The 288,358-nt window shown below is 36.7% G+C and overlaps 1 protein-coding gene, 3 long non-coding RNA genes, 1 other non-coding gene and 4 pseudogenes across 17 annotated transcripts; 4 read left to right on the forward strand and 5 right to left on the reverse strand.

The window, feature by feature from the left end:
- Positions 1 to 7,080: 7,080 nt before the first annotated feature.
- On the reverse strand, positions 7,081 to 56,458 carry LOC143673842 (uncharacterized). 2 transcript variants are annotated; one of them, XR_013170690.1, is made up of 3 exons: positions 56,245 to 56,458; positions 9,394 to 9,493; positions 7,081 to 8,932 (listed from the first exon to the last, which is right to left on the reverse strand). It is a non-coding gene; the product is annotated as an uncharacterized LOC143673842 (long non-coding RNA). The 2 variants fall into 2 exon arrangements; XR_013170689.1 differs by lacking the exon at positions 7,081 to 8,932 and having other exon boundaries at positions 9,357 to 9,493.
- On the forward strand, positions 56,412 to 198,321 carry LOC143673843 (uncharacterized). Of its 7 annotated transcripts, none has more exons than XR_013170692.1 (6): positions 56,412 to 56,480; positions 58,389 to 58,469; positions 60,566 to 60,635; positions 61,891 to 61,960; positions 72,322 to 73,142; positions 75,814 to 76,668. It is a non-coding gene; the product is annotated as an uncharacterized LOC143673843 (long non-coding RNA). The 7 variants fall into 7 exon arrangements; XR_013170694.1 differs by lacking the exon at positions 75,814 to 76,668 and adding an exon at positions 70,353 to 70,447 and having other exon boundaries at positions 72,322 to 73,956; XR_013170697.1 differs by lacking the exons at positions 72,322 to 73,142; positions 75,814 to 76,668 and adding an exon at positions 198,259 to 198,321.
- On the reverse strand, positions 73,026 to 73,128 carry LOC143675330 (U6 spliceosomal RNA). Its single transcript, XR_013171558.1, has one exon. It is a non-coding gene; the product is annotated as a U6 spliceosomal RNA (small nuclear RNA).
- Positions 115,180 to 228,699, reverse strand: LOC143673844 (uncharacterized). Its single transcript, XR_013170698.1, has 3 exons — positions 228,543 to 228,699; positions 204,428 to 204,531; positions 115,180 to 115,274 (listed from the first exon to the last, which is right to left on the reverse strand). It is a non-coding gene; the product is annotated as an uncharacterized LOC143673844 (long non-coding RNA).
- LOC143662104 (DCN1-like protein 1 pseudogene) lies at positions 127,027 to 127,982 on the forward strand (annotated as a pseudogene).
- LOC143662108 (eukaryotic translation initiation factor 3 subunit H pseudogene) lies at positions 145,896 to 147,087 on the reverse strand (annotated as a pseudogene).
- Positions 228,700 to 229,284: 585 nt separating the features above from the next.
- Positions 229,285 to 231,227, forward strand: LOC143662114 (E3 ubiquitin-protein ligase RMND5A pseudogene; annotated as a pseudogene).
- A 6,851-nt stretch (positions 231,228 to 238,078) lies between these two features.
- Positions 238,079 to 257,055, forward strand: LOC143673838 (uncharacterized). 6 transcript variants are annotated; one of them, XM_077148849.1, is made up of 8 exons: positions 238,111 to 238,225; positions 239,487 to 239,594; positions 240,109 to 240,172; positions 243,909 to 244,035; positions 247,641 to 247,736; positions 252,523 to 256,015; positions 256,284 to 256,362; positions 256,970 to 257,055. In XM_077148849.1, the coding sequence occupies exons 2-6, from the start codon at positions 239,554 to 239,556 to the stop codon at positions 255,069 to 255,071; spliced, it is 2,877 nt and encodes a 958-aa protein (XP_077004964.1). In that variant the 5' UTR covers positions 238,111 to 238,225; positions 239,487 to 239,553; the 3' UTR covers positions 255,072 to 256,015; positions 256,284 to 256,362; positions 256,970 to 257,055. The 6 variants fall into 6 exon arrangements, with proteins under 6 accessions (XP_077004968.1, XP_077004964.1, XP_077004963.1 ...); XM_077148853.1 differs by having other exon boundaries at positions 238,079 to 238,225; positions 239,487 to 239,599; positions 240,112 to 240,172; positions 252,523 to 256,362; XM_077148848.1 differs by having other exon boundaries at positions 252,523 to 256,362.
- Positions 257,056 to 266,159: 9,104 nt separating this feature from the next.
- LOC143673839 (gamma-adducin pseudogene) lies at positions 266,160 to 268,254 on the reverse strand (annotated as a pseudogene).
- Between the last annotated feature and the right edge of the window lie 20,104 nt (positions 268,255 to 288,358).

Genomic DNA, 288,358 nt, shown 5'->3' on the forward strand with positions numbered 1-288,358 from the left:
GGTTCCCTCTTTAAAAATGCCACTCAGTGGATTAAGGCTGACCTTGAGGGGGTGGAGACACAGTTCCATGGAAACCACCAAATCAAAGGTCCCACCTGCAACTAGATGGCTCACATCTCCATGGAAGCAACTTAACAAAAAAGACCCCACCAAGCAATATTGAATTGGGGTTAAAAGACATGGCTTTTCTGGGGTCCACACAGTTTCAAACCTGTTGATTAGGGACTATCCAGCCAGCCTCTCTCAATCAAACCGAAAGCCAGCATCAGACCAAAGCCAGGCAATTGAGATCTGCATAGTAATTTGAAAGTGGGCTGAGAGCTGTCATTGTGGTTGAGCAGATGTAAACTTGAAAGCTGCATGGAGAGTATATTCTACTTGACTTGCCTAATAGAGTAAGAAGCAGAAAAACTACTTTGAGAGAAAATAAAATGGGAAAGAGAGAAGTTGAAAGGACAGATAGAGATTTACCTAGATGTGTGGACCATATCATTTTTATTATCTTATTTCACATCCTGACAGCTTCATTTTTGTTCTCAAGTTCTGCAAAACATTTTCATATTTTTATATTAAATCCCTCCATTTTTATTTAGCTTTTGTTGGCTTCTATTACTTCCAAGCAAAGTAACTTTATAGTAACTGCTCTAATTATCTCTAAATATATTTGCTGGTTTTGACTTTAATTCCTCAATTTAATGTACTGAACTTTTTATGTCACTGATTCTAGTTTTTGAATATTTGATTTCAAAACTTAAACTGCTGCTTTCTAAAAATTCTATCATTGAAATTTATGTTCACTTTTGGTATGTTTGTTTTTACATTAATTATTTCTTACTGTGTTATTAAATTTTTAATAACATCTCTATTTTAATAACAACTTCTCATAAGAAGTTGTCTTTATGCTGTAATTTGTTTTAATATTCTTTTCCCATTTCTTTACTTTAATTATGAGTAAGGCCTAGAGGTCGGGGTAAAAGACAAAGCTGTACACAGCAGAGACTGAGTCCCTGCCCCACCACCTCTTCAGACTGAGGCATGGATCAATGGAAGAATTACCTGTGAGGGTTTTTAAAATGCTAGTTTCTAGGGCCACCCCACAGTACTGAATCAGGGTGTCCTGCATTGACACCCAGGAGTGTCAATTTAACAGGATCTACTGCACGATTTTTCACATGCAGTTGGGGTTCAGAATGATGCAGGAAGATGAAGAAAGTAACTACTTTATGTTGGAGCAAAAATCTCTGAAAAATGGAATGATTAATTTACTTGGACCCCATGCTTCCTGGCATTCTGCTTTGTCCAGTATTTACATGAAGAGTGGCATGTTTTAGAATTTGTAAACATCCATTAGATTTGGAAAACACATCAACAGAATGCCAAGGCCATGAGGGGATGGAACCTTCCAGCTGACAAGACTGCTCTGGTCTGGGGGCGAAGCAGGACGTGCCAAAATCCACAACATATGTTTACCTGGAAGGGAAAGGGGACAGTCTGTACCCACCCCCAGAGAGCTCCTAACGCCCTGTGAGCCAGCCACAAACCACCCCAACAACCGCTCATTCCTTACCTGCCCTTATACCTTTGCTTTTCCCGGGATGCTGAATGGAGTCACACACCAGGAGACTTTGGGAATGGATTCCTCCGCTGGGTATCATTCTTTTAAGACTTGGCCATGTTTCTGAGATGCATCCATGTTCTTATACGCATCAGTGGTTCATTCTTTTTATTAAAAAGTTGTATTCCATCATGTGGATTGCACTTCATTCTCATGTGAGTGATCCAGTTTCATCAATTATAAATAAAACCGCTATAAAAAATTCACAAATGTTTTCATGTGAATACATGCCTTAACTGTACATGGGTAAATACCCAGGAGGAAACTGTTCACATCCAATAAGAAACTGAAAAAGTGGTTTTCAAAGTACTATATACCATTTTGCTTTTCCTCCAACTTAGGAGAGTTCCAATTGTTTCAAATTATTCCAGCATGTAATGTTATCAGTTTCTTTCTTTCATTTTTTGTAAAGTCATTCTAGTGAGTCTACAGTGGTATTTCATTATGGTTTAATTTGCATTTCCCTAATGACAAATGATAATGACTAACAATACTGTGAATTATAAAGTGCAACTATTGATATCTAACCTTTCTTGCCTAAAACTGATAATTAAGTGGAAAGTATTGGATCAAAATCCAAATACATTTCATGTTAACAAGAGGGGAAAAATAAGCAAAAAACAACTATTTTGGAGCCAAAAAAACAATCAATCCACCAAACAGTCAACAGACATACAGCCAGCAATCAAAAAACACTGGGACTCAATGGGTCCAGCTGGCAATCTTTCAAAGATTATGAAAAGAAGTCCTCTGAGAAGATGTTTTGAAGAAAAATCAGAAGAAAATTGGAAAGAGTGAACTCTTAGGAAACAGGATAAATATCATAAGGAAGAAAGAACTAGATAATAAGATTAATGTAAAGGAAGATCATTAAAATAGAGAAAAAGTTTGAAAATACTGAATGTGATACAAGGGTTATAAACATTCTGGAGGCACTGTATGAAGAAAGATAAAGAGAAGAAAATATAATGAAGGAAATAACATTAAACAGAGTTCATTCAGCACAGAAGAACTGGACAAATTACTATTTTGGCAAGTTATTGAAAAGCAATAATATTTTACAGATTTATCTTCTCTTCTGAAAAAGTATCAAAAAAACAATATGAGAAAATTTAAAGGTTTGAGGGAAAATATGTAAAAATGACAAATTCTCTTGCCAAGCCATTTGTATTTCATTGTTTATTAAAGAAAATAATAAACAATGAAATAAACCGGCATTTAAATGGTTTCAGGGCATATATAACCCTTGTGTCTTTCATGATAAAAAATAATCCTACAAGGCAAGAGTTGAGTCAAAGTAAACTCAAGATCAAGGCGGTTGGAATTAATAGGAGCTCAATGCTTGCATCTTCATCAACAAAGTGCACTGAGACTAATATTAGAAGAAAAGAATAATGTGTTTTTAAAGGTACAAAGCTATAAATCCCAGCTGTACCCCACATTTACTGACTTTAATTTGACCAAATTAACCTTTGGGAATTCTAGAATTTTCATTTGTAACTAAAAATTTTAATATAATTATATAGCTATCACATTGAATTGAAATCATAAATTAAGAATGCCTATGAATTTCAGCTGCACAGTGCTTAAGATACATGAACATATTTCCCGCATAAGGAATTTTACAGCAAAAATGATTGAGCTGTTTCTGTGGCAATTGAAAGGTATGGAATTGCACTCATGGTGCTTTGACCCCTTCTATCTTCCTGAAGAAGTTATTCAATATTAGACACATGTTTTACTTGTTTTACATCCTATGCTGGTTTGAAACTTTTAGGTATCCCTGAAAAACCTGATCTTACAATCCTTACCCACATTTGTGGAGGTAGAGCTATCGTTTAGTGTGGAACCATAGATTAGATTGTCTCCTTGCAGATGTGTCATACCCAATTATGGGTGTCGCTTTTTGATTAGTTAGAGATGTGGCTATGCCCATTCAAGGTGGATCTTGATTAATTTTCTGGAATCTTTAAAGAGCTCACAGAGAGAGAAACAGTTCAGAGCTGAGAGGCACAGATGTTTGGAGATGCACAGGCAGAGGCCAGAGAGCTCCACAAGGATCTGCAATTGTTAGAAACCAGAAACCAGGAGAGGAACCCAGAAGAAGTTGCCACATGACTTCTCAGCTGACAAACAAATCCCAGACACCATTTGGCCCTTCTCTGGAGTCCAGGTATCTTTGGATGCCTTAGTTTGGACATTTTTATGCCCTTACAACTGCAAACTTGTAGCTTAATAAATCTCCTTTCTAAAAGCCATTCCATTTACAGTACCTTGCATTTCCAGCAGCTTTAGCAAATTAATACACCTCCCAAAATACTATAGTTTTTATTAAGTTACAAAACATAAGCATGCCAACTATGCAGCAGAAGGCTTAATTTAAGATTGAAGCTGTTTTCAATCTCGGGTCACACCCCACTACCCACAAATAATTCACAAATGAGCTGGTGAGTTCAGTCTCTATTGAATGCCCACAAAAGCTTTTACAGAAATCATGCTCACCTTGCTTCAAAGTCTTTGATCCTGCTGTTGTCCATTAATAAATTATGTAACCCCTTCCTTTTTTATTAGTGAAAAGGACTGTGCTAAATTAGTGGCCCCTAATTTACCATGGGCTACTCATATTTCCCCACATAATGAAACCTTTCCTAATAAAGCTAAACTGTTTCTGATTATTCTCTATCTTCCTTTTTTAATTGATTTCCTCAAGCTAAAAACATAGCTTTATTTCTTAGACAATAATATTTCTTACTGATTCTAATATATTATTTGGAAAAATACTTTTCTTTGATATTTGTGTTAAACCTCTAAAAAAACAGAAATTTCCTTGGACAAAATGGTACTGATCAAGAATTTTATAACATAAGAAAATGTTGGTAGGCAATATTAAATTTAAAATGCAAGATATAAATTTACAAACAAGTATGATCTCAAGTATGTGAAAATATAAATAATGAAAGGAGAAAAGTACTTGAAATGCTCACTTTTTCTCTCTGGTTGTGGTATTATGATGATTATTATTTGCATCTTTATTTTGCTATATTATTGAAAAATTTAATGGTAACTGAAAAACAACTTTGAAAAATGCATATTCAATGTATATTCAATGTGACTTATGTATGCATGTGTATTTATGTATGTGATATATTATACATTAAAATCGGCTATCTTCATTTGGAGAAATTGTTAGTATTTTTTAATGAATTTTTATTTCTGAATAATTTTTAATTTACAGGAAAGTTTCAAGTTTTGAACACAGAGTTGTATACCTCTCTCCTAATTTTCCAATAGTACATTGTTCAGTACTTGAAACCAATTTTACTACATTACTATTAACTAAACTAGATTTTATTTGGAGTTCAGCAGATTTTTCATTAATGACCTCTTTCAGTTCCAAGACTCAATCCGGGACCACATTGTACTTATTTATCTTGTTCCCTATTACTCATGTCTGCTCTGTGGCAGCATCCCAATTTCTCCTCTTTCTACTGACATTAATGGTTTTCAGGAATACTGGTTAGTTGTGCTGCAGAATGCCTCCTTATCTAAGTTATTGTTTTTGAGAAATAATACCACAGAAATGAATAGTCCTTCTGTCACATCAAATCCAAAAGTACAAGATGTCCCCTGGAAATCACTGATAATATAAACCATTATCACTTGATTAAGTGATGCCATGTTACTCCACTACAAAGTTACTAGATTTTCCTTTTCCAAATATAATCTTTGGAAGTGGGTCACTAAATATAGTTTACCCTCAAGTGTGATGGGAGTTAACTTCCACATTTTATAGGTGTAATAGAAAAATGATTTGTTTTTATTTAAAAAAAACAAATTTATTTATTAAAATTATTATTTAACAGATAAAATTTTCTTATTCCAGTTATTTATATTAGTATAGACTTACATATGCTTATCTTATACTTTAGGTTTTAATCCAAAATATTATTTTATACATGTTATAAGAAAACTGAAGATGGATATCTCTCATGAGCATAAGCTAAAAATTCCTTAGCAAATGGCAACAAAATGATTACAGAATTATATATAAAATATAATGCATCACAACAAAATGAAATTCATCCCAGGAAAGCAGACTGGTTTTGTATTTGGAAAAAAAAAATGCTTCTAAGTCACCACATGTATAGACTGAATAAGGAAAACCATATCATTATATCAACATGCAAAAGGTCTCATGAAAAGATTTGACTGGTTGTTAAACCAGGAAACCAGGACCAAGTAAATCCAGGTACTTGTTAGTGTAGAAAGCTCTTAGAGTCAGGGCCCTACACCTTGAAGCGGATAAATAACCCCTTCCAACAATACAAACTTGTCTTTCTTACCCAAGGGGAAGCAGGGTATGTGGTGCTACCATATACAGATCCTGACCTAAGCAATTTTGGACACCCTGAAAGATTAGTAACAGAGGGATCTCTTCCCCACCTCTGGTGGACCCTTTTTGCTGTGAAATGATAAGGCAGTCATTAGCTGAAAGCTTCTGTTTTGATGAGAACCTGTGTCCCCAAAATGCACTGTATTTGTTAATTAGATGACTCAATATTGGTAAGGTGTAAATTCTCTCCAATTTATCTATAATTCAATGCAACCACAATCACCCAAATCCCAGCAAGTTGTTTTGTTGATATTGACAAGATGATTCTAAAATCCATATGAAAAGGCAAAGGAACTAGAATAGCTAAAATGTATCTGAAAAACAAAATGAAAGTTGGAGGAATAATTAACCAATATCAAGACCTGCTATAAAGTTATAGCAATCAGAACATTGTGGCATTGGTTGAAGTGTAGTTAAATAATAGATCAATGGCATAGAAAAGAAAGTTCAGAAATAGAGTATTTGTAAAAGTGTTTTTGAAGAACTTGGGAAAAATTGTTTTGTATTAAGAGAGAAAATAATCCAATTCATAAAGTGGATGAATTTTTTAAGCAAAATGTATAGCTAGAAATAATGGGATGATGAGCCAAAAATCTGTGAGAAGGAAAACAGAAGCATAAAGACACCTTTGAAGATAATTCAAAGACTAATATAAGTCCATGAAAACACTAAATCAAAATTGGGGAAGGCACCTAAAAGGAAAAGAGCAAACTGCTGAGAAAATGTTTAATTGGATTACAGACTGTAATACCTGTCCTAGAATCCTGGGACAATTAGTTCTTCAGAGGCAAAACAAATTTAGAACCTACATTAATTTACAGTACCTTCGGTGATGACCTTGCGCTTGCTTTATACTTTTCCTATTTAAATTTTGTTTGATAAGACACCTATAGAAATAATAATGTTCAAATAATGGATATAAATGTTAATCACTGATATGTCCCTTACTTAGCACATGAAGTAGCATCCCAAAACGCTTTCATAGGGTCAATGAAAGTAATAATGAGGGCACTTGCTGTAAAGAGAAGAACAAGGTTTTATAGTGCCAAAACAACATGCATGTGGAGCCGTCTCAGAATGGAGACCTATTCAGAGAGTTGCACTTTAGAGATGGCTTATTTGACCACTCAGGGGAGAGGGAGCATGTACGGTAGGTGTGAGTCATTTGGGGAAGAATGTCTTGGGCCAATAGTTGGTTAATAAGTAAGCCTAGGGAGGCCATTTGGTGAATGTCAGCAGACATGCTGTCACCAGCTTTGACTGGTCCCTGAGAACATCTGAGTTTTCAGCCCTTCACCCACACCTGGGAAAACACTGGTAATGGCCATAAAGCCACTACTGTGGGCATCATACTCCATGGGGACAAACCACACTCCATGGGGACACAGCACACTCCATGGGGACACACACCATGGGGAAACATGGGAACTATCCAAGGGTTTCTTTTGGCTCTGGGTCACCCATCCTATCCACCTCAAGTCTCCCTTTTTCCCACCACCTGGTGTCTCAATGGCCATCTTGGGTCCATCAGCAACCTGATCCCTTGCACTGTGTGAACTAAGCCATGGACTTCTGGAAAACACAGGTCTAGGGCCCAGTAAGGGCACAGGCCCCTCTGGGTGATATTGGATAAATTCAGCTCTGACTGACATTTTTCTCTTTGTGTCCAAGGAAAGAGGGGAGATGTGATTATGGTGGACAGAGGTAGAAGGGCAAAATCTAGGAAAAATTTGTATTTGTGTGAGATGCATGGGCTGAGGGCACATATATGCAGTTCTGTGTCTGTGGGTCTCAGTACAAGAATCATGCTGCACCCATGTCTGAGACTGTGGGCTCATGTGAGCATGCATCTAACTGCTGAGAAGGCATTTAAGGCTGAGATTCCAGGGCTGATGTGGGTGACATGGTCTTAATCATCTCAGGTGCCCACTTATCCTTGCTGACACCAGAAATATTTTTGGACTCTTAGTTATTGTTCTTCCTTGCCTCTTCAATGTAATAAAATACAATATTAACTTGTGAGTGTTTCATGTTATTGTTTACTCCTTTTCTTTCTCTTAAGCTCCCCTCTAGGTATCACCCTGACTTTTCTCCTGCTTTATTTTTTTATAAAATTGGAATAGAAAATATTGATAGTAATTGTACTCACACAATGAGAACTATATATTGTTTTTTATTCATTGAATTGAAATACTCAGCCCCACCAGTTTTAAGCAGAATTGATAATCAGTAACATTATAATTTTATTATATTCCACCAGGTGTTATTATCCAATCACTTTGCATAGCTAATAAAAATACAAAGTAATTGTATAACAGCACCTAATGGAACTGAAGCCAGGGAGGGCCATGAAGTCTCTGCTTATCCAATGTTTCAATATGCAGAATACTAATTTAAATTAATTAAATAAATTTAATTATGGCAAATTCTGTTTATCTTAATAATTGTATATTTTATTATATTATTGTTATTGAATTAATTACAACAAATATCTTCCCATTGTTTTCTCTGTACTAAGCTCTGTGCTTTGAATTTAGGTTGTACAAAATGAAAAAGTGAAACCTTGTCATCAACATAAAATATATCTGTAATTCCTTATACTTCAAATGGAATTCTAGGGATTTCTCATAGCATATTATGAAAGATCATATAAGCATTTGTTTAGGATTCATGTACACAGTTTCCAGACCATTGTGTGCATTATTCACCCCTAACTGTTTTGAAATATTGAATTATATTAAAATTTACATGGAGGTGCGGATGAAAAAATATAAATGAAAAATTATACTAGTGGTTCTTTAAGTTTATGTATGAAAGTAAATTAAATTTACTTTTTTTGCTGTATGGGATAAGAGCAAATACACAATATTCTATTTAGCCTGGGAAAACTTTGCTGTGCAGAGGTCCTCCTGCTACCGGCCAATCTGCAAAAAAGAAATGGTCTAGGTTTTTCAATCTCTATACGAATCATTTCAGAACATTTTATAATGTCATATACTTTTTATTTCATGGGCACCGGGAATCAAACCCAGGTCTCTGGCATGGCAGACAAGAACTCTGCTTGATGAACTACATGGCCTGCCCTGTCATATACTTGTTAACAGAAATTTCCTATTTCATCTTCATTTGTTTGTTTCAAAATAGTAAGACCATGGGTTTAAGATGGAAGAAATATAAGGACCAAAGGCATCATAATACTAAAATTTTACCAATGATTTTTAATTCCTGCTGATTTATTATTCTTTAACATAGCCAACATTTTGAGAATTGGCTCTTTTGAAATATTTTCTCAATATTAAATTCATGAGGTATGTATTAGGGTTCTCTAGAGAAACAGAACCAACAGGGAACACTCGCAAATATAAAATTTATTAAAGTGTCTCACATGACCGTGGGAGCACAGAGTCCAAAATCTTCAGGGCAGACTGTGAAGCCTGTGATTCCGATGGAGGGTCTCAATGAACTCCACAGGAGAGGCTTGCCAGCTGAAACAGGAAGAGCCTGTCTGTTATGAATCCTCCTTAAAAGGCTTCCAGTGATCATATTAAGCACTACCCATTGCAAAAGACACTCCCCCATGGCATATTATAAATGGAATCAGCTATGGATGCACATAACATAATCATGATTTAATTCTATTAAATGTCCTCACTGCAACAGACAGGGCAGCACTTGCCCAATCAGACAAACAGGTACCACCACTTGGCCAAGTTGACACATGAACCTGACCATGATGGTCCACCCTTGTCAACTTGGCAGCTATGCATGCAACCTTAAACCATACCTAATTCTGCTTATGAATACCACCATTTAAACAAGAATTGACAACAATCTTTCTCAAACTGTTTCAAAAATTTCCAAAACTTAAAAGAAAAGAACTAACTCATTCTGTCAGGCCAGTATTGACACCTTGATACCAAAGCTTTTCCAAGACATCCCAACAGAAGAAAACTACAGACCAATATCTCATATATATAACATATTATATATATATAAATGTAAAATAAACGTAAAATCTTCAACAAAATGCTACCAAACAAATGTCATAGCATATAAAAAGATTTTACACATCATGACTATACATTATTTATCCCAGGAAAACAAAGAAGCTTCAGAGAATGAAAATAAATCAGTCTGATACACCACATTAACAGAACGAAGGAAAAAAACTCATGATCATTTCAACTGGTTTAGAAAAAGCATTTGAAATAGTAAAATACATTTTCATAATAAAATCATTCAAAAAAAGTTCTCTAAAGGAACTTCTTCAAATTAATAAAGTTGTATATGGAAAACCCACAGCTTTTCCCTTAGTTCAGAAGCAATACTAGGAACAAATCCACTTTTATTAGACATTGTACTAGAAATTCTATCCAGAGAATTTGTGCAAGGAAAAGAACTAAAAGTCAACCAAATTGAAAAAAGGGAAGTAAAATTATCTCTATTTGCAGATGACATGACCATATATACAGAAAAACTCAAGAATCCCCAACACCAACCCCCCACAAAAAATCCAAACTATCAGAGTGAATAATAAAACTGAGCAAAGTTTCAAGGTACAATAGCAAAACAAACAAAAAAAATCAGTCCTATTTATATTCACCAGCAATGAACTATCTGAAATGCAAATGAAAAAATATCCATTTATAAAAGCATTCAAAAGAGTAAAGCACTTAGGAATAAATTTAGCCATGCATGTAAAGATTTACACACTGAAGATATCAAAACTGTTGAGTGAAATTAAAGAAGACCTAACTAAATGTAAAGACATCCACCATTCATGGATTGAAAGACATAATGCTGTGAAAGGTGAATAATATTGTGAAGGTGGTATTAGTCCCCTAAGTGTAGTTTCCCCACATGGTGTAGGCTCAACTCTGCTAGAATGAGGCAAAACTTTTACTCTGTGCAGGCCCAGCATAAAGTAAAGGGGATGTAAGATAACAACTTCAACAGAATGTATTCTTGTCCTTAATGTGCTGGTTTGAAAGGAAGTACGCCCCCTAGAAAAGCCATGTTTTAATAAAAATCCCATTTCATAAAGTTAGAATAATCCTTATTCAATACTGTATGTTTGAAACTGTGATCAGATCATCTCCCTAGATGATGTGATTTAGTCAAGAGTGGTTGTTACACTGCATTAGGTGATGATGTGTCTCCACCCATTTGGGTGGGTCTTGACTGGTTTATTGGAGTCCTATAAAAGGAACCATTTTGGAGAATGGGAGATTCAGAGAGAGAGAGAGAGCCAGAGAAGAATGACATAGCCACAAGAGCCCACAAGTCAGCGACCTCTGGAGATGAAGAAAGAAAATGCCTCCAGGGAGCTTCATGAAACAGAAAGCCAGCAGAGAAAGCTAGCAGATGATGCCTTGTTTGCCACATGCCCTTCCAGCCAAGAGAGAAACCATGACTGTGTCCACAACGTGCCTTCTTTGATGCAAAACCCTGAACTTCATTGGCCTTCTTGAACCAAGGTATCTTTCCCAGGGTACATCTGATTGGACATTTCTATAGATTTGCTTTAATTGGGACATTATCATGGCCTTAGAACTGTAAACTAGCAACTTATTAAATTCTCCTTTTTAAAAGCCATTCCATTTCTGGTATATTGCATTCTGGCAGCTAGCAAACTACAACACATGGTGTAGGCTCAACTCTGATAGAATGAGGTAAAATGTTTACTCTGTGCAGGCCCAGCATAAAGTAAAGGGGATGTAAGATAACTTTAACAGAATGTATCCTTGTACTTGAATAGGTCAAATTCTAACAGAAAAATTTCTTGACATAAATCACTCTTTAAATATAACATTATTATGTGAATATATCTTTTGAAACACATACAGATACTGATCACAGTTCATATGAATGGGCAGCAGGGCAAGGGCCAGCATTTCTTCTGACAAATCTCTTATACCCCATGGTTCTTCTGCACAGTTACTAGAAACTGTCTTTGCTTTAAGCTTTCTCTTTGAATTTCTTCCATTTAAACACACTGCATTATAAATACAGATGTGTGGTTAGATACAGAAGCCCTTTACCCAGCTGCAGAAAGATGAGGCTATGCACATGGGGACCATTAAACAACCTTAGCCCAATGAATCTATCAACATTGGCTCTGAAAAAAAAAAGGAAAAGGGAAAAAAAGAAGGTTGCTTAGATGAAAACAGGTCCCAAAAAACACAAGCCTGGAAGGAAAATGCTGAATCAATGGCTGTTGAACTTGAGATTAGATCTGACATTCTTCTTTCCGTTTTAAATGGAATTGGGGGTTGTTTCAGCACAGTGGGCTACAGACTGAGAAGACTGTGAATCCCTGAAACTGAAGGAAGGGGTGTGGCCACAGACAGCTCAAGGCTTCTGTGAGAAGAGTTCAGGGCAGGAAAGAAAAAGGTTGTGTCTTGAATCAGTTGCAGAAACTCAAAGATGTAATGCCAAAGAAGTTAAAGAACAAGAGCAGGGAAGGATGGACAGATGATAAGAGGATTCTGGAGTTCAGTGAATTGATATTATGTCAAAGAAAGCAAGATATGGAAGTAAAGAAATATTACAAAAGAGGTTTGGGGTTAGCTAAGTGATTGTGAAGTATATAACCTGTAACTACAAAAAATATGAGAACATGCAAGCTCATACAAAGGAAAAGAATACATGTTAGAGGTGGGAAGAATGGGAAGATAGGCAGGTTTTAATAGTGGAAAGAAGTGAGGGCAGCACAATATTGTGAAGGTGATTTATCCCACCCAATGCTATGCCTGGGAGTGCTTGACATGGAAAGTTTTTGTGGTACATATGTTCTTAGAATAAAAAATTTTAAAAAGAGCAACCAACTGGATGATGACAATGAAGTGAAATGTGATCTTGGATGTGATCTAACAAAGGAGGAGAAAAGGCTAAAAGGGCAATTAATAGGCAATATAAAAAAGAAATATTGACCAATTTTTATTATCAATTTTAAATGTCTTGAACTTGATAACTGCACTTTAAAATGTTACATAAATGTATATTCTATTTCATAGGAAGTACATGTTTCTTCAAAAAGCATGATGTATACATCCTACACTCGATTGTTCGCAAAATAAATTGAAAAATTGATAGATATACAGAAAAATGGATAGGTAGCTTAATAGAGTGATGAATAGACAGGGAATATGGCAAAGTTGGCAAACTGTTAAATTAGTAGATCTAGAAATCTAGGGTGAAAAGGGTGTTGTTTATTATTATTCTTTTGCAGCTTCAAGCTTGAAACTATTTCAAAATAAATCTATGTGGCTTGGTTTAATTTATTCCTCAATATTTTATTCTCTTAGTTACCACTGTAAATGTACTTGTTTTCTTCATTGATGGACAATAAAAACACCCTGATTTTCCTGTGTTGAATGTTAACCCATTTATTAGTTCACATAGCTTCCTCTAGATTCTTTTGTACCTTTAAACCTAGGATCATATTGCTTGTGAATAGGAAGAGATCTATTTCTTTACAAATCTGTGCACATTTTATTTCATTTTCCTTACTAATTGTTCTTACTGGATCCCCCAGTAAAATGGTGAAAGAGAGCATCCTTTTCTTGCTTCTGATTAGGGGGAAATCTTAGCCTTGCATTACTCAGGATGCTGCCTGTAGTTTTACAATATACGCCTTTTATCATGTTGAGGATTCTAGTGTTTCTTCTATTATATTTTTGCATAAAAAGGATGTTATATTTCATCAAATGCCTTTTCTGTGACAAAGGAAATGACCATGTTTTTTATTCCCTTTATTAACTTAATATGGTTTATTGATTGTCATAATTATGTTAAACTACCATCCATTACTGCATTACTGGGATCAAGTCAACTTGGCGATAATGTATACTAATTTTGATCTGCAGTTGGAGTTTGTTTCCTAGTAGTATCTTGTTGAGGATTTTTTATTTTTAAATTCACCATATGTATTAAATTGTAATTTGTCTTTCATGAGATGTCCTCCTCTGATTTTGGCATTAGAATGATGCTGGCCACAAAGGATGAGCTAGGAAAATTTCCTATTCCTCAAATGTGGAAATCATGAGAATTACAGGTGTTGGATATTCTTAGAATACTTACAAAAATAAAGCAGTGAAACCATATGATGCGGGATTTCCATCTGGTAACATGATTTTTTCTTTATTAGAATCTTACAGGTTTTCAGAACAATCATAACTTAATTACCCATATGTTGCCCTATTATTAACACCTTGTGCTTCAGTTTATTAAGCTGCCAGCAAGAAATATACCAGAAATTCAATGGTTTATAAAAAGGGAATTTATTGGCTCCTGGGAAGATGGCATACTGGAGTGGAGTAAGTTCACTCCTGCTCTGTGAAATAAGATAAAAGGTGGGAGAAAATGTCCAGGAATGCAGATCCCAGGAAGTGAGTAGTCTAGGTGGGTCTTTAGGCTATTTCATAGGAGAGGAGGCTTCAAAATTGAAAGAGAGATTAAAATATTCAAAGATGAAGAAAGATGGAGAGACCTAGTCAACAAGAGACCAGCCCTATAAGAAATACTAAAGGGAGCCCTGTCAGCTGATAAAAAAAGGAAGGAGAGGGAGGTCTGGAGGAGGGCACAGAATTGAAGAATATAAGTAAAAGCAATTTAAAGGAAAAGAGAGAGGAGAAAAATAATATACAGATCTGACAAATAAAAACTAAAGAATAAGATGGTAGAATTAGGAACTTCTTTTACTGTAATCACTTAGCTCAGCAATTAAAAGACACAGACTGGGGCGGGCCGCGGTGGCTCAGCGGGCAAGAGTGCTTGCCTGCTATGCCGGAGGACCCTGGTTCGATTCCCGGCCCCAGCCCATGTAAAAAACAAACAAACAAACAAAATATAATAAAACAAGAAAATGTTTAAAGATGTTTCCCTTTCTTCCTCCCTTCCTTCCTTCCATCCTTCCTTCCTTCTCTGTCTTTCCTTCCTTTCCTCCCTCTCTCTAACAAAAAAAAAAATAAAAAAAAAAAAAAAAAAAAGACACAGACTGACAGTACAGATCAAAAAACATAATCCATCTATATGTTGTTTACAAGAGACACATCTTAGACTCAAGGACACTTTTAGATTGAAAGTGAAAGGGTGGGAAGAGGTGATTAAGATTTCCATGTATTAATTGTAAAAATACTTGCAGCTTCATATTCTCCTGAAATCAGGAAAATACTTAGTAACATTGGTCATTGCTATAGCAATGCAGATATTTGCAAGAGCTTTCTACTTGATATTTTGACAACATTCAATATTTTGACAGCTATCTAAGTTAGTGTTTAATACTTAATTTAAGAACTTCACTATCTGAATATGTAGATTTTTTCCTTGTTGCCATAATTTTAAATTGGTTTATGAAACTTACTGCACAAATATAGGCTTCACAATGTTTATATGGATATTTTATTTAAATATGCTTATGGTTAAGCTAAGATATTCAATATTGGTAGTTCTAAGTGTATTGTTTGTTTTTTAAACAAAAATAATAATAAAACGGGGAACTAGTTAAATTGTAAGTTTACAGTTTTAAAGCTATAGAAATAAATGTCCAAACTTAGGCATCCTGAGAAAGATACTTTTAACTCCAAAGAAAGGGCCAATGATGTGTGGGGTTTCTCTCTCAGCTGGGAAGGCACATGGTGACATCTGCTAGGTTTATCTACTGGTTTCTCCTTCAAAGGACATCCCTGGGGAATTATTCCTTCTGTACCTCTGAAGGTCTCTAGCTGTGTGGTCTCTCAAGCTTTTTCCAAATGTTTCTCTCTTAAAGGACTCCAATAAGCTTCCCCACCTGGAATCGGTGGAGACATACCTCCATGGAAACAATAAAAAAGATCCCACCCAGCAACACTGAATGTGGATTAAAGACCATGGTTTTCTGGGGTATGCAACAGTTTCAAACTGCCACATTCCACCTTTTGAACCCTCAAAAGACATGTTCTTCCAAATGCAAAATACATTCATTTAATAAAAAAGCCACAAAGCCTTAAATCATTTCAGTAAAATAAAAATACAATATAAAGTTAGAAACAGTAAAAAATCTCATCAAAGTCTGCTCAAAGCATGGTCTGTCCCAAGGCAAAATTCTCCTCTGGCTCTGGACATGTAAAACTCAGAAAAAGTTACCTGCTGCCAATATACAAATGACGGACAGTCATAGGATACATATTCTTATTTTCATAGGGAGGAATTGGAAAGAACACAGGGGTAACCAGACCCAAACAGTTCCAAAAATGTACAGTGCAAACTCCTTTAGATGTAAAAGTGTAAGAGTCATTTATCTTTGGGGCTTTAGAAAGCAGCAGTCCCATCCTGTCCAAGGGCCTACATAGCAGCCCGGCTCTCTCCAAATGGTGGAATGAGAATTACAACCTTGAAGAGCATTGGGGTGATCATCTTTGTCTTGGTACACCTCTCCAAGAACTGCGGCAGCATGTGGACTCTCTGACATCTCTAGGACACAGGGTCAACCTCCTCACAACAATCTGGTAGCAGCAAGTCTCTCTTCAACCCCACAGGAATGTGCTCTACTCCAGACCTGGATAACTGAAATTCTTGCCCTCTGCCCTCAGGGCAAGCTCACCCTCTTCAAGTGCATAGGTGGGTCTGCTCTCCTGGCACAAGGTTTCATGGCTTAAGACCTTAGCTTCTGCAGTTGTACCTTTGAAGTGATTTTTCCTTCAATCTGTCCTTTTCTATCCCTTTTAGTCCAGACTGGCAGTGGTTCTATTTATACATATCCAACAATACTCTTGTTGGTTTTCTATGTAGTATGCAGTGATCATAATGATCACACAATAGGATTTTCTGCAATTAATTCCTGGATAACTTCATCTCCAACCCTGGTTTTATCTGACTGGTTCCCTGTTTGGTTATATCCTCACATGAGGCATTATTCTCTAGGGTCTCCTTTTCTGGAAGCCCAAAATTCTCCAGATCATCAATTTCTTACTTCTTTATGCCAAAGTGTTCAGCTCCTAACTTATCTCCTTCATGTAACATTTCACTATAAGCCACAAGGAGAAACAAGCTCACTTTCCACATTTAATTTGGAAATCTCTTCTACTAAATATCCAAGTCAATGGCTTTTAAATCTGCCTTCCATTCAAAACCACTAGTATATTTTGCTAAATTTTCTGCCACTTATAAAACAAGGATAACCTTCCTTCCAGTTTACAGGAATACATGCATCATTTCTGTCTAAGGCCTTTCAGAAGTTTCATTAGAGCTCACACTGATACCAAGTCTCTTCAAAGCACTCTAACCTTCTCTTTCAAGGTCCTCATCGCTCTTCCAAAATCTTCCCCTTACCCATTTAAAAATCCATTCCACCATGTTTAATATTTGCAGACTGCAGCAGCACCCCACCTCTCTGGTACCAGTACCTGTTTTAGTTTGTTAAGCTCCCAGAATGCAATATACCAGAAATGGAATGCTTTTTAAAAGGGAATTTATTAAGCTGCAAGTTTATAGTTCTAAGGCCATAGAAATGTCCAAACTAAGGCTCTAAGAATGATACCTTAAATCCAAAGAAAGGACTAATGGCATCTGTGGCTTCTCTCTCAGCTGGGAAGATACACAGAGAAGACTGCTTGCTTTTTCTATTGGTTTCTTCTTCAAAGAACTTCACCAGGGCATTTTCCTTCTGCATCTTGAATGATCTCTGGTTGTGTAGGCTCTCAAGATTTTTCCAAAATGCCTCCCTCTTAAAGGATTCCAGTAAGGGACCTCACCTTGAATGGGGTGGAGACGCATCTCCATGGAAACTATCTAATCAAAAAGTTATCATCCACAATTTAGTCACATTACCATGGAAACAATAAAAAAGATACCACCCAGCAATACTGAATGAGGATTAAAGAACATGACTTTTCCAGGGTACATAACAGTTTGAAACCAACATACCTTGCATTGGTGTGGAACACATATTACAAATGGTAGCGTATTTTTATAACCTTACTATTACTTATAGTCCATGGTTTAACTTTTGGTTCACTGTTTGTATAGTGTAGTTCCATGGACTTGTATTAATCCCATTGCCATGTATTCAACATAAAACTTCCCCCTTTTAAAAATTACATTTATATATTTAAATATATATATGTCTATAATTTGGGGCTGTTAATTGCATTTACAGTCTGATTCTTTGGCATCATTCATTACAAAAACATTTCCATCATTACAAATAGCTTTATTAATTTTAAGCCTTAAATTCCCATTTCTTATCACTACCCCTTCCTGTGGTAACCTAAATAGTAGACTGTGACTACATGAGTTTACTTACTGTCATTCTTTCAAGTTATTGAGATACCACAATCTAGGTCATTTTCTGTCTGGATCATTTTACTCAACATATCCTCAAGGTCCATCCATGTTGTAACATGCAAGAAAATTGATATTTTAATATTTAGTCTTCTAACCCATGAACATGGATTATCCTTCTATTTCTTTTACTTTTTACTTTGTTTTTGTAATGTTTTGTAGCTTTCTTTGTACAAATCCTCTACATCTTGGACAAGATTTATTATGATACATTTAATTCTTTAATTGACATTCTGAATGGAAATTTTTTCTTCACTTCTTTGTCCAATTGTTTGTTGCTTGTATTTTGGGTATTGGTCTAGAACCCCACCACTTTGCTAAATCCATTTATTACCTTTAGAAGCTCCATTATGAGTATTTCAGGAATTTATTTATACAGAATCATATAAAATGAAAATAAGAAAACTCTTTATTCTTCCTTTCCTGTTTGGATGTCTTTTTTGCTGTGTTGTTGTCCTTCATCATGCAAAAACATTTTTTATTTTTATATTAGTCACTATCATTGTATATTCTAGGCATTCCTAAGATTAAACCATCTCAGTCTTTATCGTCTATCTTTCCTTCTAGTCACATGTGCCCCCAGCCCTCCTCCCTCTATCATTCTCACATTCAGCTTCATTCAGAGTGCTTATGCTATTGTGCTACAATCAGGTAGTATAGTCTTATCCATTTCTGAATTTTTACCATCAGTCCTGCTGCACAATCTGCATCCCTTCAGCTCCAAATACCCAATGTCTACCCTATTTCTATCTCCTGATACCCTCTGTTCTTAACTGAAATTCTCCAATTTCATTAATTATTTTTAGTTCACAACAACAAGACCATACAGCAGTTGTCTTTTTTTCTGGCTAGTCTCAGCATAATGTCCTCAAGGTCCATCCACATTGTTACATGCTTCATGACTTTATTCTGTCTTACAACTGCATAATATTCCATCATATGTATATAACACAGCTTGTTTAACCACTCATCTGTTGATGGACATTTGGGCTGTTTCCATCTCTTGGCAATTGTAAATAATGCTGCTATAAACTTTGGTGTACAAATGTCTGTTTGTGTCCTTGCCCTCATGACCTCTGAATAGATCCTAGCAACGGTACTGCTGGATCATATGGCAATTCTATACTTAGCTTCCTGAGGAACTGCCAAACTGCCTTAACATTCTCATGAACAGTGAATAAATGTGCCTCTTTCTCCACATCCTCTCTGGCACTTGTCATTTTCTGTTTTATTGATAATAGCCATTCTGGTGGGTATGAAATGATACCTCATTGTGGTTTTGATTTGCATTTCCCTAACAGCTAGGAAAGTTGAACATCTTTTCATGTGCCTTTTAACCATCTGAGAAGTGTCTGTTCATGTCTTTTGTCTATTTAGTAACTGGGTTGTTTGTCTTTTTGTTGACCAACAATCTATTGTTGAATTGAACAATCTTTTATATATTCTGGATACTAGATCTTATCTGATATATCATTTCCAAATATTGTCTTCCATTGTGTAGGCTGTCTTTTTACTTTCTTGACAAAGTTCTTTGATGCACAAAAGTGTTTAATTTTGAGGAGCTCCCATTTATCTATTCCTTTCTTCAATGCTAATGCTTTCAGTATAAGATCTAGGAAACTGTCTCCTATTACAAATTTTATAAGATATTTTCCTACATTTTATTCTAAAAGTTTTATGGTTTTAGATGCAATGTTTAGGTCTTTGATCCACTTTGAGTTCATTTTTGTATAGGGTGTGAGATATGGATCCTCTTTCATTCCTTTGCATGTGGACAACCAGTTCTCCAAGCACCATTTATTGAAGAGACTATTCTGTCCCAGGTGAGCTGGCTTGACGGCCTTGTCAGAGATCAATTGTCCATAGATGAGAGGACATGTCTATATCTGTCATGGTTAGGGACAGGTGTCAACTTGGCCAAGTTGTGGTACCTGTTCATCTGATTGGGCAAGCGCTGGCCTGTCTATTGCAATGAGGACATTTCACAGCATTAGGTCATGATCACGTCAGCTACATCCACAGCTGATTCCATTTGTAATCAGCCAAAGGGGAGTGTCTTCTGCAATTAGTGATGCTAAATCCAATCATGGGAAGCCTTTTAAGGAGGACTCAGAGGAGACAGGTTGCATTCCTGCTTTGGCTGGTGAGCCTCTCCTGTGGAGTTCGTCCAGGCCATCCATTGAAGTCATCGGCTTCGCAGCCTGCCCTGTGGGTTTTGGACTCTGCGTTCCTACGGTCCAATGAGACACTTTCATAAATTTTATATTTGCAAGTGTTCCCTGTTGGTTCTGTTTCTCTAGAGAACCCTAACTAATACAATATCTGAACACTCTATTCAATTCCATTGGTCAGTATATCTATCTTTATGCCAGTACCTTGCTGTTTTGACCAGTGTAGCTTTGTAATATACTTTAAAGGCGGGTAGTGTGAGACCTCTGACTTCATTTTTCTTTCTCAGGATATTTTTAGCTATGCAGGGCACTCTGCCCCTCCAGATAAATTTGGTTCTTCATTTTTCTACTTTTGCAAAGTAAGTTTTTGGGATCTTTATTTGTACTGCATTAAATTTATAAACCAATTTAGGTAAAATTGATATCTTAACTGTTCTAGTTTGCTAGCTGCCGGAATGCAACACACCAGAGACGGACTGGCTTTTAATAAAAGGGGATTTATTTTGTTGGTTCTTCAGAGGAAAGGCAGCTAACTTCCCACTGAGGTTCTTTCTTACGTGGAAGGCACAGAATGGTCTCTGCTGGTCTTCTCTCCAGGCCCCTGGGTTTCAACAACTTTCCCCGGAGTGACTTTATGCATCTCCAAAGGCCTGGGCTGAGCTGCAAGTGCTGAGATGAGGAATGCCGAGCTGCTTAGGCTGTGCTACATTGCATTCTCTCATTTAAGCACCAGCCAATTCAGTCAAATGTCACTCATTGCAGCAGACATGCCTCCTAGCTGACTGCAGATGTAATTAGCAACAGATGAGGTTCACATACCATTGGCTTATGTCCACAGCAACAAGACTAGGTATGCTCACCTGGCCAAGTTGACAACTGAATTTAACTAACACATTAACTATAGTCTTTCAATCATGAACACAGTATGTCCTTCCATTTATTTAGGTCTTCTGTGATTTCTTTAAGCATTTTCTTGTAGTTTTCTTTGTAGAGGTCTTTTGTATTCTTACTTAAATTTATTCTTAAATATTTTCTTTTTTGGGTTGCAACTGTAAATGGAATTTTCTCTTGATTTCCCCCTCAGATTGCTCATTACTAGTAGAATACTATAGAAATACTATAGAAACACTACAGATTTCTGAGTTTTGATTTTGCTGTACTCATTTATTAGCCTATTTGGGTGTCTTCTATTTAGTTTTCTAGCCTAATTGCTCTGGAAAGAATTTCAAGTCCAATGTTAAGTAACAGTGGTGACAATAGACATCCCTTTCTTCTTCCTGATTTTAGAAGGAAAGCTTTCTGTCATTCATTTTTAAGTAGAATGCCAGCTGTGGGCTTTTAATATATGCCCTTTATCATCTTAAACCTTTCTTTCTTAAAAGTGTTCTAAGTGTTTTTATCATGACAGCATGCTAAATTTTGTCCAATAAATTTTGTGCATCAACTGAGATTATCATATGTTTCTTCCCCACTTTATGAAGTTAATCTGGTGTCCTACATTGATTTCTTTATATTTAACTGACCTTACATACAAGGAATAAATCCCACTAGATCATTTCGTGTAATCCTTTTAATATATCATTGTATTCTATTTTCTAGTATTTTGCTTATAACTTTTGCATCTATATAACTGATATTGGTTTGTAGTTATTCTGCTTTTGGTATCTTTATCTAGCTCTTGTATAAAGATGATGGCCTTGTAGAATGAATTAATGATTTTTCCCTATTCAATATTTTTGGAAAAATATAAGGAGAACTGGAGTTGTCCTGGAAAATTTGATACAGTTCCTCTGTGAAACCATTTGGTCCTGGGCTCTTCTGTGTTGGTAGTTTACTGACTATTGACCCAACCTATTTACTACTAATTGGTTTGTTGAGATTGTTTGTCAATTCTTTGTTCAGCGTAAGTACTTATTAATATTAAATCTATTCTTTTAATCTAAGTTAACTTATTGGCATACAGTTCTTCATAGTATTTCTATTACAGTGTTGTTATTTTTTATTTCAGTTGGGTCAATAGCAAAGTCGCCCTTTTCATTTATGATATTTGCTATTTGTATTTACTCTCCTTTTTTCTTTGTCAGTCTAGCTAAATGTCCACATTATTGATCTTCAAAGAACCAACTTTGGATTTTTGATTCTCTGTATTGTTTTTGTTCCCTATTTCATTTATTAATACTATGTTCATTATTATTTCATTCATTCTGCTCCCTATTTGTTTAATATGTGCTTCTTTTTCTAGTTATTCCAGTTTTAAAGTTAGGTCTCTGACTTGAAGAGTTTCTCCATTTCACTGTAAGCACTTAGAGCTATAAAATCTGTCTTTCAGCAATGTCTTTGTTGCATACCAGAAATTTTGGTATATCTTATTCTCATTTTCATCAGCCTCAAGATATTTTCTAATTTACTGTGTAATTTCCTCTAGAATAGATTGGTTGCTAAAAGTATACTTTTTATGGCTCAGTGGCAGAATTCTCGCCTACCATGCTGGAGACTCAGAATTCCCAGTGCCTGCCCATGCAAAAAAGAAAAGTATGTTATCTTTTCAAATATTTGTGTTTTCCTTTTGTTCTTATTGATTTCTAGCCTCCTTCAGTTGTGCTCAGAGAATTTAAATTGTATGATTTCAATATTTTTTAATCCATCGAGACATGTTTTTTAATCTAACATATGATCTATCCTGGTAAATATCTATGTACACCATAGAAAAATGCACATCCTGTTACTGAGTAGAAAAATGGATATTCTGTTGTTGGGTATAGTGTTCTATACATCTCTGTTAAGTCTAGTTGATTTGGAGTACCATTCTAGACTTTTACTTATTTATCTGTATAGATGTTGTAATAATTACAGAAAGGGGTATTTTAAAGTCTCTTACCCAAATTGATCAACAAAGTCAATATAATACTAATCAAAATTCCAACAGCCTACTCTGCAGAAATAGAAAAGCTAATTATCAGATTTACTTGGAAGGGGAAAGAGTCTCAATAGCCAAAAAAAAAAATACTGACAAAGAAGTGTGAGAATTCGCACTTCCCAGTTTTAAAACATGATTTAAAGCCACAATAGTCAATAGAGCATGGCACAAGAATGAGGATAGAAATATTGGTCAGTGGAATTAAATTATGAGGTCAGAAATAGACCTTTACATCTGTGGTCAATTATTTTTTGACAAGGCTCCCAAGGCCACTCAACAAGAACAGAACTGTCTCTTCAACAAATGGTGCTGGGAGAATTGGATATCCATATCCAAAAGAATGAAAGAGGACCCTTATCTCAATCCATATACAAAAAATAATTCAAAAAGGATCAGAGACATAAAAATAAGAGCCAGTACTATAATCCTCCTAGAAGAAAATACTTGTAAACATCTCCAAGATGCAGTGATAGGAAATATTTTCTAAGACCTTATACACAAAGCACAAGTAACAAAATAAACAGATAAATATAATCTCATAACTGAATACTTCTGAATGTCAAAGGATTCTGCTGAAACAGTGAAAAGGCAGCAAACAGAATTTGAGAAAATATTTGTAAACCACAAAACAGAGAGGGGTTTGATACCAAGAAAATTAAGGAAATCCTAAAGCTCAACAATAAATAGAGAAACAACCTAATTAAAAGTGAGCAGAAGATATGAACAGATCTTTCTCTAAAGAGGAAATACAAATGTTCAAAAGACATCTTCACAAGCTATTAGGGAAATGCAAATCAAAACCACAAAGTAGTATTTTTTTTACATCCTCTAGAATGCCCACTACTAAACAGGAAAACACAAAATATTGAAGAGGATGTGAAGAAATAGGAACACATTCACTACTCATGCAAATGTAAAACAGTACAGTCTCCATGGAGGATGGTTTGGCAGTTCCCTAGAAAAGCTAAGTAAAGAGTTGCCTAACAATCCAGCAAGCCTGCATTCAGTATGTATCCAGAAGACCTGAAAGCAGGGATACAAACAAACACTTGCACATCAATCTCTATAGGGGCATTATTCACAATTGCCAAAGGAATAGAAACAAACCAAGTGTCCAAGAAGAGATGAATGGATAAATAAGTGTGGTATACACCTATTGTTCCAGTTTGAAAGCTGCCAGAATACTGTATACCAGAACTGAAATGGCTTTTAAAAAGGGAATTTATTAAGTTGCAAGTTTACAGTTCAAAAGCCATAAAAATGTCCAGATTAAGGCACCAAGAGGTTACGTTTACTCAAGAAAAACTGATGCTGTGTGGAACAGTTCTGTCATTTGAGACATCATGTGATGGACATCTGCTGAGGTCTTTGGATTCTGGACACCTCTCTCACATGGGAAAGTACATGGCAATGTCTGCTAGTTTCCTCTCCTTATTTTGTAAGTCTTCCCTGGGGGCACCTTCCTTCCACATCTCCAAAGATATCTGGCCATGTGGGCTCTTTCAGCTCTGTTGGTTCTGTTGTTTCTGGTGGCTCTCTCTAAAATGTTTTCTCTTCTAAAGGATTCTAGTAAACTAATCAAAACCTACTTGAATAGATGGGTCACATCTCCATCTAATCAAAAGTCACACCCACAATTGGGTATGTCACATCTTTATGAAGATAATTTGGTCAAAAGTTCTGCCCTGCAGTGCTGAATCATGATTAAAAGAAATGGCTGCTCCCATAAGACTGGATTAGGATTAAAGCATGGCTTTTCTGGAGTATATAATATTTTCAAACAGGCACACCTATGGTGGAATATTATTCAACCGTAAGAGAGAATGAAGTCCATACACACGCAATAACATGGATGAACCTTGAGGACATTATCCTGAATGAAATGTCAGATAAAAAGGACATGTATTACAAAATTTAATAGGAACCAAGTAAATAAGTAAACTCATACTAATAAAATCTAGACTACAGGTTACTAAAGATAGAATGAGAATTGGAATGGGGAATGGTTACTTAATAAGTACAGAATTTTTAACTAGGTTGAACTTAAGTGTTTAGAAATGGACATGTGTGACAAGAACAAAACTGTGAGTGTAATAATAGTGCTAAATTATGTGAATGTGGTTGAAAGGAGTAGTTTAGAGTGATGTATGGCACCAGAAGGAAAGCTAAATGTTAAAATATGGAATTGTATAACACAGTGAACATTGTGGTTGAAATAACTATGATTATCAGTACAAACATAAATAAGATCTTTCAAAAACCAGAATATATGACACTTGTAGACAGAGTTAATAACCAAGTGGTATATGAGTGAAAAAAAGTACCTATAGTAAACCATGGACAAAAGTTAGCAGTAATATTTTAATGTTCTTTCATCAAAAGTAACAAATTCATATTTTAATTTTTTATTTTTCTCTATGAAGTAATGAAAAGTCCTAAAATTGATTGTGGTGATGGATGCACAACTATATGATGGTACTGGGAGCCATGGATTGTATATTTTGGATGGATTATATAGTGTCTGAATTTATTTCAATAAAAACAATAAAATAATTAAAAAATAAGGGACATACTTTAAATATGAGGACAAAGCTTGAAACAAAAGGATGATACACATCATGAATATACTAACTTAAAAAGAGCTTGTACGGTTATATTAATTTTAGACAAAATAGACTTTATATGAAGAAGTATTATTACAATGATATAGTGATAAAACTGTCACTTTAATAGGAAGATACAACACTAAGTTTATATATACCTAATAACATAGGTTCAAATGTGCAGAGTAAACAGTGACACAAGTAAAAGGAGAAATAGATAAGCTGACAATTACACTAAGAAATTTTAACAAAAGTTTCTCAATATCTGATAGAATGGTAAAACAAAAAAATTCAGTGCAGATTTAGAAGATTTAAAAGCATGATTAATCAATTTGATCAAATTGAGTTATCTGGAGCTTTGTATCCAATGATAGCAGAAAACAAATTATTTAAGTGCACATCAAAAATTTACTAAAATACATCATATGCCTGCTGTGCTAGTTTGAAAGGATGTATGTCCCCTAGAAAAGCCATGTTTTTAATCTAAATCCCATTTCATAAAGGCAAAATAATCCCTATTCAATTCTGTATACTAGAAACTGTAATCAGATCATCTCCCTGGAGATGTGATTTAATCAAGAGTGGTGATTAGGCTGGACTGGGTGATGACATGTCTCCACCCATTTTGGTGGGTCTTGATAAGTTTCTGGAGTTCTATAAAACAGGAAACAGTTTGGAGAATGAGAAATTCAGAGAGAGTAGAACAGAACATCATAGTCAAAAGAAGCAGAGTCCACCAGCCAGTGACCTTTGGAGATGAAAAAGGAAAATGCTTCCCAGGGAGCTTCATGAAACAGAGAAGAAGCTAGCAGATGATGCCATGTTTACCATGTGCCCTTCCAGATGAGAGAAGAACCCTGACTGTATTCACCACATGCCTTTCCAGATGAGAGAGAAACTCTGTGTTTACCATGTGCCCTTCCACTTGAGAGAGAAACTCTGAACTTCATTGGCCTTCTTGAACCAAGGTATCTTTCCCTGGATGGATGCTTTTGATTGGACACTTCCATAGACTTGTTTTAATTGGGACATTTTCTCAGACTTCGAACTGTAAACTAGCAACTTATTAAATTCCCTCTTTTCAAAGCCATTCTGTTTTGGTATATTGCATTCCAGCACCTAGCAAACTAAAACATCTGCCTATAAAGCAAGTACCGAAAAATTTTAGATTGAAATCAGATTGAGCATGTTACCTTACCCTGTCAACTAGGAATCCAGACAGAAAGATAACCAGATTCTCAAATATCTGGCAATCAAGCAACATACTTCTACATAACCTATTGGTCAAAGATGAAATTATAACGGATATCATACTATACTGTTAAATAAATTTTGAAAATACACATCAAAACTCATGGGATGCAGCTAATGCAGGGTTCAGAGGGAAAATTATACCTCCAAATGCATATTTTAGAAAAGAAGAAATGCTGGAAAGTCAACAGTGATCTAATATTCAATTTCAAAGACATAATAAAGTGTTTTGGGGTGCACCAAAAGAGGGACCACATAATTCAAAACTGCAAGCCAATTTGGAGTCTTTATTAGCCAGTCAGTGACTGCCCCAGAAACTTCCAAGAAGGAAGATTCAGAGAGCAGCCCTTAGAGGTTTTCAAGGTGTGCTTATAAAGGCTAAAATTATGTTGTGGTTTTGCAGTTGCTAGCAAGCAAGTGTATCATAGAAGCAGAAAAATGCCGTTGGCTGTTGCCAAAACATATCCCGTTCCCTCAGTTTCCTAACATTAGTTCTTGTTTAACTCTTGGGGACATTATGCCCCAATGTTGTGGGGAATTTCCCTGCTTGGGCCTGATTAATTATGCCTAATTGATTGCTCCTGGCCCTCCACATAAAGAAAAGAGCAGAAATCAATAACTAGAAAATAAACACGCAAAATAAGAGAAAATTTAATAGCCATAAAACTGTATTTCTGAAAACATTAATACAATTATTTAACCCCTCACAAGACTGATAAAAGACAGCAAGAGAGTGAAAATGAGACTGATGGAAGGAGGGAGAGAACACAAATTAACAATATCAGGAATGAAAACAAACAGACCTGTGAATAACTTTAGGGCTAATAAATTTGACAACTTGCATGAAATGAACAACTTGCTTGAAAAATGTTACTTAGCAAAACTATCACAATCATAAAATCTGAATTACCCTACATTTATTAAAGAAATCAAGTCTATAATTAAAAACCTTTCCAAAGCACATCTCTCAGCACAGATAGCTTCACAGGTCAATTCTCCTAATCACTGAAGAGAAATAATTCCATTCTTCACAAATTATCTAAAGAAAAGAGATGACATAGTTGTCAACTTGTTTTATGAGGATACCATAAGAAATAAAAGATTCTTACAAAAATGCAAGGGAGTTTAAGATATGAGAATCAATCAATGAAATCCAGTACACAAAAAGAGTAAGAAGAAAAAACCATAGGATTATTTCAATAAAGGGAGCTAAAAGTGAAAAAATCATCTGTCTTCAAATTAGACATTAGGGAGTTTCCTTCATCTGATAAAGGGGATCTAAAAATGTCTTCAGGGTTAAATTTTGAATATATTCCTTCTGAGATCAAAGGTTATTCATTATCATATCACCTGTTCTACTCTACATTGTACTAGAGGTCCTAGAAAATAAACTAAGGCAAAAAAACACAACAACAACAGGGTATACTCTACATTGTTCTAGAGGTCCTAGAAAATAAATAAGGCAAAGCAAAAGAAAAAATAGAAGGTGTAATAGAAAGAAAGAAATTAAACTGAATTAGATTAGGTTATAGGATTCTACATGATGGAAATCCAAAAGAATCTGCAAACTATTACAATTTATTTTAAAGATGTCTATTCCTTCCAAATTAATCTATAGATTCAATGCAATCTCAATCAAAATCTCATCAAATTTTTTCATGGAAAATTTTTAGCTGATTCAAAAATGTATCTGGAAATTCAAGGATCCATAAGAGCCAAAATGATTATGAAAAAGTGGAATAAAGTAGGAGGCCTTACACTACTTGACTTCAAGGCTGTCTATCAAAAATTACAGTAATCAAGACAGTATGCCATGGTGATAAGGACAGACACTGATCTCAATAAAACAGACTAGAGTCCAGAACTTATCACACTTGTGAAGTCAGTTCATTTTTGCCCGAGGTGTACACCAAAACAATTCAATGATGAATGAAAATTCATGTTAATAAACAATGCTGTAATAACTGGCTATCTATGTAGTAAAAATAAATCATAACCCATACCTCCCAGAGTACGTAAGATGAGTTGAAGACTGACCACAAACTTAAATGTAAAAGCAAATACTATAAAGGTTCTAGCAGAAAAAAAAATAGAATATGTTTATGACCTTGAGGCAGGCAAAGGTTCTTGCAACAGGACACAGAAGTCTTAAACATAAAGGCAATGACAAATATGTTGGGCTTTTAAAAGTACGAACTATTAAGAGAGTCTTCACGGATGTGCACAAAATCATTGGTTTACACTTAAGATTTCTGTACTTTACTGTATACAAATGTGCCAATTTGAAAGTATTTCTATGTATCCAAGAAAAATCACGTTTTAATCCTAACTCAATCTTGTGGGAGCAGATTTCAAGGCTGGGATGTTTGATTAGATTATCTCATAGATGTGTGGTGTGCCCAACTGTGGGTATTAAATTCTCATGGAGATGTTACTCTGCCAATTCCAGGTGGGCCTTGATTAGTTTATTGGAATCTTTTAAAAGAAGAAACATTTTGGAGAGTCAGAAGCAACAGAAATGACAGAGCCTAGAGAAACTATAGAACCCTTCAGAGCCAAGAGAACCATCAGAGCAGAGTTGATACAGATGCCAGCACTTGGAGAATGGAGAAACAAATGTTTGGAGATTCTTGAAGCCCAGTAGACTTCACCAGGGGATGTTAAGTAAGCCAGAGCATGGGGAGAGCCAAGAGAAGCCAAGAGATGAAAGCCAACCCCAGGGAAGCAAAGTGAGGAAACTCCCAGGAACAGAGGATGAAATCAATAGAGCCTAGAAATAAGGTCCAGCAGATGCCAGCCATACGACTTCATAGTTGACAGAGGTGTTCCTGACCACCCATCTTTCTTGAGTGAAGAAAACCTTTCTTTCACTTCCTTAGAACTGTAAACTTACAACTTGCTAAATTCCCCTTTATAAAAGGCATTCCAATTCCGGTACATTGCATTTTGGCAGCTTGCAAACTAACACAACAAGTTAATCTTCAGCTTAAATAAAAATGTAACAGGTGAAGAAAATAAAGTATCCTACTATTATTGAAGAACCATTAATTTCTCCTTTCAAATATGACATTATTGTTTTCATATATTTGGGGGATATGCTGCTAGGTACATATATACTTGTAATTATTTTGCCTCCATGATGAATTGCCCCCTTTGTCAGTATGAATATCTTTGTACCTTGTAACTGTTTTTGCCTAAAAGTTTATTATATCTGTGATTAGTATAGCTACCCCAGCTCTCTTTTGGTTACCAGTTGCATGGTGTATTTTTCCATTCTCTCACTTTTAACCTACTTGAAGGTTATTCCCTTGCAGACAGCATTTAGTTTGGGCATGCTTTTTGATCTAGTCTGCTACTTTCTGCCTTCTGACTGGAGAATTTAACATATTCACATTTAAAGTCACTACTGTTAATGCAGGGCTTTCTTGTTGCATTTTGCTATTTAGCCTCTGTAAATCTTAGGATATTTTTTGGCCCTCAATGCTTCCATTAATCCCTATACTTATATTTATTTGATTTTTTTGTGTCATACCATACTGAGTGACTTCTCTTTTCTATCCAGCCTATTTTTAATACATTTTTTTGTTATGGGTATCATGAAGTTAAGATTTAACATAGTAAGTAAAAAACAAACATATGTGGTTTGATACCAACCTGACCTCAATAACATATTCACTTTTTCTTTACCTGTCCCTCTACCAATTTAGGCATTTGTACCAATTACATATATCTTCATACACTGCATGTCAATATGCAAAGATTCATCATTCCTTTTTATTCATTTGCACTTTAGCACCTGTTGGGAGTGGATTTACATACAAAACAATACACTATAGTAACATCAGCATTTACAGTTGACTGAACAGCAACCTTTACTGGAGGTCTTTCTTTATGCTATTTTGAACCACTGTCTAGTGTTCTCTCCTTTCAGTGAAACTCCTTTTAAGCACAGATTGTGGGGCAGGTCTATTGGGGATGAACTCCCTCAGCTTTAATTTATTTTGAAATGTATCAATTTCTCCCTCATTTTTGAAAGTCACCAGATATAGAATTACTGGTTGGTAGCTGCTGTCTGTCAGCACTTTAAGTATTTCAACCCACCGACTTTTTGTCTCTATAATTTGATAGCAGACGACCATTCAATCTAACTGGAACCCCATTGTACATGACATACTGCATTTCTCTTGCAGATTTCAGAATTCTCTTCCTGTAAATCAATATAAGACCAGATATATTTTTCTTTATGTTTATCATGTTTGGTGTTCCCTGGGTTTCTTGAATGTGCATTTTCATGTCTTTTGGTAGGCTTAGGAAGTTCTCTGCCATTATTTATTTGACTGTTCCTTCTGCTTCTTTTTTCCCACTGCCTTAGAAGCACCATAGTTTTCTGTGAGAAAAGAGCACTTAGTCTTATTGAGATTCTTTGCATATGGCATGTTGCCTGTCTCCTGTGGCTTTCAGAATTATTTCATTATCTACGGCATTTGCTTGTTTTATTATCATATGCCTTGCAATGGATCTGAGTTTATCCTGTCCAGGAGTTTGTGAACACAGTGGTTGTATGTGTGTGTGTATAACTTTTGTTAAACTTGGTAATACGAAACCCATTATTTATGTGAATATTCTTTCTGTTCATCTCTCCCTTTTGGGACTCCTACATTGTGAATAGTGGCATGCTTGCTGATTTGCCACAGGTCTCTCAGGCTCTCTTCCCTTTTCTTTATAACTTTTTTCTTTCTGTACCTCAGAATGTATAAATTCAATTTTCCTATCTTCATGTTCACAGATTCAATTTCCTGCCAGCTTCACTCTGCTGTTTAAGTCCTTCAGGGAATTTTATTTGTTATTGGCTTTTAAGCCTTTGTTTGGTTACTTTTCCTGATTTCTATATCTTGACATTTTCTTTATGTTCATCCATCATTTTCTTGATTTCCTTGTCAACATTTTCTTTCAGCTGTTTGGTAATATTAAAATACTTTTATTTGGTGTATAATAGGTCTGGCCCTCCTCTTGATGGTTTCCAATGCTTTATTTTTTTTTCCTTTGCTTGGAACATCACTTCCTATTTTTTTGCATATTTTGTAATCCTTCGTTACAATCTAGATAGTTTGATAGTTTAATATACTGCTCATGAAATTTAGAAAATAAGTTGTATATTCCTTAAGCCTTTATCCTGTTACTGTTATGACAGAGAAAAAGGGAAAGAAAAAGTCATCTTTTTTAAGTTTTGCAGATGAATCTTGATATGTGTCTTCCTTTAAAACTTAGCTTTTTAAAAATAATTTTACATAAAAGCCTGAAGCACAAGCATAGTGCCTTCCCAGGTCTTTTCTGCCCATGTGCCTTCTTACAAACTTATCTGCATGGTTTAGGAATTTCTGAATTTACCTTTTCCCTAGGAAACAATGATTCCTTACATAAAAAGCACTGCAATCTATCTTTGCCCCAGCTGCAATTTAACTGCTATTCCAGTTTCCTCTTAGAGACCTGTGAGATGTCATCATGTAGTACAAGTTCTGAGACTACAAACCTGTGATAAGTGTGTCTGTGTTCAGTTTTTTTCAGGTTTTCACTTGACAAACTGACACACATACATATTCTCCCTATATGCACAGTGGCTATGCTGCTCCCTCTGGAAATGGGACAAGGGGTCACTACTGAGAGCAATGGAAGACTACTTTCTAGGTCAGTGATAGGCGTGGGGAGGGGTCAGGCAAGGCACCATGAGATTCTACCATTTCGAAGTTGTCTTTTCTTGCTTGAATGCTATTTAGTTTGTAAAAGCTGCCAGAATGCAATTTATCAGAAACAGAGTGGCTTCTTAAGAAGGAAATTTATTAAGTTGCAAATTTACAGTTCTAATGCTGTGAAAAATGTCCAAATTAAGGCATGGATATAAAAATATTCAAACTAAGGCATCTTGGAAAAGAACCTTGCCTCAAGAAGGCTGATAATGTTCAGGCTTTCTCTCTCAGTTTTAAAGGCACATGGTGACATCTGCTAGCTTTCTCTCCCTGGGAGTGTTTTCTTTATGCATCTCCAAAGGTCTCTAACTGTGTGGGCTCTGTGGGTTCTGAAGTTTTTCCAAAGATGGTCCTCGTGTTCGTTTGAAATGATGTAGGTCCCCTAGAAAAGGGGTTTTAATCAAAATCCCATTTTATAAAGGCAGAATAATCCCTATTCAATACTGTATGTCTGAAACTGTAATTAGATCATCCCACTGGAGATGTGATACATTTGAGAGTGGTTATTAAATTGGATTAGGTGACAACATGTTTCCACCCTTTGGGTGGGTCTTGATTAGTTTCTGAAGTCCTATAAAACAGGAACACTTTGGAGATTGGAGATTCAGAGAGAGCAGAGCAGAATGACATAACCATGAGAAGCAGAGTTCACCAGTCAGCAACCTTTGGAGATGAAGAAGGAAAATGTCTCCTGGGGAGCTTCATGAAACAGGAAATCAGGAGAAGAAGCTAGCAGATGATGCCATCATGTGCCTTCTCACTTGAGAGAAACCATGAACTTCATTGGCCTTCCTGAACCAAGGTATCTTTCCCTGGATAGATACTTTTGATTGGATATTTCTATAGACTTGTTTTAATTGGGACATTTTCTTAGCCTTAGAACCGTAAACTAGCAACTCATTAAATTCCTTTTTTAAAAAGCTGTTCTGTTTCTGGTATATTGTATTCTGGCAACTAGCAAACTAGATTCCTTTTAAAGGGCTCCATTAAGCAACCCCACATTCAATGGATGGTGAGACATCTCCATGGAAACCATCTAATCAAAAGTTACCATCCATAGACAGAACTTCCAGGATGAGCCAGGACACAGCATAATGGGGTTGAGAAGGTCTTCCTGACAAAGAGGGGGAGGAGAAAAATGAAACAAAGTTTCAGTGGCTGAGAGATTTTAAATAAAGTTGAGAGGTTATCCTAGAGGTTATTACTGTGTATTATATAGATCTTTTTAGTTTATGGTATAATGGAGTGGCTAGAGGGAAGTATCTGAAACTGTTGAGCTGTATTCCAGTTAGCCTTGATTCTTAAAGATGACTGTGTAAAGATCTAAGTTTACAATGTGATTGTGTGATTGTGAAAACATAGTGGCTGATGCTCCTTTCACCCAGGGTAAGGACAGATGAGTAAAAAATGTGGAAATAAATAAATTAATGATAGGGGGGTAAGTGGTAAACTAAATGGGGTAGATGTAAACATTAATAGTTAATGAGAGGGAGGGGTTAGGGGTATGGGATGTATGAGCTTTTACTTTTATCTTTTTATTTCTTTTTCTGGAGTGATGCAAATGTTCTAAAAAATGATTGTGGTGATGAATACACAACTATGTGATGATACTGTGAGTCACTGATTGCACACCACATATGGACTGTATGTGCACGAAGATTTGTCAATAAAAAATATATGTATAAAAGTTACCACCCACAATTGGGTGGGTTCTATCTATATGGAAACAACAGAAAATACCCAACCCAGCAGTACTGAATGAGGATTAAAGGACATGACTTTTCTGGGGTAAATAATTGCTTCAAACTGGCAAAAATGTTTTCCCTGATACTGTAACATTTTAAATCTTATCTGGGCTTTAAGAAGGATGGTTCTGCCAGCGGATTTTGGTATAAAACTTATTTTGGGTGGAATAGCACCCTAGATAGAACAACTCACTCCACCACCTTGAAGACCCTCAGCTATGTTTTAAGCTTTTACTCAAATTTCAGGATTGCAGATACTAGAATATGTTTAAATTCTATGATGGAACATATTGATGACAGGGAGTAATTTAAGATATAGATGATAATTTCCTCATAATCATATGCAATTACTGGTGTTGTAGGAAATTACAGAATTAGACATGAATTATGGATTAAAATCATAGCTGAGATTAAAGATAATGCCTTGCCACTTTATAGGAGAGATGAGACTAACAACACATGCCAGTCTAGAAATACTTTCAATTTTAATGGTCAAAATAATCTATTTTCAAAGTTAGCTATAATACTTGTGAAACACTTTCAACAATCTACTTAATGTCAGAAGGGCAAGACTGGTGAGTCAAGGGTCATGTCAAAAGTTTAAAAATATTGGGCAAAAGATACAGAATTGACCTGCAAGACCTGCTAAGATTGCCTGAAATTTGGGGGGAAATGCCCCAAATAGCATGGTGTCATAGCCTCAGATACAGCACAATACTTATTATGTACCCTGGTAGAACTGTTTCTTAAGGGAAACCTGGTATTTTAAGCCAGTATGACCTCTCTCTTCAGGAACAATAGTTTCTATGGGACCTTAACATAGCTCTAGCTTAGAAACATTTAATATGCCATTTTTGAACTCACAATAATTAGTAGCTGGGACAAGGACATTTAACTCTGAGACATACCTGAAATAGCCAGGCTTCCAGACATAAACGGATTTTAAGGTTCATGGGGCCTTGAGGCTGGGATTGGATATAATGATCCCTGATGCCAAATGTTTTGGATATTTACAGAGCACAGAATAAATTCAATCACCACTTATAAATAATCTATGTATCCCAGAAGTTTTAGTATCCTAGCTTCTAAAGCAAATACCATACAATGGGATGAATTAAACAATATAATTGTATTGGTACATGGTTTTGAAGTTAAAAGACTCTCTTTATCCTGGGGTGCATTAAAATTCAGCTTGCAAATGCTTCCATGGCTTCTCCTCCTCTGTAAAATTTCCCTTGCTTTTAAGAACTTTAACTGTACTGGGTGTTCTAGTTTGCTAGCTGTTGGAATGCAATATACCAGAAACAGAATGGATATTAAAAAGGGGAATTTAATAAGTTGCTAGCTTACAGTTCTAAGGCTGAGAAAATGCCCCAATTAAAACAAATCTATAGAATTGTCCAATCTAAGGTATCCAGGGAGAGAGATACCTTGGTGAACACAGTCACAGTTCTCTCTCAGCTGGAAGGGCACATGGTGAACATGATCAGGGTTTCTCTCTCATCTGGAAAGGCATGTGGTGAATAGGGCCATCATCTGCTAGTTTTCTCTCCTGGTTTCCTTTCACAAAGCTCCCTGGGAGGCATTTTCCTTCTTCATCTCCAAAGGCCACTGGCTGATGGACTCTGCTTCTTGTAGCTATGTCATTTGCTCTGCTCTCTCTGAATCTCTTATTCTTCAAAATGTTCCCTCTTTTATAAGACTTTAGAAACTAATCAAGACCCACCAGAATGGGTGGAGACATGTTGTCACCTAATTCATCTTAACAACCACTCTTGATTAAATCACATCTCCAAGGAGATGATCTAATTACAGATTCAAGCATGCAGTATTGAATAGGGATTATTCTGTCTTAACAAAATGAGATTTTGATTAAAACATGGCTTTTCTAGGAGACATACATCCTTTCAAACCAGCACACTGGGCTAAGGCATACCCTCACTCAGTTCGGTCACACCTTACTAATAGATCTCAAAGTTCATATTTTCAAAAGGTTCATACCCACAGGAACAGGACTGAGGCCTGATACCTGATGATTTCGAGTTCACTGTCTGGGAGAACACTATATTATTAGTAGTAAATACTTTAATAAATACAGAGGTATTGGTGAGCTTTGATAGGTACCAACATAGACTTGAATAGTCAACGAAGGCTTCTAAATTACTGATCCCTTAGCCAGGCTGAAATAAGGCCATGCTGGATACTGCTGCAAGGCACTCCAAGAATAGGAGACTGCACGGGGAAGTCATAATGCAATATAGAGGTAGGAATCTCCCATTTACATCACACAACCTAAGGCAATGAGATTAAAAACATGTTACATATATACAGTACACTCCACATAACAGTAGCAGAATACACATTCTTTTCATGTGCACATGGAATATTCTCCTAGGGAAGCTATACGTCTGGTCATTTAACAAAACCAAAATGTTTTACAAGGTTAAAGTCAGACAAAGTATCTTCTCCAATGAGAAAATATGAACATAAAAGTCATAACTGAAGGAAAGTCGGGAAATTCACACATATGTGGAAAATAAACAATACAATTCTAAGAAACCAGTGGGTCATAAAAGTAAATCACAACAGAAATCAGCAAATATTTTGAGATGAATCAAAACCATAATAAAACATCACAAAACATGGTATGAAATGATAGGAGGGCTTGGAGAAAAATGTATAGATGGAAACACCTACTTTTATAAAGAGGAAAAAGCTTAAATCCATAACTTAAAACCTAACTCTACATATTAAGTAACTATAAAAAGAATAGCAAGCTAAACCCTAAATTATGAGAAGGAAGGAAATAATAAGGATTAAAGTGGACACACTGATGGAACAGGGAATCAGAAAGGGGGAAAACAACAGACAAAAATAACAAAGCCCAAAACTGTAAAAAGATCTAAAAAATTTCCAAACCTTTAGCTAGAGTGACAAGGAAAAAAGAAAATAAGAATAACTAAAACCAAAAATGAAACTGTGGCCATTATTACTGACTATACACATTAAAGTACCATAAGATGATACTATGTAAAACTGATCACCAACAAATTTGATAACTGAGCTGAGATGGGAACACTCCTGGTGTTGACTCAAGAAGAAACAGAGTATTTTAACAGAACTGAAAACTTCCAAACAAACAAAAGTAGAGGACAAGATGACTTCACTGTTGAAATCTATGAAATATTTAAAGATTTATCACCAATTCTTTTCAAACTCTTCTAAGTATCAAAAGATAAGGGAATACTTCCTAACTAACCCTGTGAATCCAGCATTGTGCTTTTATGAACACCATACAGAGGCATTAAAATGGTAATAATTCTTTGTGAATATAGATTTTAAAAATCCTCAACAAAATACTATTAAACCAAGTCTAGAAGAATGTTAACAGAGCCACATGTTATGACCAAGTGGGACTTAGCTTAAGAATTCAAGGGATGTGTCAATATATAAAAATCAACCAATATAATACTCCATATTAATAGACTCAAAAAATAAGATAATCTAATTTGATGCAGAAAAAAGAACATCTGATGAAACCCAACATTTTTCATGATAAAAACAAATGCAACAGAATGTGAAAGGAACTTCTTATTAAAAAGGATTCATGAAAATCCACAGCTAGTGTTATAAACAATGGGGAAAGTCTGAAAGCTTTCCTCCTATGGTCAGAAAGAGTAAAAATGCTTGCTCTCATTTTCTGCTATTAAACATTATACTCTTCTCGACAGAGAAATTTGTCTCTAAAAAGAAATAAAAGGCATGCAAATTGGGAAGGAAGAAGTAAAATCACCTCTTATGAGATGACATAATCTTATATAGAATTTTATAGACGCATGCACACATACATATTCACAGTTACACTCATGCACACACAAACACCCTAACAGAGCTAATAAATGACAGCAGTACAGTTGCAGAGTACAAGTTTAATGTGCATAAATCAGTTGTATTTCTACACACAAATTACAAGTTTAACTTGCATTAATCGTTACTTTTATGCATAATTTGTAATCCTCATAATTTCCAAAAAAGGAAATTAAGGGGAAAAATTTCACAGTGTTATCAAAAATATAAAAATTCCTAGGAACAAATTCAATTGAAGAATGCAATTATATACTGCTATCTATAATATCTGGATCAAAGAAACTAAAGAGTATCTAAATAAATGGAAATAAATTGCATTTCATGGACTGGGAGATTTAATACCATTCAAGTGGCAATACTTCTCCAAATGATTTAGAGATACACTGTAATACCTATAAAATCCCAAAGGCCATTTTAAAAAATGTAAAAGTTGACTCTTGAAATCATATAGAATTACAAGAGATGTAGAATAGTTAATATAACGTTGCAAAAGGAGAACAGAATTGGAGGATGACCAATTCCCTATTTCCAAGCATATTACAAATCTACTTTAATCAAAATATAGTCAGACTTTTCTCATTAGATTTAGTTTATATTAGTGAGATGATGCAATGTTTACCCTTTCATTTCTAGCTTATCTTGCTCATTATAATGACCTCAATGTTCATTCCCATAGTTGTATGCCTCACAACTTCATTTATTTCTGTAGCCATTCAATATTCCTTGATTGTATACATCACAATTCATACTTTCCACTCCTCAGTTGCTGTACCCTGAGGCCACCTGTATCCACTGGAAATCATAAATAATGTTGTCATAAACACCAGTGAACAACTCTCTATTCACAACCCTACTTTCAGTTCTTCAAAGTAGGTATCTAATAATGGGGTTGCAGAGTCACATGGCAACCTTATACTTAGCCTCCTGTGAACCACCAAAGCATGCCAAGCCCCAACAGTATTTTTGAAAATGCTAAAGAATACCCTGGGCTCTATATAAGACTTCATAAAAGTTTTACTTAAGTTTATTCTTTCAGAAACTTAAATGACCCCAGATTGTTCCTAGACCAGGTAAGCCATGAAACTCAGAGCTACCAGTCTTTCCAAGTACATCAACAAGGTTCATTTCTCTGCCCAATAAGGTTGACTCCCTTTTCCAGTATGAAAAACTTAAAATGGTTACTGTCCAGATATTCCTGAAGATTAAAAGAATGATCAAATAAGATGGAGGAGGCATAATTGAGAAATCAGGATTCAACAAATGATTATGACTATGTCCACATTTGTGTTAGTTTGCAAGCTGACAGAACTGAAAGTTTTTAAAAAGGGGGATTAGTAAATTACAAGTTTACAGTTAGGAGCCTATAAAAATGTCCAAACTAAGGCATCTAGGAATAGATTTCTTAATTCAAGGAAGGCCAATGTATCAAGAACATCTTCATCAGCTGGGTAGGCATGTAACTGGCATCTGCCAGTTCCCTTGCTCCAGGGCTCCATTGCACTCAGCCTCTGTTCCTGTTGGGGTTCCTCACTTTGCTTCTCCAAGGCTGGCTTTCATATCTTGGCTTCCCTTGGCTCTCACCAGGTTCTGGCTTGTTTAACATCTCATGGTGATGTCTGCTGGGCCACAAGCCCCTCCCACATCCATGTGTCTGTTCTCAAAGTGTTGGCATCTGTCAGCTCTGCTCTGAAATCTGTCAGCTCTGCCATTTCTGACTCTCTTCAAAATGTTTCCTCTTTTAAAGGATTCCAGTAAATTAATCAAATACTGGATGGGTGGGGTCACATCTCAGAGATAATTTAATCAAAAGTTTCCAACCTGCGGTATTGAATCAGGATTAAAAGAAATGGCTCCCACAGTTCTGAAAAGGACTGAAACATGGCTCTACTAGGGTACACAATAATTTCAAATTGGCACAGATTTTTCTTTTATTTTCTAATGCATTAGAATAGCCTGAAGGAAAGAACTGAAATTGTTAAACTGTAATCCAATAGCTCTGTTCCTTGATAATGATTGTATAACTATACAGCTTTTCTCACATGACCATGGGATTATAAAAGCCTTGTGATGGACACTCCCTGTACTTAATGTATGGGTAGATGAGTAATAAAATAAAGACATGCATGAAAAATAATAATAGATCAGGACCATAGGGAAAAATAGTCCTATGTAAACTATGGATAACAATTACAATACTACTTTAATACATTTTCAGCAACTGTAACAAACGCAACTACTGTCATAAAAAAGTAGAATTATAAAAAGTGCTATCAATTGTATTATGTTTTCAATTGGTAAGGGGGTGATATACATGAATTCTGTATTTTATGCATGGTTGTTCTGTCAATCCACAACTTCTTTAATAAAAATGTTTTAAATAAAAATATATATATTGTGATACTATCATAAAGGTAAACATATAGACCAAGGGAATAGAACTGATAGTCCAGAAATAAATTCATGCATCTATGGTCAATTTTAAGCATGTCACTAAGATCCTGAACTCTGTAAGGAACAGTGACTTCACTAAATAGTGATGAAACAAATGGATATTCATGTACAAAGCATAAAGTGTACTTTCTATCTTATAATACTTACATAAAATTAAGTCATTTAGAGAGTAAAATGTAATTTTGAAACTATGACACTCAAAAGAAAATATAAAGGTATATCTTCAAGACTTCGGATTTGACTACTACTGCTTAGATATGACATTAAAAGCACTAGGACTAATTAAACATACAAAAATTAAAATCTCTTTTTCATCAAAGGACAATCTCAAGAAATTGAAAAGGCAACCTACTGAATGGAAGGAATTACTTGCAAATCATACAACTGACAAAGGCCAAACATCCAAACTACATTTTAAAAAGCTCTTTAAAAAATAATATAGTGATAAATGTGCAATAGATTTGAAAAGATCACTCTTCAAGGGAACATATGCAAATGGCCACAGGCACATGAAAAGATACTTAACATCTCTAGTCATAAGAGATAAGCAAATCAAAACCACAATGTGACCCACTTCACACCCAATAGTAGAGCTATAATTTTTTGAAAATCTAAAATAACTGTTGGTGAGGTTGTGGAGAAAGTGGAACACTTTTACACTGTTGGGTGGGAATGTAAATTGGTGCCACCACTGTGGAAAATACTTCAGCTATTTCTTAATATGTTTTATACAGAATTAACAAATGATCCGGCAATTCTACTCCTTGATATATACACAAAACTGAAAGAACATATTCAATGAATTGTATGCAAATATTCACAGATGCACTATTCATGTATCCAACAGGTGAAAACAAACCAAATACCTATCCTCTAATGAATGAATTACCAAAATATATTATATGCATGTAGTGAAATACAGTTCAGACACAAAAAAGAATGAAGCAACCATATGATCTATTCGGACAAATCTCAAAAACAAAAGTGAGGGGTGCAAGGCTAGTTAAGTGGTAGAATTTTCACCTGCCATGCATGAGACCTGGGCTCAATTCCTGGCCCACGCACTTTCCAAACAAAGAAACAAACAAAAAAAATGAACAAACTATGCTGCAATAACAGGATACTCCATGGAAAAAGAATGAAATGTGACACTGCCATACACCATAAAAAAATAATAATAAGTGAAAGAAACCAGATTAAAAATGTCACATTTTATAAAGATTCCATTTACATGCAATAACCAGAATAGGTAAATCAATAGAGACAGAAAGAAGATTAATGGGTGACAGGTTGAAAGGAATGGGGATGGGCAGTGAGTTTTTATATGGGTATAAAGTTTCTTTAGGAGGGTTATGAAATTGCTCTGGAAATAAATAAAGCTGATGCAGTACACTGTGAAAGTACCAAACATGGATGAATATACCAGTTAAAATGGTCAAGTTTACGCTACATTAATTTCATCTTTAAAAAATATGCAGATAAGCCCAAACACAGTAATTGTATGAGATTTTATTCAAAGAAAACCAATTTTCTGCGGAATACAAAATACATTTATTCTGATGCTTAGATATGAATAGAAACAATAGTTCTAAATTTTAACAGGTATTTACTTCCTGTGCTGGTTTGAAAGGAAGTATGCCCCCTAGAAAAGCCATGTTTTAATCAAAATATCATTTCATAAAGGCAGAATAATGTCTATTCAATACTGTATGTTTGAAACTGCAATCAGATTATTTCCCTGGATAATGTGATTTAGCCAAGAGTGGTTGTTAAACTGGATTAAGGGACGGCATGTCTCCATCCATTTGGGTGGGTCTTGATTGGTTTATTGGAGTCTTATAAAAGAGGAAATATTTTGGAGAATGAAATTCAGAAAGAGCAGAGCAGAATGACATAGCCACAAGAAGCAGAATCCACCAGCCAGCGACCTTTGGAAATGAAGAAGGAAAATGCCTCCCAGAGAACTTCATGAAACAGGAACCCAGGAGAAGCTAGCAGATGATGCCGTGTTTGCCATATGCCTTTCCAGTTGAGAGAGGAACCCTAAGCCTGTTTGCCATGTGCTCTTCCAGCTAAGAGGAAAATGTTGAACATCGCTGGCCTTCTTGAACCAAGGTATTTTTCCCAAGATGCCTTAAATCGCACGTTTCTATAGACTTGTTTTGATTGGGACATTTTCTCAGCCTTGGAACTATAAACTAGCAACTCATTAAATTCCCCTTTTTAAAAGCCATTCCATTTCTGGTATATTGCATTCCAGCAGCTAGCAAACTAGAACACTTTCTAATGTTTGTTTCTTCATTTCAAAAATGACACAGTATTAGAGAAAAATTAAAAATGGCAAATTAAAAAAGATACACTTGAATTCCTCTCAAATACCCAATTCAATTGTGAATGAAAGGGAAACAAAATTATGTCTTTTACTGGTATGCACTGTAATTTTTATATAATTTTCTCTCATCAAAAGCAAGAATAAAATTGACATCCAATTTGGCTTCGGATGATTAATAACTTTTATAACCTGTTCTAAAGAGTTAATGACTTCTACCCTATCACTCCTATCCTCCAGTCTTCATCCAAGTAACCCCTTATTTTTTTATTTTTCTCATATCATTAGTCATATAAGAAATTCATATTTCTTCATCTTCCATGTATTTTTATTTCCAGATTTATTTCAGAGAATTCTAGCCATTTCTCCGTACAGAAAATATACTTGGTTCCCTGCTAAATCTCTAGCACCTGGAGTACTTCCCAGTACATGAAATATAGCCAGAAGGATTTATGAATAATAAAGAAATGAATGAATTTTCTAAGCTTCCCTTCACAAGGTCTTATATATCCATATGAGGGTTACAATTTTTAATTGTAATTCCAATCAAGATGAACAAGTGAGTGTCCCACAGAACGAAGCACTGACTGCATTTATTATATATATAATCAGGGTTAAATTCCAGTTTAAGGGCTGGAATACAGCCCTTAAAAGGTTTATTTACTGTTTTAAAGGAATAGAAAACCTAGGTTATATTCATCTTGAGAAGATGATGATGAACAGGGAAGAGCTTTGGGTGAGGAAGAAAGTCCTGCTTTCCATTTGAACCTTTCTCAGAACCTATATGACCTCACAGTCTTCCACTCTTTGAGTTTTGATGAGTTCTCTGAACAGTAAATATCAGCAGACCTCAATTGCTTCCACTTTTATATGTACTGAGTATACTCATACTTTTTTTTACATTAAACCGATACCTTAAATTTTATTGTGTCACCTTTTGCTTCACAAAACTCAATTACTATTTTTATTTGTGGGTCTTGTACTGGTTTGAATTTGTGGTGGACTCCAGAAAATCCAAGTCCTTTAATCCTCATTCAATATTGATGGCTGGGAGCATTTGACTGTTCCCATGGAGATGTGACTGACCCAACTATGGGTATTAAGTTTTGATTATAGGGAGATGTTACTCCACCAATTCCAGGTGGGCCCTGAGTAGCATTCTTTAAAAGAGGCAACATTTTGGGAGAGCTCTTTTTTAGAGCCACAACAGAGCCCACACAGTCAGATACCTTTGGAGATGCAGAAGGAAAATGCCCCCGAGAGAGCTTCATGAAACAGGAAGCCAGGAGAGAAAGCTAGTAGATGCCACCATGTTTACCATGTGCCTTTCCAGTTGAGAGAGAAACCCTGAATGTCATCAGCCTTCTTGAACCAAGGTATCTTTCCCTGGATGTCCTAGATTGGACATTTCTATAGACTTATTTTAATTTGGACATTTTCATGGACTTAAATCATGTAAACTTACAACTTAATAAATTCCCCCTTTTAAAAGCCATTCTGTTTCTGGTATATCACATTCTGGCACCTAGCAAATTAGAACAGCTCCTTTTCCCATTTTTCTCTTGAATCTATTTTATTGCTTTTACTCACCTCCTTGAAGATTCTAGGTATTTGCTTTTCAACATCGTAAGCATTGAATACTTGTAAGCCACATGTGGCTATTAAAGTCAAATGAATTAAATTCAATAAAAATTTAAAATTTTAGTTTTTCAATACCCCTACCTAAATTTAAACATCCACTAGCCACATGTGGCTTCTGTAATGGACTGTGAAGATACAGAACATTATCTTCATTACAAAAATTACACATTGTAATGAATTGTAATGAAATGTAATGAAGGCACATTGATGTTGACCTTTTGCATACTTCTTCTATTTATGATGATTTGTTTTTTGCTCCACACTATTCATTCTCTTCTGTCTTTTCTCAAATGACATTTTATTTCTTTTAACTTTTTAACGTAGAGGGTTAACATCATTAAGTTATTTACTTTAATAACTATAAGTATTTTTTTACAGCATAAGGCCAATAATTTTCCTGGGAATACTGGTTCAGCTTTGTCTCTTTGGAAATTTTATGCAATGTTTTCAATTATTATTTTTTTCCATATTGTGGATTTTAAAAACTTTTGCAAAGTTTATTTAGAGACATTTCACCTGTTAATTTTCAGTTCAATTTTTTTTTAACCATGGGTAGGCACCGGTAATTGAACCCAGGTCTCCAGCATGGCAGGGGAAAATTCTGACTGCTGAGCCACTGTTGCACCACCCAGTTCCTACATTTTATATATGCATATATATTTTTTTCATGGGCAGACACCAGGAATCAAACCTCAGTCTCTGGGCATGGCACATGAGAATTCTCCTACTGAGTCAGCACTGCCCTGTCTTCCTACATTATATTTTGTCTGTCACTATTTTATGGTTTTATTTTCTTTAGAATAGGAAATATTGGTTATCCCCTTAACATTTCTGAGATTTCCCTACATCTTATTTTACAAACCATTTGATTGCCAGTTTCATGATTTTTTTAAACTTAGACTTTCTGTCTGGGTTGTGATATTTTCATACAAGGGCATTTGTTGAATAATTGGAGAATTCATTCTACTTTCTTTCTTTGAGAAAGCAGAAAAGGCTTTTATTTTCAAAACAAGTAAGAGACATAAGCATAACAAATGATAAATAATTAGGCCTGAGATGAAGACCTCATGCTAAGCCCATGTCAGCAAACCAAAGTTTAACTAAATTTCAGTCTCTTAAAAATGTTCCTGCTCCCAGAAACCAAAACCTGAGAACAACTAATCTTTATTCCTTAAAGGATTATTTGCAAAAAGAAATTAAAGCTCATGGCATTTGTGGCTTCCCAGCTGACAGAGAAATCCCAGATACATTTGCCCTCTCTTTGATATCTGTATCTCTGGATGCCTTAGTTTGGATATATTTAAAGCCTCAGAGCTGTAAATTAGTAACTTAATAAATTCCCTGTATAAAAGCCATTCCATTTCTGGTATTTTACGTTCCAGTGGAATTAGCAAACTAAAACCATTTTGGTACCAGAAAAGTGGGGTACTTCATTTTGCAAATATCAAATATGGTGGAATGGCTTTTTATGTGGATAAAGGGAAGATTCTGGAATAATTGTGAGGTGGTGAAAAGGAAAGGCCTGACTTGCTTTGAAGGGACTGTTGGTAGAAATGTAGACTCAAAAGATACCTCTGATGAGGTTTTAAACTAAAGTGATGAGTGTATCATTGCAAACTGGAAAGAAGACAACCCTTGTTTTAAGTGTTCTGGTTCTGGATGGAAGGTAGAGTTTGAAAGCAATGGGCTGGGATACTTAGCTGGAGAGATTTCTAAATGAAATGTGGAAAATGCAGCCTGGCTGCTCCCTAGAGCTTATAGTAGAAATGTACAAGGAAGAAAATAAGAACTGAACTCTTGGGTAAAACAAAATCAGAAATTGATGGTGTAGAAAGTTATTGGCTTCCAGAAAGGGGTACCAGAAAGCTAGTGCCCCAAGTAAGGATTTAATCAAGCATAGAACTAGTCAGCCATATCCAGAAAAACCAGGATGGGAGATGGAGTTGTTCAGAAATGATTTGTGGAAAGTCATAACATTTCATGGCTTTGATTTCTTTGAAATCAAAGAAATGGAAATTATTTTTTTCATGAAATCTGTATAAATGGAACTACTGCTAGACTGAACTAAAAGGATCACACATTAAGGAAAAATTTCTTCAAAGGCAGAAGCATGGAAGTGAATGTCTGAAGCCAAGAAATATTTGGCCAAGAGAGTGGACCAACCCATCCACGTGAAAAGGCTGAGTATGCCCCAGAAGCAGAGGGCAGGGCATCTGCTTCATTGCTAAGGAAGAGCTTTGGTGCCCCAGGTCTTCGAGAAAGTGGAGTGCATAAACTGGGGGTTTATGGGAGCCTGGCAGCTGCCCCCTTGTTCTGGAGGCATTGAGTGTATGCCCTGTATAAGGAAGAAAGTCCAGGTGCTGCCCTGATGCTTGGAGATGGTAGAGCTGAGAGAAATGTGGTATCTCCAATTATCCTCAGTGTTGCAACTCTTACACCAGCATTGGGAAAGAACAAGACTGCTGCATAAGCCCTTAGAGAAGATGGAACTGCCACTCTCTCAAGCCCCAAGAGTAAGTGACTCCCAGACTTTGAAATCAAACGGAGTCTGATTTTGGAACTGTTTGGGACATTTGACCCATTTTCCCCCTATGGCAAAGGGAATGTATATCCTATGATTATCCTTCACTTGTATATTGGAAGCAGATAACTTGTTATGAGTTTCACAGGTGAATAGCCAGAGAATTTTCCTTAGGAAAGACCATGCTTGTAAGTGATTTTTGATGAGATTTTATACTGTTTTTCACTTGTTGTGGTATTTGCATAGTTACTGAAATGGCTTAAGTCTTTTGTGATATTGTGATGGAATGAATCTATTTTGTATATGGAAAGGATATATCTCTTGGGGACCCAGAGAGTGGAATGTGCTAGTCTGAAACGACTATATACCTGAGAAAAACCATATCGTGTAATCATGATTCAATATTGCAGGGTGGGACCTCTTGATTAGGTTGTTTCCATGGAGAATGGGACACACCCAACTGTGGGTGTGTGAGTTATCATTTAGATTACATCCAGGAGGATGCAACCCACTCAACTGTGGGAGGGACCTTTTGATTAGGAGGAAATGTGACTTTGCCCCATTCAAGGTGGGTCTTAAAAATTAAAAAAATAAAAAATAAAAAAACAAACAAGGTGAGATTGGTTTAAATGGAGTCTTTAAAAGCTCTCATGGAAAAATAAAGCACCTCAGAGCCATCACAGACACCAGAGATGCTTAGGATGCACTTAGACCAAAGCCCAGCAGACATCACCATGTGTCTTCCTATGATGTGCTAAGCAACCCAAAACTGAGAGTTTTGCCCTGGAGATCCTAACTGAGGGCACACAGATGTCTTGAGAGGAAGCCACTGGAATCAGAAGTACAAAATGATGAACCAGGATCAAGGACCTCAGACACCAGCCACGTGCCCTCCCAGCTGTCAGAGAAATCCTGGACACCATTCACCTTCTCTTCAGAATCAAAGTATCCTTATCTGGATGCCTTAATTAGGATATTTTTAAGGCCGTAGGATTGCAAACCTATAACTTAATAAATCCCCTGGGTTGGTTTGGTAGCTGCCAGAATGTGATTTATGAGAAGCAGAATGGCTTTTAAAAAGGGGAATTTAACAGTTACAAGTTTACAGTTCTAAGGAAGTGGAAGAATCCAAAATAAGGCATGAACAAGAGATTGCCTTCACTCAAGAAGGGCCAACTGGACTGGAACATCTCTGTGAGCTGGGAAATCACATGGATACCATCTGCTGGTCCCTTGCTCCTGGGATCTGTTGCTTTCAGTCTCTGTCCACGTGCAAGTTTCTCATTTTGCTTCTTTGGGGCTGGATTTCATTTCTTGGCTTCCCTTGTCTATCTCCAGGTTCTAGCTTGCTTAACATATCTCATGGTGACATGTGCTGGGCTCCAAAGCACCTCCAAACATCTATGTGTCTGTTCTCTGAAGCCACTGTTCTCCAAGCAACTACATCTGCTCTCTCTATAGGCTCCAAGGCTTCTGTAATTTCTGTCAGCTCTCTCTCCAAAATGTTTCCTCTTTCAAAGGATTCCAGTTAATTAGCCAAGACCCACCTGGAATAGGTGGAGTCGCATCTCCTTCTAATCAAGGGTCACATCCACAATTGGGCATACCACATCTCAGCAGAGATCATTTAATCAATTTACAACCCTACAGTGCTGAATTGGGATTAAAGGAAATGGCTGCTCCCACAAGCTTGGATCAAGATTAAAATATGGCTTTTCTGGGGTACATAATACTTTCAAACCAGCATATCCCTTCTATAAAAGCCATTTCATTTCTAGTATTTTGCATTTTAGCAGGATTAGCGAACTAAAATAGCATTTACATGTTTTCATGTCTAAGAACAAATCTTTTTTTAACTGAACATTATAAGCTCTCTGGTCTGTAGTTGGTCTGTTATAAGTTTTCTTACCTCTGTATGGTATTATCAAATTAACTGATAAAACCCCTTAAAAAAGCTCTATTCAAACTGACTTAAAGATAAGTAACTGTGTTAGGTTTGGATGCCAACTTGGTCAAGTGATGATACCCTGGTGTATTAGTTAGGGTTCTCTAGAGAAACAATCAACAGGGAACACTTGCAAATATAAAATTTATGAAAGTGTCTCACGTGACCTTAGGAATGCAGAGTCCAAAATCCACAGGGCGGGCTGCGAAGCCAATGACTCCAATGGATGGCCTGGATGAACTCCACAGGAGAGGCTCACCAGCCAAAGCAGGAATGAAACCTGTCTCCTCTGAGTCCTCCTTAAAAGGCTTCCCATGATTGGATTTAGCATCACTAATTGCAGAAGACACTCCCCTTTGACTGATTACAAATGGAATCAGCTGTGAATGTAGCTGACGTGATCATGACCTAATCCTATGAAATGTCCTCATTGCAACAGACAGGCCAGTGCTTGCCCAATCAGATGAACAGGTACCACAACTTGGCCAAGTTGACACCTGTCCCTAACCATGACACTTGGCATTATGTTGCTGTAGACTTAAGTCATCAGTATCTGAACTTCATCTATGGCTGATTACATTTGCAGTTGCCTAAGAGGGAAGCCTTCCACAGTGAATGAGGTTTCATTTAATTAGCCAGAGGCTTAAAAGAGAGGGATTAGAAGAGAGCTCAGCAGGTCAGCATACCTCATCTCAGCATCCCAGATATTTGGAGATGCAGTAAGGAATCACCGCAGGGAAAGACACTGGAACCCAGAAGCCAAGAGACAAGACCAGCAGACACTGCCATGTGCCTTCCCATGTAACAGAGAACCTAAGATGAAATCTAGCTACCTTTCCTCTGAAGAACTATAAATTTTTACCCAAATAAATCCCCTTATTAAAGGTCGATCCATCTCTGGTGTGTTGCATTCTGGCAGCTTTAGCAAATTAAAACAATAACACATGTAAAAATTAATCTTAATTAAGTTCCAGAAACTAAGGAAAGAAAACTTCTAATATTTCCCCCAATGAAAAAAGTATATTTATTCAACCAAATCCAAGTGTTTTGAAGAAAATTAAAAGTTTCCATATCTCAAATAAACCTTTGGCAAACAGAACTAATATTACTTAAATAAAAAGTTATGTCTTTGGAATTATGAATATAAGTAAAAAATAACCATATAAATTTATCCTACTTGGGTATGTTCTTCCAATTTTTATATAAGATTACTGATAAAATAAACTAGCACTATACCTTTAAGATGATGAACAATGTAAATTTGTATATAAAGAGTACTCATGCTTTGAAGGACATTAAGTTGAAGAGGTTCCAAGGTAGTCTGATAACTTTATGTAAGGTATGCAAGATGTGCTTTGTTAAAAGAAAGTATTTTGCCTTAAAGTTAAATAATTGGTAACCCCCCAAAAGTATGTTCTTTCTAAATGTAAAGTACATTCATTCCATAACAATATCAGAAAACCAAAAACCATTTCAGTAATAATACAAATAAAATGCAAAGTCAGAAACAGTACAAAATCTCATCAAAGTCAGCTACAGGCATGGTCTGTCTTAAGGCAAAATTATACTCTGGCCCTGGATATGTAAAACTCAGAACTTACAAAACTTATTTTCTACCAACATACAAAGGAGGGACCATCATAGGATACATATTCCCATTTCCATAGGGAGGAACTGGAGGGAACACAGGAGTCACCAGACCCAAATAGTTTTAAAAACCTATGGGACAAACTCCATTAGATTTCAAGATCTGAGACTCACTTATCTTCAGGCTTTAGAAAGCAGCAGTCTCACTCTTTCCAAGGGCCTACACAGTGGTCCACCTCTCTCCAAATGTAACGTTGGGGGACATTGGGGAAACCAACTTTTTCTTGGCTTCAACCTCTCCAAGCATTGGGCTGCAACTGTGCTCTCTGCCATCTCTGGAACACATGCTCAACCCCACCATGTCTTGGCAGCCAGGCTCTCCCCAAACCCCAAGAAATGTGCTTCACCCTCTCCAAGGCCTGAGATGGCATGACTCTTCTACTGCAATGGTAGAAGGCCAATCCTATGCCTTTGGGGCAAACTTACCCTTTCCACATGCTTGGGTGGGTCTGCTCTTCTGGCCCATGGTTTCTTGACTTCAGACCTCAGTCTCATACTGTATGAGACCAAAGGAAGAGAGCTTTATTTTATTCAAAACCCAAATTTTCTGTAGCACTCACTTTAATGCAAGAAGTCTGGATAGTTCATTTAAACATCCCCAACACATAGCACCCAAAGTGGGAATGAAGGCTCATAATTCTGTGTAACTTAATGTAATTCCTGGGTATAACCGAGAGCATATAGGGTAGATAATTAAAAAGTTCTGGCAAGGTCCCTTGAGAGACTGGAAAAAATATATGGAACTATTAATATTTCCCACCTGGGAAACCCCTGATACTCTTTCAAACATTAAAGGTTCCCATGTTAAAAGCCCAAACACTGAAACTTGAGGCTTGCTCTTATAAAACTTATTTCAGTAGCAGAGAAGCTAAGTCTACCTATAATTATGCATAAAAATTACTTCCAGAGAAACTCTTTTGTGCTCAAATGTGGCTTCTCTTTCTCTAACCCAACTCTGCAAGTAAAATCATTATTGTCTTCCCTACACGGGACATGACATCCAGTGATATGAATCTCCCTGATAATGTGGGCCATGACTCCCAGGGATGTGCCTGGCCCTGACGCCATGGGGATCAACAATGCCTTCATGACCAAAAGGGGCAAAAAAAATCTGAAAAATGTGAAAATGCCTGATCATAATTGCCAGCTCTTATTTTCTTCTATACCTTAGTCCCACTCCTGGTACCAAGCTGTATTAGAGTTCTCAAGGGAAACAGAACAAATAGGAGATTATAGGAGATATCTGTAAATATGAGATCTTATAAATGTGTGTCATACAACTGTGGGGATGCACAAGTCCAAATTCCACAGTGCAGGCTTCAAACTGACAACTCCAATGAAAATCTAGAATGAATCCCCCAGGAGACTGGTTGACAGAAAAGGAGAGAGAGAATCTCTTCTGATGTCCCTTTTAAAGCCTCCAGCTGATTAGATTATATATCTCTAATTGTGGAAGGCACTCCTCTTGGCCAACTGCAGATGTAATTAGCTATAGATACAATCAACATGCTAATGATTAATAAACCAGCCTTCTGGTCTATTAACCAGCTATGAAATGTCCTTGAAGTAATGGCTAGTCCAGTGCTTGCTTGACAAGACAAATGGGCTCCATTACCTGGCCAAGTTGACACATGAACTCAACCATAACAGTATTCCCCCCTTGTCATCTTGGCAGCTCTACATATCACATTAAACCATATTTACTCTCTAAAGAGAACAGAATAACAGATGTATGTTTCACCTAACAATACTCAACTGTCATGCATGCAAACAGAAAAACAGTAAATCTCTCTGGAATAAGGTGCAAATCCTTGGATAACATTCACTCTTACGCTTGATAGTCTATATCTTAAATACTATGACATGAACAATACAACTTATGCCATGTAACTCAAGGCTCATCCAGGGAAAAAGCTCCTGTACCAACCAATAGGATTTTGTTTAAACTTCCTTGTTCTGTCTGTATAACCCTCCCTATTGTTCCTCAGACCTCCCCTACATTTTATGGACTGGACATAAACCAAATCATGAATCACTTAATGAAGCTCCAAGATTCAAGCATTAATTTCTTCATATATATTTTTTGGTCTGTTGACACAGAGAAGAGACAAATTAATACTTGTTCTGATCATTCTGGACTTCCTGATCTCTCCATGGAAAGATCAACTCTTATGCAGACAAGATAATACCCAAAACATAAAATAGCAAGAATCTGAGACATATTTCAAGACAATGATTGAATAGGTTCACAGTGAAGAGAAATAAAAAGGCAGTCTCCCTCTTTCTTTCATGTGTAAGTTATGTATGTTTATAAGGATATGAGGCTTATTTAGAGAAAAATGCTTTCATATAGCAAAATCTTAATGTGTTCCATGGCCCAGAAAAAAAGTTTCTAGTCTTCTGGAGCTGTGCAAGGAAATAAAAATATAATGACACTAGTGTCACACAAATTTCAAGACAATAATCTAACTATGGTAACCATCTACTTTACTTCAGAGAAGTTTAATATTTTGTTTATACCAACCAGTACATTGAATTTTTTCCCTCATTAAAGTTTTCAAAAAAATTAGAGTTAAATTAATATCATTTTCAAGGGCAAGAAATGATATGCAAGACTACTGTTTACTCTGTGTGACTCATAAAACACAAGCAACCCTCCAAAAGCACCAGCCCAAGAAGTAATGCAAGAGGCACTGGATGCAGGGCACAGTGACTCATTAGGAGTAACACAAAGAGTGCAGTTGCAACACAGGTAGACAGAAATTCCTGATATTCTCTTAAGTATTAGGGACTCCCAATTTAAGCCAATCCTAGAGCTTGAGGCTTCGCCTTAGGACAATTATTTCTGTAAGGATGATGTTAAGCCTACTTATAATTATGCCTAAGAGTACCCCCAAAGAAACTCTATTGCTACTCAGATGGGTTCTCTCTCTCTAAGCCAAACTCTGTGAATAAACACACTATGCTAACCTCTATGTGGGACATGACTCCTAGGGGTACAAATCTCCCTAGCAATAGGGGAAAAAAACCTGGCCCTGGCATCCTGTGACTGACACTGCCTTCTTGGACTAAAAGGGGAAAAAGAAATGAAGTAAAGTATCAGTGGATAAGAGATTTCAAATAGAGTTGAGATGGTCATTCTGGTAGTTACTCTTATGCAACTTCTGCCAGATATTAAAATGGCCACAGTATGCCAAGCCCCAACTAACAGTACTCTGGAAAACCCTAAAGAATACCCAGGGTACTCTTTACTTATTTACTTATTAAGTATATATTTTTCAGAAATTTAAAGCCTCCAGAATGCTCCTATGCCAGATAAGATCAGAAACACAGAAGTTATCAGTCTCTCCAAGAACATCATACAGATTCAGTTCTTTACCCATAATATCAATAACCCCTGTCAGCATGAAGAAGTTGGAATGAAAACTGCCCAGATAGCCCTGAAGATTGAGAGAAGGATCAAATGAGAGGGGAGATGTATAAGTGAGAAATTAACAAATGATTATGACTTCTGAATCATTGTATGTATATATATTTTGTTCCTAGTGTATTATAACAGTCAGAAAGAAATACATGAAATTACTAAACTGTAACCCAGTACCCTTGATCTATGATAATGACTGCCTATAGTTGTTATCATGTGATTCTAAAAACCTTGTGATTGTCAACCTCTCTATTCAGTGTATGGTTAGATAAGTAATAAAATGATGCTTATAAGGCATGAAAAAAACAGAATGATATAAGGATACTATACTGAACAATGGAATAGAATTGAGAGTTCAGAAATAGACCTTCTTATCTATGGCAGTAGTAGTGTGGAGCTGTTATATAACACAGAAAATGCCATGTTCTTTTAACCCATTCCAGTGGATGCAGAGGTATTGTGGCTTGGATATTTGGTCAGATTATTTCAATTGACACATGACCCATGTCATTCAAGGTTAGTTTTAATTTCTTTCCTAGAGTCCTTTAAGGGGGGGGTACAAGACAGAAAAGGACCAGAAAGCCCAAAGAGGCTGAGAGATAATATTAAGGGAAACTCATAAAGAGAACAGCTCTGGGGAAAACAAGGGAGGACTCACAGAGTGGCCCACTGGAACCAGAAGCTAAAACAATGAAACCTGGAATTGAAGAGCTAGCAGGCACCAGTAATATATATACCTTCCAACATGACAGACGTATCCTCGATGCCAGCAACCTGTCTTCATAGTCATAGTTAATGTTTAATTACATAGTTAATGCCTTAATTACAACATTTTCAGGAATTTATAAATGAAAAGTGAGAACTATAAATCCCATTGTAAAAGCCAATCCATTTCTATTGTATTGCATTCTGGAAGCTCTAGCAGACTGAAACAATGGCCAATGGATTTTCGACTAGGCAGTGAAGTTCACTCAAGTGGGGCAGCCTCTTTAACAAATGGTGCTAGGAGAATTGGATATTCATACTCAAAAGGATGAAAGACGATCCCTATCTCATACCTTACACAAAAATTAACTCCAAATGGATCAAAGAGGTTAAATATTACAGTTCAGACCATAAAATTCTCAGAAGAAAATGTAGGGAAAAATCTTAAAGATACTGTGATAGGAGATGGTTTCTTGAACCTTACACCCAAAGCGCAAGCAATGAACAAAGTGAAAGATAAATGGGCTCTGCTCAAAATTGAATACTTCTGTGCAAAGGAGTTTGTCAAGAAAGCAAAAAAACAGTTTATTCACTGGGGGGGGGGATATTTGTAAACCACATAAAATCACATAGAACACGAGAGAGAATGTTCCTAATTTTCTTAATACACACCATTTTCCTGAACTCTTAACACACTATTATTATTAGAACAGCAGCATCTTTACAAGTTGGTTTTCACTGACTTAAAATAACAATTTATAACTTTTACGTGGCATTCACGAGGAGGTACTGCCAGCGAACTCCCGCCCCGCCCCCTCCTCCACCTTCCTCCAAGCCCCTGCGATGCCCGGGTGGCGGCTACCGTGCTCCTGGGGGCCTTTCCACCCAAAAGGCGGGCCAGCGACCAGCTCCGCTCACTGAGGGGAGGCCTCCCCGAAAGGCGGACTCACTTACCAGAGCTATGACCACCCTCCCGATCTTCAGTCCATCGCGGCTGCCTCACGAACTGCCCGACGCTCCTCTTTCTGCATTCTCGAATTATCTGGGCGTTGACTGACGCGCCTAAAACAGTGGAACTCTCGCGATATTAGGCCTTTCTTCCGGCGGCGCGAAGTCAGAAGGCGTGTACTTCCGATGTCATGGTGTCCTGCACTCGCTCACCAGGGAAGCCTGAAGAATCAGAATTAAATGTTGAGTACTGTTTTTAAAACGTGACCTGAGCTCTTAATTTTAGAAATGTTTAGAAAGTAATCATCATTTTGAAAGCTTTTATTTTTGAGAGACAGAGAGAGAGAATCTGTGACAAACATTTTGTAGCAGATGTTTTTCTTTTAATTCTCTATATAGAGACCCACTTCTGGCTACGCTAGAAATGTAGCTAGGATTGCAAGTTTTACAGAGCATCTCTCCCCGTTTCAATCTGGCCACCTCCTCTTTTGATTGGACAACCCAAGTATATTTAGTCACAGCAGTTAGCAGCATGGACTGATACCTTGTTTTCAACTGAAAAGATACATTAGCCAAGTTTTGTGATTTGGGATTAATAAATACGGTCCTTGAAATCAGTGAACTCTGTTATGAATTGGGAAATGTGGCAGTCTACCCAGTCTGTATTTTATATGCCTGCTTGGGGAAGCATTGCTGTTACGTAGGAGAAAATATGTGGCTTTTAGTAGCTGTGTACAGGGAATCTATTGGATTGAATGTGCCATGTGAATGAAGTTTACCTTAAGTTTATTTTCTAGGAAATGTTTCTTCAGTTCAACTGAACATGTGTAGTGTGTCAGATATACCACTAATGCTAGACTCTTGCCACCTAGGTTTGTCTTAAGTATGAATTAGAATGTTTATGTATATTTCATTTATTTTGGTGTATAAAAGTAAATGATGTCTAAAAGAGAGAAAGCCAAAAAGAAAAAAGTAAATGATGTCGATAGTTACAGAACATAGCATGTTGCTGCATAGTTAAGTATAAAAACACATTTGCACATATTTATAGATGCTGTTCTGAACCCTGAATTGTATCACATCTTAGTGTTGTCAGATGTTCAAAGAAACATGAAAATATGTCATTTGGGTTTAAGTATTTAAACTTTTGATTGCTTATATTTTTCACAAATTTGAAGTAGTTTTGGATCTAAATAGTTCATACACTTTGGGAAAGTTTGTAACTGCAGGGACTTAAGATTTGACAAAACAGCATTTTGTTGCCCTATTAAAATATCTTTTGTAGTTTTATTTTGAGTTAATATTTATTTGCCTAAGCTAAATCTTATGCCTAAATGATGGCTCTTTAAAACTCTGATGCTATTATAGCTCTTAGTCTTTAGGTGAACCAAAGATGTAAAATTATATATAGAAGTTTTTATATAGTGATTCTGTTTTCAACTTTTCAAAAATCACTAACTGACCAAATCTACTTTGGGTATAGTAGAGCTATATCTCAAAATCATTGAACATGGAAATTAGCACAGGGTGATACCATATGCCTAAGTTTTCCTTCTTTAAAATATACAAATTATTTTTAATTTTACTTTGAAAGAAGTGATCTATGTAATGTGGAGGGTTAAAAGTTTTCTGACATATTATGATACAGTTTTAATGTATCAAATTGCCCTTTTTATGAAGCAAGGGAAAGTTAATATTGTATAGGATCTTAAATAATTCAGTTTTATTCTTGTTTTTTCTAAATAAAAAGAACAAGAAAAAAGCAAAACATAGAAAACAAACAAACAAAAAGAAATAAGAACAAAAGAATTCAGTTTTATTAATTATTATCCATTTTTCAGAGCCATACTTTCATGGATAAGAAACTTCTAGTGAAAAGGGAAATTATCAGCCATTACTATATAAATCTCTTATGAAATCTATTCATTTGAAAATAATACCAAGTGTGTATATTTTTTACTTTTGGTTACTGCCTCTTAATTTTTTAGTACTACTCTGTATTAATGTAAGGTGCATTTTTGCATTTTCTATGGTTATAGAGATTTTTTTTCATGCTTCATTAAAGCATTTTTTTTTCTTTTTACATTACAACTTTGGAGTGGCTATAAGAAATATCAAGGTGTTTTTTTAAAAAAAATCTTCTCTTGTAGGTTATCCAGGGATGTTCTAATTTATTTGGAAAAGTCATACTCAAATATATGATATCTTGAATCCTTGGTATTGCAGATGATGTGAGTACATTTTTATTTGTTTATGTGTCAATGACTTGATAAAAATTCAAACAAATTAATAATTAACTATTTGTGTTGTTAAACTGCTACTAGTTAATCCAAATTCTAGGATGTCTGCCCACTTATTTTATTATATATTTTCTAAAAATAAAATACCTATGACTATGTGTAATTCTCTACCCTCCTAATAAATTTCCTTTACACATTTCTCTTATTTTATTGATTTTTCTATATCACAAAGATTTTAAAATTTTAAAGCAAGAAACTTCAGAAATTTAAGCACACAGTTTCAAAAAATATTTTTATAGACAAATTTTCACACACATATAATCTGTACATGGTCTACAATCAGTGGCTCCCAATACCATGACATAGTTCTGTGTTCATCGCCATGATCATTTTTTAGAACATTTGCATCACCAGAAAAAGAAATAAAAAGAAAAAAGAAAAGACTTATACATCCCATACTCCTAACTCCTCCCCGTCATTGACCACTAGTATTTCCATCTACCCAATTTAGTTTACCCCTTACACCCCCATTATTTATTTATTTTTTATCCATAATTTTTTACTCATCTGTCCATACCCTGGATGAAAGAAGCATCAGACACAAGGTTTTCAAAACCACACGACCACATTGTAAAACTTACGCCTTTACACAGTCATCTACAAGAATCAAGGCTACTGGAACATAGCTCAACAACTTCAGGTGCTACTCTGCAACCACTCCAATATACCACAAACTAAAAAGGGATATCTATATAATGCATACAAGTAACCTCCAGAATAACCTCTTGACTCTGAAATCTCTCAGCCACTGGAACTTTATTTTATTCCATCTTTCTCTTCCCCCTTTTGGTCAAGAAGGCTTTCTCAATCCCATGATGCCAGGTTCTGGTGAATCCCATGAGTTCTGTCTCACATTGCCAGGGAGAGTTGCACCCCTGGGAATCATGTCCCATGAAGGAGGGAAGGCAGTGTGTTCACCTGCTGGGTTAGCTTAGAGAGAGGCCACATCTGAGCAACAAAAGAGGTTCTGTGGGAGTGCCTCAGGCATAATGTTAAGTAGGCTTAGCCTATACCTTGCATGAATAAGTTTCATAGGGGCAACCCCTAAAATTGTGGACTTGGCCTTTTGTTTTGGTTGTCACCACTGCTTGTAAGCATATCAGAAATTCTCCAAACAAGAAATTTGAATATTTCCTCCATTCTTCCCTGTCCCTCAAGGGGACTTTGCAAATACTTCTTAATTCACTGCCCAAATTACTCTGGGATATATCAGAGCATCACACTAGCCTGGACAAACCAACAAACTCTGATGCCCTATTCAAGATTCCATGTCCTTATGTTGTCCAACTAAATTGACCATATAAGTTAAATTAGGTAATGCATTACCCAAAATAAAACTTCTGCACCAATTAAACATCTCTTCTTAGCTTCCTTCATATCTCTAGTTGAAGTCTGATCCCGTCTTCAACTTTTTAAACAATTCCTGTATGGGATACTGCTGACATTCATAGTTTCAGAGTTCTAACTCTGAGTCCCAAGTGTCACATAAATATCCACAGTTTCAGAGAACAATCAGGTTATATGCACATAACTCAGTATGTCAGAATTAAGAAAAAACAGTTACAACTCTGGACACATATAGTTCCCCCCTCCATTCCTCAGTCATTGTACCCTTAGGCCACCTCCATCCATTTTGAATTGTAAACACTGCCACCATAAACACCAGTATGAGCACACATGATAAGTCTATATGGCCATTTTCCTCTGGCTTTTTTATAATTGACATTTTTAATAGATAAAGGCATCATATTCAGAAACTTTTAAACTATAAATCATAGTATAGTCTTGCTCTCTTTTTTCTTTTTTCCAGATTATGGCCAGTTCTTTTAAAAGTTTTATTAGGTTTTGTGAACAATAGGATTTCAGTATTTTCAAATTTAATCCAAGTTGGTCTTATTCAGAGAAGACATTTTCCCCCCTTGGAAGATGGGTAGAAGAGAAAATAAAATGAGAAGAATTCTGGTTTGTAATTTTAAGATTATTCCCAGCCATAATGATTTTCCTATTTTATTTTTTGTTTTCTAAAGAACACACCCTATGTCAAGAGGCTCTTGAAGACTTAAAAGAAAAGGCAACACAACAACCAGCATGGAAAGTGTAAAATATACATTGTATCTTACTGTATTCATTTTATTGACTTCTTTCCAAAATAGATTAAGTCTGTGTTTTTGAAACAGTGTTCTGTGAAATCCTAGGATAGCCAAGGCTCCTCCTGGGACCTATCTACTCCTCTCAGGCACCACTCTCCTGATAACCTCTTTTACCCCCAGAGTAACTTCACATCAGTCTTTTACATATTGGATATTTGCATAGATTTTCTTATGAACAAGATAATTGATTTGCTTAATAAAGATTTAAAACAAGCTCCCTTGCCTTTACTCCCTCTGAAGAGGCCAAACTACCCAGACTCTTTCTCTCTTCCATGTACCCACCCTCTGCCCCTTTCCAAGCATGTGGTGCCTGCAGTTTATTAGTACATTTATTGGTCCAGGGACAGTGACCCATTCAGGAACAAACTGCCAGCTGAAAGCAAGGCAGGTGCCCACCCAGTTTCCTAGAGCAGGGCTTAGAGAAAGGCAGGAGTCTCAGAAGTCCAGCAGGGTCCTGGCTAAACTCTGAGTATGATTGTGGCTCCTCTTCTACCATCTTAGATCTTGCCTTCCAATTCACAGTCCCCACACATCCTTGCATGGTTCCAATGTTGACAGTAAAGGAACCTCAACAGACCTTTCTTCTCCTTATTTTCCATAAGTCTGACAAGTATTTATTCCTGCTTGTGGTTTAGTGGCCTTAAATATGGTGTGGTTTCTCTGGTTCATTGATTTTAGTATCTTTGATTTTGACCTTTTTGGCAGTGGATATTTATTTTTATTTAGTCAAATTTAATATGGCTTATTCATAGAAAAATAGGTGACCAGCAGATCACAGAAATCCTTGTGTTTGTCATAGAAATTTTACTGGAAGATTTTTTCCTTGAGTAATGCCCATTAATACTTATTTATTGCCCATCATGACTGAGATCAACGGAGTGAAGATGAAACTTGAGAAACAAATTTAAGAATGCTGTAAATGAGGCGCTACACCACAAGTTCAGCTCTCATTTCATGAATGGAATGAATTCTTGTGGGTTCAATCATGATAGATCACACATGTATTTTATAAGATCCTCTTATGATAGGTGAACACAGTCCCAGGGAATGAAAAATTAATGAGAATTGAAAATCATATGTTATTCTGAGACTAAATGCTCTATTTTCATAAAGTTCTGTCAGTTCAAGGAATCTGAATGTGGCAGACAAAAAGTAAATGAATTGAAGAAATAACAGAAACATTTATAGTTTTCTTTCTGCAGGTGTTTCTAACCACACATGACCCACCCAGATCTCACCCAGCTCCTTCCACTCCATGATTTAAAGTCACGAGTAAGTAAAAGGATCTGGATTACCTACATATAAATATGTGATGTGCAATCAAGTTGATTTGGAGGTTAGCATCCTTGAGTTTTAGTCCCCACCAGTTACTGGACTTCATTTGTGTCTGAAGTTGTACCTTAAACTCCCCTTGCCTCTCTCTCACCATCTGTGTACCAAGATAAGGATAGCAGACCCTGACTCAGAGGGTACATGAGGTTAGTGCTGGAGCCAAGTAAAGCACTGTACTCAGAATAGCTTTGCTCCATATTGATACTTTTATTCCATTTTTTTAAAAAAACCTAGGATTAGAGTTTTTTTTAATATTCAGGGAACTTTATTTTTAAAGGATAAATCAAATAAGATACATTTTCGTTTATCAAAAAATGTATAATCAGTCCTTAATTGGTAAAACACACTCAATTGGTAAATTACACACGAAATACAAGGAGAATGCAATTTTACATATGTAAAAGGATTGCAAGTATGCCAATTTAACAGTCAAATTAATCGATTGTACATTTTTTTTTTTTTTTTTTTTTTTTTTTTTTTTTTTTAAGGAAAGACAGAGAGAAGGAAGGAAGGATAGAAGGAAGGAAGGAAGGAAGAAAGGGAAACATTTTTAAACATTTTCTTGTTTTATTGTATTCTGTTTCTCCGTTTTTGTTACATGGGCTGGGGCCGGGAATCGAACCGAGGTCCTCCGGCATAGCAGGCAAGCACTTTGCCCGCTGAGCCACCGCGGCCCGCCCGATTGTACATTTTTAAAAACCCAACATTTTAAAGACAATTATCTCTAGTAAACTAAGGGGAGTTCTGATTACAGTATAATTTGACTCAAAGAAAAAAATTAAGCCACCTTCTATGGATTTGGAGAAATAAACTTATTTTAAAAGTTTGTAAAATAGATTTAATTAACAAAGATTAATGTTTCAAATGAGATTTTTTAGGTGAGAAAGGCAGGTAAAGTGATTAAAAACATGCTATTCCAAGCTCAGCTAATTCCTAGTCCTTGATTTTGAGTGCTCAGCTAGCCAGAGTAGTCGACATCTTTAACCACTCTCCCATTTTTCCATACTCAAGGGGTTATCAGAAGCTCTCTATGAGGTTCCTTCTGTGTATAGAGTAGGTAGCAGATTTCCTTTCTGTCCTTCTTAACTATTTAAAAGAGAAATCCTGGGACTACTAAGTGTATTGAAGCATCTTTTCCCCCAATTCATTGATATATAGACAGCTCAACCTTTTATTTCTTCACCAAATTATGGCTAAGAATATAAATAGCCAATATTTGCAGTTTTTCATCAGTACTAGAAAACCCAAAATGTAACTTGTTACCCTCACCCCTATTAGTAAAAAGGAAATTTGATCTATTAAAGCCTGCAAAATCAGAGTTTGGCATGGGTTACCATTGCACATTTTTAGGTTTTTACTTTTAGCTGCTCTAAGATACCAGATACTAAAAGAAATATCAATGTAATGATTCAGCAATCAAACTTATTTGTCAAACTCTACCTTCTCTGTATAACTCTGCCATCACCTTTCATCTTTCTCCCAGTCTTTAGGGGTATTTTGGGCTATGTCCATTCTAACTTTTTCATGTTAGATGGGGCTTTTGATAATATGGGATAGGGGCACGGGGCTCATTGATGTTCTTAATAGGTTAGCTCTCTGCATTTTGGGAGTTAACTGGCCCAGGGACACATCTGGAAGTTGTAAGTTTCTGGAATGTTACTCTAGTGCATGGAAACTTTGTAGAATCTTATATAATGCCCTGGGTGTTATTTAGGATTGGCTGCAATGGTTTTGGTTGGGGTTTTGCAAATTATGCTAGGTAACAATGTCTAACTGAAGCTTGTGTAAGACTGACCACCAGAGTAACCTCTTGACTGTATTTGAATTCTCTCAGCCACTGGTACTTTATTTGTTACACTTCTTTTTCCACATTTAGTCAGAATGACATTGTTGACCCCAAGGTGCCAGGGCCAGACCCATCCCTGGGAGTCTTTTCCCACACTGCCAGGGAGACTTTAAACCCTGGATATCATGTCCCACAGAGGGGGTGAAGGCAATAATTTGACTTGTAGAGTTGAGCTTAGAGAGAGAGAAGCCACACATCTCAGCCACAAAACAGGTCCTCCTAAAGTAATTCTTAGGCCTATATATAGTAAGACTAAGATTTTCCACTACATGCATAAGCTTCACTAGAGAAAACCTCAATATCAAGGGTTCGGCTTATTGATTTAGGTGTCTCTAATGTTTAACACAGAAGAAGAGGTTTCCCCAGTGGTGAAGTTTAATAGTTCCATACTTTCTCTCCTATCCATCAAGGGACTTGGCCAGTACTTTCTGATTATCTGCTTAATGTATTCTGGGATATATCCAGGTATTACATTAAGCTGTACAGGATTAAAAGTCCTCATTCTTATTCTGGGCTCCTTGTGGTTAGATCATTTAAATGATCTATCTAGGCAGATTGAGTTAGATTATGTGCTACAGAAAATTTAGGTTCTGGACATGATAAAACTTTCTTCCTTTGGTCTCAAAGAGTAGATGAGGTTCCAAAATATAGACAATGTCTTCCTTGCCCCTGTGTTCTAGTTTGCTAGCTGCCAGAATGCAATATACCAGAAACAGAATGGCTTTTAAAAAGGGGAATTTAAGAAGTTGCTAGTTTATAGTTCTAAGGCTTAGAAAATATCCCAATTAAAGCAAGTCTATAGAAATGTCCAATCAAAGATGTCCATCCAGGGAAAGATACCTTGGTTTAAGAAGGCTGATGAAGTTCACAGTTTCTCTCTCAAGTGGAAGACACATGGTGAACACAGTCAGAGTTTCTCTCTCACCTGGAAAGGTACTTGGCAAACACAGTGTCATCTGCTAGCTTCTTCTGGCTTCCTGTTTCATGAAACTCTCTGGGAGGCATTTTCCTTCTTCAACTCCAAAGGTCACTGGCTGGTGGACTCTGCTTCTCATGGCTGTGTTGTTCTGCTCTGCTTTCTCTGAATCTTTCAATTTGCAAAATGTTTCCTTTTTTATAGGACTTCAGAAACTAATCAAGACCCATCCAAATGAGTGGAGACACATTTCCCCCAATCCAGTTTAACAATCACTCTTGATTGGGTTACACCTCCAGGGAGATGATCTAATTACAGATTCAAACGCACAGTATTGAATAGGGATTATTCTGCCTTTACAAAATGGGATTTAGATTAAAACATGACTTTTTCTAGGGAACATACATCCTTTCAAACCAGCACACCCTGATTTCTGAATAACCTTAATCTTGAACTGATTGGCTTCATTATTATCTCTAAATACCAGGTTGTAGATATAAAATGACTTTTAAAAACCAAAAATATTAATTATCACTCTGGGCTTAATATGTCTGCTATAGAAGCTTACAATCTAGGCCCCTGTTTTTTCTTTTAAGTATTTTCTAAATAAAACCATACAATAATTGCTCTTTTGTTTCTGGCTTTTTGCCTCACTAAATGTCCCACAGGTTCATTCCAAATGTTACATGCCTCACAGCTTTGATCCCTTTTTTAGCAGCACAATATTCAATCATAAGTATACACCATCATTAGGCAATCTACTTCTCAGTCAGTGCATCCTTCAGCCACCTTCATTCATTTTTTTTTTCTAATCCATTTTTTTTATTATTAATTAAAAAAAGAAAGAAATTAACACATTTAGAAATCATTCCATTCTACATATGCACTCAGTAATTCTTAGTATCATCACATAGATGTATGATCATCATTTCTTAGTACATTTGCATCGATTTAGGAAAAGAACTAGCAAAACAGCAGAAAAAGATATAGAATGCTAATATAGAGAAGAAAATTAAAATAAAAATAATAATAAAATATATATATATATATAAAAGGAAAAAGAAAAAAAACAAAAACAAAAGATACAAACAAACAAACAAACTACAGTTCAGGTGCAGCTTCATTCAGTGTTTTAACATAGTTACATTACAGTTAGGTATTATTGTGCTGTCCATTTTTGAGTTTTTGTATCTAGTCCTGTTGCACAGTCTGTATCCCTTCAGCTCCAATTACCCATTATCTTACCCTGTTTCTAACTCCTGCTGGTCTCTGTTACCAATGATATATTCCAAGTTGATTCTCAAATGTCGGTTCACATCAGTGGGACCATACAGTATTTGTCCTATAGTTTTTGGCTAGACTCACTCAGCATAATGTTCTCTAGGTCCATCCATGTTATTACATGCTTCATAAGTTTAGTCTGTCTTAAAGCTGCATAATATTCCATCGTAGGTATACGCCACAGTTTGTTTAGCCACTCGTCTGTTGATGGACATTTTGGCTGTTTCCATCTCTTTGCAATTGTAGATAATGCTGCTATAAACACTGGTGTGCAAATGTCCGTCTGTGTCTTTGCCCTTAAGTCCTTTGAGTAGATACCTAGCAGTGGTATTGCTGGGTCGTAATCCATTCTGCCAGTCTATGTCTTTTGATTGGGAAATTCAGTCCAGTAACTTTTAGTGTTATTACTGTTTGGATAATATTTTCCTCTACCATTTTGGCTTTTGTATTATATATATCATATCTGATTTTCCTTCTTTCTACACTTTACTCCATACCTTTCTCTTCTGTCTTTTCGTATCTGACTCTAGTGCTCCCTTTAGTATTTCTTGCAGAGCTGGTCTCTTGGTCACAAAATCTCTCAGTGACTTTTTGTCTATAAATGTTTTAATTTCTCCTTCATTTTTGAAGGACAATTTTGCTGGATATAGGAGTCTTGGTTGGCAGTTTTTCTCTTTTAGTAATTTAAATATATCATCCCACTGTCTTCTAGCTTCCATGGTTTCTGCTGAGAAATCTACACATAGTCTTATTGGGTTTCCCTTGTACGTGACAGATTGTTTTTCTCTTGCTGCTTTCAAGATCCTCTCTTTCTCTTTGACCTCTGACATTCTAACTAGTAAGTGTCTTGGAGAACGCCTGTTTGGGTCTATTCTCTTTGGGGTGCGCTGCACTTCTTGGATCTGCAAATTTAGGTCTTTCATAAGAGTTGGGAAATTTTCAGTGATAATTTCTTCCATTAGTTTTTCTCCTCCTTTTCCCTTCTCTTCTCCTTCTGGGACACCCACAACAGGTATATTTGTGCGCTTCATATTGTCCTTCAGTTCCCTGATCCCCTGCTCAAGTTTTTCCATTCTTTTCCCTATAGTTTCTGTTTCTTTTTGGAATTCAGATGTTCCATCCTCCAGTTCACTAATTGTAGCTTCTGTCTCTTTAAATCTACCATTGTAGGTATCCATTGTTTTTTCCATCTTTTCTACTTTGTCCTTCACTCCCATAAGTTCTGTGATTTGTTTTTTCAGGTTTTCTATTTCTTCTTTTTGTTCAGCCCATGTCTTCTTCATGTCCTCCCTCAATTTATTGATTTGGTTTTTGAAGAGGTTTTCCATTTCTGTTCGTATATTCAGCATTAGTTGTCTCAGCTCCTGTATCTCATTTGAACTATTGGTTTGTTCCTTTGACTGGGCCATATCTTCAATTTTCCGAGCGTGATCCGTTATTTTCTGCTGGTGTCTGGGCATTTGATCAGATTTCCCTAGGTGTGGGACCCGGCTGGTTGAAAGGTTTTTCTATGAAATCTCTGGGCTCTGTTTTTCTTTCCCTGCCCAGTAGGTGGCGCTCGTGGCGCTCGTCTGTCTGCATGGCAGTTGGCCCGGGAAACCGTGCGTGGAGGTGGGGGTCGCTGGCCTCCGCGGCTTGGGAGAGTGCCAGTCCTAATTGCCCAGCTGGCCCGAAACGCCAAGCGTGATGGGAGGGCCCCGCTATCCAATGTTCCCAGTCAGACCGGGGAGCCACGTGCGTGGAGGGGACCCCAGTCGCCAGCCGCCCCGGCCGGGAAAACGCGCACCCCTCGGGTATCTCACCGCAGCAGATTCTCCCTGCCCGTTCAGCTGTTCCAAAATGGGGTACGCTGTCTTTTTGGTCTCTGTCGTGACTCCGGGAGCTGTTTCGTATTGTTTCTGTTTCTTTAGTTGCTTTTCTGGAGGAGGAACTAAGACCCGCGCATCTTACTAAGCCGCCATCTTCTCCGGAACTTCATTCATTTTTTAATGGCTTTTATATTCAGAATAAAGGAGGCATGTCCAAAACCTCTCCTTCATTCCAGCTTCCTCTGATAAACATTTAACAGTTAAAAAAAAAGAATTAAAAAACATTTTTAAAATGTAAATAATCATCCCAGCTCCCCCTTTCTACAAAGACATCATCTCAGCTCTAGATGCCCCTTAGGAGAAGTCTTAACTACTTTTTCTGCCTTTTTACTCCCAAACCTACCCCTCTGGCTCATGAATAATCAACAGAGTCTTTCTGGACAGGGCAAGCCACTTCCTCATGAATAGCTCATTGTCTCTCCTAGGCAGCCCCACAGAACTCATGAATATGCAAATCGATACTGAGCATTGAATATTACGCCCCTGGCCCCTCCTGGTCCCTCCTCTGCCCAGTGCTGTTTGGGCTTCTAGTCTGCTTGCCCTTGGTGCGGCTTCTGTCCCATGCTTCCCTCCCTTCCTAGGGGTAGTCTCATACTCCTTGGCTCAGGGATCCACTCTGACCCCTCAGGAGACAGGTTCGTGTTCATGCATTGGGAGGTCTAGGCAGGCTCTACAGGCAGGCCAGGGCATGGGGATGAGGGAAGGCTTATGGGGCCTTGCCTCCTGTGTAGCCTTAACATCCAGGGCAGCCCACTTCAGGCCTTCTTGAGGAGGCATCTCAATATAGGGTAAGAGGGTAGGAGCCTTTTCCCAAGGTCCAGGGCCAGGCTTAGAGCCTGAAGGGACATCAGGGTGAGGGTTTGCAAGGGGTCCCAGAGGGGCCTGAGGCCAGCACAGTGTGACTTGGGGGAAGGGAACAGAGCATAGATGGGTGTTGTGTCAATGCAAAAGTGGGTAGTAAAGATCCAGAGGGTGGACTTTCCAGGAGTTGTGGGCAAGTCCAACTGCCCTAGTACACCCAAGCAACATTTTGCATTATTTAAATTTTTTAGAACACCATTTTAAATTTATTTTTTATTTGTTAAAGCATGTGTAATATAAAATCTTCCATTTTAACCATCTGTAATTGATACTGTGACATTAACTACATTACAATGTTGTGTTACCACCACTATCATTCATCTCCAAAACTGCTTCATCAACCAAAACAAGTATTCTGTACCCATTAAGAGTAATTCTACATTCTCATATCTCACTATCTCATTAGAGTCCCCTGGTAACCTCTAATCTACTTTCTGTCTTTATGAATTTGCTTATTCTAAATATTTCATATAAGTAGAATCATACAATATTTATCTATTTGTATCTTTTTTATTTCATTATCATAATGTTTCCAGGTTCCTCTATGTTGTAGCATGTATCAGAACCTAATTCATTTTTTAAAACTAAATAATGTTCTATTGTGTGCACATACCATATCTTGTCATCTGTCAATGGATATTAGGGCTGTCTCTCTACCTTTTGGCTATCGTGAATGATGTGTGAACACCATTTTAATTTTGAATATCAAAAATTACTTGAATGTATCTATCAGGTACTTACTGAAGCTCCAGAGATAGTTACAGTTTTCTGCAGAGGCTTAGAGGTGGTAATCTTGTTGGAAGTGGGAGGCTATCCCTAGCCTTGTCCTAAAGCCATGCTTCATGGCAAGCCCTCCATGTTTACATGGTTTGTTATTTTGGGAGGTGCTCTGGGGTAAACAGAGTTCATGGAAATTAGTGGGGTCCAGGCCTCCAAGAAACACTTGGACATTCATTAGTCTCTAGCTTATTATTTCATCTTGCTGACCTTTCAAGATATATTTTATCTGTATTAGCACAAGCATATTAGTTGAAAATTGAAGCCAAGAGTACTTTGATTTTCACACTCAGACCTACATGCTGGCTCCATGCTCATCAGTAGGGAAAGCAATATGTGAGTTCACTTTTCTAGTATTTTCAAGAATTTTAGAAAAGTCTGTAGCAGCAGGAATCTTACATAATGGTAAAGAACAAAAGCCTTTGCTGTCCTTGGAAGAATTGGTAAGAAACTGCACAGAACATAAAAGCACAAGTTTTATGACAATTTTTACAAGCAAAAATATATCCATTAAATAAGGAATTAGAATGGGTTCTTTTGAGAAAAGCAGGAAAGAGGGACATATATAAAATAGGATAAATGACAGAGAGAGAGAGAGAACAAGAGAGGAACCTTGCAGAGACCAACGATGAGAGTGTACCATGGACTGAGGAGTGTGATGAAGTCAACTTCCTACACCAGAAGTTTAAATTCAAGAAACAGAATGTCTAGGGTAGAACTGCGAACCACTGTACAATGACTTTTTAATGTTTTTTCTTATTTATTTATTTATTATTTTGCAAGGGCAGGCATCAGGAATTGAACCCAGGTCTCTGGAATGTGGCAGGCAAGAATTCTGCCTCTGAATCACCATTACACCTCCTCCACATTAGCTTTTTGTAAGTTAGCTAACCTTTCTATCCTTCAGTTCATCATCTGTAAAATGGGGATATTGTTAGTACCTACCCCATGAGGTTCTGATGAGGGTGGAATGAATCTGAATGTGAAAAGTGCTTAGAAGAGTACCTGGCCTATAATGACATCAATTATAGGGTTGTTGTCAAAGTCAAATAAAACAGTCCATATAAAGGGCTTAACACAGCAACTATTCCATTGTTATCAATAGATCTAGTTAGAGGATTATTGCAGTCACCATCACCATCATTTCTTTGAGGGGCCAACCCATTCCCCTGGCCACCTACCAAGGGATAGCTGGAGACAGTTTTGCCCAGTAGAAAGTTGGCATTCTCTCCTATATTCAAATTCTATCTCCATCATTTCCTCTTGTGACTTTTCTGTTTTGATATATTCCAGGGACAGAAATACTTTAACATCTGCATGAACATGAATTAATGTGGAACAATAGTGTGGTAGTTGGATTCAGTTGTCAACTTGGCCAGGTGAAGGCACCTAGTTCTGTTGCTGTAGGACTTGAGCCAATGGTACATGAACCTCATCTGTTGCTAATTACATCTGCAGTTGGATAGGAGGCGTGCCTGCTGCAATGAATGAGGTTTGACTTAATTGGCTGGTGCTTAAATGAGAGAACACAATGTAGCACAGCCTAAGCAGCTCAGCATTCCTCATCTCAGCACACGCAGCTCAGCCCAGGCCTTTAGAGATGCAGAAAGAAGTCACCCTGGGGAAAGTTGTTGGAACCCAGGGGCCTGGAGAGAAGGCCAGCAGAGACCATCCTGTGCCTTCCACATAAGAAAGAACCTCAGTGGAAAGTTAGCTGCCTTTCCTCTGAAGAACTAACAAAATAAATCCCCTTTTATTAAAAGCTAATCCATCTTTGGTGTGTTGCATTCTGGCAGCTAGCAAACCAGAACAAATAGGTTTCTCTAAAGGGCCAAAATTTGTTTATTCAACAATAGAATTTGTCTCTGAATTCAGTTAACTGACACATTATAAGTAGTACTCCCCTATCACTAATCATTTTTACCATGCACAAAATCTAAAATCTTTTCGTGTCTTCTCATTTCTCTGGAAATCTTTTAAACTGCTTGTAGTTGCAACAAGGCAAAGCTTTTATCTGCTCATATTCACTCCACTGGAGGCACAAACATTCCTCAATTTTCTGTTTTAAATTGACAACATAATATACACATATAGAATTTAATGTTAGCACATACTAAAAAGGTATAATCTCTGTATGCTCTAATAGTTTGTTTTAATGTTTTTCATTAAAGTATTTCTCTTATCTTTCCAGAAAGAGTTTTTTAAAAATTCAAAAATGTGAATTATTATACATCTTGATTTACAACTAAAAATAAAATGTTAAATTCTGTGGGTTAGAATTTCTGAACACATTGCTTGGCATTTACCAGGAAGAACTAGAGCATCAAACCTTAAATATTTTCTATTTCAACCCCAATTAAGTTTGAGAAAAGCTATGAATTTGTTGACAGGCACAGTCCACTTAATAACTTGATGCCACCATAAAATGAGATTAATCTGGAGGAGATTTGCATGCTAGACATGTTGAACCCTTCCATGCAACTGAGTGAAGTAGTTATCTCTTAAATTTTTGTCCTATGATTTAAATAAAATGAAATGTACACATAGTAAAAACTGTAAGCAGTACAAAAAGCTCTCTAACAACAAGTAAATGTCTTTTTCTCCATTAACCAGCAAATTTGATGTCTTCAAATTCATTAAAATATCATATGAATAAATTGTGAGCTGAAGTCAACCTTGACTCTCTTATATGAAAACAAATCAGAGGTCTTTGGAATTGCATTGATTGTTTCATATTTTACTTCTGTTGCAGAAGAAAGCCATGCAATCTTCAATCTTTTTTTTTTAAACAGAAAAGCAGCATGGTAACAAGCACAGACTGCCCAGAGACAGCTAATTCCAGACAGCACTTAGACTCCAGATTCCATGGATCTGGTCACAGCTGCAGGAATTTTCTCTGGTATCATCCTTGAAATTGTACTATCATATTCACTAACAAGTCATTTTCACAATGTAAGAAAAATTTCCCTTAATAAAAATGAGATCATCTGGTCCTTATAATATGAAGAAGTTTAACTGTCAGAGATTCAAGTCATCTGGTCATTACTTCATAGAAAAATATTTTTATTTAGCATTACTTTTTATTTAGCATTAAAAAAAGCCTTAGCCATCATGACCATGCATGAATTTAAAAACAATTGCAACCTTTTCAAAAGAACAGAGGGAAGGCAAGACAACAAGGGACTAAGGATCAAGAAAGAAAGTTCCTTCAGAGAAATTCTAACTCCAGCAATGAGAAGCTAGGTGTTTTTCCTCCAAAAACAGAAGCAACACTTTCTCTTCAGGTCAGCAGGAAAGGCTTATAGAAGCACTGGCTGCAGGAGCTCAGCCATGTCCCACTTCATTGCCTTAGATCCTTCTGGTCAGTTGCAATTCTTTGGGAAAAGGGTGATGTGGACAGCATGTAAAGAGAGGCTCTCAAAGAGATGAGCTCAAAACATTTCTGCTGTCTCTTGTAAAAATACATAATGCTTCATGAATTTCTGCATCATCTTTGTGCAGGGGCCACTTCAATCTTCTCTGTATCTCCACTTGTGACTTTAATTTAACTTCTCTTAGCATCAGTTTCCCCAGGTAAGCCTTCCATACCTGTTCTCAGCATGAAATCTCACAGTTAGCACATCACTCCTTTGGAGGCTCTATTGTAGGAACCACATACATTCTTACTCTGTGTTAGCTATTGATATTGAATCTGAAACAAAGATAAGGACATGACTTCATGAAAGTAGTATTGGTCCTGGTGAATTTGCTAGGGATAACATGCCCTATAGCTACACAGGCTTCTCCTGTGTGGCTTGCATCTATAGCCCAAATATAGGGTCATTGGGAACTATCAGTGCCTCACAGAAGGAGAGGCCCAAACCAAGATGGGATTATCTCATCCACCCACCATTTTCTCAGTACCTATCTCTCATGTTCTGACTTTTCATTTTATGTTTTGTGTCAGAGTTACCAAGGACTTGTATTTGGCTCAAATGTTGTGCTGTCTCACATGTATTCTCTCATTTAATCCTCATAAATCTGTGAAGAAAGAACTTCTCTTTTTCCCCATTTTATTATGAGGAAAACTGAGGCACAGGGATATTGAGTAATTTACCTTAACTCATATGACTATTAAATGACTAATTCAATGGCCAAATCCAAGCAGCCTAATTGGCAGAACAACTGCTCCTATACTGTGTCTTGGAAATTCCCAGGGAGTTTGGCAGTTTGGGTAAAAATTGAAATTGAACATTTTCTTTGATCCAACAATTTTTACCTACATGAATTTATATAGTGGATCTTTATGACTTTTGTTCAAGAAATGAATACTCACTACCATGTTGCTTAAAATAGCAAAAGAAAAAATGATATGCATTCATCTATTGGAGATTGGTTAAATCATTCATGGAACATCAATGCAATGGAGTTATGCAGATTTATGAAAAAGAATAATGCAGATTTACATGCATGAATATGAAACTATCCCCAAGTTTTCCTTTTTCTCTTTCTTTATCCTTTCTTCCTTCATTCCTTCGTTCCTTCGTTCCTTCCTTCCTTCCTTTTTCTTCCTTCCTTCCTTTTCTATCTTTCTTCCCTCCCCCTCTTAATTTTTTTTCCAGAAAAACATTCCACCTCTCCATCCCTGGCAACTTCCAGTCTACTTTCTATCTCTGCAAATATATTATTCCTAATAAACTCTTATAAGTGATATATACCATATTTGTCCTTATGTGCTTTCTCATATTTCATTGAGCATAATGTTTCAAGGTTTTTCCATGTTTTGGTACATCTCATGACTTTATTCTTTCCCAGGAGCTATTCTTTTCTTTTTCCAAGATTGCTTTTAATTGTTTATTTACTGATACAACTGTACAGAATTTTTATGCATAGTCAAATGTATTGATTTTTTGTTTTATAGTTTCTAGGTCATAATTTCTTTTTAAAAACCTCAACATAAATAAAATCCCTTAATATTCTTTTATATTTTCATAATTGTGAGCTGTATCATACGTACTGAAGGATACAAAAGAATATATTTACAGTTTAGTTCATAATTGCAAAGCAAATATCCATATGACCCCCATTCCAGGTCAACAAAAGGAATAGCACCAGTCTCCCAAACGCTCTCTCTGCTGCCCTTCCCATTCATACCCCTTTCCTCCCCGCTAGAGTCACCTCTAGCCTATTTTTTCTTATGTTCATATTTTTCCACCTATATTAGCATCCATAATCAGAATAGTTGTTTTCCTGGTTTCTAAATTTATAATAAATGAAAATAGCCCATGCATTATTTTGTGACTTGCTTCTTTAAGTCAACATTATGTTTGAAGATTAATATTGTTATGAGCAGCTAGATTTCAAACATTTTCATTACATTATGATTTTTCCATTTTATTTATTTAACTTTTTTATTGTACAGTATAACATATATACAAAGCAAAGAAATAAAAAAGCAATAGTTTTCAAAGCACTCTTCAACAAGTAGTTACAGGACAGATCCCAGAGTTTGTCATGGGCTACCATATGATCTTCTCATATTTTTCCTTCTAGCTGCTCCAGAATATACGAGGTTGGAGGGCTTAAATATTTTTTTATCATCACAATTGACTTTTTTCTTTCTTTTTTGCGAAAAATAACATATATAAAAAAGAGCTATAAACTTCAAAGCACAGCAACACAATTAGTTGTAGAACATATTTCAGAGTTTGACATGGATTACAATTTCACAATTTTAGGTTTTTTCTTCTAGCTGCCCTAAAATACTGGAGACTAAAAGAGATATCAATTTAATGATTCAACATTCATATTCATTTGTTAAATCCTGTCTTCTCTGTATAACTCCACCATCACCTTTGACCTTCCCATCCCTCTCTTTAGGGTTGTTTGGGCTATGGCCATTCTAAATTTCTAATATTGGAAGGGTCTGTCACTAATATTGGATAGGGAGATGGAACTATCTGATGTTCTAGAGAGGCTGGGATAGGTTTCAGGACTTATCTGGACCAGGGACCCATCGAGAAGTTGTAGGTTTCTGGAAAGTTACTCTAGTGCCTGGAACCCTTGTGAAATCTTATATGTTGCCCTGTTGTTCTTTAGGATTGGCTGGAATGGTCCTGGTTGGGCATTGGAAGGTTATGATAGGTAGCAAGGTCTAACTGAAGCTTGCATAAGAGCAACCCACAGAGTAGTTTCTCGACTCCATTTGAATTTTCTCTGCCACTGATACTTTCTTAATTATATTTCTTTCCGCTGTTTTGGTCAGGATGGAATTGTTGATCCCATGATGCCAGGTATGGATTCATCCCTGTGAGCCATCTCCCATGTTGCCAGGGAGACAATCACCTCTGGATGTCATATCCCATGTAGGGGGGATGGCAATCACTTCACTTGCAGAGTTGGGCTTAGAGAGACTGAGGCACATCTGAGCAACAAAAGAGATTCTCCAGAATTAACTCTTAGGCATGCCTATAGGTAGTCTAAGCTTCCCAGAAGCTATTCTAAAGTGAAAGAAAAAAAAAGGAGATTGCAAAACAGTGTATATATTACCTTGCTCTTAGAAAATGTATATATATGGAATTATTAAGTATTCAAGGACATGATGTATTGTCTACACTCAAATGTTTAGAGAGAGAGACAAAGCAAGTGTGGCAAAAATATTAAAAGCTGGTCGTTTATGTTGGAACTCTGTATCTAGTTTTGTATTATTTTTGCAACTGTACTGTAAGTTTGAAATTATTTCAAAATAAAAAGTTAAATAATGTGTGTAGTTTAAAAATTGGAAAACAATGTGTACAGATAGCATGATATCATTAATATGCCTTAAAAAAGACCTCTTGCTTCATGAAGCTACCCCAGGGGCCTTCTCCTTCATCTCCTTCATCTCCAAAGGTGGCTGGCTGGTGGACTCTGCTTCTTGTGGCTGTGTCATTCTGAAGTTTCTCCAAAAGGCTTATGCTTTCAAAGGATTCCAATAAACTAATCAAGACCTACTAGAATGGGGGGAGATATGTCTCCTCTAATCAAGTTTAATACTTACAAGTGATTGAGTCAAATCTCCATGGAGATAACCTATTCAAGTTTCCAATATATAGTGCTGAGTAGGGATTGGAAGAAACCATTGCTCCTACAAGATAGATTTTGGATTAAAACATGACTTTTCTAGGGTGCATACATCTTTTCAAATCAACACACACACCATATTTTTTGGCTGTGTTTTAAACTTCATATGACTTTTAAAAATTGGAGAGCAAAAATTTTAGTTGTCACTGCACAGCAATGTAAAAAATTCATTAAACTTATCAAAACATTTATTACCAAATTATTTTCTTTGGGTTAATTTTGCCTCAATTTATTGGAATAATAGATATGTAAAATACATTATTTTATGTTAAATTATGCTCTGTAATTATTGGAATGGCTGGACAGAAATGCCTAAGATCGTTAAGCTGTGTTCCAGTGGCCTTCATTCTTTTATTTTGGGGGGGGTGCATGGTCTGGGAATCAAACCCGGGTCTGCCGCATGGAAGGTGAGCATTCTAACACTGAACCACCCATACATCTTATTCTTGAAAACAATTGTATAAAGATATAACTTATACAACGTTACAGTGTGATTGTGAAAACCTTTTATCTGATGCTCCTTTTATTGAGGGTATGGATAGATGAGCAGAGATATATAGGTAAAAACATAAATAATAGTGGGGATAAGGAATAAAATGAATTGGATAGATGGAAATACTAGTGTTCAGTGAAAAGGTGGGGTAAGGAGTATGGTATGCATGAGCTTTTTCTTTTTTGATTTTGTATCTTTTTCTGGAATGATGTAAATATTCTAAAAAATGATCATGGTGATGAATATACAACTATGTGATGATACTGAGAGCCAGTGGTTGTATATCAGCTATGGAATGTATGTGTGTAAAGATTTGTCAATAAAAATATTTACAAATATACATTTGTTTAAAATCGATCTTCATAATCTTTAAACTGTTTGATGTCTTTTTTCCTAGTTTTAATATCTTATTCTTTAACAACACTTTATAATGACACTTTTACTGTAATTTTTGGTTTTGTATAATATAGCATATATACACAGAAAAGAAAGAAAAATGCAATAGTTTTCAAAGCACTTTTCAACAAATAGTTATAGAACAGATCCCAGAGTTTGCCATTATATTCACTTTTTTTTTTTTTTACATGGGCAGGCACCGGGAATCGAACCTGGGTCCTCTGGCATCACACGCAAGCATTCCTGCCTGCTGAGCCACTGTGGCCCGCCTAACCTTCTTTCCCAGAGTTTGCCATTAGCTACCATATCATCATCTCTGGTTTTTCTTTCTAGCTGTTCCAGAATATAGGGGGATAGAGGGAATTTTTTTAATCATCAAAATCAATTTTTTTTCTTTTGGTGAAAGAATATGTACAAAAAACAATAACTTTCAAAGCACAGCACAACAATTAGTTGTAGAACAGATTTCAGAGTTTGGGTTATAATTTGACAATTTCAGTTTTTTCTTCTATCTGCTCTAAGATACTGGAGAACAAAAGAAATATCAAGTTAATGCTTCAACACTCATATTCATTTGTTAAACCCTACCTTCTCTGTATAACTCCTTTGCTCTTCCTATCCCACTCTTTAGGCATATTTGGGCTATGGCCATTCTAACATTTTCATGTTGGAAGGGGATGTCAGTAATATGGGATAGGGAGATGGAACTAGCTGATGTTCTGGAGAGTCTGGGCCCTCCAGATTTCAGGGTTTATCAGGTCCAGGAACCATCTGGGTGTTGTAGGTTTCTGGAAAGTTACTCTACTGCATGGGACTTTTGTATAATCTTATATTTTGCCCTAGTTCTTTAGGATTGGCTGGAATGGTTTTGGTTGGGGTTTAGCAAGTTATGACAGGTAGCAATGTCTAACTGAAGCTTGCAAAAGGGTGACCTACAGAGTAGCCTCTTGACTCTATTTGAACTCTCTCATCCACTGATACTTTATTTGCTAAACTTCTATTCCCCTTTTTGGTCAGGATGGAATTGTTGAATCCAGGGCCAAACTCTTCCCTGCGAGTCATCTCCCACACTGCCCTGGAGACTTTCACCCCTGGAAGTCATGTCCCACATAGGGTAGAGAACAATAAAATTTCACTGACAGAGATGGGTTTAGAGAGACTGAGACCACATCTGATCAACAAAGGTGGTCCTCCAGAAGTAACTCATGGGGAATACTGATAAGTAAGCTAAGCTTCTCTGCTACCTTCATAAGCTTCACAAGTGTACGCCTCAAGATCAAGGGCCTGTCCTAATGATTTGGGTGTTCCTAATGTTTGACACAATATCAGGGGATTCCCTGATGATAAAGTTTAATAGTTAAATTTTTTTGTCCCATACCTCATGAAACCTAGCCAATAGTTTTTTATTATTTGCTTAATATATCCTAGACATATCCAGGCATTGCATTGAGCTATACAGCATTAAAGGCCCTCATTCTTATTCTGGGCTCCCTGTGTTTCAATAGTTCAAATGAGCTGTCCAGACAGATTGAGTTAGATTATGTGCTACATAAAATTTAGGTTCCAGATGAAATAAACTTTTCTTCCTTTCTTCTCAAAGCATTTAGACATTTGTCTAAAATGTAGACAGTGTCTTCCTTACATCTGTGTTCCAAATTACTATAATCCTGACCTGATTGGACAATCTAGGCCCCTGTTTTTTTATAAGCATTTTCTAAAGGAAACCATCCAATAATTGTTCTTTCATTTCTGGCTCATTTTGCCTCACCAAATGTCCCACAGGTTCATTCACATCATTGCATGCCCCATGACTTCATTCTTTTTTGTAGCAGCACAATATTCTATCATTTGTATATACCATTGTTTGCCAATCTATTTCTCAGTCAGTGCATACTTCAGCCACCTGCATTCATTATGCATCATGTATAATACCCAAAGTCTGCATTCCATCAACACTCTCAATATTAGATAATTTCACTGATCCCAAGAGAAAGATAACCAATAAATGCATCCTCACCAAATAGGAACACTAAATCTCCCCTTAACTCTTGTCCTTCCCCCCTGTATTTGTCCCTGATGTTGCTGCGGTACTGCTGATGTTTTCTTGTTAAACATAGCCCATAGTATGCAATAGTGGTTTTCCCCCTGTACCCTGGACTTGAACACTCTTTGTACATGAATCATACCTTTAAAGTAGTTCTTGCAAGAACTTATTTATGTTTCTAGTGTTAATCAGTGGGACACATAGGTCTATACAACCCCTTTCAATCTTGTTCATCTTCAATATGATGATATTGCTTATAGACCCACTAGAGAACTGCCTTCATGTCTATCTGTTCCCTTACATTTGAGTTCAACCTCATTAACTAACTGTTCTTCCATCCCTAGCTTCTATTTATCGCTAAGTTCTCTATAATCTGTATTATAAGCCTCTAATTTGACCTTTATCATGGTCACAAAAGTGGAGTCATAGAGTTTGTATCCTTTTGTGTCAGGCTAATTTCACTCAGCCTTATGTCCTCAATGTTCATCCATCTTGTCATTTACTTCAGGAATTCATTTTGTTTTACTGCTGCATAACATTCCAATGCATGTATATACCACATTTTGTTAGTCCACTCATCTGTTGATGGGCATTTGGATTGTTTCCACCTTTTGGTGATTGTGAATAATGCTGCCATCAACATTGGTGTGCAAATGTGTGTTTATGCCACTAGTTTCAGCTCTTCTGGGTATATACCAAGTAGTGCTATTGCTGGGTCTTAGGCAACTTGATTTTTAGCTTCCTAAGGAACTGTCAAACCATCTTCCATAGCAGCTGTACCTTACATTCCCACCAGTAGTGCATAAGTGTCACAGTTTCTCCACATCCTTTCCAACATTTATAGTTTCCTGTTTGTTTAATAGCAGCCATTCTTGTATATGTGAGGTGGTATCTCCTTGTAGTCTTGCTCTGCATTTTGCTTATAGCTAATGTAAATGAGTATCTCTTCAAGTGCTTTTGGGTCATCTGTATTTGCTCTGCAGAAAAATGTCTATTCATATCTTTAACTCATTTTATAAGTGGATTGCATGTTCCTTTGTTGTTGTATTGTATGATTTCTTTATGTATATAGGATATTAAACCTTTGTCTGATGTGTGATTTCCAAATATTTTCTCTGATTGATTGGGCTGCCTATTCACCTTTTTGACAAAGTCTTTTGAGATGTAGAAGCATTTGATTTTGAGGAGTTCCCATTTATCTATTTTTTCTTTGTTGCATATGCTTTGGATGTAAAGCTTAGGAAGCTGTCTCCTATTACAAGGTCTTAAAGATGTTTCCCTACATTTTTTTCTAGAAGCTTTATGGTGCTAGTTCTTATATTTTGGTGTTTGATCCACTTTGAGTTAATTTTCATATAAGGTGTAATGTAAGTGTCCTGTTTCATTCTTTTGGCTATTCATTTCCAGTTCTCCCATGCCCATTTATTGAAAAGACTATTTTCTTCCAGTTTGGTGGATTTGAGGGCCTTGTCAAAAATCAGTTGACCATAGATTTTGTTATCTATTTCCATGCTTTCAATTTGATTTCATTGGTGAATACATCCATCTTGGTGCCAGTACCATGCTGTTTTGACCACTGTGGCTTTATAGTAAGTTTTAAAGTTAAGAAGCACTAATCCTCCCAGTTCATTATTCATTCTTAGGATGATTTTAGCTATTTGGGCTCTCTTTCCCTTCCAAATTAATTTGATACTAGTTTTGTCATGTCTTCATAGTAAGTTGTTGGAATTTACTTTGATACAGCATTGAATCTGTAGATCAATTTGGGTGCAATTGACATCTAACTATAACCTTCCTATCCATGAGCAGGGAATTTCTTTCCAGTTATTTAGATTATATTTGATTTCTTTTAGCGAAGTTATGCAGTTTTCTTTGTCCAAGTACTTTGCATCCCTAGTTAGGTTCATTCCTAAGTATTTGATTCTTCTAGTTGCTATTTTGAATGGAATTTTTTTCTCAACTGTCTCCTCAGTTAGGTCATTGCTTGTGTATAGAAATATTACTGATTTTTCCACATTAATTTTATATCCCTCCACATTGCTGAATATATTATTAGCTCAAGTAACTTTGTTGTAGATTTCTCAGTATTTTCCAAGTATAGTATCATGTCATCTGAATAATGAAAGTTTTACTTCTTCCTTTTCAATTTGGATGCCATTTATTTCTTTGTAATGCCTGATTGCTCTAGCTGGAACTTCTACACAATGTTGAATAATACTGGTGACATAGAGGATCCTTGTTTCATCCTAATCTTAGGGGGAAAGATTTCAGTCTTTCTGAATTGAGTATAATGTTGGCTATCAGTTTTACATATATGCTGTTTATAATACTTAGGAGGTTACAGTTGATTCCTGTTTTTTGGAATGTTTTTATCAGAAAAGGAGGTTGAATTTTGTCAAATGCTTTTTTCAGCATCAACCAAGATGACCATGTAATTTTTCCCTTTTGATTTTTTAAAGTGCTGTACTACATTAATTGATTTTCTTGTGTTAAACCATCCTTGCTCTCCTGGTATAAACTCCACTTGGTTGTGGTGTATAATTCTTTTAATGTGTTGTTGCATCCGATTTGCTAGCATTTTGTTGAGAAGTTTTGCATCTATGTTCATTAGGGAGATTGGCCTGTAGTTTTTCTTTCTTATAGCATCTTTACCCAGTTTTTGGTGTTAAAATGATATTAGCTTCATAAAATGAGGTAGGTAGTTTTCCTTTTCCTTCAATTTTTTGGAAAAGTTTGAACAAGAGTGTTATTATTTCTTTTTGGAATGTTTAATAAAATTCCCCTGTGAAGCCATTAGGCCCTGGGCTTTTCTTTGTAGGAAGATTTTTGATAACTGATTGAATTTTTTCACTTGTGTATGTTTTGTAGAGCTCTTCTATTTCTTCCTGAATCAGTGTAGCTTGTTTGTGTGTTTCCAGGAATTTCCAATTTCACCTAAATTGTCTAGTTTGTTGACATGTAGTTGTTCATTGTGTACTCTTATATTTTCTTTCATTTCTTCAAGGTCTGTGGTAATACACCCCTTCTCATTTTGGATTTTGTTTATTTGCATCCTCTCTCTTTTTTCTTTGTCAGTCTTGCCTTTGGTCCATCAATTTTATTGATTTTCTCAAAGCACCAGCTTTTAGTTTTATTTATTCTCTCTATTGTTCTTTTATTCTCCTATTCATTTAACTCTAATCTTTGTTACTTCTCTTTTTCTATTTGAATGCTGTTAGTTTGCTGTTCTTTCTTAAGTTCCTCCAGGTGAACAATTAAAACCTTGATTTTGGTCTTTCTTATTTTTTAATATAGGCATTTAGGGCAATAAATTTCCCTCTCAGCACAACCTTTGCCACATCCCATAAGTTCTGATATGTTATATCCTCATTTTCTTTCATCTCCATATAGTTACTGAATTCTCCAGCAATTTCTTCTTTGACCCACTGTTTGTTTAAGAATGTGTTATTTAATCTCCACATGTTTGTGGAAAGTTCTTGTTCTTTGGTGGTTATTGATATGCAACTTAATTCCATTCTGTTCAAATAAATGATTTGAATAATTTCAATGATTTTAAATTTATAAAGACCAGTTTTGTACCCCAGCATGCGATCTATCCTGGAGAATGTTACATGAGCACTAGAAGAGTGTATATTCTGGTGTTTTGTTGTATAATGACCTAATTATATCTGTTAGGTCTAATTCACTTATCAAGTTTTTACCTTCTCTATTTCCTTGTTGATATTCTATCTTGTTATTGTATCTATATAGGAGAATCATTTATTGAAGTCTCCTATTATTATTTTTGAAACATCTATTGTTCGCTTCAGTTTTGCTAATGTCTCTCTTGTACTTTAGATTTCCTTGATTGGGAGCATAAACATATATGATTGTTATTTCTTCTTGGTGGATTGTCCCTTTTATTAATATATTGTGTCTTTTTTTTCTCTTATGATGCCTTTACAGTTAAAGTCTATATAGCTACTCCTGCTTTCTTTTGGTTAAAACTTGTGTGAAGCATCTTTTCACTTTCAATCTATTTGTGTCCTTGTGTCTAAGATGAATCTCTTCTAAGCAGCATATAGCTGGATTATATTTCCTAATATGTTCTGCCCCTCTATATCTTCATTTGGTAAGTTTAGTCTCTTAACATTAAAACTGTTACTGAAAAGGCATTTCTTGAATCCACCATCTTATCTTTTGGATTTTATTTGTCCTAACTATATATTCTTTTCCCTCTTTTTATTCTTTGAATTACCCTTACTGGTACTCTTCAAGTCTGTGCCTTCCTCCAGACCTCCCTCTCCTGTCTTTCTGTTTTCAACTGGCTAAATTCCATTTAGTGTTTTGTAGAGTCAGCCTCTTTTCATAAATTCTCTTAGTATTTGTTTGTCTGTGAAAATTTTAATCTCTCCCCCAGTTTTGAAGGACAGTTTGGCTTGGTACAGAATTTTTGGCTGGAAGTCTTTCTCTTTCAAGATCTTATTATGTATATATATATATATACACCACTGCCTTCTCACCTCCATAGTGCCGGTTGAGTAGCCTGAACTCAGTCTTTTGTGGTTACCCTTGTTTGTAGTAGATTGTTTCTCTCCTACTTCTTTCAGGATTTTCTGCTTCTCTTCAACATTTGACAGACTGATTACTATGTGTGTTAAGAAAGGCCTGTTTGATTTTATTTTATTTGGAGTTCATTGAGCTTCTTTGACTTGCATAATTATGTTCTTTTTAAGGGTTAGGAAGTTTTCCCCTATTTTGTCCTCAACTAACCTTCCTAGCCCTTATTCTTCTCTTCTCCTTCTGGATCACCAATGATTCTTATATTTTTATACTTTGTTTTGTCCATCATTTCCCTGGGATCCAATTCAATTTTTTTCCATCTTTTATGCCATTTCCTGTTTTGAGTGTGTGAAATCAGTTGTCCAGTCTTCTGGTTCACTTAGTCTTTCTTCTGCCTCTTCAAATCTGCTGTTGTGTGTCTCTAGTATGTTTTTTATTTGTCCGCATCATCTTTATTCTCTGTGATAGCTATGATTTTTCTATTTATTCTTTCAAATTCCTCTTTATGCTCTACCAGTGTCTTCTTGATCTCCTTCATGTCACTAGCCATCCCATTTATTTCATTTAGTAGAGTTATGTGAACATCTTTGAATAGTTGTTCCAATGTCTGTTTCTCCTCTGGTGTATTAATTTGGTCATTGAACTGGGCTATATATCTATCTGCATCATGATATGCTTAGTGATCTGATACATGCTATCTTCATGGCATGTAAATATCTTGATTGTTTCACTTTGGAAGTTGATGTCCTTTAGTAGTATAAAGCATTGTATTTGGGGGATAGATATGGAGCAGGATGTTGGGTATAGGGCATGGCACAACAGTGTAGTGTTGTATTGCTACACATGTATGGGTACAGATTAGTGATGCTACACTGGTGCCTGTGAGTGTGGGGCACCCAGTGGAGGGGGTATGTGGCTATGAAGATGCATGTGTCTGGCAGGCAGGGCCCTGGTGTGTGCTGGTCTAGGATTCAGCCCTTTGTACACATGCACAGAGCTCAGGGGAGAGGGTCAGCATTGCACTTACATGGGCTGGAGGTGCATGTGGCCAGCCTGTGGAGGTCAGCACTTGCCCAGGGCTGAGGGCCATGACTTGGGTCTATGAGCATGTGGAGATCTTGGCAGGCCATAAACTGATGTGCAGTGTGTAAAGGAAACCGGTGGTGGGGTGAGGTTGCATGACTCTATTATATTTATATATTTTATAATTTATATATTATTTTTATATTTATTTTTATATTTATAAAAAATATAATTTTTTTAATAATTTATAAAAAAATTATAAAAACTGGGGGCAGTTGGAGCTTGGATATGGAGGTAAGTACCTGCAGCCTTTACATGCTTGTGATGATCTGCAGGGGTCAGTGACTGGGAGGTAGGGCTTGGGAAGGCATGTGAGATTGCAGTTTTGCAGGAGAGGTGGGTTGTGCTGGGTTAGACATGTGCATGCTTGGGGTGGGGTTGTGGGGTGGGTATGTGCATAAGGGTTTGGCAGGGTGGGGGCACTTGGAGTGCAGGGAGGTGGTGTGGGTGATGGGTTCAGGAACATGATGTGAAGAGTGAGTCACAGGTCATAGGCTGTGCTGGTGAGCTTAGTGCTTTCAAGAAATGTGGCTTGGCTTACTTCCTAGTCACTGTCTGTCTGTGCACTCCTGAGGGTTCTGGGCTTCTGCATTAGGCTGCTTGCACCAGCTGGATGGTCTCTGGTTCTATGCTTCTAAGTTGTTCAGTATTGCAACTAGGGCCACTCTATGTGGTGCAGAAGACTCACCCAGGTCACTTATACCCTGAAATTGCCATCTCAGTCACTCTCCTGCCCCTTCTCTAGCTGTTCCTTGGAACAGTGTTGAACTTGATCTATCCTATTCTGCCATCTTGTTGGAACTCTGGTTATTTTACTTTTAAAAAATGACAGATTAATTTTTTTCATGAAAAGAAGAAACATATTTTTTCCAGCTTGACCTTGAAATTTTTTATTCTATTCTGAAAGGAAGGAGTTTAAAAATAATTCCATTTCTGGTCCATCACAGTGACTCCAATGCAAACAGGAGGCAGGAGAGAAAGTGTAAGACAATTTCATGCAAATAGCCATCAGATAAAGATTGTATCTTCCTGATGGATTGATCTAATTCTGCGTAAGATTTATTCTTGGCATTGTTTATTGGTTCAGTGTTAACTGTGTCAGTTGGGTTTTGTTACACTAGCTTTCTTTTTTATTCATGGTTTACGTTTTTACATCTTTCTACTTTTAACATATCTGTATCCTTATATTTAAGTAGTATATAATTTATCTTGTTGATTATCCAAATTGACAATCTTTGCCATCTACTAGAAGTATTTATTTCATTTACTTTAATGAATTGCTGATATAATTGGGTCACATCTTACCATTTCTGTTCCTCTTATTATTTATTCTTCTTTTAATCCTTTGCTGCCTTTTTAAGACTAAGCATGTCTTTTTGTTTGTTTGTTTTTGTTTTTATTTACTTTTTTATTGTATAGTATAACATATATACAAAGCAAAGAAATAAAAAACAATAGTTTAAAAAGCACTCTTCAACACATAGTTACAGGACAGATCCCAGAGTTTGCCATAGGCTGTCATACAATCCTCTCACAGTTTTCCTTCTAGCTGCTCCAGAATATAGGAAGCTTGAAGGCTTAAATATTTTTTATCATCATGATTGTTTTTTCTTTCTTTTTTTGTGAAAAATAACATTTATACCAAAAAGCAAGAAATTTCAAAGCACAGTACCACAATTAGTTGTAGAACATCTTTCAGAGTTTGACATGGTTACAGTTCCACAATTTTAGATTTTCACCCCTAGTTGCTCTAAGATGCTGGAGACTAAAAAAGATACCAGTTTAATGATTCAGCATTCATATTCATTGTTAATTCTGTCTTTTCTGTATAACTCCACCATCACTTTTGATCTTTCCATCCCGCTTTTTAGGTGTGTTTGGGCTATGGCCATTCTAACTTTTTTATTTCAGTAGGTCACTAATATGGGATAAGGAGATGAAACTATTTAATGTTCTGTAGAGACTGAGTCCTCTAGGTTTTAGGACTTATCTGGTTCAAGGACCCATCTGGAGGTTGTAGATTTCTGGAAAGTTGCTCTACTTAATGGAACCCTTGTGGAGTCTTATATATTGCCCTAAATGTTCTTTAGGATTGGCTGGAATGGTCCTGGTTGGGATTTGGCAGTTTATGGTAGGTAGCAATGTCTAACTGATGCTTGCATAAGAACAACAACCTCCAGAGTAGCCTTTTGACTCTATTTGAACTCTCTCTGCCACTGATACTTTATTAGTTACACTTCTTTTCCCCCTTTTGGTCAGGATGGAATTGTTGATCCCATGGTGCTAGGGTCAAATTCATCCCTGAGAGTCATCTCCCATGTCACCCATGTCATCTCTCATGTCACCATTCATCCCTGGATGTCATGACTCATGTAGACAAGGAGGGGAATAATTTCACTTGCAGAGGTTGGCTTAGAGTGAGTGAAGCCACATCTGGGCAACAAAAGAGGACCTCCAGAAGTAACTCTTAGGTATACCTATAGGTAGTCTAAGCTTCTCTGCTACCTAAAAAAATTCCACAAGTATAAGCCTCAAGTTCAAGGGCATGCTTATTGATTTGGGTGTCCCTAAAGTTTGACACAGTATCAGGGGATTCTCTGATGATAAGGTTTAATAGTTCCATATTTTTTCTCCCATCCCACAAGTGACTTTGCCAATACTTTTTGATTTTCTGCTTACTATACTCTAGGAATTATCCAGGCATTATGTTAATATATACAGGACAAAAGGACCTCTTTCTTATTCTGGACTCCCTGTGTTTCAGTTGTTCAAATGAGCTATACAGATAGGTTGAATTAAATAATGCACTACAGAAAATTGCAGTTCCAGACAAAATAAACCTTTCTTCCTATGGTCTCAGAGTATGTTTCGCTCTAAAATATAGACACTGTCTTCCTTAATCTATTTTCTGAATTTCTTTAACCCTGACCTGATCAGCTTCATTCTTATCTCTAATTATCAATATATATATATAACAGCCTATTGAAATCCAGAAATAATAATAACCACTCCAGACTTAATGTGTCTGCTATAAAGACTTACAATCTAGGGCACTGTTTTCTTATAATCAGTTTCTAAGGGAGACCCTACCATTGTTGTTCTTTTGTTTCTGGCTTATTTTGCCTCACCAAATGTCCCACACATTCATTCACATCATTGCATGCCTTGTGACTTCATTCCTCTTTGTAGCAGCACAACCTGCATTCATAAATATGCACAATTGTTCACCAATCTACTTCTCAGTCAGAGCAACTTTCAGCCACCTGCATTCATCAGGCATCATGTATAGTGCCCTAAATCTACAGCCCATCAACATTCTCAATATTAGATAAGCATTCTCAATATTAGATAATCTCATTGTTCCCAAGAGAAAGAAAACCAATAAACACACCCTTGCCAAATAAGAAACCTAACCTCCTCTTAACTCTTGCCCTTTCCCCCATTATTTACCTCTGCTTTGGCTCTGGTAGTGCTGATGGTTTCCTTTTGAACATGGCCCATACAATGCAATAGCAGTTTTCCCCCATACCCTGGGCTTAAATACTCTTTTTACATGAATCTTATCTTTGAAGTAATTCTTGCAAGAAGTAATTTATATTTCTATTGTTAATCAGTGAGCATGTAGGTCTATACAACTCCTTTCAATCTTGTTCATCTTCAATATGGTAATATTACTTATAGACCCACTAGAAAACTACCTTCACTTGTATCTATCCCATTACATTGGAGTTCAATCTCATTAAATAGCTAGTCATCCATCTCTAGCTTCTATGTAACTCTAAGTCCCCTATATTCTGCATTAAAAGCCTCTGATTATACATTTTTGATGGTCATAAAAGTGGAATCATACAGAATCTATCCTTTTGTGTCTGGCTTATTTCATACAACATTATGTCCTCAAGGCTCATTCATCTTGTCATGTGCTTCAGGAGTCCATTTTGTCTTACTGCTGCTTAATATTCCATCATATGGTTATAATACCACAGTTTTTTGATCCACTAGTTCGTTAATGGACATTTGGTTTGTTTCCATCTTTTGGTGATTCTGAATAATGCTGCTATGAACATCAGTGTGCAAATATCTGTTTGTGTCATAGCTTTTGGCTGTTCTGGGTATATACCAAGTAGTTCTATCACTGGGTCATAGGGCAATTTGATATTCAGTTTCCCAAGGAAAAATCTTCCATAGTGACTGCACCATTATACATTTCCAATCAGTGGTGTATATGTGTCCCAGTTTCTCTACATCCTCCCCAACACTTATAGTTTCCTGTGTGTTTAATAGCACACAGGAAATTTTTATAGGTGTGAGGTGGTATCTCATTGTAGTCTTGATCTGCATTTCCCTTATAGCCAATGAAAATGAGCATCTCTTTATGTTCTTTTGAGCCATCTGCATTTGCTGTTCAGAAAAATGTCACTTACACCCTGGAATCACCATCTCAGTTACCCTCCCTTGCCTTCTCTAACTATACCTTAGAGCACTGTTGAACTCAATATATCCTATTTTGCCATCTTTCCAGAACTCTGGTTATTTTACTTTTAAAAAATCACAAATTAATTTTTAAAATGCAGAAAATGTTGTAGAAATCCACTTCATTGTGTTGGACTACAAACTGAGTTTCTTTCTCTTTAGCCCTTTCACAGCTGTGAATATGAATGTTCTCTAAAAGCTCTGTGACAGTACAAAAGACGAACAACTTCTTTTTATGTATAGCTTCTGAAACGGTCAGTAAAAGTAAAGAGAGAAACATTTTTACTTCTCAAGACATTCCATTTGCAGATTTGAAGTTCTGGATTCCAGGTTTGGGGTTTCCAGTGTTAATGGGAGCAGAACTGGCACACATAACACATAAAGGTGAATGTAATCATTACTATCCTGCTGTTCACTAATGTTGCTATTTCTTTTTTCTTTGTGTGGATTTATTTAAAAAGGAAAAAGCATTTTGCAACAACTATTTCCAATTTAAAAGTCCATAAACTGTATGTTTTTTCAAGTGAAAAAGTATACCATATATTAGTGTGTTATTAACCATGATTCTAAGACCCTTTAGTCACAGCCTGAGCTTACCTAGTTAAATAAAGCAAGTTTTCAGAATGCTGATTATTTTTTGTTTTAGAATGCTGATTCTAGAATTTCATGTACTGTGGGAAATAATTTTCTCAATGAGAAGAGGTTTATGCAAAATGTATTCTTATGAAATTATTGATCATGAGTCCCAAATCACTTATCCTCTAAAAAACTGTGCAAGTAGACATTGAAATACTGTGTGCTGATCAACCCCTTGGGTCCTCAGAGGAATGTTAGTCTCTATATGCTCTCATGGGCAGTACACGTAGCTCTGCCTCATATAAAATGTATTAAAATAGATCCCTTCACTTTCCAGGTACAGGTGACTGGAGTTGATGGCAACAAGGCAGCAGTGGGGAATGAATGTGAGCTTCTGAAGTTGCCAATGAGCACATGCAAAATAACTGTATGGGTTTTGGAAGAGACTTTAGCAACATATTTGGCTGTGAAGGCCACTGAGTATTTAGACCATGGTCTGCCAATCACTCTGCCCATTCGTTATCAGGGTTTCACATTGGTCAAGAATGACCATTTTAAAAAGTGTGAGCACACTGCCTAAGAGCACATCCACATGAAATGGCGATGACAAAAATAATTGGATTGCTGAATCAGCCACACATAAATCTTTCACAGTATCACATTTTACTACCAATTTCAAAGATAAAATCAACTGTAAGGTACAAGAAAATGGAAAAAAGCCATGACCATCATGGTAGCCCAAAGGAACTTTCTTCCCACATTTGGACAAAATGTGGCACAGATTGAACATACAATGTTTGCTGGTTTGAAGATGTTATGTGCACCATAAAAGCTGTTATGTATTCATGTTCTTTTATTCCGTTCCTGTAGGTGGAGATGTCTTGTAGGTGGGAACATTTGGTTCGGTCACTTCAGTCTGAGATATTTGATATATTATGATTTTGTGACCCAATCCATTCAAGATGGATATTAACCCTGTTACTGGAGTCCTGTGTGAGAGGATGAAGAGTCTTGTGGGTGGGAGCATTCGGTTCGGTCATTTCAGTCTGAGATATTTGATATATTATGATTTTGTGACCCAATCCATTCAAGATGGATATTAACCCTGTTACTGAGTCCTGTGTGAGAGTATGAAGAGCAGAAAAAGTCTAGAAAGCTTAGGGAGAAGAGCCCTGGAGAGTCAAGCAAAGACCCGTCAAAGCTGAAAGGGCCCTTGAAGCCATAACCTGAAAGCAGGGAAACCCAGGAGAGAAGGAAACCCAGCAGCTGCCATCCATGTGCCTTTGTGTGTGACAGAGGTGTCTGAAATGCTGGTGGCCTATCTTCACAATCCCGGTATCATCCTGCTGATGCTGAATTGGGACACTTTCATGGCCTCAGAACTGTAACTTGTGATAAACCCCTATTATAAAAGCAAACCCATTTCGTGCATATTGTATTCCAGCAACTAGCAAACCAAAACATGAAATTTGTAAGCAATTCATTAGGTCAACACTCACATCAGTTGGAATTGTTTCTAGTCACCTCTGCTGAATATCTACTTGTTAGATGTAGCAGTTTTCAGATCAGGTCCCCACAATCCAGATTCCAAGTTTGATTCCTATAAGCCATCCAACTCATTCCAAGTATATGCTAATAAATCATTTCAATAGGTAAGGGTTGTTGCAATGGTAAGTACCACTACAGTAATTTCCAGAAATTCTGACACAGCCTTCTTTTTTAAAACATTTTTATTGGCAAATCTTCACATGCATACAGTCCATGTATGGTGTACAATCAATGACTCACAATATCATCACAGTTGTGTATCCATTACCATGATCATTTTCAGAAAACTTACATCACTCCAGAAAAAGAAATATAAACAAAAAACTCATATATTCCATATTCTTTACCCCTCCCTCTCACTGACCACTAGTATTTCAAGCTACACTATTTTGCCCCTTATCCACCTGATTATTTTTGTCCTCTTTTTTATTTTTTTAATTTTTTTGCATGGACAGGCACTGGGAACCAAACCTTGGTGGTCTCAGTCTCTGGCATGGCAGGCACGAACTCTGCCTGCTGACCCACCATGGCCCTTTATCCTTATTTTTCATCAGTTCATACCCTGGGTAAAAAGAGCATCAGACACAAGGTTTTCATAATCACACAGTCACATTGTAAACATTTTATCATTATATAGTCATCTTCAAGAATCAAGACTACCTTACCACAACTCAACGGTTTCAGATACATCCCTGTAGCCACTACAGTGTAGCATAAGCTAGCAAGGGATATCATCTTAATGCACAAGATTAACCTCCAGGATAACCTCTCAACTCTAATATCACTCAGCCATTGAAATTTTATTTTGTCTCATTTCTCTCTTCCCTCTTTTGGTCAAGAAGTCTTTCTCAATTCCATGATGCTGGGTCCTGGTGTATCCCGGGAGTTCTATCTCATATTGCCAGGGAGATTTACACATTTTCATTATAATGAAAACTTGCAATAAATATGCATGTGATTTTTAAAAAAATTTCCTTAATTATCAAAGTCGGGTAAATATTTTACAAATGTGAATGATGAGTCACATACTCAGCTCTGACTTTGTAAACTGCCAAAATGTTTTCCAAACTGGCTGTCCCATTATCCATCCCCTCCAGTAAGGAATGAGGGTCCCTGTTTTTCCACATCACTGCTAGCCATTGGTATTTTCTGTTCTATGGATTTTAGTCATTCTAGTGTGTGTGTAGTGTTTCCTGTTGTTTTTAGTTGGTTTTCTATAATGATGAAACAATGTTAAGCATCTTTGAATGTGTTTATTTGCCAACTCTATACCTAATTTGCTGCAGTGTCTGTTAAATCCATTATCCATTTTTCATTTGGTTAATTTCTTTCCTTACTGTTCATCTTTGGGTCTTTTGCATATTTTGGCACAAGTCCTGTTAGTTATATGGGATTGGTAAAACTTTTCTTCCAATGCAAGGCTAGGGTCTTTAACATTCTAGTATCCACAGAGTAGAATTTTATAAATGTTAATGAAGTCCCATTACCCCTTTTTCCTTTCTTTATTTTCTTTAGGTATTGCACATAAACATGCATAAGCAAACCTAAGGCCACATAGATTTTTCCTTCTGGTGTCTTCTAAAATTTTTATAATTTTGCATCTTTCACAAAAATCTAAAAACTATTTTGCATGACTCTTTGTGTAACATGTAAAGTGTATGTCTTTTTTTTTATATATATGGTCATCCAGTACTTCCATCCTCATTTGTTGACAAGCTTATACTCACTTGACTATATTTTCATTGGTCTACCTGTAGATTAAATTATTTTCCATTTTTCTGCGACCAAGGTTGCAGTGGCACCCTTAATTTATGCAGCTTTAATTATAAAATATTTATTAAAGTATTGGAATCACAAAATTTGAGTTCATTAACATTATTCTCCTTAAGGAATTTGAACACAGAACTAGGACTAAAATCAGTTTGTTGTTATCTATGAAATATCTTTGTGGGATTTTTACTGAGATTGCATTGACTCTAGAGATCAAGTTGGGACAATTGATATCTTAAAAATATTTTTTCAGTCCATTATGTAAAAGGAATAATTCTCCATTTATTTAAATTTCATTTAATATCTTTCAAGTTCTTCATGGGTTTACAAGATTAAGGCATTTACATATTTTTTAGGCTTTATCCAGCAGAATCCATCACATTTATATACTATCCTAAATGCATTTGTTTGTTTATATTCTATTTCAATGTTCATTGCTAGGAAGAGGAAATAAATTGAATTTTGTATGTTGATTTTGTGCTTTCTCTATTATCTCTATGCAGTCTTATCAAGACACTTGAAAGTTAGCACCATTTTCTTTACCTTCCAAATTTGCTGCACTTTGTAATAAGAAAGCTTTATTTCAATGATTCAAAAAAGTGCCTTTAAGGGACAAGAATCCAGCTAAACCATGAGCACGAAGCTTCTGTGCTGTGCCTTAGGGCTAGGAGAGGTTACCTGACAGGCTTTCTTCTCTTTCTTTTGACAGAATGAGCTTCTTACTATTGGGCCCAGTGGACTGTGGTGTTTTGTCCACCCTGAAGTCAGATCATCCTCCCATGGTTCAAACCTGGAGGTGCCTTTAAATCTGGGACAACTTGGGTTGTATACACAGTGAATAAAGTCTTTCTGTTCTTGACCCTGATGCTGAGCTGGGGACTTACCCCTATTTTTTCAAGGTGATTACTCTTAAACTGGGAGTACAGTTGCCCTTTAATTTTTGCCCTGCCCCCATTTAACTTCTTTATTTTTTCATGGATTATTTTAGTAAGACATGAGCAAGTTTTAAGTCATTGAGGGCTTAGACATTTGGAAATCCTGGCATACTCCAATATGTTTTCCTAATTCAGGATTGTTTCTGGTTAGAAGCTGATAGATTCAGAGAGAGTGGGAAAATGTAAACATTTGGGATACAAATACACAAAATTTGGGACCTTCTAATTGGGTAAGTTGGGACAGGTTAGTGCCAGATGGGCCACACTGAAGCCAAAAAGAAAGGGAAAATGGGTGCCTCTGTTGACAAACTTCTATTAATTTTTTAATAAAGATATAAATTATCTTTATTGATACTTGCTTTTTAAAAACATTTTTATACTGAATAGAACATATATGTGAAGGAAACAGAAAAAGCAATAATTTTCAAAGTACACTTCAATAAGTATTTACAGAACAGATTTCAGAATTTGTTATGGGTTACTATTCCACTATATCAGATTTTTCTTTCTAGATGCTCCAAAACACTAAAGGCTAAAATAAATATCACTAGAGTAGTTTAGCAGTTATGTTCATTTGTTAAATCATACTTTCTCTGTATAACTCATCCTTCTACTTGGATCCTTCTGCCAGTCTCTAGGAGTATTTAGACAATGCCCATTCTGACTTTTTTCATTTTGAGGAAGGGTGTTGACACTAAAGGGCAGGGGGATGTAATTAGTTGATAATCTTGGAAAGGCTGATCTTTCTGGGTCTCAGGATTTATCTGACCTAAGAAACCCCTGGAAATTATGAGTTCCAGAAAAGCAAACAGTGCATGAAACATTCATAGAGTGACAGTTTGAGCCCTAGGTATTCTTAAGAGTTAACAGGAGAGATGTTGGATGGAGTTTAGCAAACCATTACAATTACCACTATCTAACTGAAGCTTGCATAAAAGTAGCCTTCAGAATAGTCTCTTGATGCTATTTGATCTCACTTGGGCACTGACGTGTTATTCTCACTTGGGCACTGATGTGTTATTTAATTACACTTCTTTTCCCCCTTTTGGTCAGGAATACATTGTGGATCCCATGGTGTCAGGGACAGTCTCATCCCTGGGTGTCACACCCCTTGTCATCAAGGAGATTTTCACCCCTGACTATCATGTTCTGCATAGAGGGGCATAAAGGGGTAGGTAAAAATTTCCCATGCAGAGTTGGGCTTAGAGAGAGAGAGAGGCCATATCTGAGCAACAAAAGCAGGTTCCTCTTAAGAGTTGTTATAGGTAATCTTAGTTTATCTACTACAGAAATAAACTTCATAAGGGCAAGCCTCAAAATCAAGAGCTTGGCCTATTTTCTTGGGAGTCCCCTATGGTTTTATATATATAAAATTTCTCAAATATATATATATTTCCTTTCAGACCATCAAGTAACTCTACCAATACTTTTAAATTACCAGCCTATCATATTGTTGAATGTATGCACGTATTATGTTAAACTGTACAGAATTACAAGGCCTTGTTCTCATTCTGGACTCAAGAAGTTTAGGTTGTTTAAATGAGCTACCTACCCAGACTTAGGTTTGATTTAGACTGTGTTTCAAAAAAGAAAACAAAATAAGAAATAGATTGTGCTACAGAAAATTTAGGTTCTAGACATCATAAAAATCTCTGCCTTTGGTCTCATACAGTAGGTAAAGGGCTAGAATATGATTGTGGTCATCTTTTACCTTGCATTCTTATTTACCTTAGCCCTGGCCATATTGGCTTCAGTTATTTATGTAGTTGAGGCTGGATCTCTATTCTCAGTTAGTTTAACTGTTATTATATATAGCTATATTGACTTCCAGGGCTGCAGCCCTCCATTTTTGAGTCTGAAGTGTCACAAAGTAACTCAGAGTTCCAGGGAAATGCCAGCTGATACACATAGAGCTCAACATCTCAGAATCTAGAACTACAATTACAATTTCAAAGTATGGCTGTTGTAAAAGTTAAAATCTAGTCTATACTGTTTTTATAAGTATTTCCTAAGAGAGACCTTAGCTTATTTGTTCTTTTGTTTCTGGCTTATTTTGCGCAATACACTGTCCCATGGTTTATTCAGTTCATTTTTGCCTCTTGACTTCCTTCCTTTATGTAGTCACACTATTCCATCACATAAATGTTTCAAAATTTGCCATTCTGCTTCTTAGTCATTTTACACTTTGGCATCCTCTGTCTATTAGGTATCATAGATAATGTACAAAATAAACCATGTCTTAGCAGTATCTTTATTTGGTTGTACAATAATTGGCAGCACTCTCAATTTTTGACATTTTTATTTTGGTCCATAGAGACAGAGAATGGACAAACAGACTCACAAATATCAAATCAAAACTACCCCTTATCACTGTCCTTCCTTGCAATTAGTTGCCTCTGGTAGTGCTGTAGAATTGTTGAGGACTTCTTATTAACTATTGGCCATACCAATAGTTTTCCCTCTTACCCTTCTGTTATTGACTCTTTGTCCATATTAAACCTTTGAAATAGTTCATGCAATAATTTATTTATAATTGTAGATTTCATCAGTGGGATACATTGCTATGAAATACATACTATTTCAGTCATATTCACCTTTAGAATGGCAATGTTACTTATAACTCCACTAATTAGTTACCATCACTTCTATCTATTACTTTACATCTAATTTCAACTCATTGGGCAGCCTTTCCCCTATCTCCAGGTTCTGTGTAACTCTAAGTCTGCTATATTCTGCAGTGTAACTTCTAAGATTAAATTTACCAGAGCCATAAAAGCAAAACCATATAGTATCTGTCTTTTTGTGTCTGACTTATTTCATTCACCATTATTTCCCCAAGGTGTAGCCACATTTTCATATGTTTCAGGATGGCATTTCTTTTTAATGCTGCATAATATTCTGTCATATTATCCAACGCATTTTGTATATCCACTGGTCTGTTGATGGGTACTTGGATTGTTTCTATCTTTTGGCAATATTCAATAGTGTGCCATGAATATCTGTTCACATAACTGCTTTTAGTCCTTCTGGGTATATTCTCGGTATTGATTTTGTCAAATTTTCTGTTGAATTACCAAACTTTTCCCCATGGCTGCACCATTATAAATTCCCACCAACAGTGAATAAGAATTCTAATTTCTCCACATTCTTTCAACATTTCTAGTATTGTTTGTTTAATAGCAGCCATTCTTATAGGTGGGAGCAGATATCTCATTGTCATTTTGATTTGCATTTCCCTTATAGCTAATAAAGTTGAGCATCTCTTCATGTGCTTTTTTGCCATTTGTATTTGCTCTTCAAAAAGTGTCTATTCATACTTGCAGACCATTTTATAATTGGGTGGTTTGCTCTTTTGTTTTCGAGCTGTATAATTTCTTCATGTATGCAGGACATCTAGCCTTCATGTGAAATGTGGTTTTCAAATATTTTCTCCCATTGAATTAGCTGTCTCCTCATCTTTCCTTGAGGCACAGAAGCTCTTGATCTTAAGGAGTTCCTATTTATCTAGTTTTTCTTTTGTAGCTTGTACTTTATTTGTAGTTTAAGAAGCTATTTCCTATTACTAGATCTTGAAGATGTTTCCCTACATTTTCTTCAAGAAGTTTTATGATATGGGCCATTTGCATTTAGGTACTTAATCCACTTTGAATTAATTTTTGTGTAAGGTGTTATAAAGGGGGTAACTTTTCATTCTTTTGGCAGTTGATATCCAGTTCTCTCATGCCCATTTATTGAAAAATTATTCAGTAGATTTGGGACCTTATCAAAGATCAATTGTCCATAAATTTGGTGGTCCATCTCCACACTCTCAATTTAATTCCATTAGTTGATACTTCTGTCTTTGTGCCACTACCATGCTATTTTGACCACTGTGGCTTTATAGTAAGCTTTAAAGTCAGGAAGTGTTAGTCCTCCTACTTTGCTCTTCTTTCTAAGGTTATCTTTAGCTATTTGAGATCTGCTCCCCTTCCAAACAAATTTGTCAGCAAGCTTTTATGTGTCTTCAAAGTAGGTTGTAGGGATTTTAATTAGTATAGCATTGAATCCATAGATCACTTTGGGTAGAACTGACATCGTGTTGTTAGTCAACCTTCCTATCCATGAACATGGAATGTTTTTCCATCTATATGGGTAATTTTTTAATTTCTTTCAGTAATGTTTTGCAGTTTTCTATGTACAAGTTTTGACATCCTTGCTTAGGCTTATTTGTAGATATCTGATGCTTTTGGTCATTATTATGAATTGGATTTTTTCTTTATCTCCTCAGTTAGGTCATTACATGTATATAGAAACATTACTAATTCTTGTACATTAATCTTGTATTTCACCACTTTGCTGAATTTGTTTATTAGTTCAAATAGCTTTGTCATTGATTTCTCAGATTTTCCAAGTATAAGACCATGTCATTTGCAAATAATGAAAGTTTTACTTCTTCCTTTTCTATTTGGATACCTTTTATTTCTTTCTCCTGTATAATCACTCCTACTAGGACTTCTACTACAATGTTGAAGCATGGTGATAACAATGGGCATCCCTGTCTTGTTTCTCATTTTATGGGGAATACTTTCAATCTGTCACCATTACATATGATGCTGGCTATGGGCTTTTCATATATGCCTTTTATGATATTGAAGAAGTTTCTTTGATTCTTACCTTTTCAAGAATTTTTTTAATCAAGAAAGTATGCTAAGATCTGTTGAATCCTTTTTAGTATCAATTGATATGATCACATGATTTTTCCTTTCAAATTGTTAATGTACTGTATTATGTTGTTTGATTTCCTTGCATTGAACTACCCTTGCATTGCTGGTATAAACTCCATTTAGTTGTGATGTACAATTCTTATAATGCATTGATATATTTGCCTTAATGAAGCATAGTATTTTGTTGAGAATTTTTTCAACTATGCTCATTAGGGAGATTGGTCTGTAGTTTTCCCTTCTCATAGAGTATTTATCCTTTTTTTTCACATGGGCAGGTGCCAGGAATCAAACCTGGGTCTCTGGCTATCCATTTTTGATACTCAAGTCATAGCTTCAGAAGGTGAGTTAAACAGTGTTACTTTTTCCTCAATTTTTTTGGAAGAGTTTTAGAAGAATTGGTGTTGTTTCTTTTTGGAGTGTTTGGTGAAATTCCCCTGTGAAGCTCTCTGGTCCTGGGCTTTTCTTTGTGGGAAGATATTTGATGTCTGATTAAATCCTTTTACTTGTAATTGGTTATTGAGATCTTCTATTTGTTCTTGAGTCAATATAGGTAGCTTGTGTGTTTCTAGGGGAATTTGTCCATTTTATCTAATTGTCTAAGTTGTGGGCATATAGTTGTTCATAGTATTCTAATTTTAAAAATTTCTTCAGGTTTCATTATCATTTCTGATTTTGTCTATTTGTGTTCATCTTTTCTTCATCATTTTAGCTAGGGGGCCCATTGATTTTATTGATTTTCTCAGAAAAACAACTTTCAGTTTTGTTGATTCTTTCAATTGTTTTTTTTCATTGTTGTTTTGTTCTCCAGCTCATTTATTTCTGCATTTATCCTCTTCTTTTATTTGCTTTGGGGCTTGTTTGCTGTTCTTTCTCAAATTTTCCAGATGAGCAGTTAAGTCCTTAATTTTTGCTTTTGTTCTTGCTTTTTAATATAGGCATTTAGGGCAATAAATTTTCCTGTCAGCATTGCATTTACCCCATCCCATAAATTGTATTCTCATTTTCATTTGTCTCCAGATAATTACTTACTTCTCTAGCAGTTTCTTCTTTTGCCCACTGATTATTTCAGAGTACGTTGTTTAATTTCCATATGTTTCTGAAAACTCTCATTCTTTGGTGATTATTAAATTCCAGCTTCATTCTGTTCTGGTTGGAGAAAGTGCTTTGGATAATTTCTATCTTACTAAATTTATAAAGACATGTTTTGTGTCCCAGCATACAATCTATCCTGGGGAATGTTCCATGTGTACCAGAGAAGAATGTATATCCTGGTGTTTTGGGATATAATGATCTATATATGTCTATTAGGTCTAACTAATATGTAACATTGTTTAGGTTCTCTAGTTCCCTGTTGATCCTCTGTTTGGTTGTTTTCTCTGCAGTGGAGTGTGGTGCATTGAAGTCTTCCACTATTATTGTTGAAGCATCTATAGTTCCCATCAGTTTTGCTGATGTTTGCAGGATGTACTTCGGAGCTCCTTGACTGGGAGCATAAATGTTTATGATTGCTACTTCCTTTTTGTGAGTTGTAACTTTTATTAATACATAGTATCCTTCTTTGTCTCTAATGACATCCTTACATTTGAAGTCTGTTTTATCTGATATTAGTGTAGTTACTCCTTCTTTCTTTTGCTTGCATAGAATATATTTTTTTCATCCTTTCGCTTTCAATCTATTTGTGTCTGGGTCTAAAATGCATCTCTTTTAATATAGATGGATTATATTTTTCAATCCATTCTACCAATCTGTATCTTTTGATTGGTTAGTTTAGTCAGTTAACATTTGAAGTTACTACTGTGAAAACAGTTCTTGAATCTATCATCTAATCATTTAGGGGTGTTTTTTTTTTGCCTTTTTAAAAAGGTAATTTATTAAGTTAGAAATTTACAGTTCTAAGGCCATGAAAACATCCAAATTAAGTCAAGACTATAAAATATCCAAATTAAGGCTCTCTAGGGAGACACCATGCCTCAGGAAGATGTTTGGAATTTCTCTCTGAGCTGGGAAGACACCTCACAGTACATGCTATCTTTGTTTCCTGACTTTTTATTTCAGGAAGCTCCCCCAGGGGTGTTTTCCTTCTTCAAGGAAAACACAAAACTGTACGCAAAAACTACTTACAGGGAAAACCCATAAGACTGAGTTTGGACTACTTAACAGGCACAATGGAGGTAAGAAGGTAGTCATGTGATACACTCAAGATCCTGAATGAGAAAATCTATTAGCCAAGAATTCTTTATTTAGTCAAGGTGTCCTTCAAAATTGAAGGAGAAATTAAAATCTTCAAAGAGAAAGACAGTAAACTAGTCAACAAGGGTCCTGACCTACAAGAAATACTAAAGGGAGATTGAGAGCACAGTAAAACGTATTACCTTTCTCAATAAATTGTAGTATATAGAAATTGAAGTTGAATTTCACCTTTTCTTCAGATTGTATGACATTCCTAAATTTAGCAATGACCTCTGTTTTTTCTTTTGCAAATTTAATAGTTGTTTCTATATATACGACATTTCATCTGTACACAAAAACAATTTCTTATTTTTCCCCACATTTTCTGCTTTTTCTTTCCACTCTTTGACTTATTACAGTACAAAGTATACACTTATGTCTACATATAATAGAAGTTATGAGAGAAGACTTTTCTTGGTCTTTATTTAGAGTTAAGCAATCTGTTTTTCAATAATTCATAAAACATAAGGTATTCTGTTGAGAATAAAAATTCTTCAAGTTCCTCTAATTTTAGTAAAGCATTCACTAGACTTTTAATATGTGAAATTAGTTAAAATTATTCATATGTCCATGCATTATCATTTAGATTTTGTCAAATCTGTATATTCTTTGCCTGGTATCTCTTTTAATCTATTAAATTGACCATTCTGGTACTCTTCATTTCTGTGACTCCCCTCCAGACCTCCCTCTCTTGTCTTGTTTTACAACTGACAGGACTCCCTTTAGTATTTCTTGTAGGTCAGGACCCTTGTTGACTAATTTACTGTCTTTCTCTTTGAAGATTTTAATTTCTCCTTCAATTTTGAAGGACACCTTGGCTAAATAAAGAATTCTTGGCTAATAGATTTTCTCATTCAGGATCTTGAGTATATCACATGACTACCTTCTTACCTCCATTGTGCCTGTTAAGTAGTCCAAACTCAGTCTTATGGGTTTTCCCTGTAAGTAGTAGATCACTTTTCTCATGCTGCTTTCAAAACTTTCTGCTTCTCCTAAACATTTGACAGTTTATTACTCTAAGACAGTATGTATCTTGGAGTAAGTCTATTTAGATTTATTCTATTTGGGATTCATTGGGCCTTATTATTTGCATATTTATGTTTTTATAAGGGTTTGGAAGTTTCCCTGACTATAATTTCAACTAAACTTTCATCCCTTCACTCTTCTCCTTCTGTGACACCAGTGATTCTTATATTTGGACCTTTTGTCCATCATTTCCCTAAGACCCAGTTTCATTTCTTCCATCTTTCTTGCGATTTGTTATTTTGTGTGATCTAGTTCAGTGTTTCTGTCTTCTAGCTCACTTATTCTTCCTTCTGCTTCTTCAAATCTGCTACCATATGTCTCCAGTATGTTTCTGATTTGATCTACTGTAACTTTCATCTCTGTGAGAGCTGCCATGTTTCTATTTATTTTTTTAAATTCTTTTTTATGCTCTTCTAGCATCTTCCTAATATCCATTATTTCTTATAAATATGCTTGAGTACTTGTTTCATACTCTGTGTCTTCTATGGTGTTCTGATTTGGTCATCTGGCCAAGATATTTCTGCCTGGATCTTCACATAGATTCTCTGTTGTGTTCAGACATTTAGTTGTTATAATGAGGCTATTTTTTGCAAGTTGGTTTCCTTCACACATCTAAAGTTTTCTATTTACTTGGTTTTGCATTGAAGGTTCCTTTTTGGGCTTTGTTTGTCAATAATTCCCTGTCAAACCAAGTAAGGGATACAATGTTACTTGAATGTCTATTATTATAGCTAAGCAAGGATGCACACGTATTTAAGTTGCTGACAGCCCACCTGCCACGTGGGAAACCTGGACTTAATTCCTGGTCCATGTGCTACCCACAAAAAAATTAAAATAAAATAGGAAATCAAGCAAGGAAACACATCGCAGGAATAGTAGGTCCCAAAGTCAGAAGGACACCCCAGGATATATTGGGAATGAATGCAGACTGGTACTCACAGAAGGGAGAGATAATAATAATTTTAAAGGATCAATAAAATACAAATATGTATAAATATAAATAAAAATATTTGTGGTGAAAAATATAGAAAAATATATTTTTAAAAACCTCTAGGATTTTCATGGTGGATGACTAGGCACATGCCACGGTCCCCATGGTTGCTGACAACTTTAGCAGTGCTTGGGGAGGTTTCCCCAGCAAGCAGCTGGGGCAGGCAGGAGTGGAGGGATGGTCAGTTTTCACAAATCTTCCCTTCCCCATGCACTGCTGCCCATGCCTGTTGGGGGTCACACCTGATCTGATGCACCCTGCTCTCGCCTTACTGATCTCCCTGCTCTTTCCTCCCTGTGAAATATTCTCCATGCTCTCTCCTTCCTGTGAATCTTTTAGCAGTAGATGATAGTGACAGAAGCACAGCATATTGAATATAATTGATATCCTAAATTGTGTGCCTCAAAATGGATAATAGGGAATTTTGAGATGTACATATATTAATGAAAGTAAAAAAATAAGACCTTGAAAAATAAGTGAGGTAAAAAAATGAAAACACAAGCAACAAAATCTTTCTTGATAACACAGTAACTTTTAAAAATATGTGTTATTGTGAAATATAGCATATGTACAAGGAAAAAAGCAACAATTTTCAAAGTATATTTCAAGAAATAGTTACAGAACAAGTTTCAGAATTTGTCATGGGTTACCATTGTATTAGTTCAGATTTTTCCTTCTAGTTAGTCTGAAACACTGGAGGCTAGAAGGAATATCACTGTGGTGATTCAGCAGACATGTGCATATTTTAAATCCTATTTTCTCTTTTATAACTCAACCTTCTCTTTTAATCATTTTCTCAATCTTTAGAGATCTTTGGGTAATGCTCATTATGACTTTTTCATGTTCAGAAGGAGTATAAATATTAAAAGATATGGGAATGTAATAAATTGATAATTTTGAAGAATCTGGTACCTCTGGGTTTCAGAAATTATCTGGCTTGGGTATCCTCTAGAAACTACAACTTCAAGAAAAGCAAATTTAGGGCAAGAAATTTTATAGAGTCTCAGTTCAAGCCTTATGTGTTCTCAAGAGGAAAGCAGAAAAATGTTGGTTGGGGTTTAGCAAACCATAGCAATTAGCACTATCTAACTGAATTTTGCATTAGAGAAGCCTCCAGAACAGCCTTTTGAATGTGTTTGCTCTCTCTTAGCCACTAATGTCTTTTTTTATTACTTTTCCCCTTTTGGATAAGAAGGTGTTGTCAATCAGTCAGTGTCAGAACAAATCTCATCCCCTGGAGTCACAATCCATGTTGTCAGGGAGATTTTACTTCTGAATGTCATGACCCATGTAGGAGGGAGGGTAATGATTTGCCTTGTAGAACTGGGCTTAGAGTGAGAGGCTGCATCTGAGCAACAAAACAGTTTTCCTGGAAGCATCTCTTAGGCCTTTTTATAGGTAGTCTTAGCTTCTTCACTGGAGAAATAAGTTTTATATGTGCAAGCCTCAAAATCAAGGACTTGGTGTGTTTTGCTGGTAGTTCCCAGTGGTTGAGAGGGTTTCACAAATGGAAAAGTTTAATAGTTCCATTTGTTATCTTTGGACTCTCAACACACTCTAAAAATACTTTTTTAATTATAAGCCCACCATGGTCTGAGATGTATCCTAGTATTACATTAAGCTATGCAGAATTACAAGGCCTCATTGACATTCCAGAATCCAGAAGTTTCGGTTTTCTTTTAAATGAGCTATCCAGATATGTTAAATTAGATTATGTGTTACAGAATATTTAGCTTCTAGATATAATAAACCTCTATGCCTTTGAATTTATATAATAGGTGAAGGTCTAGAGTACACAAAATTGTAGGAGCCAAGGGTTCAAGCAAGACCTGTGGAATTTCTTGGGAGCAGCTGGCATTAAAGTGGTGGCAAGAAATTGAAAAGACAGTTATTTGCTTAATGGAGAACAGTCTGGGAGAGAGAGAATGTTTGTTTTGCCTTAGCCCCAGGTTCTTTGTGGTCATCTTAAGTAAGCACTCTATATTCTCACCAGGTGCATGTGTACTCCTGTCACATGAACCCTGCAGTATATAAGCAGGAAACAGTTCAGAATAAAGTTGTCTGATGTCTCTGGTCTGTTATTGCTGAGCTTCAGACCCCTGAACGCATCTGTGTCTGTCTTTCATTCTGTCTTTCATTCTTTCTTTCATTCTTTCTTTCTCATCATTCCTTAATATCCTTTGAGCTCCATTTCATAGGAAGCAACACACAGTATTATCTTTTACACTGTATTCTGATTTACTTTAGTCCAAGCCAGATTGGCTTTCAAACCTGATCTCCTTCTTCAGTTTATTTAACTTTATTGCATATAGCTTCACTAACTTTCAGTGCGTGCATTCCATTTATGGGTCGTAGGTAGCACAGGTTTACTCAAGTTACCAGGAAAACACACATAGAACTCAGAAATACACTTACCAATTCAGACTAAGTGTGACTGCTATATGGGATTATTATCTAGGATCTAATTTTCTTATAAATATTTTCTGAAAGAGATCTTAGCAAATTTGTTCTTTTCTTTCTGACTTATTATGTACAATACCTTGTCTCCAAGATTCATTCATTTCTTTGCATACCTCTTGACATCCTTCTTTTTTGTAACCACACCATATTCCATCATATAAATGTATCAGAGTTCACCATTCTGCTTCTCAGTCATTGTATCCTTTGGCTCCTTTGGCTCCCTCTATTTATTGGGCATGATGGATTATGTCCAAAATAAACTATGTCTTACAGTATCCTTACTTGCTTGCACAATCAGTGGCATTCTCAACTTTAGACAATTTTCATTGGTCCATAGTGACAAAGGACTGACAAACATAGTCTCACCAAATATCAAATCAAAACTATTTCTTATCACTTGTTCCTCCCTGCAAATTTTTTGCCTCTGGCAATGTTGTGGTACTGTTGATGTCATCCTGTTAACTGTTGGTCATAGTATGCATTTACAGTTTTCCCTATACCCCTCTACTATGGAATCTTTGTCCAATATCAAAACCTTTGAAGTGGTTCATCCAAGAACTTATTTATAATTGAAGATTTAATCAGCGTGATATGTGGCATTATATATCCCCCTTTCAATTACATTCACCTTCAACATGGCAATATTTCTTAAACTCCACTAATGAGTTGCCATCACTTCTATCCATTCCTTTGCATTTAAGTAGAACCTCTATGTATAGCAGTTCACCCATCTCTAGCTTTTGTGCACCTCTATGTCTGCTATATTCTATAGTGTAACCTCTGAGATAATCTTTACTGGAGTCATAATAGCAAAATCTTACAGTATCTGTCCTTTTGTGTTGGACTTGTTTCACTCTGCATTATGTCCTCAAAGGTCATCCACATTGTCATATGCCTTGGAATCCCATTCCATCTTACTCCTGCAAAATATTCCATCATATGTATATACCATATTTTGTTTATCCCTTCCTCTGTTGATGGGCACTTGGACTGTTTCCATATTTGGCAACAGTCACTAGTGTCACTATGAACATTGGTGTGCATATGTCTATTTATGTCACTGCTTTCAGCTTTTCTGGATATATACCAAGTATTGCTATTGCTGGATCATGTAACATCTCAGTATTTGGTTTCCTGAGGAATCACTGAATTGTTTTTCACAGTGGCTACACCATTATATACTCCCACCAACAGTGAATAAGTGTTTTAATTACTCCACATTCCTTCCAACATTTGTAGTTTTCTGTTTGGTTAATAGTGGGATTCTTATGAGTGTGAGGTGATAGCTCATTGTCATTTTGATTTGCATTTCCCTTATAGCTAATGAAAAGGAACATCTCTTCGTGTGCTTTTTAGCTATTTGTGTTTGCTCTTCAGAAATGTGTCTGTTCATAAGATCTGCACATTTTATAATTGGGTTGTTTCTACTTTTGTTGTTGAACTGTATAATTCATTAATTTACAGAAGATATCAAGCCTCTGTCTGATATGTAGATTCCAAATATTTTCTCCCATTTATTTGGCTGCCTCTTCACCTTTTTGACAAAGCCCTTTGAGGCACAGAAGCTCTTAATCTTAAGGAGATACCATTGATTGATATATTTTTCTTTTACTGCTTCTGCTTTTTGTGTAAAGTTAAAGAGGTTACCTCCTATGACTAGATCTTGTAGATGTTTCCCTGCATTTTACTCTATAAGTTTTATGGTACTGACTGTTACATGTTAAGTCTTTATGTTAAATTAATTTTTATAGGGTGTAAGGTAGGGGTTCACTTTCATTCTTTTGGCTATTGATATCAAATTCTCCTATGTCCATTTATTGAAATGATTATTCTGTCCCAGTTCAGTGGATTTGGAGATCTTAATGAAGAGAAATTGTAAATATATTTTGTGGTCTATCTCCACACTCTCAGTTCTATTCCACTGGTTGGTACTTCTATCTTTGTGCCAGTAACATGCTGTTCTGATAACTGTGGGTTTATAGTAAACTTTAAAATCAGGAAGTGTTAGTTCTCCAACTTTGCTTTTATTTTTAGGATATCTTTAGTTATTTAGGATCTCTTTCACTTCCAAAAAAATTTGACAACTAGCTTTTCCAGGTCTTCAAAGTAGGCTGGTGGGATTTTGATTGGTAGTGCATAAATCTGTAGATCAATTTGGGTAGAATGGACAATCTTAATGGTATGCAACCTTCCTAACTATGAGCATGGAATGTCTTTCCATCTCTTTAGGTCATATTTGATTTCTTTTAGCAATATTTCATAGTTTTCTGTGTACAAGTTCTTGACATCCCTGATTAAGCTTATTCCTAGATACCTGATTCTTCTGGTCACTATTTTGAATAGAATGTGTTACTTAACTGTCTCCTCAGAGAGGTCATTATTTGTGTATAGAGACATTACTGATTTTTATACATTAATCTTGTATCCTGCCACTTTATTGAATTTGTTTTTTAGCCCAAGGAGGTTTGTCATAGATTTCTCAGAGTTTTCTAAGTATACAACCATGTCGTCTCCAAATATTGAATGCTTTATTTCTCCCTTTCTTATTTGGAGGCCTTTTATTTCATTCTCCTGTCTAATTGCTCCAGCTAGGGTTTCTAGTACAATGTTGAATAATAGTGGTGACAATTGTCATCCTTGTGTAGTTCCTGACATTAGGGTGAGTGCTTTCAAACTCTCATTAACTCTAATGCTGGTTAAGGATTTTATGTATATGCCCTTTAATATACCAAGGAGGTTTCCTTCAATTCTTACTCTTTTAAGAATTTTTATCAGGAAAGGATGCTGAATTTTGTTGAATGCTTTTTCAGTATCACTCAATATGATTATGTAATTTTTTATGTTGAACCACAATGCATTTCTGGTATAAACCCCACTTGGTCCTGATGTATAATTATTTTAATTTGTCATTGGATTTCATGTGCTTGTATTTTGTTGAGAAGTTTCACATCTATGTTTACTAGGGAGATTGGTCTATAGTTCCATATCTTGTAGTAATTTGATCCAGTCTTGGTATTAGTGTGATATTAGCTAAATAAAATGAGTTAGGTAGGCTTCCTTTTTCCTCATTTTTTGGAAAGATTTTTAGCAGGATTGGTGTTAGTTATTTTTGGGATGTTTGATAAAATTCCCCAGTGAAGCTGTCTGGTCCTGAGCTTTTCTTTGGGGGACAATTTTTGATGATTGAGTCCATCTCTTTCCTTGTATTTGGTTTGTTTAGATCTTGTATTTCTTCTTGAGTCAGCATCTGTAGTTCATTTATTTCTGGGAATTTGTCCATTTCTTCTAAGTTGTCTAGTTTGTTGGCATATAGTTGGCCATAATGTTCTCATGTTTTTAAAAACTTCTTCAGGATCCATTGTAATGACTCACCTCTCATTTCTGATTTTGGTTAGTTACAACCTCTCTTTTTGATTGGATTATCTTGTTGGTTGGAGTCACTCCTTAGTTGATTGTAGATGTAATCAGCCACAGATGAAATCAGCTTACTGATAAGTTAATACACCAGCCTTCCAGTTCATCAATGAGCCATGAAGTATCTTTGCAGAAATGGTCAGGCCTGTGCTTGCCTGACAAGAATACAGTGCATCACTACTTGGCCAAATGTGACACCAGGACATAAACATCACATGTACTATGGGCTATGCTTGTACACATCAAGATTGGAGCTCAGCTGAAATCTGTTACAGGTCATTACAGACACCTATATGTTCTTCCAAGATGATACAAAACAATCATGTTATTTAAGGACAGATTGTAAATAAGGCCTTTACACATTGATTAAATTGACAGAGTATTACACTCATGTCAGTGTTCTTTTACTTTTATTAAAATTACAGATGTGGCTGAAGACTTCTCCATATGCACAACATATTTAATGAGTTCTCTGATATTGTCTAATTGCAGAATAATGTCTAAATTTTTCCCACATGAATGACATCTAAAATGAGTTATTTCATCTAAAATTTCCATCTAAAATGAGTTATTTCATGCCACCTAAGTTTATGACACATAGTGAAAGGTTTTCCACATAAATGACACACATATGGTTTCTCCCCAGTGTGAGATCTCTCATGTTTCCTAAGGGCAGTACATTGACTGTATGATTTTCCACATAGATTGCAGGCATATGGTTTTTGTCCCGTGTGTGTTCTTTCATGTATCCTAAAGTTACTACATTGACTGAAAACTTTCCCATATAGATGGCAAATATAAGGTTTCTCTCCTGTGTGAGTTCTCTCATGTTTTCCGAGTTGACAATTATAAGTGAATTCTTTCCCACATACATGGGAGATGTATAATTTCATCCCAGCATGAGTTCTCTCTTGCTGTCTGAGGGGAGAACTAGCGGTTAAGTCTTTATTTCATATATGGATGCTGTCATGGTCAAGGACATGTGTCAACTTGGCCAAGTTGTTGTACCTGTTTATCTGGTTGGGCAAGTGCTGGCCTGTCTGTTACAATGAAGGCATTTCATAGAATTAGATCATGATCATGTCAGCTGCATCCACAGCTGATTTCATTTGTAATCAGCCAAAGGGGAGTGTCTTCTCCAATGAGTGATGTTTAATCTAATCACAGGAAGCCTTTTAAGGAGGATTCCGAGGAGACAGGTTCCATTCCTGCTTTGGCTGGTGAGCCTCTTCTGTGGAGTTCATTCAGACCCTCCATTGGAGTTGTCGGCTTCACAGCCTGTCCTGTGGATTTTGGACTCTGCATTCCTGCAGTCAAATGAGACACTTTTATAAATTTTATATTTGCAAGTGTTCCCTGTTGATTCTGTTTCTCTAGAGAACCCTGACTAATACAGATGCCATATGGTTTCTCTCCAGTGTGTGTTTTCTCATGTTGTTTAAGGACAGAACTAACTCTGAAGTTTATTTTCCACATAGATGACAGTCATATATTATACATCCAGTATGAATTTGCTTATGTTGACTACAGAATGACAGGACATTGAGAGCTTTTTGAAATTGTTTGTTCATGCAGGGTTTCTTTCTCTTGTCATTCAATGTGGAGTGAATAGAATCTTCTCCCAAATCACTATTTTCAGAAGGACCTGGTCCAGTGTAAGAAAAATTCTGCTACAAATGAGAAGAGAGACTGTTAAAAGTTGTGTCCACCTATATTCATTAATTCAATTCTCTGGTCAAATCATTCAGTGAGTCTCTGGTTTAAATTAATCACTTCTGTAGCATTCAGTTGGTGTACTACTTTTGTGTATGCAGAGATTTTCTCTTTTGGAGTATCTCAACTGCAGAGATATCTAATTTTGAAAACTTCATTATATTTCAAAAAATATATTTACAAAACATATTTATGCAATTGTTCTTTTATAAGACTTCAGGTCATAGTTTTCAGCTCTGGCTAATTTTTCCTTAATTGAAACTGTTCAAAACTTTTTTATGGGACAGTGTTTAAGCCCATCTTAGCTACTGTCAGATGATTGTGCTGTACTCCTAAATTATTCAATCCTAGCTCTCTATTTGGAAGACAAGTGCTTGTGCTCATGATGCTCATGTTTGACTGCATGGTAAATGTGTCCTTCTGGCAGAGATGTTGCATGGTTATCATTTCTTCTTTTTTTATGGTCATTCTCCCTTCTTGAAAAAAATTAGATTTAGATTGGCATTAGCAGAATGAAATATATATATATATATATACACAAAGCAATGCCCATGTGATTATGTTTCAGAAATTGTCCTCTAGATGGATAAAGAATGGAAAATTAAGGAAAACTAAGGTGTATTCTAGGAAATAGCAAAAATCTCCAGAAATTGACAACTTTTATATTTTCAGCATTAAAAATGTGGAATTATGGATCATAAAGAGAGGGAAAATCATCAGAGAGAAGTAGCAGAACAAGGGCCATTATGCGAAAGTTTAACTCCTATAATTACATAAATATCCCTTTCCCTAAGACAATTACAATCACAGATGGATTCTTGACTAGTGATTGATACATGTATGAAATAATTACACTATCTAGGAGTTTCCCCCAAAATCATAGCCTACATTTCAGAGAATGTCACTCAAGGAAATTGTCAGTTGATAGTTCTAAGGCCCTGCTCATTCATTGACCAGGCCAACCATCATAGTGAAACACAGGTTCTAGACTTCACCTAGTCTCTGTCCTTGGAGAAGTCCAAATCCCTCTCTCCACAGTTCCCCTCCTTGTTCTAGCCGGAAAACCACTTCTGATTTGCAGAGCTGATACACTATTTATGAATAAAAGAAGCAAAAATTTTTAGTTCTATGCTGAAACAAGTTCATGAACAGCAATTCCAGGAAAGAAAATGAGGAACAATAAAGTAAAATATGAAGAGAAGCAAAAGAAACATAATTTAAACAGTGGGAATTGATAACACTTTTCCAGCAAAGTATATCTCTTGACCTTCACTCAAAGACATTAGGGACATGTTGATGCCTGAACCTGAATACATATACTAAAGTGTCCTCAGTCTTTTCCTAAAAGGAGAAGATAAGAATCCACAATGGTTGAACAGTATTTTATTTAAAAATCCAATCAACATAAACTCCTACCAGAGCAATCTATTTTCTGTGTGGAAAAAAGTATACCTATTATTTTTCTTCTGTTTGCTGAAACTGCATCACAGTCCCTAGAGGACAATAATTATCTAGAGAACACTTATTCCCATAGTTTTATCCATAAAAATATTATTCATTGTGTTCTTAGGATTCTTCTGAATGTTGTAGATTGAGCATAAAGAAAGACCTAAAATTTTAGTCAGGAAGTTTATGTGCCCCTGGTGTGCAAATTAGATGTAAGTAAAAGGTGAAGAGACAGTCTCTTTCAAGTAATCATAGCAGTTATGAAAGGTGGCATATGGCAAAGTTGTCAAGATACTTGAATAAATTGATGATAGATTAGATAGTTGATAGATAGATGGATGAACATATAGTTAGAAGAATTTTTGAGAAACTCACCAGGATGGACTTCAGATTATTGATATTCTCCAGCATAACATTTCTGAACAGGTTTTTCTGGGTTGTATCTAACACGGCCCACTCTTCCTGGGTGATTTCTATAGCTACATCACTGAAGTCCACTGATTCCTAAAACAACATAGGTATTTGGGTTTAGACAGGGCCATCACTATTAATATCTATTGCAGATTGGTTGAAATGACAGCACAGAGGAAGGGAGGGTTTTCTGTGTATAAAATGTTTAAGCTATGAACATTTTATACACAGAAAATGTATAAATCCAGTCAAGTCATTCATTCTCACTTCTAACCTGGCACCTATATTTCAGATACACTCACAGAGACAGACTCTGAATACATAAAACCTCAGCATAGAGCAATGTGGCATAACATATGGTGAAATGTAACCTGGAAATTTTCCAAAAAATCTGATTATAACTTCCAGATGGTGATCATAAAATTTGTTCTTCAGAATTCATAACTAAATCTCTCTTCTCCATCAATTTCAAGTAAATTCACAGATTCATTACAAGGGAAGTCTTTTTCATGATCTGACACTTTTTAACATAATTATGATTCAATTATTCCCCTGTATCCTATCAAAATATTTTTGCATTCTGCCTCAATATTCACCTTCTTTTGGTCAAGCCACTTGCTTTAACACTGACTGTTGCCCTCCTAAATAGTTTTTCATTCCTGCAGCATAAACTCCTATATCTGTGGTCACCCACATGCCTCTCCCAGAAACAACGGGTGGACCCAAATATTAAGGTAACCATCCTTCAAACTGGGACACTTTTCAGTCATTTTCTTTAAACTAACCAATCCCTGAAACTCCTGTGGAAAATCTACTAACTTGACCCACATTAAAATCACAATCTTATGGGTCCCTTTTGCTCTGATTGTATGCTGCCATCATACAACCAGGACAGCTCATGCTTACCACAGGCTCCACATGGTGCCCTTCTTTTGCTAGGATCTGTGAGTAATGAACTGGTTTCTTCATGTATTATTGTCTTGTTTCCCCATTGCATGATAACTGACCTTCCTCTGGACCCAAAGTTAAAATCCAACTTAGCCAATGAGGCACCTGCAATATCAGTTTCTTCATCTAAGAAATAATCTAAAAAATTTTATAAGTTTTGAAAACTCCAATGTGGTGATGATTTTTATCTAATCAAAGCTTGTTATCTAGAACTGATAAATCTATTATTCATTAAAATGGCAGAAAAGCTTGAAGCAATGTACATCATTTTGCATAAATGTACAGACTTTATAAAGAACTTGGGTAGAGTAGGTTCTTCCTCTTTCAACTCTACAAAATGCAGGCTTTATTATGAGAAATGGGCAGTCTCTTCAAGAAAAACCAGGGCTCCCTGAGGCTCCTATAGTTAAGTACAGTCCTAGGGAGACTTCCCATGATAGGAAGCCTCCCATACTCAATATTCTCCTGGACTTCCAAACTGCAATTTTCACTGTGTCTCTTGTATATTCTTCTTGACTGTTCAAGGATAAAATAAGCTCTTTATTGGTTCTGGTCTCTTTCTTTCTTTTTCTTCAAATATATTCACAGGTCCTAAAATTTTACTCTACTTACAATAGTCCTCTTGTATGCACAGAGTAAAGTAAGGAAACCATATTCCTGTGCTTTGCTTCCACTTGCCAAATCTGTGCAAATGTTTTCCAAAATAGAGAAAATCATTAACTGGGAACAAGATGATGATGAGAATTTCAAACATCCTTAAGAAAACATGCAGATATATTCTATTAAAACTGTAGGAAGCTAACCATTGGGTAAAATAAATCCATTATTTTCCATTGCATTTTCTGTTTTCTTTCTCATGTTCTCTTGAACACCACACAGCCTTCACACTGTACTCATAACACTGGATGTATTGAACTCATCTAATGAACCATTTACCTCCCTATTGGAAAAACTTGTACAGTTACTCATCTCTTTCTTACATTCACTACATTACTACAACTAACTTAGTGAATTACTTCCCTAATGAGATCATGAGCTGCATGAAGAATGTAAATTCTCTCACATCTCTACTGTGAATACACAGCCTTAATAAAGGCTGGAATGAATTGGTGTAAATGTTGGAACAGAGATTACTTCATATTCAGTCCCTAGCCCACCACAATTGTACCAGAGACATGGGTATAACTAAATGAATCTCAAATATGAGTATCTCATGAGTACACTTAAAATAGGACAGGCCAGTGGAAAAAATCTGCATATTTCTACATATGTATTTAAATTTCAGTAGAAACAGCAATTCTGTACTCACCAGTGGTTGCACTGTCGATAGTTCCACCACCAACTGTCTTCCTCTGGGTTTTCACTCTCACACAGCCCAAGCATAAGGCAACCAATTCTGACAACTGAGAAAGAAGCCAAAAGATTCAAGACATGTTCACAATATTCAGACCCACATGTCATGTATATCCAAACATTCACCTGGAAGTAATCCTACTAGCCTAACCAACAGAAAATGTGGTGTGCTCTAAGAGAAGCAGAGAAAGATTCTCATCTCCTAAACTCAAATAGAAGGCTATGGGTATTGTTTCTAATAATAAAAATGTGACTGCAGATATTTTACAAATAAGAACATGAAAATCATGAGTGTCATGTGTTAATTACCCATGATGCTCAGAGTTTTTCGATCCTCTTCATGATTCTAAAATAGGTATGCCTAACTCATTGCCACATGTGAATTTCAGTCTTGACCTGCCATTAAATGTTGCAAATTCTAATTTAAGTATTCTTTATTTATGTTCTGGCATTGTTTCTCCAACAGTCACCCCAGATCTTCAGTCTGTCCATCCCCTTCTACTCTGCCCTCTTCCTTCCCTTCTGTATACAATTACCTTAAATAATCTTGGTCCAACTACTTGGAGTTTCTGGAAAGATTACTGCCTTAACCCATTCAAGCCTGAATTTTAGAGCTTTCTAAAGTGGATTTGGACATCAGTCATGCAACTTCAAAATTATTTTATGACTGGTTTAATCAACTCAAGGAAAAAACTTCATTTAAACCAATCAATGATATCCATCCTCCAAATCAAGACCCCAAAATCCCTTGCATATGGAAGTAACAGGAATACCTTAGTCATATGATTTCTGTCACATCCCACAATCCTCAGAAGGCAAGGAGGCTCATGAAATATATAATGAAAGGGTTTGTGAGGAGATCTAGTTGCTCCATTTGACAAATTTAGTAAGGTGGTTACTGAAGTCCTGTCCCTATTAGCTGTCATTTCTGGGATAATCCCTGCATTTCCTTTCTCTGTATACATGATGTATGTGTCAATGTATATGTGGGTGAAAGCATTAATTATTTATTACCAGTAAGTTGTCTCCTAAAACAACATAAATAATTAAATGTATTTCATGGACAAATCATGATAATTTGTCATAACCAATAATAGGATTAAATCACAAATTTTATCTGAATTCCAGAAAAAAGAAAAAGTGTGTTATGTGTGACTCTGCTTGGTTATTAACTGTATTTGCTTTTTTAATACTCACAATAATCTGGACATTTACCATTTTAACAAATGACACAATCAGAAGTTCAGAAAAATTTATTTAGGGTTATGACAAAGTTCATGGTTAGAAAATGACATAGGTAGAATTTGAATTTTGCTCTGCCAGTCTGCCAAGCTTAAATTTTTGGAGCATTACACACCACTCATAGGTCTTACCTGGACTATCCCTCTCATAACCAAATTCAGAGGTCCCACCCTGTGGCCACAACCTCCTGTCCTAGTTTTTCCACAAAAATCATCCATATGCAGATTCTCTCTCAAAGGGGACCTACAATGCATTGATCCCTCTCAATAAACATCATCTATCTCTCCTCATCAATACTGCACTGTTGAGTCCACAATTTATAATTTCAACAGATCCTTACTGAGACCAAAATTATGTCCCTCTATCTACCACCTATACAATTAAAACTTCAATAATCAATGACTCCAAAAACATGCAATTTTCCATGATGCATAGAATCATGCATCATTACTCTGAGAATCATTTCTCAGAAACTGTAATTGAGTAAGGCACTGACTCTGGACTAAACACAGATTCTAAATTCCTAGAGATTTTCAAATATACCTGATAACCATACAATGTCTTTCTAATTTAATCATTCCCAAATACTCCATAAATACACTGAATCTTCTTTGTACCTTTTGAATATAATACACTCTATCATTTCCCCTCATTTTTAACAAATGAGAGTAACTTTTTCTAAGCATATGGATTATACAATTTTCCAAATTATACTATGTGTTAGTCAGGGTTCTCTAGAGAACAGAATGAACAGGAGAGATTGTGAATATGAGATTTATAAAGGTGTCTCACTGTGGGAATGGAAGAGTCCATAATCTGTAGGGCAGACTGTGAAGCTATCAGCTCTGATGAAGTGTCTGGATGAACTCCACAGGAGAGCTCACTGGCTGTAAAAGCATTGAAAGCCTTCAGATGATTGGATCATTTCATTGAGTGAGGCACACCTTAGTTGATCTCAAATGTAATCAACCACAGATGCAATCAACAGACTCATGGTTTAATACACCAGCCTTCCAGTTTATCAGCTATCCACAAAATACCCTTGAAACAATGCTCAGGCCAGTGCTTGCCTGAACAGATAGCTGCGCAAAATCACTTGGCCAGTTGAAACCAGAACCTAACCATCACAGTCCACACCTTGTCAAATTGGCAACTATACATATCACCTTGAAACATGTTTCATTTCCAAATAGAACACAATACAGTTATATGTTTCACCTAAAAATACTCAGCTGTCCTGCATATGACTGAAAATGTACTCCATCTCTACAGAATAGGGTACAAGTCCTTAAATAACATTCACTCTTAAACTTCATACCCTATGACTTAAATACTATAACATGACAATAAAACTTATGTCATATGATAAGAAGTGAACAAGGTATTTGCTTATGTAAAAATGTGAGCAAACTCCTAACAAAATAGGGAAGAAACTCTCATACAATCACAGTCCTCATTTCTGCAACTGGTCACGTGGTAATAGTTCATATTTAGCACTATCTTCTTCCATGACCCATTCCATGTTCCTTTTACCCACAGCAAGCACATGAGCTGGCCAAAGTTCTTTTCCAGAAGGGATGAACCAGACCCTTATTTTTGAAGTTTCTGGGCCATTGGCAGTCCTGCCTAGATTGGGTTGTTGCCATTTTCCATTGGCTTTTAACACAGGGCATGATAGTATTAGGAGACACCCTAGGGAATCTCCTGTATTCCAGGAAAACTCTTCTTTACTTCCATTGTGTAGCTGCAGTTCTATTTCCTTTTGATCATCACAATCAATCACTCCAGACAGAACAGAAATCCCCTGTCATTCCTGTTGATTCAGTAGCATGAGAAAACCAAAATGGCCAAGTGGTACTCTTAATTTCCAGTTTAATGCAATCATTGTTGAGTCTCTTCATAGGAGCACTGCTCCTTTTGGAACTAGGACCTGTAGACCAGCAGAGTTTAAGGATTCAGGGACAGCAAGCAAAAATTTTCCTAGTGGATCACTAGGGGTGATGGTGAGTGGTACCACTCCCATACCATCCCTTGAATTCTGGACCCATGAACCCTGGCTTGGAGAGAAATAGTACCATACAGTGGATGCTGATTCAGAGCATACACAGCTTCCTGGAGAACACTGCCCCAGCCCCACAAGGTTTTGCCACCTAGTTGGCACTGTAATTGGGTCTTCATTAGGCCAATCCAGCATTCTAACCACCTACCTCTGGATATTGGAGAGCATGTTAACAGCAGAGAATCACATGAGCTCTTTCCCATTTCCACATTTCATTTGCTGTGAAGTGGGTTACCTGATCAGAAGCAAAGCTGTGTGGAATACGATGATAGTGAATAAGGCATTCTGTAAGTCCTTGGATGGTAGTTTTAGCAGAAGAATTGCATGCAGGAAATGCAAACCCATATCGGGAGTATGTGTCTATTCCAATTAGAATAAATCACTGCCTCTTACATGATGGAAGTGGTCCAATATAATCCACCTGCCACCAGTTAGCAGGCTGACCACAGAGGGAATAGTGCCATATTCAGGACTGACTGTGGGTCTCTGCTGCTGGTAGGTATGGTATTCAACCGTGGTCCTAGCCTGGTCAGCCTTACAGAGTGGAAGTCCATGTTACTGAGCCCATGCATAACTTCCATCCCTAAAATCAAGCCTATTTTGTTCATAAGCCTATTGGGTTATGGCAGGATGGGTCATCTTATCCACTTGATTATTAAAACCTTCCTCTGCTGAAGTCAACCTCTGGTGATCATTCATATAGGATACAAATATTTTCAAGTTCTTTGTCCACTCAGAAAGTTCTATCCACATAACTCTTCCATAGACTTCTTTGTCACTAATTTTCCAAACGTGATCCTTCCAAGTCCCTGACTATCCAGTCAAACCATTAGCCACAGCTGCTGAGTCAGTATACAAACCCACCTCTGTCCAGCTCTTCTTCTAATCAAAACAAACAAACAAGTGCACTTCTCAAAGTCCTGCCCATTGAGAGGATTTCCTCTCATCTCTGTCCTTTAAGGGCATCCCAGAATGAAGTTATAGTGCTGCAGCTATCCACTTCTGCTGTTCCTTGCATGTCCTGTAGAACCATCTGTAAACCAGACTTGAGTATTCTCTTCCTCAGTCCACTGAGTGTAAGGAGGCCCCCAAGTAACCATAGTTCTGATGTGAGAAAGAGAAAGTGATATAAAAGAAGTGAAGTCCATAAGCACTTGGGACACTTCTTCATATAACAATTTACTTGTGCCTTCAGGATATACTTGAGCCTATCTATAATATACCATTTCCATTTTATGATTTAGCACTGCTGTGCATGCCTAAATTTATGGCTTGGTGGGTCAGACAAAATCCAACTCATGATGGGCAGCTCAGGTTTCATGGTAACTTGGTGGCCCATGGTCAAACAGTCAGTCTCTTCTAAGGCCCAAAATCAGACTAGAAGCTGTTTCTCAAAAGGAGGGTAGCTATCTGCAGTGGATGGTAAGGTTTTGCTCCAAAATCCTAATTGTCTGCATGTAATTCTCTGATAGGGGCCTACCAAAGGTTCCAGACAGCAACCCTATTTGCTATGGACACTTCCAGCACAAATAGATCTGCTGAATCATATCCCCAAGTGGCAGAGCAACTTGCCATGCAGCCTATACCTGTTGCAGAGCCTCCTCTTATTCTAGTTCCCACTCAAAACCCCCAAATGAGGAATATGTTGTCTCCAAAATCCAAAGAGGCAAAGTAGGCATTATATCACTTCTTTGGTCTTAGGTGGGACCCAATGCAACAGCTTATCTTTCACCTTAAGATGGAAATATTGACATGCCCCACACCACTGAACACAGAAATTTCACTGAGGTGGAAGGCCCTGTGTTTTTTTTTTATTATCTCCCATCCCCTAACACACAAATGCCTTATCAATAAGTCTAGAGTAGTTGCTACTTCTTGTCCACTAAGTCCAATCAGCATGATATCATCAACATAATGGATCAATGTGTTGTTTTGTGGGAGAGAGAAATGATCATTGTTCCTGCAGGCAAAATTGTGACATGGGTTGGATAATATACCCTTCAGGCAGGAGAGTGAATGTAAACTGCTGGCCTTGCCAGCTGAATGCCAACTACATCTGGTAGTCCCTACTGACAGCTCTTTAGAAGAAAAAGCATTTGCCAAATCAATGGCTGAATACCTGGTATCAGGTGATGTGTTGCTTTGCTCAAGCAATGATACCCCATCTTGAACAACAGCTGTAATTAGAGTCACCACCTGGTTAAGTTTATGATAATCCACTGTCATCTTTAAAGATCCATCAGTTTCCTTCATAGGCCAAAAAAGAGTGTTGAATGGGGATGTGGTGAGAATAATCACCCCTGAATCCTTGAAGTCCTTAAGAGTGGCACTAATCTCTGCAATCTCTCCAGGAATATGGTATTCCTTCTGATTAGCTATTTTGCTAAGTAGCTGCAGTTCTAGTGGCTTCCACTTGGCCTTTGCTGCCACAATAGTCCTCACTCCATAAGTCTTAGAACCAATGTGGGAATTCTGCATTTCATACGTATGCTGATTCCCATTATGCATTCTGGAACTGGGAAAATGACCACAGAATGGTTCTGGGGACCCACTGGACACACTGTGAGACTTAACTGAACTAAAACTTCATTGATCATCTGATCTCCACTAGTCCTTACTCTGATTGGTGGATCAGAGTGAAGTTTTGTGTCTCTTGGAATCAGTGTCACTTCTGAGCCAATGTCTAATAATTTCCAAAATATCAGACCATTTCCATTTCTCCAGTACATGGACACCTTGGTAAAAGCTCATAGTTCTTCTTGGGAAAGTCTGGGAGGAAAGGTTAACAGTGTAAATTTTGGGCAACGTAAAAGGGTCCTTCCCAATGATCACCTGGCCCTTCCTGCATTTGAGGTGCTCTTGGTCTGTAAACTGTCTAAAGTCTGAACATTGATTAAGAAGCCCTTATTTCCTGCTTTTACCATTCAAGTTAAGATTTTCTTCACTTGATATAGAATTCTTCTGCTTATTCAACTCAAAAGAGATTTACTGGACTGCCCATGTATTTTACTTCTAGTTGCCCCATTATCTCCTAGCCAACACAACAAGCCTCTGAGAGTCAGAGTATTTTGACTGCTGCTTTGAGTCTGCTGTTCATTATGGTAGTTATCCTCATCTTGTCTATGGTCATTAACTGTCACTACATGGCTTCTTCCAACTCAGGATCTGATCAGCTCCCACTGTAATATCTGACATAAAGAGACAGGCCACTTCAGAGCTCCTCAGGGATGATGGAACTAGTCTCATGAATGTATTTCTCATGGGTCTGGTGAAAGCTGTATCCTCTGGATATTCCTGGGGTGTGTGAGCAGGTCTTCCATGATCAATCCACTCTAACATTCCCATCTCTCTAAGCCTCTGGATCCCCTCTTTTACATTATACCAGGGCAGTTCTGGCATTTTAATCACAGGTAATGTCAGCCACATTTTGATCAATGTTTCAGTCAACCATGTAAACAAACTTTTAATGCCGTTTCTAACCCCTCAACCTACATACAACTTTGAATGCAGAATCTCTGATTAGTGGGCCCAAATAAATTTATTCAGTTTAATCAAACTTTATATTCCTTCCACCATTATCCCACACCCTTAATATCCATTCCCACATGTATTCCCCCGATTTCTGTCTATATACATTGGAAAACTCATTTTGTTCTTTTGGCGTATACCATACCTCCTCATGGGCCACACATTGCATCTGACCTTTCAGGGTCTGTTGGTATTTTATTGTAGTTATAAATAACACACACACACACATATAAAACACTTTTATATAAGTATTTTATATATATGTAACACTTTTGAAGAAAAAAGCTGGTGGGGTTGAGTCATGAAAAAAATAGAAGTTTTTTCCAAGCCAATTACCTCAAGGCATTCCATTGCCATTTTGTCTGGTGAAACAAGATTAGTCTTTCCAGACTGAAGAGTGATGACTGTTTCCCAAGGAGAGGTGTTTACAAGCAGGCAGTGAAGGGTTAATAGCATTAGGTGGAGGTTGGATGACCAGCTCTTCTGAGGAGGCTGGAGGCTGGGAAGATGTTTACTCAGGGCAGTCCTTTACAGCTCTATTGAGAAAAGGCTTAGCAGTTTCCAGGGATCCAGTCTCCCCTTGGCCATCATTATCAAGTGATACATCATTATCTCATGTTTCAGGTTACCATTTTTTTCCAATCAAAGCCCTTACTTTAACAGCAGGCACCCTGCAAAGTTGACATTCAGTTTACATCATAAATCTGCTACTGGCACAATGAGGCTTGTGTATGGTGTTCAGAGATCTCAAATCTGCAACCACAGGAAATAAGATTTTCTTTTAGGGCACATGTGGAAACATTTACATCATACATACAGCACTTAAAGTGCAAATTTGAAGTCTTCAGCTCATCCTTTTCCCTCGCTGCTGTAACCATCATATCTAACAACACCTAGCCAACATCATTATACCCACAATTCCACAAAACTCCTCAGGGAGTTCAAAAGCACTCTCACCCAGAGACTTGCCTCAAATAAGCACACAATTAGCAGAATCTAATGGTAATATTTTGAGTATCTCTCTTGCCAACTCACCCCATGGACTACCAGCGTCATCTTAATTATTGGAATAAGAGTTATTAGGGCCTCTGAAACTAGTCAGAGTAGAAAACCTATTGTAAAACCCATTTTTAAGATTCTGTTTCTAAATAACCACCCCACTCTGGGTACACAAGAGTGTTACTCAGGGTTTTCTAGAGAAACAGATCCAAGAGAACTGTGAATATGAGCTTTATAAAGGTGTTATGCATCCATGGGATTGGAAGAGTCTGACATCCTTAGGGAGGCTGTGACGCTTGTGGTTCTGATAAAGGGTCTGGATGAACTCCACAGGAGAGTCTTTCTGGCTGAAGAAGCAGTGAAAAAGTGTCTCTTTCCCCTTAAAGTCCTCAACGGATTGGATTATCTCATTGTGGAGACATGCCTTAGTTGATTACAGATGTAATCAGCCACAGACGCAATCAACTGACTCATTTAATGCACCAGCCTTCTGGTTATCAGCCAGTCATGAAATATCCTTGCAGCAATGTTCAGGCCAGTGTTTGCCTAACCAGAATAACGGGCATAATTATTTGGCCAAATTGCCATCTGAACTTAACCATCACACACTATCATACCATAATATCTTCAATTATCCCTGCATACATACACATTAGTTACTCCTTCTCTCCTATCAAATAGAAGTTCATGTTACCTCTGACTAAATTGAAGTGTTCAATTAATGTCAAGATTTTGTGAACTATATTATTGATCATAAATTAAATCTACCTTATCAGAAACCTCTCCCTTTCTTTACTATCCATCTCACCATTTAAACACATTTTTGACTGTTTCATGTTGGAAAAAACAGAACTCTGAATGCATTCTCTCTCAAGTTCTTTCTCTGTGTATCTTCCCATGACAAACTGAAAGTGCACTTATCATGTACTCACACTCACATCACACTTTGACTCACAAAAATGAACACTGAAGTCCTCATTCATTTAACTTGGAGATCACTAATTATCCCCCATCAATAAATTCTAACTTGGAACCAAAGAATTGGGCCATGGTCTCCTTTTTGGAGCTTTTTTCTTGCTTTCTCTGGCATCACAGTCTCCAGATTGTATTCAAACTATTTTAGACATTCCTTCTCCATGTCTGCTGGAATAAATTCCTCGAAAAACACTATTGAATTATGTTGAAACCAAATCCTAGCTTTTCTCTCTGCATTTTATGGACTGTACTGCTTTTTTCACACATTTAGTCAATTTTATTAATTTCTTCCATTGCTATCTCAGCTGATCACGACAAAACATTTATCTGAATTCCATTTCTGAGCTATCATGGCTATTTGCTTAATTAAATGTACATAAAATGAAATATAGTGCAAGACATTAATTACCTCTTCTGCACCCAGAATGGAAGTAATACACCTCCTCCAGACTCCAATCTTAGTGGCCTCACTGGGCACTTGGGGATTGGTCTTTTAACTGTCCTCTTGAAACCACCAAGCACAATTAAACATGGTAATCTCTATCAAGACCTATTTTCACCCTTTATTTCCACCCCAGTACACAAACCTACTTTTCTATCCCAGGGTCATTTTCTTTAAATCTCAGTTTGTCAATCCCTAAAATATCCCTTCACTGATTTCCAACTAAAGTTAGCCTTTCTCTTCCACTCCCACTTAATTGCTGTACTATTACTCCTTCAGAAAAATCATCCAATTTGTCATTTTAAATATATTATATCTATCTATCTATCTATCTATCTATCTATCTATCTATCTATCTATCTATCTATCCATCAATCTTTACCTCTGTCCAATTGTATATTTATGTTCTTTCTCCCCTGCTGGTCTAAATGAATGAAAATCAACCTCTCAGTAATGATAATCTCTGGCATGTTTCCCTTCGACCATTACATATGTATTTTAAATCCAAGCATATGATGTTAAAATCTCCTAACCTACTTTCAGAACACCAGACCCCATATTCCTATGTCAGATTGAACAATTACCTTCTGATTAAATCTTAATTTATAAAAAAACATGGAGGTCCTATGCCTCCTGATTAAACTTTTATCCAACACTCACCAGAACTCAAATACATTGGAAAATACAATAAAATCAAATCTCTACTGAATATGCTACTTCTGTATTTTGAAGTGCAAAGCTTCATTCTCTCCCTAGCAAAACACTGTTTTAAAGGTAAACTCTCTTTCATGCCATTGATAACTTCAGAAGACATAAAATCTGAACAACCCATCTTGAGTAAGTGGAATACCAATCATTATAAGTATAAAGAAGTAATGCTTATTTTATAAAATAAATATATTTTATAAATGTAAAATACTACCCCCAAGTAGCTAAATTGTGTAGATGCAGTAAAGGAAAGCAGATTATGTCCTTTATATGCCATACCTTTAATATTCTAAATGTCACCATTGTGTTTTCTCAGTGACCTCCCTGCTTTTGTGGATTCTGGTGGCTCTGAGAAATAAAATAGACAATCTGATGAAGTACAATCTCTCCTTTTTTTTTGTTTGCTTGTTTGTTAGTTTACCTCATAGAGGACTTGGAAAGTTTTAATTCTGTGGAAATTAGTGTGACTCCAATATAAAGAGAAATATTTCCACTGAAAGTTTATATTCTAGGAAAAAATATATTATACATTCTAGAACGTATATATTTTACTATGAAAAAAGAAAGAACACAAAATGGATGTCTACTAAAGTCAGATTTGACTGACATCATAAGAACCATACTGCCCAAGGCTTCAAAATTTTAGTGATTCCTGGAGTACATGAGAGCTTCTTTATGCATTTTCCCATAACTAAGATGTGTTTTGACAAATTTTGAAAACTACACAATTGAAAATTTATGGAATCTCTTTACATATTTGGAAAATATCATTTCTTAAGAAAACATGAATTGATATATTTTTATTTTAGCCACAGGCATTTGATACTGAAAGGAAAATTTTGTCATTTTATGTGTAAGTGCACTCTCCTGGAATTAAAAAAATAGTGCAATAATTTTACTTATAAGGATTTTAGGTAATTAAGTATTAAATATCCATGGTTCTATTATATGTTCTTATGTTTTATGTTAGCCCAGTTACACTGTAAAATGTTTGAGGCAAAGTGATGGTCCCCTTTTATGATAAATAAATATATGATAATGCATAAATGAATCTATGTTTGAGGCAAACTCTGGGGAAAGGAAGATGAGGTAAATAAAGAAATAAGAGTAGACAGTAAAATTTAAATATTTTGCAGTATTTCTTTGAGGAAAAAGTATCTGAAAATTAACAAGATTCTTCACATGGTTATGAGTGAGACTTGTTCATGTTTAATTAAATGGAGAACTCACCAGGACCCAAACCACAGGAGACAGTGAAGCCAACTAGATTCTGAAGTGGGTTTCATAGGAAAGCAGCACTTCCCTCTTCTCCCAAAGTCTGTACTCTTCAGCTTCTTCTTCTCTGGTGATGCCCCTTCTACTGTGACTTCCAATTATATAAAGAAAAATACCTGATAAACCTAATCATGGTTAGTATCACACAGATACTAAATCTATTCAAGACTTCATTCTGTGGCACACACACTGTCCACTTTGATTGGATTTATGAAACAATAAAAATGTAAACCTCATAAAATATTGAAAATACTTTTCCTTTATTCACTCAATAAATACTTTTGACTGAATTCATGTCCCAAGAAGTTTCTGGATCCTGGAGACACAGCAGAGTATCAGACACAATGGATTTCTCTGGTTGAAAACCTGGAATTCCCTGGAGGAAGAGTGCAACTAAAAATAAAGGGCAGTATCCTACAGCTGTACCAAGATGCTTTCTGGCACATAGCGACCACCCAAAGTGCTTATGAGCTGAATCCCAGTGAGCCTAGGAGAGGAGCCACCACTGCCTCCAGGGTTTATTCACTGTGGAGCCAGAGAAGGAGGAAAAGCCCTGGGGGACACCAAATTGAACAAATTGGAATCATTGCAGGAGGATAAAATTCATCGGTTTATGATCTTCAGCCAATCTAATGAAAAAACAGCAGTAAGTTGTGTGTCTCAAAATGACTTGAAGTTAGATATTGCAACAGATAATATTTTCTAAAATGCTGAACTTTATACACAAGGGAGTGTAAAAAGGTCATTGAACAGGAAGAAGTTAGAAAAACTGTTTAATAGATACAAAGAGCCACAAGATGAAAATAAAATTGGAACAGATTGTATATACCAGTTCTGTGATAGTTGGGACTCGATCTAGCCAGCATTAGATTTGATCATCATATGGAAGTTCAGAGAAGGAACACAATGCAAGATCTTCAAATGGGAGTTCACAGATCACAAGAGAGAAGTAGAATGTGACCACAAAGATAATTTAAGTACCCAATATACAAGATGGAACAAGAATGGAAAGAATTAGGATGGTTTTAGGATTTTTACCAGTTTACTTTTAATTTTACAAAGAATCCATGCCAAAATAATCAATCTAAAAATGGCCATTGCTTGCTGGGATTTAGTGCTTAATGGAAAATTTAAATTCTTAGATTTATGGAATTCATTTTTGTTGGAGCTTTATAAATAATCAATATCAGAGATACTAGGTGTCATCTTTTAGATTTCAATACAATGTTTACAGAGACATGACTAAGATAAAGAAGGAATGCGCCATGCTTTTATTGATGACATTGGAATTTTCATGCCCTCAAATTGCTGGAACAGAAAGTAAAACAGTGTAGCACTAAAGGAAACTTCCAGAATATTCATAGTCTCTACAATAAATGCAATGGAAAATTGCACAGTTTCTCATGTCTGGACTGGAACAAAGATCAGTTCTCACATTTCAGGACGAGGGTTGATACAAAATTTTAAGGGTACATTTTGGACTCTGTCTTATTTCATTTTTCTAATAGTGGTTTGGACATGTCTTCTAGTCTGGGCTGCTCTAAACATTTATAATTCCAACATTGTGGAGTCATCTTATATATGTCAACCATCATATTTTATTCTCCCATAAGTCTTAGGACTTTATGATGATTTTTTTTAGGTTTACATTCTCCCATAAAGCACATTACTGTCTTCATCAGAAAATGGTTTGGGATGGTAATTAAAAATATAAATGTCACACACAGTTTATAAAACTATTTTAAGTATATGTTTTGAGCTAGCTGTAAAAACTATACTGATAGCACTTCAAATGAGAGTGATGAATTTAAGTGTACTAGATTTGAAATGGTGTTTGGTTTTGCAGGATATTTTTTTCCTGGTAAGACTCATGTATTGCTGATATGAATAGAGTTTCTCATGAAATAACTGAAGTAAAAAAATTTAGATAATTTGATGCCCATGTAAAAAGTTTATTTGTGCTTCAGACCTTTGATTTCAAAAAGAGTTTACAGAACTAGTCTTCATTCATGCTAGCCATGGTTTCAAAAACACACACAGATATACGCAGGAAGATTTTATTTAGAAAATGCCAGTAGAATGGTAGACTCCATTCTTTTCTATATTATGTTTTACATAATTAGATTTCATTAAGATTTTGACATGTTTAAATGCCTGTCAAATAGTTAAGCTATTTAATTTATTTAGATATTTTAGATTGCTTCACAAAACAGTTGTGCTGGTTTGAAAGGTTATATGTACCCTAGAAAGGCCATATTTTAATCTTAATCCCATTTTGTAAAGACAGCTACTTCTTCTAATCTCTATTCAGTACTGTATGCTTGAAACTTTAATTAGATCATCCCTTTGTAGATGTGACTCAATCAAGAGTGGCTGTTGAACTGGATTACGTGGAGACGTGTCTCCTCTCATTCTGGGTGGGTCTTGATTAGTTTACTGGAATTCCTTAAAAGAGGAATGACAAGATTCAGAGAGAGCAGAGATGAATGACATAGCCACAAGAAGCAGAGAGTCCATCAGCCAGCAGCCTTTGGAGATGAAGAAGGAAAATGCCTCCCAGGCTGCTTCATGAAACAGGAAGCCAAGAGAGAAACCTAGCAGATGGATGCCATGTTCACCATGTGCCTTTCCAGCTGAGAGAGAAACCCTGACTGTGTTTGCCATGTGCCTTCTCACTTGAGAGAGAAACCCTGAACTTCATCAACCTTCTTGAACCAAGGTATCTTTCCCTGGATGTCTTTGATTAGACATTTCTATAGAGTTGGTTTAATTGGGACATTTTCTTGGCCTTAGAATTTTAAACTAGCAACTTATTAAATGCCCCTTTTTAGAAGCCATTCCATTTCTCATGTATTGCATTCTGGCAGCTAGCAAACTAGAACAACAGTATTCTAAATTTAGGTGTGAAGTTTATTTTTTATTTTATTTTGAGTTTTTTTTTTATCATCACCCAATGAAACACATATGCAATTCCCTTAACTTAGAAGAAGATAAAAAGAATTAAATTTTGGGAATGGTTGTGATGAGCCATGAATTCAATCATTATAATATAGGCACCACTCTCTTTCATAAAAATAATGCATTTTTGCTGACTTATTTTGTTAAGATTGCTGTAGCTGCTAATCACTGTGGTTGCCAAATATTTTCTTTGGTAGCATAGATTTTATATAAGCATATCCTTGGTGCAGAATATCAATCTGGCTTCTATTTTCATAAATTACTTAGCCCCTTACTGTATTTGTATCACTCAGATTAACTTAGTTTTCAGGTCAAAGCTGAATTCATCTTGTATGTATTTTTTTCATTACAAGACCCATGAATTACCTTCATGCTGAAAATGTTCATTTCTCTGTTCACTTAACTAGCATGTGAAGAAGGGGCTATTGCTTTCTAATACATTTTGGTAAATAAAGTTAAAATAAGTAAAATTTCAAATGTTGGGTATCTATGGTCTGTAAAAAGAATAAATGTTGCTTGGTATATCCAGGTACAATCTAACATCTAGTGTACTAATTAGTGTAGTACATTATATGCAGATGTAGAAATTAAGATAAAATGACTTATTAAAATAGCTATTTGCCTAGATGATTTGGAAATTGACTATAAATTATACCTGTATATATTATAATACTATTCCAATTACACTGTTAGTTCAATAATTCAATCAATAAGAAAAAATAGATCATCTCTATTCAAGTTTCTAAAATTTGGATACTTTTTTAAAGGAAGAAATTAAAAAAGAAGAAGAATCTGTTGCTTTAAGTATTTCCTGATTTAATTTTTGTAAATATAAAGAATTTCAATTATGAAAAATTAAATATACATGCATATTTATATACACACACATAGACATATACTATTCTTTTTCCTGCCTTGAATATTTTGTGTTACAATATTGTTTTCTTATTGATTATTCAAGTTTACTGTGCTTAGATATGACATCCCATTAGGACTTTTCTTCACCATAAATAGTTTTTTATTAAAATCAGTTATTGGGTTGTGGCCCACTGCCTTGGGCTCTTAAAGATTTTTCCTTTTAAATGAGAAACTTTTACAACAAACACTGTTTGTCATCAGTTTGACACCAAATATTTATAGTTACTGTGTCATTATAAAGCAAAAAATACATAAAGTTTTGAATATAAATGTATAACATAAAATATAAATAATACATATATATGTAATTCATATAATGTTTATGATGGCATCTTAAAACTAGAATTTTCTATGATTGCATTTTAAGAATTAAAACTATTACTAGGACTGTAAATAGTAGGCTGGTTTAATATTATCTGATTATTCTGAGGGTAAATACCTGGTTGCAGGGAATATTTGTACTAAAAAGTGCTTATATATATATTTATATATATATATATATATGGTGCATGGGAAACAGATCTTTTGACCTTCAGACTAAACCTTGAGATGGTGACCCAGAACACTGGGTCACGTAACTCTTGTATAACACCACAGGTGGCTTGTCTCCTACAAGCAAGCTTTGAAGGATAAAAGGGCTGGGGGTTGGAAGGTGCTATTCTTTGAAGAGATTTCACAGATAAACAACTTAGCTTAAAAGGTTTTGCATTTTCTTGTATTTTACATTTTGGCATAATTGTAATTAACATTGAAGACTAACTTGATGTTATTTCCTCCTGCCTTTGGAAGCAACCACTGATAAATAGCTGGAGCGAAACTAGCAAAGGGCTCTTGGCTCTAGAAGTTCAAGAGTCTCCTGCTCCCATTTTCAGGTGGCAGCAGAAGCCATGGGCAAGCTCAGGTTCCCATCTACCAGTGGCCTGGTTGACAGTACAGCCACATCCTCCACTCTTGCACCCTCACAAGAGAGTTGGCTGTGTGGTTGCTCCTTGATCCAACTCACCTGACCTTAGGAATGGTGCCTTGATCTGGCCCAGAAAGGAAAATGAATATTTATCATTTACAGAGGACTCTCTCTGTACCAGACCTTGTGTTATTCACCTAGATTGTCATTGAATCCTCATAACATCCTTATGAGCCTAGGTGACAGCTGCAGCCCTTTCTCCCTGTAGACCATTGCCTGCTGTGCTGATGACAACACCACCTGGGCCTTCCAGGTTCAGTCCCCACAGCCCTCAGCCCATGACTTCTCATGCATCATCAGTAGCCTGTACATCTGCAATGGGTAGCTGCCAACACCAAGCTCAGAAGGCACATCATGACTATCATCAACATTTCATGGGAGGTGGTAAACATCTATAAAGACATCCTGTACATGCAGTTGCCTTTGGTTGATGCACCAAGCACATGCCTCTGGGACTTCATTGACTTCATCATGACCACATCCACAGTGTGGGCCTTGAGCCTGCTGCTGCCCTGCACTGCCGGTGTCAGCCACAGGCCCACACTTGGCCTTGCTTTCCTCATGAAGTGTCATACCATGTCCCTGCCTGAAATGCACATGTGCATCAAGTCACATAGGCCATCATCCCAGCAAACAATGGTTTTGGGGAACAGCTCATCCACCAAGACTACCAACTGTTTAGCGAGAACATGGTACATATGTCTAAATCCCTCAGGTGTGTGAACCCTGATGTCTAAGAGAAAGAGGTTGCTTTCATGGTTCCACTGTGAATTATCCCAGAGAGTACCTGCACTGAGGCCAGAGGGACAGATATGCTATTGACCTACACCATGGTCTGAGCTTGAACATTTTACCTTTTGTGATGTAGAAAACTAGATGATGCCTTATAGTAATGGCAAAAAAAAGGGAGAATCATAATCCTTATCCTTGAAGATGAACCTCCTTAAATGTAAGATGCAGGAAATTTTTCCCACCCCATGAGTGGCAGGTCATGATAACTGGGGCCTGGCAAGAGAGGATAGTGAGGCAGATAATGTTCAGCTAAGATGGCCCTGCGGGTAGTGTTCAATGAATGTGGCAGTGTAGCGCAAAAACCAGGAATGAGGCCGCAGGTCTTCAGGAGTGTTACACGAAGTTAGAACAGGCTGAGACTAAGGATCTGTAGTTGCAGGAAGCAGGTTTTATTTTCTATGGCTATTGGGCTCAACTAAGTAGCCACTGAAACCCTGAGCCCTGAACAAAAGGTAATCTTAGCTTTTATAAACTGTAAGACATGTCAAGGACAAAGTAAGCAATTGGCTGATTTAAGCTGAGAATGGCCCAAAGCTGAACCTTTAAGGGAGGGGCCCCCACCCCAGGACTGTCTTATTTTGCCTATGTGCAACTTCACCAGTTCCTGAAGGCTAGGGGAGAGGGTTTCTATCCCAGAAATGTGTCTTATCTCACTTGCCTGCAGTTTTACCCCTCCCTGAAGTCAGGAGAGGGAGGTTGGGGATTTCCCACAGAGAGCACAGCTGAACCAGAAAGAGGGGGAGGTCTACCTGCTACAGCAGGTCTGGGATCCTGCAGCCCTCCCATAGGTTGATTCATCCTGTCATAGCAGTAACAGCACTTCTCTCACAGCAAAGTTCTCTTGCAAAAAATTCTATGTGGAAGAAAGCAAACAAATTTTGTAAGGTTCTTTTCAGACCTGACCTCTTGGGAGGCCTAGCTTGAGAAGCATTTTCAGAGTTTCCACAGATCTTGAAGCAAGGAGTAGATCACCAGCTCATCCCAAAATGCCTTGTTTAGCAGGTTTTCTCATCTGGCTAACACCTGTTGTCCATGGAGGTACTTGCCAAAGGTACAAGTGTGTGGGACCCACTGGTAGACCCTAGAATCCAGGTTTATCCAAAATCCTCAGGTGCCTGGAATGTTCCTTGAGAGCAGCTAGTCTGATCTAGACATTTTCAGAAATGCAAAGTGGTGCAGATCTGTGGGACTGGAGCCTAGAGGAGGCCACTTCTTTTCCTCTCCAAACTACCCCACCCCCATTTCAACAAAATGAATATCAAGGGCCCCAATTTTGCGTGGAGTGACAGGAATGAAAATCATATTGAAGCACTCTCCTGTCATGTCTTCAGTGTGGGCTCCAGGTGCACACCAGGCTACGTGAAGACCTTAGTGATCAGTGGTGGCCCTAGGGAGGCCCAGGCACTATGGAGATGGGAATGGTAGAAGTGTTCCCACTGGCTAGGCGAGCTGTGGCAGTGAGGCCCTCTGCCTGGGCAGGAGATAGGGAGGCCTGGGACTGGGGCAGGGGTGGCATAGGGTTCCTTTTGGCCCAGGCCCCCTCTAGGACTGCTGGCTTTGGACATTTTAACAAGGGCACTGCCTGAGAAGAATGCATGCAGACAGTGGAAATGTTATGGGAGGTCACCGAGGATGGAGAATTTGGAAGGAGGAGGGCAAGGCTGAGATCCTGGAGCTCCTTCCAAGCACTGGTTCTACAAGTGGGAACAGCAGTGCCTGGAAGAGGCTGAGCAGAATAAGCAGCAAACCTTTCACCCTAAGGTACAGGAGCAGGCAGTGACCACATACAGCCTGTGCTGAGGAAGCAGAAACTTCAGCACCATTTCCAGAATTTGGCCACCACCCTAGCCCACCACTATAAATGACAAGTGTGTCAGTGGCCAGGACTTTCCCTCCAGGTCTCCTTTCAAATTGCTGCCTCCAGTCACCAATGTCTACAAAAAACTAAGTTTTTGTATTGGAATTTAGATTGACTCTGAGTGATGCAGTAAAATGCATTAACTTGGACTTTAAAAATACAGAACAATTGTAAGTAGAGAAGATTCGATCAATTTCCTATGGGGAAAGGCTCATTCAACTTGATAAGGTAGAGCTCTCTGGTAGTTAGATTCAGTTGTCAACTTGGCCAGGTGAAGGCACCTAGTTCTGTTGCTGTGCACATAAGCCAATGGTACATGAACCTCATCTGTTGCTGATTACATCTGCAATCGGCTAGGAGGCATGCCTGCTGCAATGAATGACATTTGACTTAATCAGCTGGTGCCTAAATGAGAGAGCACAATGTAGCACAGCCCAAGCAGCTAAGCATACCTCATCTCAACACTCGCAGCTCAGCCCAGGCCTTTGGGGATGCAGAAAGGAATCACCCCAGGGAAAGTTGTTGGAACCCAGAGGCCTGGAGAGAATGCCAGCAGAGATTACCCTGAGCTTTCCCATATAATAAAGAACCTCAGATGAAAGTTAGCTGCCTATTCTCTGAAGGACGAACAAAAAAAATCCCCTTTTATTAAAAGCCAACCCATGTGTGGTGTGTTGCATTCCAGCAGCTAGCAAGCTAGAACAAGCTCCCACAAGACTGACTGTAGTATTCAAGAACCAAGCTACTTTAAGGAAAGTAGCTCATCTGTACAGACTAATTTGCAAACCTTCAGGGAATCTATAGTTGTGCATGAGAAAGTCTTTTCACTATTTTGTTTTAGAAAAAGGTTAAGAGTCTGCCCATGAAATAATTTTCATGCATAGAATTAGGTCCACATATATTTTCTGGGTTTTTTTGTCTATTATAGAGAACACTTGGTCTAGAAATGCTCAAATTGAATACAAGCTAAGTACTTAAATGAACAAATTTTGACTGTCAGATAGCCTATCCTAATTATTATTATTATTATTTTTCATGTGGGCAGGCACTGGGAACTGAGCCTGAGTCTCAGAATGGCAGGTAAGAATGCTGCCTGTTAAGCCACTGTGGCCCGCCCACTATTATGCTTTTAAGAAAGTTAGTTTGAGCATATTGATGTTACTTTTAACAGAAACCTTTTGCGACATTGGTTAGAATTTATTGCTTTGCATGTTCTTATTGTACATTTTTTCTTATGCATTTCTGAGTTAAAGAAAACCTTCTTGTGTCTTAAGATTTGTTTTACATTTTTAATTGTTTAGAGAAACTTACTGTTAACCAGGCAAGTAATAATTGGGTGAACCCTTGAGTTGTTCTCATGGGTGAACCCTTGAGTTTTTAGTGATCTAGTTTGCCCTTGAGGGTGAGCATTTAGGACCTCAGGAGGTGTACACAGAGGTAAGAAGAAGCTTTTCCCTATTGTATTTTGTCAATTGTCGCTTAGGTCTTTCTTGCATTGGTATCAAGACTGTCAGAGGTGCTGTCAGTGGACAGGTCCATCATCACCTTCCAAGGCTAGATCTGTCATCAAAAGGTATTCTTGGCCAGGGGATATGGATATGTACTGGGGAAGCCTGGAGAATGGAATAGTCACAAGTCTACTGTTGTTTGTTGCTCTCTAAGGGAGACTTCCTAAGAGGACTGGATTGTTTCTTTCTGCGTGACAACTTTCAAACTGATGGGAAAATAATAAAACAACAGAGAAATAGGAGTTGGTTGAAACCAAGATGAAAACTTGGATCTGGCAAGTTACTAGTCAGATAAGAGCAAATAGTGAGTTAGGCCTGAGTCTTGTTAAAAGTTGACATTTGGGTGGTACTGTACAGGTCTTCTGAAAAAAAAACAACAACTTCATTATCAAAATAGTGGGCTAAATACAAAGGTCTAAACCATTGAAGTTTTACCACTTACAAAGGTTCTTACTTTGGCAAAACTGTATTCCTAAAACACCAATCAGAATGAGGGGTAATAAGCTAACTTCCGGAGAAGATGGCGGCTTAGTAAGACGCGCGGGTCTTAGTTCCTCCTCCAGAAAAGCAACTAAAGAAACAGAAACAATACAAAACAACTCCCGGAGTCACGACAGAGACCAAAAAGACAGCGTACCCCATTCTGGAACAGCTGAACGGGCAGGGAGAATCTGCTGCGGTGAGATACCCGAGGGGCATGCGTTTTCCCGGCCGGGGCTGCTGGCGACTGGGGTCCCCTCCACGCACGTGGCTCCCCGGTCTGACTGGGAACGTTGGATAGCGGGGCCCTCCCGTCACGCTTGGCGTTTCGGGCCAGCTGGGCAATTAGGACCGGCACTCTCCCAAGCCGCGGCGGCCAGCGACCCCCGCCTCCACGCGCGGTTTCCCGGGCCGACTGCCGTGCAGACAGACGAGCGCCACGAGCGCCACCTACTGGGCAGGAAAAGAAAAACAGAGCCCAGAGATTTCACAGAAAAATCTTTCAACCAGCTGGGTCCCACACCGAAGGAAATCTGATCAAATGCCCAGACACCAGCAGAAAATAATGGATGACGCTCGGAAAATTGAAGATATGGCCCAGTCAAAGGAACAAACCAATAGTTCAAATGAGATACAGGAGCTGAGACAACTAATGCTGAATATACGAACAGAAATGGAAAAACTCTTCAAAAACCAAATCAATAAATTGAGGGAGGACATGAAGAAGACATGGGCTGAACAAAAACAAGAAATAGAAAATCTGAAAAAACAAATCACAGAACTTATGGGAGTGAAGGACAAAGAAGAAAAAATGGAAAAAACAATGGATACCTACAATGGTAGATCTAAAGAGACAGAAGCTACAATTAGTGAACTGGAGGATGGAACATCTGAATTCCAAAAAGAAACAGAAACTATAGGGAAAAGAATGGAAAAACTTGAGCAGGGGATCAGGGAACTGAATGACAATATGAAGCGCACAAATATACGTGTTGTGGGTGTCCCAGAAGGAGAAGAGAAGGGAAAAGGAGGAGAAAAACTAATGGAAGAAATTATCACTGAAAATTTCCCAACTCTTATGAAAGACCTAAATTTGCAGATCCAAGAAGTGCAGCGCACCCCAAAGAGAATAGACCCAAATAGGCGTTCTCCAAGACACTTACTAGTTAGAATGTCAGAGGTCAAAGAGAAAGAGAGGATCTTGAAAGCAGCAAGAGAAAAACAATCTGTCACATACAAGGGAAACCCAATAAGACTATGTATAGATTTCTCAGCAGAAACCATGGAAGCTAGAAGACAGTGGGATGATATATTTAAATTACTAAAAGAGAAAAACTGCCAACCAAGACTCCTATATCCAGCAAAATTGTCCTTCAAAAATGAAGGAGAAATTAAAACATTTACAGACAAAAAGTCACTGAGAGAATTTGTGACCAAGAGACCAACTCTGCAAGAAATACTAAAGGGAGCACTAGAGTCAGATACGAAAAGACAGAAGAGAGAGGTATGGAGTAAAGTGTAGAAAGAAGGAAAATCAGATATGATATATATAATACAAAAGCCAAAATGGTAGAGGAAAATATTATCCAAACAGTAATAATACTAAAAGTTAATGGACTGAATTTCCCAATCAAAAGACATAGAATGGCAGAATGGATTACGACCCAGCAATACCACTGCTACGTATCTACTCAAGGGACTTAAGGGCAAAGACACAGATGGACATTTGCACACCAGTGTTTATAGCAGCATTATCTACAATTGCAAAGAGATGGAAACAGCCAAAATGTTCATCAACAGACGAGTGGCTAAACAAACTGTGGCGTATACCTACGATGGAATATTATGCAGCTTTAAGACAGACTAAACTTATGAAGCATGTAATAACATGGATGGACCTAGAGAACATTATGCTGAGTGAGTCTAGCCAAAAACTAAAGGACAAATACTGTAAGGTCCCACTGATGTGAACCGACATTCGAGAATCAGCTTGGAATATATCATTGGTAACAGAGACCAGCAGGAGTTAGAAACAGGGTAAGATAATGGGTAATTGGAGCTGAAGGGATACAGACTGTGCAACAGGACTAGATACAAAAACTCAAAAATGGACAGCACAATAATACCTAAGTGTAATGTAACTAGGTTGGAACACTGAATGAAGCTGCACCTGAAATATGGTTTTTTGTTTGTTTGTTTGTGTGTTTGTATCTTTTGTTTTTGTTTTTTTTCTTTTTCCTTTATATATATATATATATATTATTAGTATTATTATTTTAATTCTCTTCTCTATGTTAACATTCTATATCTTTTTCTGCTGTTTTGCTAGTTCTTTTCCTAAATCGATGCAAATATACTAAGAAATGATGATCATACATCTATGTGATGATACTAAGAATTACTGAGTGCATTTGTAGAATGGAATGATTTCTAAATGTTGTGTTAATTTCTTTTCTTTTTTTTGATTAATAAAAAAAATTTTAAAAAGTTAAAATAAAAAAAAAATTTAGGCCTAAGAGAAAAAAAAAAAAAAAAGAATGAGGGGTAATAAAAGGCAATTTTTATTTGATTTGTGACAAATTAAACAATGCTATTTTATTGCAAGAAGGTCTGTGATATATGTAGAGAGGAACAATTATGCCATCACTTTAGAAATTTCCACCAAGGAAAAAAAAGGTTAATCTGTTCCTGTTGGATTATAGTTTCACCCTTTCTTTCTCCTATAGGCATGGAGAAACAATTACTGGAAGTGTACATAGATGTCAGATTAATTTTAGTGCATGGCAGAATTTGATGTAGTTGTCTGTCTCTAAGCATTCTGAGTTTCTTCTTCTATCATCCAGCGGATTTATGATTTATTCCATACTTAAAGTAGCATTTTCCTGCATTATACTATTATATTTTAGAAGATAGCTTTAGGAAATACAAAAGTTGTGCTTGCTATAAAATTTTAATGCCATAGTACACATAGTAAAAATGTAAAACCATCCCCCAAACCATTACTCTACCCCTCAACACCCATTTCATTTTTCTTAAAATGAATTGTGATTTATTCTTTGCCTGAACATTCAGAGTTTTAATGAGTCCATTTTAAGGAAGGGATTATATAATTTTGACTTTTGTTTAAGTTGTGTTTTAATAGCTTAAATATAAATCTTTGTGTAGAAAATCAATCTCTCCCTTCAATTTTTAAAATAGTGTGATCCAGAATATATTGCTGAGTTTGTTCTTAAAGTTTATATAATTTGATGAAGGTAGAACAGTGTTGTGGTGAAATAATATGGGTGTCTTGAAAGAACCTGCAGAAACTAAATTACAGTGCTGTGCTTTTAGTGGTTTTAGAGAATATCAGTGCTTTTGAAACCATTTCCATGGAGATGTGATTTAATCGAGTGGTTATTAAACTGGATTAGGTGATGACATGTCTCCACCCATTGGGTGGGTCTTGATTAGTTTACTGGAATCCTATAAAAGAGGAAACATTTTGGAGAAAGAGAGATTCAGAGACAGCAGTGCAGAATGAGCATTGGAGATGAAGAAGGAAAATGCCTCCTGGGGAGCTTCATGAAACAGGAAGCCAGGAGAAGAAGTTAGCAGATAATGCCATGTTCACCATGCACACTTCCAGATGGGAGAGAAACCCTAACAGTGTTTGCCATGGGCCCTTCCACTTGAGAAAGAAACCCTGAACTTTATCGGCCTTCTTGAACCAAGGTATCTTTCCCTGGATGCCTTAAATTGAACATTTCTATAGACTTGCTTTAATTGGGACATTTTCTTGGCCTTGGAACAGCAAAATAGCAACTTCTTAAATGCCCTTTTTTAAAGGCCATACTGTTTCTGGTGTATTACATTCTGGCAGCTAGCAAACTAGAACACCAACCTTATCTTTTCCAGGGTTAAATGGGGGTTCCTAATTTCTTAAGACATTGTGCTGTCTGAAAAATACTTGGACCTGGAGAAATTGGGTGCAGTCGCCTTATAAGGAAAGTGCAATTTGAAATTTGAGTTAGGAATATACCTTCAGGTAAGAAGTGTTGTCTAGAAATGAGGGAAAGAAAATTCCCAATTTGATACACCTAAAGTATAAAACTAATACCTTCTTCCCCAGAGATTGCAGGAAAGATGGAATTCTAGTATGCCTGACACTTTCTTTCTTCTTGAAGCATAGGTATTTTTTAGATTTAAGCAGGCAGAAAAGTTATTAGGTACACAAATAAGAGGATATGTGGGCACTCTCACAAAGACAGAGCTGAAGGAGGTCAAGAGGCAGTAGGCAAGTGGGGCCATTTGCTCTTACAGATGTTGTTCATATTTCCCTTTCCCTTCCTTGTTCAGGGCTTTGTATTCTGCTCTCCTTCCCTCCAGGACAGGACCTGGTGGTAGATAGTGCATTTGGGGGGGTTGGTTGGTTCTACTTTTCTCTATGTATGAGTCACTCGGGTAGGGGTCATTTGGCTTCAAATGGCTTAGCTGCTGCTGTATATATCCCCAAAGTGGGTAGCCCCTGGACCAGTTGTCTTTATAGGACACAGGCCATCCTGAACTTGATTAACTGTATTTTCTTAATTAAAGCATTATTCATGTTATTTTCTCTCCCCTCCCTCCTTGTTCTAGCCTGCCTCAAATTTCTCTTCATAGAATTCTAACCCCTTAATCTTAAGGGGGTGCTGAGGGATGAGTGTCTGTCTTCTGTAGTGCTTCTGGCTTGTAAGGGGATATAAGCCATGCCTAATGGAGCACAGAACTTTCTGGCTGTCTCACTTAACTTGGGAGAGGAGGGTGGTTATAATGGCTGCAAATTCTTCATCAGCATTGTTTTCTGTGTGAAAAGCTTCTACTCTGGAAGAAATAAATTTGGTGAGAAGCTTAAAAATGCAAGGGCTGACTAATAGAAAGAGGAGGATAGAAGTAACTTTGTGTAGGAAATGCTTAGCCATGTGAGAATGGGGAATAAGGAAACCACCATCTTTCACATCCAAGAATGAATCTTTGCTGGAAAACTCATTCCTGATTAACTGGTGACTATAATGGTGCATGTATTAAGTTAAGGTGTGCAGGAATGAAGCATAAAAGGGGCCTTATTGATTGGGCTGTGGCTTTGGCTACCATATTAGCCCGATTATCCCCTCCAAAGGTATTAGCATTATTTTTCTGATGGCCAGGGCAATGAGTTACTGCTAATTTTTGTTGGTAAGAGCAGCACATTTAAGAAATTAATCATCTCTTGGTGGTGTTTAATTGAAAGACAGATTAACTTTTTCTACACTGCTGCATGAGCATGCAGGACTAGGAAGGTTTAGCCTGTGCGGGTTTCCTAGTTCACGTGAAGGCAATCAGTTTTGCTTTTTGAGCTAAAGGCCCTGAGGGCAGGGATTTTGTTTATGAAGTTGAGAGCCTTCATTGCTTAAGAAAATAGAAGTAATTTCCCAGGTGAGGAAGTTTAATAGTTTTATGTTTTTTAAGGATCTTTGCAAATTTATATTTCTTACTTTTTAACTTAAGATACTTTGGTTCTTTTATTGGTCTCACACAAATGTTAAAGTTTTACAATGTAGACAACATATAATTATTTTAGTCCTATCTAGATCAGCATCACTTACACATTGCTGTATGGAGTTGTGCTGGCTTTCACAGCTAGGGAACTTTAGCTTTGAGTCCTTGGGTTTTACACAGATTCTTAACATTCTAGGGAACTGTTATGTTATACTAAGAGTAAAGCATCTCAGAATTTAGAAATAACAGTTAAAGCTTAGGAGTAAATATGATGGTTGTAAGAGTTTAAACTTTAAGCTTTAATTTTTGTAAGTATTATAAATGAATTTACTTTTAGAAATAAAAAAAGAATTTGACAGTTGTTTTAGATTGGGGTTATGTCAGACCACAGCAGAAGTTTTGTCTTGTTTTACCTTTCCATATTTATTATGGTTAGGCTAATTAATGGGCAAAGCAGAGTTTTTCATACTTGCTGTTTTTCTCTTTTAAAGCTTTGTTTTTTAAAGATCAAGTTTTGACTTACAACTGATCACCTGTGCTTTTGGCAAAGTTTTAAAGTAGTATAACTGAAAAGCAAATTAAATTATTCCCATAATCTTTAGCTCTTACTAGGAATATGTTAGTTTACAAAGTTAACATATTATAAGTCTGTACTTCCAGGCAGTTGGAAGCCAGTAAATTCTGCTACTAAGGTATTTTTAAAGATACGGATTTTATTTTAAATTCCTTGCACAGCACTGAGTAAGGCAGGAATCTTATTTTTAAGTCCCAGTCATTTACCAGCAAATAGGTATTGAGAGTTAGGGTGAAGAGGGATGCAAATACATGTTTTCAAGATTTAGGAGGGAAAATTTACATACAATTAGGGATTATTAGCAGGTTAGCCCTGGGATATGTTCATACACACAGACAGGCTTGTTTTCTTAAGGATCTTCTTTGGGTTGCCAAGAGACTTGGACCTAGTAGGGGCCTCAGGGCAAACAAAGGGTAAACATTAATTGGACTTATTACTTTTTAAAGAGGCCCACAGGGAATGAAGAAGTTCCCTCCCTAAAAGGGTGTGGGGGCATTCAGGGACAATGAAAAATTGATGGGATATCAGAATGTCTCCAAGCTTACAAAGGAGGAGCACAGTCTATTGTAGATTTTTTGGTTCAAAATTAAATAGCCTATGTGAGTCAGAGAGGTAGAGAAGGGAAGTTACCAAACTTTTCGAGAATGAACCTGTCCTAATGAATTGTAACCCTTACATAATTGAGACTGCTGGTTTAAGAAGCAAACCAAGTATTTGTGTTTGATTTGCTGTCTTTACCCCCTTCCTATCACATTCATTGATATAACTAAAAATTTAGAAACATATCTTGAAAGCTAACAGAGATGTTTAGGTTCTTAAGTTTTTAAAAATTACAGTGTAACATAAAAGGAACTCCTTGGTTTTCTTCTGCAGAGGACTAAATAGAACTGACTTTGGTAGGTTATTTATATTCACTCACCTTTCAAAACTCTTTATTCACTTGAGAAACCCATACTCTCAGCAGAGAGTAGGGAATACAATGGAGACTGTTTTAAGAGGCTTAAAAGACAATAAACTATTAACTCACAATTTCTGTGGGTCAAGATTTCTGGATCAGTTTAACTAGGTGAAACAGGGTTTCTCAAAAGGTTACAGTCAAGATAATTCTGGTCAGGCTGTGGGTGGCTGCTCAGAGCACTCTTTCCCATCATGAGTGCCAGACCAAGGTAGCATGAAAGAAGATCCCTCCCACTCCACCCCCATTCTGGCCCCCTCCTACAGGTTGGGCCAGACCTGAGATCTCACCAAAGAGGATTGCAGTAAATGAGGACATAAGAGGAGCACAGAGTGGCTGTGGCTGGCATGACCCTGCTGTGAGTCGTTCTGGGGGCTGAACAAGTGGCTGTCTCCCCATGTACCACTATGAGAAGGGTGGATTCCACTTAGAGGAATGAGAATGGCAATGCAGGCCAGCCAGCAGGCACATAGTTGGCAGTTCCCTAGAGTAGAGCCTTCTTCCATATAAGCCCCAGAGAGGATGCCCTGTCTGAGTTTCCATTCAGTACCAGGATTACCCAGGTCCACAGTGAGATACATGCTGGAGTTAGGCCCTGCACTGACCTTGATTTATCTATAAGCCATGGAGGGAGGCATAGTCAGTTAGGAAACCAGCAAATGTATAATCACAGATTCAGATAGCAAAGTAGAGAAAGCTGCTTCTCTGGCCCTGGAGATGAAATATGCCTGGATCCCAATTAGCAGAATTAAAAATGGAACAAACCCATCCAGGTGTGGTTTACAGATCTCTATGAGGTGCAGAATAAGAAGATAGACATCCAGCTCCCTGCAGGCCAGCCGACCAAGAAGAGGGAGGTCAAGCTTGTCTCTGATGAAGTTGCTTATGACAAATACATGACAGGGCCTGCATGGAGTTCCATTCTCAACATGACTAAGAGCATGGACCTGCAGACCTCCTACAGGTTGGGCCAGACCTGCAGAACTCTGCAATTACCAGACCTTTCCTCTAGATTGCAAAACAGGGAATCTCAAATGCATCCCCACTGTGGATTCATTCAAAGGTCAAAACAATGGGTTTCTAATGATTATAAAGAGGGGAGCAAGGGGAAATATTTAGAGGATGCTAGATCATGTGGTGCCTCCCTGAAAAAAAAATGGCTCTGGTTTTCTATTCCAAGGAACACATGGATGTGGCACACCAACCTATTGAGGACACCTGTGCAGAGATGTATACATGTCTTGATTTAAACAGCTGAAAAGAAGTTACTCTCCAAAACTCAATTCAATTTCTCTCCAAAGAACCCAATTGCCAGCCACACAGGAAAGCCAAACAGGACAGAGGGACTCTAGATATGGAGGAGTCCATTCAACCAGCTGACAGAGGGCTGTTTAAAATTGAGGTTCCCCTGTGTATTCACTAATCCTCAATGCAGAGGGCTCAGAGCCTGCTTTCTCAAACTCCTTGGTGGCTAGTGAGTGGTCCCTCTCACTGTAGGGGCAGAGGAATGGGTGAAGGTGGTACACCTGAATTGGCTCCAGGCCCACCCAGGCACAGCTCATGAAAATGTCTACATAGAGCTCCATCCCTAATTCTGATTGCCACTTTACCTTATCCTCAGGAGGCTAACTCCACAAATACCATACAAAAATCCAAAATAATTTCAAAGTATGTATGATAGAAACTCTTGTTCCAAGGCATTGTGGAATCCAAAGGCTGATTTTAAAACCCACTGGAGTTAAGTAATTCCCTTTCAGAAAGGAATAGGATTGAGTGAGGTATGGTGACGAATTGGCCAATACCCAGTTTTCACCCTGAATACCAAAAAGGTCTTTGTCCCAACAGATAAGTAGCAGAAAAACATGGTTTGAAAACCATACTTGCCAGCTGTCCTTTGCAGTCAACTGATGTGGGGAGGTAAACTCTGAAATGAAACTTATGAGTCAAATATAAAAAAAGAAAGCACTCCCAACTCACCACAGACCTGCAAGCAGTATGTTATCAAACAGTGAAAGGGCAAACAATAATTCTGTACACAGCCAAAACTCATAATGAGAAGAAAAGCAAGCCTTATGTTTGCAAAGAACTTCATTTTTACATTTAATTTTTTCAAATAAAAAAATGGGTGCAATTTTCAGCACATCAAATTCTAGAGAAAGCAGATTTTTTTCTAGTGGTGTGAGAACATGAATAATCTATCAAGTGTAACTTTATCTATATTTGCCTTCATGTGCTGTACAGCTAAACCAAGTGACATCTCAAATGTCACTTGTTGCCACAAATTTAGTATCCTTTTCATCCCCAGATCTGTGACATGTTTACTACTCATTTTCCAAATGGCCAGCAGCCCAGAAGCCCCCAAAATCAGGATGTGCCTTTAATCACTGCAAGTTGACAGGGGTCAGAGTTATTGGACACCAAGCTTTCTTAGATCTCATTTTTAATCTTTTGGTACCCTAAGGCCAAATGAAAAATTCTGGCAAGAATTTGAAGCATGCTGAGATACACAATGCATAACATAATCACCAATAAATCCCTGGTACTCTGGCAGCTGCAGGAAGTGCTTTTGTGGATGAATCTTCTGATATTTTGTTCAACACTGTAAGTGCAGCAAGTTGTATATTGTTTCTTAGACCTTGTAACAAATATTTGTAACAAAGTCTAAAGACCTGATGTCGCAAAAAGAAAACATATGTTTAGTACAGGGGCTGAAAGCAAACAAATTTGTTACCTAACATTTAAACTATTAATCAATTGTACTAACTGGCGTATTTAGGGGAAAGCTGTGAATAAAATGTTTTTAGGTATTTTTTAAACAGTGATACTTAGAATTCTCTTTTGATTACACTTTGTGATGTTAATCTCAGTTCCTTTATTTATTTTACTCATTTCTTTCCACCTTTGCAAGTATCATTTTTTTTTTTTTTGCTTTACCTTATTTTACTTTATTTTTGGCTAGAAAGACAACCTTATAACCAAAGGTCATAATGATGTTAAAGGAATCCTCTGTGCTTTTCAGAGATGTTCCTATGTGATTCAAGAGTATATGTTAACTCCTTTTTTGTACACTTCCTTCTCTTAGTTGTTATATTCTTGAAGAGCCTGGGCCATGAAGAGTTTGCCTAGGTTTTGGGCAGTAAACTCCTTAATGTTCTGGCAGTAAGTGTTAATCTGGCCTGCAATGAGCAATGAATCCATCCTGGTAGGAGCCGGTGTGGCTTGAAGAGTTTGGACAGATCCTCCTCAGGAAGCGAGGACTCTCCTCGACTCTGGCGCTGCATGTTCTCCTGCTGACAACGCTGCTGATACTGATGTTTCTGCTGCTGCTGTTTACCAGTGTTCCTCATGTATGTGTTATATTTAATTATATCCTGGCTCATTTCATCCACTCTGTCCATGAGCAACTGCAGATTCTTCCCCAAGTGATTACTGCTAGAGACTGAGATATTTGTGTTTATCTGCTACAGCTGACTTCTTCTCACGCTCCCACATTAAGACGTTAATCAGATGTGAATTTTTTATTACAATCGGCACTTCTTCAAACGTGTTCAAAGGTGATACTTGCCTTTTTCAATGCTTCAGGAGAGAAATCCTTCTCTTTACAAACTTCCATAAGTTTAGGAGTCAATCTGTATGTATTCAGTGAGAGAGACCCTTGGGCAGTCTTTATGGGATCATAAATGAGAACAACAGATTCTTCAATGGCATGCTGGTAACTGAACTGAGAATCCAGGAGCGCACAGGTGACAAAGGAGCCATAGTATGTGGACTGGTACCAGCCCACATGGAGATGATCAATGTTAACATGGCGAAGGCTCCGCATCATTTCCATCTGATACTGAACTTCATCAAAGTCAGCATCATCTTCTGTATGCTGAGGGAATGGAAAGCAGTTGGTAATTTCAAGTCGGTCTTCTACAACCAGGCCCAAAAGCACTCCTTGGACAACTTCAGTTCCTTGTCCTTCTTCTTGGTAATGTTTGATTATTTTTAATATCACCAGGCCATCGATCTGTACTTGCTTCACAGCCCAGTCTCTGGAGCCGCCTTTGCCTTTTCCTTTCCCGGCTGTGCCGGTGTTGGTGGTGGAAGAAGCGGCAGCGGAGCTGGTACCTTCCTTGCAGGATGCCATGTTCCCAGCCAGACAGTGCAAGTATCATTTTACTGAAATCAAAAGCCCCTATTCTATAAATGACATTGTCTGTCAATTTTGTTTCCTTTTCACAGTAGGAAATAGGGATGTCATTTTGCCATTTTTGTACAGTTCAAATTTTGAATAGTTTGTGAACATATGAGTAAACCTAATCTTCAAGTTTCTATCCAGCAATATCATATTGAGTCTAGTGTTGACATGTGCACTTCATTAATTAGATGCCAAATATAAAGTGTTTAGCCTTGGTGAAAGCATTGCTACCTCCATTTTTTAGATTTTTGAACTAATTATTGCTATCCCTTTTCCCACTGACAAAATAGAAAATCAATTTTTGTTCTAATTGCTATGATTCTACAAAGGTCTAATGATCAGAAATCAGATAAGGACTTGAAAAAAATTAGGAATAAGTCACAGAAATATTCTTTGGTAATAACTCAAAATATATTGTAGCACTATGCCTTCCTAAATTAAAAAGAAAACAACTTCATGGTGACTGTATATGAGGGCTCAAATCATTGAATATCAGTAAACAGAATCAGAAATATCTTATTGCAATTATTTTCCATAGACAAAAAATTAAAATTGTGTTACATGTATTTTATAATGTTTTAAACTCAAGTTGCAAAAATGTTTGAAACAAGTTATTCCCCTTATGTTTTAAGAATCCCAGCTCTCTCAGTGAATTGAAACAAGAGAGTAAATCAAAACAAGGATGTTTGAAGCTTTTTTATTAGTATGATGAATCTGAATAAGGAAGAAGAAATCACTGTAAACAAAATAATGTCAGTGTTTCAAGGCAGTTTATACTCCAAAACATATAGAATAAAAATTTTAGAACCCCAAAGGAAACACTAAAGATGCACTGATTCCCCTTGAATAAAACTATATTCAAATTAGAAAAGAAAACATTTTCAAAAACACTCCATGTTTTAATTGCAATGTGTCACTAACAAATGGCAAGTCTTGTCTTAGACTTATGTAAGAAATCTGATTCCAAACCAAGGCACAGTGTGCCCTCATTTTAGATGTGCACATGAAATTGCATTTAGATATTTAACTATTGTACTTCTCACTAAGTTCTTAATTAACTTCTTAAATAAATTCAAAGGTATACAAAGAAAAATCTACTAACTGGTCTCTAGTCACCTAAAGGCTTGACTAGAGTTGAAGAATCCATTTGTACTATACATCCCTTGCAGTGCTACAGGCAGAAGGCCTCACTACTTTTCCATGCAGAAGGGCTGCTTGAGTGTCCTCACATTATGGTGGCTGGCCTCCTCCAGAACAATTGATTCCAGAGAAGCTGGGAGTAACCCAAGTGCCTGTTTGACCTCCAGTGAAACATCACACCCCCACACTAGCACCATATACTGTGCATTAGAAGCAGGCCATTGTCTAGCTTCTATGCAGGCAAAGGGAGAATTAGACTCCTCTTTTTTGGAGGGAGGAGTGTCAAATTGTGCATATATTTGAAAACCCAGAATAGTCTGCACTCTGGCTACAACATAGCAGATTATTAGTAAATGCTTCTTGAATGTTGCAGTCTGCATTTTTTTTTGAAATAACAGAACTGGTATTTAACAGGAAGATGTGTTTAAAAAAATATCTGGTGTTCTAGTTTGCTAGCTGCCAGAATGCAGCACACCAGAGACAGACTGGCTTTTAAAAGGGGATTTATTTCATTAGTTCTTCAGAGGAAAGGCAACTAACTTTCAGCTGAGGTTCTTTCTTACATGGGAAGGCACAGGGTAATCTCTGCTGGCCTTCTCTCCAGGCCTCTGGGTTCCAACAACTTTCCCTGGGGTGATTCCTTTCTGCATCTCCAAAGATCTGGGCTGAGCTGTGAGTGCTGAGATGAGGTGTGCTGAGCTGCTTGGGATGTGCTACATTGAGCTGTCTCATTTAAGCACCAGCCAATTAAACATCATGCATTGCAGTAGGCATGCCTCCTAAGCTGACTGCAGATGTAATCAGCAACAGATGAGGTTCACATGCCATTGGCTCATGTCAATAGCAATAGATCTAGACACCTTCACCTGGCCAAGTTGACAACTGAATCTAACTACCACATCTGGAAATTAGGATGCAAGAGATTAATGCACTTGGGACGCTTGCCTGCCATGCCAGAGGACCTGGGTTCGATTCCCAGTGCCTGCCCATGTTAAAAAAAAAAAAAAGAGATTAATGCACCAAACCAGTTTCTTAATTTCTTAAAATGGATGAGATTGGAGAGGTGGGCAGGGACTATGTCTCCAAAACCTGGAAAACATATGGATAAAGGATGTAGATTTTGGAAGGGCTCCAGTCAAAGAATAACATGACCTGAAACAAAATATTTTAAGCAGCCTGCAGGGAAAGATGGATTGAAGTCAGGGAAAACAGAAAAGTTGTGAAAAATTCTCACATTACTGGGGATCAAGGAAGCAATTCACTTGCTTTACAGAAGGAAACAAAGTGCAAAGTTGAAAACCCAATTCCAATTTCTTCCTAAGCATCTGTCCTTAAGGATGAGAACTAGTTTTCAAGCAAAATTAAAGGGAACTGTGAAAAAAAGAAATGGTGATTTCAATGCATCTGGGAATTTTCCCAAATTGAATGGGTAGAATGTTGTGGGAGGGTTGAAACTGTATGTGCCATAGAGAAACATGTTCTTAAATGTAATCCATTCTTTTAGGTATTGCATTTTGAGTAGGATCTTTTGATGAGGCTACTTCAGATAAAGTTTGACACCCTTATTCAGGATGGGTCTTAGTCCTCTTACAAGGGTCCTTTATAAGGGAATAAAATTCAGAGAAAGCAGGAGAAAGTCACTGAAACTAGATGCTGAAAGCAACTAAACCCAGAAAAGAAGTGAGTCCATCAGACACATCCATGTGCCTTGCCATGTGGCAGAGGAGCCATGAATCACTGGCAGTCAGTCTTCAGGAAGAAAGAATTGGTTTGATGATACCTTAATTTGGACATTTTCTCAGCCTCCAACTGTAAGCTAATAAATTTGCATTGTTAAGTCAACTCATTCCCTGGTATTTGTTAAGAGCACCCCAGGAAATGAAAAGAAATGTCAAGTTGGGAATGAATGCTATTTTACATCTTTTGACTTCTCTTTCCTATTCTTTCTCCACACCCATCTTTTTTACACCTCAGCCAGAGACACCACAGAATGTAGATTCTTCTCCCATGAGAGTCACTGTTAGAAGCCACAGATAGGATGAGGAAGCAGGTAGAGTGTAGGTTCTTTTGGAGACAAAAGGAGAAATTTACATAGAATGAGGATCACAAACACTTCATTAAGTGTTAGGCCAGAAAAAATAAAGGGTCAAAAATCCTCAGTTCATGTTATAAGAGGATAATACTGGAAGAAATGAAGAATTCTCTGTATAAGGTCTGAAGCTAATGAACACTTGAAACTATTCATTGACAAAAACAGAATAGAAACCATCACTAGATGGTGTGGTGCAAGGTAGTGTTATGGAACTAAAGATTGGTTTCAGTGATTAACCTTTTCCATAATTTCCATCAACCTTCCACAGGAAAAAAGACATATGCAGGGAACGCTCACTTGTGATCACTTTAAGCAAAAAGTCAATCCATTCTACATTATTAGCAATGAGCCTATAGTGTCCCTTCTGTGTAGAATTCAAAGGATTTTCTCTACCATTTTTTGAAAATAGACATTGCCCCTTCCATTCAACCACTTCTTTCTATTATAAACCATGACATGTAGTGGGATATATAGGACTGACAACTTGAACCCACCATATGGGTTAACTCCCTTGAATCTTGAACTTTCATGTAGAATGGGAGATGAAGACAGCAGATCTGTTTATAACGGAGCAGGGAGACAGTTGCCATATGGTATGGGTACTAGGAGAAAGTGTTTCTTGGGCCTGGCTTACTGGGGCCTTGGTGACTACAAGTTGAGGTTGCACAGGCTTTGGTGACCCTGGAGACTCAAACTCCTCTGAAGCTTGCTAGACAAGTTTATCTCCTATACTCTGATCTCTTTCTCTCTTTCTGGGCTTGGAGCACATAGAAAATGGTCTCTGACCTGCAAAATTCCTTCTTTCTGGATGGCTATCATTGGGGCCACTTGTGATTCTCCCTTTTGGTTCCCTTTCCTTGGGAGGTATCACTCCACTTTTCCTGGATCTTCACCTGGGATGAACTCTTAGCATTTTCTGAGTTGTACTTTCCTCAGAAATCAGATTGGTGGGTTGCAAGTGTCTGAGGATTAACTGGATTTCTCTTGCCCAAACTTTAACCTGCACCAGGATCCCTTTGAAGATTTGTTAAAATGCAGATTGCTGAGACCATGTCTGAGCATCTGTGTCAGTAGCTCAAGGTTTTTTTTTCCTGATAACTTGCTTATTTGACAATTTCCCAGGGACTATTTGTGCTGCTGGTTCTCAGGACAATCATTTGAGAACCACTGCCCTAGGGAAGGTTTTCTTCAATTTAGCTTCATCAAAAAATTAGAAAGGATTACACTACTAGGTACATATTAAGGAGTGTTGAAAACAGGAACTGAAACTGCAGACACTTGCACACCAATGATCATAGCAGCATTAGTCAAAATAGTCAATGGATGGAAACAATCCAAGTGTCTATTAACAGATTTGGGAAAAACAAAATTCAATATACACATACAAAGGAATATCATTCATCCATAAAAATGAATGAAGCTGTGATACATGCTACAACATTGATGAAACTTGAAAACATTGTTGTAAGTAAAATACAAATATTGCATAATTCTATTCAAAGGAAAAATAAGAAATATCTAGAATAAGCCAATTTCTTGAGACAGAAGATACACTAGAGGTTGCTAGGGTCTAAGGGACAGGGTTGTGATGCATGGGTAATTATTCCTAAATGGGTAGAGTTTCTGTTTTGAATGATTCAAAAACATGGTGATGGATTATGGTAATGGTGGCACCACATTGTGAGTTGTGATTAATAACACAGAATTGTACATTAAACCTGGTAATGATTGCAGATGAAAAAAATTTACTTGGGCACTGTTTAACTTAAATTTTCCTGCCCCCTTTAGACCTACCTAGTCATCATCTCCAGGAGAAGAATCTGAGAACTGATTTTTAAAGTATGCCACATGATTAGATATTTGGTCAACAACTCCCATGGAATACTGGATACAAATCCTGAAATGTCCAATATCCAATTTTCTCATCCTTTTGGTAATCCTTAAAAACATGAAATGAAAAAGAGTAAGGACAGAAAATGAGAGGATCTAATAGAATCTGATAAGGACTTTTAATCTAGGTAGGTTTTTTAAGCAATTAACTCATCAAATCCTTATTGTGTGCTTTAAAAGGCCATCTACTGTGTAATATCCTGGGTCTACAAGGGAAAAGAGACCCCAGTAGTGTTTCCACCAAAAAAAAAACAAAAAACAGGAAAATAAGTAGTTAATACTTTGAGAGAAGGCCTGGCATGTTATCCAAAGAATGATTTGTGTTAAAATATTAAATCTCCTTATATATGACAATCTTTTTTATTATAAAATCACCTTAAAAGTGAAATAACCAGAAAATGTACTTATAGTCAGCTTTAAATGACAAAGGAAATGGTTCTGTGTGAAAGAGAGTATGGATAAACATCAGAGGGGTCAGAGACAGCCAGACAGTATCTAGGTCCCCTCAGAGATGCAAAGAACATGTATCATCTTCAAATAGGGAGCTGCTAAGATAAATGCACATATCTTAGTGTCAAGGAAGTGAAGGCATGAGTTTACTAAGGAGACTGTGCCAGTTTGAACCCATCATGTACCCCAGAAAAGTCATGTTGTTTAATCCTCATTCAATATGGCTGGGTAGGATCATTTTATTGTTTCCACGGAGATGTGACCCACCCACTTGTGGGTGGTTACTTTTTTTGCATGGGGACGCACTGGGAATGGAACTGGGTCTCTGGTGTGGGGCAGGAACTCTGATTGCTGACACAGCATGGCCTGCCTGTGGGTGGTTACTTTTGATTACATGTTTTCAATGGAGATGTGTCTCCACCCATCCAAGATGTTGTTACTTACTTGAGCCCTTAAAGAAGGAACCAATTTGGAAAAGCTTCAGAGCCACACAGCCCACACAGCCAGAGACCTTTGGAGATGCAGAAGGAAAGGATCCCATGGACACCTTAAAAATGAGGAGAGACAGCTAGAAGACTTTGCCATGTGCCTTCCCAGCTGAAAGAAAAACCAAACTTGATGAGCCCTTTCTTTCAAGTTAAGGTATCTTTCTCTGGATGTCTTAGTTTGAACATCTCTATGGCCTTAAAACTATCAACTTGCAGCTTAATAAATTCCCTTTATAAAAGCTGTTCCATTTCTAGCATATTGCATTCTGACACTTCTAACAAACTAAAACATGATCTTTACATACCATTGTTCTCATAGCCAGGTGAAGGTTATACAAACCAGGTGTAGACTACCAAGTTGTAAATATCCTCTAAATTATGGAGACAGATAGGTACAGGAACCAGTTGCAAGGTATCTGGATCCTAAACAGTACATTATAAGTCATTATCTACAATTCTGCATTTCTACCTTGGACAAATATCAACATCATGATTTCAGATGACCTTGAAGATAAACATAGAACTCTGAAAGTCCACAAGTAAGTTTAACCTATCTTTATACACCTCTCAATAGGAAAATAGCTGAAGAAATAAGGCAAGTTATAACATGGTATCCTAAGCAGAGTATTGGTGAGGGAAAACAGCAGAATAGTATAATTTATATGATCCTACTAATTATGAAACAACATACAACTACACATTCTCTGTAGTTACATATTTATGTTTGTAAATGGATAGAAAATGTTTTAATCCTAACTGGGTCACAGGACTGTCTGAGAGATGAGTGTATTGAATAGCTTGAATTGTGGAGAATATGTCTTGCTTCAATGCAATGCCCTTGAAATGGAAGGGCCTTCTAATGTTGGGTTAGTAAAGTGTGCTGTGACCATAGAAAAAATTATTGAATCCTTGGCAGAATGGTAGTGAAGACTCAGTGAAACAAAGCTGGGATTGTCATATTGAGAATCATGGAAATACTGTATGCTTCATGTATAGAAGTGAAGGGCATTGGTATCCACTGACTGCCTCACAGAAGAGACAAAAGGACCTCCATTTTCTTCCATTCCCTCTGTCTCAATCCATATTTTCACAACTTAAATTAGTAAGGTTAAGGGCTACTAATCATGCTCTGCTTATACATGTAGATCCTTGGGTAAATGTAAAAAGATTCAAATTGTGGCAGTCTTAAATATGGCTCCCAAATTATTTGTTACTCCCATCACATGGTCTGCCTTGAATCTGAACTATGTGACTGCTTAACCAATAAAATGGGCATAAAAGGTATCTATCTATTTCCAAATCTAAGCCATAAAAAAATAGCAGCTTCTGCTGCTTCTCTGTGGGAATGCTTACTCTTGGAGTTAAGACAAAATACTTTTGAAAAATCAAGCATCCTCCTGTAAAGATCATGGGTAGGCTTTTCACCAAGCAAGACATAACTGTTAAACACTGTTAAACTACTTGCTACATTTGGATAAATTATTCAGCCCCCTTAAACTGCTGTTGTTTAATTGCAAAATAGGGCCAATAATAATTACAATTTGCTCAATTTTTATTAATAGTGAGAATCAAATAAATTAATGTTCTGGTTATTTATTGCTGCGTGAGAAACAAAGGCAACTTAATAGCTTATTGGCATTGTGGGAATTAGAAAAACCAATAGGGGAAAAACAAATGAAACAAATTAAGGTTCAGCAGCTGAAAGATTTTAAATAGAATTCAGAAATGTTTCTGCAAGTTACTCTTATGCAGCATATAGATATCCCCTTTCAGTTTTTGGTGCATTGGAGTAGCTATAGGGAAATACCTGAAAATATTGAACTGCTATCCTTCGTTCTTGAAGATGATGGAATAAATATAGGGCATTTAATTTGTGAACACGTGAGTGTGAAAACCTTGACTGAAACTCCCTTTATCCAGTGTATGGACAGATGAGTAAGAAAAAATGGACAAAAAATGGATAATAAGGTGTGTGGGGGTTATGGGATATTTTGGGGGCCCTTCTTTACTTTCAATTTTTTTATTTTTTGGCATGGGCAGGATCCAGGAATCAAACCCAGGTCTCCAGCATGGCAGGCAAGAATTTTGCCACTGAGCCACCACTGCTCTCCCTCTTCTTCATTTTTATTTATGTTTTTATTCTTATTTTTCTTGTTTGTGGAGCAATGAAATGTTCAAAACTAGATTTAATGATGAGTACACAGCTTTATAATGCTACTGTGAATAAGTAATTGTACACTTTAGATTATTATAACTCAAAAATCATTGAAGAAAATATAAATTTAATGATGTATCACAAGAACCATTTCATTTTCACTCATGATTTTGTGGGTCGGGAGATCAGGTAGGTTTTAGATGGGCAATGTTTTGCTTCATGTAGCATTGAAGCACATCATACAGAGTTGTTTAGCAATTTTGGCTTATCTAGAGGACTAAGATGGTGTTACTTATTTGATTGGTGCTTTAGCAAGGGGAGCTGAGGGCTGGCCTCAGTGGGACTGGGGACTGAAATACCTACACTTGGTCTCTCCAGCATGCCAGTCTCAGGGCCATCAGAATTCTTATTGGTAGCTTAGTGGTATGACATTGAATATTCAAGGACCCCAAGATTCCTTTATATCTATTCCTTTGATGTGAGGCAGTTTCACCTCCAAGGATTTATATTGGTCAAAGCAGACACCAGTTATGCTATATAGAAGGAGACAAAATATAATTGTCAATACTGTCTGAGAAAATTCATAACCTTCTTGAGTCTGTCAAAGGTAATATACGTAAGCTTAGGACTGATTTAGCACTGGCAAATAAATTATAAATGTTAGCTTCATTACTATTACAAATATTTTAATCAAGTAAATGCAGTGTACAGAAGTCATGGGCAGAGTAACACACTCAAACAGAACTAAATTAAGATATATCAAACAATAATTTATACAATCTGGTAATGTAACCCTGACATTCTTGGAAGAGAGAGTACTTGGAGAGATATGATGTTAATGGAAAGGTGAACATCCAATCCAGGAGGCATGGTCAAACTCTTTTCCACAGAGTTTATGCTGGTTAACATTCCCACCAACAGTGAATAGTATTCCTATTTCTCCATGTGTTGGTTTGAAATATTTATGGATGACAGAAAAGCCATGTTTTAATCCTGATCCAATATCTTATGGGCAGACCTATTGTTTAGAGTAGGAAATGTTAATTCAATTGTTTCCATGAAAATGTGATACACCCAGGTGTGGGTATGGGTTTTTTTTTTTTGTTGAATTACTTCCATGGAGATGAAACATGCTCAATTTTGAGTGCGGCCTTCTTTTAGGTGGAGATGTGAGTCCTCTCATTCAAGGTGAATCTCAATTAGTTTGCTAGAGTCCTTTAAAAGGGAAAACATTTGGGAGAAACCTCAAATGTAGACACATAGAGAAAATTTGCCTCAAAGCTGACAGTGACACAGATGTTTGGAGTGCTGAGAGAGAGAGCAGATACCTAGACCCAGGAAGAGCCCAGCAGACATCACCATGTGCCTTACTATGAGAAGGTAACTAAGACCCAGAGGGACTAAGAGAAGGTCCACAGACGCTTAGAGAAGAAACAACTGGTCTCAGAAGCTAGAAGAAATGAAACCAGGAGCAATGAAGCAGACACCACCCATGTGCCTTTCCAAATGACAGACATCAGCCTTTTGAATTAAGATGTCTTTCTATGAATGCCTTAGTTTGGACATCTCTGTGGCCTGAGAGCTGTAAATTCACAACTTTAGAAATTTTCTTTTTAAAAGCCATTCCATTTCTCATATATCATATTTCAGCTGCTTTAGCAAACCAAAATACTCCACATTCTCATTAAGGCTTCTGTTTTTTTGTTTTGTTTTTTTGCAATTGTAGCACTTACTGTGAGTGTGATAAGGTATCTCATTGTGGCTTTGATTTGCATTTCCTTTATGGTTATTGGTGTTGATCAACTTTTCCAAAATGGTTGTTCCATTTAATACTTGAGTAATAAAAAGTGTGGGAGCTCTGAATGTTCCATTTTTGACAACACGTAGTATTTATTGTCAGTCTTTTGAGAATTTGCCATTCTATTTAGTATGAAGTGATATCTCATGGTGATTTAAATTTGCTTTTCCCTGATGACCATTATCAAGTGTTCATTGTCTATTTGTAAGTAGTCTTTCATGAAGGTATCTTAAATTAGTTTGTCTCTTTTTTCTTTTTTATAAACATTTCATTTTGAAATAATTTGAAATTTACTGGAAGTTGCAAAAATAGTATAAAACCTAGAGAATACCCACATACACCTACCCAAATTCCAAATTTACTGATTTTAACATTTTACCTCAATTGATATATCATTATTTCATTCTCTCTCTCTCCCTCTCACTCTTTCCTTCTCTCTCTTCATTTATCTGTATCTCTATCAGTTATCTCAATCTATCATTTAATCTCTCATTTATCTAGCTATATCTATCATGTCTATATTATCATTGTCAACATCTATTAAAATCATTTTTTCTCTTCCTCTCTTCATTTATGCTTCTGCTTTCTAAGCACTGTAGTGTAGGTTCTAAATATTCCTTTCATTTACTTTTCCTTTAGAACCAGTATATTCACTTATGTAACCACTTTAAGTATAGTTATCAATGTCAGGAAATTTAACATGGGTATAAAGATTGTAGTATGGATTCCAGTTTCACATGTATCCCAATATATAGCAGTTTCTCTTTCATTATTAGATTCATTCCAGGATCATATACAGCTGTTTACTTGGTTCCTTCTCCTCCTCTTCTTCTTCTTCCTCCCTCTCCCTCCCTCCCTTTCTCTCTCCCTCTTTCTCTCCCCCTCCCTCCCTCTTTAATTGTGTAAACATACAGAATTTATAAACACTCCCATTTCAACCATTCCCAAGCACAAAATTAAGTACATTAATCACATTTCCAGTGCTGTGCTGCCTACATCACCATCAATGATCAGCATTTTCCCATCACTCCAAGCAAAAACCTTGCACCCTTTGTACACTAACTCCATATCCTCTTTCAACTCACAGATTTTAACCTATTTTCTACCTCTATGAATTTTTATGTTCTTGCAATATCATATATGTCTTATCACCAACACTCCCCCTTTGTGTGAGTAAGATGTCTCCAACATTATTTTGTTCAGCATGATGTCTTCATGATTCATCCATGTTCAGCATGTGTCTGAAAGGAGCTTCATTCCTTTTTAGGGATGGATAATATTCTGTTGTTTATATACACCAGATTTTATTTTACCCATTTATCTGTTGGTGAATATTTTCATTGCTTCCACTGTGGGTTATTGTGAATAATGAAGCTATAAATTCTTTTTATTTTGCATTTTAAAAATATTAGCCATTCTAATAATTGTATGGTGGTATTTCACTGTAGTTTTAATGTGCATTTCCCTTGATGGGTAATGATATTGTGTTCTTATCATGTACTTATTGTCTACTTACATATTTTCTTTGGAGAAATGTCTATTCAAATCTTTTTCAATTTTTCTCATTGGATTGATTACACTTTGTTACTGAGTTGTAGGAAATCTTTGTGTACTCTAGATAAACTTTTCCCAAATATATTTTCCAAATATTTTCTCCCATACTTTTGGTTGTGTATCACTTTGTTACTAATATCCTTTTATGAATAAGAGCTTTTAATGTTCACGCAGTCCACTTTATCTAGTTTTTATTTTGTTTCTTACAATCTTTGTGTAAAGTCAGAATCCATGGCCTAGCATAAGAGAGTGAAGATGTTTCTGCATGTATTCTCCTTTGAGTTTTATATTTTGGGTGCTTTTATTTATGTCTTTGGTCCATTTTGAGTAAATTTTTGTGTGTGATGGAGGTAAGGATTCACATTCTTTTTTTTCACATTCATTCTTGTTCATGTGGATATCCTCTTTTCACAGCACAATTTTGTGAAGACTTCTTTCCCCATTGAATGGACTTACTTGTCAAAAACAATATGAATCCTTCATCTTTCCTCTTTTTTCACAAAATGTTTTGGATATTAGAGTCTTTTGCAATTCCATAAGATTTTTTTTAAGAGGATTTACATTTTTTGCAAGGAATGCCATTGGAATTTCAATTGAGATGGCATTATTCATAGTTATCCATATAGTCATTTAGATTTAATTTTTGTCCAAGGACTGCTGAAAATGAAAACAGCTAAAATTCAAAGGTCACATGGTTGGGAAAAGGTTTTCTTCTTATACTTAGTAGCATTGTGTATGTAACATGCACTAAATATTTTACTTCCCTTTATGATAATAGATTTATGTTGTTTGAAATTTGATATTTAATTTGGACAAATCACCACTTTAACATTTAAGTCTAATTTAGTTTCAGAGTTAAGTTCCTGTGGCTGCATGCTTTGCCTCTTTCAGCCTGAAAGTCCATAAATACATAATAGCTTTTGTACAAGCTATTATAAAGATTAACCTGGAGGATACAGTGTACAACCTCAGACTGAGTGTTTACACGGTTTATAAGATGAAAAGGGGCATAAACTGGAACTAGGGATCTTGTGAACCTGTAACTATTTAGTAATGTTTGTTCAGCAAATGAATAGATGATTAAATGTATCAACAGATTAAAAATGAGCTGCTTTCATGAATTTGATGATCAGATTTCATATTTTAGTTCAAAAAATTGTGTTTGGAGAATAAAATAATGAACTTTGTATGATTGTCCCCAGAATTGGCAAGTTTTATATATTTATGGTGTTTAATTCAATAATTTATGTTTATGAAATTGAAGATTATAGAATGTTACAAGACATTTGTCTCACTGCTAATCTCTTATTTCTTCCTTTTAAATGGGAGGTAGCATTATTAATTTTGCATGTATCATTTTAATCTGTGTTTTTATTGTTTTAATAGCTCTTTGCATATCCAAAATGGACATATTTGATTTCCGAGTTTTCATAAATGATGTCATATTTTATGTTTCTTCTGAAAATTGCTTTATTTGGTCAATATTCTTTTTTGTAGGTCTATCCACAATCTAGTTCACTCATTGTTTCTGTAATATTTCATCGCATCACAAATAATTATTCCCTATTCTCTGAACTGTAACTTATTTTGCTTATAGGATTTGACCATTTAAGCTTTAACAAAGACTACCAGGAACAGAAATGCAGTTGGACTAAATCAGGTTGATTAAATTTATACAACAATGTGGGTCACTCCAGAAGAATGATGGAATGCCACTGGGAGTGATTGAGGAGGGAAAGATCTTTTGTAGGATTTGTGCTCCTTCTGAAGGATTCTGAAGAGACCTAAGGGAAACACAAATTGGTTGGCATTTTGTTGTATTTTTTTTGAGATGGGATGGTAGAAGTAGTGGTAAATAACTAGGGTGTAGAGGGCTGTTTTGAATGAAGGGAGGTTCAGCGATTGTAGATGCCCAGTGTTCTAGTTTGCTGACTGCCAGAGTGCAACACACCAGAGCTGGATTGGCTTTCAATAAAAGGGGATTTATTTAGTTACCATATAGTTCTTCAGGGGAAAGGTAGTTAACTTTCAACTGAGGTTCTTTCTTATGTAGGGAGGCACAAGGTGATCTCTGCTGGCCTTCTCTCCAGGTCTCTGGGTTCCAACAGCTATCCCCAGGGTGATTCCTTTCTGCATCTCCAAAGGCCTGGGCTGAGCTGCAAATGCTGAGATGAGGTATGCTGAGCTGCTTTGGCTCTGCTATGTTGGGCTCTCTCATTTAAGCACCAGCCAACTAAATCAAACATTATTCATTGCAGCAGGCACACCTCCTAGCCAACTGCAGATGTAATCAGCAACAGATGAGGTTCACATGCCATTGGCTCATGTCCACAGTAATAGAACTAGGCACCTTTACCTAGCCAAGTTGACACCTGAATCTAACTACCACACCCAGTAATAAATGAAGCTAGGAAATCAGTTCTGAAGTGTCATCAGTGAGAAAGAAGTAGACACTCAAATAATTTGTAATTTTTCAGCTGCTGCATAATTTTGAGAGAAGTTGTATTTTCTTTTTCCATTATCTGTGTTTGTGTTACCTGCCTTTCAATTATAGGGCTGTTTATTTTCTCTTTTTTGGTCTGAGTTGAGTATTACTCTTTCAGACATAGATAGGTTTTGATTCTTCCTTAAATGTTATAAACAGTTATTTATTGGACTTTCTTAAACATGTCTCCTGGTGTACATGTTCAATACATTTTCTAGGGAATTGACTGAAAATTAGAAATACAAGATTTTAGAGATATACATATTCAATCATCAGAGTTATTGCCAAAGTTTTCTCCAAAAAGGTTGTAATAATTGCACATCCAATAGTGCATGAACATTCCAGTTGCTGACCTTCCACCCATTGTTCTTTCAAGCTTATTTTTTGCTTTTGGCATTATTATTCAGAGTTCACCAGGAAAGCCAAACAGACAGGGTAAATATTATGAGATGTACTATGCAGATTGAATTTTGCAGCTGTAGTGATTGGCATGCACATATTTCATTGGGAAGATTATAAGCAGTGAATTCCAATGGAGCTTTTGTTTTAGCTTGCTAAAACTGCTGGAATGCCATATACCAGAAATGGAATGGCTTTTATAAAGGGAATTTATTAAGTTACAAGTTTACATATCTATGGCCATAAAAATATGCAAACTAAGGCATACAGAGAAAGATAACTTGCCTCTGGAGAAAGGGATGATGTCTGTCACATGGAAAGGCATGTGGTTGGTATCTGCTAGTCCTCGTTCCCAGTTCTACTGCTTCCAGCCTTTGATTACAGTGGCTTCTTCTTTAAGCAACTGTGGGTCCTGACTTAGGTGCTCTGGGGCAAAACTCTGGACTTCATCTCTAAGCTTAGCATGTCCTGGGGCCAGGGTTTTGTTCTCTTCTGATTCTGACTTTTTCTGTGTGTCCTTTTTTGGCACCCAGGTCTTGTCCATCAATACACCAAGCATCTCCAAATGTCTGGTGTTTCAACTTTCTCCAAAATGTTTCTCTCTGTCAGCTCTTTTGAGGAATCCAATAAACTATTCAACCCCCCTCTCAAATGGGCAGAATGACATCTCCATCTAATCAAAAGGTCACACGTGGTGCAATGGTGGCTCAGTGGCAAAATTCTCACCTGCCATGCTGGAGACCTGCGTTCGATTCCTGGTGCCTGCCCATACAAAGAAAAAGGTTTAGACCCACAACTGGGTGTTGCACATTTTCATAGAAATAATTCAATCAATGTTTTCATCCTAAACAATAGGTCTGCACTCACAGGATTCGTTTAGGGAGTAACATGGCTTTTCTGGGGTATAAAGCTATTTCAAACTAGCACAGAAGATTTCAATGAATTCCCCAGGAGAACATGATTGGCTGAACTACAGCTATAAATTCTTCTTCCTCACTACTAAAATCATCAGTCATCACTTATGGTCTTTCTTTAACTAATTGGGCAAAACTAATCTAGCTTCTGAAAAGGCAATCTTTCTTGTTCCTTGTAAATGTAATCAGTTATAGATTCTATCAACTGTATAATGATTTAAAACCAAAGCATAGCATCACAGTTACAATTAGGACCAGTACTTGTTTAACCATGCCACTGGACACCATAATCTAGCCAAGTTAATATTTGAATTTAACTGTTCCATCACTGTAACTCATCATCAAGCACAGTTTCATGGAGATTTTCTCCAGTGTTCCCTTCTAGAAAAGTTTTAGTTTTAAATTTTGCATTTAGGTATACAATGCCCTTTGAGTAATTTTAAGGGCTGATGTATATGTCAATGTTAGAGTATTTTAATGCATATGGTCAACAAAAGTTAGCAGTACTATTTTTGAAAAAGACAATTTCCCCACTGAACTGTATTTACCATTGTAAAATCTAATTTGACAATATTGGTTTGGATTTGTTTCAATATTTTTAGTGTTTCTATTCTCTTGATTTAAGTTTATATCTTTTTATCAATATGACATTGCTGAATCACAGTAGTATTATAGCTAAGTCTTTACTTGTTTAATGTAAAGCCACTTTCTTTTTGGTTACTTTTTAAATTGAATTTGGCTCTTCTAGTGTTGCTTCCTATTGAAAAGGAGCTTGAAGGATATTAAGGAATGATGAGAAAGAAAGAAAGAAAAAAAAGAAAGAGACAGATGGGTTCAGGGGGTCTGAAGCTTAACTTTAACAAGCAACAGACAACTTTATTCTTATCCAGATCCTGCTTATATACTGCAGGGTGACAAAAGGCATGCATGCATTTCTTGAAAGAACAGAGAGCTTATTTTTCAGTGCTCTCTTCCTTCATACTTAACATAACCATTCAGGGTAAACATTCTCTTCCTCCCAGACTGCTCTACATGACAATCTCCACAGTTTACTGTCACCACCCTGAGGCCAGCTGCTCCCAACAAATTCTGCAGGTCATGTTTTAACCCTTGGTTCCTACATTCTAGTTCCTTTTTTATATACCTAAATTTTATAATCACCTTGTTGATTATACAAAAAGGCTGGTGTGGTTTTTTCCTGGAATTTTATATATCTACAGAGGTAATTTGGTGGAATTCATATCCTAACTATATTGAGTTTACCAATCCATGAGCGTAACGCATATTTCCACTTCAAGTATGTTTACCCATTTCATCTGTGCTTTCTTTTAGCTTTTAGCCAACATATCCTATATATATTGTCAGATTTATAGCTCGCACTTATTTTTATTGTGGTATTGAAAATGTCATTTTTAGTTTATTTGAAATAAAGTTTACTTTGCTGATATATAGTAATATAAATTTTGTGCCTTGACTTTGTATCTTATGACTTTTAAACATAGTTATAGGCTTTCACTGTTTTTTTCTGTTGGTAAATTCTTCAAAATTTTCTTCCTAGGCAATCATGTCACCTGCAAAAAGTTTTATTTATTCCTTTCAAAAAGCAAAGACTGGGCAGTGCAATGGTGGCTCAGTGGCAAGAACTCTCTCATGCTGAGATGGAGACCCGGGTTCAATTCTGAGAGCCTACACACACCAAAAAAAAACAAACAAACAAAGACTGTGGCTAACATACTGCATTGTTCAACAACAACTTTTATTGCTTATGTATATACAACTACTGATATGGTGAACTGAATCTCCTTTCATATTTCTTCTTACAAACCTCTTCATTCAATATTAGCAAACCACTGCAGAAATTTAGGATTTAATCCCACATATTTTCATTAGCAAATCCTATTCAAAATTATGGATTCTTTCTGAAATATATGATCAAGCATCCTTAAATGATTGGATTTTCCACTCAGAGTTTCTGGTGTGAAAAAAATGAAGATTTTCCCCATTTTTATTTTAGCATTGTTCTCTTATCAGTGGAAGAGTAATAATGCCGATTATGGAATGAACCTGAGGGTGTTGAAGACAGTTTGAATTCCCTTATGTGACCTACAATTATTGATGTACAAATATATGTTTTTATTTTCCTTGAATAACTTTTCTAGCATACATTATATGGTGTTCTCCCTAGGAATTTCACTCTACTATAAAGGCTTTTATTTCTTATTTCCTGTTTTAGTGGTTATTCCTACACTGTACTTTATTTCACACACCAAACCTGACACTTAGTTTATAGTGATTATGGGCCTTGTGCTTCTCTCCTTTGGAATTCACTCATTTTTCATTTAAAGCATATGTTGCAAATTAATGCATTCCCACAATTGATTAAAAAGGATTTCCCTCACATATCATTTCTGTGGTTTGAAGTTTTACTTTCACAAAGATATATTTTATCATATAGCCCAGGAATGTGGTATGGTTGTTGGGTGTCAAGTTCCTAGAGTCTGACCCTCTGCTGTCATTTATTGGCTGTGCAAGTTTGGGTAACTAACATACTCTGGTTCTTACTTTCATCATTTGAAAATAGAAATAATAAAAACAGCAACTTATAGAATGGCAGGAAAAACATGGTATAATAAAATATTTAAAGCACTTGGAATCCTATGTAGTTGTATTAGCTAGGGTTATCTAGAGAAACAGAATCAATAGGGGATATCCATAGATATAAAATTTATAAAAGTGTTTCATATAACTGTGGGAATGTAGAGTCCAAGTAACTCATGTAGAATGTAGAGTCTGTGTGTCTCATGTAACTGTGGGAATGTAAAATCCAAGGTCTGTAAGGCATGCTGGTGACTCTAATGAAGTTCCTCAAAGAACTTTCAGAAATGGTTGACTGGACAGCCTTGGGAATGGAAGAGTCCAAAATTCACAGGACAGGCTGTGAAGTGGTGACTCCAGTGAAGGATGTGGATGAACTCCACAGGAGATGCTCACCAGATGAAGCAGGAAGAGTATCTGCCTCTTCTGAGTCCTATTTAAAAGCCTTCCAGTGATTAGATTAAGCAGCACTCATTGCTGAAGACACTCCCGTTAGCTTATTGCAAATGCAATCAGCTATAGATGCAGTAGATGTAATCATGATTAAAGTTCATGAAATGCCCTCATAGCAACAGACAACTTATCCAACCAGACAACCAGGCACCACCACCTGGCCAAGTTGATGCATGAACCTGACCATGATAGTATATCATGAATTTCCCATCATATTATTAATAATAGTAGCTTTGCCTTCAGTGCTATTTCATTCAACTTTTAATAGTTTTAATAGGTTTTTATTTAATTTAGTAATTATTAAATTCAGTAATTTTCTTCCTCCCTGCCTCTACCCCTTCTTCTCTTTCTTCCTTTCCTCCTCCCTCCCTCCCTCCTTTCTGTCCTTATTTCCTATGTGCCAGTCTTCTTTCTTTCTTTCCTTATGCTGAATATGTGGACTTTGGCCAAATTTTAGTTCTCATAAATAATACACAAGAGCTATTATATATATATATATGTTGTTTTTTTAATACCTTTTAGAAGAAGAATTTTTCTGGTTTATTTCATATGGCATAATGAATTCAGTATTCATCAATGTTTTTAAATATATTTGACATTTGCTCATTTTGTTTCTAGGTAGCATGCAATTGTATGAATATATCACAAGGTATTCATCTATTCATCAGTTTATGGCTATTATGGTTGTTTTGAGGTGATAATGTTGTTATAGCAATTTATGTACAGATCTTTGTATGGATATATATTTTCATTTCTCTTTAGAAAATTATTTTCATTTTTTCTAGAAGTGGATTACTGAATGACTCAGCATGTACTTTAAAAAAATTCATATGAAGTTGAAAAATAGTTTTGCAAAGTGTCTGCAACACTTTGCATTTCCAGCAGCAGTTAATGACCTCTCCAATTACACCACATCTTCATCAGCACTTGGTTTAGACTGTTTTTTCTATGCTTTTATTTTCCTTTTTCTCTTTTTAAAAATTTTGGGTTATTTGCAAAATTTTAATAATTGTAGTATGTGTGTATTAGTATCACATTGTGCTTTTAATTAGCATTTCCTTGAGCCTCTTTTCATTTGCCAAACTTATGGGACAAGGCTCATATCTTGAACACCTATTATCCAAACTTCATTTTCTAGTCCACAATCATCCCTTAAGAATTTGGTGAAACTTTGGTCATTTACTTTTGCACTAACTTCTATGGTATCTAACTCTTCTTCCTGGGCCAAACCAAAGAAGAAGTCTTCATGTGCTGTACCTCTGTGGAAGGGCTAGGATTAAGGTCACTTATTTGCATGCGATGTTGAATTTTATGGGCCCAAGAAAAGCTAAGATTTGGTAGACTATATGACATTTTTCATTATTAGGAGGGGACTATTATATGAGGAATGACTTGGGAATAAAAATCAAACTTTTTCCAAATATTCAGTTTTTCCAGTGCTAGTTTTTAAAATTAATCTTCATTTCATATTGACATGTTTTTTTTTAGAAAACACTAGCTAGTTAATGAAGGGGGTTATCCAAAATACTTAAAAATTGGAACAGTTTGGGAAATTATCCCCTTCCATTCTGCAAATGTTTATTATGATGTTAATGAGTATATAATTTTCAACAGAGAAAATGAGTACATATTCCTGAAATACATGAAGAGATACTCCACATTACAATGCCTTAGCATTAGGATTAAGCTATAAACCCACTTGCATGAATGTTGTCTTTGAATCGATATGTGATTACTGTTAAAGAAATAGCGATTCTGACAATATGTTAGCAAAATACAGCTTTAGCATCCACATTGTCAAGTGCATTAGATGTAACAATCATACTCATATGCTTCTCTTTTTGTCTTAATGTGTGTGAAGGTTTTATGAACATTTAATAAACCTGTTGAAACAGAAATATAGAAACTGCTAAAATGTACTCTGCCTTTTCCCAGGGAGAATCAGGTGATATAATATCAGAAAATAGTGAGTATGCAGCTGCAGTAAAGACACATAAATATTATTAATACAACTACTTTTCTTGCAAATAAAAGCTGAGAGTGAGAGATAAATTTGTTAAGTTTAAAGAAGGCTTGGAGACAGACTGATCACAGGTGAAGGGATTTATTCAGACACCACCAAGGTGGGGGTCTGAAGTCAGGCTTCAGACTGGCAAGGTGAGCAATTAGAAGGTCTTTCATATCTGAGGGACTGGGTGGGGGGCCTAAGCAGTGCATGGTTTTTGTGAGTGCAGTAAGTTGGGCAGTTAGCAACAATTCACTGGAAGGGCTTAAAAGTTAAACATTGATGCAATTGTGCAAGGTTGTAACTATAGGATGGTGGATATTGGGTAGGGGGTTATCATAATAATGCAGCTGCCTGGGTGTGGGTGTTGGGTCAGAAGGAATGCAGGAATGCAGTTGCTAGAAGTTGGTTGTAGGATCAATTATGGAACTGCTGTGTGGAAACATCTACTAGGAGCTAGTCATATCATGCAGGAATGGGTCTTGCCTAACATTCCAGCCTTTAGTTTTATGTATAAAAGAAAAAAATGAGTACCAAGAGACAATTGGGTAAGGCCAGGGAGGGAGGGTCAGGCAAGGGGGCAACATTGTTCATTCTGCCTGCATCCTGCTGTTAGGGTTCAATTTGGGGTTTTGGTTTTCTTCCCCATGGTGCTGAAGTGAAGGGGAATTTTGGAGGGTTGAAAGCCTGATACTGAACTTCTTGCAAAAGAAAATCCTCCATGTGGTTTTGTGTAATATTGTGAATTCCAGACTGAGTAAAATGAACTAGAGCATGTATGATGTAGGGTCTTGTGGATATTAAGAGGAGAATAGTTACTAATGGGGATGATGATTGAGATAAGCCAGGAAAACAATGGGGTTTTCTTCCTTTTATTGGCTGGTACTAATGCTATTGCCAGAGGAGTAACATGTCACTGATAGCCTCATTTGTTATTGTTTGGGCAGTTCTGTGATTAAAGCCATTTAAGAGTTTTAGAAGATAAGGCCTGAAAATGAGGAGGGATATCTAGGCAATGACTCTTTAGCTGCTTCAGAACTGAAAAGGGGTGTTCTCATTAAAGGGCAAAGGGGTGATATGATGAAACTTGTGGTTGTTCTGGGAGAATTTGGCAGATCTGGGTTTTAGAGATTTTCTGGCATTGGAACAACCTGGAGATTTTAAGTCTCTGAAAAACAACTTGACAAGTAAAATATTATAGAGCACAGTATAACTTTGAGGGTTTCCAGGAACACTGTTGGTTGGTGTTTGCTATATTGTGGCAGTTTGCAATATCTGTCTGAAATTTGCATAAAAAGAACCTCCAGAGTGATCCCTTAACTTGATTTGAAATCTCTTAGCCATTGAAACTCTACTTCCTTTCTCATTTTTTGGTCACTTAATACATGATGGCAGGGCTAGACTCATCCTTTTAACTTATGTCTCATGATGCCATTGCTAGTTATGTCCCATGATGCCAGGGCTAGGCTTACACCTGTGGAAATCATGTCCAATATTGGGTAGAAGTTCAGAGTTTGGCTTAGAGAAAGAACACATTTGAGAAGAGAACACAGTGGAGATTTTCTGGAGATGACACTTAGGCAATAATTATAAATAGATCCAGCCTGCTATTAAAGAAGTAAATTTCATATGAGCAGGCCTCAAAATTGAGGTGCTGGCTTATTAAATTTGGAGCTGTTCTTGCTTAAGAAAATGTCAGGAATTCCCCAGGTGTGGAAGTTTAATATTTCTATTTTTCCCAGTCTCTCAAGGGACTTTGAAAGCAGTTTTTTTTTCATTTTCTGCCCCAGATACTCTGAAATGCATCATTGCATAACATTAATTTGTAAAGAATATTAAGATTTTATTCCTCATTCCAGGTTCTTTATCAAATAAAGCTGAATTAGGTTGTTTAAATTAACTACCTAGACAGATTAAACTAGACAGTGTTCTAGAGAAAACTTAAATTTTAGACAAAATAAATATTTTCCCTTTTATCCCTCACAAAAGTAAAAGCTTTAAAATCCAGACAGTATTATTTACCCTGTATATTGATTTACCTTACTTTTAACCAGATCAGTTTCATCACATCTTTAATCAGATTTTGATCATTTTCAATTGCAACTTTTAATAGTTGCTGTATGCACTCTTGCTGACTTTCAGAATTGGAGAACTGTTCTAGTTTGCTAGCTGCCAGAATGTAACACACCAGAGACAAATTGGCTTTTAATAAAAGGGGATTTATTTCATTAGTTCTTCAGAGGAAAGGTGGCTAACTTTCAACTGATGTTCTTTGTTACACAGGAAGGCAAAAGGTGATCCCTGCTGACCTTCCTTCCAGGCCTCTGGGTTCCAACAACTTTCCCCAGGGTGATTTCTTTCTGCATCTCCAAAGGCCTGGACTGAGCTATGAGTGCTGAGATGAAGTATACTGAGCCGCTTGGGCTGTGCTACATTGAGCTGTCTCATTTAAACACCAGCCAATTAAATCAAATATCATTCATTGCAGCAGGCATGACTCCTAGCCAACTGCAGATGTAATCAGCAACTGAAGAGGTTCACATGCCATTGGATCATATCCACAGCAATAGATCTAGGCACCTTCACCTGGCCAAGTTGACAACCTGAATCTAACTACCACATGCCCACCCCTTGTCAATTTGGCAACTACACACATCAACTTAAATGATATTAAGGTGCAAAAATTCTCTTCTAGCTGTGGACCTATGAATCTCAAAACAAGGTATGTGGTACCAATATGCAAAGGAGGGTATTCACAGAATGAAGGTTTTCATTTCCGTTGGGAGAAATTGGAAGGAACACAGATGTAAAATCTACAGGGCAAAGGCCATTGGATTTCAAAGTCTGAAAGTCATTCATCCTTTGGCTTTAGAAAGTGGGATTCCCACCTTTTCAAGGGCCTATGCAATGGACTGCCTCTTTTCAAATCAACGTCAGAGGACGTTGAGGAGACCACCTTCTTCTCAGCTCCACTCTCTCCAGGCATCAGAGCCACACCTGGGCTCTCTACCATCTCTGGAGCACACACTTAACCCCTCCATTTGTTTGCAGCCAGGCTCTCCACAGTCCCCCAAGGAGTGTGCTGTACTTTTTCCAAGGCCTGAGGCTGCATGACTCTTCCACTGCAATGAGATGTGAGACTCATCCTCGCCCTTCAGAGTTAACTCACCCTCTCCATGTTTACAAGTGAGTCTACTCTCTTGTCCTAGGTTTCTTGGCTTCAGACCCAAGTTTCCATGGTTCTTACTCTGCAAACTCCAATTTTTCCCTTTTGTGTCCCCCTTTTTCCAGATTGGCAGTGGTTCTGTTTACACCAACAGTCTCTTCAAGCACTCCTCGACTTCTCCATCATTCTCTTCACAGGTCCTCCAAAATCTTCCCCTTATCCATTTAAAAAGCCATTCCAACATCTTTGGTGTTTGTTAACAGCAGCAGCACCCCACTCCTGGTACCAAGATGCATTAGTTAGGGTTCACTAGAGAAACAGAATCAACAGGGAACACTGCAAATATAAAATTTATAAAAGTGCCTCACATGGCCATGGGAACTCAGAGTCCAAAATCTGCAGGGCAGTCTGTGAAGCTGACAATTCTGATGGAGGGTCTGGATGAATTCCACAGGAGAAGCTCATTGGCCGAAGCAGGAAGAGAGCCTGTCTCTTCTGAATGCCCCTTAAAAGGCTTCCAGTGATTAAATTGAGCATCACTCATTGCAGAAGACACTCCCCTTGGCTGATTACAAATGGAATCAGCTGTGGATGCAGCTAATTCTAATTCTGTGAAATGTCCTCATTGCAACAGACAGGCCAGCACTTGCCCAACCAGACAAACAGGTACCACCACTTGGCCAAGTTGACACATGAAGCTGACCATGACAAGAACTAAATCTGAGTTTCAGGTATCACATAGACACTTAAAGTTCCAGGTTATACAAAGACTAAAGCATTTTAGAATTTAAAGATAACAGTTAAAATTTATAATCTAAGCTTTAATTTTATAAGCATTTTTAATGAAGCTATTTTCAGAACTAAAAGCAGACAGTTGCTTTATATTAACAACCATAGCAGAGCATTTGTTTCATTTCACTTTTACACATTCATCAGAGTTATGTTAATTAACAGATAAAGTATAAGATATATGTATTTGTCCTGCTTTTTCTAATATGCTTTTCCTTGCTATGGATTGTGTTCTGGCTTACAGTTAAACTGTTAGAGCAAAGCAGTGCAACTGATAATTTGGTTGTTTCTATGATCTGTAGCTATTTTTGTTTTGCATAGGCAGGCACTGGGAATTGAACCCAGATCTCCAGCATGGCATGTGGAAACTATGTCTGCTGAGCCACCATGGCCCACCCAAGTTAATCATAGTTTTAATTGTGATTAAAACTATGATTAACAACACCATACCATTGCTGAACATCGAACATATTAGGATCAGGATATAATATGGATAGTGAGAACATTGTCAGATTCTTTTAGGAATTTTATACACTTTCTAAATACACCAATAACATTATTTTGCCTATGGAAATTTAACCAGCAGCAAGATAGAAAATCTCTTTTAACCACTGTGGTATTTCCCAAACCCTTACCACACCATAGGTTAAAACTATTTTAGCACTTTACTTCTAGAAGAGCAAATTATTCATAGAAGAGCAAAATATTCAAAGAACAAATTTTTGTAAAAGTTTTTCTTGAAGAATGAGAAGACATCTTCTGAAATAAAGGATAATAAGGCTAAGGATATTATTCTGATGTAAAGTTTTTCTTTCTTGACAGAGTACTTGGATGATTAAGGGAAAAAACTTCTAAAAACTCTATAACAGACTAAAAATTTATGTTATTTAACAGGGAGAAAAAGTAAACTTTAGTTTGTGTGACTATCTGGTTTGACACAAAAGCTTTTTTTAATATATGATAAACAGACTCATTTAATTTTAATCAGCACTGACTATGACAGACAGAATTCACATTTCTAAACTCCTTTTTCAACTCTCCACATTCATTCAGAGCTCATAGTCAAAAATGACTATAGCCAGCGAAATTCACTTCCTCAAGCTCTGTATTACTTTCTGTATTCCTTCATGGTTTGTAGTTAACAATGACTATAATATAATCCATCCCATTAAACTTTCTGTCATCTATAATTTTTATTTATCCAGACTGCACCTGGTTAGAAATAAATTTGATATTATAGTTCTTTTGAAATTTCATATTTCCTTTCAATAACATTATTAATGAAGGGGAGAAAAGAAAGGTATATTATAAAATAATGGAAGTAGAAAGAAACTTATGCTTGGCTTAGGAACACAGCCAAGCAATTTCATATCTATTATATTCAGAACATGCAAATGATAATATTGCAATATGCCTTAAAAACTGTGACCCTGACCATCAGAAAAGGCCTTTGTTTTTTTCTTTCAGAGGCAGACCTTTAGCAATTTTCTGCTGCTCTAGGGAAATTCCAGGGGCAGTTTTTTCTAAGTCCAGGTTTGTTTACAGTAATTATAACGCTAGAGTTTCTGAATCTTTCTTTCAGAAGTTTTTTAATTTAGAAGTATCACTTTACATATTTAGATAAGATGTGATTATGTATAAGCAGTTCAAATTGATCTTTTAAAGATTTTTTTAAGTTGCTATTAACATCTAGAGATATGAGAATATGCACTGAACAGGTAGACAAGCACAAATATAAACTTAGTTATATAGGAAACAGAAACACAGAAATAGTTTTGAGAGGGAACCAGTTAGGAACATTTGACTAATACAGATGCAGAAATATACTAAATGACAAATTGAAACAGATGCTTAACCCTTATATTTAAGTAACACACCAATTAATAACTAGAATGAACACACAAACTAACAGGCTTTAAACACTTAGATTTTGCTAGGAGAGTTTTTAAGACACAATAAGGTACTAATTTAATAAATTAGGTGCGATTAGTAGAGTATAAATTTAGATGCTGTTCAAGTTGAGAAAAGTTAGAAAGGGAAAAGGGAACATGGCAATGACTTTAGCGCTGCTAGGAAGGGTTGTGTAGGGAAAAGAAGGATGAGGGGAAGAGTCAGAGAAAGGCTGACATTCTGCAGTGGAATTTGGAGATAGGGAGGAAGGAGGAGAAAGGGGAGATTTATCTTTTGGCTTGTTTATGCCACAGCTGCAACTCAGCTTAGAGGGGCTGTATAGGGAGGATTGAGAGAGGAGTTCAGGAGAAGGTCTTTGGCAGGATCAGAGGAAGAGTTGCAGAGGGGGCAAGGAGAAGGATTTGATAAGTGAAACGAGTTTGGCAGAGAAGGGGCCATGCAAGCAGAAAGCAGGTTCAGAAGGCACCAAAGGAGCATAAGGGGAAGGGGAGGCACATAATCAGCAGGGTCAAAGTCAGTAGAGGACTCTAGAGGATTTTCCCACAGAAGATTTTTATGATTTTTGGGGGGAAGGGGATTTGAGAGGAGGGCATTCATGGAGGAGCAAAATTTGGTAGGTGGTACAGGTTTGTCAGAGGGAAGGATGGTTACAGAGGTACTATATGCCATTAGGCTATATAAATTCCTCAAGGTCTTAGAGGACCTGAAGATCAAAAGTACCATGTTTAGGCCATTGGCTGTCATTATTTAATTCATATTGTGGCCAAATTGATATGGAATAAAAAATGAGATTTTTTCTCTGTCAGATATATACCCCCAGATAAAGAGTTGTTTTTTTTTTTTTTTGCATGGGAAGACACTGGGAATCAAACCTGGATCTCCAGCATGGCAAGCAAGAACTCTGCCTGCTGAACCACTATGGCCTGCCCCCAGATAGAGAGTTTTTTTGGTTTTTTTTGCTGCTTTATTGATTGATCCAAACCATATATATGTGCATAATTATCCACAAAAAATAGTTAAAATAATTGAAAATAGCTACCAGATAAACAAGTTAATTATGACTAGTTGAAAAAGAATAAATTTTTAAGTTCTGCAAAGTTAAAAGATTTGATTAGATTAACTGCCAAGTCCATTTTTATTCTGCTTTACATTACTATGATGCAAAGCCTTAAAAAAAATAACTTGCAACTTAATGAGTGGCTGTTAAAAAAATAATTGTTTTCAACAGTGGTCCAGGCTTGCTATTTATGCCCAGCTGGCTACCTGGAGAAGAACATGGACTGTGGAGTCAGATATTTAGGCTCTGAATTCTAGCTTTGCCTCTTACTAGGTATGTGACCTTGAGCAAGATTCTTAGTTTATCTGTGCCCCAATTTCCTAGTATTTAAAATACGGTTATCAGTATCTTGCATCATGGTTAAGGATTATATTAGTTAATTATAGATAGAGAGTTTTAAGATTGCAGATGAGGTAACTGAAATAGGTGACCTTGGGGGAAATGGAAGGAGTGATGCTGATGATGGGTGGAGTGATATGTCTTAAAGAGTTGGGGAGTGAAGAAAAGAGAAAGAGACAGGGCTTGAAGAGGCAACTGGATTCTCTAGAGAGGATCAAACACTCCTCTGAGAAATGGGCACGTCTGGGAACCTCAGTGGGGGGTTGAGGTTGTGAGACAGGTATCTCCATGTCCCTTGTTCTCAACCCAAAGAAAACAGTTTGCAGAGCTGTGGGGTCAAGGCTAGGAGAAAGTTCCCCATTGCCGAAGAGGATCGCAGACCTAGTGGTAGGATTTTTTGATGGGAAGAGGACAGTTTCCCTTCAGAAAATGGAACAACTTCTGGAGAGTTCCCAAGACTCACTCAGCTCTGGAAACAGGGTCCATACAGTGTTGTGTATTTGTTTGGCAACTGTGAGGTCAAGGCACCCCACTGATCAGGTTGTCTCACCAAAACCTTCCCAGGTTTTGGCACCAAAATTTGAGATTTAAAGAAGGCTTGGAAGCAGACTGATCGCAGGTGAAGGAATTTATTTGGTCACCAGAAAGGTGGGAGCCTGAAGTAAGACTTCAGCCCATGGGGAAGGAAATTAGAAGATCTTTTATATATGAGGGACTGGGTAGGGGGATGAGCAGTGCATATTTTTGGCAGAATCTAGAAGTTGAGGAGTTAGCAACTCTTCATTGATGGTGTTTAAAAGTTAAAGGCTGCTGCAGTGATGCAAGGTTGTAGCTGCAGAAGGGTGCCTAATGGGTAGGAGGAGCTATCACAGGAATACAGCTGCCCAGGGGTGGGTATGGGGTCAGAAGACTATCACAGGAATGTAGCTGCTGAAGGGGAGATGTAGGATCAATTATGGAACTGCTGTGTGGAAATATTCATTAAGGATTTGTCACACCATTGGAGAAGTGGTCATACCCAATATTTCTCAGATAAGAAATAGTATCTTAGCTGGAGGTTTAAAATGGATCAGGGGAGTTCATGGGTGTTTCAGTGGTAAAAAGCATGGCTTCCATGCAAGAGACATGGTTTTGAGTCTGGCCCATGCACCCAAAAAATGAATTAAAGAACAATGGATCAGGGTCTTTAAGAATATGAAAATAAAAACAGGATTGGAGCTGGTCAAGAGGATACATTATAGGTGAAGATTGCCTGTGTTAGGCCTGGAGAACAGGACCCCTTCCCCCAGGATGTAACCTCATCCTGGAAAGTATTTCTGAAATCCTCCCTCACCCCAACCCACACAAGCCCAGCATCTCCTTTACCCTCCATCAACTGCCCTTTTGCAATAATCTCCCACCACTCAGCCTCCATGCACTGGCAATGCATTCTTGTATAAATTCCCCTTCCTCACTATCCACCCTCAGGCATCTACAACTGTGCATGCCTAAGCAGCCTTTAAGTTTTAAACTTTACCAATGGAAACCTGCCAACTCCTAACTTAGCCCCCTATTTCTGAAAACTAGCTAATAGAGACATGCCTAAACCTTTCCCCCCAACTCCCTAACTGAAAAGTCATAAAGCCCTATCCCCTGTCACATGGGTGCAGTCATGTTACATTCTCTCTCTCTCTCTCTCTTGAAATGTTGCCCTGGTGGCTCTGTTTCTCCCTGAAATAAGGCCTTTGCCTGAATTGCTTTGTTCTTGCCTCATTCCTGGTGAGTTTGCTGAGTTTGCCTTGCAGCCTGTGGTTGGCTAAGTGTGGGAAATAACTTTCATATTTGTTTAGCAAATACACCATGAGGAAAGAAGATATCCGAAGTTTCAGGGAGGTCATGCCTGCTGACCTTATCACTGTTTATGGGACATGTAGGACTGGAATAGTCCATTCACTGGGAACCATCACTCCCAGTTTGATTTCAGAGAACACTAGTGTAGAGAACAAAATGCATTGATACCTAAATTGTGTGGCACAATCTACAGGTTGCATTTGTTTCACTTCTAAGAAACTGATAATGTGGAATCTGAAACAGTACTGTAATTTGCTGACATATTGTCATGATCATTATCTCTTAATGGTAGTTGCATTTTCCTTCAAGCAAGTAGGCTTAAAGCTTAATTCTAATGTTTAAACTATTCTATGGAAATATTTGATCCTTTCTCTTCACTTTCACTCTGAAAATAAAAGTTTTTCATGAAACTACAGGCTTTCTCTCTCCCTAATTTATTGAACTCTGGTCATTGTGCTGAATGTTCTTTTAACCATCTCAAGTCTTCAACACATTTATGGGTTTGTCCAAGGTATGGAGGTTTACCGCCCAGTGTATGATGGAAGAAAAATAATAAATATGCATTGTGGTTGTGTGTAAATCATAATGTGACAATATCAACTTCAAGGATTTGAAGTATTTAACAAGGAAGACAGAGAAGCTTAGAATACTGAAATAATGGAAAATTTATGGATGTAGGGAGAATTGTGGTACAATTCTTTCTTATATATTTCACAACATAAGAGAATGGCTGCGCTTGTTTTAAGCTGTTATGTACTCTAGAAAGACATGGCTTAATCCTGATCCTATCTTGTGGGAACAACCATTTCTTTTAATCATGATTCAATTCTGTAGGAAAAAAATTTGATTAGATAATCCCCATGGATATATGGCACACCAAGTTGTGGGTGTGACCTTTATTTATTAATTAAAAAATTAACAACAAACAAAAACATTAACATATGATCATTCCATTCGACATATATAATCAGTAATTCTCAGTGTGACCTTTATTTATTAATTAAAAAATTAACAACAAAAAAACATTAACATATGATCATTCCATTCGACATATATAATCAGTAATTCTCAATATCATCACATAGATGCATGTTCATAATTTCTTAGAACATTTTCATCAAATCAGGAAAATAAATAAAAAGACAACAGAAAAAGAAATAAAATGAAACAGAAAAAAAAGATTATGCATACCATACCCCTTACCTCTCACTTTCATTGATCAGTAACATTACAAACTAAATTTATTTTAACATTTGTTCCTTCTATTATTTATTTTTATTCCACATGTTCTACTCATCTGTTGACAAGGTAGATAAAAGGAGCATCAGACACAAGGTTTTCACAATCACACAGTCACATTGTGAAAGCTATATCATTATTCAATCATCCTCAAGAAACATGGCTACTGGAACACAGCTCTACATTTTCAGGCAGTTCCCTCCAGCCTCTCAATTACATCTCGAATAGCAAGGTGATAGCTACTTAATGCGTAAGAATAACCTCCAGGATAACCTCTTGACTCTGTTTGAAATCTCTCAGCCATTGATACTTTCTCTCATTTCACTCTTCCCTCTTTTGGTCAAGAAGGTTTTCTCAATCCCTGGAAGCTGAGTCTCAGTTCATTCTAGGGTTTTTCTCAACCCCTTGATGCTGAGACTCAGTTCATTCCAGGATTTCTGTCTCACATTACCAGGAAGGTCCACACCTCTGGGAGTCAAGTCCCACATAGACAGAGGGAGGGTGGTGAGTCTGCTTGTTGAGAGGCCACATCTCAGAAACAAAAGAGGCTCTCTTAGGGGTGACTCTTAGGCCTAAAATTTAAGTAGACTTGACTTATTCTTTGAGGGGTTTTTCCATATGAACAAACCCCAAGACTGGGGGCTCAGCCTATAGCCTTGGTCGTCCACACTGCTTGTGAGAATATCAAGAATTCAACTTGGGGAAGTTGAATTTCTCCCCATTCTCACCATTCCCAGAGGGGGACTTTGCAAATGCTTTTCCACTCACTGATCGAATCACTCTGGGATTCATCAGGGCATCACTCTGGACAAACCAACAAAATCTCATGTCCTACCCAACATTCCAAGTACTTATGGTGTTCAATCAAGCTATCTACATAAGTTACATTAGGAAGTGCACTAGTCAAATATAAATTTTGTACCAAACAAACATTTTTTGCTTTAGTTTCACATATAAGGTGAAATTTTAAAATATTAATTACCATCTATTTTCAGCACCCTGCAGTAATGACATTCCTTTGTTCTTCCTCATGAGCAAACATTTAAAAAATTTGTACATTTAGTCACTATTATTATACACTCTAAGAATTCCTAGATTATACCATCTCAATCTTTATCATCTATCTTTCTTTCTGATTTTATTTATGCCCCCAGCCCTCCTCCATCATTCTCACATGCAGCTTCATTCAGTGTTTTAACATAATTGTATTACAGTTAGGTAGCATTATGCTGTCCATTTCTGAGTTTCTATATTCAGTCCTGTTGCACAATCTGTATCCCTTCAGCTTCAATTATCCAATATCTTACCCTATTTCTATCTCCTGATGATCGCTGTTACCAATAAAATATTCCAAGTTTATTCACTAATGTCAGTCCATATCAGTGAGATCATACAGTACTTGTCCTTTTGTTTTTGGCTAATCTCACTCAGCATAATGTCCTCAAGGTCTGTCCATGTTGTTTCATACTTCATAACTTTATTCTGTCTTACAGCTGCACAATATTCCACTGTATGTATATTCCACAGCTTGTTTAGCCACTCGTCTGTTGATGGACATTTTGGTTGTTTCCATCTCTTTGCAATTGTAAATAACGCTGCTATAAACATTGGTGTGCAAATGTCCGTTTGAGTTTTTGCCCTTAAGTCCTTTGAGTAGATTCCCAGCAATGGTATTGCTGGGTCGTATGGCAATTCTATATTCAGCTTTTTGAGGAACCGCCAAACTGCCTTCCACAGTGGTTGCACCATTTGACATTCCCACCAACAGTGGATAAGTGTGCCTCTTTCACTGCATCCTCTCCAGCACTTGTCATTTTCTGTTTTGTTAATAATGGCCATTCTGGTGGGTGTGCGATGATATCTCATTGTGGTTTTGATTTGCATTTCTCTAATGGCAAGGGACATTGAGCATCTCTTCATGTGCCTTTTGGCCATTTGTATTTCCTCTTCTGAGAGGTGTCTATTCAAGTCTTTTTCCCATTTTGTAATTGGGTTGGCTGTCTTTTTGTTGTTGAGTTGAACAATCTCTTTATAAATTCTGGATACTAGACCTTTATCTGATATGTCATTTCCAAATATTGTCTCCCATTGTGTAGGCTGTCTTCCTACTTTCTTGATGAAGTTCTTTGATGCACAAAAGTGTTTAATTTTGAGGAGTTCCCATTTATTTATTTCCTTCTTCAGTGCTCTTGCTTTAGGTTTAAGGTCCATAAAACTGCCTCCAATTGTAAGATTCATAAGATATCTCCCTACATTTTCCTCTAACTGTTTTATGGTCTTAGACCTAATGTTTAGATCTTTGATCCATTTTGAGTTAACTTTTGTATAGGGTGTGAGATATGGGTCCTCTTTCATTCTTTTGCATATAGATATCCAGTTCTCTAGGCACCATTTATTGAAGAGACTCTTCTGTCCCAGATGAGTTGCCTTGACTGCCTTATCAAAGATCAAATGTCCATAGATGAGAGGGTCTATATCTGAACACTCTATTCGATTCCATTGGTCAATATGTCTATCTTTATGGCAGTACCATGCTGTTTTGACCACTGTAGCTTCACAATATGCCTTAAAGTCAGGCAGTGTGAGACCTCCAACTTCATTTTTTTTTTTCCTCAGGATACTCTTTGCTATTCAGGGCACACTGCTCTTCCAGATAAATTTGCTTATTGGTTTTTCTATTTCTGAAAAGTAAGTTGTTGGGATTTTGATTGATATTGCATTGAATCTGTAAATCAATTTAGGTAGAATTGACATCTTAACTGTATTTAGTCTTCCAATCCGTGAACACGGTATGCCCTTCCATCTATTTGGGTCTTCTGTGATATCTTTTAACAATTTCTTGTAATTTTCTTTGTATAGGTCTTTTGTCTCTTTGGTTAAATTTATTCCTAAATATTGTATTCTTTTGGTTGCAATTCTAAATGGAATTCGTTTCTTGATTTCTCCCTCAGATTGTTCATTACTAGTATATAGAAACACTACAGATTTTTGAGTGTTGATTTTGTAACCTGCCATTTTGCTGTACTCTTTTATTAGCTCTAGAAGTTTTGCTGTGGATTTTTCAGGGCTTCTGACATATAGTATCATATCATCTGTGAACAGTGAGAGTTTTACTTCTTTCTTTCCAATTTTGATGCTTTGTATTTTATTTCTAGTCTAATTGCTCTGGCTAGAACTTCCAATGCAATGTTCAATAGCAGTGGTGATAGTGGACATCCTTGTCTTGTTCCTGATCTTAGGGGGAAAGTTTCCAGTTTTTCCCCATTGAGGATGATATTAGCTATTGGTTTTTCATATATTCCCTTTATCATTTTAAGGACCTTCCCTTTCTATTCCTATCCTTTGAAATGTTTTCAACAGGAAAGGATGTTGAATTTTGTCAAATGCCTTCTCTGCATCAATCAAGATGATCATGTGATTTTTCTGCTTTGATTTGTTGATATGGTGTATTACATTAATTGATTTTCTTATGTTGAACCATCCTTGCATACCTGGGATGAATCCTACTTGGTCATGATGCATAATTCTTTTAATGTGTTGCTAGATTCGATTTGCTAGAATTTTGTTGAGGGTATTTGCATCTACATTCATTAGAGAGATTGGTCTGTAGTTTTCATTTTTTGTAATATCTTTGTCTGGCTTTGGAATGAGGGTGATGTTGACTTCATAGAATGAATTAGGTAGCTTTCCCTCCTCTTCCATTTTTCTGAAGAGTTTGAGCAGGATTGGTACTAATTCTTTCTGGAATGTTTGGTAGAATTTACATGTGAAGCCAACTGATCCTGAACATTTCTTTTGGGGGAGCTTCTTAATGACTGATTCAATTTCTCTACTTCTGATTGGTTTGTTGAGGTTGTCTATTTCTTCTAGATTCAAAGTTGTTCATGCCTTTCTAGGAAGTGGTCCATTTCATCTACATTGTTGTATTTATTAGCATAAAGTTGTTCATAGTATCCTGCCATTACTTCCTTTATTTCTGTGGGGTCAATGGTTATGTTTCTTCTTCCATTTCTGATCTTATTTATTTACATCATCTCTCCTCTTCTTTTTGTCAATCTTGCTAAGGATCTATCAATCTCATTGATTTTCTCATGGAACCAGCTTCTGGTTTTATTGATTTTCTCAATTGTTTTCATGTTCTCAATGTCATTTATTTCTGCTCTAATCTTTGTTATTTCATTCCTTTTGCTTGCTTTGGGGTTAGTTTGCAGTTCTTTCTCTAGTTCTTCCAAGTGAACAGTTAGGTCCTCGATTTTTCTCCTTTCTTCTTTTTTGATATAGGTATTTAGGGTGATAAATTTCCCTCTTAGCACTGCTTTTGCTGCATCCCATAAGTTTTGATATATTGTGTTTTCATTTTCATTTGCCTCAAGATATTTACTGATTTCTCTCATCATTTCTTCCTCAACCCACTGGTTGTTTAAGAGTGTGTTGTTGAGCCTCCACATATTTGTCAATTTTCTGGCACTCTGCCTATTATTGATTTCTAACTTCATTCCTTTATGATCTGAGAAAGTGTTTTGCGTGATTTCATTCTTTTCAAATTTATTGAGGTTTGCTTCGTGACCCAGCATATGGTCTGTCTTTGAGAATGATCCATGAGCACTTGAGAAAAAGGTGTATCCTCTGTTGTGGGGTGTAATGTTCTATAAATGTCTGTTAAGCCTGGCATATTTATTGTATTATTCAAATTCTTTGTTTCTTTATTGATTCTCCTTCTAGATGTTCTGTCCATTGATGAGAGTGGGGAATTGAAGTCTGCAACTATTATGGTAGATGTGTCTTTTTCTCTTTTCAGTGTTTTCATTGTTTGCCACATGTATTTTGGAGCATTCTGGTTCGGTGTCTAAATATTTATGATTGTTATGTCTTCATGTTGAATTGTTCCTTTTATTAGTACATAGTATCCTTCTTTGTCTCTTTTAACTGTTTTACATGTGAAGTCTAATTTGTTGGATATTAGTATAGCTACTCCTGCTCTTTTCTGATTGTTTTTTACATGAAATATCTTTTCCCAACCTTTTACTTTCAACCAATGCTTACCTTTGGGTCTGACATGTGTTTCATGTGTGCAACATATACATGGGTCCTGTTTTTTAATCCATTCTGCCAGTCTATGTCTTTTGTTTGGGGAGTTCATTCCATTAACATTTAGTGTTATTATTGTACAGGTAGTACTTTCTTCTACAATTTTGCCATTTGGATTTTATATGTCTTATCTAATTTTCCTTCTTTTTACCTCTTTTCACAGCCTTTCTTTCTACACTCTTCTCCACACCTCTCTCTTTTGTCTTTTCATATCTCTCTCTAGTTCTCCCTTTAGTATTTCTTGCAGAGCAGGTCTCTTGGTCACAAATTCTGTCAGTGATTTTTTTGTCTGAAAATGTTTTAATTTCTCCCTCATTTTTGATGGATAATGATACTGGATATAGAATTCTTGGTTGGCAGTTTTTCTCTTTTAGTAATTTAAATATATCATCACACTGTCTTCTCACCTCCATGGTTTCTGCTGAGAAATCTACACATAGTCTTATTGGGTTTCCATTGTATGTGATGGATTGCTTTTCTCTTGCTGCCTTCAAGATTCTCTCTTTCTCTTTGACCTCTGACATTCTGATTAGTAAATGCCTTGGTGTATGTCTATTTGGATCTATTCTCTTTGGGGTATGTTGCACTTCTTGGATCTATAATTTTAACTCATTTATAAGAGTTGGGAAATTTTCAGTGATAATTTCCTCCATTAGGTTTTCTCCTCCTTTTCCCTTCTCTTCTCTTTCTGGGACACCGACAACATGTATATTCGTGTGTTTCATATTGTCATTCAATTCCCTGAGTCCTTGCACAAATTTTTCCATTTTTTCCCTATAGTTTCTATTTCTTTCAGATTTCAGATGTTCTGTCCTCCAGTTCACTAATCCTATCTTCTGCCTCTCAAAATCTACCATTGTAGGTTTCCACTGTTCTTTTTTTATCTCTTCTACTGTGCCTTTCATTCCCATAAGTTCTGTGATTTGTTTTTTCAGACTTTCCATTTCTTCTTTTTGTTCATTCCTTGCCTTCTTCATATCCTCTTCAATTCATTAATTTGGTTCTGATGAGGTTTTCCATGTCTGTTCATATATTGTGAATTAATTGTTTCAGCTCCTGTATCTCATTTGAATTGTTGGTTTGTTCCTTTGACTGGGCCATATCTTCAATTTTCCTGGTGTGATTTGTTATGTTTTTGCTGGCGTGTAGACATTTAATTACCTTAATTATTTTATTCTGGAGATTGTTTTCCCTTCTTTCACCTAGGGTTTTCTTGCTGGATGAATTTGTTGTCTATCTGTTCTTTGACATTCAGTTCAGCTTTTTCTGGACCTCTAGTTTAAGTTTTGTTTAACAGAGGAGAATTTTTCAGTTCTTCTTTTCTTGTTTCTTGCCCTGCTTGTATGGTGGCTTCCCCCACACACACACTCAGGAGGGTCCACTTAGGTATTATAGACCTCAGCTGGATTTTCCCAGACCAAACTGGCCTCCTGTCAGGAGGGAAGAGTCACCTGAATTACTTTTCCCTGTGGGTGAGACCCAGCATGTTGAAAAAATTTCCTGTGTAATCTCTGAACTATGTTTTTCTTATCCTGCCCAGTATGTTGTGCTTGTCTGCCTGCAGGTCCCACCAGCATAAGATGTATGGTACCTTTAACTTTGACAGACCCTCCCTTCTGGGGGTGTGTCGGAGTCAGAGGAGAGGTTGTAGGCTGGTTTTAATGGCTTTAAATTACCAAGCCCTGGGGTCTGAATTCCTTGAGGTAGGGATTCCACCTGAGTTAGCCTTTAACCCTCCCCTGGGGCAGGCACAGGCTCCAGACAAGTCCTCAAATGAACTTGTTTCTGCCTATGCCTGGGGCAGTTGCATCCTGAGAAGTCCTACCACTATCAAAGGCAGTCAAGCCTTTGTAGAAACACAGCCACAAAAACCTCTGTTTCTTTCCTTTTTTTTCTTTTCCCATCAGCTTAAAGAGTGACCTCCACTTTGGTTCACCTGAGCTGGAGGCCTATTTTTAGTAGTCAGATTTGTTAATTAATTTCAGAATTGGGGTTTGCTTGGGCTCAGCCCCTGCTACAGGTAAAGTCTCCTTTCCCATCTGGGAAGCAGCCTGTGGGGGAGGGTCACCAGCTGCTGTGGCTTGGGGAATTCACGGTTCTGGGGAGTCTCGCAGCTGGTCCAGCTGGTCTAGACTTGGGTACACTGTGTGTCCGGTCATTGATGTGGCCCCAGGAGCTGTTCTGTACTGTTTCTGGTTATTTAGTAGTTGTTCTGGAGTTTGAACTAAAACTCACACTTTGCTAAGCCACATCTTGGCCCCCTTCTCCAGGCTGGGTGTAACCTTTTGATTTAATGGAGATGTGACTCTACCCAGTCGAGGTGGGTATTGATTATTTACTGGAGTACTTTAAAAGAGGGAACATTTTGGAGAGATCTCAGGGCTGATAGGAAGAGCCAAAAGTAAAATATTAGATATCATGATAGAAATAGTCCAGGTGCTAAGCAGGGACTCACAGAAATAGCCAGAAATTGAAGAGAAGAAATCTATGGCCCCAGCAAATGCTAAGCTAGGAGGTGAAACCCAGAGTTTTGTCCTGGAACAGCTAAGTGAATGCCCTGGGCCCTTACAGAGAAACCCCCAACTTCAGAAGGTAGAAGCAATGAAGCCAGGATCAAGGATTAGCAGGTGCAAGGCACATGCCTTCCCAGATCATTCTTCCTTGAGCCATGCTATCTTTCTCTGGATGATTTAGGACATATTTATGGGCTTAGAATTGTAAAAATTGCAGCTTATTAAATTCCTCATTAAAAACCAGTCCATTTCTGGTATATTGCATTCTGGCAGCTTAACAAAATAATACAATGACATAGAGCCAAATCTAAAAACTTACAAGGAACTGGATTGTGTGCAACCACAGAATCCAAAATTAAAATGAATTGAAATGAGTTTTCTCTTGCTGGATCTAGGAAGATATGCTATCTGTGATAATCGGTAATGACTTGGACTTTCCCTACTCTGCCTCCTTCTGGCAGACATCAACTTTCTCTGATAGAGACCTATCCAGAACACCAGCACTTCACTTCACCTGCAGCTCTCACTCTGTCTATTCCTTGTATGGCTCACCTTATTCATAGGCATTGACTAGACTGAACCCAAGGTGGAACAATTAGTCAAAACTCTCTTTTATTGTTTTAAACAGATTTGTTATATAATTCACATACCACAAAATTTACCCACTTTAATTGTCCAGTTTTATGGCATTTGGTTTAATTACAGATATGAGCAACTTTTACAACTACAATCCATTTTCAGTACCCTAAAAAGAAATTCTACCTTCCTTAGCTATCACCCACAATCCCTCTGCTCCATATCCCAACTTTATGTGAACACTTGTCAGTACAAGTGTTTAAATTAGTGTAAAAAGTGATTAAATTATTTTCCTAATTTAATCAGAATAAAAGAATATATTATATTCCATCTGACTTCTTTCATTTATCATGTCATTTTTACAGTTCACCAATGTTATAGTATGTATCAGTACTTCATTTATTTTTATCATTGAGATAATATTCCAATGCATTTATGCATATACAATATTTTAATTATTCTTTGATTTGTTGATGCACAGTTGAATCATTTCCACCTTTTAGCTATTAAGACTAATGATACTATGAATATTAATGTAAATGTTTTTGTGTGGATACAAGCGCTCATTTCTCTTAGGTGTGGAATGCTGGATGACATGTTAACTTTATGTTTAACTATTTGAAGAACTGCAGACTATTTTGTAAGTCATTGCACCATTTTAAATTCCCATCAACTGTGTATAAAGTTTCCAGTTTCTCTGCTCCCTCATTGGCACTTGCTTCTACCTGTCTTTTGTAGTATAATCATCCCAGTGGGTATGAAGTAGTATCTTATTGTGATTTTGATTTGTCTTTCTTCCCTGATGACTACTGACCTTGGGCATCTCTTCATGTGTTTTTTGGCTCCTTGTATATCTTCCTTAGAGAAATGTCTATTCACATTCTTTCAGCACTTTTAGACTGGGTTATTTGTACTTTTACTGTTGAGCTATAATGGCTCTTTTTTAATTTATTTATTAACTATAAAAATTTACAAATGAAATAAAACATTAACATATATAATCAGTAATTCACAATATCATCACTTAGTTGCATATTCATCATTTCTTAGAACATTTGTATCCATTCAGAAAAAGAAATAAAAAGACAATAGAAAAAGAAATAAAACAAAAACAGGAAAAAAAGATTATACCTACATAGCCTTTACCCTTCACCCCCATTGCTCACTAGCATTTCAAACTAAATTTATTTTAACATTTGTTTCCCTATTATTTATTTTTATTCCATATGTTCTACTCATTTGTTGACAAGGTAGATAAAAGGAGCATCAGACACAAGGTTTTCACAATCACACATTCACATTGTGAAAGCTATATCATTATTCAATCATCATCAAGAAACATGGCTACTGGAACACAGCTCTACATTTTCAGGCAGTTCCCTCCAGCCTCTCCATTACATCTTGAATAACAAGGTGATATCTACTCAGTGCATAAGAATAACCTCCAGGATAACCTCTCAACTGTGTTTGGAATCTCTCAGCCATTGACACTTTGTCTCATTTCACTCTTCCCCCTTTTTTTGAGAAGGTTTTTTCAGTCCCTTGCTGCTGAGTTTCAGCCCATATGATGGCTCTTTATATATTTTAGATAAAATTCCATTCTCAGACTAGATCAGAAGTTGCTTATAGGATTTGCAGACATTTCATCCCATTCTGTGGGTTGGAAATTCTTCATTATGAAAGCAAAATGAGATAATTAGGAAAGAAATAGAGATGAATAGAAATGAACAACCAAAATTTTGATAGAAATAACTATGTGTCACTTTTCACCAAACAGATAGCCAGACTTTGTGCTATCCAGACCTTGGCTCAACATTATGGACTATATGCCCATATATTAAGGTGCTGTTATACTCCACTCAAATATTCCAATTAGGAAGGAGAACCCTATATTGCTGGGTCACTCCATTTTTAAAAAGAAGAAGAGTGTTTGGATATTTAATTGAAATTTTCCAATTTTTAAATGTTGAAATTTAGTTTAATTGAGGTACAATATAAATAATCAAAGCACACTAATCTTTCATATACATTTACCCATGTAACTATCACTTTGATCAAGATATAGAAAATGCCTAACACACTGAGGAGTTTTCTTCGTGACCCTTCATGGTTAATCATCTGTTAGCTTTTTTAACTGCACAGACAAAATGAAATGGGTATTCAAGGAGAAGATGGGCCTTAAAGACACCAGGTTAAGTTTGTGAGCTGAGGTGTTTGATGTCAACAAGACTGTACTCCACTTATCACAGGCTCTAGGGAAAGAGGAGGAGAATCCAGGAAGCCAGTGGATAGTGTAAAGAAGGGGAAGGAGCAATGAAACCTCAGGACATGAGAGGAGGGCTTTATTAATTTTTGTAGGAAAATGAATGGAAAACAAACAGAAGAATGATGCAGAAAACCATTATACCCAGGATCTGGAGACTGGCTTTTATGAAATAAATTGGATGTAGAGTCTTTAAATAAAAACCAGGTTGTACTTGAATCAAAGACATAAAAAGAATATTCTTTCAAGTTACTTAGAGTGTGAGAGAGTTTGACTCTTGTGGAAAAGGGGTTTCAGAGGTGCTTTCATAGTGAGGTAAACCATGGGGTATTGTTCAAGAGAGAGGAGACATTTTACTGTTTTCTGAGAAAGAAGCATTGTGCAAGTCTTCTACTTATCCATTCATTTATATTACACTCTCTGAATTTGAATACCTACCACATGTTACATGAGTAAAAGGTTGTTATTTGTTGGTAGTGACCAAGATCAAAGTGACTCTGACTGATAACAGGATTAGTTAGGCATAAAGTATCCACCAGGATTAATTCCATCCTAAGAAGGTAGAACAGAGCAGCAGGCTGGTTCAGGCCTCTTTGCTTTATGCCAGCCCTGGCTACACCTACAGAAACTTGATTAGAGTAGTTAAGCATAGATTAGCCAGGGAAAAGGTTAATGAAATTCTGGAGTCCTTACCATACATTGGATTTTTTTCTTCTTCCATTTAAAAATTGCTTTCTATATCCTTAAGATTCCATTAAAATTAAATACATTTTAATTTTTGTGGATTGTCCAAATGAGACCTTCCCAAACTCATAAGAAAAGACGGCTTCCCTCTATCAATTTAGGGTCTATTTATGACCTATCTAAATAAAATAAGAGCCTTTAAAAAGCTAATGAATCTTCTTCCATCAAACTTGTCTTAGTGAAATATGCTTGTTATTCTCTTTGTGTCCATCAAATACTCAAGAAACTCATTTCCCTACTCTTGGTTCTGTGTTTGGTCATTGTAGGGGTATTACAGTATCTCTAGTTGGTGATCTTCACATGGATGCTCCTGGAAAGCCTGGATCACTTCAAGGTGGTTAACTACTCAAGGGCAAGCAGAAACTTCTCAAGACCCACCTGAATGGGTTGAGACATGTTGTCACCTAATCCAGTTTAACAACCACTCTCAATTACATCACATCTCCAGGGAGATGATCTAATTACAGTTTCAAACATACAATGCTGAATAGGGATTAGAAGAAACAGGTACCTTTACAAAATGGGATTAGGATTAAAACATGGCTCTTCTAGAGGACACACATCCTTTCAAACCAGCACATTTCACCCTCTGGACCCTAAAACAGACATGTTTTCTCCATTTACAAAATGCATTCATTTCATAACAATATCAGAAAACCTTAAACCATTCCAGCAACATTTCAAATACAAGATTAATACAAGGTTAAAATCAGTACAAAGTCTCATCAAAGTTAGTTAAAGGCATGGACAGTCCTAAAGTAAAATTTTCTCCATTTGCTCTGGACCTTTGAAAACTCATAACAAGTTATTTGCTGCCAACATACAAAGGAGGAACATGCATAGGATACATATACACATTTCCATAGGGAGGAAGGAACACAGGGGCCACTGGACCCAAGCAGTTTTGAAAACCAGCAGGGCAAAGGCCATTAGATTTCAAAGTCTGAGAATTATTTACCTTCAGTGCTTCTGAAAGTGGCAGTTCCACCCTCTCCAAAAGCCTACACAAAGGCCTGCCTCTCTCCAAATGCAACATTGGGTGTTGTGGGGTGCGGCAAAAGAGAGACCACACAAATCAAAACTGCAAGCCAATTTGGAGTATTTATTAGCCGGCCAGAGACTGCCTCAGAAACCTCCAAGAAAGAGGATTCAGAGAGCAGCACCCAGAGGTTTTCAAGGTGTGCTTATAAAGGCTAAAATTATGCTGTGGTTTTTTTTGCTGTTGCTAGCAAGCAAGCGGTTCATAGAAGCAGAAGAATGCTGTTAGCCATGGCCAAAACATATCCCATTCCCTCAGTTTCTTAGCATTGGTTATTGTTTAACTCTCGGGGACATTCTGTCCCAATGGTGTGGGGACTTTCCCTGCTTGGGCCTGATTGATTGCTCCTGCTTGGGCTTGATTAATTACTCCTGGCCCTCCGCATGGGGAGACCACCTTTTTCTTGGCTTCACCCTCTCCAAGCATTGGGGCTGCACCTCAGCTCTCTGCCATCTTTGGGGCACATGCTCAATCCCACCATGTGGTGTCAGTCAGGCTCTCCCCAAACCCCAAGGAATGTACTTCACCCTCTCCAAGGCCTGAGGCGGCATGACTCTTCCACTGCAATGAGGTGGAAGGCCCATTGTCTGCCTTTGGGGCAAATTCACCCTCTTCTCGGGCTTGGATGTGTCCACTCTCCTGGCCTGAGGCTTGTTGACTTCAGACCTCAGCCTCCATGGTTTTGTCTCTGGAGTTATTTTTCCTCCAATGTGTCCCTTCTCTGAGCCCCCCAGTCCAGACTGGCAGCAGCTCTGTTTATACAGGTCCCACAGCACTCTCGTTGACTTTCTATGCAGTACCCATGGATCATGCCCATTAGACATAAAGAGTTTCCACAAATCCTTCCTGGATAACTCCATGTCTGATCCTGACTTTCTCTGAGATGGCTGACTAGTTCCACATCTGGTCAACTCCTCATGTGGGGCACTATTCTCTGGAGTCTCCCTTTCTGGAGGCTCAGGATTTTCCAGAACTTCCATTTCTGGTTTCTTTGTATGCAAGGGTTCAGTTCTTAGCTTATCTCTCTCCTGTTGCATTTCACTATAAGCTGTGAAGAGAAACCAGGCTGCACTTTCACATTTAATTTGGAGATCTCTTCTGCTAAACATCCAAGTTCATGGCTTTTAAAATCTGCCTTCCAGCCAAAGCCACTAGTCAATTTTGCCAGATTATCTGCCATTTTAAAACAAGGATTGCTTCCCTTCCAGTTTGCAATAACACATGCCTCATTTTTGTCTAAGACCTTATCAGGGGTATCTTCAGAGTCTACATTTCTACCAACAGTCTCTTCAAAACATTGTAGGCCTTCTCTATCAAGCTTCTCATAACTCTTCCAGAATCATCCCTTTATCCATTTGAAAAGCTGTTCCAACATGTTTGGTATTTGCAAACCACAGCAGCACCCCTCTCTGGTACCAAAATCTGTTCTAGCTTGCTAGTTGCCAGAATGCAATAAACCAAAAACAGAATGGCTTTTAAAAAGTGGGCTTTAATAAGTTGTTAGTTTACAGTTCTAAGGCCAAGACAATGTCCCAGCTAAGACAAGTCTATAGAAATGTCCAATCAAAGGCATCCAGAGAAAAATACCTTGGTTCAAGAAGGCTGATGAAGTTCAAGCTTCTCTCAAGTGAGAAGGCACATGGCAAACACAGTCAGGGCTTCTCTCTCTACTGGAAGGGCACATGGTGAAAATGGCATCATATGCTGGCTTTCTCTCCTGGCTTCCTGTGTCATGAAGCTCCCTGGAAGGTGTTTTCCTTCTTCATCTCCAAAGGTCACTGGCTCATGGACTCTCTGCTTCATGGTGCTGCAGCATTCTCTGCTCTCTCCTAATCTCCCCTTCCCCAAAATGTTTCTTCTTTCATAGAAACTTCTCAAGACCCACCTGAATGGGTCGAGACATGTCATCACCTAATCCAGTTTAACAACTACTCTCGATTACATCACATCTCCAGGGAGATGATCTAATTATAGTTTCAAACATACAATGCCAAATAGGAATTAGAAGAAATGGCTGCCTTTATAAAATGGGATTAGGATTAAAACATGGCTTTTCTAGGGGACACACATCCTTTCAAACCAGCACAGTAGTAATGAATCCAGGAAAACAATATTAAGAGTAGAAGGTGGTAAGATTGGTAACCCTCCATCTTGGTTTTGCCAGGACACTGAATTTTTTAAAAAATATGTCTATTGGCTAATCTTCATGCACATAGAGTCCATACATGGTGCACAATCAATGGCTCACAGTATCATCACTAGTTGTGTATTCATCACCATGATCATTTTTGAACATTTAGAGAAAGAAATAAAGAGAAGAAAAAAATCTCATACATTCCATACTCCTTATCCCTCACTCTCATGGACCACTAGCATTTCCATGTGTCCAATTTATTTTGTCCCTTATCCCCTGTATTTTTATTTATTTTTTGTTCATTTTTTTACTCATCTGTCCATAAGCTAAAAGGATAAAGGAAGCATCACACACAAGGTTTTCACAATCACATGTTACATTGTAAAAGTTATACTATCATCTTCAAGAATCAAGGCTACTTGGAAACAGCTCAGCAGTTTCAGGTACTTTCCTCCAGTCACTCTAAACACCATAAACTATAAAAGGATATCTATATAAAGCATAAGAATAACTTCCAGGATAATCTTTCAAGTTTGTTTGGAATCTCTCAGCTACTGAAACTTTATTTTGTCTCATTTCTCTCCTCACCCTTTTTGTCAAGAAGTCTGTCTCAATCCCATGATGTCTGGTCCTGGCTCACCCAGGATCTGTCCCACATTACCCACGTGATTTACACCCCAGGGCATCGTGTCCCAAATAGGGGGAGGACAGTGAGTTGGCCTTGAGAGAGTGGCCACATCTGAACAAAAAACAGGTTCTTTCAAGGTGACACTTAGACGTAATTTTAAGTAGGCCTAGCCTCTCCTTTGCAGAAATAAGTTTCATGGGGACAATCCCCAAGATTGATGGCTGAGCCTACTGATTTAGTTGTCCCCACTGCTCGTGAGAATATGAGTAATTCTCCCAATGGACTGTTGAATAGTTCCTCCTTTCTCCCCAGTCCCCCAAGGGGACTTTGAAAATACTTCTTTATCCACTGCCCAAATTACTGTGGGATATTTTTGTATATAACTCTAACCTGGAAAAACCAGCAAAAATCTCACACTCTACTCAAGATTCTGTGTACTTATTGTGTTCAATTAACCTGACCATACACATTAATTTAAGTAATGCACCATCAAAAATAGATATATTTTGCACCAAATAAACATCTCTCCTTTTGGTCTCACACAGAAGTTGAAGTTGTAAAATATAGACAATACCATCCTTTACCCTATGTTCTGCTCTACCTTAGCCCTAGCCAGATCAACTTCCCTCATGTCTCCCATTGAGGTCTGATCCCTTTCCAACTTTTAAGCAGTTCTTGTATAGGGTGCTGTTAACTTTCATAGCTTCAGAGCTCTAACTCTGAGCCTCAGGTGTCGCATAAATACCCAAAGTTTCTGGGAATGACCAGATTATATACTAACAAATATTATATATATCTCAGAATTTAGAAAAAAAAGTTATAAGTCCTGAATCTATGAGGAAACTGTCTTTTAAATCCATTGCTCAGCTTTTCCTCTTGGGCTGCCCTCTTTCTTATTGAGCCAGTAAAAGAACCATTCATATTGGTTATTGCCTATGCTTTCATTTTAACCAGTGTCCTGAAGGGTCATCTTCCTGGTCCACTATCCCTCAATCTGGAAATAACACGAACCTCTAGTCCTATTCCCAGCCCTCAGAGGTGCACACTTCCCTCATATTTTGCATGTGTTAATTCTTTCCTCAAACCCTTGTGTTCTTATTTTTGTTGCTTTATTAGCTAGTGATTGTTCTTATTTCTACTGTTCTATGACCAAGTTTAGTTAGTTCACTCGTTTGGTTTCCTATTTTCCAGTTTCATAACACATGGATCTGCATTGAGGATTGTTTAATAGCTTGACCATTCATTATTTTAGTCATGAACATAGAGTCTGACAGCAAAAATATCGAGTTAGGCACACAATTTTCTATTTCTTTATATTCAAATTATATTCAAATTATTCTTAAACATAAGGCCTTGTGAGGATTTGGTAGCTATTTTTTTTTAAATAGAGGGGAAGCCAGAGATGAAACAAGTATCACATAAATAGACATATAATTGAAATTTGTGTTCCAAGCTTTTGTGGGAATTGTGTTTGAAAATGAATACAATTGGTGACTCTCTTTAGACATGGAGTTATGGAACTGAATTTGAATAAGAGTCAGCCAGGTACAGAATGGAAGCAAATTTTGTATTTAGTCTCTTACATGAGTACAAAAACCAAAAGCACAATAAAAGCAGCTCTGTGTGTATATGAGACAATGGTTGGTAATGAAGCTCAGAAAAATGGGTACTGGATAGATCATGTAGTGTCTTTAAGCATCATTTTTACATTGCTATCTGACCAGATATATTGGTAGCTATTCCCAGATTTAACTCCATATGGGTTGCATCATTTAGGATTAGTAAGGAGTGAGAGAACCCATTTCTCTATACATGCACCTTATTTTATTCCCCAATCTTAGCCAATTTAATAGGTGAAATATGTCCTATTAGTACATTTTAATTTATGTTTCTCTTTCATTGAATAAGCTTGAATATCTTTCCACATATATAAGGGTCATTTCTAATTTACTTTTTTTAAACTGACCATTTTATTTCCTTTCTCTACTTTTTCTATTGGTTATTGAACTTTTATCCTTTTGATTTCTAAGGAATCTTTATATATTAGTGATACAAACTTTTGTCTTCTATAAGCTACAAATATATTTTTCCAGTTTATTGTTTATTTAATATTGCTTATGTATTTTAGATATATAGAATACCCTCCATATGTTCTTAAACTCTGAGGCTTGGGATTTTATTTTATGCTTTATTTTTACAACCTAAGTCTACTCCCTTGTGACCTCCTCATTTGTTCACTGCACAAACTTCCTTCTCTAATCTTTCCCCCAAAAAGACAATGGATTCTTCTGTTTCTAATTATCCTTGACCTTTACTTAACACAGCTTTTCTCATGATTATGCCATTAACAGGAAGAGCAGACTCACGACCAATGCACCATTGGAGATGCCTAGGCCATTTGACAATAGCAGGATCTTCCGTGAGGTCAAACTCCAGCTGTGTTCTTACTTTGTATATAATGGGTTGTAAAAACAGAGAGCTACTACAATCTAACCTTTCTTCTCTTTTTTGTTTTTTCATATTTCATGATACCTTAGAAACGGTCCCTGAATTTACTAACCTATAACACTGTACTGCTATAAATGGATCATAGAAAATTTATAAATATGGAACATATCTTTATAAATCTAACAAACACATTAGACTTTCATATTATGGAGCATACTGTACTAGTTTCCTGTTGTAGCCATAGTATAATTTGCATAAATGTAATGATTTAAACAGTACAAATTTATTATCTTGCAGTTCTGAAGAGTGAGGTGTCACTGGGCTAAATTCAAGGTTTCAAGAGATCCTAGGAAATCTGTTGTTCCCTGTCATTTCAGCTTCTGGATGATTCTCACTTTCCTGGGCTTGTGGTCCTCTTTAATTTTCAAGGCCAGCAATCACATCATTTCAACCTCTGCTTCAGTTTCCACATCTCCTTCTCTGACTCTTTGCACAACCCTTCTCTTTCAGGGCCACTGCAGTAGTATTAAAACTATCTGTATAAACCAAGACAATGTCCCTATCTCCAGTTCCTTGATCATATCTGTAAAGCCTCTTTTGAAACAGAAGTTAGCATATTTACAGTTTCCAGGTATTGGTATATGGGCATCTTTGGGAGGCCATAATTTGCTTATGCCCTTCTCCATGAAAAAACACTTCCCTGCTGATTAATAGTACTGAAAACATGACACTGACATCGTATCTGTTTCAGGAACAGACATATGCTTTCTTGTGCAATATTTATTTCATTATGCTAACAGCCTTTTAAAGAGGGCTATGAGATTATCAAATTTCAAAAGGTTTACTTGGGAGATACACAATTGGATGTTGGATCCAGGAAAACAGAAAATAATTTACATCCCTATAGTAGTTTTCTTAAAATTTCATAGTCCATTCAAGTAACTGTTTGATTAAACCACTATAGTGAATATCACACATGCAAAAATACTCCATGCAGTACACTCTGGCATATAGACTTTTAAAATGATAAGTTTAAATTATTGACATATCAGTAACACCTATAATTTTTATTTCATTGAATTTCTCATCAGGTATTTCTATTTAAAGCTCTTGTTTGTATTTTTTTTCCTCTCCATCTCCTCTAAGAGGAAGGGTTGTTATTTTACACAAAACAAAGCAATTCTTTGACAATATTTAGTGCATATGTCTTCCTGATAATCAACAAGTTGAAAATTTTAATAACTTCAAATGAAACATATGAGTGTTTAGGTAAGCAACTTGAATAAACCTGATGAAAGTAATTACTAAAATATCCATTTGTGTCCCTATTTCCTTTTCTGTACTTTTAACTTCACAAGTCTGGCTCTGGCCTTCTCACATTTTGCAAACACTAACATTCTTACATGATTTTATACTTTGCTTGTTCTCAATATCTATTCGTTTCCTTTTGCAGTGCATTTCAAAGGACTTGCTTCTTGTTCAGGTCTATCTTTTTATTCTGATTTCTTACCATCTGAACCTGCAATAAGGATATAGAATAAGCAGATGCAGCCATTTCTGCTCAATCTCTGGATGTGTCTATTAAAGTCTAGATGAATGTATGATACTTATGATGCTGCTATTAATATAATGTTTAGTATTTGATTATTTCAATATACTTTTAATAGAGGTAAACATATATTTCAAGGAAGATTTTATATATAACTCTTTACATAAGCCTAAGTACTATGAAAATCTAAGTGCAGCAAATGAGATCATTTTCAATGAACAAATTCCACTTCTCCTGATGTCAATCATGTAAATATTTCCCTTGTTCTTAGAATAAAGTTTATATGCTTAAAATGAACTAGGAAATCTGCATGTCTGGCCCCTGCCTAACTTTCTCGCATATCCCTCCCATTAGGGTGCACACACTGCCTCCATTAGCGCCCCTGCCAAGCTCAGACGTTGCTCAGAGACATTGCTCAGGATTCCCTTGTGCTTGTAATATTCTTTTCTGTCTCTGTCCACTTCCCCTGCATAGTCCAGAATCCCAACTGTCTAATCAACTCCTGATTTCCTCTTGGTATCTTTTCTAATTTTCCTATCACCTATCATGGAAGCTACTTACTTAGTTGCTGTCAAGATTGGATTAGTAATATCCATCTATTCTCTCATGCATCCTGAATTTCACCTGGCAGAACAACTGCTCTCAAGTTTAGCTTTGCAACTAGACATATAAGGATATATTCAGGTTCTACTGTCTTCACTTTTATACCTTCACAGAACCCAAACTTTAAGGATACTAAGGCATACATACTGAATGAATGAACCTATCCATGCCAAGTGAAATGAACATGTAAGACCATGATTTTTACACATTCAAAAATTAAGTGAACAGAAATATTGATATCTATCATGCATCAAGCCATTTGCAAAGGAAACATTTCCTTTAGAGAATGAGAGTTAAATTCATAACATCATTTCATAGTTGAGTAAATTAAGGTGCAATAGTATTAGTGAATATAAATTTGATCAGGTTAAAGGGGACTCAAAATGAGAGTGACTAAAAATCTGAACTCATCTTCCATGTTAGTACCTTAATTTTTATTTATTTTATTTTTTTAGAGATAAAAACATTTTATTTACATCCCATTTCATTCATTTATTACATCATGAAATCTACACAAATTTTATGTGGAATCATTTTTTTTCATTTTCATTGGAATCTTTTATGTTTTTAATTTAATTTTTATTTTCTTAATTGGCAAGCCAAAACAACATACAAACACGAACATTCTTAACATACAAACATTCCATACATGGTGTACAATCAATGGATCACAATATCATTGCATAGTAGTATGTTCATCTATATGAAATAATTTTAAAGTCACTTAAATTTTAAGATAACCAAAGTCATTGTTTCTCTCACGTACCGATGTTTTCCTCTTTAAAGATAACAGTATGACGGCAATTCATAGGACCACCAGACACAAATTCACTTCTTGGGGTTGCAAATATTACTCCAAAAGCCAAAAATGCTGCTTCATGGAAGTATATGGGTAGAAGACCCCAATAAAGTCATCATTGTCTTTTTGTGGAGAACTGGTATTATCTTTACTTTTACTCCAAAATAAATATTATACTTACTGAAAATTTATTAAAATTCTGAATATGAGTTCATGCTGGGTCTCTCCCTCCATTTCTTTTCCTCCAAACTTGGTAATTGCCTTCAAATTTACTGCTTTATAAATTTACAAATGACTTAATATATTTCCCAAATGTAAGTTTTCTTATGGGCATTAAGAAAATATTTGAAAGTAATGCTTAAAAGGCTACTCCTAATCAACTCTGATGAATTAGAGAATTCAGAAAACAGCAAGAGTATTTTATAATTATTCTCAAATGTGCCCTCAAACTTTAAAAATTGATTTTATTGTACACTATTCAGAGTGGTTGGAAGTCTCAAATCTCATTCATACATGAGTAAAACATGCCCCACCCCGCAAAATAAGTCCACTTCATTCTCCGACTTTCAATATAAATTGGAATTATTTGGATTTAAAGACATTTTCAGTTTAGCTAACTTAATCTTTGCAAAATCTCAGGAACATGTTAGTGCTTTTACTAAGTAAATGTATTCACTTAAATTTTTCTTAGAGGAGAGAGGAGTATAAAAATTAGATTAAGATGTTACCTAAAAATGACTTAATCTGAGAGCTACATGCTTGCTACTTCTACCACCCCCATCATTTCATAAAATGATTATTCCAATAATTATTCTTTTCTATTATTTACCTACCAATATTGCATTGGGCAGGACATACAATGTTATGTTTGGTAGATTTGGTGTTGAGCATTTTTGTCTCACTCTTGATCACTCAACCCAGAAATACTTTCAATACTGCACCAAAATGTTTGAAGTTTGCTCTAGTTTTCAGTAAGTATCACTAATGGGATTAAGATGGTTCCTTCTTATTCCTAATTTAATAGGTATTGTTTGTTTTATAATCATGAAAGTGTGTTTCATTTTATTAAATATTTACCAACAATTATTGTGATGATTACTATTCCTTTTCTGTGGGATCAGGCACTGGAAATACATAAGATAGAACAAATATTGCCATGGCCTATCCTCTTTATATAATATAGCTTGATTTAGAATGTATTTGTTTTTAGGATATGTGAGTTTATATTCCAAAAATAAGTGGGCTATAAATTTCCTTCCTCTAATGACCTTACATATTTTGTTACCAATGTCAAGTTCTTCTTATAATATGCATTGGGAAAATTTTCCACTTTTTCCTTTTCTCTGGCTGAGTTTGAGTAAATGAGTATTATTTCTCTCTTGAAAGTTTGTTGTAATAAAGCAGTGAAGCCACTGGTCACAATAAAAATTTAAAAGAATGTTTTCAACTAGGGATTCAGTATCCTTAGTAGATATGAAAATTTTCAGATTTTTCCAATATTCTTGGGACAGTTTGGCAATGTTTATTTTTCTGGGAACTTGTGAAATTCATTGAAATTTTCAGCTATATTGACAATAAGTTTAACAGTATCATTGCATATTTGTGCATTCATCACCCCTATCAATTTTAAACTATTACCATTACTCCAAAAAGAAAAATAAAAGATGAAAATATAAAATAAAACCCAAAATATATTACTGCTGTTTTTTCTCCCTATGGTTGACCTCAGTAGAGATCCAGTTTCTTCACATCCTCCTCAACAGTGCAGTTTCCTGTGTGTTTAATAGTGGCCATACTAGGGGTTGCAAAATATCTCATTAGGTAGTGAAGATGAGCATCTTTTTATATGCTTTTATGCCTTTTCTGTTTCCTTTTTTGAAAAAAGTCTGTTTATATATCTTGTCCATTTTGGGGGGTAGTTTGTGTGTCTTTTTATTGTTGAGTGTAGGTTTTCTTTATTTATATTCTGTATATCAAACCCTTAGTACATATGTGGTTTCCAAATACTTTCTCCCATTTTGTTAGCTGTCTTTTCCCTCTTTGGACAAAGGCTTTTGATGCACTGAAAAATTGAATTTTGAAGAGGTCCCACATATTTATTTTTGTTTCATTGTTTGTGCTTTGGGTATAATATCTAAGAAGCTAACTCCTACAGTAGGTCTTGAAGAAGTTTCCTTATATCATCTTCTAACAGTTTTATGTAACTAATTTTTATATTTTGGTCTCTGATCCATTTTGAGCTATTTTTGTATAGGGTGTAAAATAGGAGTTCTCTTTCATTTCCTTGGATATGGATATCCATTTCTCCTTATGCAATTTTTTGAAGACACTGTAATGTTCCATTTGAATGGATTTGGGAGCCTTGACAAAAATCAATTGACTAAATATATGAGGGTCTTTTATTGAAACCTCAGTTTGATTCCTTTGATCAACATGCCTATCTTTATGCTAGTGACATGATGTTTTGACCACTGTGGGTTTATAATCCCCTTTAAATCCATGAAGCATGAGTCATCTAACTTCATTCTTCTTTATGAAGGTGTTTTTGGCTATTTGAAGTCCCTTTCCCTTCTGAATAAATTTCATAACAAACCTTTTCATTTATGCAAAGCAAGTTGTTGGAATTTTCATTATTATTGTATTGAATATTTTGATCAATTTGAGTAGAATTGACATCATAAGGATATTTAGCCCTACAGCCCAGGAACATAGACTGTCTATTTATTTAGATCTTCTTTTATTTCTTTTAGCGATGTTCTGTGGTTCTCTGTGTATCAGGCCTTTTGCATCCTTAAGTTTATCCTTAGATATTTGATTTCTTGTTTTTGGCATGTGCAGGCTCCAGGAATCAAACCTGGGTCTCTGGCATGGCAGGTAAGAGCTCTGCCACTAGGCCACCATTGCAACACCTGAAATTTGATTTTTTTAATTGCTGTTATGATTGGAATTGTTTTTCTTGATTACCTCATCAGATAGTGCAATACATGATGTTTAGAAACCTTACTGATTTTTTATTTTATACATTGGATGGATGTACATGTTTTATTGTATATATTGGATCCCTCTACTTTGCTGAACTCCTTTAATAGTTCAAAAATTTTTACTGTAGATTTTTCAGGACTTTCAAATACAGCATCCTGTTATCTACAGATAATGAAAGTTTTATTTCATCCTTTCCATTTTGGATGGCTTTTAATTCTTTTTCTTGCCTAACTTCTTTAGCTAAAAATTCCAGCCCAGTGAAGAATAATAGTGGTGAGTATGGGCATCTTTACTTGTTCCCAATCTTAAAGGGAAAGCTTTCTGTCTCATACTATTGATTATAATGTTAGCTGTGTACTTTTCACATATACTCATTGTCAGGATGAGAAATTTTCCTTTTACACAACCATTTGAAGTATTTTTTTCAAAAGAGGATAATGAGTTTTGTTGAAACCCTTTTCAGCATAAATCAAATGTTCTTTTCCCTTTTAATTCATTAATGCATCTATTACGTTAAATGATTTTCTTGTGTTAAACCACTTTTGCATAACTGGGATAAACCCACTTGGTCACAGTGTATTATTCTTTCAATGTAATGATATATTTGATTTGAAAGTAATTTATTGAGGATTTTTTTATCTATGTTCATTAGAGACATTGGTCTGTAATTTTCTTTCTTTGTAGAATGTTTACCACACTTTGATATTAGGATGATTTTTACTTCATAGAATAAGTTAGATAGTGTTCCATCATCATCTTTTTGGAAGAGTTTGAGGAGAAACAGTGTCAATTTTTCTTGGAACACTTGGTAACATTCTTATTTGAACCTACTTGGTGCTGCAATTTTCTTTGGAGGTTTTGAAGAATGATTTATCTCTTTATGAGTGATTGGTTTGTTGACATCTTCTATTTCTTCTCCATTCTATGAAGGTTATCCACTGCACCTAAGTTGCCTAGTTTGTTTCATACAGTTATTCATTTTATTCTGTAATGAATTTTTGTTATCCTTTATGTTCTGTAGTATTGCACATCCACTCATTTCTGATTTTATTTATTTACATCTACTCTATTTCTCTGTCAGTTTACCTAAGGGTTTATTGATCTCAGAAAACTGACTTTTGGTTTTATTCATTCTTTCTATTTTTCTGCTCTCTGGGGACATTATTATCTTGATCAAATTAATTTGAAAGTTGGTTTCCCTTTCTGAGATTTTGTTGTTGATTGTGTTTTTGTTGAAGGTCTCCTTTCATGTTTGGTTTCTCAATATTTCCCAGACAAACCAGGACCGTTGTCTCACTCAAGGTGGGCTTACCCATTCCAAAGTGTCTTAGAGAGAGGATGATCAAATATATTTTCCCAGACTTCCCAGCAGATGACAGATTTTGGTAACCTCTCCTCAAACTCTCACCACTCCTAGATGTTAGCAGCCTGCCCAGCCATACATGAAGCTGTGGCCTTGGGGGTGGTTGATGGGCACTGGGGGCCATAATGGATGGATACCACAGCTTCTCTGTTTGTGAAAATAGTGGAGCCATGAATGCCCTGGTCTTCTGCAAGGAAAAGCTCAAGGTTATGGCACCCAAAGGATTGCCATTTCCAGATAATAGTTGGGTCAGGACTGTTACAAGTCCTTTTCATTTCCCAAGTGGCTTTCTATCTCTTGCAGACCCACTGCAGCTTGCCAGGTTCAAAACAGGTGTGTTTGGGTTTCTCAGCCTCAAAGGTGGGAGAACATAACTAAAGTAGAGATGAGACTCTTGCTGAAATTTGCCCATTGTATGAATAGTATGCTGCTAGCTCTGGAGCCCCTGCTTGGAAAGGCTCTAGGCTGTAGGAACTTCAGCTTTTTAAATTTTAAATATACATTGTGAATAATAAACAAATATATATATACCTTAGGGTTCTATGGTTTTCTCTAGCATCAGCTTTAGTTCAATCCCATATGAATTCACATGTAGCATTTTCTATTTCAGAGCATTTCATTATTCCTATTAAATTATCTACATTAAACTATGGACTGTTTACAATTTTATTTCTTAATCACCAAACATTTCAAAATGGAAGTTGGTTGGTACAGTGTTCTTTACGTGTGCACATGGAAAATATACCCTTAACTTACCTTAGACATTGGGCACAATGTGTACATGAATCATTTTTACAAATTGAATAAATGGCAGGTTATATCATCAATGTTAACTCATTTAAAAATACAAAGTGGCAGTAAAGTTATGTGAAAATAACCTGCATATTAATTATTAAAAAATAGAAAATTCCCATTCTTTATAATAAAATGTATACAAATAATTTCAAGATATTTAAAGGTATGAATAAAATCCTAAGTATTGATTTTATACTCCTTTCCTACATTATGACCCAGACCCCATCTATGACATTTTCTGTGATCTTGTGACATTGAACCTTGTTTTTCTTTTCTCTGAATCTCTGAATATTGTGCACAGTGGTGATTTGAGTCTTTTTGCTATTTCTCATAACTCTGTCAAAATTTATTCACCCTTCATTTATATTACATAATACTAATGTCACTGCCTCTATGAAGAATTACATGAGCCCCATCCTTACAATGTACATGCTCTTCCTTAGGTCCTTTTATTGCAGCCTTTAAGAATGAACATGAAAAGTCTCTGTGTTTTGTCTCCCTTACTTAGCTGTAAACTAGAGGAGCAAAGAAACTAAAACCTACCCACTGAGAGCATGCTATATCATCATCATCTTGTACGCCATAGAAATCCTCACTTCATAAACAATAACAATTTTCCTGAGTATTTTTCTGTGTCAAGAGCAGTGTTAAGCATGGGGAAATTGAAGATGGTTAGGACATATGCCTTTAATTTATTTTAAATACCTTTTCATGCAAGATGAAAATCAGGTACTTATGATGTTGTGTGTTAGGGATTTATATCACTGTACTGCAGTATAAAAAAGTTTTCTGGAGATGATTTGCCTGCAATAATCTAAAGCAATAAGTGAAAGAAGCTAATTCAGTGCAGCAAAAGAGTATAATTTCAATGGGAAATTTTATTAATTACAAATATTAACATACTGAATGAAGAAGAGTTTTCACTCTGCAGTTATACTCCAGATGCTTGCCAATACATTCTGTGAGTGGGAGTTATAAAAGATAGGTTGAGGCTTTCTCTGTGAGCATACACTTACCTGTCTCATTGAATATCTCCTCCTCTGGGCAGGGTGTGCAAAGAAAGCAATAGACAGGTTTCCTCTCCTGAAAAGTTTTCCTGAATCCAGGAATAGACTTCTTACTGCATAAAGGAAAATCAGGTATGTGTTAATAGCTGTGACTTTAACAGAAATTCTAAAAATTAGACTGTTTGGGGTATTGGACCATTACCAAATTTAAATTTTATATATCTAAATCAACTTAATTGATAGGATCTTAAGTTTATTGTGTGATGTGAAATATATACTAATTTAGCAATACATATTTGAAGAAATGTGTTCTTTTTCTCTTAATTGGACAGTGGGTAAGAAAATAGTTAAGGTTTAAAAGTGAGTTGTTAAATGCATTGACCTTTATTCATAACTCAATTTCTCCCAGATACAAGCATCTTGTTTTGATGACCTTTCTACCCAAGATTAGATTTGCCTGAAATAAGTACAAAATGTGGCCATTTACTGAGCTGTTGGGAGGCATAAAACACTCATGGTGAGATTTTAGTTATTTATGTGTAATTCAAAGCATGGTGATTTAATCCTATACACCACTGAAAATCATCTTGCCTACTCTATCAAATCCTCAAATATAGACCATTGTTGATTACATGGTTCATATGAGGCAAATTATCTTACTTTCAGTTTGAATCCCAAACCTTCAGAATATTCAAAAGGTGAAGATGTCATAAGCAGCATCCAATTTTCCTTTTCTGATCTGAACTCACTGGTTCCACAACAGGATTGTTAAATTGGATATTCCCCAGAAATGAGTGCATCTAAAAGAAGTGTATTATTCTGTGAAAAAGTGTTCCCAGTATTAAGGATGGATGAAAACCCAAATAAGGAAGAACTCCTCATCCTCTAATCCCTTCTTTACAACACAAATTTCTTATTAGCATCCAATGAGGTGAAAACAAATGAAAGCATATGAAAGACTAAAATATCATAGCACTTATAAAATATCAGTCATATCCAGGAGAAAATTCCAAAGACAAAGGGATCTAAACAATTTGAGGGTATGAAGTGCAGACAAATCATAAGGGAAGAAGCAAATCTAAGCACACTAATCTCAATCCCCCAAGAGCATCATCTTGCAAAACAAAGTTTGTCAGTACCTGAAATGGTTGCAGAATTAAGTGAGATACTTTATTCAAAGTATTCACTTCAGTATCTAGCTTTTATAGTCACTTTAACAAGTACATATCTCTCTTATGTCATTTAAGAGCTTCATAGAAGAAGTCAAGATATTTCCTATTGAAAACATTATGTGGGCATGATGTTGAGGTCTGTAATAACACAAAGCATTGACCTTTAATCATAACTCAATTTCTCCCAGGTACAAGCATCTTGTTTTGATGACCTTTCTACCTAAGACTAGATTTGCCTGAAACAAGTACAAAAACTCATGTGGTTTTGGAGAAAGAACTCTAAGCTACTTGGCTTGATTATAAATGGAACCCCAAGAATGCCACATTTATGACACTTCCAGAAATATGTGGGCTTACAAATGGAAGAGACATTACTCACCATGGGTCAAAACCCAGCCCATATCCATTTACCAATGACTGCATTTCATTAAGTATCTGAGCCACAGCATAAACTGCATTATAAACATTTAACTTCCTTCAGTTATGACTTTGTCAAACTCCCACCAAGACAATCAATTTAATGAGGCATGGGGTGGGCAGTTCTCCTGTATTATATAGCCAGATTTAGTATCCAAGCAATCAAAATATATGAGCCAAAATTTATTGAAGTAAAAGTACTCAGAATAAATGGTAGGGTTAGCTCTCTGGAGAAATGTATTGAATCCAGGTATCACAAAATGGTGATGTGAAAAAAATGAGAGTCCTGTGGAATGAATCAAGTAATGAAGAGGATGGAGCAGAGGAAACAGCAGTGAGGTGAGCAGGACATAGCTGAGAGTACTAGTTGGACTTGACTGTGGTCATGTCTTGGTGCTCCACAAAGACACCAAGAACAATAGCAGTGAGGAAACAGTAGTAAATAGCTATACAGACCAGAGCCACCCCCATAAGATCTTCATAAACCAGGAAAGTTACAGCATTTTGGAGACAGTGAGTTTTCTCATTTTTTGTACACTGATGATTAGGACACTTCACACACTGATCCATATCTGGTGATAAATGCAAACTTTAATTGCCCAATAATTTTCTCATATTCGCAGGACCTCAAATGAATCACATCGGACAAGTTTAGCCAAATTTTGTCCAGCTTGAATTAAATATGCATTTCAATATGCTTGGTTTTCATTCCCCATATATTCTTTTAAACATTTAACCTCCTATTAGACATTTTGACCTTCAGTTTGACAACAATTTAATTTATCACTTACTGTAGAACTTTCTTTCCTTTTAAATAATTATTGATGTATAAAAATACTGATAAAAGGGCACAAATCATAAGTGCACTGATCAATAAATTATGAGGGAGTGAATACATATGTAACACTACACAGTCCAAGGAATAGAGCATACCCAGTGCCTCAGTAACCCCTTTCCTAAACTTTCAATTCATTACCCTAGAACATCTCCAATAAACTACCTTTCTTATTTCTAACCTTTAAATTAATTCTGCTTGAGTACTTTTACTCAACATTGTGTTTGTGACTTCATCCATACCACTGGATGTAGTTGTAATTCATTTACTTTTTAAATATAAATTTTTGTTACTTTCTTTTTACAAACTCATCATGTCCTACAAATATAAATTTCCCTTTATATCTGCCTCAATTCCCTCAATTTTCTGTCTCTGGATATTTGCTATTTCTCAAAATCTCCTATAATTGACATTATGCAATATTTGCACTTTTGCATCTTCCTTATTTCAGTGAGCATACTGCTTAAAAGGTACTTCCATCTAGCAGCACATTTCAGAAATTGATTTTCAATTGTGGCTGAATAATATTCTGTTCTATATATGTACCATATTTTGTCTATTCATTCATTTGTTGATGGACATGTGTTATTTCCACCTGTTGGCTCTTGGCAATAATGTTGCTAATAACATTGTGCAAAATTATCTCTTTGAGAAACTCTTTTATTTTATTTGGATATATGCTTAGGATAAGAATAGTTATGCCAGATGGTAATGCTATATTTAACATTTTAAGTAATTGCTATTCTGCATTCCACAGTGGCTGTAGTAAATATTTTACATTCTCTACAGCAATGTGCTAGATTTCCAATTGCTCTGCATCGTCTTCAACACTTGTTATTTTCCAGTTTTAAAACACAGTGACATGAGACTTCTGTGAAGATGATGGAATAGGATAGGTTGACATCACCCCTACTCCAAAGAACAGCTAGAGAGGGACAGAAAAAAGATCAGGAGAGCGATTTCATGATGTAAGTGACCTGAGAAGATCTTCTACACCACATAGAGAGGCCCTGGATGAAAAAGAAGACTTGAGACACAGAGAACTGAAGACTGGCCAGCTAGGGCAAACAGCCTAGTGCATCCATTTCCAGATGGAGGCCTGGAGCCATGAGGAGTGCATGAACAGAGAATGAGGACAAGAAAGCAAAAGTGAGGCGTCCTGGACCCATGCATATACCTGCACTGCGCCCCATCACTGGAGAGCTGTGCCCCTCCCCATGCCCCACATCCTGCTCTATATCTGCCTCACAAATACATAGCTTTAAGCTACTGAAGAAAATCAACATCCAGAGTAACCCTATCAAGATATTTACATATCATGAGGCCAACAGAAGATCCCTAACCATATGAAGATGCAGACAGATAAATGTAGTCTAATAACCAAAGTAAAACACTGGAAGAGACACTGGCTCTGGAAAAACTGATTGAAGATGTTCACATGTTTTTAATAAATAAAATCAGTTGGATGGCTAATGACATAAAGGATATTAAGAAGACACTAGAAGAGCATAAAGAGGAATTTGAAAGAATAGAAAAATAACAGACATCACAGTGATTAAAGATGTTATAGACCAAATAAAAAATATACTAGAGACACACAGCAGCAGATGTGAAGAGGCAGAAAAAAGAATAAAAGAACTAATGGACAGCACAACTGATTTTGAACATACAAAAGAGCAAATGAGGACAAAGATGGAGACGTTTGAATTAGGTCTCAGGGAAATGATGGACAAAATAAAGCACACAAATGTAAGAATCATATCTTATACTTAAAGGGCTATGAAGTTTAGTGGAGGATATATGGAGGAAAACTTCCAAACCTATATGAAATACATAAATATGCAAATTAATGAAGCTCAATGAACTCCAAATAGAATAAATCCAAATAGCCTTACCCAAGACACATATTAATCAGTCTGTCAAATGTTGAAGAGACGCAGAAAACCCTGAAAGTAGTAAGAGTAAAATAATCTACTACATGTAGGGAAACCACATAAGACTGAGTTCACTTTATTTAACTTGCACTATGGAGGCAAGAAGGAAGTGATATGACATATTTAAGATCATGAAAGAAAAAGGCTTCCAGCCAATAATGTTTTACACAACCAAATTGTCTTTCAAAACTGAAGAAGAGGTTAAAATTTTTACAGACAAAGGCTGAGAGAATACATCCACAAGAGACAAGAGACCAGCTCTACAAGAAATACTAAAAGGAGTTCTTCTATCTGAAATAAAAGACAGAAGAGGGTGGTCTAGAGGATGGCACAGAATTGAACAGTACCTGAAGGTTAAAAGAGAAAGAGGAAAAAAACATATAGATCTGACAAAACCCAAATGATAAGATGGTGTATTCAAAAAATTCCTTTATAGTCATAACTTTGTTAATAGATTAAATTTATTAATATAAAGTTACAGATTAGCAGAATGGATTAAGAAGTATAACCCATGTATATGCTGCTTACAAGAGACTCATATTATACACAAGAATGCAAATAGATTGAAAGTGAAAGGATTGAAAAAGATGTTTCATGCAAACTGTAAACAAAAGAAAGCAGAAGTAGCTATTTTAATTTCAGGCAAAATAGACTTTAAATATAAAGACATCATAAGAGACAAAGAAGGACACTATATATTAATAAAAGAGACAATTTGCCAAGAAGAAATCACAATCATACATGTCTATATTTCCAATCAAGGAGCCCTAAAGTACATGAGTGACATTGTCAAAACTGAAGGGTGTGATAGACATACCAACAATAATAGTAGAAGACAGCAATACACCACTCTCCTCTGTAGACAGAACGATCAGACAGGGGATCAACAAGGAAATAGAGAACTCTAATTTGATAAAAGAAATAGACCTAACAGAAATTAGGCCATTGCACCCCAAAACAAAGGATATACATCCTTCTCTAGTGCTCATGGAACATTCTCCAGGATAGATCATATACTGGGGCACAAAGCAGATCTTTATAAATTTTAAAACATTGAAATTATTCAAAGAATTTTCTCTGTCCACAATGGAGTGAAGCTGGAAATCAATAACCAAAAAAGAACAAATAAATTCCACAAATATATGGGGATTAAGTAACACACTCTTAAATAATGAGTGGAATAAAGAAGAAATTGCTAGAGAAATCATTAGCTATCTGGAGATGAAGGAAAACAAGAATACAACATATCAGAACATATTGGAATATGGCAAGGCTGTGCTGAGAAGGAAATTTTTTCCCATAAAATGACTATATTTAAAATGAAGAAAGAGCAGTAATTGAGGACTTAATTGCTCACATGGAGGAACTTAAGAAAGAACAGCAAGCTAACTCCAAAGCAAATAGGAGAAAAGAAATAATAAAGATTAAAACAGACAAATGAAACAGAGAGCAAAAGAACAATAGAATAATAAAACAAAAAGTTGATTCTTCTAGAAAATAAATAATATCGATAGGCCGCTAGCAAGGCTGACAAAGAAAAAAAGAGAAAAGATGCAAATAAGCAAAATCAGAAATGATAGGCGGTCATTACCACAGACCCTGAAGCAATAAAATAAATCATAAGAAGATACTATGAAGAACCATATACCAAGAAGCTAGACAACTTAGATGAAATGGACAAATTCCTGGAAAACAAAGTAACTAACTAAACTGACTCAAGAAGAAATAGAATATCTCAACAGACCAACCACAAGTAAATAGATTCAAATAGTCCTCAAAAATCTTCCTACAATGTAAACCCAGGGCCAAATGGCTTCACAGGGGAATTTTATCAAACATTACATAAAGAACTACCATCAATCTTGCTCAAACTTTTCAAAAAAATTGAGGGAAAAGGAACACTATCTAAATCATTTTATGAAACTAACATCACTTTAATACCAAAACTTCATAAAGATGCTACAAGAAAGGAAAACTACTGACCAACTTCCCTAGTGAACAAAGATGCAAAAATTCTAACAAAATGTAGAAAATTGAATCCAATAACATAGTAAAATTATTATACAACATAACAAATTTGGGTTTATGCCAGGAACGCAAGGATGTTTCAACACAAGAAAATCAGCTAATGTGATATAGCACATTAACAAATTGAAAGAGAAAAATCATATGATCATATCAATTGATGCTGAAAAAGCATTCAACAAAATTCAACATCCTTTTCTGACAAAAATATTTCAAAATTTAGGAATCCAAGGCAACTCCCTCAACATGATAAAAGGTATATATGAAAAACCAGCATAACACTCAATGATGAGAGGCAGAAAATATTCCCCCTGAGATTGGGAATGAGACAAGGATGCCCGATGTCACCACTATTATTCAACATTGAACTATTCAACATTGAGCTTGCATAGAAGTTCTGGCAAGAGCAATCAGACTGGAAAAAGAAATAAAAATGTACAAATTGGAAAGGAAGATGTAAAACATTCATTATTTGCAGATGATATAATACTATACTTGGAAAATACTGAGAAATCCACTGCAGAGTTACTGGAACTAATAAATGAATTCAGCAAGGTAGCAGGTTATAAAATTAATGTGAAAAAACAAGTATTGTTTCTATGCCAAAGCAATGACATAACTGAGGAATCAATTAAGGAAAAAAATCCATTCAAAGTAGCAACTAAAATCCATTCAAAGTAGCAAAGTATCTGGGAATGAACTTAACTAAGGATGTAAAGGACTTGTACACAGAGAACTACATAACAATGTTGAAAGAAATCAAAGAGGATCTAAATAGGTGGAAAGACATTCCATGTGCATGAATAGGAAGATTAAATGTAGTTAAGATGCAGATTCTACTCAAATTGATCTATACATTCAATGCAGTACCAATCAAAATTCCAACACCCTACTTTGAAAACTAGGAAAAGCTAGTTACCATATTAATCTGGAAGGGAAAGAGACCCTGAATAGCTGAAAGCATCCTGAAAAAGATGAAGTGAAACATATTATAAAGCCACCGTGGTCAAAACATCATGGTACTGACACAAAGATAGGAGTATTAACCGATGGAATAAAATTGAGAACACAGAAATGGACCACCAAATCTATGGTAAAATGATCTTCAACAAGGGGCCCAAATCCACTGAACAGGGACAACTAAGTCTTTTCAATAAATGGGCATGGGAGAATTGGATATCAATAGCCAAAAGAATGAAAGAGGACCCTTACCTTACACACTATACAAGAATTTACTCAAAGTGAATCAAACACCTAAAAATAAGAACCAGTAACATAAAACAACTGGAAGAAAATGAGGGAAATACCTTCAAGAAATAGTGATAGGAGGTAGCTTTCTAAACTTCACACTCAAAACACAAGCAACAAATGAAAAAATAGATAAATGGGAACTCCTCAAAATCAAATGCTTTTGCACCTCAAAAGACTTTGCCAAAATGGTGAAAAGATAGGTAACTCAATAGGAGAAAATATTTGGAAATCTCAGATTGGATATAGGTTTGATATTCTATATGCATAAAGAAATCATACAACTCAACAACAAAAGAACCAACAACCCAATTATAAAATGGACTAAAGATATGAATAGACATTTCTCTGGAGAGCAAATACAGAGGCTTAAAGCATATGAAGGGGTGCTCATTCTCATTAGCTATAAGGGAAATGCAGATCAAGAGTACAATGAGATAACACCTTACAGCTATCAGAAGGGCTGATATTAAACAAACAGGAAACTAGAAATGTTGGAGAGGATGTGGAGAAATTGTGACAAGTTATTCACTGCTGTTGGGAATGTATAATGGTACAGCCACTGTTATTTTACAGGAGCACTCTGTATATTCTAGATGTGATTTCTTTCTGGCTTGATATATTTTAAATATTTTAGTCCAATTCTGGGCTTGACCTTTCATTGATGAATAGAAGAAATAACACAGTTAAATTCACTGAAATTTTCATTTAACATTGAAGCTCTGTCTTGTTTAAGAAATTTTTGCCTTCCCAAGTTGAAAGTATTTTTCACCATTGTGTTCATTTAAGATTTTTTCTTTTTACTTTTTGAACTACAATATGACTGCATTCATGTGTCTACATGTTACCAGATTGATTCTGGATTTGCCATTTAATTCCTTTTATTTTCTTTGTATATCCTTATGTTGAAATTCACATTTAACATGACATCAAGAAACTTGAAGCAGATAGAATAAGTGTTCACATTACATGCTTTGTTTTCAAGTTTGTGTTAGCTTTGCTTTTCTTTTCTAATTTAAATATGAAATGTATAGTGTTTTCAGTGCCTCAAAAGTTGTGATTGCCATTGCAATTGCACTGAACTAGTAGATCAATTTGGAGAATACTGACATCTTCACAATAATGCATCTTTTCATTCAGTGACATGGTTTATCCCTCAATTTATTTTAATTGTAAAATTTTTCTCAATGTTCTTTTATGACTTTATGAGTGTAAGTCTTTTCAAACTTTCTTAGTTTTCTTTATAAGCATTTAGTACTTTTAAGATTTTGTGAATTTCATCTTGTGAAATATCATTTCAGTATGCCTCATGACTGGCATATATAAACCTAGAAGTTTGTATGTTAAAATAAAAATTTCAAAGAAAACCCAGTTCATTTCCTGATGCCTGCCCATGGAAAAGAAAAGAAAACCCAATGAGGCAAACTGGAAAAACTGAAGGAAGTAAACTGCACCTCAGTAATTGAGGGAGAAATCAAAATACCACTCTCCTTAATAGATAAAATATCTAAACAGATGATCTATAAGGAAAGCAGAGAATAAAATAATGCAATAAGAAAAAGACCTAACAGCCATATATAGAATATTATATACCAAAACAGCATTAAATATCTACTTCTCAAGATTTCATGAATCATGGTCTAGGAGAGAACCACATGCAGGACAAAAAAATATTTCAAGAATAACTAATACCAATCCTCTCAAACTCTTCCAAAAAATATAAGAGGTAACGCAACCTAAAGTATTCTCTGAAGACATTTTCATCCAAAAACCAAAGCCTGATAAACAAACTGCATGTAAAGAAAACTACAGACCAATCTCTCTAATGAACATATATGCAAAAATACTTGCAAATCAAATCCAGAAACACATTAAAAGAATTATACACCATGACCAAGTATATAGGAAGTGCCAACTTCATTGTATGCAAAGGTGTTTCAATAGAAGGAAATCACACACCACACTAAATAACCATAAGGCAAAAATCTCATATTCATCTTGATTGATGTAGAAAAGGCAATTAACAAAATTTAGCATACTTTCTTTATAAAGACAGGTCAAAAGGTAAGAATTGAAGGAAAATTCCTCAGGATGATAAACTTTATATATGAAAAACCTACAAGTAACATTGTCCTCAAAGGTGAGAGACTCAACGCTTTCCCTCAAAGATTGGGAACAAGACAGCGATGCCAAGTAACTGCTGTTGTTCATCATTGGGCTAGAAGCTCTAGCTGGAACAATTAGGCAAGAAAAAGTAATAAGATGTATGCATGTTGAAAGGAAGAAGTAAAACTTTTACTGTTTACAGATGACATGATCTTAAATCTAGAAAGTCCCAAAATAACTATGACAAAGCTACCGGAGCTAATAAAGTTCAGCCAAGTTGCAGGAATAGAAGATCAACACACATAAATCATAATGTTTCTATACACTAGTAATGAGCTATCCAAGGAGGCAGTCAAGAAAAAAATTCAATTTATAATAGCAACTAAAACAATCAAATATCTAGGAATAAAGGTAACTGAGGATGCAAAGGACCTGTATACAGAAAACTGAAAGCATTGCTAAAATTAATCAAAGAAGACTGAAATAAGTGAAAGGCATTCCACTTTCATGGACAGGAAGGTTAAATGTTGTTAAGATATCAGTTGTAACTAAATGTATCTATAGATTCAATGCAATACCAATCAAAATTTCAACAGCCCAGTCTGCATAAATGGAAAAGCTAATTATCAAATTTGTTTGGAAGGATAATGGGTTGTGAATAGGCAAAAACATTTTGAAAAAGCAGCATGAAGTGGGAGGAGTCATGCTTCCTGACTTTAAAACTTTATGCTTTAAGGTTACTGATTAAAGGCAGATATTTTGATCAATGGAAACAAATTAAAAGCTCAGAAATGTACACTTCAATCTATGAGTCAATTATTTATTTATTTTTATGCTGTATGGTGGAGGTCATATTTCATGCTTCTTCCATGTGACTCTTCTTTTATTGCAGAATCATTTGTTGAAAAAATTTTAATTTTTTTTGTTGGGGAAGTGCATGGGTCAGAAATCCCTCCTGGGTCTCCCACATGGTAGACAAGAAATCTACCACTGAGCTACCCGTGAAGCTCTCTGGTCAATTCATTTTTACAAGGCTCCTAAGTCCACTCAATTGCCACAGAACATTCTCTTCAATACGTTGTACTGAGAGAACTGGTTATCCATAACCAAAAGAATTTAAATAGACCCTTATCTCACACCATATAGAAAAATTAATTCAAAATGGGCCAATGACCTACGAATAAGAGCCAGTACCATAAAACTCCTGGGAGAAAATAGAGGAAAATATCTTCAAGTTCCAGTTATAGATGGTCATTTCTTAGACCTTAAACACAAAGCATCAACACTGAACTGAAATAAAGGTAAGACAAAAGAGTGAAAAAGCATCTGACTCAATGCGAAAAAGAATTTGGAAATAATATATCTGATAAGGGTTTGGTATCCAGAATATAAAAAGAAATCTTAAACAACAATTAAAAGGTAAACAACCCAATTTTAAAAATTGCCAAGAAAACATTTATAGGCATTTTTCCAAAGAGGAAATGAAAATGGATTTAAAGCACATAAAAATATGCTTATCTATACTAGCTATTAGGTAAATGCAAATCAAAACTGCAATGTGATATAACTTCACACCTAATTGAATGGCTGTTATTAAATAAATGGATACTACAAGTGTTGGAGGGGATGTGAAGAGGTTGGAACGCATATTCAATGCTATTGAGAATGCAAAACGTAACAGCCACTGTGGAAGACAAATGGATACTTCTTCAGAAAGCTGAATATGTATTTTTGTTACATTCCATCAATCCTACTATTTGGTATAGATCTGAAAGCAGGGAGGCAGGCAGACACTTGCACACCTATGTTCATAGCAGCATCATTCACAATTGCCAAAAGATGAAAACAACACATGTCCATCAAACAATTAATGGATAAATTGAAATTTGGTATATACATATGATGAAATATTTTGAAGTAATGAGAAGGAATGAGGTCCTGATGCATGCATATTTGTGGATAAACCATGAGGACATTATGTTCAGTGAGATAACTCAGACACAAAGAGTCAAATATCGTATATTCTCATCAATGTGAACTAATTATAATGTGTGAACTCATAGACATAAAATCTAGCATATTATCAGGAAATAGGAGGAGGCTAGGGAATGAGAAGTGGTTGCTTAATATGTGCAGAATATTTGACTAGTTAAAACTTAAATGTTTGGAAATGGATAGAGGTCATGGTAGCATGTCTTTCTGTGTTGAACAGCTGAATTGTGTAAATGTGGTTGAAGGAGGAACTTTAGAGTCATGTGTGTCACCAGAAGAGAAGTCGAATGTTTGGACACGGGAATATATAACACGGTCAATCTTGTGGTGGAAAATGACTGATTAAGTGTAAAATATAAAAATGTTCTTTCATGAAATAGAACACATTCATGATACTGTGGCAAGGAGTTAATAATAGAGTTTTATGGGAAAATGTATCTACTGCAAACCATTAATATCATAATATTCTTTCATCAACAACAACAAATGTATGACAACAATACTATGGGTCAATAATGGGGGCACAAGGTTTGGGGGATGGTATGAGTATTGTTTTTAATGTTCAATTTTTTTGAGTAATGAAAATGTTCTATAATTAATTGTGGTGATGAATTCACAACTATATGATAACATTGTTTGCCATTGATTAGATATGTTGGATGGATGTATGGTATGTGAATATATCTAAAAAATATTTCAATATAAAAAATAGTCTGATTGTGTTGTAGTGATCCATACCTTCTGGGTTAAGTAACAGTTTGCTGCAGTGCTCACACTTGTTAATATACTGGTGTCACCATAAATGATGAACACATTTGCTGATTAGTCTATGATTCTATCCATGAATGTCCAATGTCTTGACGTATACATCCTCTTGGTCACTGGTACCATTTCCATAAATGCCATGCAGGCACTTCATATAGGTATTGCTCATCTAAATTCCCAGAAGAACTGCTCACTTTGACATCATTATGATGCCTAAATTGATCCAACAAAAATATATCAATAATGAGACCATTCCTAATGCTAGAGAATTATCCTTGCAGACCATATGATAGAGAGGAAAATTGCCTCTTACTTTTCAGTAAAGGATCAAAAGATCCATAGTTTATCTAAGTCAAAAGAGCAAAAAAACAGGCTACACACTGAGATTTCTGGAAACTGAAGAAATAGAATTGAAGCAATGCACATATCATGTATCTAAACTTATACTCCTGATAATATCAATGTGATTATATAGCAATATTATTAGATAGAGCAAGTGATAAGGGAGCAATTTGACTTCCTATTCATATGCCCTCATTTAAATCTTGACTGTATTGTGGCTAGTTGAATGATATTGGGCAGGGTAAATGACTTCTAGTCATCAAAAACTTTACATTTCTTAAAATCATCATAATGGAACTCTTTCATTGGCATGCTATCAAAATGAGTTGCTGTATATAAAGCACTCATAGAGTGTCCAAATTTAGTAAGCACGTCATTATATTTATAGTAGTTTTTAAAATAAAGGGTAAAATAAATAAATAATGTCTGCTTATTAGAGATTATTTAGATTCCACCACCTTGAGAATATTGAATACAGAATTTCCATATGCTACCATGGTTTTACTCTTGCAAACAATGCCAGCCTTTGACTGCTTCATGCATTTCTAAGCTTCCTGCTCCAAATAATTCACACACCATATCAGGGATTGCATATTGTAGGTATACTCTCCTTTGGGACATGTGCAAACTCACTTTCTTCTTTCCCACTTAAGTGCTCAAGGAATGGCACTGAGGAAGAAAAACTTCACCCCTCCAGATACTCCTCAGGGCTTGTACTTCTGCCATTTTGTAGAGCTCTAGCAGCATTCAAATGTAGGCAGAGAATGCTGAAGTGATGCCATCAGTGAAAGCCACTTCCTTGGTCTGTCTTTGGCAGAAATATTTAGGATGTTCTGCCCACTTCAGACAGTCATATCACGGTGCTCATGGTCTTGAGATCAACCATTGCAGAATGCATTGTAGAGTTGGAAACCCATGGAAAGTTTGGGTAGAAAATCGGTGTTCCTCTTGATGTTCTTAATGGAAAAAGAAAGCCCAGGAAAGAACCGTTTTTGTAGTCCATCCTTCACCAAGGAGATAGTATGAGGAACACAGGTCAGTGTGTACACTTTAGGGTTAATTCCTTGACAAAGAAAAGGTCGTGTTAGCTAGTTTAGAAAGCTGGCTGTCTCTTCCTGACCTTGGAATTAGAAGCTTATGTGCATGGTGTTATCAAATACTTGCAAGGTTCAGTCCTATCCTCCTGGATTCAGAAGAGGTAGGTCAATTTCTAAAATTGAATTAATGGAAACAAAAGGCAAGTTCCTTGGGGAGGGGTATTTATAAAATGCTCTTAAAGATACAGGACACAGTGACATTTGTCTTACATGTTAAACATTACATCATGGACTGGCTCCAACATGAGATTGGTGGTAGCTATGAGGAAATTCAGTTTGATGAAACAAAACTTTGTGATCCATACAAAGAAACTAGGTAGGACAGGGAAATGAATATGAGAAAAGAGAAGGAAGGAAAATTTGAATATCAACTGGTGATTTGAGCTTGTTAAATTGGGTTTCAAATTTGGGTCTGGTTGGTGGTCATATGACACATTGAGGAGTGAGATAATAATGCATGAGAAAAGATAGTTTATTATGCACATGTCCCAGGAAAAAAGGGGTTCTATGAGTGGTCAACAGGAAGTGCAATTGGCTCAGGTGACTTAACCAGCATTGGGGAGCACATGAAGCAGCACGAGAGGGGCTTGTGTGCTTGTGCCTTTATTGTGTCCCCTGTGTGGTGGTTAGTAGTTTTCCTACAAAAGACAAAGATTGGTTAATGAGAATATGTGTGAAAAGGTACAAGAATGGGGGCCTGAAGACCTCCCATTAGGTTATCATTTGGGGCAAGCTGTGGGTTTTGGGAGAGGCATGGGAGGTATGGATGATGATGGAATAGGGGTTAAAGGTCTGTGGTACTTATGCCCCAGGTCTGGAAAGCTGTTCATTAACTAAGAAAAAAGATGAGTGTTAAGGAAAGTGTCTTAGTGTACTGCCAAGGCTGTACAGAAAATTTTGATAATTCTGACAAATAGTATCAACACACTTTTTCAAGATTTCTCAAAACTTCCTGTTTCCTGAGATTATGAGACTGATGTCACCAGAAGCAGGGACAATGCACTAGAAAAATATTGAGTTAGTCTTAGGGAGAAGAATTAAGAAACAGGAAATTTTTGACTCTACAATGCTCTAAAAGTGTATGAACAATTAAGAATTGGCCAATGTCTAAGAAGAAGTAGAAGCTTGTGGGTTTTCACTCATTAATTTTTAGATTAAATATTCATCAAAGACAGTAAAACATTTACCTTATCTTTCTTTTATGTTCATCAAAGTCTAGTTCAATTTTAATTTCCAACTCACAACTTAATTATGACAAGGTTCAACATGCACAATCTTCCAGAAGATTATGTGGTAGAACAGAGGCTTTTATTGTACTAACATTAAGATCTTTCTTTCAGTGATGACTAACTACAGTTTTTTTAAATGAATATGTAGAGATTCTCTAATTCTGAGTCATAGAGAGAAATTCAGTTTGGATTACAAGAAGGACCTTATCAGTTTTCCATATCTACTTTAATAAACTACCACAAATTTCATGGCTTAAAATAATACACATTAATTATCTTAGTTCTGGATGTCAGAATTCCAAAATGAATTTCATTGGGTGAAAATCAAGGTGTTGACATGGGTGTTTAGTTTCTAGAGGCTCTAGGGGAGAATCTGTCCCCTTGCTGTTTCCAGCTTCTAGAAGTTGTCTGCATTCTTTGGTTATTGGCCACCCTTCGCTCTCATCTCTGCTTCCACTAACTCCTTCTCTGACTCACAATCACCCACCTCTGCTTTTAATTTTTAAGTAAACACTCGGAATTACATTGTTTCCAAACAGATAATCCAGTTTAATCACCCCATCTCAAGATCCTTAACATAAACACATCTTCAAAGTCCTTTTTCCATGTAAGATAATGTATTCTCAGGTTTAGGGAATCAGTATGTGGCTATTTTGTGAGCCATTACTTTACTTACCACAGTTCTCATTGATATACTTAACAGTGCTTCAAATGAAGGAGAAAGAATAGAAACTATTTCCCATGTATGTTAAGCAAATGAAAGCTTGGGTAGCCATGTATATAACAAAAAATATCAGAATTTATAGCCAGGAGAATGTGAGGTACCAAAGGTGACCATATATGGGAAAAGGATGAGGAAGTACTTATATTAAACATGCATATACATATGCATATATGTATATATATGTTTAATATATAAACATAAAAAGTCATATAAAAAGTACAGCAGTCCCATATACCACTATAGTTAATGCTGCTTTAGGGTGGTAGCTTTGTTACAGTTGAAAGAATATTAAAACAGTATTGTTAACTTTAGTTCACTGTTTAAATTAGTGTATTTTCCCCATATACAACCTCATTATTAAAACTTTGTTTTAGTGTTATGTGCATGTATGTTATATGTAAGCACACACCTACAACTACTATAAAGAATAGAGCAGTCATTTAAAGACCCACATGTGTAAGTAGATGGATTAAAAATCAGATTTGGTGATTTAATATAGCCCTCTCAAATACTCCAGATCAAAGAGGCAAAAAATTAAAAATAGAAAAGAAAATAAGGTTGTAGAATATTTTAGCTTATTAAATATTTATATAAAATAATAGAACTCTGATTCAAAATGAACACCTGAGGAATATATAGACATCTTGACCAGTAAAAGTCAACCTAATAAGCCCCCAAACCATGAAATCAGATATGGTGTCTTTCTGACCACAAAATCTTTCAGGCTAACAATTAATAAAAATATACCTAGAAAATCCCCTTATATTTACAAATTAAGAGACAAGTCCATATGTCAAGGAATAAATCTAACTACATTAGAGTATATTTTATATAAATAATAAAAATTAAATAAAAATATGCGGTAGTTACCAGAGTTCAAAAATAGTTCAAAATTGAATGAAGAATCCAATAGTAAAATATAATAAGTTGATAATATGAAAAAATTTATGCCAAAAATGGAAAACAGATGAAATTAAAGTTACTATAAAAATGTTTTGTAACAAATCTAATATAATTTAGATTTGTAACATGCAATCTAAGTAGCACTTCATTTAATAAAGTGATTTAATCTATAATCTAAAATCATTAACAAACCAGTAGATTCACTGAAAAATTCTACCAAGTATTTAAGAAAAAATAACAACTAATTGCTCAGATATTTTCAAAAAAGTTTCTTCATTCATATGAGGCCATCCTTTCTTGGAACTCAAGTTCTACACAAACAATACAGGAACAGAAGGTGAGAAGCAGGGCAATTAATGGAAATAGGTAAAAAAACAATGTATTGGCAAATAAATCACACAATATCCATAAATAGTAATAACTGTGACCAAGTTGTATCTTGTCTAGTAATGGAAAATTGGAATATTTATTACATTTTTAAAAATCAATCAAATATTCCATTTTGTATTAGTGGATTAAAGAAGTGAATATATGATCATCTCAAAAAATACCAAAAACCTTTCATGAAGTAAACAGTAAAGTGTGAATTGAAGACCATTTCCTCTTTCTGATGAAGAGACACTACAAACACAAATACAAAGAAAAGTATCAGGAACAATGGAAAAAATGTTGAATAATTTTCTTTGAAATCTGAGCAAGAAATGGTGTACTTATCCTCTCATCTGTTCAATATTGTACTGGTCACTGTATAAAAAATTTAAAGGCTGCTCATTAAAGGCCACTCTAACACCATTTATATAAATCACACTTAAAATTTGATGTGAGTTGGCCAGATGGTAGGATAAGATACCTTTGTATTATTTTACACATATTTAAGATTCACATTATTTGGAGAACACTCTTGAGCGAGTAGAATATAACATCATGCAGAAAAATAATCAGGAAAGGCTGTGTGAACATATAACTCACCAAAACCAAATTATAAGAAATGAAAGATATCTAACAATATTGATTAAAAAAACAAATGATGAAATGACATTTCATGTATTTCTTCTGTAAAATACACTTGAAAATCACTTTGGAAATTATGTGAGAACAGGACTTTGTCCTACACCTCAGCATGCAATGCAATGAAGGACCATGTTTCTGGGAGGAGTTTGGCAATATTATACACAACTAGATTACCTCAATCTGTAAAATGTACAAAAATGATGTACAATTGGTTAACTGATGTGATGTTTAGAATATAAAAAATTAGAAACCACTTAAATACCCAGCAATATGATATTCATTACAAAAGTTATTGTATTCATATATTTTTATTTATATATATGTGTGTATATATATCACACTAGATGGAAGTTTTAAACTGATATATATTGATATAAAATTAACTATTGTTATATAGTATGTTCATGCCATGCTATTGTGAAAGAAAACCGGTTATAGAATAGTATATAACAGCATATCTGCAAATACAAGACTAGCATGTATATATATATATGTGTATATATTACATTATATATGGAGAGATATTTTCATGACTTGATAGCATCATGTACTAATAAAAGTTTGTTTGATCTTGGCCAATCAAAGATCCCTAAACATTTAGGTCAGCTATTCTACAGAGAAATGAGATTTTTGAGGTTCCTCTACCTGGAGACCAGAGAGCAGATGAGCACAGGTCTCATGTCTTCTCCAGGAACAGAGCTGATGGCCCTTACCTTTCCATCCCTGTGCCCATGTAGGTGCTGAGGCAGACACTGTAGCATAGTCTCTACTGCCACCCAAGTGCCTGGGGTGTCAGAGATGTCCTTCCTCCAATGCCTACCACAAACCCACCATCCTCACAGAGACATGAACATTTATGAAATATTTATTTAAAGAATTTCTAGGTATACAGAAGAGTCATATAAAAAGTACAGCAGTCCCATATACCACTATAGTTAATGCTGCTTTAGGGTGGTAGCTTTGTTACAGTTGAAAGAATATTAAAACAGTATTGTTAACTGCAGTTCACTGTTTAAATTAGTGTATTTTCCCCATATACAACCTCATTATTAAAACTTTGTTTTAGTGTTATATATTTGCTATAATTCCTGAAAGAATATTCTTATACGTGTGTTATGAACCCAGTCCGCCATCCACAGCAGGGTCACTGTGTTCCTCAGTCCCATGCTTTATCTTCTAACTTTCATTCTAGTAAAATATATGACCCAAAAAGACTCCTTTCAAGCACATTCACATGCATATTTCAGAGCTTAATCACACTCACATTAATGTGCTACCATCACTACCATCCATTTCCAAACTTTTAAAATCAACCTAAATAGATACTCTGTACAAATTTAACATTGCCACACCAATACAAAATGTTAATGATAGGGAAAACTGTGTGTGTGTGTGTGAGGAGAGCATACGATAGTTCTGTATTTCTGCATGATTTTTCTATACTTCTACAAAACAAAAACAAAGCAAAATAAAGCAAAACCAATAAATTAGATCTTTAGTTGCTGAGCTGGGGTATATCCATGATATAAGTTTAAGTGAGAAAAGAAGGTGCTGAGAAATAGCTATAGCATGAACACATTTTCAAGAAAGAACAAATCTCAAGCACTTACATATATGTGCATCTGTATTCCTTTAAAATAAGATGTGGATGTTTACATACTAATTTGTGAATATTAGTTACCTAAAAAAATGATGGGAATGAAGGGACTATTTATTTTTCTGTATATAACAATGTATATTTTTTCTTTTTTCATAGTGAGCACCGATTACGTTTGAACGTAAAATGTAAACAAATTTTTAAAAACCTTAAAAATCAATTAAGATCATAGTAAACAGAAATTTTAAAGTTATGGTGTACATTGAAAAGTAATGACCTCCTTTATCACCACATGAATGCCAAACTCATAGCCCATAATCAAACTGTTCTTCACACTGGTGTCTCTCAAAGAGTTTAATAAACAATAGCTTGGGTATAACATGAAATTCATAGTCCAGAACAAGAAAAATTGATGGGCAAAGCACAGATATGCTATTGAAAATCAGGGGTAATTTTTGTTGAACTTGTTTTTTCAAGGGCCAATCTCAAATTCTTCATCACTATCTTCTTTTTAAACCTTCCGTTCAGGATTTTTCGTCTCAGTCACTTATTTGCTCTGCTTTCCATATCAGCAGTCTCTCCCTTGTTTTCTTCTCTTTCCCCTGCTTCCTGACATCATAATAAGTTACCTGTTGTCTGCTGAGAGGTGGGTGAGAAACTGAAAACCTCAATCTAAGATATCTGCCGAACTGCTAGGGATAAGCTCATGGCTGGTGTGAAGATTTTTTAGGAACAGCACAGGCTAGGGGCTCAGCAAGACCACCTAGTACAATTACTTCTAAGGCACTTGTCTCCTGTACCAAAACTCATGCTGCAGCTTCTCCAGGTTCTACTATGATCACCTGCCCCTGACCACATTTCCAGGATTGGACGTAATTTTAGTAATAGGCCTGGGGAATATGCAACAGATCATTCTTACAGGAAGTGCAGAACATAAACCACGTTTCCACTTGGCCTCAGTTACAAGGTTCAGTAATTTCATCTGGGAAGTTTGGAGCATTCTACTGTTCTTGATGTGTCCCCATTAAATAAATGCAAACTACGAACCAAATGTGGAACAAAGAATTCATACAGTGTTGAATTATCTTAGCTTTGTTTGGGACTACAATTCTCCTTCTGTGCCTGGAGAAAGGTTTCTCAAATTGCACTGTGCATTACAGTCCTGGATATGTTTTGCAAAGCTAAGATCACGGGGTCCCCATTGCAAAGATTCTGATGCAGTAGGTCTGGGTTGGATCCTGAAAGATTGAACTTATAAGTTCCCAGTGCTGCTGCTATTGCTTGTATAGGCTGCACATATTGAGAATTGGATCTTGGATAAAAAGATGTGAGTCAAGGACCAAAATTCTAGGTCATTTCTCAGTGCCAAATCTAGACCATTTCCCTTTTCACCATCTTCTTTGAGGGTATTAATCCCCCCTCATTTCTGCCACTATCAACTGCACATAATTAAAGTAGGTCTAAATCACTATAATATGGACAACTGGATGAAATGTTTCTTTGTAAACCAAGCTTTGACATTGTTTCATGTCTGTTTTCTTTTTTCATTTTAGATCATTTAGTTTTCATTTCTCCTCTAGTGTTTCATCTCTAAAAATCATATACTGCTCCACCCTCACTCTCATACTTTCACTTAAATAATCTTATGCCTCCAAAATTTGCATAAATCTCCTGTACTCTCAATCTGTTTTCTACTAGATCCTTACTTCATCTTTTAAGGATACACAAACCTCCCCCATCTGATAACCAATCCCTCACCCAGCATTCCTGGTACTCTCCCATCCATGCAATTTTCCACCTCTGTCTGCCAGTGAAGCCTGTTGAAATGGTCATGCACATTCAAATGTATCTATTCCACACCACCCAACCATGTGTCATATACCCATTCTAAAGGAGCTTCTCCTCCTAAACGCATCGTCACCTCTTTTTTTATTTTTTAACTTTTTTATTAATTAAAAAAATTAACAAACAAAACATTTAGAAATCATTCCATTCTACATATATAATCAGTAATTCTTAATATCCATCACATAGTTGCATATTCATCATTTCTTAGTACATTTGCATCGATTTAGAAAAAGAAATAAAAAGACAACAGAAAAAGAAATAAAATGATAATAGAGAAAAAAAAACTATACGTACCATACCCCTTACCCCTCGCTTTCATTTACCACTATTTCAAACTGAATTTATTTTAGCATTTGTTCCCCCTATTATTTATTTTTATTCCATACGTTCTACTCTTCTGTTGATATAGTAGCTAAAAGGAGCATCAGACATAAGGTTTTCACATTCACAGAGTCTCATTGTGAAAGCTATATCACTGTTCAATCATCATCAAGAAACATGGCTAATGGAACACAGCACTACATTTTCAGGCAATTCCCTCCAGCCTTTCCCCTGCATCTTGAACAACAAGGTGATATCTACTTAATGCATAAGAATAACCTCCAGGATAACCTCTCGACTCTGTTTGGAATCTCTCAGCCATTGACACTTTGCTCATTTTACTCTTCCCCCTTTTGGTCGAGAAGTTTCTCTCAATCTCTTGATATTAATTCTCAGCTCATTCGAGGGTTTTTCTCAGTCCTTTGATGCTGAGTCTCAGCTCATTCCAGGATCTTTGTCCCACATTGCCAGGAAGGTACACACCCCTGGGAGTCATGTCCCACGCAGAGAGGGGGAGGGTGTGGTCACCTCTTTTATTAATGTAGTAGAGACTCAGTATCATTCACCTGATGTAACTCATGGCAGCATGTGACAAATTTGACCATACATTGCTTGTGAACTTCTTCCCAGTACCCACTATCTCTACCTTGTCCTACTCCTGCCTGTAGCACATTGCTGGCTCCCTTTCATGCCCATTGTAAGAGTGATAATTCTCAGAAGTCAGTCATCTCTCACATTTGTTCTCTCCCTACAACGTCCTTTAGGTTATCCCATCCATTCCCATGCTGCCAAATACCACTAATAAAGTGTAAATGCCCTCAAAGTAAGTCCATCTCTCACTTTGATCTGCTGCCCCAAATATTAATCTGGCCACACTCAAACCACATAAGAAATTATATTGATGGGTCAATTCACACTGACCAGGTGATATATTGAACTAATCACCTACCCCCCAAACTTGTTCTTCTCCCTCAGAATAAAAGCCTGCATGGTGCAAATATATTGGCTAAAATCTGAGGGTCATTCTGGACACCCTGCAACTTCAGTCTTATATAACTTAATCATGAATCCACTTTTCTGACCTGCTTATAGAGCTGCTAATTTTGAATAATCTTTTATCACATTCCAGGTCACAAACTAAATATCACTAATACATTTTTGTTTTAATCTAAGTTCCACAACTCAATTGGACCCTCAGTTTATAAGTTTTATAAAAATGTTAACATGTATGTATTATTATTTCTTTCTTTTTTTTTTTTTTTACATGAGCAGGCACCGGGAATCAAACCTGGGTCCTCTTGCATGGCAGGCAAGCATTCTTGCCTGCTGAGCCACTGTGGTCTGCCCTATTATTATTTATTTGATATTCCTCTTACTAAATCAGATGTACCAAGAAGATAATACTATTGTAGGTTTTTCATATGCTTTACACAGCCATGTTGAAATATTCCTTTGCACATAGAATGTGTCCAGGCAGATTTGTTGAAATAAGTTATTCAAATTCTAAAAATGAACTGTCTTAAATATTTCAAATCAATTCAATTAAAAATTATACAATTGGGGGTCAATTGTGGCTCAGTGGCAGAGTTCTTACCTGCCAAGATAGAGGCCCAGGTTCACTTCCCAGAGCCTACCCATGTAAAAAAAATGATAAAATAATCTGCTTCGAGTTGTTTACTGTGATAAATGGACTCCTATAAAAAATTCCAAATCATTTATTTCCATATTCCAATAAAATATCTAGATATAATAATTTCCTTAAAATGCAAGCTGAATCAGTTCATCTTTCATTTCTTATGAATGTTCACCTTAAACTTTCATTTCTGTTGACAACAGATAGAAATAAAAAGAGAAGCCACATATTCCTTTCGTTCCTAATGACCTACAGAGTCAATATCATGATCTTTCATTCCAAAGATGTTCCAGTTTAGAGGGAAATTATTTCTTTTTACAATTTATAGGTCATCTACTATTTGTAAACCTGTGATCTAAATTCTGTGATCCATAAAGAGTCACTGCCCTGGTTTATCATAAAAAGAAGAGAAGAGGTAAATAAAAGAGTAATGCTTTTGCAATATATATATAAATATATATAAGTAGAATCAATTCTGTGATCAACAATAAGATGGAGACAGAGATGGAGAGAGACACAGATAGAAGAGATACAGAGTCACAGAAAAAGAATGAAAAATTAACTCAGTCAACAGTGTGATAAGACTGATGATGTGATAATTGAGTAATAATAGAAAAAAGCTAAAAGCATACTCTGTAACACTTTAATTTCCAAAGAAAAAGATAATTTGACCATGCAGTGCTAAATACTGCTTAATATTCATATGAATGATGATGGTAAAATAATTTGACTTAGATACCGAGAATACTTCAAATACAAGAATGTAAAAAAACCTTCAAAATTACATGACAAATATCAATGCCCCGTACAGAACTTTTTCTTAGGTATGGACTAATTTAAAGAACAAATTTGTGCTATCTTAAATTTTACAAGTGAAAATAAATTTAAGTAGACTCCCTTTCTGCCATGTGGATTCAGTACTCACCAGGAAAGACTGGCTTAGAAAACATATCAAAACAAGATGCCCCATGGTTGTTTGTCTCCAATCTCATCAGAAAACCCAACTCCTGTTGGAAAATATGCTGACTTCCTCCTCTGATGTCCTTTTATGGAAGAAGAGAGTTGGTAACCTACTTAGCCCATTATTCAGAGAAGACACCCAGTTCTATATGTATTTACAATGATTATTCATGCATCCTTGATTTAATCTAATGTATGTAATTACTTCTATGACCTCCCCACAAGTGTTACTATCTTAGAACATTATTAATCCTGCTTCCTCCCTCCTGCATTTTCTATTATTGCTGTTATGCACTTTAATTCTACAAATGTGATAATCCCTATAAGATATTTCTATGAATGTTTCATAAAACAATATTCATTTATATTTCTCTGATATTGGCTTTCCAGGGGCCTTTGTCTTTCTTGCATTTCCAGTTCAAGAATTAGCCCGCCGCGCTTGGGGCCGCCCGGGAGATCCAGGTCAACCGGCGCTCCCGGGAAAACAAAAACAATCCGCGGCGCCACGGGGACAGCAGAGCGCGGCGGGCCGGGCCAGAGACGAGGGGGGCCGAGCGCCACGGCGCGGGCGGGCACGGGCCGGTCAGGGCTGCCCCGGAGCCGTGGCTAGCGCGCCTGTCGCTCCCGCCACCGCCGCAGCCGCCGCGCGCCTTGGGGACGAGGAGCGAGAAGCGGCCTCCGCCGGGCTCGGGCCGCAGAGCGCCGGCATGGACCAGTGCGTGACGGTGGAGCGCGAGCTGGAGAAGGTGCTGCACAAGTGCTCGGGCTATGGGCAGCTTTGCGGGCGCGGCCTGGAGGAGCTCATCGACGACGCCGGCGGCCTCCGGCGCGAGATCCTGCAGAGCCACGGCCAAGAGGCTGAATGATCAGGGACACTTTCACTTGTCTTGGCACAGTGCTGTAAAAGAATAAAGGACACTGTTCAGAAATTGGCTTCGGACCACAAAGACATCCACAGCAGTGTTTCTCGGGTTGGAAAAGCCATTGATAAGAATTTTGATTCAGACATTAGCAGCGTGGGCACAGATGGCTGCTGGCAGTCAGACAGCCAAAGGTTTCTCAATGAAGTCATGGCAGAGCACTTCTTCCGACAGGGGATGCTGGATGTCTCCGAGGAGCTATGCCAGAAATCTGGTCTTTCTGTAGACCCAAGTCAGAAAGAACCATTTGTGGAGCTAAATCGAATATTAGAAGCATTAAAAGTCAGAGTTCTGAGACCTGCTCTCGAGTGGGCGGTATCAAACCGAGAAATGCTTATAGCCCAGAACAGCTCTTTGGAATTTAAGCTGCACAGACTGTATTTTATTAGCTTGTTAATGGGTGGAACTACAAATCAGCGAGAAGCATTACTATATGCTAAAAATTTTCAGCCATTTGCCCTGAATCATCAAAAAGATATTCAGGTTTTGATGGGAAGCCTCGTATACCTGAGACAAGGGATTGAGAACTCACCGTATGTTCACCTGCTTGATGCAAACCAGTGGGCTGACATCTGCGACATCTTCACACGGGATGCCTGTGCCCTCCTGGGGCTCTCTGTAGAATCCCCTCTCAGCGTCAGTTTCTTTGCAGGTTGTGTGGCACTGCCAGCTTTAATTAATATCAAAGCCGTGATTGAACAGAGGCAGTGCACTGGAGTTTGGAACCAGAAAGATGAATTACCTATTGAGGTGGACCTTGGTAAGAAGTGCTGGTATCACTCCATATTTGCCTGCCCCATTCTTCCCCAACAAACAACAGATAGCAACCCACCCATGAAATTGGTCTGTGGTCATATTATATCAAGAGATGCCCTGAATAAGATGTTTAATGGTAGCAAATTAAAATGTCCATATTGTCCAATGAAACAAAGTCCAGAAGATGCCAAACAGATATTTTTCTGAAGGAATAACTTTAGTTTGCAGTTTGTAAGTGAAACTGAATTGCGGGCGCATTTCAAAAGAGAACGTTCCATTTAACTCAGCTAACCAAGGACTCACGTGTTTATATAAGCTAATGCTCCGGAACCTTTGCCAACATTTTAGTATCTACACACTGAGGGGGAGTGCGCCAGATGAATATTATCATAGGGCTTTATTATACTCTTGGTCTTCATTTCTGATCAAGTAAATACACCAGCAGTTGTCGTTCAATGCAGGTTTTTGTACTTAATTATATGGTGATTTTTTTTTTTTTTTTACTCTTTAAGAGCAGAAACAGAAATTGACCTCCCTGCCATGTGTTTAATATTTCTCCAGCTTTTACTTTTCTCATTTTCTTGATAACTGAAAGCTTTGAGAATGTTTGTGAAAAAGTTTTATTTCCTCTTATGTATACATAATTAAATGAAAATTCTTCAGAAAAAGTTTGATAAATTGAATTGTTATGAACTAATATGCCTTTTTTTTTTGCTCAAGGAAGGAAGCTGTGATAGATTTCAAATACGCTTTTTGATGTTTTCGTCTGCTCCAGCTCTCACTGAGAAGTCAGCACACCTGCATTTGAGCTCTTTTTGTAGCCCCAGAGGCTGTCTCTTTAAAATTTTGTTTAAAATGTGGTAGGCTGGTGTGACAAGTCTTCCGCTAGAACAGAGTGGAATCAGTACTATTGTTTCTTTGCTTTTTATTGCCAAGAGGTGCTTGTTTTAAAGTATGTTCAATAAAATTAAATTCCAAAGTTAAAAAAAAAGAATTATATGATTCTTGAACCCTAAAAACTCACTCTAGTGCTTTTTCTCTAAAGCAAGTGCTAACAAAGAAAGGTTTCCATTTATGGACTTCTGAAGACATCTTTATTTTGTGGCAATAGTGGTGCTGGGAATAGAATAATGGGTTGTGAGAGTCTTCACATACTTTTAAAATGGCATTATTTTGAATTTTAGCTTATTTTATTTATTGTGACATTGGCTGTCACAGTTTTCTTGCTTATTTGGTTTCTGGGTTCTATTGAGGTTTTCTTAATAAAATCTTTGGTTTTATAGCTATTGTATGGTACATTATAGTTCCCTCAGTATTGATGCTGCTCATGTGATATTGACTTTCCAGTGTCTGTGAGTTGAAGTCTTTCATCAATGAAGAATATGCCCATGTATTTTCACTTCTGATAATTATTTCTCCATAAATGATCTCTCCTAGTCTTTTAATAACATGCCATTTGTCTCTATTCTAACTTTTCCAATGTTGTGCATCCCCTGATTTGTTGGGATAATGGCTCTTGACTTTTCTTCTTGTTAAGTCATCAGCCTCTTATTGCAATCAATCTCTTCTTAATTCCTTACAGTCTTAATTTCAATTGTGATTATAAAACCAAAACAGTTTTAATTAAAAAGATAGAAGAGCAGCTTCAACATCAATGAGTAAACCATTTATAATTTCAATATCATAAAATATTAATTATAAAGAAAAAATTATAACATGTATCACATTAAGATATATTATGAGCTACATCACTTTCAGGTGTATTAAATATATGCCACTGAGAGACAGGGAGTAGAAAACCACACTGTGAAAGATGCTACATATATCACATATGTCAGTAAAGGACATCAAACCAAAACATGTATAATTCTGACAGAAAAAATAATACTGAACACCAACTAGAAAAATGGGCTAAAAATTCAATAAGCACTACAGAAAAGACAAAAACTAATTGGTCAATTAAAATATGAACACATCAGTTTAGCTACAACTAAAAATAGCAACACAATTTTCTGGCAAGGTATGGATGATGAGATCAGTAATGGAAGGGTAATCAATTTCAATTTCATTGCATCACATTGGGAAACATGTGGGTCACACTAGGGTGTCCACCATCTACCCACCTGCCACTGTGAGTCAAACATTTTACAAGTACTTGAATGCACTTCAGTAGAAAAGGGCCTGCTGTGAGATGAAGAAACAGTGATGGGATTCTAAATGTGAGGGAGTTTCCTGAACTAGATTTTTGTAGATTTCCAAATATTTGTCATTGTGTAGAGAACAAGTAAATAGTGATATGCCTGGAAGTTGGCACACATTTGATTTTTTTTTCTATTTGAGCTTTGTTACACTATGGCTACCCTCACTGCCACCACATGCTTCAAATACTCCAGTAACTCTGTGTGTTTAGGGTAAGTACTTTGGTTGGCAAAGTGTTTTTTGTCAATGTTTTCTCCAAATTCAACTTTTGGCTTGCCCTTAGTTTTGTGCATCAGAGAGGGTTTGTCTCTCACAACTTGTTACCCACAGCTTGTTAAGAGGTAAAAGGTGTGCTGCTGGGCAGGTAGTGCTCTCTGATGACTGACAAGCCTCGGGCTTTGATAGGCTCCATGTCCTTGCTCTGAGGAGGGAGTTCATATCCACATGACCTGCCTAATCCCAGCTCTTCGTTTCAGCTCAGTGTGGATTTCTTCCCTTCTCCCAGAAAGACAGTCTTTATTCCTGTGGTTTTCCTCCAGCTCAATGACTTTTCATTGGTGTTGGAAAGGTGACAGCATTTGCTGCCTCTCCACACTTGCAACCAGGATTTGTTTCTTAGTGTTGACATGTGCACTGGGGCTTATTTTCCCTCCACTCACCTCTATACCATGAATGGGACTTTTGAAGGATTTTCCCATTCTTTTCTGCAAATGCCTTGGAGGATTTATGGAGAAATTTTGTCAAGAGAGGGCATATTCCCCTATTCCCTGGGGGCTCACTGTGTGTCCCTATACCAACTCATTATCCACTAACTTATTATTCTCTTAGGTTTTGTTTGTTGATTTATTTATTTATTTATGCATGGGCAGGCACCAGGAATTGAATCTGCATCTCCAGAATGGCAGGTGAGAATTCTGCCACACAAGAGACAGATTGGCTTTTAATAAAAGGGTATTTATTTAGTTAAAAATGTACAGTGTTTCAGAGGAAAGGCAACTAGCTTTCATCTGAGATTCTCTCTTACACAGGAGGGCAAACTCTGTTGGCCTTCTCTCCAGGCTGCTTGGTTCTAGCAGCTTTCCCTGGGTGATTCCTTTCTGCATTTCCAAAGGCCTTGGGTGAGCTGTGAGTGCTGAGATGAGGTATGTTGAGCTGCTTGGGCAGTGTTGCATTGAGCTCTCTCATTTAAGCACCAGCCAATTAAGTCAAGCATCATTCATTGCAGCCCACACTCCCCCTAGCCAATTGAAGATGCAATCAGTGGAAGATGAGCTTCATATGCCATTGGCTCATGACCACAGCAACAGAACTAGGTACCTTCACCTGGCTAAGTTGGCACCTAAACTTAACTACCACAACAACAAATTATAAATACACAATATTTAACTCTGGAGAGGAAAAGATCATTACATTAAAAATTCTGTAGAAGAAATCTATCACATTAACTAGGATATCTATAGCATCATTTATATTCTTCATGCAAAATCATCTGTTCAAGGAATCTAAGATCTACTGACAGTTTTATTCCTGATCACAGCTTGTTAATGTTAGTGATTACAGTATTACAATAAACCTTCAACATTATTGTGGATAATTATATCAATTATGTGTACATCTGAAAATGGTTATAATGTGAAATTTTGAGTTATCACTCAAAAGTAAAAAGAAGAATTAAAACAAAATCCCTATATATGTGGATAAAAGTTATGAAAAGCCACAGTGGTGTCTATTTTTTTCCTCCCATTGTACTGTTTCGGTGGACTTAAACCATCAGTATGTGAAGTTCATTTATGGCTGATGACATGTGCAGTCAGTTAAGGGGAGTGCCTTCCACAACAAGTGAGGTTTAATTTAAGCTGGAAGCTTAAAACAGAGAGGTCAGAAGAGAGTTCAGCAGTTCAATATACCTCATCTCTGCACTTGGCAGCTCAACCCAGACTTTCGGAGATGGAGAAAGTCAATCACACCGGGGAAGGTCCTTGGAACCCAGAAGCCAGGAGAGAAAGCTAGCAGATGTCACCATGTGCCCTACCACATAACAAAGAAACTCATGAAAGCCAGTTGCCTTTCCTCTGAAGAAATATACATTTTTAACTAAATAAATTCTGTTATAAAAAGCAGATCCATCTCTGGTGTGTTGCATTGTGGCAGCTTAGGCAAACTAAAACATGTTATGGTCACTGTTCTAGTTTGCTAGCTGAATGAAATATACCAGAAACAGAATGGCTTTTAAAAAGGCGAATTTAATAAGTTGTTAGTCTACAGTTCTAAGGCTGAGAAAATGTCCCAATCAAGTCTGTAGAAATGTCCAATCAAAGGCATCCAGGGAAAGATACCTTGGTTCAAGAAGGCTGATGAATTTCAGGGTTTCTCTCTTGGCTGGAAGGGCACATGGCAAGCAAGGCATCATCTGCAAACTTGCTCTCTTGGCTTCCTGCTTCATGAAGCTCCCCAGGAGGCACCTTTCCTCTTCATCTCCAAAGGTCATTGGCTTGTGGGCTCTCTGATTCTCATGGCAATGTCATTCTTCTCTGCTCTCCCTGAATCACTTATTCTCCAAAATGTCTTCTCTTTTATAGGACTTCAGAAACTAATCAAGACCCACCCAAATGGGTGGAGACATGTCGTCACCTAATCCAGCTTAACAACCACTCTCCATTACATCACATCTCCAGGGAGATGGCCTAATTACAGTTTCAAACATACAATGCTAAATAGCGATTAGAAGAATCGGCTACCTTTACAAAACGGGATTAGGGTTAAAACATGGCTTTTCTAGGGGACATACATCCTTTCAAACCAGCACAGACACAAAATATAGAAGTCACAAAATGGATTAAAAATGATGACCCCCAGGTCCGCCCTCGCGAACATGGTGGCCCTTGGCTGGGACGTGTTTGTTTTGTTCGAGTATTTCCTGGGGCGGGGGTCTGAACTTTAGGCAGATAGTACTTAGTTTCATAATGTTTGGAAACCTATTTGAAGAGAATTATTCCAGTGTGTCAAATACTCAGTATGGAAAACGGAAGAAATTAAACACTAAAGCTTTAGAGCCACCTGCTCCTAGAGAATTCACCAATTTAAGTTGAATCAGAAATCAGCGTGGAACCTATTACCTTAATTCTCTTCTTCAGACGCTTCATTTCACACCTGAATTCAGAGATTTGAATCATACCCTTACAGCTGCAGCGGTTGTTTGTTCAGCTTCTGCACTTGGATCAGGAAGCTACATCCACAACAGACCTCACTGACAGTTTTGGGTGGACCAGCAATGAGGAAATGAGACAACATGACATGCAAGAACTGAATCGAATTCTCTTCAGTGCCTTGGAAATGTCTTTAGTTGGGACCTCTGGCCATGACCTCATTAATTGTCTGTATCATGGAACCACTGTTAACCAGATTGTAAAGAATGTGGGAACATCAGTAAAAAGCAGGTGAATATGCCAGAGTATTTTAGTAATAAGTTATATCACAAATTGCAATTCATGTAATTAAAACTATAATCAGTAATACAGCATGAAGATTAAAGTACATGCAACTAGTAATACTTCCATTATTATTTTTTATTTTCACTCTGCTTGTCATCAGTTTATAAGTCAGCATTCTTCATGTAAAAGAAACAAATACCTCAAATCTGAACTTTAGTCTCTTTTTTAGTATTCTAATGTTCAGAAAATAAGATATGAGAATTAAAGACTAGCCTCATGAGAGAAGGCAATATCATGGTAGAGTGGTTGGAATATTATAAAGAAAATTAGACAAGTAACAAAACTAGACAATACTGAGGAATGCTTAAATTGACAAATACTTATAATTAAATATTGGGTTTAGTTTATTAATGTCTTTCAGAAATTTCTTTCTATGTGTATGCTTATACAAGCTATTATAATCCTGTTCAAACCAGTGTTGTCTCCAATTTTTGTAACAATACAGATTACCCATTTGATCTAATTGGAATTAGAAATGAGAAATTTGCTCATATAAATACAATGATCTCTGCACTACGTATCTTATATAGCAGATGGGGTCATTACCGAGCAACCATCGTTTAATACAAATCTCCTGGGTTATGGCAAGGTTATAGAAAGTTTCTGTATCCAACTGTATGAATAAAATATTAATTAAATGCCATTGTCCAAAAAAAAAAAAGATGACCCAGGTATCCTTTATATAAAGGAGACTCATATTAAATTCAAAGACACAGGTAGGCTGTAAATAAGAGGATGGGTAAAATATATACCATGCAAGTAGTAACCGAAAGAGACTAGAGTACTATACAAACATCAGATAAAATAGATTTTGAGTAAAAAAGATTATGCAAAAAAAAAAAAAGGCTATGATGGACAAAGAATGGTCATTACACATCAATAAAGGTAACAATTCAAAAGATCTCACAATTGTAAATATATGTGCACCTAACAGCAGGCCCCAAAATATAGGAAACAAATATTGACAAATTCGAAGGGAAAAAAATGATGGGTCTACATTAATACTAGAAGACTTTAATACACCACTTTCAATAATGGCTAGAAGTTCAGTATGGAAAGATGAGAACTGAATGATACTCTAAACCAACTAGACCTAACGAACATATATAGAAAACTCCATCCAACAAGAATAGAATACGATTCTTCTCAAAGTGCACATGGGTCATTCCCCAGAATAGACCATGTTTCAGGTCACAAAATGAGTCTAAGTTAAAATAAATATATATTGAACCTATATACAATGTATCTTCTCCAACCACAACAGAATGAAGCTAGGAATAAATAACGGAAAAATAGAAAATTCATAAATATATGGAAACTAAACCCCACATTCTCAAGCAAACAATGGGTTAAAATGGAAATCACAAGGGAAATGAGGAAATAGCTTGAGGCAAATTAAAATGAGTATATAACCTACCAAAGCTTATGGGATACAGTTAAGACAGTACTGGAGGGAAATCTATAGTCCTATATGCCTAGATTAAAAAAGATTTCAACTCAGAGACTTAACCTTACAACTGAAGGGTATAGAAAAAGAAGCCCAAACTAAACACAAACCAGAAGGGAGGAAATAACAAAGATTAGAACAGACATTAATGAAATAGAGATTATAAAACAGAAGAAGTCTACCGAACTAAAAGGTAGTTTTTCAAAAGATTAATAAAATGGACGAACCATTAGCTAGACCAGTTAAGATAAAAAGAGGACCAAATAACAAAAATCAGAAATGCAAAGGGGGACATTACTGGATAGGATAGACGAAGTGAGTTTACTTCATAAAATAATTTGAATCCTAAATAATTCAGTAGCCATGCCTTTCTTACACAGTTCCCATTTTTTCCCCAAATTTAAGTATAGTAATACAGTTTTTCTTAATATTTTAATATTCTGTTCATTTGAAGTTTCCACGATTTTGGCCAAATATCTTCTAAAGAAAGTGGTTTTCACTGGGATCCGATCCGGGCCACGCGTTGCCTCGGACAGTCCAGTTCAAGCTGACTCTGGGCTCTGCGCGAGCCTGGGCAGGGAAACCAGCACCGACCTCCAACCTCCCGAAGCGCGGAAACGCCATCGCAGACTCCCCATGGCGGAGACGCGGGGGCTTGTGGGAAATGTAGTCTGGACCGGAACTGCCCCACCGCGCAGCACGACGGGAACGAAATTTTCGGTTACGGCTGCGCTTCAGCCGTCGTGGCTCCGTTTCCTCCTTCCGCCCACCAAGGCCTCCTGGGAAACCTCTTTCGACCCCAGAGTCCACTTGCAGTGACCCTAAGCGACGCGGGGTGAGAACAGTGGGGCCAGCCGGGAGGGGCGGGCTTGCGTCCGGGGAGCCAGAATGGGAGTCCAGGGGCGAGCCGCTGCGTCCCGCACCCGCTGCCCGCCCGCCCGCCCGGCCGGCCCTTGGGCGGGGGAAGGCCAGTGTGGGCGAATGCCGGTCCCGTGGGCTCTCCTGCTGAGTCCTCCTCAGGGAAAGCTGCTCGGGGCGGTGAGAGTGTGCGGGGTCCTTGTGGCCGTCCCAGAGGCGGGAGTTCAGTGTGGGTTGATAAAGTTTCTGTGAACATGACAGCAGAAACTGGGCTTAGGGCTCTGGAGCGAGAAATAGCGGAGTAAATTCCAGGTCTGTCAGCTGTCATCAGGGACGAGATAAGTCAGCTCACGCATCAGAAAATAAGGTTATTAATAGTGACTGCTTCAGGACGTGGGTTTGAAAAATAAGTGTCACCTGTAATTATTTAGGTTTACAAAACAATGAGTGATAATTGCTTTTATGTTTAGAAGATTCTTTGCTATTTTATTAGGTGGCTCGTCTAAACTTCACAGACAGTGTATGATAGTGGTTTAATTGTGCACTTAAAAAACAATGAGAGTCGGGAGTGTGCAGTGAGAGTCAGTCGGTAGTTCAGTGTTAGAATTCTCGCCTGCCAAGCAGGAGACACCCTGGTTCGATTCACGGCCCATGCACTTCACCCCCATCCCCCCACCCCCACTACCACCAAAAAAAAAAAAAAAAAAAAAAATCAACAAATGATGCTGCAATAATGGGAAAGTCACGTGGAAAAAGAGTGAAATGTGACCCCCACCGTACAGAATACAAAACAAGCAGAAAAAAAAATAAGGGTCAAGTTGGTGGATTCAAAGTATCTTTCTTATATCATAGCTTCCTAAAACAAAGAATTACAGCCTTCACAGCACTTACCAAAGTGACCTGTTCCCAGATCTCTGGTAATATTATATGAACTGAATGTAGATGGCAACCCACCATATAGTAAATGCGTTCTGGGATTTCTAGTGTTTCTTCAGATTCCTTGGGTCAGATAAAGTTCCTGGACCTGCCTACACTAACAGGCTATCAGTGTTTTAAATCTTATACTGAGTTCCAAGAGTAAGGTTTTGGGCCCTAAAATGAATTTGTCCCCTAGGTCCAAGTCCCAGATGCTTTGGACAAATAGCCCTTGTGAGATAGGAATCTATCCAGGAATCTATCTGGAAACTGAAATCTTACCTGGAAGGGAATGCTCCTCTGACTTTTTCACCTCTCTTTAGAACCTAGGTGGAGAGACAGAATTGCCAAGAAAACTCAGTAAATCATCCAGGGACATTCATTTTGTTTATGGAAGAGCCAGGAGGAAAACACAGTGGAGTTCACTCTCTTACAGATAAGTCATTACAAACATCTTATCAAAAGGGCCTTTTGAGAAATTTTAACACAGTTAAAACAAATAATTTAAAATGCTTGTCTTAAATCTTCATTTCTTTAATCTACTTTCTGTCGACTTTATGTCAAGGGGTAAGCAATATTGCTGATAAAATAAAGGCTACAGCCTAATGAAAGAATAGTGTTTTACCTTTGGTATTCTGTAATTCAACTAATCTTCTTTTAATGATATTTCTTTGTGTTTGTGTCAGAAGGACGCACATTATTATTAAATTGATTGAGAAAATATTTTATTTATCTAATGGAAAACTGCAGGTTTAAAGCTCCATAATCATTTCAGAGTTGCACATGGACAGATACTGTCACCTCAACATTGTTCCCCTCAGTGTCCAAAGAGCCCTCTTCCTGTAGGAAGGCTGCTCCCAAGCTAGAGTTTCAGATTTTTAGTAGGTGAAGGTAGGATCTATAAGGCTAAGCAGATCTTGTGATCCTTTGTTCCATTTCTGTCCGTACAGCTGGCCCATCACAGATCTCCGCATTTTCCCGAGAGTTGCAGAAAATGAAAAAATATCAGGTGAGCTGTTTATTCATTCCCCACTTCATATTGTTTGGATTTATGAGCATACATTAATTGGACTAGGAAAACCAGAACTAGATCATCAGTCTTGAGGTAAGATTTCCTCATTAGCACTGACGTTTGCTGTCAGCTCTTGGTAGGTAACCTGTGCAAGTACAAGTAGCTTCCCTCCAGGTACCTGTTTGCTAAGATGTCATGTTAGTCTTGAATTTGCATTGAATTATATTAAGTACTTTTTGTGTATTTATTGAAAAAAAGTCACAATTTTTAACTCCAAATATTGTGAATAATATTATATATCTTCTAAAGGAAATGTACTCTTTAAATTCTATACCCTGCTTTCTAATAAGTGTGGTGTGTTTTTCTTACATATATTCCTAAGGATTTTTGTGTTGTCATTGTCATTGTTATTTTGCCAGCACTGTATTTAGGATTTTTACCTCTGTATTCCCAACTTAGATTAGACTATAATTTTCTTCTTTTTCTGTCTAATTATGTTAACACGGCTATATTCTCAAAAGGGAATGGGACCCCTTCTGCTTTCTCTTCCTTTCTAGTAATTTTAGTGAGAAAATTGGCTGGTTCCTGTAGATATTTTTGAAACTCACCTATAAAACTGGGCCTTATGGTGACTTTTTGTGTACAGATTTTAATTATTGAGTTAATTTATGAAGTACTAATGTATCTATCCTGACTTTCTATTTTTTTCTCCATTCAATTTTTGTCCTTACATTTTCATAGAAAATAGCTTGTTTACTTACATCTTAAAATGTATTTTCATAAGCTTATTCATAATATTCTCTTCAGAGTTTAGAATCTACCTGTTGTTTTATGAGTAACTACATTTTTTTTTTTTTGACATGGGCAGGCACTGGTTATCAAACCCAGGTCTCTAGCATGGCAGGCAAGAACTCTACCACTGAGCCACTATTGCCTGCCCGAGAGTAACTACATTTTTTAATGTAGTTTTAAATTTTATTTTAGTATTGAGGCTACTGATCAGAAAAGAGAGTATATGTTCTGCTTGACCAAATCTGAAACTTGAGTCTTAGCGTTTTGTGCTGACAAAGTTCTCCAACTATTTTAGTAGAAGAAACATGCACACACCATATTTGTGTTTCCCGTCTCTGCACAGCTGCATGTCACCACATTTGTTGAGAAGAATATACTTTCTCCATTGGACTGTATTGGCACCTCTGTTCAGGGTGTTCTGTGTATGAAGTGTCTCTCTGGACTCTGTGTACATGATGGATTTGGGCTTATCCTTTTGCTAATATCCGACTGTCTCAGTATCTCTGTACAGTAGGTCTTGAACTGAGGTAATGTGTCTTTCAACTTCTTCTTTATCAAAAATTGTTTTGAATATTCTGGTTCCTTGGTTTCTTTATATAAATTTTTAAAAATAACTTTGTCTATTTCAGAAAAGCCTGCTGAGATTTTAATTTTGATTGCGTAATATCTTTTGAGTCTTCCAGGTCATGAACACCGCGTCTCTCTCCATTTGTTTAAATAACTAACAGAGGGTTTTACGCTGAGGAAGGACAGTTTTGACATATAAAGGAATAAATCTGTTGTTTTAGGATAGACTTCAGTGGAGTAGTGGTGGAAGCAGAAACTATATAGGAGCCTAGTTCAGTAATCCTAGTAAGAAATGATGCTCTTAAGGGTTTTAGCAGATGTGGTACTTCAAAAGTGGTCATATTTTGAAGGTAGAGTCGATAGGATAAGAACGCCTTGTTGCCCGCAGTCTTGCAAATAGAGAATGTGCTGTCAAACTTTTTGAGTTTTTACCAGTGTGATAAAACATGATGACTCTATTCAATGTTTTAAGCTTTCAGCTTCTCATGAGTGAGGTGGAACATCTTTTTTTTGTTTGTAGCTCATTTGTATTTCTTTTCATTGAACTCTGTATCCCTTACCTGTTTTCCTGTTGATATGCTGATCTTTTACTTATAGTATCCAGTATGTCTATATAGCCCTATTCTGTGATATAAATTACCCAGTTTTCTTACAGTTTGCCATTTTGTACTTTTGCCTTATGATTTTTTTGCCATAAATAAATTTTTTTTTTTTTTTTTTACATGGGCAGGCACCAGGAAACGAACCCAGGTCCTCGGGCATGGCAGGCAAGCATTCTTACCTGCTGAGCCACCATGGCCTGCCGCCATAAATAATTTTAACTTTATGTTTTAATTTAGCAAGTTTTTTCTTTTACTTTGATTATTCCTGGATTTTTAATTATAGGTGGACATTTTCCACTGTAACACTGTAAAGATGTGATGGATTGTATTTTTAGATTCAGAACTTTCATATGTTTGAATTTTGTCCTGTCTGTAATATGAGGTATAGCCCCAACTTTCATCTTCCCAAAAGGCCATCAGATTATCTCTATGACATTGACATTCAGCCTTTCTCCACTTAGTTGATCTACTACCTGTATAACTAGGAAATCAAATGTATTTATGTCTGTTTCTTACTTTCTCTTCTCTTGCCTAGGTCAGTCCACAGCATCATGTACAAAGACCACACTGTTTTAATTATTAAGCCTATTTAAAACATTTCAATATCCAGTACATTGGCTCTATGATATTTGATGTTTTTCAGCCCTTTCTGGCTAGATATGCCTATCTAGTTTTTCATATCCATTTTTGAGCCATAAGAAAAATGAATCAATCCATATTTTAAAAGGATGACGTATAATCACAAAGTTACTTATACTCAAGGTATGTAGGGTTGAATTAATCAGAAGTCAATGTTATTCATTACAGTAACAGTACAGGAGAGAAATCATATATTCATATGATTTTATGTTATAAATGAATTTCAGAATATATAATAACCCACTTATGATGAGATTTCCTGACATACTGTGAATAGAAAGGATCTTTTTATCTGATATATGATATCTAAAAATAACCTATTATAGTAACATTTATATGTTATAACATAATACATAAGACTTACTCTGTATCAAAATATACTACTGGAAATTTCAATGAGGGATATAAAGAAGAAAAAGATACACAAATTAGAAAGGGAGAAATACAAATCCCATTTTTTAAACCTTATACGATTGTATTTGTACAAAATCCAGAAGAATTTGCAGGTAAATTAATAGAATTAATGAGTCAAGTTTAGCAAGTAGCTTTATATAGGTCATTATTTTTTTAAAAATCATTTCCCGATATGTAGGAAGCATGTAATAAATTGCAACTGTATTGTTATTATTAAAGGTAATAGGCCCACACAGATATTTTATATTATACTGTCACTTCATTCTATGCAATTATGGTGTTCTCATTAAATTAATTTAGAATTAAGTAGTGAGTAGTACCAGGCATATTACTGTATACATGTGTATGAATAAAATCTATTACATTGTGCAAAAAATAAAAATCATTATCTATATCCCAGCAGTAAAAAATTAGAAAATGAGACTTTATTCTGTGATATCAACATACAGAAGCATCATCACATATTAAATACGAAAAGTTGCCTTGTGCTTCTCTCTTTGTCTTCCTTATCTGTACCCAGAGCCCCTGAAGCGTTTCTTCTGACCTTATATAAAGACTTTGCTCATCAAGATTTCCTATAGTTAGGACCATCCTAGGCATCCTTTAAAGCATTTTCTTTGAAACTCTCCAGTAAACATGCTAAGAGTCAATTTCCTAAGGTATTTCCCATGTCACCTGTTTCTGGACCCTTCAGATTGAACAGAAATGTGCTGTTACAGGCCTCAGTGTCATTCAAGGACGTAGCTGTGGAGTTCACCCAGGAGGAATGGCAGCTCCTGGGCCCTGCCCAGAGGACCCTGTACAGAGATGTGATGCTGGAGAACTACAGCCACCTCGTCTCAGTGGGTGAGCACATCCTAATATGTAACCCACTGTCAAGTGCATTTCTGGTTTTGCTTTTTTTCTTTTAATCATGTTTGCTGAGGTGTATTTAACAGAAAATAAAATTCATTACTTTCCAGTGTACTGGTCCATTGCATTTTGAGAAACATATATAGTTGATTGCTACCACCCAAAAAGAGTTCTCTTAGCTCTTTGCCATGAATCCTCTTCGTCCCTCCCTACCTTCCCGGCCCCCTGTAATCACTAATTTGCTTTCTACTGCAACAATTTCACCTTTTCTTGAATTTTGTGTAAGTGGAATTATAAAGTATATACTGTCTTGTGTATGGATTTTCACACTTAGAATACTTTGGGGATGCTTATTATGTGTTTTGTGTATTTCAGTAGTTTATTCTTTTTATACTGAGTAGTATTCCTTTGTACACATAAACTATTTATCAATCAATAGACATGTTTTTTTCCACTTTGAGGTTATTATGAATAATATTATTATGAACATTTGACTACAGACCTATATGTCACTATCTCTTTTCATGTGTCTTGTGTAAATACCTAAGAGTAGGCTTTCTGGCTCTTTTCATATGTAACTTTACACAAAAATGCCAAATGTTTTCAAAGTGGCTGTGCTATTTTTCTTACTCATTAGCAACATATTAGAGTTCTTATTGCTTTTTGGTTACCAATGTTTGGTTTGGTAAGTTTAATTATTTTTTTAACTGCTCTGTTTGTATCTTACTGAGTTTTAATTTGCACTCCTTAATGACAAATTTTTTTTTTTTAGTTTTTTCTTCTATTGTCTGGTTGAGCTTAAAGATCTTAGAACTTTCTCAAGTATGTTTTGCAAATTTTTGTCTGTCTTTGGTTTGATGTTTTATTTTCTTAAAGGGTGGGTTTTTTTTGTTTTTTGCAAATACTTTTACTAATTTCTTTTTGTATTAAATGATTATAAAGTCACAGGAATTAGTCAAAATTATATTCTTCACCACGTTTCACCCAAGTTTACATCTTACTTACTATGATACAATATGCATACCAATTAACTGACATTTGCACCATGAATGTGCATAGTTCCACCCATTTTATCACTCACATGGTTTTGTGTGACTACAAACGCAGTCAAGGTACAGAACTACTCTATCACCACAGCGGTAGCTCTTTTGCTACCCTTTATGATCACACCTGCCTCCTCCCTCCTACCAGGCCTGATGTCCAGACATGCCAATCTGTTTTCCATCTCTAAATTTGTCATTTCAAGATGTTATATAAATGGAGTCACACGTCATTTGATGTGTTGAGATTAGCTGTTTCACTCAGCATAATGCTTTTGAGATTCATCCAATTTGTCATTTGTATCAAAAGTTCATTCCTTTTATTGCTGCATCATATTCCATTGTATGCATTTTTAATAAGTTCCTTAGTCATTCATATATTGAAGGAAGTTTTGTTTATTTCACTTTTTGGTTATTACAAATAATGCTGCTGTGAACATTCATGAATAGGTTTTGGTGCAGGAAGCAATTTTCATTTCAGTGGTATAAATACCCAGGAGTATATTGTTTGATTGAATGGTAAGTATATGTTTAGTTTTAGAAGAAATTGCCAAGCTGTTATCCAGAATGACTGTACCATTTTCTATTTGCATCAGCAGTGTATGAGAGATCTGGTTGTACTCTGTCCTTGATAGTAATTGGTATTGTCATTATTTTTTGTATTAAACAATATGTATTATCTGACCTTGTCAGGTGTTAATATAGCCACTCAAACTTTTGATTTATTAGTGTTTGTGTGATATCAGTTTCTTTCCTTTTACTTTTATTTGTAACTTCTCTGTCTTTATAATTAAAGTGAATTTCTGTAGACATCAGGTAGTTGTGTAAAAACAGCTTATATTTGCTAGGTATACAATTCCAGGCTGTTTTTTCACTTTCTGTTTTTAAAAGTGTTACTTCATTGTCTTCTGGCTTGCATAATTTTCTGATAAGACATTGGCTTTCATTTTATCTATGTTCCTCTCTCCGTATTATGTCTGCTTTATGTCTGCCTAAGGTTTTCTCTTTATCACCAACTTTTAACAATCTCATTATAATGTACTTTAGCATGATTTTTCTAATGTTTCTTCTGCTTGGAATTCATTTAGGTTCTTAGATCTGTGGGTTTGTATGCATCATCAAAGTTAGAACATTTCACCTGCTATTTCTTACAATATTTTCTTCCATCCTCCTTCTTTTATTCTTCTGGAATCCTAAGTATAAATATGTTGAACTGCTTTCAGTTATTCCCCAAATCACAGATTTTCTGTTCATAAAGTCTCCATTCTCCTAATGCTAGTAATCTTTCCTTGTATGTGTATCTACTGTTATTAATTCTGTCCAGTGTTTTCTTGTTCATTGGTTGTTTTATTTGCTTTTGTATTTCTGATTTTTATTTTTATTTCTGGAATTTAAATTTGGACCCTTTTATAACTTGTATTTCTCTTCTCAGTGTATTCATGGCTTTCTCTGTTTTCTTGAAAATATGGAATATGATAGCTGTTTAATGACCAACTGCTGATTTTATCCTGTGTGTCATTTCTCATTCTGTTGATTGGTTGATTTTTGTCCTTGTAAAGAGTCATATATCTTTCTTCTAATGCTACCTTGTAATTTTTTGTTGGATGTTTGTGAATTTTTCTATTGTTGGGTGCCAGAATTTGTGTTATTCTTTTCAGTAGTTGGGGGCCATTTCTGCAATGCAATGAAGTTACTTGGAATTACTTTGATCCTTTCAAGTTTTGCTTTTAAGTTTGGTTATGTTTAATTCAGAGCTTATTTTAGCCTAGCGCTAATTTTTCTTTCCCCTAGGGCAATTCTCTCCTGTTTGTTCTACCCAGTTAGGAGGCTTTTCGTCAATGGCTGGTGGGAACAGAAGCATCCCATTTCTGTGTGTGGTCTCATACTTTTTCACAATCCTCTGCAGCAGTTCTTTCCCTAAACTTGGGTACTTTTCTTACATTCATGTAAACTAAAAAGGAAGGACTTTTACCACTCTCTAAGATTGACTCTCTCAGGACAACACTTTCTGCTTTGGTATATTACCTCACACTTCTAGCTCCCATGGCTCTCCTGAACCTCCAGTTCTGTCTCATCAACTTACTGCGACTGCCAGAATCCATTTTGGTAGCCCCTTCTAGAGTGCTGCATGTTGGAAACTAGACTGTAATCTGTGATAATCATAAGGCTCTCTTTATTTGTTGTTTCCCTATTGTCAAGAATCCCTGTTTTATACTGCTTTTTCTCCAGTGTCCAAAAATTATTCTTTCATTTATTTTGTATATTTTTTCAGTTCTTTTTCCTTCGCATGTCCAGAAATGGACATCCCCATGAAATCCCTTCTTTAAATCTAACCTGTAGGTCTCTTTGTGAATTTAGTATTATTTAGGTTTGTGATAGAGGGGTTTAAAGAGATTTGTCCTTTTTGAGCAGAAGAAAATGTTTTCTGCATCACTTCTCTCCCTAAAGGGTGAAATGAGCATGTTGAACATGCATTTCCGAAGCTGTGTTTTCCTTCACATTCAGAAGCGGTGAAGCCCATGTAGTTCACTCAAGTTCTAAATCATTTCCCATTTACAGGGTATTGCTTTACAAAACCAGAACTGATCTTGACATTGGAACAAGGCGAAGACCCATGGTTATTAGAGGAAGGATTTCTAAACAGGAGCTACACAGGTGAGATATTTTAAGTAGAAGCAGAAGTCATCCAAGGAAATTATATCCAGAGGGATCAGTTACAAGTGAACAGTTTGAAATATTTTTCAGCACTCTTTTTGTAGAGGCCTCTGTTTGGAATTTTAGGATTAAAGTAATAAAATGTGGAAGGGGAAGATATAACAAAAAGTATGGGATACAATCATTTTGATTTCCCATCTTGAAAATATTAGAGCCAAATTTATCATTTAAAGCTAAAAATTTAAGTGATGGGTATATACTTAACATAAAAAGATAAAAACTAAGAAATATTATTAAAGCAACTAAAATTGGGAGTTTTAAAGATTGGCAAGAGAAAGCGGAAACAAACTTGTTATGTAATAGGTAATTACTAGATACTGTCTAAATAAATAGGTAAGTGAGAAATTGCATAATAATGTAATTACAAGGATAACTATTATAGCAGAATACAAGTTTCTTAATTATTAGAAGATAAATACACTTTCCATAACAAAGGCTTTTTAGTAGAGCTATATCAGGGTTTCCCAGAACCACCCTAAAATTGATGATTCACAAGGAAAAATCAACAGAACTCCAGATATAGGTCATAGTCATGGCCAAGATCTATTACAGTGGAAGGGTAGAAAGCAAAATCAGCAATGAAAAAGGTACATCAGGTGAAGTTCAGAATAAACTAACTAGGCAGAAATTTCCAAGAATACTCTACCAGTAGAGTCACAAGATGTGCATAATTACCCCATAACAACTTGCAATATATGTGTAATATAGTCACCCATGGACACTCAGTAGAGTTCGGGGCCCAAGGTTTGGGTCTGGTCATACTGACAACCTCTATATATCTAGCATCTACCAAAATTCCACATTCCCAGGAGGAAAGCAGGCCATCAGCATAGATTACATTGTTTGTACAAATAGTTTTGGTACAGTGAGCCACTCTTATCAGTTCTGGCAGTGTTACGAACCCTTCTGAAATTTAAGTTCCCAGATGCCAGCCAAGGACCAACCTAGCAAGTTGGCCTTTCTAAGAATATTAGTCACAAGCCTGGTATATTTTCTGTGCCAAAGTTTGCAAACACAGTATAACATAAATTATGACAAACGTATCTGCCATATCAACTAGGAAATGCATTAAAGTCACTTATTAAGAGAAAATGCTATCAGATTATATCAAAGAAATACACGCATAACGTAATTTGGGAAGGTTGAAATACGCTTATATATTATTAAGTCAGTAAACAGAAATAATTCAGGGTTTATTTATCCAACTTCTACTTCAGGTTCAATTCCAGTTAAAAAATAGATAAGGGCATTTAAAAATATATATTTTTTGAGAACTCTCCACACATATACAGTCCAGCCATGTTATATAATCAGTGGTTCACAGTATCATCACATAGTTGTGTATTCTTCACCATGATCATTCTTAGAACATTTGCATCACTGCAAAAAAATAAATCAAAAGAAAAGAAAAGGAACTCATGCATTCCATACCCCTTACCCTTCCCTCTCATTGACCAACAGTATTTTACTCAACTCCATTTTTACCCTTTATCTCCCCTTATTATTAATTAATCAATTTTTTATTTTTTATTTTTGCATGGACAGGTACCGGGAATCCAGCCCAGGTCTCCAGCATGGCAGACAAGAACTCTGCCTGCTGAGCCTCTGTGGCCCCCCCCATTAATTTATTTTTTATTCTTACTTTTTTACTCATGTGTCCATACCCTCGTTAAAAGGAGCATCAGACACAAGGTTTTCACAATCACACAGTCATGTCATAAAAGCTATATAGTTATGTAGTCCTCCTCAAGAATCAAAGCTACTGGAATACAGTTCAGCAGTTTCAGGTGCTTCCTTCCAGCCACTCCCATACACCATAAACCAAAAAGGCATATCTGTATAATGCGTGAGAAATGCCAGGATAACATCTTGACTCTGTTTGATATCTCTCAGCCACTGAGATTTTATTTTGCCTCCCCCTTTCTTGTCAGGAAGCCTTTCTCAATCCCATGATGCCAGGTCCTGGCTCATCCCCGGGAGTAAGGTCCCACGTTGCCAGGGAGATTTACACTCTTGGCAATCATGTCACACGTAGGGGCTTGGACAGTGAGTTCACCTGCCAAGTTAACTTAGGCCACATCTGAGCAACAAAAGAGGTTCTCTGGGGCTGACTCTTAGGCATAATTATCATTAGGCTTAATTTCTCCTTTGCAGGAATAAGAAGGAGGACATTTTGATAATGCTAAAAAAAAAAAAATTTAAAAAGGAGATGTAAAAAGTCTTGACTAACTATGCACCAAATAACTTATCATAAAGATTCATGAAACTGCAAGAAATAAGGAGAAACAGAAACCCGTTAGACAGATTAGACCTTAATATATTAACACTAATTTTATACCAGAGGCAGTAGACAACTAAGACGCTGGAATAGTGCTCAACAAACTGTGACCTTCAGGTAAAATCCTACCTACTACCTATTTTGTTAGATAAAGATTTATTGGAACAGAACCATATGCATTCATTTATGTATCTGTACGGCATATACAGTGTGTTGTTGTATCTGCAACAACATCACATGATCAGCAAAGCCAAAAACATTTAGTAGCTGGAGCTTTACATAAAAAGTTTGAAGGCCACTGCTTTCACAGTTATCATACATGGCCTATTTTATAAAATGAATAAAATGTGTCTATCAAAGCTTTGTACGTTTAAGCAGAGAATAAATCTTTCTTTTCATGACACTGTAACATTCACAAAACATAACATTATTTTAGGCAAACTTCAGTAAATTCCAGTAAGTAGAAATGTTATTATTAAACATGAATATGGGAAACAGTAAAGTCCCTCTATTTTGGAAATCAATAATGAATATATATATAGATGTCTTTTAAAAACCTATTTTATTAGAGTATATCAAATGAAAGTTGTACAATATCCAAAAGTTATAAAAATGAAAACCAATTGAATTAATGCCTTCTGCAATACATAAATCATAGATTAAAAGAACGTCTTTAGTGTCACATCTCATTTTTAAAGGCAATGTTTTAAAAGAAGGCTAAGAAAGTGATTGGAGTAATTAAGATACACACATCATGGTATAGATTATAAGATAAACAGTGGTTCTCAGAATAAAAATATGTAATAAAATAGCTACCTTGACAAGAAAAAGAAAGTACTACATGAGAAATAACTATATAGATAGGATTGAAGTTTTTTACTTTATCCTGATGACTATCAAATTGTTACAAGATACCACTGATAACAAGGGAAACTATCATTTAAGGTACAACCAAAAGAAACTCCTGCCTTTAACTATGAACATGCCATCAGTTTTATGATACAACTTGATTTCAGTGATGCTATTTGTTTAAAATTCATATGTCTCAGATACATGAATTCTTTCCATATATCTGTTGCTTAAAAAGAGCCAGTATACAGAATACAGGCAAAAGCTACTTCAGGTTTTAAAATAAATGGTGCTTCATTTAGTGAGATGACATAAAAAATGTTTTTTTTTTTTTTTTTTTTTTTTTTAAGAGAGAGGGAGGAAGGGAAGGAAAGACAGAGAAGGAAGGAAGGATGGAAGGAAGAAAGGGAAACATCTTTAAACATTTTCTTGTTTTATTATATTTTGTTTGTTTGTTTGTTTTTTACATGGGCTGGGGCCGGGAATCGAACCGAGGTCCTCCGGCACGGCAGGCAAGCACTCTTGCCCGCTGAGCCACCGCGGCCCGCCCATAAAAAATGTTTTTAAAAAAATTATCATAATTAACATTTTGGAGAAATAGCTCCAAAGAGCATCTAGATATTAAGTAGTGCCAAAGCTGGAATGTAGGGTAAATAGAGAAAGAATATGAATGTAAGAGTATTGTTGTTAATGATCTATTTAGTGGGCACTGATAATCTGTCAAGATTAAGGCAAAAAAATACTGTAGAGTAGTGGGATGGTAGCCAGAACATGTAATGAGCATGCAATTAGTGTAAGATTTTGTTTTCCAGAATCGTGTCTCTTAAATCTTTTTATCTTTTGGGACTTAGATCCCTGGACTCAAGGCCTTCATATATCACTGCAGAGTGATATATATACAAAAGAAATTTATGACAAATAAATATAAAGGACACATGTAAACTTTCTGGGAGCAAATTGAAGCATGATTCCTAATGTTCTCACAGTCATTAATAACTATGTTGAAAACTAGATGGAAAGCCAAATTAAAGATTGGGGAGGACAAAAACTAGTTTCAGAAAAATGAATAAGTGATGTGATAGGATAACAGTTAAGATGTGAAGGTTAAGAGAGGTTCATTCAACACCTCTGATATAATAGATGAAGATACTAAAATGACTTGCACGCATCAGTTTTTCACTTCCATTTATAGGTTTCTATTCTCATGGGTGACACTACAGGGACAATGAAGGCATGATCTACAGTGTGAGGAATTTGGTGCCCTCATAAAGTTATTCTGGTATTGATGTGCAGAATGGAAAAAAGGGAATTCCAAAGAAACTGTGTGGACTAATTTTGAGAATTGTAATTTAAAATGTCAAATTCATATGATATTCATTTCCAGTTTCCTCTCTCTTTTTTACTACTGAAAGTTGTTTTTCTATTTTGTCTTTAAAAATAAAAAGGAATACAGGGAATAAACATTTGGAAATACTTTTGGGGGTAGAGGGACTAAGCCAACAGCCAAGGAGTCAAATATATAATAAAGCATGTATATAAGCCCCATTCCATAAGAACTATGTTAAGCATTATAAAGTATTTTTAATTTTCTCATTTTAGAACACTGTTACCATGAGGAATTCATAGAGAAGAGCTCAGAAAACCAAGACAAATATTTGTGGCAAGATTTATTCACCAACAAAATATTGACTACAGAGCAAGAGATTATCTCAGGAATACCATGTAGTCTGGGTATAAACATTTTTCCTTTAAGAACAAGGCCTTCTGATTGTGACAGTACACAACATACTTACCTTAGTGCAAGCTCAGTGGCCCCATACTGTCAATATTCAAGTGAGAAGACTGATGAGTTTAATGAGAAAAAGTTCCTCAGTCTTAAGGAGGGTAAAACTAATATTGGAGAGAACTGTTTTCATTATAATAAACATGTGAAACTCCTTACTCATAAGGATGAAATTTTTCATCATCAAAAAATTCAGACTTTGGGGCAAGCCTTTGAAAATAATGATTGTAGGAAAACTTCCTTTGAGAAGGCTGTCCTTGTTTCAGCTAAGAATGTCTGCAAAAATGTAAAATTTCATAAATACAATGAATTTGGGAAAAATCTATATGATACATCTCTTACTGTCTCTCAGAACATTTCTACAGAGAATAAGAGTCATGACGAACTCAATAAATATGAAGGTAATGAAAATGGGAATGATTTCAGTGGGATCACTCAACTTCAAAGAGGTGACATAGAGAACACTTTCAGCCAAAAATTACACTTTAGAGAACATCAAACAATTAATATGGGGGTGAGACCCTTTGAATATGGAAACAAGTTCAGCCATGATTTAGCCCTTCCAGTGTATCAGAGAACTCATACAGCAGAGACATCCTCTGATTATAATACATGTACAGAGACATTCAGCTACCAGTCAGTTTTCAATGTATATCAGGGAACTCAAGTATGGGTGAAACCCTATCAATGTCATGAATGTGGAAAAACTTTCGGTGAGATGTCACACCTAAGGAAACATCAAAGAATGCACGCAGGAGAGAAACCCTATAAATGTGATGGATGTGAGAAAGCTTTCAGTGCAAAGTCATGTCTAAGAATACATCAAAGAACTCACACAGGGGAGAAACCCTATAAATGTGATGAATGTGGAAAATCTTTCAGGCAGAAATCAACTCTCAGAGGACATCAGAGAACTCACAGAGGAGAGAAACCCTATGAATGTAATGAATGTGGAAAAGCTTTTAGCAAGAAATCAGTCCTAAGAAGACATCAACGAACTCACACGGGGGAGAAACCCTATCATTGTAATCAGTGTGGAGAATGTTTCAGTCAAAAATCAAGCCTCAGAATACATCACAGGACTCACACAGGGGAGAAACCCTTTGAATGCAATGAATGTGGGAAATCTTTTGACTATAATTCAATACTCATAATACATCAGAGAATTCATACAGGGGAGAAACCCTTTGAATGTAATCAATGTGAAAAATCTTTCAGTCATATTTCAGGCCTAAGGAAACATCAGAAAACCCACACAGGAGAAAGACCGTATAAATGTGATGAATGTGGGAAAGCTTTCAAACTGAAGACAGACCTACGAAAGCATCATAGAACTCACACAGGGGAGAAACCCTATGAATGTAATGAATGTGGAAAAGCTTTCAGCGAGAAGTCAGTGCTAAGGAAACATCAGGGAATTCACACAGGAGTGAAACCCTATAAATGTGATGGATGTGAGAAAGCTTTTAGTGCAAGGTCAGGTCTAAGGAGACACCAGCGAACTCACACAGGGGAGAAACCCTTTGAATGCAGTGAATGTGGGAAATCTTTTGACTATATGTCAATCCTCATAATACATCAGAGAACGCACACAGGGGAGAAACCCTTTGAATGTAATGAATGTGAAAAATCTTTCAGCCGTGTTTCAGGACTAAGGAAACATCAGAAAACTCACACAGGTGAAAGGCCATTTAAATGTGATGAATGTGGAAAAGCTTTCAAACTGAAGTCAGGCTTAAGAAAACATCATAGAACTCACACAGGGGAGAAACCCTATCAGTGTAATCAGTGTGGGAAAGCTTTCAGTCAGAAATCACAACTCAGAGGACATCATAGAATTCACACAGGGGAGAAACCCTATCAGTGTAGTCAGTGTGGGGAATCTTTCAGCCAGAAGTCATATCTCAGAAGACATCAGAGAACTCACACTGGGGAGAAGCCCTATAAATGTGATGAATGTGGAAAACCTTTCAGGCAGAAATCAAATCTCAGGGTACATGAGAGAACTCACACAGGTGAGAAACCATATGAATGTAATGAATGTGGAAAAGCTTTCAATGAGAAGTCAGTCCTGAGAAAACATCAGAGAACTCACACAGGTGAGAAACCCTATAATTGCAATCAGTGTGGAGAATCTTTCAGGCAAAAATCAAATCTCAGAGTACACCAGAGAACTCACACAGGAGAGAAACCTTACAAATGTGATGAATGTGGGAAAACTTTCAGCCAGAAGTCAAGCCTTAGAGAACATCAGAAAGCCCACATAGGAATTACGTATTTCCATTTAAAGAATGTGGGACTATCTGAGCTGGAAATCACACCTTACAGAACTTCTGAGAACATCCACAGAAAAGAAATTCTATGAATAAATAAATATTGGAAGTTTCTGAAATTTTACATCTTTAAATATCAGAGAACTTCACAAAAAATAACTTACAGAAATATATTTTATCTGAACACTCTTTGAGAGTACAATCCCTATTGGATATCAGAGAATTCAATAGGTGTAGGGATGATTAATGTGGGAAAGACTCTGAGTGATGTAGACCTTTTAGAAACTCACACTGTAGAAAAATTCTGAGAAAATAATCATGTGAACACTTTCTGCCGAAGACATAACTCATTAATTCAGCAAGAAAACCTAGAATGTAATGTGTATGTTAACCCTAAGTCAAAAAACAACCTTCTCAATACAGCAGAAAATGTGCAAGAAAGAGACTTTATGAACATAGGTAATGGATGTTGAAAATCTTTTAGTATGCAACTCAATTTTTTACATGGTGATAATCTCCAATATTCAGATATTGACCACTTTTCCTTGTTGACACACCTAGTCAAAATTTCCCAACCACTCTTTCATCTAAGTGGGATCATGTCACTAATCTTTGACTAGTGGAATGTAAAAGTCAGTGAGAAACAAAGACATCCCGTACAATCTCAGTGTTGGCCCTTGTCCTTCATCAGAATGGAAAGGAAATTATCCACTGGTAAACCATGGGACACATACTGATTAAAGAGTACTAGATGGAAGGGCCAAGGTCAAAGAGTGACTTTGGAATGGAGTTTTCTCCTCCAAGTGCATGATTGGACTTTGTGTGATGAGGAAATAAGCTTGTACTCTGCTGAGCTTCTGCAGGTTTGGTGTACTTGATACTGACATATAATCACAATAGGTTAATGAAATTTATGAATATGACTTTTGTGAGATATGCAAATTCAATGTATATCAGAAAATTAACACAGAAAAAACCCATGACAGCATCCTAAATGATCATAAGCTCTTATTCAAAATTATTCATTACTAATCATGTAAGTATCAGGGGAGAAATCCAACATTTCAACATACATAGAAAATCCTTTACCAAAAAGATGTAATAACCTTAATTATCTGTTCATTGAGTTTTGACTGTGAACGTTTTCAATCAATTATGAAACGTTATTCTTATAGTTTTCTCTAAGAGAAAAATTTATAAAATTGAGAACTGTAATAACCCTTATCTAGAGATTGTTCTACGCAATGCTTCTGTCACATGTAATGTCAACCCTTTTAATGAAATATAACCATATTGATTCATAGACATTCATTAGTGTAAGAAGCTTAAAAAAAAGATCAAGAAATAAAGGGAATATACTGAAGAGAACAGCACTGAATGTATGTAAGTCTTCTCTTGAGTTTTCTATTTATATAAGTGTGTGTATGTGCATGCCCCTAAAAGGTATTTGTTTGATATATGTGTTGGAACTCAATATCCTTGTAATAAGATTCTGTGCCCTTTGTTTAGTAACTGTTCTGATATCAGCTACAATTTGCCACATATAACAAATAAAAATTTTCAGGAAATATCTGAAAGATCAAAGTGCCATACCACATTCTCTTGCTACCTTCTGATGTGTATATAAGGCATACTGTTGTTACTGAATTGCCTCTTTTCCAAAGGGCCGAAGGGAATTTTCTGTTTACTTTTCTATTGGCCCAGCATCACTAATGCATTTTAAATAAATATATATTCATACAAACATACACATTCACAGAGGTCACATTCACAGTTTGAAGAACATCCTGATTGAATTTAAGAGTCCTGTGTATAATGGTGTTAGTAAGGAAAGTATCCTTGTTTCCCACATTCTTCATATGCCTCATGAACTGGGTACATAATCTGGATTATGTAGCCTTATTCCTTCCTTCCTTATTCTCCATAACACATGCATTGTATATTTTTATAATAGAAAGCCATTTAGAGTACTCTGTTCTTGTTTTTCTAGTGTTAGCAGCATGACAAAGTGATTGAGAGAATGGATGTGGAGATACACTACCTGTTCTCAACTCCCAGATAACGGTTGAGCATTGGGTAGGTTACTCCATACCTTAATTCTTCTGCAAAGTGGGAATAATATGAACATTTCATAGGGTGTTTATGAGGATTCAGGAAGGTATTCTATCCAAAGCAAGTGGAGGAGTGTCCATATGTAACGAATGTAATATAATAGGTATTGTCATCATTATGATGATTGGTGTTAGCATCATGGTCACCAGCAATATTTCTTGAGTTTACTTGGTAAAAATGATGCAGTGTTTTAACAGTCGATTAGCTGTTCAGAACCCATCTCACTTGTATTGGCAAATCCATCTCTCTCCTTCATGAGGCAGGGATATGTCCTAATTATTACCAGTAATAATTATGAAATTATTCAAATGCACCCTGTTTACTTTTGATTTCTTTAGAGTGTGCTTGTGATTAGTTATGTTCAGTGAAAATTTTGAGGAAAATTTGGAAGGATATGTAGGCTTCCTGATTAATTTAGTAAATTATTATTAATGTATCATGTAAAAGATGGTTTTGTGCTTCATGAGCTCTCCTTTTAGCAGCACATATAGGTTTCTTTGAGTGCTTAACATAGTGTCAGATTTGTCTCCTATGAGAATGTATGAAACACTTCAAATTTCTTTATTCACTGGCCCCTATGTTGGTACTTTTCATATGGTTTGAATTAATCACCTATGTATATTTTCATCTAGGTGGGTAGTTCAAATATCTGATTTTTTCCAGAACATTCCCACTTAGTTGGATTGCTTTATTTTTTTGTAATGAATTATCATTTGTATTGATATTACAGAATTCTTCTTAGTATACTTTCCCCGAGAAAAACATTTTACTATGTTTTTTTCTGTCCTTCTCTCTGTAAAATATATATTTTTAGTCAGACAGATGCAGATACATAGTTTTTCCTGAACTATTGAAGAGTAGTAAGTAGTAGATAAAGTGTCCCTTTATTCCTGAATATGTCAGTCTGTGTTTGACAAACAAGAAATTATCTTACATAACCTCAGAATACTTATCAAAATTAAGAAATTAACATTGATGAAATGTTAGGATTTAATCTGTGGAGTTTAATCATATTTTACCAATTTTCCAAAGAATGCCATTGAAACAGGCAGAAATACAGATATGAAAGATAATTCCAATGAGGCATCTGAAGGAAATGATGGATATGTTCATGGAAACTGGAGGAAAGGCAACACTTGCTATACAGTGGCAGAAAACTTTGTGAGAATATATCCTAGTGGGATAGTGGGTAGTAAGCGATGAACTTGGATATTTTGTTGAGGAGATTTCCACGCAAAGTGTTGAAGGTGTGGCCTGGTTTCTTCTTGCTACTTGTAGTAAAACAAGAGAGGATAGGTGTAAATTGAGGGATGAAATGTTAAATAAAAAAAAACCAAGCAGTTGATGGTTTGGAAAATTTTCGGACTATCCATCTAGTGGTCTCTGGAAATGGCACTGAGGCTGTGAATACATAATCACCTTCTAAAAAGATTAGGCTTATGATTCATGAGTCTAATCAACCAAGTTAGAAGTCATGAATGGAAATGCGATTATCCAGAAGACACTGGTAGAATGCCTTTTGTCCGCTACTATTCTAATTTGCTGAGCTACCAAAAGCAGATACCATAAAAGGCATTGGCTTTAACTATGGGAAATTATCTGAAAATCTCACTTTTGAGGCTGTGAAAATGTCCAAATCAAGGCATCATCAAGATAGTGCTTTCGTCCTGAAGATGGGCTCCCTGTGATCCTAGACTCCCTTGTCACATGTCAGATACATGACAGTGTCTCTCCCTTCTCTTCTGAGTTTTGTTGTTTTCACCTTCTTGCTTCTGTGGCTTTCTTTCTTTTTGTCTGAATTCCATTCTCTTATAAAGGACTCCTGTAAGACCCAACCTGAATGATATGGTCACATATTAAGATACTACTGACTGAAGGATCCTATTTAAAATGGGTCCACATCCACAGGAATGGGTTAACTGTAAGAACATACTTTTCTGGGATACATACAGCTTCAAACCATCACGGATGACTTGGATTCCTATGAATTGCATAAAAGTCCAACAAGGTTTGTGAGAGTTTTCTATCAACAGATAAACTGCCAGCCTAGACTGAAAGGGAACAGAAATGGGAAAAATGAAGAAAGAGACTCTTAAGAGCTGAGCCATCATTGCAGGTGGCTAGACCTAAGGGACTTCCTCAGGCCAAAAGGCTTAGGCCATCGCAGTGGTTGGAGAGGGCAGAACCAGTGCCCTGTACTTTGGGAGTATGTGGCTCCACCCTGGTGTTTGGGGTGGACAAACCTAGTGCCTAAATGGGCCCTTAATCCAGTATGACTGTTGTCAATTAGAAAAGAGACAGAGAATAATGGCAGCAGAGATTGAGTTAGGCTGCCACAGCCAAGGATTTCCATGGCCACCCATCAGAAACCAGTAAAGAGGCAGGGAATGGATTCTCCCATGTGAGAGGAAACAAGGCCTTACCAGCAACTTGATTTTGGATGTCTAGCCTCCAGATGAGTAAGACTATCCACGTTATGTTTTTGTTTGTTCGTATGCTGTATTATGGGGATCACATTTCATTCTTTTTCCATGTATCTCATTATTGCAGCACCATTTGTTGAATTTTTTTCTGTTTGATTTTTTGCTTATTTGTTTGGGAAGTGCATGAGCTGGGAATTGAACCCAGGTCTCCCACATAGCAGGCAAGAATTTTATCATTGAACTGTACTTGCACCCCTGATGTTATGTTTTAAGCCACCTAATAGGTAGTGCTTTTTTGTAGCAGCCATAGCAATCTAAGATACCAAAAGTTGATTTTCTGAAACAACAATGAAAATGACAAATCTTTTTACTATAGTAAACATGAAAAAAAGAAGACAAATTACAAACATCAGAAATATATATGGAAACCATACTTCCGATCTTTTTTAAATGTAAAATACTGCTTATTTGTGATTTAACATTAATTAGCATTACATCTAAGAGCAATATCAGGTAACATTTATACCTTTTTCCACAGGACACAGAGGTTCATTGGCTCATTCTTTATGCCAAAGCAAGTAAATAGAATCATTAGCAAAAGGTGCAAAATGCGTTTTAAAAATATTTATGCGCACTACATTCATTTAGATATATATATCTTTGAATTTATGCAAAAGCATAGTTCACAGGCTACTGTTTCTACAAATGTTGTAATACAACATAAATGATGTAGAACATTCAAAAAAAAACTTCAAATACAGAGTTAAGCAACTGAAAGTTTCCACTAAGAGATTAAAACACTGATTTCAACAGTTAGAGAGATCTAGAATGACATTTCCAGGCTCCATTTCAACTTTCTATTATCATACATACAGTCAAACAGAACCAGCCCAGAACACGCTATAATCAACTTAAGCTTTTGCTTGACAACTCACCCTCCAGAAACACTTTGGATTATTTTGACTCACTGGCCACTTTGGATCACTGATTTTACATTGATTTGTGACATCAGTCAGGTGAAGCAGGGGAAAACTATATTAAGTCTAAGTTTAAATTTGTATTTACACTAGAAAGAAAGTAAATTCAAAAAATAAAAGATTTGTAAAAATCAAGAAGTGATAGTTTTTCATTAGTGGGACTATATCCACTGATTTCTTCTGGTGCTGCCCTCTAAAGATGAATGTTAGAAGGATTCAACCCTTTAAAAATTCAAATCTCAATGAAGAAATATGTTGATTTGGGCAGAGAAGCAGAATTATAGAAATTTAGGACATATTTCCAACAACTCACACTTTATATCTTATAGTAAATATGAGTAATTATCAAACTAGAAATCTTTTTATGTCCCATCTTTTGTTCCCTTAATTTTTCACTTCCTTCTCATCCTCTCTCCCTTTTATTTAGTTACTTTTGAGATTTTTTTTCATTACTTAGCAATACTAAGAGAAATATACATTATAAGATTCAAATATGAATCCAGTTAATACCTTTATACATTCTAATCCCCCTTTTTAATTTTTTTAATTAATTTTTTAAAAAAATTACAGGAAACACAAACATTCTTAATATGTGATCATTCCATTCTACATATATAATCAGTAATTCACAATATCATCACATAGTTGCATATTCATCATCATGATCATTTCTTAGAACATTTGCATTAATTCAGAAAAAGAAATAAAAAGACAACAGAAAAATGAAACAAAAACAGGAAAAAAAAACTACACACGCCACACCCCTTACTCCTCCCTTTCATTGATCACTAGCTTTCAAACTAAATTTATTTTAACGTTTGTTCCCCCTATTATTTATTTTTATTCCATATGTTCTACTCATCTGTTAATAAGGTAGATAAAAGGAGCATAAGACATAAGGTTTTCACAATCACACAGTCACACTGTGAAAGCTACACCATTATACAATCATCATCAAGAAACGGCTACTGGAACACAGCTCTACATTTTCAGGCAGTTCCCTCCAGCCTCTCCATTACATCTTGACTAACAAGGTGATATCTACTTAATGCATAAGAGTAACCTCCAGGATAACCTCTCGACTCTGTTTGGAATCTCTCAGCCGTTGACGCTTTGTCTCATTTCATTCTTCCCCCCTTTGGTCGAGAGGATTTTCTCAATCCCTTGATGCTGGGTCTCAGCTCATTCTAGGGTTTTTCTCAATCCCTTGATGCTGAGTCCCAGCTCATTCTCGGATTTCTGTCCCATGCTGCCAGGAAGGTCCACACCCCTGGGAGTCATGTCCCACATAGACAGGGGGAGGGTGATGAATTTGCTTGTTGTGTTGGCTGGAGAGAGAGGCCACATCTGAGATAAAAGAGGTTCTCTTGGGGGTGACACTTAGGCCTAATTTTAAGTAGGCTTGACCTATCATTTTGGGGGTTAAGTTTCATATGAACAAACCCCAAGACTGGGGGCTCAGCCTATAGCTTTGGTTGTCCACACTGCTTGTAAGAATATCAAGAATTCAACTTGGGGAGGTTGAATTTTCCCCTGTTCTCACCATTCCCCAAAGGGGACTTTGCCAAGTACTTTTCTGCTCACTGATCAAATCTCTCTGGGATTCATCGGGGCATCACTCTGGACAAACCAACAAAATCTCATGTCCTTCCCAAGATTCTATGTACTTATGTTCAACCAAATTATCTACATAAGTTATATTAGGAAATGCACTAGTCAAAATATAAATTTTGTACACATATAAGCATTTTTTGCTCTGGTCTCACACATAAGTTGAAATTTTAAAATATGAATTACTATCTATTTTCAGCACCCTGCAGTAATGACATTTCTTTGTTCTTCCTCATGCAAAAACATTTTTAAATTTTGTACATTTAGTCACTGTCATTATACACTCTAGGCAATCCTAGATTATACCATCTCAATCTTTATTGTCTGTCTTTCTTTCTGATTTCATTTGTGCCCCCAGCCCTCCTCCCTCTATCATTCTCACATTCAGCATCATTCAGTGTTTTAACATAATTATATTACAGTTCGGTAGTATTGTGCTGTCCATTTCTGAGTTTGTATATTCAGTCCTGTTGCACAATCTGCATCCCTTCAGCTCCAATCACACAATATTTTACCCCATTTCCATGTCCTGATGGTCTCTGTTACCAACGAAATTCTCCAAGTTCATTCACCAATGTCAGTTCACATCAGTGAGACCATACAGTATTTGTCCTTTTGTTTCTGGCTAATCTCACTCAGCATAATGTCTGTAAGGTCCATCCATGTTGTTACATGCTTCATAACTTTATTCTGTCTTACAGCTGCATAATATTCCATCGTATGTATATGCCACAGTTTGTTTAGCCACCCGTCTGTTGATGGACATTTTGGCTGTTTCCATCTCTTGGAAATTGTAAATAATGCTGATATAAACATTGATGTGCAAATGTCCATTTGTGTCCTTGCCCTCATGTCCTTTGAGTAGAGACAGCACATAGATGGGTCCCATTCCCTAATCCATTCTGTCAGTCCATGTCCCCCAATTGGGAACCTTAATCCACCAACATCAGTGTTGTTACTGCCTGGGCAGTACCCTCCTCAACCATTTTTCCTTTTGGCTTTTATATGTCCTTCTAATTTTCCTTCTTTTTACCTTTATTGCTGGTCTTCCTTTCTACAGTCTTCTCCAGACCTCTCTCTTCTGCCTTCATATCTGTCTCTAGTGCGCCCTTGAGTATTTCTTGCAGAGCTGGTCTCTTGGTCATGAATTCTCTCAGTGATTTCTTGTCTGAAAATGTTTTAATTTCTCCCTCAATTTTGAAGGACAATTTTGCTGGATATAGAATTCTTGGTTGGCAGTTTTTCTCTTTTAATAATTTAAATATATCATACCACTGTCTTCTTGCCTCCGTGGTTTCTACTGAGAAATCTGCACATAGTCTTATTGGGCTTCCCTTGTATGTGATGGATTGCTTTTCTCTTGCTGCTTTCAAGATTCTCTCTTTCTCTTTGACCTCTGACTTATTGATTAGTAAATATCTTGGAGTATGTCTATTTGGATCTATTCTCTTTGTGATATGCTGCACTTCTTGGATCTGTAATTTTAAGTCTTTCATAAGAGTTGGGAAACTTCCAGTGATAATTTCCTCCATTAGTTTTTCTCCTCCTTTTCCCTTTTCTTCTCCTCTGGGAGACCCACAACACATATATTCGTGTGCTTCATATTGTCCTTCAATTCCCTGAGTTTCTGCTCATATTTTTCCATTTTTTTCTCTATAGTTTCTGTTTCTTGTCAGATTTCAGATATTCTGTCCTCCAGTTCACTAATCCTATGTTCTGCCTCTCAAAATCTACCATTATAGGTTTCCATTGTTTTTTTCATCTCCTCTACCATGCCTTTCATTCTCATAAGTTCTGTGATTTGTTTTTTCAGACTTTCGATTTCTTCTTTTTGTTCATTCCTTGCCTTCTTTATATCCTCTCTCGATTCATTGACCTGGTTTTTGATGAGGTTTTCCATATCTGTTCATATATTCTGAATTAATTGTTTCAGCTCCCATAGCTCATTTGAATTGTTGGTTTGTTCATTTGACTGGGCCATATCTTCAATTTTCCTAGTATGATTTTCTATTTTTTTGCTGGTGTCTAGGCATTTAGTTACCTTAATTAGTTTATTCTGGAGACTGCTTTCACTTCTTTTACCTAGGGTTTTCTTGCTGGATGAATTTGTTGTCTATCTGTTCTTTAACATTCAGTTCAGCTTTATCTGGGCCTCTAGCTTAAGTTTTGTTTAACAGAGGAGAATTTTTCAGTTCTTGTTTTCTTGTTTCTTGCCCTGCTTGTATGGTGCCTTTCCCCACACACACACTTAGAAGGGTCTACTTAGGTATTATAGACCCCAGCCAGATTTTCCTGGACCAAACTGGCCTCCTATCAGGAGGAAAGAGTCACCTGCATCGGTTTTCCCTGAGGGTGAGACCAGCAGGTTGAAGACTTTCCTGTGAAGTCTCTGGACTCTGTTTTTCATATCCTGCCCAGTATGTGGTGCTTCTCTGCCTGCAGGTCCCACCAGCATAAGATGATGTGATACCTTTAACTTTGGCAGACTCTCCCTGCTGGGAACGGTGGAGACAGAGGAGAGGTTGTAGGCTGGTTTTAATGGCTTCAAATGACCAAACCCTGGGGTCTGAATTCCTTGAGGGAGGGATTCCACCTGAGTTGGGCTTCCCCCCTCCCCTGGGGAAGGCAAAGTCTCCTGACAAGCTCTCGAACAACCTTGTTTCTGCCTATGTCTGAGGCAGTTGCAGCCTGCGAAGTCCTGCCGCTGAATCCAGAGGCAGTCAAGCCTTTGTAGAAACAGAGCCACAAAAAAGCTGTTTCCTCTTTTTTTTTTCTTTTTCTGTCAGCCCTGCCCCCTTGGCTCCAGGGCAAAAATGAGTGACCTCTGCTTTGACCAGGTTCACCTGAGCTGGGGGCCTATTTCTAGTGGTTAGAACTTGTTAATTAATTCCACAATTGACGTTTGGTTGGGCTCAATCCCTGCTGCTGGTAAAGTACCAAAGCAGCTTGTGGGGGAGGGGCACCCGCCGCTCAGCTTTGGGAACTCACAGTTCTAGGGGGCTCACAGCCAGTCCAGCTGGTCCAGACTGGGATACACTGTGTGTCCAGTCACTGACGTGGCCCAGGAGCTGTTCTGTACTGTTTGTGGTTATTTAGTAGTTTTTCTGGAGGACGAACTAAAATGTGCACATTGTTAAGCCACCATCTTGGCCTGGAAGTCTCTCTAATCCCCTTTTGATACCAAGTTCCTAGATTCTTGAATTATATTTAATATAATCAGTATCAAGCTGCCTCAAATATGCCCTACTGTTAAATGATTGCCTACTATGCTTATGACATCTCTATATGGAATGATATACAGACATCTTAACATACAAAAAAGTGTTTTGCCAGAGTTAAACTAAATAGCCCATGTTATGGGTATAAAATCCCCTTTGTTGAAAAATAAGTGATTTTCTAAACTAAATAAAATGGAAGTTTTCAAGAATTATAGTTTACTAAATGACTTTTTTGGGGCAAAGTTACTTCAGGTGAGGGAATTTTATACAATGAATGAAATTCCGAATTAATATTTTCTTAAATTAAAAAAAAATTATGTGCCAGTGTATACTAATGCTATAGATTCTTGTCTTAGAAGCTTTTAAAGCATTCTATTAATACTTATTGAAGCAATGGGTCCCCCAAAGGTACAGTCAATAATCATGATAAAAAATAATCTGATTACCAAGTGAAGCAGTTGTTGAGAGATTAAAAATTCTCTTGCTTGCTCCTTGATAATTTTTTCCAGCAGGTATTATGAAGATGGCCTGAAGTAATATAGACAAGATATCTGTTTGTGATGAACTCTAATAACTTCTCATGAGGGCAGAGCTAATTAAAACCAGCAGTTGCTTAAAAAATCAAAGCCATTTGGGACGTATAAAATGAGAGACGTATTTAAGATATTTTTCATATTATGTTTTTCTTTTAGTAAAACCTCTTTCCAGTCCTTAAAGTCCGGTTTACTACATAACTCCTAATCTTATCTACCAGTGTGTATTAATGATCAACTTAACTGTGGTATTTAAATGTGCAATGCCACACTATAATAATGATACTAATTATAAAAAGACTTTACTTAGGCTTCAGCTTTCTCTTTATTTTTGTTCTTTTTCAGAAAAGAGGAAGTGTGGAATTTCTTTTCCTTCTTGGATGGTGATTTTGAAGGTGAGCCTTCGAGGAACAGACTTCTATTTTTTCTGAAGACTTGATGGTAATCTCGATGTTCTCTATAGTCATGCTTGTAGTTGGCCTACTCACTCACTCAGCAAGCTCATCTTCAACATCAGCATGTCATCCTTGCCATTGACTGCCATGACAGGCACTTCCATGAAGATGATCTTGGAAAATAGCTCATGGTTTTCTTTTAATTTTTCAGGGATATTTTGCAGTGACTGAATTTGTGAAACAGATGAAGCATCATCTGAGAATACATCCTGCTCAGCATCTTCCAGGCCTTGCTGTTTATGTTTGTTTGTCTTTTTATACTCTTCAAGCTCTCCTTCTGTGAGATGACTGAAAGGGTTGGGAGGAGCTGGAGGGGCATGATCATCATCTTCCAATTGCGTGGTTGAAGGAGGCTTATCCACAACAGTTTCAACAAGCAACTGAGATTTTGGTCCTGCTGTTTTTAAGTCATATTGGTTTTGTTCCCGAATCTTATTTCTCTTTTCTAGTACCTCATTTGAGTTGGTGTTTAAAGGAGCAAACTGATTTGGATCTTCGATTTTGATAAGTGTTCCACCACTAATTTTAAATGAGTCTTCTTCTTTCATCCCTGTGATTTTGGTCCTGGGACTGATTTCCCCATTCTGAGACTCCTCAGGCACATTCACTTTCATGTATGTATTTGGTGAGTTCAGCCATCTTGTCTTTTCTCATTGCTGTCTCTGTGCCAGGTATTTGAGAGGAAAAAGTGGTACTGTATCATCTTCAAAGGAAAAGACAGTCATAGTTGCTGGGATTTCCACATCACTTTTGTGCCTAGGCTTCTCTCGAATGAGAGGATTCCTGTAAGCATAGCCTGTTCTATACCCCAGATTGTCGAAGCTCCTCATCAACCCTTCAGACTCAGTCTCACCAACCTTCCATTTTTGATGGACATTCATTTTCACACCTCCTCCTCCAGATGCTGCTACAGTGTAAGTGAAAGCTTTGTACTTCTGAAGATCTAGGATAAGTGGATTATCTACTCCACCTGCCCTTGCTAATGCCTGCATCTGAATTTCACAGGCTATCTGTACATTAAAAATATAGTGGAAAGCCTCTGCAGCTGTTTCTCCAAGTGCTACCACGCCATGATTCCTGAGCACCAGCACCTTACAACTTGACCCAGGAACTTCCTGCTGTTAAATTCTCTCCTCCTGTTCATCAAATGACCCTTGGTAGTCATAATAAGTGATATCTCCAAGGATTAAGGACTCCTGAGAAATTGGAAGGATCCCACACTTCATGGAGTATACAGCTGCTGTAACAATGGTATGTATGTGTATCACACACTTAACATCAGGATGAGTAGAATAGATTGCAGCATGGGGACTGAATCCTGCATGGTCAGTTTTCAAATTAGTACTTCCCTGATCAACCACTTCTCCTATTGTATTGACTTTCACCAAGTTAGAGGCTGTGGCTTCAGAAAAAGATAAACCTCTAGGAATTATAATGTGGTCTTGTTCCTTACTTACTGAAATATATGATGCATTTGCCAGGTGTGCCCATCCAAACAAGTCCACAAGTCTGTATAAGCTGGCAAGTTTACAATGAGTAAGTTTTCCTCCCTTCACATATGAAGATGTATCTGCACCAGGAAGATCACTGATAGGTGTGACAATGACAAGACTGAGGGGAGATGAAGTAAAACCAGAGACAGAATTGGTCATGGTGTAAGCTGCAATCTATTGTAATGCCATTAATCTAGTTGGGTTGTGGCCTTTCTTCATCTATTATTGAATAAGGCATTCCAGGTCTTCTCAAAAGGCAGGACTCTGCAGGATCTGAGTAACTTGTTTCCTCTGCTCCATGATATTGAAATCTTGTCACAGATCAGAAGACATATTCCTCTCCCTGATGTTTTCTGGGTCATTTTCATCCACGTGGTCAAAATACCTCTCTTTATGAGGCATACTAGGAGAAGGAAGGGTAATGATCACACCTTGGCTACCATATGAACTCATGCTTCCAGTCTGTCAATTCCCCCTTGTTATCCAGGTGACTGTTACTGACTGGTGGCTTGTGTTCAGACAGGACTGGCCACCAGCCTTAATATCTACAAATTAGATAGCATAGATTAAGTGAGAAAATTTCTAGAGAAGCATGAACTACCAGTATTGACTCAGAAGAAACGGGAAAACTGAAGAGACCCACAACAAGTAAGGAGATTGAATCAGCAATATAATAACTCCCAAAAAGAAAAGCATAGGGCTGCATGGAGTCACTGGTGATTTTTACCAAACATTTAGCGCATTAACACCAGACCTTGTCAGTCTCTACCAAAAAGTTGAAAATGAGGGACCACTTCCTAACTCAGTCTATAAGGCCAGCATTATCCTGATACCAAACCCAGATGAACACATCATGAAAGCAGAAAACTATAGAATACTGTCTCTTACAAACGTAGATGCAAAATCATCAACAAAATAACAAATTGAATCCAGCAGCATCTTAAAAGGATTTTATACCATGACCAAGCAAACTTTATTCCAGGAATGAAGGGGGCTCAGTGACCAAGCAGAATTTATTCTAGGAATAAAGGGGTGGTTCAACATACAAAAATAAGTCAATGCAATATACCACATTAGAATGAAGGAATAAAAACACATGAACACCTCAAATGAGGCAAGAAAAGTACTGATAAAACCCACCATCCTCTCCCAGTGAAATAAATTGGGACTATAAGAGAACTTCCTCAATATGATAAAGGGTATTAATGAAAATTCACAGCTAGTATCAAACTCAAGGGTGAAAAATTGAATGCTTTCCTCTTAAAAATCAGGAAGTGAAAAAGGATACCTCCTTATGCCAATTCTCTTTAAATTATCCTACTTTAAGTTCAGTGATCTTCCAATTTTGGAAGTTAACAGCCATTTTCTTTGCCTTCAAATACTCTTCCTCTTTCTCTCTTCTACTTCTGCAATTCCCATTATTTATATGTTGGTGTCCAAGAGGTCTTTAAGATTCTGTTCATTGTTCCTCACATTGATTATTCTCAATTTGCCTTCGTGCATGTTTACTTATGTTTTCTGATTCCTGCTCATATTTGCTGTTGTGTTCCTTTAGGGAATATTTCATTTCAGTTACTATATTTTTCATCTCTATAGTTTCAGATTCCTTTTTTTTTACTTTTTCTCTTGAAATGCTCTTAAGCTTAAAGGACAGCTACAGAGACAATACAAACACCATACAGAGAACTCCATCAAACTCCTTCCCCACCCCAGACACCCAGACAGATCCACAAATGTTAGCATTTTATCACCTGTGCCACATTAGTCTCTCTGTCATCCATCCATCCATCTATCTATCTATCTATCTATCTATCTATCTATCTATCTATCTATCTATCTATCTGTCTGTCTATCTATAGATATGTTTCTGAACATCTAAGCACAGCTTGCAAACATCCTACTGCTTGGACACATAAGACCTCCATGTACATTTCCTTTGAACATGAATATTCACTTACGTGATCACTTTAAGCTCAGTTGTCAAGTTCAAGAAATTTAACATTGATATAAAGCTTACAGGATATATTCAAATTTTGTCAATGTCCCAATAATGTCCTTTTGAGCCTTTTCTCCTCCATACTTAGATCCCATCCAGTATCATGTATTGCATTTAATTGTAGTTATCTCTTTAATTTCTCCTTTCTCTTTCTTTTTTTAAATTGTGAAACATATATACAACATGAATCTCCCCATCCTTCTCGAGCATAGCAGTCAGTAGGAGTATCATATTCACAATGTTGTGGGACCTTCATCACCACTCAGTTATAAAATTTTCCTTTACCCCAAACAGACACCCTGCACTCATTCTGCATTAACTCCTCAGCCTTGGTAATGTGCACGCTATTTCCTGTCTCCGCATTTTGTGTATTCTCCAATATTTTCTTTGTGGTTACCCAGTGACTTAAATTTAACATCCTAAATCTGTAAAAATCTTGTATTTGTCCTTACTCATCATTTCCTTTACCAGAAATCTTTATTTCATCATGTGTGGTTTCACTCAATTTTCTAGTGTCCTTTTCTTTCAACGTACAGACCTCCCTTTAGTAATTCTTGTAGAGCTGGCCTAGTAGTAATAAAATCTCTTAAGCTTTTGTTTATCAAGGAATGTCTTAATCCCCCATTTGTCTGTGTGTGTGTATGTGTGTCACTGTATGGCCGGGGTCACATTTCATTCTTTTTCCATGTGACTATCCCACTATTGCAGCACCATTTGTTTAAATTTTTTTTGTTTGGTTTTTGTTCATTTATTTGTTTAGGGAAGTGCATGGGTTCAGGAATTGAACCTGGGTCTCCTGCAGGGTAAGTGAGAATTCTACCACTGAACTGCCCTCAAACACCCATTAATTCCTCATTTTTGAAAGATAATTTTGTCAGATACAGATTTCTTTGTTGGAAATTTTTTGCTTCTGATTTTTGAAATATGTCTTTCCACTGCCCTCTTGCATCCATGGCTTCTGATAAGATATCAGCTCATAATCTTCTTGAGGCTCCCCTGCACGTGGCACGTTGCTTCTCTCTTTTGACTTTCAGAATTCTCTCTTTATATTTGTAAGTCAATATTTTGATTGTAATGTTGTGCAGTTTCAGTTTATTTAGGTTTATCCTGGTTGAAGTTCATTGAGCATCTTGGATATATATATATATATACTCACATCTTTGATTAAATCTCAGAAGTTTTCAACCATTACTTCTTTTTTAAAGTCTTCACCTGGAATGCCCAGGTCTGATCTCCTCATTGATGGTTTCCAGTCTTCTCCTTTGACTTGACCATAACTTCCTGTTTCTTTGTATTTTAAAAATCTTTTGTTGAAACTTGGACATTTTGGTATTTTAAGCTGTTATTGCTGGAATTTAGACCCTGAACATCTATTCTTTACGTTTGTATCTAGCTAGTTTTATATCAGAAGTTTCATTGAATGCCAGGAGCTAAGAAAAAAAGGAAAAATGAAAATCCCCCTCCTAATCTTTGTAGATTGATCTGTTTGGGTGCTCTCCATTAGAGTTTATCCATACAGAGTGTTTAGAGAATAATGCCAAGCCAAAGCATAGGGGCCTCCTAGGTCCTTTCTGCATGCGTGTCTGGTCTGGGGCATGCATATTTGGCCCTAGGAATCCTCCTTTTACAGGATAGCAGTGTCCTCTGTTCTATAGGAAACAGATTCTTCACAGTCCCAGGCACTGCACTGTATGTCCAAGCCAGCGATATCTTTCCCTAAGAGGCAACATTTGACTGCCTCCCATAATGTTCTGTGGGAACTTTCTGTACATAGCATAGGTTCTGTGACAGAAATCCCTCAGGCCACCAACAGACAGATTAGGCCAGACATACATGCTGCCTGCATGAGCACAAGGGTTACTCTGTTCCTTCTGAAACCAGGATCAGGGATCCACACTGGGAGTGCAGGTCTCTTCCATGACAGGCCTGGGACTGTGAAGAATCTGTTTCCTATAGAATAGAGGACATTGCTATCCTGTAAAAGGAGACCAGCTAGGGCACCACAAGATCCTCTGCTTTTAAGTAGTCTTTCTTGATTTGGAAGAAACTCTAATACTGCAGTCCTTTAACTTTTTTTTTTCGTAGCTTTGAGAACGACGTTTCTGCAAGTTCTTACTAATTGCTCAAAACTTCTTTGGGGAAACCTTTTCACTCCACCATTTGGATCAGATGAGAGCCCAATGAGTTGGTTCTTTTTCAAAATCTCCTTATTGAACCTCTTATTTAGTGAGACATTTTCTTCATACTTTCCTTTATTTCTTATTTTTGTTTACTAGATTCTAAAACAACTAGCATGCAATTAATTGGCTTAGCAACAATAATTTATTGGCTTGTGATTTCACAAGTTAGAACACTTGTTTCTTCCAGGGATTGGTCTCAGTTGCAGCTAATGAGCTCTGCAATTGAAGCACTATAGCAACCATAGATAATACATAAAGGAGTGAACATGTCTGTCTTCCAGTACAGTTTTACTTACAAAACAGGTGGCAGGCCATATATTTCCTTTAGATTGTAGTTTACTAACCCCTGTTCTCTGTCCTTATTAATTATTTTAGTCTACTTTTTATGTGAGTTTGGGAGTTGTTTTAAAAATCACAAATAACTCTGGATTTGTGTACTTCATTTATGTCAACTTCTGTTTATATATTTGGGAAAGTTACATACAAATTTAACTTTGCTTTATCTTGTTGAAGGAAACATTTTATCATTATAAACTGTTCCTCTTTATTTTTCATAACTGTTTCTTACTTTAAAACCTACTGTTTTGTTAATAATATAACCCACATCAACTTTCTTTTCATTAGGGTTTACATGAGATATCATTTTGCATCCTTTTTATTTTCAGTCTACAAATAACTTTCTATAAAAAATACTTTATTTGTTGTGGTTTTAATGTAACCAGACAGCCCTTCTTTTAAATGGATTGTATGTTCCAAGGATTGGCAAATTTTTTCTGTAAAGTGTCAGTAAGTTTTTTCGGCTTTGAGAGTCATGCAGTCTTTGATGGGACAATTCAGCTCTGCTCTTTTGTAAATAACTGGGCATCACCATGTTCCAATAAGACTTTATTTATATAAAAAAAGTGGCAAGCTGGAATGGGCCCATGGGCCATACATAGGTTTCTGAAGCCTGACCTAGAATATGCCAAAGGATATCTGTTGGGGTGTGGAATGAAAATTGTAGGAAGTTTGTTTATATTTTATATGAGCTAGAAAAATAAGAATTAAAAAACAGTAGCTTTTCTAATATATTTATTGACAATACATGTATATAACTTATAAATATATCCAACTGAATTATATGCTATAAGCATTTTGTATAATTGAGTACCTGCAGAGGATAAGATAAAATTAAGTCCAAAATAGGGAGCTCTTATAAACATTTGCTTAAAGATCTTTACAGTAAACAGTGTAAGAGTAGATTCCTTGCATATTTTCTGTAAACCTAAGTATGACCCTTCAGATTGAACAGAGATGTCTTGTGACAGACAGTGTCATTCAAGGACATCACTGTGGAGTTAACCCAGGAGGAGTGGCAGCTCCTGGGACCTGCCCAGAGGACCCTGTACAGAGATGTGACGCTAGAGAACTACAGCCACCTTGTCTTAGTGGGTGAGCATGTTTGCATGACTTACCTGTGTACCTCTCTATAGAAGATATTTCCTTTACATTTTGCCATTACACCTGCACACTTTATTTAGAGTTTATGTTAAATATTTAGTTAAATATTTAGTCTTTTCTTTCAAGAGTCTAAAGTAACTGAACACTCTTAGGACTAGAGTGTTTGAAGGCAATGGGGAGTTTAGATGAGACATTCAGGTTGCTGCCTTGGAAGCTTTGTCTTCTTCCACTTTTGGAAACCAAAAGGCTCATTCATCTGACCTAAGTTCTCAGTTGTTCCCATTTCAAACCAAAGGTGGTTTTGAAGTTGAAACAAGGAAAAGGGCCCTGGTTGTTAGAGGAGCAATACTCAAACTAGATCTACTCAGGTAGGTTATTGAGCAGTGCCAGGCAGAATCCTGCAGATGGAAGGAGATTCCAGAAAGTCTACTCTGAAGTGAACACCTACATTTTCCAGAATTATTTTTAGAAGGCCAAAAGATACAAAAAGCATGAAAAGAAAAGATTTGGCTATGTTAAAATTAAGAACTTTGTTCATATAAGATATCATTAAATAGGTGAAAAGACAAGCCACAGAGTGGTAGAATAGGTTCAAGTAGCCTAGAAAGGATAAGCATCCTGAAATTATAAAGAACTTCTGTACGTGAGTGTGTGAAAAAGGTACGCAACCCAATTAAAAATTAGCAAAAGAGTATGAACTGGAATTTCAGTGAAATCTGAATGGCCTGGAATACATGTTCAGTCTCATTAATTTTGAGGTAAATGTAAAATAAAACAGGGAGCTACCCAAGAGATGAGATTAATGAATCCAACAATGCCAAGTGCTGGTGAAGCGGTAGAATATTGGAGACCCTCATGAAGTGATGGTGGAAATATAAAGTGGTAGAGCTACTTGAAGTCAGGATGATATTAGCTGGGTTAAAATGAAATTATGCACAGGTTATCACGAGATAGAAATAGGGTAGAGATTGGGTAATTGGGGCTGAAGGGATACAGATTGTGCAACAGGATTGGTGGTAAAAATTCAGAATGGATAGCACAATAGTACCTGATTGTAGCACAATAATGTAAGTACACTGAATGAAGTTGAATGTGAGTATTATAGAGGGAGAAGGGCTGGGGGCACATATGAAATCAGAAGGAAAGGTAGAGGATAGAATCTGAGATGGTATACTTTAGGAATGCCTAGAGTGTACAATGATAGTGACTAAATGTACAAATTAAAAAAATGTTTTTGCATGAGGAAGAACAAAGGAATGTCAGTATTGAGGGTGTTGAAAATAGATAGTCATTCATATTTTAGAACTTCAACTTCTGTGTAAGACTACAGAGAGAAATGTTTATTTGGCGCAAAGTTTATATTTTGACTAGTGCATTTCCTAATTTAACTTGTACGGTCAGTTTAATTGAACACCATAATTACATGGAACCTTGAATAGGACATGAGATTTTCTTGGTTTGTCCAGGTTAGTGTGATGCCCCGATAAATCCCAGAGTGATTTGAACAGTGAATAAAGATGTATTCACAAAGACCCCTTGGGGGAATGGGGAGAAAGGGGGGAAAATTCAACTTCCCCATTTGAAAAATTCCTGATATTCTCACAAGCAGTGGGAACAACTGAATCAATAGGCCAAGCCCTTGATCTTGGGGTTTGCCCCAAAGAAATTTATCCCTGAAAGGATAGGCTAAGCCTAACTTAAAATAGGTCTAAGAGTCACCCCCAGAGAAATTCCTTTGTAGCTCAGTGTGGCCTCTCTCTCTGTAAGTCAACATGGCAAGAGAACTCACAGCCTTCCCACCACTACTTGGTACATGAGTTCCAGGAATTTAAACCTCCCTGGCAACGTGGGACAGAAATCTTGTGATGGGATGGGACTTGGCATCCAAGGATTGAGAAAACCTTTATGACTAAAATGGGGAATAGAGAAATGAGACAAAATAAAGTATCAGTAGCTGAGAGATTTCAAACAGGATCAAGAGGTTATCCTGGAAGTTATTCTTACACATTATATAGATATCCCCTTTAGTCTATGATGATTAGTGTGACTAGAGGAAAGGTTCTTAAACTATAGAGCTGTGTTCCAGTAGCCATGTTTCCTGAAGATGATTGTATAATGATAGAGCTTTTGCATTGTGACTGTGTGATTGTGAAAACCTTGTGTCTGATGCTCCTTTTATCTAGGGTATGGACAGATGAGTAAAAAATATGGATAAAAATAAACAATGGGGGAACAAAGGTTAAATTCAATAAATTGAAATGCTAGTGGTCAAAGAGAGAAGTAAGGGGTGTGGCATTTGTGAGTTCTTTCTTTTTACTTCTTTCTTTTGCTGGAGTGATGCAAATTTTCAAAAAAATGATCATGGTAATGAATACACAACCATATGATAATATTGTGAGCCATTGATTGTACACCATGTATGGAATGTTTGTATGTCAAGAATGTATGTTTTTTGTGTACAAGTAAAAACAGTAAAGTAAAAAAACAAAAAAAAACTTACCAAAACTGATATAGAAGAATTAAAATATCTGAATGCCCTAAACAATAATTTTTAAAAGTTATGCATACCATATATTCAATCAATGCTTTTCCTAACTGTATACTCTGGAAAAAGTCATGATTATACCGTCTAGGATGCATAAAATAATACTTAGGGCATTATTTTTTATAATTGCCAAACATACGTTTATTAACAGTAGATGGGAGAAACAGTAATATTCTTTATGGAATATTAGGCAGCTACAGAAAAACTTGTTAAATGTTTAGAAACATACTAAGCAAAAGAAACCAAAAGAATATGCTTATATGGTTACATTTATGTAAAGGTCAGAAACAGGCAAAATTCAACTGCATTTTTAGGAATTCATACGTTAGTCATGAAATATAAGGAAAAGCAAAGATCAAATGACATGATATTAAGGAGTGGTGAAATTTCAGCATAAAGAAGTTGTGATCAGGCAAAAATAGTAAATACAGGTTTTTACAGAGCCAATCATGTTCTATTTCTTGACTTAGTTTATAATACTATATTAAAAATTATTTCGCACTTTGTAATGCCATATTCCATAAAAGAGTGTTATGCAGGGGTATATTATGTTTCACACATAATAAAGACACAAGAGATGGACCAAAAGTGACAGATGATATTTGTAGCACATATAACCAAAATAGGCGGGCATTTAGAATGTGTAAATAGTTCAAACTTTTCTTAATTTTCCTGTGATAAGGACTTCATGATACCCCATTTAAAGTTGCACTCCTCACATGTAGTACTTCATGTCTTCCCCTCCTCCACTTTATTTTTCTCCAAACCCATTCTCACCATCTAGTATAACATAAATTGCTGGTATATATATATATATATTTCCCTCCCAATGGACAGGCACCAGGAATTGAATCTGAGTCTCTGGCATGGCAGGTGAGAACTCTGCCACAGAGCTGCCATTGCCCTCCTGCTTATATATATATATTATTGTCTCTCTATGTCCTCTCACATAAGGCCTATGAGGGTAAGTATTTCTCTCTATTCTCATTAATGTTTCATCCCCATTGTACTTTTGAAAATGTGTTCATCACACATTCAGAGATCAGCAAATATTTTTTGAAGTTGAACATCATGCAATTTATTTCATAAAGTAAATAGTTAAAATAGAAAATGGGCTAAAAACAGATCAGACATTTTTCAAAGGTAAAATTCAAGTACCTACCATGCATATTCATTACCTTGGTAGTGATCTGGCAGGTGTAATTTCATATCATGAGTTGTGAATTTATATACCCAGTAAGTTGTCAAAGATGAAGAAGGCTGACTCGACCCAGAGTGATAATTTGGTGTAATTTCATAAGAGGCATTTCACAAGGCAAGCAGCAGTATAAATTGACACAGTACCCTGGGGAAGGAGGTGGGCATTACACTTAAAGTGAATACGTTCATTCTGTATCCAGCAGTCCCACTCCCAAGCTTACATATTCTAGAAAAATTCTTCTGTATATGTTCACTAGGAAAAAGGATGTCCATGTCAACAATATTTGTAAGAATAAAAACTAGAAATGATCTGATATGTTCCTGCAAGGTTGCTTAAAAATAAATCATATTTCCATATAGTATACTACATTAGCTACATGCAACAGCAGTTATAAATTGAAGAATCAAAATACATAGCGCAAAAGCAAATCTCAGGAGTCTATATGTTGCAATACCATATTAATAATACTCAGAAATAGTAAACACTAAACAGCCTCTTGTTTTCTGCACCAAACATATTGTATAAATGTGAATGATAAGAGTTACATCTGGGGTTGGGAAAGAGGGAAAGGCACGATAGATGAGGCATATCCAGATAGATTTAAATGCATTAATAATCTCTAGCAAATTGTGCTATCTGGGCGTTTGAATCTGAAGTTTACTTTTTACTTACATATGTACTTGGTATATATCACGTTCAGGTAAGAAAAGTGTGAGAGCAGATGAAGGGTAGACAATGCAGACAACTATTTTAAAATCTGTCTGATTATATTGTTAATATTGCAAAATTAAGCCTGTATGACTCAAGTTCCTTTAATTTACTTCCATTTTTCCCTCCTTCACTGTGAAATTATCTCTCACTTGTTTAGCGAACTCAGATTGATCATTTCCTATTTTCTCCTTACTCCTGAAATTCTATTCCGGCATCTTCAGTCATCTACCAAACATTTTTGCTCCATTTAATGGTTGTGATCATCCTTCCTACAGTCAATCTGCCCTTGAATTTAACATGAGAACTCTGAATTCTGATCATAATTTCCTGTTACTGTGTAATAATGCTTACCCACCAATTAGTGAGTTGAAGTAACCATTTGTTCAATTTACATTTTCAACTGAGTCAGCTAGGTGGTTCTCCTCCTAGTCCCACCTGGGTTGTTCATGTGACTGCCATTATCTGGGTTCTTGACTTATGGAAGGGTCATCCAGGATGGCCGCTGATATCTTAGGCCTCACCTGGAAGGTAGAACAGCAGGGACATTGTACCTTTCTCCACATGGGCTTTCATTTAAGCCTTTTTTATAGAATCATGGTCTCAGAGATCCAAGAGAGCAAGCCCAAGTGTTGACATGCTGACTTCTTGCACATGCTGCATTTGCTGATGTCCCAGTGGTCAAAGCATGATTTAAGGTTCCCTGAAACTGTTATCAGTGAGTATTTGGATATGGGGAAAACTTGTCCTTTTTAGGGTTCAAGTGGGAGAATGTGCTGATTTGAAAGCATGCATGTCCCCTTGAGAAGGTGTGTTCTAATGTATTAAACCCCATCTGAAAAACGAAGAGTAATCCCTATCCAATACTGTAGGTTTGAAACAGGCATCAGATCCTCTCCCTGGAGGTGTGATAGAATGAAGAATGGGTGTTATGCCAGATTCGGTGATGACAGGTCTCCAGCCATTTGGGTGGGTCTTGGTAAGTTTCTGGAGTCCTGTAAAAGAGGAAACATTTTGGAGAATGAGAGATGCACAGTGAACAGAGCAGAACGACATGGTCACGAGAAGCAGAGTCGACCAGCCAGCGACCTTTGGAGATGAAGAAGGAACCTACCTCCCAGGGAGATTCCTGAAACATGAAGCCAGGAGACGAAGCAAGCAGATGATGCCATGCTCACCAGGTGCCCTACCAGGTGAGAGAGGCACCCTGACCAGGTTGACCATGTGCTTTTGCAGGCGAGAGAGAAACTCTGCTCACCATGTGCCTTCTCACTTTAGCAGGTTGAGATACCCTGAACTTCATCGGCCTTCTTGATCCAAGGGATCTTTCCCCGGATGCTTTAGGTCAGAATTTCTACAGACTTGTTTTCATTGGGACATTTTCTCGGCCTTAGAACTGCAAACTAGCAACTTATTAAATTCCCCTTTTGAAAAGCCATTCCGTCTCTGGTATATTGCATTCCTGCAGCTAGCAAGCTAGAAGAGATTTTGGTACCAGAGAGTTGGGTCCTACTGCTACAGTTTACAAATACCACAGATGTTGGAACTGTGTTTTTAATGGATAAGGGGAAGAATCTTAGATTATTGTTAGAACTTTGAGACAGCCTAGAATGCTGTGAAGAGACTGCTGTAGAAATGTGGACTCTGAAGATACCTGTATTCAGGCCGTAGGCTGAAGTGAGTCATGTGTCATTGTAAACTGGAATGAAGAAATTCTTTGTTTTCAAATAGCAGGTTATCGGGCAGAATTGACTAGTGGCTTTGTTTGGCAAATAGATTTTAAATGCTATAAACTTGGGCATTGAGCAGAAGAGATCTCCAAATTCAATGTCGGAAGTACAGCCTGGTTTCTCCTCACAGCTTATCATGAAATGCATCCGGAGAGAGAGAAGCTGAGACTTGAACTCTTGGGTAGAAAGAAAGCAGAAGTTGACGTTCTGGAAAATTCTGGGTTTCCTGAAAGGGAGACCCCAGAGAATAGTGCTCCATGTCAGGATGGAACCATTCAGTCTTCTCAGAGAAAGCCAGGCTCAGACATGATATTATCCAGGAAGGGTTTGTGGAAGCTCCTTATGTCTGATGGGCATGATCCAAGGCCCCTGCCTAGAAAGCCAGTGAGAGAAAGACAGCCACTGTCAGTCTCGACTTTGCAGTTTAGAGAAGGACCCAGTGGAAGAAAACTAACTTCGGAGCCAAAACCATGGAAGCTGAGGTCTGACGTTGAGACACATCTGGCCAGGAAAGTGGACCCACGCAAGCCCATGGAGAGGGTGAGTTTGCCCCACATGCCAAGGATGGGCCTTCCACTTTGTTGCAGTGACAGAGTCATTTCACCTCAGGCCTTGGGGATAGTGAAGCACATTCCCTGGAGTCTGGGGAGAGCCTGGCTGCCACCATATGGTGGGGTTGCACATGTGCCGCGGAGATGGCAGAGAACCTGGGTGTAGCCCCCATGCTGGTAGAGGGTGGTGCCAACACAAAAGTGTTCTCCCCAGTGTTCCCCAAAGTTGCATTGGTAGAGAGCCAGACCTGTGCATAAGCCTTTGGAATGGGTGGGACTGCTGCTTTCAGAAGCCCCCAGAATGAATGACTCTCAAACTTTGAAATCTAATGGACTTTGTCCTGCAGGTTTTTGCAACTTCCTGGGTCCTGTGTCCCCTGGGTTCCCTTCACCCTATGGGAATGCATATGTGTGTCTGATGACTGTTCCTCCTTTGTATATTGGCAGCAAATGATTTGTCTTGGGTTTTTACAAGCCCAAAACCAGAGATTAATTTTGCCTTACAAAGACCGTGCCCACAAATTACTTTGATAGGAGTTTGTATGTTTCTCACTATGAGTTTCATGCCTGTTGATACTAACATGGTTTAAGGTTCTCTGATATTGTTATGAATGAATGTATTTTGTATATGGGGAAACATGTCCTTTTTGGGGTCCACAGGTTGGAATATGCTGGTTTGAATGGAAACATGTTCCCTAGAAATACCATGTTTTAATTTCCATCCCTTTTCATAATTTTAGAATAATCGCTCTCCAATTCTGTGTGTGTGAAACTGTAAACAGATCCTCTCCCAGGAGACGTGATTTAATAATGAGCGGTTTTTAAGCTGGATTAGATGTCGATATGTCTTCAGTCATTTCAGTGGGTCTTGGTAAGTTTCTGTAGTCCTGTAGAAGAGGAAATATTTTACAGAATGAAAGATGCACAGAGAGGAGAGCAGAATCACCAGGTGGCAAGAAGCAGAGTCCACCATTCAGTGTCCTTTTGAAATGAAGAAGGAACATGCTCCCCAGTGAGCTGCCTGAAACCAGAAGCAAGAAGAAGTAGCTAACAGATGATCGTGTGCTCACCATGTGCCCTTCCAGATGAGAGTGGCATCCTTGCCATGTTCACCATGTGCCTTTGCAGAGCAGAGAGAATGTCTGTGTTCACCAAGTGCCTTCTCACTTGAGAGATAAACTCTGAACTTCGTCGACCTTCTTGAACCAAGGTATCTTTCCCTGGATGTCTTAGATTGGACATTTCTGAGGACTTGTTTTAATTGGACATTTTCTCGGCCTTTCACCTGTAAACTAGCAACTTATTAAATTCCTGTTTTTAAAAACCATTTCATTTCTAGTATATTGCATTCTTCCAAGTAGCAAACTGGAGCACAGTGCTTTATGCTTTGTATAGCCAAATAATATTTCATTATATGAATATACTACATTTAAATGCTTCTGATTTTTCCACATCTGTATCACCATTTTATATATTTTTGTGTATAAAAAAGTGTAAGCATTCTAATGAGCATACCATGATATCACCTTTAGTTTCAATTTTCATTTCCGTAATCATTAATGATAGTGAACATCTTTTCATGTAGTTGTTAACCGTCTTTATATCTTTTTTGAGGAAATGTCTGTTTAAGCTCTTTCCCTGTATTTTATCTGGGTCATTGGCCTCTTTTGGTTGAATTTTAAGAGGTCTTTATGTTTTCTTGATACTAGAACCTTATCAGATACATGTTTTGCAAATCCTGCCCCCAATGGTGTGTGTTATCTTCACTCTTTTAATAGTATTTTTCATATTTACCCATCTTTTAGTTTTGATTAAGTCCAATTCGTATTTCTTTTGTTGCTTATACTTTTGGTGTCATTTCTAAGTAATCATTGCCAGATGTACAACTGTGAAGATTTATATCCAATTTCTTGTAAGAATTTTACTCTTTTATTTCCAGTATTTAGAGCTTTCATCCATTTTCAGTTATGTTTTTTATAAGAAAAGTTCTGGACTTATGCTACCATCATATATAAATGATAGGATTCCAGTATATCACCTTATTATTAGCAGCTCTCATTGGTATGGGGTATTTGTTACAACGATGATGGCACCTTGTAATAGTTGTACTGTAAACTGTAATCCATTGTTTAACTTAGGGTTCATTCTGTAGTGTAGTTCCACAGCTTTTTAAAAATTTCTATTCTATTAGCATGTCTCCCATCTAACATTTCCCCTTTAATCCCATTCAGATATATATTTCAGTGCTGTTAATTGTATTCACGCTATTGTGCTATCATCACCACCATCCATTATCAGACATTTCCATTATTCCAAATAGGAGCCCTGCACATTTTTAGCCTTCACTTCCCATTACCTATTGTATTAGTTTGCAAACTGCTGTACTGCAATATAACTGAAGCAAATGGATTTTTTTAAAGGGAAATTATTTAATTGCAAATTACAGTTCCAAGTCTGAGGAAATGTCCAAACTAACACATCCAGGGAAAGATTACCTTGGCTCAAGATGGCCAGTGATGTTAGTATTTCTCAGCTGACTTCTGCTAGCTTTCTTTCTAGGTTTCTTCAACAGCTTCCCCAGGGATGTTTTCAAGCTTTTTCCAAAATGGATCTCTTTTAAACAGCTCCAGTATGTAACCCCACCTTGAATGGGTGGATACACATCTCCACAGAAACCATCTAAGCAGAAGTTACCATCTACAGTTGGATGGGTCTCATCTCCATGGAAGCAGTCACCCAATTGTGACTATGACCTTTTGATAAGGCAGAGGTATGACTCTACCCATTCCAGTTGGGTCATGATTAATTTACTCGAATCTTTTAAAAGAGGAAACATTTTGGAGAGAGTTGGAAATGACAGAACCTTCAGAGTCAACAGAGAGCAGATGTAGACACTTGGAGAACTCTGCACACTTGTGTAGAAGGACTCCATCCCCAGATGCACACACATAAGGACCCTGCCCCCAGAAAAAACACATGTACATAGCCACATCCTGCTGGGCACCCCCACATGTATACCAACTTCGTGACACCTACACCCCACACACATTGCCCTGCAGAAGTATAGACTTTTGCCCCACCCCCCAGCACAAGCACCCTGCTCCCACAACTGGCATGTGCGTGCGTGTGCCTTTGAATCACATAACTCCTCCCCTGCACATGCATGACCCTCTGTCCCACACTCCTGCACACCCTTGTCAGGGATTCACTCACCTGATATCACCAAACCCTGTCCCGCATCCTGCAAACCCCACACCATGTGCCCCAAACCTGCACACCTGTGCATCTGCATCCCAACCCCCACATTGGACCCCTACCCCATATAGGGACACACCTGCACCATGCCGTACCTGGGTCCCATACTAAACACTCTGTTCCCCACAACCCCCACACTCCATGTACCCACCCCCATGCTGCCCACACACCAAACCCTGTGTGTCCACAAGGCCCCCCCATCTGCCACACTCCATACCCTACCTCTTTGTCCCCCATGCCACACCCTGCTGGTGTGTGCGAAGGCCTGCCTGAGCTGTACCCCACACCCACAGCCCCACACTCACCTCCACAGCCCAGTGCCCTGCACTCCAGGCTCACAGGCACCAGCATCCCCAACCTGTTACCTATGCATGTGCTGCAGCCCGTCACCACACCGATGTGCCCCACATCCTGCTCCACATCCATCCCGCACATACAAAGCTTTAGACTACTGAATGAAATCAACTTCCAAAGGAACCCTGTCAAGATACTTCCATGTCTCCAAGGCCACAGAAGATCACTAACTATATGAAGATGCAGAAAGATGGAGCCCAGCCTAATGACCAAATTAAAACAGCAGAGGAGACACAGACTTTGGAACAACTAATCAAAGATGTTCTTATAAATCTACTATATAAAGTAAATGGGATGGCTAATGACATAAGGAAATCAAGAAGACACTAGAAGAGCAGAAAGTGGAATTTGAAAGAATAAACAGAAAAATAGCAGATATCATAGAGACTAAAGATACTGTAGACCGAATATACTAGGGACAAACAACAGCAGATTTCAAGAGGCAGAGGAAAGAATAAGCAAACTAGAGGAAAGGACAACTGAGTTTGTACATACAAATGAGCAAATGGGAAAAAAATGGAAAGATGTGAATTGGAGTTCAGGGAAGTGATGGACAAAACAGAGTGCACCAATATAAGAATCATCACTGTCCCAGAAGGAGAAGAGAAGAGTAAACAACTGGAAATATTAGTTGAGTATATAATGAGGGAAAACTTCTCAACCCTTATAAAAGACAAAATATGCAAATCAAAGAAGCCCAGTGAACTCCAAATAGAAGAAATCCAAATAGGTCTACTCCAAGACACGTACTAACCAGTCTGTCAAGTGAAGAGAAGCAGAAAATCCTGAAAGCAGCAAGAGTAAAGCAATGTACTACATACAATGGAAGCCACATAAGATCAAGTTGGGACTACTCAACTGACACTGATGGTGCCAAGATGGTAGTGTGTGATGTGTTTAAGATCCTGAGAGACTTTCAGTCAATAATTCTGTACCCAGTCAAATTGTCCTTCCAAAGTGAAAAACTTAGAATGGGCATAGCTCTAATGCCCCTAACGAGTGGGAGAAAGATCAAAGGTGATGGTGGAGTTATACAGAGAAGGTAGGGTTTAACAAAGGAGTATGATTGCTGAATCAGTTTAATATTTCTTTCAGTCCCCAGTATCTTAGAGCAGCTAGAAGTAAAAACCTAAAATTGTGGAATTGTAACCCATACCAAACTGTGAAACCTGTTCTACAATTATACAATTGATGCAATGTGCTTTGAAATGTATTGCTTTTTTGTATATAGATTATTTTTCACAAAAAAAGGAAAAGGAGTCAATTGTGATAATAAATGCACAGCTATGTGGTGACATTGTGGACCATTGACTTCACACTTTGTGTGATTACATTGTATGTGAATATATAGTATATGTCAATAAGAAATAGAATAGAAAATTATGACAATGAAAAAAACTTTCTTCCTAAAATCAGAAAATAGGCATGGATGCTGCTCCTGCCAATTCAATTGAGCATTTTATTGGAAGTTCTGGGCTGAGGAACTAGGCTAGTAAAGGAAATATATGCACCCATATTGGAAAGGAGGAAGTAAAAATATATTCCCCAATAACATGATCCTACTAACAGAAAATCCCAAAGAATCCACAAGAAACTAACAGTTAAAAAATGAAGTCAGCAATGTTGGACATGAAAAAATCAGTTGCAGTTCTATACACCAACAAAGAACAAACTAAATGGAAAGAAAATTCCCTTCAGTCTAGTAACTAAGTACACGCAACCGTGAAAGACTATCCTAAATAGATAAAATGAAAATGTAACCTGTTTAAGGGAAATTAAGATTATTTTTTCTTCTCCAAGGAAGCTCACATGATACTGAGTAGGGTCCAATTTGGCAAAGACTAAAATTCCCATCTATAAAGAGGACAAATCCACAGGACCTTCAGAAATTCAACAACTTAGAAGAGTCTGTTTCTGCCTTTGGCTCCCCCAGCCCTGCCTGTGATCCCAGTACAACCCTGGTCAGCTGAGCCATGGGGAGAGCTGGTTGTGCCCCTGGCCCTTCCTTTCCCCACCCCCTGACCCCACCTTCTCCCCTCCTTTCCCCCTCCCTTTCTTCTCCCTTTTCTGATGCCCCTTCTTCATGACTTCCCAGCTTCTCCTGCATGGCCTGCTGTGCCTATAGGAGCAGCACCACACTTCGAAATGGAAAAACCTGGGACAGGCTCCTGGACCACAGAACAGGACTCAGGGACCAATTTCAAGCTTACAGGATGAAGAAGGGTGAGTATTTCCTAAGAAAATAGCCAAGGAATTTAATTTTTTATATATTTACGAAAACCTTTGTTTTCTTCAAGAATTTAGGAATTCCTTTATTTGCAACTTGAATCTCTCTGAGAGTTTCTTATTGCAGTCCCAGGGAATTCACCATCACAAGCTCAGCAGCCTTCTCCCAGCCCTCACCAATACCCCACCTTCTCTTCTACTGGGCCACTATGTTTCAGTCTGTTTCCATTCCACAGGTGGCCCCAGACACTAATCAAGGCAGGAACTCTCAGTGGCAGCCCCCTCCACTCAGGATGGATAAATACCATCTCAAACAGCACAGTTCTGTGTGTCTTGGCCAATGTACAGTGGGGCACGTGGAACTGCATCTACTGACCCAGGCCCAAGCAGTTTTGGCCACTCTGGGAAGACCAGCCACAATGTAATTTTCTCCCATGCTCCTTTAGGTCCTTTGAGCTGAGTAAATCATAAAACGGTCATTTGCCAAAAGTTTCTGTTGTGTCCTGAGTCTTCATTCCCATGACATATGCTTTAGCAGCTCCCTACACAGCATAGACAGGCCCTTGCTTTGTTCCTGTAATCACTGCATGCCCCTTTCCCCACTGCTTTAAGCCTCGCCTATGACATCTATTGCCTTGTCACTTTTTCTGTTTCGTGGACTTGAATTTCCGTTGTATTAGGACCAATTTAAAAACCTATTTTGGTGAAGGACTTATGTTAATGCAGACAAATTGCTATTTATTTTCAGTTTATCATCATTGAAAGTTTTTATTTGAATGAAATTTGTAATAGTTTCTTTAACTTGGTAAGTAACATCTATAAATGTCAGAGGAAAAACACATGGAAAACATTTTGACAATTCTGATTTTATTAAAGAAATTTCAGTCTTTTCCTATAGAAACCTAGGATTTATTAATGTTTTCAGTATCAACAGAGTATTTTTATTCCTTTATTTGCATAAGTTGTAATAACTAAGTGGGAAAATTGATATGTTTTCTTACTAATAGAAACATATTTTCCATGTATAAAAGTAATAATGACCAAGAAAATATGTATGAGTGGGTGTATGTAGTTTAGTAACAAAAGGTCATAAAATATTCTGCTAAGGACTTCTAATTTGGTAGAGTCAGAAGTGGGCATATGAAATTCCAAAAAGGTCTTCTCTTCAAGAAACATGAGGTAGATAACAATCATTTTCTTATTTACTTTCAAGCATGGCTTATGTACATTTGAACAGCTTACTTGCTTTTCCTTTGTTTGTAGAGATAACTCAGAGAATCACTTTTGTAACACTTTTCTCTTAATTCTGGACTTCATTTTCTAGTATCAGGTATCAGTTATATTTCGTAACTTTGTTAACTAGAGCCATTTACATGTATCTTTATGTTTGGTACCTCTGAGTTTTAAAAAGTGTATACTCGGGCGGGCCGCGGTGGCTCAGCGGGCAAAGTGCTTGCCTGCTATGCCGGAGGACCTCGGTTCGATTCCCGGCCCCAGCCCATGTACCAAAAACGGAGAAACAGAATACAATAAAAACAAGAAAATGTTTAAAAGATGTTTCCCTTTCTTCCTTCCTTCCTTCCTTCTATCCTTCCTTCCTTCTCTCTGTCTTTCCTTTAAAAAAAAAAAAAAAAAAAAAAAAGTGTATACTCTAGTGGTAGCACATATTTTCTCTTTATATACTTTATAAAAATTTCATATGCAGAAAAGTAGAAAATAGTTAAGGTAAGCATACTCATCTGAATATAGGAATTCTTAAGGTTTTTCCATATAGTTCTCCTCGAATTGCTTTTTGGTGAAATATTTCAAAGGAAATTGCACATACATAACACCAACTTAAACACTGTCAAATGCGTCCCTTTAAAAAAAACCTCCCTTCATGATCACAATTAACAAGAGCAACATTAATTTTCCTTTTTATTTCTGCTATCAGTTCATCAGTAAGTTTCCCCAATTGTTTCCAAATGTCTTCCATAGCTTGTGTTTTCTCCACCCAGGGTCCTACAAGGGTCACACTATCATTTGCTGTTATGTCATAAATTTTAACCCATAAACCCTGGGGTTTTAGGATCACCTGGGCTCTAGGTATCAGACGTTTAATGACACCTTGTAATTCCTGAAGGCTTCGAAAAGAAAAACAAAGACAAAAGTTAGTGGCTTCGTGAGCGATGCGTTTCGGGACGTGCAGTCACGGGTGGTCTGCAGTTTCCTTGCTGTTCCCGGGGGAGGGCTGGGCGCCCTGTGCACGCGCAGTCCACACCTTCCTGCCCCCGCCGCCTGCGGATCCCGAGGGACCAGGTCCCGGTCTCGGGAGGGGGCGCTGGGGGCGGAGTCCCGGCAACCTCGGGACCCCGGTGCAGGTCTCGGGAGA

The sequence above is a fragment of the Tamandua tetradactyla genome, chromosome 2 (genome assembly GCF_023851605.1).
Source record: "Tamandua tetradactyla isolate mTamTet1 chromosome 2, mTamTet1.pri, whole genome shotgun sequence".
NCBI lineage: Eukaryota > Metazoa > Chordata > Mammalia > Pilosa > Myrmecophagidae > Tamandua > Tamandua tetradactyla.

Bases quoted from the DNA above. Each gene is read 5' to 3' on its own strand.
- LOC143673838 (XM_077148850.1), top strand. From the start codon at position 239,554: ATGGAAGAGCCAGGAGGAAAACACAGTGGAGTTCACTCTCT. The intron at 239,595-240,108 runs TACAGATAAGTC...CATTTCTGTCCG, and splicing joins CACAGTGGAGTTCACTCTCT to TACAGCTGGCCCATCACAGA. The intron at 247,737-252,522 runs GTGAGATATTTT...TTCTCATTTTAG, and splicing joins TCTAAACAGGAGCTACACAG to AACACTGTTACCATGAGGAA.